The 288358-nt window shown below is 39.1% G+C and overlaps 2 protein-coding genes and 1 long non-coding RNA gene across 6 annotated transcripts; 1 reads left to right on the top strand and 2 right to left on the bottom strand.

Annotated features, from left to right (window-relative positions):
* Nucleotides 1-47087: 47087 nt before the first annotated feature.
* Nucleotides 47088-50563, bottom strand: MAP10 (microtubule associated protein 10). The gene has a single exon (XM_066545658.1). The coding sequence runs from the start codon at nucleotides 50558-50560 to the stop codon at nucleotides 48152-48154; it is 2409 nt and encodes an 802-aa protein (XP_066401755.1). The 5' UTR covers nucleotides 50561-50563; the 3' UTR covers nucleotides 47088-48151.
* A 70640-nt stretch (nucleotides 50564-121203) lies between these two features.
* LOC136554187 (uncharacterized) lies at nucleotides 121204-122200 on the bottom strand. Its single transcript, XR_010783293.1, has 2 exons — nucleotides 122051-122200; nucleotides 121204-121366 (listed from the first exon to the last, which is right to left on the bottom strand). It is a non-coding gene; the product is annotated as an uncharacterized lncRNA (long non-coding RNA).
* A 940-nt stretch (nucleotides 122201-123140) lies between these two features.
* On the top strand, nucleotides 123141-247220 carry SIPA1L2 (signal induced proliferation associated 1 like 2). Of its 4 annotated transcripts, XM_066546762.1 has the most exons (23): nucleotides 123148-123194; nucleotides 148686-148758; nucleotides 174390-176096; nucleotides 182232-182365; nucleotides 183747-183935; nucleotides 188721-188895; nucleotides 192623-192726; nucleotides 198945-199102; nucleotides 200634-201210; nucleotides 205294-205568; nucleotides 216375-216632; nucleotides 220241-220324; nucleotides 221805-221908; nucleotides 222127-222230; nucleotides 223668-224056; nucleotides 225489-225713; nucleotides 227671-227824; nucleotides 229837-230056; nucleotides 236796-236927; nucleotides 242269-242322; nucleotides 243282-243405; nucleotides 245035-245116; nucleotides 245982-247220. In XM_066546762.1, the coding sequence occupies exons 3-23, from the start codon at nucleotides 174632-174634 to the stop codon at nucleotides 246126-246128; spliced, it is 5154 nt and encodes a 1717-aa protein (XP_066402859.1). In that variant the 5' UTR covers nucleotides 123148-123194; nucleotides 148686-148758; nucleotides 174390-174631; the 3' UTR covers nucleotides 246129-247220. The 4 variants fall into 4 exon arrangements, with proteins under 4 accessions (XP_066402862.1, XP_066402863.1, XP_066402859.1 ...); XM_066546765.1 differs by lacking the exon at nucleotides 236796-236927 and having other exon boundaries at nucleotides 123141-123194; XM_066546764.1 differs by lacking the exon at nucleotides 242269-242322.
* The last annotated feature ends 41138 nt before the right edge of the window (nucleotides 247221-288358 follow it).

Raw genomic sequence — 288358 nt, 5'->3', positions numbered from 1 at the left:
AGTGAGTCTCCAGACATGGATATGTCAATAGATTAATTCTTGCAGACAATGAGGAAAAGTAAGTTATATGCCTGGTAGTATCAGCTTCAAGAATGTAATTTCTTAGACACTTAGTATCCCATTTGTTTTTTAAATTAGTTATTACTTTCAAAAGTTATTAAGTCTGAAGGAATGGAGAGACAGCATAGCTACAAAATCTAATTTCCCTAAACCAGGAAGGTTCTAATTTTTCCAGCCTTATTCACACTAGTGATACCTTGAAATTACTTCAAGTTAGATTTTATTATCCAGTAAAATACTAATCAGCATAAATGAAGCTGTCAGAAATCTATATTAAAAAAGCCTGCCATAAATAGTTCTCTTGTTCTTTTGTATATTCAGTTTGGATTAAAGCTTTTGATCATTCAGGGTCAGCAGAGACCATTATGGATATGTACTCGTATCTGTGTTATATCAGATGCCAGGAGATAGTGCCCATTTATTCTGTGTGAAGTCTAATGCATTGTGGTTATTTGAGGGTCCAGGGGGATGCTGAGGAATCTGCCAACACATTGCAATAAAATAGCACAGTAGCTCATTACCTTCATTTAAAATTTGCATTTCTCTTTCTCATCAGATTTTTCTAGCTTTGGATTTCAGCCAGTGAATCTTGTTATGTCTTTGTTGTAGAAACTGGACACTGTTCCACTAATCTGGTACTATGTGTACTTACATTTGTGTCACTACCAAAAAAAATGCTTGTACATTTCTTTTGTTGCATCCCCTTCCTCATCCGTGATGTTAAAGGGACATCCTGTACCTCTGCACTTATTATAACATTTTCCCAAGAAAATTAGGTCTCTGGTAGTTATTTTTCTATTTCTTCTCTTTCTACTAAGAACAAGGGAAAGAAATTTGCCTGCTGAATAAATTCCTCCTGGTGTCACTTATGTTTTTGCCCTGCCACAAAGAGGAAAGTCACAGAGAGTAAATAGTCTCTCCTGTGCTAAAATCTATACAATCTCTGGCATGGCTGCCAATCATGTATTGCTTGATGTAAAAAACAAAACCCTAATTCAGCATGAGCAGTTAATGGTATTGACATTGCTGAATAGCCAATTTAGCTCAATATTACAGGAAAAAATGTCATTTGAGCAATCTGATGGATGAAATTCATTTTTTAAATGATAAAACCATCTTCATGCTTAGCATTTTTTTTTAGTTACCATTTTTTTATCATGTGTTTTTCAGTGTAGCTGCATTTGTCATGTTACTGGTAATGAAGTTAAGTTTAATTTCTCCTATAAACCCTTGTAGAGGGCTGTGTATAATTCTGTTTGTGCCATTACAAATTCTGATTCATCAGTTTAGATTGTTGTTCTGAAGTCTTGGTTGCTGGAAACAGTGATTTTTTTTTCCTCCTTGCCAGGAACTGATTGTTTTCTTCCCAGAAGAAAAGCTTGTTATTTACTTGTTCATAATGTGTACTTTGTCTGCCTGCATGATATTTAGAGTCCATTTGTAGCTTAGGTGTTTTTCAAGTAAAAATCTTCCATGAGTGAAGCAAGTGGATCAACATCAAGTGGGTAGATTTAGCAGGGCAATGCATTTAACATTTAAAATGTAATAAAGGGTGGATCTCTGCCTCATGACCTTGTATCAGAGGTTGGCCATCATTCTGCAAGCACTTAGGTTTGTATTCAGCCTTGCCACTGTTACATGTTCATGAACCAGTGATGTCATGGCTTGTTCCTAGGGGTGGTGGAAGCCTCCTTCCTTTTATTTAATTTGAAAATACCTACTTTTGTGCTAGGAAACTTCTCCCCATTTATTATTTTTCTTATTCCATTGTGGGGGAAAATCAGTGTTAACCTTGAATTAAATCTAATTGTTGGAAATTAAATTTTGGAAAGTAGCATCTAAAGATTGCCTCAGCATTCTGGTGTTGAAAGGAGAGCTGGCTGCTCTGACTTGAGTTAATGGGAGATTATGTGACAAAGTACCTTTCTTAATTAGGGAGACCATGAGAGGAAGAAAACATGGAAGTGAGGGAAACAGTTAAGGCTCATTAAGATACTTTTTTTTCCCCTCAGTCATAAGTCTCTTTACCAACAAATAAAAACATCAGACTAGTGTTGTGCTGAATGAATAGCAAGAACCATTCTTTCTGTGCTCTTTTCCTGAGTTTCCAACCTGAACTGAAGGGCATGACCTTTATAGGTTGGTTGGTTGGTGTCGTGGTGCATAATTTTCATATTACCTTTCTTTTTTTTCTTCCTCATTTTCAGGACTCAGCAGAAGTCCTGACTTTGCTCCTGTTATTTCTATAGACAGTCCTGTTCTCTTCCATCTTTATGGGAAAAAACAGCTTATATAAGTAAAGATGATGGGACAAGACACAAACTGAATTAAAGAGGGTAGCTGAACCTAGTGAGAATTATCCAAGTGCATTTAAAATACAAACGTTATTCTATAAATGCTTTTTGTTCATCTTATTTGATTTTAAATCCTTCTTTTTTTACATTGGGTGGCATTAAAAATCTAGCAGTTACCAACTTTTTAATGTAACTTACCTGGAAATAGCACTGTCAAGTTCAGCTTAATGGTTGCTAATGTTTTAGAGAACAGCCTGTATGAGTATACATTAAGAGAAACTAAGGGAGAGCCAAAAGGTCAAATGGGGATTTAAAAACAAATTGGATGACTGATACTATGATACATGTTGGAAGATACTCTGTTAGTCTCAGCATCCTGACTAGAACATGGTTTTGATTATTTATGTTCTGTTTCTTCAAGTTCCCCACTATGCTTTATACTTAACTGTGGTAGCACTTGGCATTGCCTGTCCTAATCCATTTTGTTTGGGATGTAGCAATTCTCATAGCACAACATTTTCCTCCAGAAATGTAAACAGCTTTTCCCAGTGTAAGTTGGCAGAAGAGAGGACACTTATTCCCATGGTAGGCACAAAGCCCATAAATGAATCTTTCTGGATGAAAGATTCTCTGTAAATGTAAGATCATTATCACGACTGCTATAAAAACCTGAATGCTGCTTGGAGAGTCTTAAATATACTTCTGACACTCTTTCTCTGCTGGTAGTGCTAGTTATTCAGTGCTTTTCCTGCTCTTTAATCCTAATGTTCTGGAGTTTTATTTAAAGTGAATAAACTGAGAATCCTGGCTCCCACAACTAACCATTCTTCAGCACAAACTGGTCCCGGCACCTTTTACAGGAGGTGCTATTAGTTGTTACAATACCTGTATCAATCAAAGCAGCATACAAAGAATATATCACTATTTAAAGTAATTTATATCTTAAATTTGGCATATAATTCCTCAAGGGATGGAACGACATTTAAGCATCATACCTAGTGAGCAGTGATACTAAATGTTCTCTAAGAATACTAGTCACTGATGTCTCAAGTTATCATGATCAATAGTAAGCTTTTTATCCTGTCCAGTCTCCAGTTACAGTAATTTTGGACCTTTCACAAGTAGAAAATTCAAGGGGAAAAAAGAAATATAAGAAAAACAAAATATAACATAAATACTCTTCTTCTCCCTGCAGTCTATAAGCTGGTGATAGATGAACATTTAGGGATTTAAAATTCAGTCTAAATGAGCATCTAGCATTTCTGATTGTTATCAGATGAACCAGTCAAATCTAGAGAGCTCTTACATCGGTTTACCATTCTGTGCTGTTACAATGAAATAACACAAGTGTAAATTTCTTAATTACATCTCACCATTTGTTTGTTGTATCAGAAGAGAAATTGGAAGCTGTCTGAATCTGGACTGCATGTCAGTTTAAAGACACAGAGAAAAGCCAGAGATTTCCTGTTTATTTGAATTATTTTGTTCTTTCCCACTAAATATGTTGGCTTGGATAAAAACCCAAAATTTAATACCTGACTGTGTTTATATGTGTAGAGATGTGTGTGCTTCTGTCAAATATACATTATTTATCTTCCCATCTATGTTATAAGGGAATGCTCAGAGACACAATAACAAGCGTTTTCAGTATATTCTTATTTCCACTTGTGCATAACCATCAGCCAAAGGTTAACAGTGCAACCATTTTGCAACTATTTGCAGAACATTAATTATTTCTTCTCACTTCAATGTGTCATTGTAATTAATTCACATTGGAGAATAACATTCAAATTTAATTTACCTAGTACAATTTAATTCTGAGTCCTTGTTAGAATGTAGCTTAAACAATGACCGCATTTTATGAAAATATATAACAAGAAAATAACATCTGCTGCACTATGCTGGCAAACACCAAGGCTAATGAATGGTTGTCAGTATCAGAACAGATGTCTGTTGGCAGTTTAAAAAATATTCTTTACCAGTCTAAATAAATCCCCAAATTAATTTAACTTTTATTTGCAGCATGTGGCTCAAGTTGCTTTTCTATGGTGAGGCATGATGAAAATAATGGTAGATTGAAATGTTTTTGTTCCCCTTAGGAAGTCTGACTTCAGGGTGACATCAGATTTGGCTTGTGGAATTCATAAAAACAGTTTGATTTGATGAGGATTATCTTGTCAGTAGAAGAAGACTTTCCTAATATGCTGAATATATTTATCTGCATAGGGGTATTACAGTTCAAAATTCTCAAGGGTATTCCTTGGAGTGGAAAAGGAACATTTAAGGGAAATACAGATAGCTGTATCATATAATCAAGTGAAATAAAATGGAAACAACTTCAGTGCTCTCCACTCCATATGTCATATTCCTAGCAGTTCTCATCATGTATACCTTGGGTCATCTTGGATCTACCTTGCTTCCTATCATCCCAATGCAAGCAATGTAACACCAACACTCAAAACAATGAACAAACTGCACACAACATCCATAGGCCACTCTTCCATTTGTCTCCCCTCACTCAAGTCATATTAAATTCAGTTCCTTCTTTTCCCTGGGATGACAAGTTATTTTAAACCTTTCTTGGCTAGTCAGATCAGTATTAGGAAAGCTCATCTTCTAATGAGGAGTCTTATTTTTTCAGCTGAGACATTCAGTGTATGAAGTCAGAGGTTTGCAGGTCAGGATGGAGCCATGAGTGCAGATTCTATATTATTTCCTTGAATGTATCGAATTTTTTAACCTTGTAACAGTGTCTCTAGCCTGTCAAGTTTCATAGCTCTAAGTACACTTTCATGGAGATGTGAGCATTATGAAATATATTTGGATAATTTTTTTCCATAATGGTGACCTAAATACTTGAATAACTTCATCGTGACGTTATTCTCTTTCCTTGTTACTTTTTCTCCAAAGCAAACAGCATTTAAGAAGATTAATTGATTTTTGGAGGATGAGTCAACAAATTACATGTTGTGTTTTATCTTTATCATACACAGAAAAATACTGCTACAGTGTGTCAGTAATTCACAATGGCATATAAACAGGACTGAATCTAGCAGAGATCATGGTGTGGCAAACACTGCTCATTATTCAATTTATTTTTATGGACACCAAGAGGAATTAAAAAGGTGTCTGTAGGTGTTACTGAGGCTTTTTCTGTTTTGCCAGAATAATCCCTAAGTATTGCACATACTTAAACAGCTACAGAGTTTATAAATAGTGTACAAGTGCAATGCCACTTAATGTAAGCAGTCTTTCCCCACTTGCACTGTTAAAACTTGCTGGATTGCTGTATTATTCTTACTGAAAAGTGCAATCTAGTTTTGTACCTGAAGTTTTAGATGTACCTTCCTGTTTGATGTAGGTATTGACTTGCTCGTCATAAGGCTTCTCAGTAAGATGCAATAAAACCCATGGGAAGAAGTTTTTCCAAATGATTTTCTGTCTCCACAAAGCAACTTTTTATGAACTACTTACTGCTTCAAAACTATGGATTTGAGGTTTTTTTTAATCCTCTCATCTTAGTTTCTAGCAAGTGTGAGGCACTGATTATCTTGTAGAAACCACTGAACTCTGACTTCTTATTCCTTTGATGCTTCTTGTGTTGAATTGCTTCTCCCTGCCAAGAGTAGAAGCAAGGCAAGGAGAGAACAGAGTACAAGGAGAGAGAATTTCCTGTGCTTAGAAATTAAAAAAGCCATGAATTATAGTTTATCTCACAATTACAGTTTATGGTGCACTAGATGTATGTGGAATTCTGGAATAATTGTACTGTGGGAAAAGTTGGTTTCTTTGCTTTCTCTTTGTTCTTCTTTTCACACAGAATCAGTTTTAAAATTGCTTCCTTCTCCTTTGCCTGGTAATAGACTATGCATTTTACAGCATCACTAAAACCAAAATAAGAGACACAGAATGTGACCTCTGAGCAGGAAATTTGGCTGTGTTCTGACAGGATGACAGAAAATCATCTCCTATTCCCTGCCTTTTATTCATGTAGGATTGTAAGAACCTCTCTTCTGATATTGTATCCTGTGTGACACAATATACAGAATGGAGGGGCAGGTTTAGGCTGACAGAGTACCTCCAAGATTGTATCCCAACTTCTGTCTCTCTTTGCCTTTGCCAGTCTGACACATTGGGCACTTAGGGTCATACAGCAGGGATCATCCCAGCTGTTGTGCTCCCTCTTGCTCTGCACTAAAGCTGCACCAGTGTAGGAGCGTGTTGAACATGAACAAACACTGGAGTGCCCAGGAAAACTGGAAAGCAGTGAGTCACCAGGAACTACCATATTGGTCCAGTTTTGGAGGATCCTGATGACAGACTGGTTGAGTTGCTAACAAAATGTCTAGAGAAGAGTGTTGTCCTTGAGTATGGAAAAGAATTATTTAAGAGGCATATGAGGAAAATAATTATCTGGAGAAAAGCAGACTTTAGAAAAATAATCTGCTTGAAACATTCAAATTGAGGGGAATGCAAATCAGTGAAACTTTTTGTTCAGGGTAATCAGTTTCTTTCATTCTACTCCTCCAGTATTCTTCATGTGTTGCAGAACATAATTTGAAAGAAAGAACTGGTGGCAAGATACACTTAAAATAGTGGCAGACAGACAATAAATTTTATACATTTCTTTGTATTTTCCTATCATAAAAATACAGATGTGGTAGAAGACGAATTCTGACTTTCCTGAGGAACTTTCTGTCAAAAGAATTTGCTAAATGGCATTAAAGGAAACAAGCAAAACCCAACCACAACAAAAGCTCATCAGAAATAGTAACATTCCTCTTTTGTAAAAGCTCATGTCATTTTGAAAAGTCTGTATTTATAAAAAAGCTGTTTGGGGGCATAGTTCATAATAAAGTTGATAGTAATTTTTCTCCTCTTACTTCTTTCCTAGGTATCCTATGGTCTGAGTAGATACCAGAGCATACATAGCTCCAAAATTAAGCTCTTTATAATTAGAATTAGCTATGAATTTTATATGCCTATCGCACATTGTAGCCACCAAATATCACTTTTGGTAGATTTTCAGTTAAAGAAGAACTGTGAGGTTTGAGTTGTTTTTTTAAAACAAAATAAATCAAAATGAGCTATGGGGAGTGAATGGCGGAATAGCCTTTTGCCTGTGTCTGATATCTTGGTGGAACTGAGGCACATCCATCAATAGCAGCGCTGATGTCCTTTATGCTGCTGGCCATCTTTTGTACAGAAAATCTACCAGTCTTGCTTACAGCTTAAGATTAAGGAAGATTAAGTAATTCTCTCATCTACAGAATTAGTTCCCCTCTGTAGAATGAAGAAAATATAAGGCATTGCATGGAAGTTTGGAGACAATAAAATTGGTAGGATAAAACAAATGAAGGTATTTCATTATAAGCTAAGAGCATTTGCACATGAAAATGAAAGCCTGTGTGTTTCAGAAGCACAAAGATGTTGATCCCACTTGCACAGTGGGGGCTGCATCTTGAGAAACAAAGCTTCAGAAATAGCAGGCAAGAGCCAGGAGTTGAGGGGTAGTTGGTTGAACACGTACTCCTAGAGACTGAGCAGCTATCACAGTCCTTGTAGGCTGTGTGGCATAAAGAATCCAGAGCAGGGATAGAAAAGTGCATTCTGCCATTATACAGCCTGTTACTGGGTTGTCTGTGCTGGTGTTGATACACTTAGGAAGGAAGAGACGAGAGAAAAGTGGTATAGAAAACTCATTAAGTCCCCCGGAATAAAAGGTAAGCTCTCAAATTTATCCATTGAGGTGACATATCAATCTTAATACACACAGGAAGATTTGTAGTATGGCAGTTTTAATGAGCTGTAATAGAGGAATTGGACCAACTCATACTAGAAATAGAGTGCTAGATTTTCTAATGGGATGGTAATTAGCTCCTGGGTCGTACCAGTCATGATGGATTTTCCATCACTTCCAGGACCTTAAATCTGATTGCGCACTTCTCCATACAATTAGTTGTGACTGCAGCTTATAAAGTGACTTGGGAATTGTTGTGTCAGAGTGTCTGCTCTGACTAGAAGAGTGTTTTCTGTTTTAAACTTACTTGTAGTTGATGTGCATTCCTAGTCTACAGAAAATTCCAAGGTTCAATTTTACCGAAAGTAAAAACTACCTTTAAAAGTGCAGATCCCTGGAATACTTCCACTGTGTTGGAAGGAATAGAAACACTCTCCCTCACTGTGGTTCATCTCTCAAAGCAGTATTACTTTTTTTAGATTGATCTCTGCTCATCCTGATCACCTATGTCCTCACTGGATCTCCAGTGAGACCTGGCAGATCACCCAGTTCTTGCTACTGTTTTTCAGCAACACTTGAGAGTGATTCCCTGGACTGTTTCTTAGCCCTTGTGGAGACTCCTGCAAATTCCAGTGAATACTGACATGTTACTTGTTATGTAACAGATTGGAGATGAAATCCAAACCTCTTAAACTGTGTGTACAAATTCTGTGAAAGAATTTGATGCTGCTAATTTGGGAAAGGTTGTTCAGCATTTCTGGACTACTCAGAGGTTGTTATGATTCTTCTCATTCTTCAGATCTTCTGTAGCTGTAGTTTACAAGCTGGTTTTGTTCAGTGTAAAAGTATATTACTTTCAAATCTGGCAATAACAAACTGAAAGCAAGGGCTGCAGTTGCTTCAGCAACTTAACTTGTGGTGGTAAGGGGAAGTAACCCCTCTCCTCCCCAAAGAGATGGATGTCTGTGGGACACATTCTGCTCTATGATGACTTTGTTACTTACATGGGATTCTACCGGTGTGAGGGGACAACATATTCTGTGGTGTTCTTCCTACAGATAGGCTTGTATTTGATAAGAGTGACCTGTCTCACAGCCAGTATGGTTTCATGAGAGAGGAAGTCCTGCTTGTCAAACCTGATTTCCTTGTATGACAGGGTAACCCACCAAATTGATCAAGGGAAGCCAATAGATGTAATCTTTTTTGATTTCAGTAAAGATTTTGATTCTCTCACAGGATCCTTCTGGACAAAATGTTCAGCACACAGCTGGAGAAACACATAATGAGATGGGTGAGAAGCTGGTGCAAAGGGTCAGGCACAAAGGGTTACAATGAATGGGGTGACATCAGACTGGTGACCTGCCACTGGTGGGATTCCACAGGGCTCCATCCTCAGCCCTGTGCTTTTCAACATCTTCATAAATGACTTGGATGCAGGACTGGAAGGGATACTGAGCAAGTTCACAAACAATGCGAAGCTGGGAGGAGCTGTTGACTCCCTTGAAGGCTGGGAGGCCCTGCAGAGGGCCAGGCAATCACCAGCCATATGAAGTTCAACCAGGGAAAGTGCTGGACTCTGCACCTGGAATGGAGCAACCCCGGATGTATAGACAGACTGGGGAATGAGATGCTGGAAAGCAGCACCATGGAAAGGGACCTGGAGGTCCTGGTCAGTGGCAAGTTGAACATGAGCCAGCAGTGTCCTGGCAGCCAGCAGGGCCAACCCTGTCCTGGGGAGCATCAGGCACAGCATCACCAGCCAGGCAAGGGAGGGGTTGTCCCGCTCTGCTCTGCATTGGAGCAGACTCACCTCAAGTGCTGGGGGCAGTTCTGGCTGCCACAATGTAAGAAAGACATTGAACTGTTAGGGAGTGCCCAAAGGAGGGCAATGAAGATGGTGAAGGGCCTTGAGGGAAGGCATTTGAGGAGCAGCTGAGGTCACTTGGTCTGTTCAGCCTGGAGGGGAGACCTCACTGCAGTCTACAATTTCCCTGTGAAGGGGAAGTGGAAAGGCAAGTACTGATCTCTTCTCTGTGGTGACCAGTGACAGGACATGAGGGAATGGCCTGAAGCTGTTTTGGATATTAGAAAAAGGTTCTTTACTGAGAGAGTGGTTGGGCACTGGAACAGGCCCCCCAAGGAAGTGATCACAGCCCCAAGCCTGACAAAGTTCAGGAAGTGTTTGGACAGTACTCATGGTCACATGGTATTGCTCTTGGGGCTGTCCTGTACAGGACCAGGCGTTGGACTCAATGATTCTTGTAGCTCCCTTCTAACTAAGAATATTCTGTCATACTGAGTTCTCAACAATGCAAGAGGGAGCTCCAGGAGAATAAAAATCATGTTTAATTTTGCAAGATGGAATGTGTCTCATAGGGTCTACTGCTTTCTTCCCCAATTCTCCATTCTTCTCTGCTCTCCCATCTCTCCCCACTGCTTTGTTCTGACTTGTACTCTCTGCTTTATTTCTGCCTGCTGTGCTGAAGAGATGCCATCCACAAGAAAGCCTCCCATCAATGCACTGGGAACAGAAAAAGTTCTGGTAGGTTCCAGAAGCAGCTTGAACCTGACCTAGCTGAAACAATAATCTAAAGATACCAAATCATCCATTATTGTAGCAGCTTTAGTTGCATCTGTTCCATCTCATAGAAAAAATACCTCTGAAGGGAATTATTTTATTATCTGTAATTTTAGCTAAACACTTAACTCCCTGTCAGAGTAATCTCTCCTACTTTTATGAGTCACTATTGTAGCATAAATCTTTTAATATTTTTTCTGGACTAACTTGCTGGTGGCTCATCACAGCAAGGTTTTTGTTTGTTTGGGTTGTAAAACCAGTGTTTTTTCAATCAGTTTGGTTTGGATGAAATGGTTTTTGTAGTAAAGTCCTCAACATGGGAAAATGTATTAATTCTCAAAGCTGTGTGAGTAGCTTCCCCAGGCTGCCCAGAATCATACAAGAGAGTGATGCAGTAAAAGTCATTTTCCCTTTGAACATTTTGAATGAGTGGGCTCAGAGAAAGTCTCAAAGAGACTCTTGTCCTTTTTAACACAGTCCTGTTCAGTGTTGTGTTCAGTTCACATGCTAGTCATGTTTCAAGGCTAAGGTGTTCATGAGATCAGCTCAGATGATTAGAGCATGGTGCTAATAATGCCAGGTTTGCAGGTTCAAGCACCCTGTGGGCCATTCACTTAGGAGCTGGGCTTGATGTTCCTTTTGGGTCCCTTCCAACTCGGAATATTCTGTGATGCAGAAGAGGAGAAAATCATCCATTCAGCTTCATGGATGTAGTGACTTATGTTGTAGTTTCTAAGTTATTTGTGTTTCTGGTTTCCTGTGGTCCTAGCTGCAGTCGAAGGATGGTGTCTCCTGTGCTTGATCATCCTGCTCTTCTCTCCCCACTGTTCAGTCCTGGGCTGATCCTGTCTGAGAGCTGAGCAGTTCACAGGGAATGCATCTCTACAGTTGCAATAGAGATGCCAAAGATATAAATGACCTGACTTGGTATTATCTGCTCTAGGTTTGTGTTTAATGTGCAAATTGCAGTTCCAGAAGGGAGAAACAGCACAGTCTTTGTATTGCAACAAGGCTCCAAGTTACAGAAAGGTATCTTGCAGTGCTGACCTTACTTGCACTGCAAGTGGATACAGAGCATGTGAGGCCTGTCCTTGGCTCCCAATGTGTGTTGTGGACAAATGGCATGACTACCTTGAGCAGTCTGATTTTGTTACAGAAACCACAAGTTAAAGCAACAGTATTGCTTATGACCTGTCAGGGCTTGTAAACCAAAACATCAGCTCTTCAGAACTCTCCCTCCCCTGTTCTTTTAAGCATCCATAGCTAAATGGTTTGTCCCTAGCCTTTCATCAGTGTTCCTCAAAGGCCAACACTACAGAGCACTACACACAGCCAGCTCTGCTTGACTGTGAGTTCACTCCCGTTAACAGAGACTGACTGTCCTCAAACCAGTATGTGTTATCTACAGAGGCCTACAAATCTAGTTAAAATATTCCATGCTTTTTCTTGTGGGGTGAGAATATGAAAAAACCCAACAACTTTTCTTCTCTATTCTGGTACAGAGGATTTACGTTAACTAGTTCTCGCTGTCTTAAGTCTGTGAAGGAAGTGGAATTTTATCTTGCTTTTCTGGCTCTGTAGACAAAAAGTCCTTGCATGTGCAAGCAGCTGTCAGAAAGTTCCAGCAATACTTTCTGAGTTTTCCACAATTGTGGGGTCTCTGTCACACAGTACAGACAGATTTACTGTATTGGGCTTTAGAGACCTCCTGTGAATTCATTTAATACTGACCATTTAGGGTCCAGTTTTATTGCCATTTTATTGCAAGCTTTGAAGAACAGTGTGATGTAGATTGTTAAGAAATATTTCCTGCCCCTTCATTTAGGGAAGATACTATTTAAGTAAAAGCAAAGATGAATGCCTGTACATAGCAAGGAAAAGGCAGACAAATTATAGAAATTGCAAGTCCCGTTCCTAATTGACAAATAACAATTCAGTCTTGCTGTAAAGTCTATTTGGTTTAGATCGGGGGTGATTCTGTGAGGGGGCTTGCGGGTTCTGGCTCCTTGCCAGATATCATAGCAGCCACAAATCCTGTGGAGGGTGTGGCTGTAGAAGAATCTACAGGAGGTTCTTTATCTGGGGATACAAGTGCTGTGTCATGCTGTTTTCTCAGACTGGATTTTGAAAGTGTTTCTGGCACTGGATTTTTTTTACATCTCTCTCAGTGCAGTGTGAAGGGCTGCTAGAGTATCTTTTACCTCTACACAGCTCTCCTGTCTTCTTACAGCATTTTTTCCTAAGTCAAGCAGGTTTTTGGGATCATGTCTGCTTGCTCCATGAACAACTTTCCAGGTGGACCAATACATTTAGGCAGATTGACAGGAGGGCACTGATCTCAGGGGTGTAATAATCCTACAGCCTGCAGGAAGAAGCCAAGGAGGATAGAGAGAGACCCCTTATTAGTGTCTCCACAAGAAAAATGAAAAGTGTGAGACAGACTTATGCCATTTTAGACAGCAAGAGTACACTTAGGATAAAAACTGTATAATGCCACATCTTGATGGTCTTCTTCACTTACCCAGTGACATCTGGCATTATTATTTGTTTAGCATCTGTATCAAATTTTATTTAAATTGTCCAAGGTTCTGAAAAGGTATGTAGAGGACATATGTAGGATTCACATAGCCTGACTCAAATGTAAACTAGATGCCTCTTGAAACTGGCAGTGGATAGTTCAAACTTCCCATATGTCAACAATTAAAGAATAAAGAGTGAAAAGTAGGAAAATAGTCATAAAACATTTCTTCAGAAGAGTGTGGTTTAGAGGGAGGCAGTACTCTCAGCACACAGCAGATGAGACCAGTAAAATTTGGTGCCATGTTTTTCTTCTTGCTGTTTGATGTGTTACCTCTCTGGGACAGCACCATACTACAATTTCTGCTTGTAGGTTCAGCATGATAGAGCTCCTCCCAGAGGAGCTGCTCTCTAGAGCAGGTTGTATGGTGCTGTGCAGTGTTTGTCTTCCTTGTTTTTAATCAGCTTCGTTGTATCTCTTCTCTGGACTTTGTCCTGCAGCCATTTCAAATTGCTACACTGATAATTCATGAATATTTGAATAATGTGTGTTTGGTGTGGCTTCTTGTAGGAAGTGATGTCTGCTTTCAGTATCTGAAGGGGGCTATTATAAACAGAATACTGAAAGGACAATAGGTGTGGTTTGGATTCCAATTTATTATCCAAATACTGTCTTTCAGTTCTAGATGGGAAGCCATTTGGAAGTGTAAATGTCAGATCTACCAGAAGTTCCTCCACAGCCTGGCACCCTAGTAGGCAATTACTTCATTCAGTCTCTCTGCTTAGGAGTAGAAGCGCTTGTTGCCCTTAACCAGAGGTGTGGAGGCTGCTCATATTGCATCTTAGAGTAGTTATGAACTGTCACCTTCCTTAAACTACCCCAAAAGTAATTTATTTTTTAATGGAAATTAAATAATTCAGTGGACTTTTTAGTTTGATTACACATCAAAACCAACAGCATGTTTGGTATCTATAGAGAATTTTTGGTGACAATGCAGCAAATCAGAATTTTGTAAGAAGAACATTATTATTTATTACCTGATTAACTGAAGAAGAAACTGAGGAAGAAAAATGTGAATACTTCTCTAGGAGTTGGCACAGGAAATAGTATTTTCTGATTCTGCATCTAAGGAAAACAAGCTTAGATATGACCTAAACAATTCTTTCTGCAGGTTATTGTTTTTTGGAAATACGTTTCCTTTATTATCTGCAGCTCTTGTATGCCAGCCCAACATACTATAAACTGCTGTTCTGGTGACTGTCAGCACTAGTGCAAATATAATACTGGATTTGTGGGAGTTCTTGCTAAAAGTTTATTTGCAGTTTAATACCAAAGGGTCAACTTGAAACACTTTGTTAAAAATCCCATTTATTTCTTAATGTCAGACCAAAATAAAAGCCAAGTATTTATTTTCTTCCAACTTAGCTTCGATATAGGAATACTGTTTCCAAATGTCTCCCATCCACATACTTTTTTTCTGTTAGTTGTCTTTGGGTTTTCTGGATGCGAGTGTTGTGCTTTGGGCTGGGTATGCTAAAAGGTTCCTTAATGCTAGTGAGTTCCAGTACTTCATACATACATTCCTAATCACTTTGAAAAGATAATAAATATCAGTTCATAAATTAGTTATTTGCCCCTGCCTCCTAATATTACAGTCAGTATGTAAGAAGCCACCTATGGGATATCTTTATTCTTGTCTTGTATGTCACAAATATGGACAGATAATACAAGGTGCTCCAAAGAACTGGTCAGGGAATTGCTTATTTTCCCCATGAAAATGCTTGATTTTTATGGAAAGCAAACAACCATAAAAAGTCACAAGTCCCAAAATTATGTAGGAAATTTTTTTGAGGTGAAAACCAGATCTTTTAATGAAAATTGCTGTATTTTTACCTTTTACAATGCAGGTTGGTTTTGTGGTTTTTTGGGGTTTTTTTGTTATTGTGTTGGGTGGTTGGTTTTTGTTTGTTTGTTTTGGGGTTGATTCTGTTTTTATGGCAAGTTCCGGCAATTTCAGTTTCTGGTTTCCTTTGTTTGAAAAAAAAAATTATCCATATAGATTGAAATTTGTTTATTGAGATATGTTTTAAAAGATTATGGTACTGAAGCCTTTTTAACATTAACTGAAGCATTTTTAAACTTTTTTTAAAAAATCTGAAGGCAATTTGACCAAGTCATGCAAGTAAAATACCCTGTCCCTTGATAGAAATGAAATGTAGATGTTTTTAGATCATAATAAAAATACTTTGGGAATGTGTGTTGTACTGTTGTACTTCAGCATTTCTAAGGCAGCTAAAAAAGGTACTGTCCAGTTTGTTGAGTGGAAATTTCCCAAACAGCACAATAAATTGGAAGGTTTGGTTATCCTATGTGGTGTTCTGTGAGAGTATTTTATTCCTACATGGAAAGAACCCAAGGTTTAAAAAAAACCCCAAACACAAGAATGTGATGTGTTTTATGGGCACTACCCAAAAAAGTTTTATGCCAAAAATATGCAAATATATCTAAAAGGCCTGGGGACAGGTGGTGGAAAATATGACATTAAGATGTTTCTCTGCTTTTGACTGTAAAAGTTGAATTTGTTGGTCAAAGAGAAGAATTTAAGGGAAAGTTCAACAAACTGCAAAATGGTATTAATAAATCCAGTATGTTAACAAACTATGGAGGCTACTTGGAAGAATGGCTGCCAAGCACACAGGAGTAAGTGGAAACTATTGAAGTGAATACATAAAAGGCTTCTGCTCTCCTTTTGCCAGAGGGAGAAGCCCTTCAAATAAGGTGAAGGAAGTTCAGCAAGGTGGGGAATGAACTCACCCAGGTACACACTAAACTTTTAGTTCTCAAACTTGGGGGCTTATAGAAAGGCAGTCTTGAAGAGCTGAATCTATGTTTTAAAAACAATTTTTCACTATTAGGAAATATTTCTGGAAAGCATGCATTTATTTGCTTTTACTGCCAGCAGCTGCTCATGCTCTAGAGCAGGTGAGTCAGGATTTAGACTTGTAGCCAATATTTGCAGATGCTTTTCACTCTCACAGTCTGGTGGAGCTTAATAGCTGCTCCCAGTTGAGAAGTGCTGGTCAATATGGCAGTGGCTTCAAAGGGGGGTATTAAGTGCTGGTAGCTGTGTAGGCATAGCTTGTGTGGTTTCAGACAAAGTTTGTTTGAAAGAAGGGAAGGATAATCACATGTAGATGGTGCACCCAAATAAAGAGGCATCTCTGCAAAAAAAATTGGGATATGTAACAAATTCAAGGAATACTTGTTGCTAGAGTACTACCATGAGGCAGGGTTTACTCCATCTTTGTCCTACCCTGCAGGGCTACTCTGAAACTAAAACTTTAAAAATAAACACAGTGTAATACATACACTCATACACTCAAAAAATGTATGTTTAGCTCTTTCGGAATGGGGCTCAGTAGTGGGTGTGATACACAGCAAAGAATGAAACAGTTTTTTTTGGTGGCTTTTATTCTAGCCTAAGTGAGATGGACACATCAGGACAGCTTGACCTCTGAAATCTTTCATTCTTTCCAGTCTGTTGATACTAATGAGGCTCTCAGGCAGAATGATCTCCCCTCTTCTGTCATATCTTCACTTCATCCATTCCTGACACCCTCTCTCTTTGTTCTCCACATGAAAAGCTCATTTACTTGTTGTCTTGCTGGCTGTAACTGCTGGGGTTCATTTCCTTTCTGTGCATTTTCTTCAAAAGGCTTGAAATGTCACATAGCTACATGTCCTGCTGTGATGCTCTTGTCTTATTAATGTACCAATGGGTGTTTTTTAATGAGAAAACATGAAAGTACCATGAGCCTCCTTTGCACCTCCCCAGACTGATCATGAGAAATTGATGAATTGCGTGAAGTCTGCAAAGACTTGGGAATTCATTTTAAGTCTGTTTGGGTAAATATGCACAAATAACGGTTTGTTCTTTAGGAAATGGTTTGAAATTGGCTTTTCCAAATAGCATATTTTGATGAGGCCTCAGAGCTCTGAGGCTGAACACAACCTGGCACAGCATCCCCAGAATGATATGACTAATGAATTCTCTTAATGCAGCAAAGGCAACTTAGATCACAGAGGCTTGCATTAACTGTTTCCACTGATTTCCATCTCTCAAGTTAGTAATTTGGGGTTCATGTATTCTCTTACAAGAGCCATCAGATGCTTGTGGGGTAGGTGCTGCTCTCACTGCTGATCTCCTGAGGAAGTGATGCAGCATAGACTTCCTGACAGGGACCAGGTTCCTAATCTCAAGACTGGGCTTGTAACTGATGGTGTGTGGTTGTTCCTTTGTTGTAGGCTGAGGCAAAAGTCATCATCCCAATAGTGCTCTTGAAGAGAGCTCCAGTAGGTGTTTTCTTCTGAATTTGGGAGCTTCACTTTCAACTCTCTGACATCAATCTCTTGGTCTAAGTGATGTTTGCTTTGGCTGCACTTTTTGTTCCATGGTGTTCATTGTATAAGAGAGAAGAGAAGGCAGGAGAGCCAAAAAGAGAAAAAAAAAAAGGATAGGCAGTAGGGTAGGCAGCTGTTTAATCTCTGTATTGTGTTTTAAACAGGTCTGGAGAGAGCTGTCTCTCTGTCTACAGTTATGCTGTATGAGGCAGGCCCATTGCAGCTCATGAAGGAATGGTTTGGTGGTTTCCTTAGTGGAGACCTTCTTCTCTTGGTTCTTTCTACCCACCATGTATGGGCTGTGCATGACTTTGAATTAAGGGATGTGGCTGGTATCAGTAGGAGTGACAGTACATCTAAATACCCAGGACCACAGATTTTAAAAGCCTCAGCTTTGGGTTAACAATAGGGTAGTTGCTATGGCAAGGGGGTTTTTATTTGGTTTTGAATGTTTTTGAAAGTATGTCAAGCTCAAGATGTGATATCATGAATTATTTGTGCCTACGTTACTTTCAGGAGAAACTGAGGCACAGGTTCTGGACCTAAGGGGTTTCAGAACAGTCACACTGCTGATCTGAAGAGGTGGGGACACGTGCTGGGGTGCAGCTGGGAGCATGCCTTTGACTGCTGTGTGCCTTTCCTGAGCAGCGTCCTGTGCCAAGATACCTCCCACACCACAATGCTCCAGGGTCTCCCCATGCCCAGTATTGCCTAGTTCCAACCCCAAAGTGAGGACAGAGGGTTGGAACCAGCTAAACTTTAAGGTCCATTCCAACCCAACGCCAAAGCTAAGGTTCTATGATTCTATGCCAGATAGAGTCACTCAGCACAGCCATTGCCCTTGAGGCTGGCTGGATGCACTGTGGGGCACTCTGAGCCAGGTGTGTCTCTGCTGAAAGCATGTGAGAGGCTGCACTCTCAGCAAGGAGCAGCTCCTGTGCTCCATACCTGAGATTTGCTGGACCTGCATTATATTGTCCACTTTGTACCTGAGGTTAATCTGCTTGCATGAAACAGGAACAAATGGGGCAGAGTCCGCCCACCTCCTACCGCCTGTAAGGAGTTCTGTGTAAGAAAATGCAAAGAGCCACCCAAAGACAGAAGATTTATCTAATCACTATCCTGTTACTGGTGATAGCCAGCTGGGGAAGCCTGGAGAGGAATATTAGAGCACAGCAAGCCTGTAGTGATCCCTCCACACAATACTCCCCCAAAACCCAGGGATTTATGGTTCAAGTACTCCCTAAAGACAATGGTGGTAACTTTGTATTCAGGAATCCTTGATAGATTTTCATTGTGAATTTTCCAATTTTGAACATATACACACTCTGATACTTATTTCTGCTGACGTGTTTTGCAGCTTAACCATGTATTGTATAATCAACAGTCTCTCATTTGCTTTGAACTTCTTGCCACCTGGTAATCTCATTTAATGCCCACAGTGGGAATTATACTTTGACACTAGAAGATCCCTTGCTGAGCATGTGATATCTGCTGCATGGGCAAATGGGAGTCATAAAACAGGGATGCTTTTGGTCTGTGCTTTGTGAAGGCATGTCAGACTACCACTAAAACTCCTTTTCCACTGCAAGAAGAGTTTCCAAAGAGTGACTCACTTTGTACTGCCAGGTAAAAAAAAAAATTAAATCCTGAAATCTAGTGTGAAGCCTAGGGGAGGAGGTGTGGGAAAGGAATGATGAGGAAGTTTCAGATGAGACCTTGTCTTGATACATGCATTGAATACTATAACCTCCATTTATAGTGAGGTCAAAAGTTCAGAAGAAAATAAAGCACTACAGGAAAAGTATGGCAGGGATTTCCCTTACAAAAATACATCTCAAAATGTGAACCTGTCCTTGAAAATAAGAACAGTAAAATGTAACAATAGCTCAAGACTGGATGGATAAGTTATTGATGGCAGCAGATCTTTAAATTACATAGAGCAGTAGGGAACACCCAGTGCTAAAAGAGAACACCTGCATATCCACATATTGACACATGTTCTTTTTTTAAAATCTGACCTCCTGTGTTGCTGATTTCATTGGCAGCAGCAAAATAAATTTTGCCTAATCTCTGATTTTCATTCCAGATAGCATCTTCCTTTTTCCAGCAGCCAGTAGTTACCAGGATGTAATGCAAGAATAGTAGCTTACTGTTATGCACTGGTGCCTTGGCCTTGCAAATCTCATAGTCCTGACTCCTGTGTTGATGAGCTGTGCTGTTTCTTCGTGGGTTCTGTACCTTCAGGTTTCAGGGGATTACCTGCATGAGTGAGGCTTGTGGAACTGAGATCATTATAAGTGCATCCTGTGTGCTGAAATTAAGTTTTTGTATTTTAAAAGCATATAATTAATTCTTTCTATTTCATATTTGTGTGTGTGTGTGTATCTAAACCTTATTGTGATCATAAAATCAAAAGAGAAACCATTCAGAAGCTTCCAGGATTGAGGTTTCACGATGCCTAACATCCATACCTTCTTCCACTTACAGCCTCACACATTTTGAAACAAAAAACCACTGTTTTGGTGGGTTCACACACTGAAGTTTGGGGAGTTTCAGTCATCACAGTAGTATGCAAGCAAATGTAGAAACGTCCATTTTAAGGTGTTTTACCCATCACTTTTCTTGAATGTCATCTCTGCCAGCAGGAGTCTGAACCAGACAGTTGCCACTGAAACAACATGAAAATCTTTTCTAGGACTGTAAATATAGGATCAATAGATACTGTGAGAGCTTCTTGAATCCACTTCCCTTAACTGTTCTGACCAGATAATTGTCTAATCTCTTCTTAAAAACCTGCACTAATGGAGAGTCCACATTTCCCACATATAGTCTTTGAGTGCTAAACTTTCCCACCAGAAAGCTTTCATTATGTTAAATTTGCATCTCCCTTGTGCAATCAAAGCCGTTAATTCTGTTCTATTGCAACAGGCATTGGGAAGAGTTCCCTGCTTTACAGTAGCATTTTATGTACATAAAGCTTACAGTTTTCCCCTCTGTCTTCTCTTTTCCAGATTAAATCTCCCCCATTCCTTTGATCATAACCTGCTATTCTCTAGATCTCTTCCTTGAAGAGGGCTACCAAAAATGGATGCAGAAATTCAGACCTTGCTTTAATAGCATTTCAGGAAGTAGAAGTTTTAGAAATTTCTTTGAATATATTTCTATAGTTTAGTATGACATTTAGCTTCATCCATCTAAGGGTAACCTTTGCCTTCTTTGTGTCAGAGTGGAACTGTAACAGGAATGGCAAACCCGTGTTGCTGAGTCACGTGTGGTCTGCAAGGGGAGCACGTATTGGGCTGTGTGGGGTACTTGGAAGCATTCCCTGTGACTGGAGCCAGAGAAATGGCTCAGACACTAGAATTTGTTTCTCAGACTGAAGTGTGGGAGACTCATTTTCAATTTGGAATGAATACTACAGTTCTCCTTAAGGAACTGAGCTTGAAGAACTGGAATGAGTGCTGCTGCCAATTGAAGACAGCCAAGTAGTCACTCAAGCTACTACTGTAAGACAGGAGAGTGGTTTTCCTGACCATCCCTGCTGCAAAGAGTAAAATCTAGCCAAACACTCCTCATTTGTAGTACTTGTATTTAACTACAAAGGCGGCTCTATCCAGCCAGAAATGGTCTAAGCCAAAGATATCCAAAGGGGTCAGTTTCTGCTGAGTGAAGTCCATTGGTTATCACTGAGATGGAGAAACAGGACTGCTGAGCAAAGAATCATAGGGATCCACTTCTGTGATGCATAGCACTCTAAATATAAAGCACTGTCTAGAGCCAGTCTTAGATACAAAGTACTGAGCTGGTGTGTTAACAATCAGCACCAGTGTTGCACAGCTCCATGAGAAACCTGCAAAGACCACTTGTCTTCCCCAGTACAGACATGCACTTGCAGCTGTACACAAGCTCTTCTCTATTAGTCCAACCTATGAATGAATAAACACTGATAAGAGATGCTTAAATGTTGTGCCTGAGCTATGTTTTGACAGCTGTCGCTTTTACTGTCTCCTGCTAGGTCTATCTTTTAATTACATCAGGTTAACACAATGTTTCATCTGTCACCCTTGGCTGATAGCAGAAAGGGACAAATTTAGCCATGGAATGAACAGGTTTAGCTTTTCTCACTGCCAGGATGCAGTGCTTGCTGCTCCCCTCTTGAATCACTCACTACCCATAGTCAGTTATCATGGTTAGAAAGAGAAATGGCCTGTCTGAGGGTTAGCAGTGGCTCAGGGAATTGGCATGTACTTAATATGACATTGTGGTCCAGCAGCTAAAACATTTTTAGCTGAATCTGAGGCATGTGGTCGAATTGTAAATCCCATGGGTTAACTGTATTTTCATCACCTAGAGATGTTTGAGAACTGACGGGAGAATGAAAAAAAGTAGTCTTAGCTCTTGATCAATTACTTAAACTGTGTATACATCTTTCTATAGCCACTTTAGTGTTGCTGCAAATAGGAATTGCTCGAATATTCCCAGAGAATAAAATGGAGAGCCTTCAAAGTTAGTGTTCCCTCTACAGGCAGACTTCTAGATGGGGGATGTAGGTAATTACCTTTAATGGCAAGTTTCTGGGGGCAGGATCAGTCTGCTGGGGAAGTGATTCCATATCACACATCTTCAGTGAGTTCTGTACTGTTGCTGGGATCTTGCATGTGAATAACAAGCCTTGGAAATATTCTTTGCAAGTGGGTTGGCTGCTGTAGAACAAAGATTGAAACCAGTTCAAAGAAAAGTATCCGCTAACAGCTTGGAATATTTTTAAAATGACCCTGGAAAATGAATTTCCTTTGGAAAACTTGTAACTGGGAGGAACTCAGAATAGACTCTTTGCTGACTGCTGCAGAACTGTATTAAGATGGAGCAAAATATAGTAAGGTACAATAAATGTTACAACTTGCATATAGAAGTTCAGAGTATTGCAATGTTTTCCAAATATAAGAATTCTAAATTTAAGGAAGACTGGTTAGATTATCCTACCTTCTACCATGCAGTAATGTGCTCTAACAGAAAGTAATGTGCACATTTAGTAGTTTCTTTGAGATGCATCATTAAGTAAAAATAATGACATTCATGATAGTGATAATTCACTGGAGCTGACAATTTGTAATCCTTATGATCCAGACTTTATTTTACCTTTGTCTCTTCCCAGATTCAGAAAAGGGAAAGGGCTATTTTTTTAAATGAAAAAGGAAAAGTAGTTCCACTTTCATGCATTTCAGCTCCAGCCAGTTCTGCAAAGGCCACTACAGTGGAGGTCTTCTGGCTGTGACACCCTTCATAGCCAGCTGGTGACACAGGACAGACCACACTGAGGGGCTGATGCCAAGCAGGGAAATTGCAAAGCACTATCAGTACTTTGTGTTAGCACAAAAGTCCCCCATTTCTGTCACACAAAATTTCACTGTTTTGTTCTCACTTCTTTTCTTGTTTGCATTCTATCACTCCTTCTTTGCTTTTGAGAAAGTTCAGACATCACTGAGCTAGCAGACAGAGCACAGGTAATTTTTCTCAGAGAAGGAATGACTCTCGTGTTTGTCTTGTTTGTCTGATCTAGCAGATTCTCTCTTTTTTGCTTGTGTTTTTTGGGTTTTTTTTCTTTTTTTTTTTTTGTTTCAGTAGCCTGAAATAACTTCCCCTGTTCTCCATCTCTCTCATCTCAGGTGACAGGTCTCCTGTTTCCATTCTGGACTGCAATCTCTCTCACAGTGAGGGAGGAAACTGTAGATGACTGAGCATTCTCTATTCAGAGAAAAATCACAGTAGCACAGGGTATTTGTAGCTGGGAGAGACCCACAAGGATCATTGAGTCCCCCTCTTAAATGGACAGCCCATCCAGGAATTGAACCCACAATCTTGGCATTATTAGCACCATGCTGACATCCCTAAAGGAGATTTCCCCCCACACCCCTTGCTGGAAGAAGTTGTCTGCAAGTCAAGTGGGTGAGTTGGAATGAATCACAGAGGAGGGAGTGAACAGTCAGTTTGGGGTCATCTCTATTCTACCTCCCTTGTCTCTTTTCTTCCATTTTCTAGTCTTATTGGAGTTAGCTTTTTCAAGATCTTTCCTGAGAGCAAAAGGGGGCAAAGAAAGCACACCTCTCATTTTTTCTCTAGCTGTCAGCCAAAAGCTAGTCAGACTTTAGCACCCATGAAACTGTGAGGAGTCATTTCTCTGCTTCTGTGCTAGTTCCTGCTCATCTTGGTGAAATGCCTCCTACCTTTCTACTTTTGTAGAAAGGAGAAGCTTTCTGAAATGCTCTGCATACTGACATAAACCCAAAGCACTTTCCTGGAGTGAGAAGAGGTTTGTGATAGCATGAGTGTTATGGAGCCTGTGCATGCTGCAAACCTGAGACTTCCCAGGAGCAAAAAAGGAAAGGCCAGGGCATGCAGAGTGTATTGCAGCTGCTCAGGTGACTTAAGCTTCCCCTCCCCACAGCCCTGGAGCCTCACACAAGGGCTCCAGGGCCCTGTTCCAGCCAGCAGGCTGTGGCAGTCCATCATGGCAGTGGCACTGCTTTGCTCCTGCTCACTGTTCCACAGAGTGGTAGCCCAGCTCTTAAAAATCCTGCCTGCCAGAGCTGCTTTGCTACTGCTCTGGGCTGCAGTGGGCAGTTGCAGCTACAATTATGTGCTGCTGACATTGCTGCAAGAAGCTTTAACTTTGACTAAAAAACGTGCTGGTTGTTAAAGGTAATTCTTTTTCCAGGGCTGGCTGGCTGCTGGCTGGCTTCTCTGAACAGATTTCAAACTGCAGTGTAAATATGGAAGAAATTCTGCAAACTTACCAGGAATATGGGGCAAAGCTCTTTCCTATCTCATCTGTGCTTTTGTCTTGTTCTTTCTTCCAGTTTGCAGAGCCCTCTGCTCCTTTTCTTGCTGTATAGTAGATAGGAACATTTGGCTTCTTGCAATCAAAGCAGCTAGGGGGGTCTCAGTGGGATTATTTTTACATGTAAGCATTGCACAAGTCCAGCTCCAGGAAAAGAGGCCAATATTTTCTTTAACACATGCTGATATAAAATAGGAACAACTCTTCTAAAAACTAAGACACTGAGATGGCCTTGAATTAGAGCCAACGGCCTCAGATTAATTACAAAACTAAATCAGAATGAATGTTCTTTTATAGTTCAGCTGCACAACGGTCCCTGGACTTAGTGAACCTGGATGTCAAATATATAGATAAGGATGATCTATATTGAAGCAGAATAAAGGGCACATTTATCTTACTGTGAATTAAGGGCCCATTCTTTGTGAAATTCAGTTGTAACTTTACTGTATTTTAATAAATCTAAGAGCAAAATCAGATCTCTGCTACTGAGGAGAGGATGTTGCAAGGCAGCAGCTTGTTTCACTCAATTGTGCTCCTTTGCCAGAAATTCGTGTCTTCTCTCCCAAAAATGGTACTGTAATGTTTCTTGTGCTACAGAAACCTAGAGCAGATGCCACAAAGGTCATCTGTCCTCCTTCTCATTTAAAGGCTGTCGGGCTAGAGCCTCTATTAACATTGGAAGTTTTAACTTGCAGAGCGAGAAGCTGAATAAATTGTAAAGAACTCCCATTGCCTTTCACAAAGAGATGAACAGTCCTTTTATGCTTTACGTAACTGCAGCATGCTTTGGAAACAAGGTTACATCTATTTCAGTCCTTGTGACCAAGGCAGCTCAGGCAGCACTAACTACAGGCAGGTTTCCAAGCAGAGAAGAGAGTTGGGGCCTGCAGCATTTTGGGAAAGACAGCATTTGGGAATGAAAGAGCCCCAGGACCTACACTTGCCAGGAGCCACACATTCACACAGATGCCCGGTACTCCTTGTAGGTTGATTGGCACTGTCACCTGCCAAAAAGGAAGCATCTCCTGCTGGCTTCCTACCAGCATGCAGAGTCTCTAATTTAGGGAAGCAGAGTACAGTCTTGCATGCCAGTCCTGAAAAGCTACCAACCCTGATGTGGAAACAAGGACAGGCAAATCTGTAAATCTCTAGCCAGGAATAAAAGCACAATCACTTCGAAATGGAAACATTTTCAGTGCATGGTGAGATGAAAGGACTTCATTAAGCCTGGAGGAAACTCAGGGACATCTGCTTGCAGCTAGAAGGGGTGAGGAGATGGAACCAGGCTCTTCCCAGAGGTGCACAGTGGCAGGCATGCAGTGGCATCAGTCACACACTCCAAAGAGAAACACTGGCTTGATACAGGGACAAAAGTATCACAGCTGGGGGGATGCAGCATGGGGACACATTGTCCAGGGAAGGTGAAGGGTCTCCATCCTTGGAGACCAGTCAACCTTGCTTGGCTGGACAAGCATCTAAGCAGCATGCTATCCATTTGAAGGTGCCCCTGCAGGGAGGGTAATGCTGCTTGAGACAAGCTCCGTACTTCAATTTTTTTATTTGATTCCAGGTTGCTACTTATGTTATTTCTAACTGAAGTGACTGTGCAAAGTCACTTCACACTTCCCTCTGCTTCCTCACCTCCATATTGGAAATAGTATTTTACTTACCTGAAGCTTATGTCTTTCATTTTTATTGACTTTTTTGCTCTAGGCTATGCTTGAAGATATACAAACCATGAAAAAAATGCCAATCTCTAGGAAAGCAAATACTGAAAAAAATGGCAGGCCAATAGTTCAAATACCCTGCCACTGCTGTAACACCTTAAAAAAAAAAAGAGGTTTCTTGATGATAAGGATTGAAATTTTCAAGTATATTTGTCAATTTTCCCCCTTTTAGGTCTTCAGAAACAATTCTGTTTACATCTAGATAAGCACTATTAAGTGGAGCAAAAATAGTGCATCTGGTTTTTCTCAATCATGTCCACATGTGAATTTGCTTGAAATGATGTAGAATTGGTCCAGTCTTAATTTACATAGAGCTTGTGGCCATTTGCAATGTGAGGCTGAATTTAAACAATTATAATAGCCATAGGTGAAAGGTTCCACAGGACAGGATGTTCTGGTTACAGACATTGAGACATAGTTCAACTTCCTAAAATGTCAGTGATGTAAAAAATAAATAAATTCTACTACGTAGCCACAACCTCCTCTTTTCCCCTTAAACATTCTACCTTTAGAAAAATCCAAGCTTTTTCTAGTAGTAATGCTGGAAATACTTCATTACCCTTCCTGCAGGTGAAGTTTTCTCAATGTATGGATGCATGAGAGTGGTCAGATAATGAATGAGCCAATTGCCTGAACATCTGCAGGTACTCTATAATGACAGCAGTTAAGCTATTCTCAAGTCATTACCATATTACATTAACTTACTACAATACTATTAATTAGAATTCATGTTCTAGAAAGGAAACAGAGCAGCAATTACACTGCTATTTAATGACCTGTAAAAATAAAATATGAAAATGGTAAATTTCCTCATGTAATTAATTTAAAGCTGGAAGATGGTGGGTCAGACTGCTCCCCAGTGTAACTCCAGCCCCTTCTGTACTTTAGCAACAGGAATGATTATACTTGTTACCTTTTGTATTGAAAGAATGATTGTTTGCATCTAAATAAAGAGCTCTTCTAAACAGGTCTTACATAGATGTGCCAAAAGCTAAGTATCAGGCAAAATTCACTCATTCTCACTGAGAAGTCTGAAATTTGGTATGATTTTGGGAAAAGACTCAGGTTTGTGGCTAAAGCTGTCAGTTGACCTCAGCAATGTATATTTTACAGACAAGATTTAGCAGTGATTACTGTATTGAATAACATTTAAAGTCTCTCTTTACTTATTTTCTAGCCCCCCAAACTTTGACAGAAGTAAATATAGGTGGTTTTGAGTTACTTGATACTCAGAAATTCTCAGATTCTGTGATGCAGTGATTTCTTCTGGGTATGTCCTTGAAAAGTGAAACAGATGTGCCCTGCCAGCACTCTGAAGGGTTACAACATCAGGTCCTGTCTGTCCTGGGGTGCAGAAGCCTTTGCAGCTGTGGGAGTTTTGTGAAGCAATTGAGTTATCTTTCCTTGTGTGCTCAGCTCACAGACCTGCTTGGAGCTCTGAAACAGAAGTGTTTGAGTGACCCCAGCCAATTCAGTCAGGAACCCCTGAAACAGCTCTTGCTCATTATTTTGGGCTCCCTTACAAGTGGGAACTCTGGATACCATCCAGTAATGAGTCACAGCATGATTTGTGAAACAAACATTTGTGAAACAAAGTAGAGAGAATAAGCTGGAGCAACTGGAGCACGTGTGGGTTGCAATCTGTGACGGCAGTAGAAACTGGGTTAGACAGCTCCTGTCCATGAGCTATCATCCAGTATAGGCTAAGTCCAGAGCAACAAATGGGCGTTGATTTTGGTCTGAGGGAACTCTGAGCCACAGCTTCTTCCAGCCCTCCTCGATGATGACTGATACAAAAAGGATAGTTGTGATGCGCATTTTTCTTCTGTAATACATGGCCCTAGATCCTGGCTGCTTGTCCAAACATTTTCTACTGTATGCTTTTTGCGGAAAATGCAGAACCATGGCCCTGGCCATTTACAAAAAATTATCTGGGTGAGAAGCTACTATACTTACCCAGCGATCTTCCAGAACAGTGCCTATTTTCAGACTGATTTTCTTCCCCTGGTGAGAGAGAAGAAACTGTGGGATTTTAATGATTCATTTTATTGAGAGACCTGAATATTTATTGTTGTTTTAACTATAAAAACATACGGCGGCTGGAATCTATCCAGAGAAAAGAAGGCGATTTCTTTTATTTCCTTACTCCGCATGGGGCAGTTGCAGGGGAATATTTCCATCCTTATTACAATAAGCATTTTCCTGAGCAACAGTGGGGCACAAAAGTCTGCAAACTTGAAGAAAAACAGGATGACAGTCAAAAGTCAGAGATGAACATTGAGGTGTCTTTTCTTATTTGATATAAGTGCTTGGTTTTCTAATCTTCTCTCTATCTATGCAATAATAGTTGAAGCCATTAAAAATAATTTCTTAGCAATTCAGAACTCCAGGTTGTAGTCTTCTTTACATTGGCTTTTCTAAGGACTGACGCAAGGATTCAGTGTATTTATTTTTAATTGCAGTAAGTTATTGTGTGTGTGTCATGTATTTACATGAAACTACAGATGTAACTAACATAGCCTGTGTGAAATTCCAGAAAGGCAATTTCTGTTTAAATGTTAAACATAATTTAACCTCAAGTGTTTTAAATCAGGCTTAATCCCTTTTGCCTCTTAACCAGGCTATAGTACCCCATCATTTAAAAAATAGTTTCATATACCTGAGCAGGGAAACAATCTTGACAGGCTGCTGTGGTTGTCCTCCTAAACTTTTAAGGCAAGCTTTCAAACCTTCAGAGCAGGCATAATGGAAAGAAGTCAGAAAGCACATGACTCTCTTCTTGAATATATATAAAAAAGGACGATGGAATGTTGCAAAAATGGATTTAAGGTTTGTACCCAAAGCTTTGTGATGCTTCAAACAAAGCTATTATAAATGTTCTGATTTGACCTTTTGCTTAGTCTCTCTTGGAACTTTTCCTGTAGACTGTTGCAGAAGAACTCTGAGACAGAAGTTCCTTGGCGAGGCTCTCATATAGGACTCAATTTCCAAAACAAATTGTGTTCTCTATTAGAATTATTTTAATTGTTATTTCATAAAAATGGCAATGTGCTTGAACAACTTTTCCTTTTTGTATGGATGGTAGAGGCTCAGAAAATAAAGCTGCTTTTCTCACTTTGGGGGCTATTTTTCCAAAGCCCATATATTTTGAAATGTATATTAATAATTGAATCAGAGATTAAGTTGTTCCTTGCAAATTTGGCACTAACTACTGTGTCCCTAATTACAGGAAGTTCCTTGTTTTAGGGTGCTGAAGTTTACTGGGGAAAAGGTGTCCCAGGTTCCACCATTTGTTGTGTGGATTTTCACAGGATGCAGACAAAAATCCCAGAACTCTGCTTAACACAGTGGTCTCACTATAAAATCTGCAGTGGACTCCTCATGAATGCATCTTGCCTTGGCAGAATTTTAAATTCAGAAATATTTGGTGATATATTTCTGAAAGCTTAATGTTATGTCCCAGGTGTCTGTCCACATCTGGAAAAAGCCATGCTTTTTCATCTTACTTGCTGCTTTTGATGATTAAACAGAACCATCAATCCATGAGACACAAGTATGGGAAACAAAATGATTGAAATAATTTTTCCCTACCACATAAGTGAGAATTTGGTGTAAGAATCTGAGCCCACACAGCATTATGGGTAATAATTTTAGATAGTAATCTTTTTGATGCTTATCCTAACCTAATTAAGTGCCTGTTTTACCCTTAGGGTTGGCACTTTTAGTAGATGAGATAACAGCTGCACCTCTGTGAGAAGCCTTGTGAAGGGCAAAATATTTGTTAGCAGTTGCTATTTTCAGCCTTGCCAGAATAAACAAAGAATGAGGCACCTGCAGTCATTTCTTTTGAAAAGTCAGCAGAATTTGTACATGCTCAGGGGTCAGCAGAGGAAGGCACAGGGAGGATGGGCAGGCTGTGAGACTTTAGGAACATGCTTCTGGAGGGACTGATGGGCTCTTCAGTTTGGACATATGGGACTTGTAGGTGATTAATAATACTCCTGTAGCAAGGGTGAGGAATGCACAGAGGAACAGAGTGCTTTGAAACCATTAATGCATCTCAGGACAGCTCAGTGTGAGATCCACACTGGCTATAAACAAGACAGCTAGCACAAACAAATTGGGGGAGTTCAGTCAGAAGGCAAAGAAGAAAACAAGAGATTTTTTGTTTTCTTACTCCTTTTTATAATTAACCACAACTAGACTTCAGGGCACATCATTTTAGCCCCTGATTGTCTAAACAATATATCTTCAACTTGAAAACAATTAGGCATTGGGCTTAACATGCCTCAGAGGGTTACATAACTAGATCCAGGACAACTCCTTACCCAAGAAAAACATTCCTGACTGTGTGGGAGAGCAGATGGCATTTAGGTAAACTGTATTTGCAGGAAACCCCCCTGTGCCATGAGATGGCAAATGGCTACTGTCACTAGTGTTCCCTTGCTTGGGTTTGTGAGAAGCTATGGGAAAAAAGAAGAGCTGATAAAGTATGCCAAATGCTGTGGGGATGAAGCAGAGTGTTAATCTGCAGAGAGGTTATTCCAAGGGTTAGACCTGTTGTACATTTACAAGTGCCTGTAGCTGATGTGCTACATCACCCTCTATTCTGGGCAGTGGGGGAGGAATTAAGGGGGATTTGTGTCCTGGCAAGGGAAGACCAGGAGTCAATGCAGCCACAGGTTTGGATGGGGAAGAAGTATCTACAGCTGCTCCCGTTGCATGACTGAGGGCATCTCTTACTGGGAAGAATTGTGTGGATTAGGCTAAACACCTGAGACTCTTAAGCAATCTCATTTTGAAAGGCAGTAGGAAATGTACACCAAAGTGTGGCTCTGAATTTCATGCCAACTATTGCTTCAGTGGGAAGATTTATGTTGTACTGGATAAAGGAAGGTAGAAGAAGAGTGGCATAGACCTGGAGGCACACACAGGTCTTCATGGCCCTGGTAAGTCTTACCTGGGACCACCCTGCCCATGATCCAGAGCCCCTTTTCAATCCCTGGGGTTGTCAGTCCCTGCTCTAGTCATGTTGCAGCAGTGCTGGTCTCCATGACCCTGTTGAGGTAGGCCCATGCCCTAGCTTGTCCCTTGGTGACAGTGTCCAGGGAAGGAGTCACTGCTTTGAGTGAACATAGAATGATGGAGTGGAGATTCAGTGGATGTTTCTGTAGGTCTTATGCTGTTTATTTCTGCCTACTGAGAGAACTACAGGAGAATTAAGGGAATTAGACTGGAGCTGATCTCTCAAAGCTACTTGGCTGGTTTGGGTTTGGAAAAAAGTTATTAGTGTCAGGTTTCTGCTGCTCTGTTTACCTGAAGACTAAATTCTCTAGGAAACTTTTTTTCCCCAGATATAAATTAAGAATTAAACCCTTGTGACTCAGTAACCATGTGGGCTGACCAAGAGGTTTATCTCATCACCCTGGTTTTGGTCCCTCATGGTCTAATGCCTTTCTCACAAAACCCCTTCAGCCTTGATTTGTTGTGGTTCCTTAAGGGTTTGAATTATTTTTGAGACTACTTTTGTGTTATTACTATTGATACCTGTAGTATTTTTAGAGGAGGATGGGTACTTGAGGGTGGAGAATATGCAGATGAAAATGCAGTATTTGATTGTGTTGCCATGAATAAAAAAGCCTGCAAAAAGTCAGATTTTCTAGGTCAATAAATGAATATTTATTATTCAAAAATCTATTGTGAAGAGGAAGAAGTTCAAAACTTGACAATGATGAATAACTTGTATTGTTTCTGAACTCAGAGATATCTAAGAGAAAAATAAATGTCTTTTTATAGAAAGGGGCTCTCAGGGGACTAAAAGAGACTGGCAGAAACTATATATTCTGCCTATTTGTAGAACCAGTGATAAACTACAGAAGATTTTAAAGGGCCAGTGATCTCTTTTCCCCTTCAGGTAGTTTTGCAGTGTTTCATAGCCTTTCACAACTTAATAGTAGGTTAGGGCATTGTGGGAAGGTTGGGATGGAGGTGTCTGATCACTGAGCCTTCATGTTGCCAGCAGCTATTCCAAAACCAGAGCTCTTCCAGCACTCTGCACTCAGTAACCCCATCTCTTCATTTGCTCGGCTCATCCATATAAATGAGCCCCTCTTGCTTTAAAGAGAGCATTTTCAACTGAGCTTGCGGAGGAGCAACTTTTCCTTTGGCTTATAGATCATTGCCATTGCCAGTGTAGGAACTTAGGAAAAGAATCAGTCATTCATAAAAATACCATTAACTGAGTGCCCAATGCTTTTGGCACCCAAGAGATGGACAGTGCCATTCTTGATCAGCCCAGAAAGCAGAAAAGGATGCTACTTGCAGGCTCCCAACCTATCTTTGTGTTAATCCAGCATTCATCTCAAGACCCAAAGTTCATCACAGTAGTGCTGGAAATAAAGGCTGACTAATGGTTTGTGTCAATTGCTGGGAACAATTACTATAATTTAGAGGAACCTAATTTAAACTTAATCCTTCATAGTTGATCTGGGATATTGCAACCATCAGGTCAGCCTGAAAATATCTCCAGTGCTTCAAATGTAGTTAGCCTGATCTAATTTATTTTCCAAAAGTAAAACTAAAGTATGTGTTGTTAATTATCCTTTGCTTTTGCTATCTCTCTTGCAAGAAGGGCTGTGTTTCCACCACAGGCCCTTCAAAAATAAAGGAAGTCAGAAGGATCTGAGAGAATCCCATGAGTGCTTTCCCACAGGATAAAAGGATGGAGCAAGGGTGTCTGGGATGCAGCTGGCTGAAATGATTACTTTAGCACTGCAGGGATCATCAGCGTGTTGTCAAGGTTGCGTCACTGGGCCACTGCATCCAGCAAGGACTGCAAGTACACTGAGGAAAGGCTATTGAACATGTGACCTTTTCTTAGAATTTTTACTGGACCTTTAGTTATACCTAGTACAGCCTACTTTATAAAGTCCTAGCTAAAACAGCTTCTAAAACTTGGCTTATCATTATTTAACCAAGTTAGTTAGTTCCCAGTGGAAAGGTCTTTTCAGCTTATCTTTGAAAGACAGGCTTAATTGTGCTCTGGCTCTGTGATAACTTCTCCAGTTTGTCCTCTGTTGAAGGGAAATCTGTTCCATAATTTACAGCTTCTTACTCTTGAATTTGTATGCTCTGAGGGCTAGCACCTTTAAATGTGGTGCACCCAAAGGAAATTAATCTAAGAATAGCTGACTCAAAAAATATGCCTATTAAATGCATTAGAGAGTTGACAGATTCCCCATATTTTTGCCAATCTGCATCTCCCCACCTCCTTGCTTGTACTAAATAAGGACTTGCTCCTGGAATTCCAAGTTGCTTCTGTTGTTAAATCTGATAGGTTCCAGCTAAGAGTCGACATCAAATGAATGTATCTTCACTCTGTAAAAGCAGGCAACCCATATCTTTTTGCCTCAGGGAGAGTAACACAGAAGGCAAAGCTCTTGTTGTTGCCAATAAGCCTCCAGTCCAAGAGCTGGAGAAATCTGACTTAGTAAATAATTTTTTATCTTTTGTTTACAAGTAAAAATTTTTTTTTTCTGTAGTAGATTCAAGCCTGATTCAAGATTCAAGCCTGAATAATGTAAAAGGAACTGTATTATAAACTCTATATCCATGCTTAAAGCAATAGTTACTGAAATCCCAAACCATCTGAGCAAATCTGCTTCAGATTTGGCTCATTCTACTTTATTCTTTTGAGAACAGAAACAAAGCTCAGAGTCAAAAGTTAATTTCTTATGATGTGCCATAGAATAAAGAGCATATCACACAACTGTATTCTATGTTAACCCAGTCGCTATGGAATAGCTTTCTGTAGGGAAAGTATTAAGAAAAAACATAAGAAGCTCTTGTATCACATCTAAGGATTATCCATGAACAGTGAACTCAAACTGAATCACAAAATGCGAAGTACATTTACAGGTGGTGCTGTCTTTTTCCCTTGTGAAGTAGGAATGGACTAAAATTGTTGTGGGGCAAATTTAAAGTTAAAAATTGCAGTTCCTATTCTAATCATTACATGTTTAAGTGTGTATTTAAATAATATATTTTGGATGTTTAAAGCAAAATGAATTCTAAACGCAGAAGTTAAGTATCTGACAGATATTTTTAAAAATTCACTATGAATACAAGGCTCAGAATGATTTATTAAGCCCACTAAAGCTGGAGTCATGCATAAGCAATGAAGGAAGGCATGCTGTAGCTTTGTTTTAGCTTTGCAAATTCTACTGCTGGTTTTAAAGTTCCTAACTTTTAAAGCTCTCTTTCTTTACTGAAATGCAGATGTCAGTCCATCTGTTGTTTGCCATATGCTTTTCTTAACAATATTATTATGTAAATGTTCATTTATTTTAAAAAATCTTGAAATACTCTTTTCTTGCCCTCTAAAGGATCTTATTTTGATTTTATAGATTCCACCAGTGTTTACAGAGACATAAAACCTAACTTTTGACTTTGATCAAGCTGTCATTCAGCTTTATTCACACTGGTGCTTAATACACAGTTGTTTTTCAGATAACAATAAATTGAAAATGTTCTCCTTAAGAATTATTTTCTAGGCATAAAAATACCAACTGAATGGTCAAAATAAATGAATAGAAAACTCAAAAGTTCTGCAAAACTATCTGTCTTTTGTATGAAGTGTGGGACACAGTGGTGTCTTGAATCAAAACAGTTTTAAAAATTAAAGAAGGATGTTGCAGCATTTTTATTTGGGGAAAATATAATCTGAGTCCAGCTGTGAAAGAGCTTGTACAGTTTTGAAAAGAGAATGCTTAAATGTTGATAAGAAGGCAAAAGGTAATCAAGGAATACACAAATGAAAATAAATAGTTGAGGAAGGTTCAATTCAATGATTAAGTGAATTGGTTCTACTGGATTGAATGAAGAGGAGTTCTGGAGGTCTCAGATCCAAAAAGGTAAAGAGTGGAGACAGTGGGATCTGTAAGCATGAAAATTTCTGCTTTATTTTGAAGTTCATGTGAAGAGCTGCAATGTCTGCCCTTCCAGCTACATTGAAGACTCTCTATCACAAAAGCTGGGATTTGGAGGGGCCCTGTCCTTTGAGCAGGAAAGATAAATTTGAGATTATGCCCTTCCGTAGGGAAAACAGGCTTATACCAATCTCTCCTAGATCGTGGCTTGGAACCTGCCATAAGAGGAAAATGCAGTTCTTTAATGGGGAAAAAAAGGGAGGTATACGGCTATACACAGGCATGCACTTGGATCTGTGGGAAAGGCCTGTAGGGATTTGGGTCCTTTTCCCTGCCCTTTCTAAATGAACCATTGGATGCCTAGCCTGTCATTTTGGTGTGGTGAGCAGAGAGCAAGCTACTTCCAGCCTAAACCAAAAAACAGCATTGAGATGGCACTGAGGGACTGGGTAGATACATGCTCTGAGCTTGTCCCAAATTCTCAGTAGGGTGCTTTACACCACTTTGGGAAGCCTTTTCTGTTTCCAGTCTGGTTTCCAAGGCTACATATCTAATAGTAAATACAGCAGGCTGTGTTTACCTTCCAGCCCATCGTCAAGTGGAAGAGTTGCAACCATTTCAACATCTTCACATTCTTTTTCTTCTAGACAGGGACAGTCTTATGTGGTCTGTTTCCTGGGAGCCCGCCCCAGACCATGCTGTCCCCCAACCCAAGCCTGCACATGTGGGTTAGAGCTGCTGGGTGCAACTAAAAGCCCAGCTGGTGAGCTGCAAGCTGTTAAACAGCACAGCTGCACAGGTCCGTGCCCTGGGCCTGATTAGTTTCTTATTTTTGACATATCTCAGGTACTATGTCACCATAAGCATTTGAATTCCTTTCTGGTTTGAGTTCCTCTGTTGCCAGCAAGAGCTGGTGCTTGATGCTCTTCCTGATTACACCTGGAAGGAAATTTCTTTCTAAACATTGATGGTAAGAAATCTGTACTGTAAGTCATTTCCAGCCTACATAGAAATGCATTTTCTATTTACTGGAAATGCAACTTTATTTACTTCTCTTTAGAGCCTCTTGAATTGTGTGTGTTGTTAGTATGTAGTTTGACAGCAGTTAAGTTATCCTGTCAAGGCAAAGTTCAGGGATTTGAAGGGATCTGATCATACTGCTATGGTTTAATGTTATCATTATTAAGTTTTTGTGTGTTCTGGTGGGTCTACCTTAACAATGACTAAAGATGAGTAAGAAACATAAAGGATTTCTTTAGTCTCACTTAAAGGTTTTGGGGTTTTTTTCCATTCAACTGCACTTACTTCTATTAGAGTTTTGGCTGCTTATAGACATAAGCCTCTGAGGTATGTTTTGTTCCCTTGCTGATCATTTGTTTTTCTGGACAGTATGTCCTTACTACCAATTACCTGCATATTGCCTGTTTCCCTTTCGAAATCTACGAGGGAAAATGCCGTAACAAATAATCACATAAACATTGTAGTAGTGCTTGGAAGTTGACAAGGAAAGGAATAATAGTCAGCATGGATTTGTCAAGAAGAAATTATATCAGATTTTTTTCTATTTTTTTATATCTATTTTTTTCTATGACCATATTGACAGGCTGTCTTGTTGGGGAGAATCAATAGATGTCACAAGCCCTGACGTTAGAATGCTCTCACATTCTTGCAGCTAAGCTGGGGAAACATGCTGTGGATGTGAAATTTCTCATGTGGCTGGTTTTATGTTCTTAGTGCATAGTTCTCCATGGGTCACTGATCAAATGGTGGTAAGCAGTAGTGAGGCATTGCAAGGGTCTACTATGACTCTGATCTTTTCATTAGAAATTAATTTATAGAAGAGGGAGCATGGGTATTATATTTGCAGGTAATACTAAACAGGGAGACTGAAGGGTGTGTGAGATCCTATGAAGTCCTAGAGAAACTTTCACTGGAGTGTCAGTGTATAGCTTAGGATACTGTATCCCAAGGAATGTGTGTATGGTGCTTATTGGAAAGCAACAAGAACGACCAGTGGCCTGTGAGGGAAGGCTGAAAGAGTTGTGGTTGCCAGGTCCAGAGGAAAAACAAGATGAGAGACAAGTCCTAAGTATGCAGAAAGCTCTCTTTAAGAGGAAGGTAAAAATTTGCTCTTTTTGTCTGTGGCATATAAGAGTGAAAATAATTTTATTTGTGGACTTAAATTTTATCAGAGGACACTGATATTTGACCCTGGGAAAACCTTTTAACATTCAAGATAATTAAGTACAGGAACATGCTGCCTGGGGAAGATGCATAATCTCTCTTACTGATTTTTTTTTTTTTTTTTTTCTAAAAAAGAGCTAGACAAAAATCTGTCAGGACTGATATAGTTACAAGCTGATTCTTGCCTTAGGGCAAGGGGGATGGGTTAGATGAATTCTTGATTTCTTCAAGCACTATTGCCTACAGTTCTATGTCACTGCTGAATTCAGCACTTCCATATTCATGTCTGAAAGCTGGCTAAATATATAGGGAAGCCTGAGTTTTCACTCAGACCTCTCCCCTGTGCTTTCCTCTAATCCATAAAATGAAGCCCAGAAGGGGTAGATCTAATTATGTTTTAGTTTAGAGGCACAAGTATTAGGGAGGTAAGAGATAAAGAATCTTGGGTGAGAAATGTCTTGCCTTTCCAGTGATGTCCTGCCAAGTGTACTGAGTTCAGTGTTGTTATGCTCCCAAATGGCCCATCTATGGTTGCATTAGCACAAAGTACCACTGAGAAGAGTTCGCATGCAGAATTCATTGAATTAAAATTTAAGGCAATAAATGAGGGCTTATAATGTATTGGCAACATTATCAGTAGCAAGATTGCCAGCATATTAGTGACTATGATGGATTGACTACTGGGGAATTCATTAAATTTACAAGTCTCCTCAAATGAATCCACTGGCTAAAATACTAATTGCTGCCCTTGGGAGCACTTTGGCTATTTAGTTTCCAAGCAGAGCCTACTCTGAGAAAAGGATTATGCTACTGATGTTTGCCTGAATTTAGGAGTAGAGTCAATTTATGTTAGGGTTTTTCAACATTGACAGTAGTTTCTGTTTGTACAAAGCTTGCTGCCTTACTAAACATAGGGCCTAAAAGAAATAATTTTATGAGTGAAAAATAGATTATTTAACATAAAATTCCCCAAAAGCATAAATATAAACACTAACCAACATTATATTTGTGCAATAAAGCTTAATCTAAAGGCTGTGATTGTTTGGTCGTGCAGAGGATGGCAGTGGTTTCTGTCTGTGCAGTCAATTTGCTAAAAGAGAATTGCTGAAGCTTTAAAAATGAATGTAGAGAAATCCTCTACTTCTTGAGCTGATGGACACTTCAAGGTTAATATTGCCAAGTCAAGTGTATCTGCATATTTGTGGAAGTGCACTGGAGAAATTCTCCAAAGATTGAACCTTTAACTCTTCAGCAGTGTGGATCTCTGGAATTTTCTTGGATTAGCCCAAAGTGCAAAGGGTCACAATCTGGATTTAATTTTCTTATTTGCAAATTCTGATTATGGTTTAGACAACTGGAGATGGTAGTAGCAGAACAGACCTTCTCCAGGTGCTTGTGATTGAATCGCAAATTGGTTTATTGACTGCAAAATTGAGATCTTTAATAACTTTCATGGGTCAGTACCTGCAGAGCCAATGCCTTTAGTGGAACTAGAATTATAACTCAACTGTAATATAGAAAAGATGAACCATTTTTGGATGAGGTGGTTTTTTTATAGACCCTTAGTGTTATATACTAAATGTTAAAGATAGCAGTAATAGTTACCAATGGCTGAGAGAAGACAGGAAATTTAGGGCTTGTTCATCTGGTGCTGATGGGCTGCTATTTTGGGACCCTGAAGACCAACACCTGAATGAATCACTGTCTGATAGTGAGTGCTGGGGCAGGAAAGAAGTTTTCTTACACTTCTGAGCTTTGTTTCACAGCTCCAGGTAAACCTGAATGCAGCTGCAGTGGTAGCTGGAATAGCCTTATTGTTACAATACAGTCTTTCCTTTGGGCTTTTATCTTGCACAAGATGCAATCCTAGCATGCCAAACCTGGGGAATGAGTGGCTCATCTATTGTATTGCCTTGTTCTCAGTAAATTGCAGTGATTCCCAATTTACCTGCCATATGGTCAGTTCCTCTTAAAATTCTGACTGCACAAGCAATTTATGCCCAAAAACATAGGGAAGGAGCACATTACTTACAAAGTATGTCATCAAGCAGTGTGATCCAACCCATTAAATGGGTGACATCTTTCTCTTTATGTGGACCGTTTACTGGCTCTGAGGTTTCAAGTGGGAGCTGTCACTTACACTTTCTGATTATAAAACTTAATTAAAATTTCATTCCTGTACCAGCAAGTGCCAGGTCCCCAGATGGTTCCTAATAGTTATGTCCACATATTTTGTGCTGGATTGCAGCAGATGATGTTTGTGCTAATGTTGCTGGGACAATTGCTATACGTACTTTGCAAATGTTTAATACGAATATCTTAGTGTTTAAATAATGTAAAAAGAATCACTTCAGTATTAATCCATGTAAAGTAATAGATTTCCATGAGACCCAAACAACTTTTAAACTTCAATAAACTTATTAAAGAATCAGAATTTCAGAGATTGTAAAAGCTATAATCCAATCAGGGTGGTAATTCAAGTCACAGTGTCTTGTCATATCAGTATGTGTAACGTAAGTAACAATTATCCTGAGGCAAATGCTTTCCACAATAGGGGATAGGATACCCAAACTGGGAGTTAGAGTAGATGTTAACAGGACAAAAAAGTGAAGGAAATTGCTGAGTATAGCAGGTTTATGAAAGGTAAGAAAGGATTCACACTGAGAGGATGTGCATCAATACACTTCATACTTCTGGAACTCATGCTTAGGACCTTTTGGGCCCAGAAATACACTCACTGTGCTGGGCTTAGAAGTGTGTGTCATGAGCTCCAGGCCTATCCTTGGCAGAAATAGAGGACCCTGCTTCTCTGCCTGCCTGTGTCCTTGGTTCCCTTTTGGTTGTGCACATGAAGTGGTAGGTTGGCCTTTTTTCTTGCAGCTGGTTCTGTGACCATATGTGAAATAATGAAAGAGGAGAAGATAAAGTGGTTGCAGAAGTTTCTTGTAAGAGCAGACATCTGGGCTGCTCTGAGTAAATGGGAAGAGGAACCTGTCATGCAGAAATGGACAAAATTATTTTGGTCTCTTCACAATTAACAAGCATGATACTGAAAGAGACAGAACCACCTGCCCTCTTAGATATATGAACTGAGGACAATCACAAAGACAGCTTTTGAAAAATAGAGTGTAATAATAGATGATGTGGTGATTGATGGATTTTCTGACCACTTCCTTGAATGGGGACAGGAGGTTTCCTAGCTGATACATTTGCTTCAAGAGATATTTTTTGCACTTAACCTCTAAATGTGCCTGAAACTCTTGCTGATATTCCCCAATGCTGTCACGAAAATGATGAAAAAAGAAAGAACAAGGAATCCCTGTCACCACTGGTGACTTTCTAGCAATTTCTAGACTTTGAGTGGCAGGGATTTCCTTTTTGCTTCTTTGGTTGTTTTTGCTTTACTCTGTTGTCTTAAATTGGGGTATCAAAGGCTATGTGGTGATATGTGTGTTTCTGTGTGTACTGCTTGTTGTTATGCAGAACAACTTCCAGACTGAAAAGAAAAAAAAAAAAGATCAGCAAGTTGTGGTGTGTTGTGCAGGAACAGTCAAAATGGCATTTCTGATATATTAGCAATTTTTATTCAGATTGTCTTAAATGACAAATTCTTCCTTGTACAATCAGGAAGCTGATTGAGACACCAGTTGAGATGCTTACATTGGCCAAGGGAGAAGCAAATGGCTCCATCCAAGAGGCACTCATCCCTATAAAACTTACTTCCTCCTTCCTTTTATTGTCTGTCTTCATTTTAACGTCCCATGGGTCAAAATGCAGGGTCTGTGGAGCTGTTCCAGAAACACATACTTTCTTTGACCTGGAGTGCAGGGATCAAACTCCTGTTACTATTGCATCAGTACAGCTTTAGCCTGCTTTCTGCTGTACATCTGATCCATAACTTTGGTATTTACTCTAGTTGCAGAACCGTTGGCAGACCTGTGTGAAATGGCTCCAGTAAAAGCAGGACTGCTGGGATCTACACTATTGCTAAACTCAAACCAAAACAAAATGTGTATCTTCACAGTTCTTCCTGTTGAGATCAGAAGTAGAAGTAATAACTACAGTGAAGGACATTGTTCTCAAATTATTTGGGATGTTAAGTAGAATGGGAAAGTGCTTGGAAGTATTTCTTGAATAGTTTCTGTAAACATTCCTTGAATAACTTTCCTGTGTCTAGGGTTGATGAGTGTTTAAGAAGATAGGGACATTTCCTAGAAAAATAGTTTTGTCTTCCCTTTTGTTTGTTAGAAATCCCATAGAGGCTGGGGAAACAAAATTTCAGTTCCATGTTAAGACTTCAAAAGAAGCAAAGAAAATTTCAGAGGAACATCTGGAACTTACCCCCCAACTTGACACACTTTCAGTTTGGCCATGACTCACTGTTCTGGACATATATTCTGGACATGTAAATGCGATCAGCAGCTGGCAAGGGATGCTTCTTTGGCTGACTATTGTGCTGCTGTAAGGTATCAGATAAACAAAAAGCAAATTTCAGTTAGGACTCTTGTTGCAATTAGTGCTTTCCTTGATAAAGACCTTGACTGTATCAAGCCTTACTAAATTCACATGGCATGTGTGTAATTTAACAGAATTTAATCAACAGCTAAAAATTTGAAAAAAGGATGCAAATAAGAGGTGGTGTTGTAACAGTGATGAATACCAGGGAAGTATCAGGTTAGCAAATCTGCTGCTCTCATTGAAAATGAACCAAATCCCCTGCTGATAAAAGATTTTGATAATGGTGAATGTGCTCCAATATTTTGTTATTAAAAATGGGTATGTAGGAAATGTACTGAAGTACCTTGAATTTGTGTTCTTGTCTTTTCATTGAGCCCTGTGAAGGCTGTTTTCAAGGTTGTTTTGAAGAAACCCTATACATGTATTCCACTTTACAAATAAAGCCACACAATGTTCGGAGGGCTGTAGAGTAACACCACAGAGGCAGCAGGAGATGAGACCTGCAACAGTCAAAAGACTGTTAACAGATTTTCATACATACAGTAATTCCATTGCTGACTCTTATTAGAGTTACGGATAAGAAAATCAAAACTGCATGCCATGGTACATCAGAGCTTCCCTCATACTGTGTTTGATGTTAGCAAGGTTTGACAATACATCCTGAAGAGTTTCCTTCCCTACATATGCCATTAAATTTTGATCCTTACCTTAGTCTTATCCTAATGTTGACACCAGCTGTCAGGAGTAAGCAAACAGAATGTTGAGGACTGCAATGTAGAGAAGATCAAACATGATCTGATGGCTTCTATCTAAAGTTTTATGTCTGGCATGTTCCTGTGGACAAGAACTCTAGGCAATAGAGGTACCCATGGGGAGAGGATGATCAGGGGTGATGAGAAGGAAACACAGATGTACAGGAATTTCCATATTTTATTTTTTTTTATTGAATGAAGGTAGAGTTACATGGAAAAGGATACAGAGAAGGAAACAGGTTCATAGAGGCAGGAAGAGGATAAACCATGCAGAGTCCAGCAGACAATGATCAGAACTTTAGTGTGATATCAAGGATGAGAACAAATCAGTGAAAGTGTCTGAGAAGTGTTAGGAGTTTTTCTTAATGATAAGTAGGGCAAGATGAATTTTAAAGATGGCATGAAATATGTGATGAGAAACTGGAAGAGGCTAGGCATTAAGATGAAAGGCATGATAGGAGAGTAGAAGAAGATATCTCTGAAATAAGGTTCTGGACATCATGTTGGCATAGAAATTTAGGGAGGAGTCAAAGGTTAAGTACTCTCTACATAAGCATAAGGGACAGGAAAAATACTGAATCTGCCAACAGTAAAAGACAAAAGAAAAAGGGCTGGAATATCTTTGACGCCAAGGGAGTTTCTTTCAATCATGATACCACTAAACTTTCCAAATGCCTCTGCAAATATTTGTTGAAGCATGACTTATCTTCTTTCAAAAACATTTTTGCATTCCAAGTGATAATACAGTTAGAGTCCTCTGCATGGGTTTCCATTCCACAACCATTTTTGAGGTGACTAATTCTCATGGAATTTCAGAGGATTTGACAATTTAAATACCATTACTTCCTTTTAAAAACCTGCTACCTTCTGCTAATAGGTACAGAGAGAACATAAAGGCATGAAATTTTCAGGCTAATAACCAAAATGTTTGTAAAACGTCTATATTTGGAATAAAAATATATAATAGACATCTGAAATTGTTTTAGTTAACATTTTAATTTTATAGGGGGTTTTTGTTGTTTCAGGAGGAAAGGTGGGTTTTTTTGGCTTTGGTGTTTTTTATTCTCTGTACCTGAATCAATCTTTAAATGTTCATTTAGTTAGGAGTAATATGTATCTCAGATGTTATTTAATCACTTCCTCTACCAAGCCATGTTATTTTAAACAATTGGTAAATGAATCACTTGCAGAGGTCTCTGCAAGACTGAAGATTAATACTGCTTTCCCCAGCATGAGACACTCAAATTTATCCTCTAGAAAACAATAGAGAACATAGAATACACTTCTGGGAATATGCAAGCAATTCTGTAAAGTCAGGGGAGGTTTACATTATGATTGCCATATAAAATTCAGACAAGTGAAATCATAAAAGCCAAATGAAAGCAAAAACAGTTGAATGCAGGTGAATGTCAATGCCAAACAAGGAAAAGACAGTGAAGTTGCAGCTTGTCTTGGTGACTTCAACATACCTGCATGCCTACAAGGGATTAAACATGAGGGAAGAACCCCAGTGTGAACAAAACTGAAATTAAAATTCAGCAGTATACTGACTGAAAGAGAGGATGGAAAATGGAAGCAGCTATCTGGTAGCAAACATTAGCTATAGCAGATGTGATTGCCATTAGCTCTAAATGCATGCTAAATTAAAGCCAACATCTGTTCTCACAGAGATGGCCTCAGTCATCTTAAAAGAAATGTAAATTTGGAGATCAAAACTTTAGAAAAGGCTTAAAAGGCAGGGTTTGGTAGAGTTAGAGAAGCTTGCTGTCTGCCATGGCAAAAGATAACTATGGGCAAATGTTCCCAGTCCTAAATGGACATTCTACAGCTCTGAATGAGTGGCGTTACACAGCCACTGGTGAAGGTCTTGCATGTAGAAGTCTTTAAATGAAACCTTTTAAAGGTCTAAATACAGGGTTCAATTCTTTGACTTCTTTTTAGACAATCAAAGACAAGCAAGTAGTAAATGCTGATGACAAATGCTAAGAAAAAGGAAGCAAAGTTATAAAGATTTCTAAACAATGACTAACATCTAAATAATGACTGAGCAGCACTTACACAAAGAGAAACAAAATTACTACAATACCAGGCATCACAAAATACTGGGACCTAGAAGAACGAAATTAGTAAGAGCAAGTCAAAAGTTCAATTGCACTGTTACCAAGGCTGGATGGAATTTCAGAGAACTGAGGAAAAGGATTTCCAAAATGATGAAAGGATTACAAGTAGTAAAATAAGTGGTAGGAAGTGTCATCACAGAAATCACAGAGAAGAATCTGTGTCATCTAATCAGAGTGCTGAGGAATTAAAAAAAAATGGAGTGGAGGAAACCTACCTGGCTGGGATTTCTTAGCAGTGTTCTTGGCCTTCAAGTAATAAGATTTGTAAGAAGTACTAGTAGCAGGAAAATATTACAATAGAAAGGGAAGAGTGCCAGAAGCTATCAGTATTTAGTATTCTGCTTTTCCCATCGCATTATCAGTTACATAGTAGTGGCTATCTAGATTTGATTTAGTAAATAGTATGCTGAAATAACTGTTAAAAAAACAGTTACAGCAACAGCCATAAAATCTGAATTAATGTGAAGATCTAAGTGTTTATTTCTTGTTTTGGGTCTTGTTGTAAAACATGAATTCAATTTTATTTGGGCAGATTTAACCACCCTAAACTTAAGCAATGAAACTATGTTTTAAAACACCCATCTAACATATCTCTAAAATATCATACAGATTTCAAGCAATCTTGTTAAAGTAAAAAGTCTAAAGGAAGAAGTCAGGTGGCTTTGTTTAGTGAGGATCTATAAGTTTAGATAATTACTTCTCACCTTTTAATTTTGCTGTAGTAAAGTTTAAAGTTTACAACAACATAAAACTTGAAGTAACTGTAGTTTACTGTTTAAAAGTGTGCAGCAAGGAAATTTTTAGATGTAATGAGTCAATGAGACCATGTATCCTTAAGTATTTATGTTACTTCTGGGACAGCTGTGCAAGAATTGCAGTGTATATGCTATTATTTGCTTCTCCCAGCATATTGTCATATCCCCTGCACAAACATCATCTGTGCAATTCAGCCCTTACAGTTTAGAAACTATGAAAGAATGGTGTAATACCTCCATTAGAGACATCTCTTATTAAAACTCTGATCTTAACTACTTGATAACAGGGGTACAGGCTGCAAGTTATAATAACAAAACTGGCTAGCTAGGTGTAGATTACTATAGGAATTGTACAAAAGGGAGGTGTAGATTACTATAGGAATTGTACAAAAGGGAGTTTGCTGTGGCCATTTAAAAAATATTTTATATTGATAATTAATATCTCTGTTTTGTTCTGTTGTGTTGACATAAAATCCTCTTGTCATTAGCAGCTATTTCTTGCTAAGATAATGGTTTATGAGTTTTGAATAATAAAGTTCTTTCCCATTTTTGTTGACTGAGAGTTGCTGTTCGAATGTTAAGTAAAAATTAATTTACTCTCACAACAAGATAGTAACATCTGAAAAGACTATTATCCCTGGGGGCAGAAACTACCTGCTAATCTCTTCATGCAATAATCACTACCTGGAGTATGTATTTGAAAAGAAACAAACAAGCTAAGCCATGCAAGCATGATGCTGCAGTTTTGTTCTAGTGTAATGTCTTCTATTGTCTTCCTAGTATGCATTTTTTGTCATTTTCATTGTTCTCCTGATAAAATTATAAATGCTATTACACAGTAAACATTAGAAATGTTATTCCAAATAAAATCAGCTGAAAGAGATTAATTTCATTATTTAAACAAAAGAAATATTGTCCTACCATATTTGCTTCTGGAAATTGAAAATGGAATAGGGGATAGAAAAAAGACTGGAAATTTGCCCTTGAGTTTCAACCTGTTTGGAACTGAAAATAAACTTTTAGTTTTGAAATAAAATTTTCTTTAAAAATGTTCTTCAAACTGTGCACTTGTAGCATTAGCACCTCATTTAAATAGCCACACAGTAAAAATGGTTGGTCAGCATTGTATTTTAATGATAGTTTTGCTCATGAGAAGTGCAAGACATTACTCCATCAATAAAATCAGAATAACTGCCATGTATAAATGACAGTTGGAATCCATCTTTATCAAAGAAGTCCATGGCATTGGAAGAAAAAGGAAAAAATAAATTGTTCTAAAATTGTAGCTGATGAAAGAAACCCTAAATAAGATTTAGGAATTGCTCTGGCCAGAGATTCCTTTGGTATATAGGTAATTTCAGCTGCTTACCTTTAGATTAAAAATATTACTAGTGGTTTTTAGAAGGTCAACACTAGATACTTCAATAATCCTCACAGATGTTCATGCTTTAAATAGGAGAGGTGCTGTCATTCCTACAAAATAAACACATAGTAGGAGGTAAAGGAAAAAGCTCCTCCAAGATGTTAAAGTGTAAATACTGGCTCTTGTAATAAAGTACATGGAAAATTACAGTGAGAAATGAAAAAGTTGTGTAAAAAAGTCAGATTGTAAATTATAAAGAAAAGGAGAGTGGATAAATCTGTCATTTAACCCTGAAGATAACTGTCCTAATTGAGGAGATAGTTAGCAATGTAAAGCTGACATAGGAGATGAACTACTCAAAGAGGGGAAAAGGGAGGGGGGGGGTACATGAGACTAAAAACTAAGGCAGGAATTCAAGTCAAAAAGCACCTCTAAAATTTAGGATCAGCACACGGACTCTAGAAAAACCTCTGTAGTTAAACAGAAGACATTAAGTTCAATGATCAAACTGGAAGCCATAAAAAGCAAACCTGAAATCAAAAGCAGACATCAGTTCAACTATTTTAATGGCAAAGGAGACATGGCAAATTTCTCATTACTTCACATCGTTACATCATGACATAATATGCTCATTTGTTCCAAGTTTCTGGACTGTGGGTGCTGACCCCACCTCTTTCCCTAGAGTTAGAGAATGCAATCAGGGAGTTGTGAAGCATTGAAGATTTACTATGCTCTTCCCTACTCCTTGCATACCCTTAGTCTTCAAGGTCAAGTGAATTCCATCCACCTCTTAAAGCTTGCCCAGATTATACAGATTCACTATCACCAATAATTCTTACACTATTCAATAATAAATTGTGAAAATCTGACTTAAATGAAACTTCACCCTAAGAAACTCTAAAAGGACTCATCCAGTTCTGGTTACTGTGTTTAGTGATGGAAAAGGGAAATAAATACATCATTATACTGACTAGCTGATAAAATTCTGTGATGCTACTGGCTGTGACTATGTGTTCTAAGTAACTAATTCTAATGAAAAGGAAGCTTGGAAATTTTCAGGAGGAATAAAACCTTCTGTTTGGTTAGGAATGAATTTTGTACTTGGCTGTTCTGGTATCATGATATTACGTCTACCCTGGACTACTTTTGTTGGTACTGGCTGCTTTTGCTGCTTCTGTCTTAATTTCTCCTTTGACAGAAATTTATGCTTCATGTGCTCTTTGGATTATTTTTGTGTTAAGATACTGACACTCAAGTCAGGCTGTAGACACCATTTGTTAGAGATTCAAATAGTAATTTATTTTAAAAATCTCATAACTAAATTCACTGGTAATAAATGTACATGATAAAATCTTAAATTTAGTGTAACTAAATGTAATAGGATTTATAAAGTTCAAATATTGTATCTTAATCCAGATAGTGAAAACTTATAATTACATTGTATATCCTGGGAGTTTGTTTGTTACAAGTTCACTGATGTCTTTGTACTGATTAGGGCCATGTAGTTTTTCCAGAAAATCATCTTCTTCGTCTGACCTACTGTTTTCCAGAACACTAAATTCAAGATCAGACATGTTAGATGGCAAGTAAGAGCTAACTTGAGTTACTGACTGCTTTTGTCCTGCAGAGGTCTGCCCCTTTCCTGTATTCAGATCAGTATCAGATTTAACTTGTTTGCTTCTTGGTGAAGATATTTCTTTAATGTGTCGATCACCCCTGTTCTCTTCCTTACTCATCTGTTGGGCTTTCTGCTCTTCATCTTCTAATAATGATGCCTCCATCTCAGCAAGGTTAAGTGAATCAGCAGATTCAGCACTAGTTCCCATGCTGGTTTTAAAGTCACAGTTTCTCCTCAAAGACTGGACTGGAGATGAAGCTGAAGGAACTGGCACAAGATCTGAAGTACTCTGAGCTCTTTGACTTGTCTTTGAAATTCGGGATCTTCTGGATTCTGACTCTGTATCTGACCTATCTTGCTTTGGTCTTTCAAGCCACAGAGGCTCAGGACTGCTGTCACAAACTTTGGAGTCTCTACCTGTACTCTCAGCATTGGTGAAATCTTCTGAACAAACTGTGTTCTCTGGACTAGCAACAAAGTCATCAGAATATATGAATTCAGAGTTGTTTTCAACACTCCTGCTAGGGCTCAGTTTATGACCACTCACAACAGATACATCATCATGCTCCATGGTTTTATGATGGATTAAGTTTATTGCATCGTTGTAACTTCCTTTTGCATTAGCATCTGATGGGAATGCTGCTGGGAGTTGAGCTTTTGCATACTTTTCCTCATGAGCAGATTTTAACAGAGTTTTCTCTGGTAAGGGGGCTGTAATGATTGAATCGTTCTTGGATAGACTTGCAATAGACTGTTTCTGCAGGCCAGGGGATTTATCTCCTGTCACAGAAATTGACTCTGAGAGAACACTGTTTTCTAATGAAGTCTGAACAATTTTATCCAACTGATTATTCCGCTTTGAACTGCCTCCTGTGCTACAATGCCTGCAAGACACCACATGCTGTTCTTCAGTATTTCTGACCAGTTTTCTCTTGGGTAAGGGGCTTCTCCCGTTCAGCATCTCCATTTGCTTTTTTCTGTACTGCTCCCTCCTTTCATGAATTATCAGCTTATCTGGGTTGGTCTTCTGTAGCCGTAGCCTCAGTGTATTTGTCAGCCCATACAACAATTTCTTTCTGGGAGGTCTGTTCTCCTTAGCTTTGCAGCTCCTTTCACAGGTTGGCTGTTCCTCAGGTACAGCTTTCTTGGGTCGTCTCCCAACCCCAGAAGACTCTGGGGAGGTGGCCTTTTGACTGCCTTGTTTGAACGGAGGGCTCGGGACTTCACTGCTCCTGCTAGGCCCCACAGCTGTCTCTGCAGGCCTCAGGGCAGCAGAGTGACTGGGAGGCTGTGAGGCCGTGTCCCCACTCCCTGGGGGCTGGTAGAACCAGGCAAGATGGGGGTGGACAGCAGGAGCAGGCACAGCGCTGCGGGTGAGCACCGACAGCTCTGCCAGCAAGGCACTGAGCAGTGGCAGCTGCACCGGGGCGTGCTGGGGCTCTCGAGGGGTGGCGGGGTGCAGCAGCGAGGGCCCAGCACTGGGACGCGGTGGGCTGTGGCCCTTGTCCTTCTCCTGCGGTCTCTGCGGCTCGACATGCTCCCACTGCCTTACTGCTGCTGGCGGCCGCTGATGCTCAGCCGGCTCACGGCTGTAATAGAGCAGCGGAGGGCAAAAGACGTTGCCTTCCAGCTGCTCACCCTCCTCCTCCTCCTCTTCCTTCTCCTCCTTCTCCTCCTCCTCGTCTCGCGGTTCCGGGGCGGTGGCAGGCGGTGTGGCAGTGCGGGGGCTGGCGGGACGCGCCCCACCGGCCTCCAGGCTGCTGAGGCGGTAGCGCAGGACCAGCTCCCCGACGGGCCGGCCCGCGCTGTCCCGCAGCGCGAAGCGGCCGCGGCGGCCGCAGGAGGAGGGCGCCCCGGGCCGCTGCAGCAGCTCGGCGGCGGGGGCCAAGGACACGGCGCAGCTGCCCAGGAGGCGGGGCGGTCCCGGGGCGAGCCCGGCGGGCAGCGCTAGGAGCAGGGCGCGGAGCGGGCGGCGGCGGAGCGCGGCGAAAAGCGCGTCCGGTCGCCAGCGGAACAGGCAGCGCTTGCCGCGGCCGAAGGGGAAGGGCTGCCCCGGCCGCAGGGGCGGCGCGGCGGCGGCGGGGCGCAGCACGAGGGTGGGGAAGTCCAAGAGGCGCAGCGCCACGGCCGGGTGTTCCGCGGGCCCCGGGAGCTCCACGGGCCCCTGGGGCTCCGCCACCCGCAGCGCCTCCACCAGTAGTTCCAGCGCGAACAGCCGCTCCATGCCGCCCGCGGGCCCCGCTCTCGCGAGAGGCCCGTGTGTGTGCGTGTTGCAGGCGAGGCCGGCCGCTCTCTCGCGAGAGTCGCGTCCCAGCCTCGCTGCCTGCGCGGCGCATCCCGGGGGCCGCTGGCTCCCAGCCGGCAGGGAACTCGGGCCCGGAGCCTTCAGGGCTGCTCGGCCCCGCGTCCCACCGGCGGGGGGTGTGCCTCCAGCGGCTCCAGTGTGCCTCCTGCAACCATGTTGGTCGCCTGCCCTGCTGGCTGGCTGGGGGGCAGCGGTCGTAGCCCACGGAAATAAGTGCTCCCCAGTGTCTGAGCAGAAGCGCCTGGTGTGTGGTGGCAGCAGCCGTCGTGCTCCTGTCTTCGGCTCTGAACACCCTGGTCGTGTGTTCCCCACTGTAGTTCTCAAGAGACAGGAGCGGGGTGGGATGGGCCCTGTGCTCCATCAGGCAGCAGGAGTGGTGTTTGTGGGGACATTGAGGGACCTTAAACTGTTTCACATTCACAAACTCACTGAATCAGTTGGGTTGGAAAAGACCTCTGAAATCGTTAGGTCCAGTCTTTGACGGAATACCACCATGTCAACCAGACCATGGCTGTCAGTGCCATGTCCACTCGCCTTAAACACCTCCAGGGATGGTGACTCCATCACCTCCCTGGGCAGCTCATCCCAATATCTAATCACACTTTCTGTTAAGGAATTCTCTTTCTAATGTCTATCTAAACCTTTCTTGGCACAGCTTAAGACTTTGTGCTCTTGTCCTATCCATAGTGGCAGCCTGTTCCCGCTCCAAATGAACATGGGGGTCTGTGTCAAGGGCTATATACTAAAGAGTCTTTCCACAATATCTTGGATATGCATTGATAAACTCATATTTTCTCTCCTGTCTGCATGTAAAGTGGGAGTTGAAGTGAACACACATGAGAAGAATTTCATTCCTCAGCCTGCTGCCTGGCAAAGAGAGTGCCCTTCCCTCTCTGGCCATCCTTCTCTTACACCACAGTCTCCTTGCCACAGGCACAAGGAATACTTGCTGAGATAGAAAGAAAATTGTGTTGTTTTCTTCAATTAGTAAGTTGACTAAAACAATGTCTCCTTAACTGAGGATGTTGGTTTAAAATTACAGTACACGCTCACCATTTACCAGCAGCAAAGTAACTGAAAGAAAAACCAATCCCCTCTCTCTTTCTGGTTATTTCCTCCTTTTTAAATCACTTTCATTCCAGTGTCAATTCACAATTTTTTAGAAAAGTAGAAACCAACAGGAGATGGTCAAAAAATGGATCAGCATTTTTCCTATTTTATAGATGGATGTTACTGTGACTATGAGATTTAGTCCATTATTTCTATTCTCTTATATTTGAAACTTGCCATCTTTGTAGAGGAGAATGCATCTTTCTGCGTGGAACTGCAACTGGAGTTTGAGGGTGAATTATGGATGAACCGTGTTCTTTTTTTAAGATGCTGAATCTCTGCACATTGAAGTTTTCAGTTTCATGGCCCTGAAAATCAGACAATTCCTGTATTTTGTTCTGCATGGACAATATAAATAAAAAGTACAGAATACTTTTGAAAACTATAGGTGTTAATAAGCTGTGTAAGATCAGTCAGCAAGCTGGTGACAAAACAATTATTTAAATAGAAAGGAGTAAGGGATTTTAAGTTCATTGCAGTTGGTGTGTTTTATTAAGTCAATCCACTGGTCATGAGAGCATATTTCTATTCAAAATAAACAGAAAACAACATTGTGGTTTTGAATTGCAAGTTAGGAAAAAAAAGTATTTTTCTTCTAAATAGTCTTAGTTTCTACTAACCACCATTTAAAGGAGATAAGACTTGTGATAAGACTTTTTTAGATTGCGTATCACTGAAGAGTGATTTAGAAAACAGTCATGCTGCAGAAGTAGGGTTATGGAGCCAAGTTTCATTACCTCTACCACTCCAAGGTACATGTTCAAATCTACATTAGTTACATTTAGTAATCTTTTTAGAATAGCTCTGCTTCTTCTCCGTTCTCCTTTCTTATAAATAGACTTCAAATTTTCTGGCTTTTTTCTAAAAGACTGGAAGACTGAGGAATTTTGCTGATTCGGTGAAAATCTTTCAGTGACCTTGTTTGGATGTTTGTACCAACTTTCTGTCTCAAAAAATTCCAACCCAGACAATTGGTATCATTAACAGCAACTCAGCAACTTTGGTTCAAATCTATGTTTTGAAGGCTTTGAGATATCTTTTTTCACCTTTAATTCCTGTACAATTTCAGATTTATCGATCTCTCTTCACAAAAAGATCTGTCTATAGAATTATATGTCTGTCTGTAGATTGAAACACAGGACATTAAAAAACGTTCTTGAGAAAGCGTGGATTTTGCTAGATTCACAATTTAATCTGCCTATTCTGGTGTTGTTCTAAAGATTGTATTTTTTTAGGGATCAAATGCTGGCATAAAGAGCCACTGTTTACCTGCATATAAAATTGCTCTTCTCTGTGCAGATTGTACAGGGCAATGCATGGAATTCGTGCAAATATTTGGCCTGGTGGCACTCTGATTCAGAAAGGAGTCAGACAGTCTGCTGGAATATTCAGCTGCAACATAATAGCAGTTCTTAAAATACTCCAGCTTAAAATGCCACCCAGAGAAAACTTATTTAGTCTTTTCTCAGTTGTCTGTTGAGTCAGCCACTTGTGAAAGGGCAATAAACAGGAAGAAATTCAGGAATTAGCATGGCAGTCTTCGATAACTCTCTTCATCAGTTCAGAAAAAATATGAAAATTTATAAAATACATGAGCAAAACATTTGAGGTTTTTGCAGTGTATTTAGGTTTCTCTCTTGAAGAATCTGGAAGAAATTTTGAGAAGAAATAAGGTCAAATAAGAAAGCTGAATCTATTCTGTTGCTATTTGCATATGTTTCAGTATATTGTGCAGAGTCTTGCAGGGAACTTTTCCGTGTCCATATTCTACTTCACGATCCTTAATTTTGTGCTGCCCCAGATCTAGTGATGTATGGAGCAGTCTAGGAACAGTTGCAATGGTATTATTGGCATAGACATTTTTTTATCCATCAAAATGAAGGATACTGTGGTTTTGCCCCACTTCTCAGTAGGTACCTGCCTGTCCACAAAGTGCCCCATTGTTTGGGTGGTCAGAGCAGCTGGTACAGAACCTACTCAGACATACAGCTCCAAAATTCCTCCCTTGTGTTGCTACCCTAAAGATGCTTGTGAACTCCTCTTACTTCAGTGTGATAGCTCTCACGTTTATTTTCACTCTCTGCTATCTTTAGCAGACTTTGGGAGTGCTAAAATAAACATTCTTTGCCTAGTCATGTGGCCCTTCTCCATTTGGCAAACGTCCATCTGTTTCCTGTCTTTTTAATGATTTCATCGCTTTCCTTAGTATTTTACTTTTTCAGAGTGGTGAGACTTGGGGCTTATGGCAGAGCTACTTCTTCCAAGTCAGCAGGGGTGGCACACAGGATTGGTGGGGGAAATGGCTGGCCTTTGAAATGCATGTGGTTCTCACAGCCAGCTTAGAAATACAACCCATGCCAGGTTGTCTTCTGATTCCAAATTTCTTCAGGGATTAATGGGACTGCGGCAAAGCACAGCTTCTCCTTCTGTACTGAGCAGTCATCATCATCTTTCTTAGGTGCAGCGAGACTCAGTCCAAGTAGACACCTAAAGGAAACAAGGAAAAATCTGGCAAGTACTGTGAGAGCCAACAGGAAGCAGGTTGTCACAAATACAGGAGTTCAGACACCTATATTGAACATGACAGTGAGACATATCCACAGGGGTCGCATCTGAGGTGATTTGCTTTATTTGAAAAGAGTTCTTATTAAAGCAAATAGACATTTTTGCTTGAAACAAAATAATAGTGAAGGGTCAACCTCAGGATTCAGTTCATTGAATATTCTTTGTATTATGCCCAGCAACCTTCAAAGCCAATTTCCTTAAATATCTGGGTGTTATTAGCACATGGAGGCTTTTCTATCAGTTTCTTATTTTATATAAACCATCACAAACTCATTTGGTATTAGCAGAAATTCCAGGGCTTCACATGCTGTCATTTATAATTAATTAATGTATCATTGTTTAAACTGTGTTACTTCCCATCCAATAGCTGTGAAGCTCTCAAAAGTCCTCAGAAGGATTTGATTTATTTCCTTTGTCTTCATGGTTGCAGCCCATACTTGTCATGCACATATGTAGTGAATGAGGAGAGGATTCCAGGTGCTTAGCCATCCGAAGAGGACAGCTTAATCACACAACAGAGCAGTTCCTGGATATGTTTGAGAAGCACAGAAAATCTGCAGCATGAGTTTCTGTCAAGGTGTGGGGATCCTTAAAATTCCTGTTGTAACTGTATGGCCAGAGAGGTCCTCAGCTCCTCTCAGAGATGTGGTCTTTGCAGGCAGTGATTTTTCAGACTCGTCACCTCTTAAAAAGGATATGTTTACAGCATTTCTCCAGCTCAAGCTGGGAACCATTTGAGACAAATTGCAGTTCTTATATCTGACAGGGCTTCTGACAGCGAAAGCTCTTGTGAGCCTCAGGATGGTTCTTAAAACCAATTCAATACTTAGATGAGATTTCATTAAAATAAAAAATCAGAGATGTCTGCAAATATTTGAGTAGGAAACAGTATTGTGTGCTTTGTACCATCACACTGATGACACTCATTGTTTAATCTGTCATAATTACCATTGTAAAGTATGTTTTTTCAGAGGTTTTTTTTACAGTACAGCTGTTTCGTTCGCTGTGCATTTTCAACATCTGATGTTTCCCTTTGTCCCTTTAAAAACAACTTAAAACCAATTGGACTGTTTTGAGAACTCTCCTTTAGAGAGACAAAAATAAAAAGAGACAGGCATGTGCAGAGCCAGACCAGATCCTCCTCACTGGATGTGCATGAGGCTGAGTTATATCCAGTTGCCTGTGCCTGGTGGGAGGGGAGTAGAAAAATTCCATCCCACTTATTTGGACTTAAGAAGCTGCTTGTTGAGGTTTCAGAAAGAAGAGCCAATATGCCCTGTATTTTTCATCTCCTTTCTTGTTTTCCAAGGAGACATGATGGAAAACCCATGGTTCAGTAAGGTGGATTATGAGAGAGATTGCTCTGTCCTGAATGTTTGTCCCTGGCTTGCCTACAGTTGGATTTTCAGTCGAAAGGTTAGGTTCTTTTCTGGGCTAACAGGTTCCAGGGATCTCAACAGTGGTGTCCCTCCCTCATGCTTCGTTCCTTCTAGCTTCTGTCCTTGCTCTCGCTCTGCCAGGCAGCAAGTGTGGAGTACTTCCCTCTGGTGTCCTGCTAATGTCTGTAACTTGCTGTTTCTCACCATGGTAGTGGCTGTGATGTGAAACTTAAATGTATGGACAGGGAAAAATCATGGCCCATTACATGGCTTTATTGATCAGAAAGAAAAAATAAACTGTATTTTAGGATGATAAATGTAGGAATCTGTAAATCTAGCTGCAATTTTCTCTTCTGACATAGATCTTCTTGGGAAGATTTAGTTTCTCTGTGCTTGAATTCCTCTTAGAAAACATGACCAGTGTTTCACAGAGGTGCTGAGTGAATAAGGGAATAAATATCTGATTTGCTGAGAACACAGCATCCCTGCCCACCCCGCAGGCTCCTTTCCCTTGCCAGTGATGGCAAGTGGCTAACATCTGGATTGTTTTGCTTGCCCCTGAAATGCAGTACCACAGCACAGTGGTGAGGCCACCAGCCCTTCACCAGCGGCAAAGAGCAGATGGAAGCGAGCAATTCCTTATTGCAAGACCCGCCCAGATCTGTCTGGCGTTTCAGAAGGGACACTGCAGCGCACGGGGAGCCACTGAGAGGCCGGTGCATCGGCGAGGTTCCCCGTGTTGCCATGCAGAGTTCTTAGGCACTGAAAATGTGGCAGCCTGCCTGAGCTGATTATTTCCCCAGCTCCTGGGAGGGCTGGTCCGGGCCCGGCGCTGTGCTGACACAGCTGCACCGCTGCCGCTTCCTCCGCTGGCCCCGGCTGGGGATCCCAGTGCTGCGCTCCGGTGCAGAGTGTAACTGTGCCTCTGGGGACTTTTTACAGGTTGTCACAGTGCTGGAAAAGTATTTAATTCACTGAAATGCAAATAGCCCTGTCGGCTACAGCTAGGAAGGAAAACAGACTTCTTTCTCTTGCTGTATGCTGTGTAGTCTGTGTGGCAGGATGTCAGAGTGCTGTCTGTTGTAAGTCCCTGACACAAGGTCAGACAAAAGCTGTGCCAGTGCAGAGGCCTGGCTGGCCAAACTCCCTCCTTGCTAGCTCCACTGACCTTTTGTGAACTTATTCAGGGATGTCTTTGGCCCAGTAAGTTCAGCTAAAGCATCTGTATTGCCCTAACACAAAACTTCCTGGTTTTGCTGATATGTATTTTAAGCTTCTTGCTATTTTGGTGCAGTTTCTTGCATTTCCTTTTTCAATAGTTCCTGTCGGAAGCATGTATTGTTTGGGAAGACGTGGCATTAATTACTGTGTGAATTATTTGTTGTGTGGGTACCATGGAAGAAATACATGGGAACTGTTCCAAAGTGTCTTTAATGAGTTCAGTCATCCAAGATTGTGATTTCCATCTCATAAATAATAAACTGTCCTCAATATGCTAATTTAAATTTGCTTTTAAATTGCTTATTTTAATTTTGCAGGGGAAATAATCAAGAAGAAAAAGTTCTGAAAAATGTAGGCCTGCTGTGTTTCTGTACTAGGTCACTCAGAGGTGCAGTAACCTGTTCTCCATGCTAAATCCTGCGACAGTTGAACATGTGACTAGGCTGGTAATGGTTTCATGTGAAGAGTGAAATTTGAAATGCCGTGAATGAAAATATATATGAAATCTTTGCTCCATAGAATATAACCTTATGAAGCAAGGTCCTTGCCATCTCCTTTTGATGGGATCTCCAGTCTCGATTTCTGCACTGATCCTTTGCTGTTTGGGCCAGTGGAGGCCAAAATGTTGCTCTGACCATAGACCCAGCTGCTGGCAAGGTAATAGTGTGTGCTCAGCAGTGACCCATCTGCTTCCTCAAATGCAACATTAACAGTCTTTTAGATAAGTCTCATCCAGTCTTGCAGTAGTGGGTGAAGGTTTTTCAAAAAGCCTTCTTATATTTGTGGACACTTGTTCAAGGCATGAATGTACTGGTAACTGGACTAATGATTTATCACTGTGCTGACTATAAATAAAAATGTTTCTGCTCCAGGCAGGCAGATCATTACACTCAGAGGGTTTAGTACCAATATAACAGTTACCCGTGAGATTTTTCTGTTCTGAAAGCATCCTTTTAATTCTTTTTTTTTCTTTTTTTTTTTTTTCCCTCAGCCCTTTATCTTCAGTAAACACATATGATTTTACGTGAGCCTGTGTTCTCTGGGCTCTGTAAGTTCAGACTAAACAGTGCATATCAGCAAAAATACTTCAAGAAAGGAAAACAAGCATATTTTGCACATGTACTAGCTGATCATACATCTTTCAGATTTGTTAAGATTCAATCCCAGATAAATAGACAGGAATAGGTTTGGATGGTTGTGCAGACACATCTTACTAGAAACACAGTCACCAAAATTTCATTTCAAGAGGCAAACTAGTGAAAAACGCAAAGAGGTTATTCACTTTACTGCCTTGGAAGGAATAGCAGCTTTTTAAAACATTAATATCCTCAGTCAGGAATCACAAATATTAGTTCTCCGTTCCTTCAAGGGGTAAGAAGAGATAAAAATAGAAGTCATTCTGAGACCTCCCAGAGGGTGACAAATGTAGTCATTCATTTCCTTATAATGACATCTTTCATGAAGGCCTTAACACTGGAAATTCTCAGAGGAAGATTCCTTCCCCCTAATACCTTCTCACTTCTGTTGAAAGCTGTCTGTATCATTGCAAGCAGGTGTGAATAAAACACTTTCTGAAAACTCAGCTATGCTTCTGTAGGCTGATCTTAATCAGGAAAAGGCTCATTCTGCTGAGTGCACTGGGCAGGTGGTGCTGTGACCTGTAATGAGTGCCTGGCTGTGGTGGGACAGCAAGAGATGGCTGTGTGTTATTCTTAGCAAGAGGTGAGCAGACCAAAACCCCTGCACCTCTAATCTGTACGTGGAAAACACTGCTCAAAACAGATGTCAACTTTGCAGTAGCTTTCATTTCACTCTCTGCTCCTCTCATTTGCATGTCTACCCCATTTGTTCATCTCTGCTCTAAGGCCTGCATTCATCCTACTTAGTAGAGGCAACCTGGCCACATTGGCCCTCTGCTGAAAGGGATGAGAGGCTCTTCCAGAAGTGTCAGGGCTTCAGATTAGCAAACTGCCTCTCTGAGTAGTCTCCTGCTGTGTGTTGGTTGTACAGGAACCAAGATGTGCTTAGCTGCCTTGGTTAAATATCTGCAATTGGGCGGGGTCTTTTTGAAGTCTACACTTTGATCTTTGGTGAGGTTGGCAGACAAACAGAGCAGTCAGTTGCTCTATTTTTCTTGCACTAGATTTTAAGAGTATTTTTCACAACCAGAGCGTAAAGCAAAACCAAGCACATTGATGCTGAGAGTTAGAGGTGGAGCCTGAAATGGTACAGTTGTTGCAGGTGGAGCTTGCCTGGCCAAATGCAGGCTGAACACAGAGATGAATAGAGATGAACCCTGAAAAATTCTGTTTGATTTGTTGCTATTTACTATAAGTGAACCCATAGCTAATAGCTCAGGGGTAGTTATGTGCATCTAGGACTGCATCCACAGTTCCCTGCAGAGGTCTCTCCATGGCAGTTTTTCCAGAACAAGGGATGAGCCACAGAGATAAACTGAAGACATAGGACTGAATGGCACCACCCAAGTTGTCCAGTCAGTGCCTCTCCAAATGCAGAAAGGCATGCTGCAGATGTGCAGTCATGTGCTCTGTAGCTCATATCACCCCGGGATGCTGTACATTTGCAGGCTTCTCACAACAGACTCCAAGTCTGTGCTAGAAGACAAAATGCCACAATAATTGTGTTGCAGGAGGAGAACAGGAGAGATGAAGGGCACTTCTAAGTCCTCCCGGGTAGCAGGAGATTTGCTGGGTGACATTTGCAGATGCTTCTGGACCCTGCACTGTGCTGCAGAGAAAGATAAAGAAAACCCAGCAGTCCCTGTTGAGCTAATCTGAAAGGGGGTTGCTTCCCAGTTCCAAATCTGGTGATTAGCTCAGCCCTGTGCATGCAAACAAGCACAGACAGTTGATGGATGCTGATACCTCAAGGCACAGCGATGAACCTTGCATCTCTCAGTGACCATGTTTATGCCCTTAATTGACCCAACATGAAGTAAAATCTTTTGTCTTAAATTTCTGTGAAAAAAAGATAAAGGGGATCAGGAAAAAGTGTATTGTTCGAGAAAAATGCCAGCCTTAATTATTAAACTGTATTGCTCTAATTTTACTCTTATGATTTCCTGTGTACAAAAAAACTTCAGTAGGAGGTTATTTTTTCTTTAATAAACAAAGGCTTTGCTTTGCAAGGTACTGCTGATTGGCACAGTCACTGTGTAACACACAAAGGCAGATCTGTAAACAATGTGCTGTGATCTTATCTGATCTGCAAGCTGGATAATATATCATCAATATAATTTGTGGCAGGATATTTGTGTAGATGTGGTGAGGTGCCAATAGAGGTGTGTTGGAAACTCCTCTGAAGTCACACAGGCAAAAAGGAGACAATATTAACTTGGATTAAAGATGCTATCAGCTTAACAGCTCCATGAATATATGATATTACTAGAAAAGGAAATCACAGCTTGCAGGTACTTAGAGCCACCTAATAGAAAACATGTTGGCTATAATTTTCTGTCACTAACATGTTGGATCACACAGGGAACCAGTAATTACCTACAGAGATTTTCAGCTGTTGTTGACAGGTTTGTGTGTGGCTCTGTAGTTCCATCACTTGTATCCAATGTCTTTTTTTGGTACCAAAGAAAGAATGGCTTGAAGGGCTTGGCCCCAGAGAAAAAGGGCTGCTGAAGTCCTTAATAGTTGAGAGGTGCCATTCTGCAAACAGTTACTTCTGCCACAAACAAAATTAATTGGTTCCTCTGCTGGAACTCTTGAAAGGATGAATGGACATTGCCAGCACTGTTCAGGAGACCAATCTAAATTATTATAATAGACTCTTCTGGCCAAAAATTTTGTGTGTCACTGGCAGGTTCTCCTTTTGTGTCAAGGATCAAGATACCTAATGGTATATTTTAGGTACCAAGACCTGGTTATGGTGTCAGTGGCTCTACTTATACTGTGGATGAAAATATACTTTAGCTTTTACAGCAATAATTTCAGCCACTTACTGTGTGTTTGCTTGAAGAAAATAAGCTGTGCTCTACAGTTAATAATAAAAGGCTTCTCTTTCCTGAACAGTACCTAAAATTGTAACTTAGCAAGAATAGTAGGGAGGCTGGAAATCTCAACTTTGCCCAGTCAACCAATACTTTTATTTTTATTGTGCCAGGGGTTGCACCTTCTAGAGCCCTGATGCTGTAATGGGATGTGTAAAGGCTAGAGGCAGAGTAAAGCTCCAGATCTGGAGCTGAAGCTTCCCCAGTGTGAGAAGTGTTGGTGTTGGTTATGCTTCCTGTCTAGCTGCTTTTTAAGTTGCAAAAAGATTTCCATGTCTAGTATAACACCCTGTAAAACAAGAGCATGCATTGGCTTCTCTTGTTAAAATTCCTTTCGTTTTCTTAGTTCTTTTTCCTCTCTTTATTAGTTAGGAATGGTAGAGGTCAGTGGAGCTTTGTTAAGGACCTTTTCATCAAGGGTGAAACATATTAATCATGCTGCAAATCCTGCCTGCTGGCTGATAGGGTGCTTCTTTGTGCTGGTGTACAGGCCAGTCAGAGCCCTAGGAGAGCTGTATGCACATGTGTGCACCTGATGTATGGGTTGTCTTGCAGGGATGGAGAACAGCTGAGAGTTGAAAGAGTGAAAAGCAATGAATTTCTGCCAGATGCAAAAAGTAAATGAGTAGAAGAAAATTCAAAACTGCACATTTTGGTCTTTTTTTTTCCTTGTCCTTGATTATATTTGTATCTTTGCATTTATCCTTAGGTTTTGTTGTGTTATCAGCTTCTAAGAGTGGTACCCAAAATCAGACATTTCTGCTCACAGTAGTAAGTTTCCAAATGAGACAAATGAGTTTGGTTTCTTCCCTAAAAGTTAAAAATGTCCTTGCTTGCTCCTAGGGTCCTCTTTGGACCACTATTCTGGTTAAATTCAAGAGCTTAGTTCCGGAGTCTTTACTCCATGAGGGAGATCAGGCTTCTTCCTTTGAGAGTTTGCTCCTGACCTGAATAACAAAGGAACTGAGACAAGGGCAGGGTGAGGCTAGGGAAGGTTTGCTCACTGGTGTAGCTCATTAGGGGACTTCGCTGCTTTGCCACTAGAGCCCTGATGCTGTAATGGGATGTATAAAGGTTCTGCCAAGTTTCTTGACAAGAGCTGCAGGACTAACAATGGAAAAGTAGGTCAGGAGTAGATCTTGTAAATCTACTCAAAGAGCCAAGAGCACAGTTTGTGTAGGAAAAGAAGAAAAGAGAAAGGAAAAAAAAGAAAGATTTTAGGGTGAAGAGAAGGACAGGAAGGCCAGAGGTTGGTAGGACTTCTTAAGTGAACCCTGATGTGTAATTATACATCTGATTACAGATTACTTTCTAATAGGGTCTGAAAAGTTCTTTGGTTTCTTCAGCAGGGCTTTCATTAGCACTTTGGAATCTTTTATTCTGCAGTGGCTGTTAGCAGTAAGACCAGCCTGCCTGCCTGCAGGGATTTTGTCTCTACAGTGGATGAGCAATGTGCTGGCCTGCTGTATACACATTCAAGTGTGTAGCTGCACCCCTACTGAGACCCGGGAAAGCAACAGCACAAAGCCAAGAATTTTTGCAGGAGGGACCCTTTCCTTTGAAATGTGGTAGGTAAGCGGTTGCTTTAAATGGAAGAAGAAAATCGATAGAAAGTGTTTCTAGGTTGAAAAAAACACCATCCCCAATGTTGTCTTGGGAGTGAGCTTCAAAACACATCTCAGTTTGGGCAGTGTGCACTGGTTATCCACAACACACAGAGCATACACCTCAACTTTTTATTCAGCTGAACTTCTTGCCACACTGGTGAAATTTCCAATATATATCTGGTGTAATGAGTTTTTTATATTTAGGCCTAAATTCTTAGGATATTTCTGTAACACACAACCCATAACACACTGAACTGTAATCTGATTTTAAGTAAAATCTGACAGTGGGTTTTCGACCACGTCCATAATTCCAGCTAGTTTCCAGCAAATATTTGATATATTTACATTTTATATGTATTTCTTCTGCTTTATAATATAACTCTTGTTAACTGTTAGAGTTTTTCCTGTTCTTTTTTTATTGTTTTTAACTTTTTACTTGTGTTTTCCTAGCAATTAGAATACAAGCTTTAAAACCATGCTAATGTGATACACCATTTCAGCTGAAGTAAAAGCCCTTTAGCATATACATTTACTCAGAGAAAGTGGGAGTGAGAGAGCAGCAGAATTTATTCTTACAAGTGTAATCCTTTCATGTAGAAATTTCTCCTTAAAAATGATTTCGCCTTTGGAACAGCTTCCTGTGAATCAGGCACTTTCTGCATGCGGTGTTACCAGCCAGGATGTTTGCCCCCCCAGGTCGAACTGAGTGCAGTGCTGCCTGCTGGTTTTCCCCTATCAATAATTAATACATCATTTGATGGGCGATGAACGTCTTATAGAGGCCATTTTAATGAAACAGAACAATGCCTTCCTTGCATCTATCTATCAATGAGAGACATTTTCATCTGTCTTCTACAAAGTCTCTCATTTCCCTTCTGAATGTTGGAAGCCTTTGCCAAGAAAGCACAAACAGGAGACGCTTCATTATCATCATAACACAGAGTTTTGAAGGAATGTCCCAACTCAAAAATCTACATTTCTGCCTGAAATGTTTTACCTCCAAGTGTTACAAAGACAGCAAGGAACTCACTGAGAATTTAGGGAGATAGATTTCTCTTTGTATTCCACTTTTACTTCCTCATTCTGACAGCTTTCTCACTGCCTAGACTCAAGGTTTGCCCCCAGCCCATCACCAAGCTCGCTGTCCTTGTACAATAAAGGCACAGGCCAGTTTTAATCATAGAGGTGCAGAACTCCAGTACATGTGGAGAAATCACAGGTGTACAGCACCAAAGCTGTTTTGAAATTAGGATTGGGATGTTTTTTTTCTAGTTTATCTGAAAATCTTGGTGGCTACTCTTTAGACAGCTCTTTATTTATCTTGAAAATGGGTTTGATGTGGGCAGGGGTATGAATTTCATCCATAAATTCCCTCCTCCTGTGACTGCACACTACGTGTGATTTGGAGGCCTCTCTAAAGGCACAGACATACCAGGAGAGGATAGGGAAGTCATACCCTGAGGAGCTAGTGATCTGCAGGAGTGGTAGTGATGGAGAGGAGCTGTTTATATTTTGGCCAGTGACCACAGAAATCCACTGTGTAGAGGCCTGAGACCACTGGCTGTACTTGTTTCTGCGCTGGAAGAGTCCCCAGGGAGTAGCATGCTGTGAGTGACCTCACACAGTTGGCAGAACCAACCAGCCTTGTGAAAATCTTCCTGCACATTCTCACTCTCCCTACTACAAGTGACAAAATGTACATTTAGTCTCCTGACAAAATGTTCTCTGCTGGGGTGAAAATTTGAAGCATTTAATTTTTTTGCTTAGCCATCCTCTAAACTTGGAGCATTGCCTCAAAGGTGATGTGTGCTCTTTTCAGATGTCTGGAGATATCTGTCCCACCCAGCAGGTTCCTTTTGTACCTGCTCCACATGCTCTTGGTGTAGGGCTGTTTATGTGTTGCTTGGTCCACTCTCAGCATTCCTGTGTGCAGTGCCAGTTTTTGAGCTGAGCCACAGGTTTGTAGCAGCTATGACTGGCTGAGGATCTGGACCATCATGTGCTGCAGTGTCCTGGCAGAAAGAGTCCAATAAATGAATTGCAGTATATAATCTGTGCTTTACAATGAAGGGTTTAAGTAATTTATTTCTTGGCATTTTATGCTTGTTTTTTGCATGCTTTTTGAATAAAATATAACAGTTTCTGGATGACATCAGACTCTTTTCCATTTTTGTTGTGTTTCATGTCTTTTCCTCACACTATGTTTCAGTGGCTGGCATTTCCCGAGTATTTTCTATGAGAGCTTAATAGGTATATAAGAGTTGATACAGTTTTACATACCTTGCTATTTGTACTGTACATTAACTTAATGTTCCTTATGAGTTACAAGATTGTCTTTAATAATGAATTATGTGCCTTATTTAATTGGTTTTCTTTCCGTGGAGCTCAATAGCAGGATTTAATTAAAGAAAACTTTGAATGTCCATTGTCTTTCTCCCCCTCTTTTATAATTATCTTTATAATTTCTAGGTTGTTTTCAAACAAAATTATTGTGATAGGACAGTGAGGAGTTAAGATTTAAATAAGGCAGAACTGATTAACCAGCTACTATTTTGGGTATAGGCACAGAAATATTTGGAATGTTATCAAGAAGTTGTTATGCTCTTTTAACACCTCTCAGCTGGGAGTTGCTTGGGTAGCAGGACAAAATTATTTTTCTCCCCATTAGTGGTATGATGCATGTATACAAATTACTTAGAGATGTATGAGCAGAATAATAATAACCTTACTGTGTTCTTGCTGAAGTATTTCTCAAAGATTTCCTATATACCTGTATTTTGTCCCCCATCCCATTGCTCAGTGTTTTAATTAAATTTTCCCATGAATTGATTACATCTACATTTTTCCCATGGGGCTGTAGATGTGAATTTCTTTTCTTCTCCTATCATTAATGCTTGTTGTTTAAATCTTTTCTTAGTCTCCTTTTTTTAAAGAAGATTTGCTGATTACAATTTGATTACCTCTTCGCCATTTTACAAATTATGTTCCCCTAATTGAGGCCTAGAAATAGAAGTCAAATAAATGGCTCAGAAATGTTTGATTTTATACTATTCTATTCTGTTGATCTCAAAATTTCATGTTAGAGTAGATGATTCTTTTTAAACCATTGTAGAAAGCACTAAACTAAAAACACTAAGAAAGAGTACTTGCATTTATTCGGTAGCTCTTCTTAGAGACTGCAAATGTGAACAGATACTGAGTCTATTGCCATTTTCAAATAAGATAACTGTTATCTTGGTGAATACCGGGACTTTTAAAGAAAGATTTTCAAAACAACTCCTGAGGAGTTTAGAGGAGTGACTTTCATTCAAAGGCAGATTTACACCTGTCAGAGATTCCTCTTACATGAAGGGGGAGGGGGCAGTGGGAAGGACATTATCAGAAGGACAGGCAAATTCACTTTGTATATTGTCTCTGAGCGAATTTTCCTTGTGGGCAAATCTGACTATCTGAAACTTGATATTCTTCAGTGCCCCAAGCTGTCCCAAATTCTCATTTCAACTTTAAGTTGTGCATAAACACTCGTCTGGCTGGAAAGGCTTTTCTTCACAGCATGCTTTCCCAACACAGTGGTCCCAGCAGCACGTGTCCCATGTGTTTCCAACAGAGGCATTTCCATATTAACTGGGTGCTATGGGACACCCTGGAGCTGGCTGTTCCATGGCTGTTCACCTTTCAGATCCATGCTCCTCTGCCTTCTGATGTACAGTACAGAATTCATGTGCTTTGCTGCAGCTTAACTGAATTACTCTTCTGTCACCCAGGCTCTGTAATGCTATAAAGGCTGGTTAACATATATATGAAAGCCATGGCTCACCACTGCACTTTCTGTGACACATGATCTTGTCAAAGGCTTTCATCACAAAAAACCATTAAAAAGTCGTGACCGCTACTGAAAAGATCCAGAAACAGGACTAACAAGTAAAGATGTCAAGAAGTGCCCTACCACCTCCTTTGGGTTTTGAATGGGAAGAGAAATCTCTTGTTTTAGTCACTTTTTATTTTTTATGCCTCTTCAGCAGTTAATGCCTCACTTGGTTCACATGAAAGCCTCTTGCTGCCAAACACGTGCAATTAGTAGCTCACCATTTGGCTGGGAAGTCAAAGGCAAGACACATGCCATGCTGAAACCACATCACTCCCTTCCCTGAATGCTGCAAAACTGCAGGGGGGGGAACCTAGCAGTGCCCTAGGGTTTGCAATCAGCTGTAGAGCATGTTGTCTTAAGTGTGATCAACAGTTATGTACAGAGAGTGTCTGTGGGAAGCATTGCATCCCTCAGGATCAGAGATTATGTGCTGCCTGGACAGGATGGTGACAGCAACCTTGCTGAAGCACACAGAAGGCCAATTTGTAATATGTTGCTTGTGTTGTTCTCTCAAACAATTATTATAACCCATGTGTGTGTAAAACATGCTTTCTGTGGTTGTGTCATTAACCATAGCAAGGTCAGTGTGCTCCCCAGATGTGCTTCCATTATCCAGCATGGCAGGGTTAGAGCACAGGACTCATTGCAAAGGGGGAGGAATGTTCACAGCACATTGGAGAACAGCAACTCCTATGGATGGAGCCTGGCTGTGGAGAGGCACTTGCTTTGCTACAAAGGGAAACAGGAAGCCACTTAATCTGCTGCTGCTCAATTGCTGTGGGGGAAGGAAGATTTTCTGCCTGAGCCTTGAGTCCTAGTAAAAGGCCCATAAGGTCCCATATTCCCAGGGAGCGATGGTGTCCCAAGGGCAGCGTGGGCAGAGCGGCTGCAGCTGTGTATGGGAGATATTCTTTTCTCTTGTATTCAGCAGTGCTACTGCCAGTTAGTACCTGTGGAAGTGAGAGAGGAGAAACTATGTTTTCAGGGTTTGTGCTTTTCTGAGTGTTGTGAATGCAAAGAGATAGTTTTGAGGCTGTTAGCCACTTGCACATATAGCAGAAATTAAAAAATGCAGACTTTAGATTTGGCTGCAAAAGGTCTGCCTGTATATAGAGTCTGACTATATGTAGAGTCTTTATAATAATTTAAAATGTAACAAAAATATTATTTGTAATAATACTTTCTCTTCTTGCAGCTCACAATGTTGCAATGGTTATTTTTTTCACTAAATTAGGAAAAAACTTAATACTGATTATTTTACCTCCAGATAAGACCCCATCAAAACAGTTTCTGTATAAAGATGGTGACTATTTACTGTATTGAAGATGTCTAAGCAGATTTAATATCTTACCTAAAGGGCTGGAGAATGCTGGGTCTTTAAATGAAATCTATGAGATGCTAAGGGATTTAAGACATTACTGAGCAAATGTCTTAGGCTAATAGAGAAAGAACAGGGATTGAATTGATATCCAAAGTGCAGCAAAACTGCTTTGCTCTCAGTGTCTTGCTCATGCTGCTATAAAATAGTGTCCCTTCAAATAGTGTCCCTTCCTCAGCTGTACTCCAACAGGCTTTGTTGAACTGTGCAGAATCTCACACCTCTGGCTTGGGGCTTGTCTGTAAGTGCCTACTAGGGGGACATGAGGATACTTGCAGCTGCTTCTCACACCATTGGTAGTAGGGATAGCCACTGGATATTTTGGGGCTTCCTTTATGCTTCTGTGGTTCTTTCATTCCTTACAGCATGGAATTAGACCTGGGAGAATATATCTCAACCTGTCTTCCTTCCTTCCTACATTTTGGAGAATGCCTGATCTCACTGTGGGGATCTGGACAATGCAGCTCAGAGGAGGATGCCCAGCTTTGTTCACACAATGTGCTTATTTGGCCCTATGGTTAGTGATAGCTGATGTACTAGTCACTGACAATCACTTAGGATAGAAATATTGAGGTATTATGTCTCCTGGTTTAGGGCACATTTGGGAGGAAACTTCCAAAGGGGTCACTCCAGAAAGCAGATTCAAGCTGCCCCTCTCCCTGCTGGTTCAGGAAAATATTTCCTTGGAGAAAAGTGGAAAAAACCTGTTTATCTAACAAGCAAAGTATTCACAAGCATAAAAAATTAGTAATATTATTAAACAATAAAACTATCTGTTCTGAAGAGATGGCAAATTCAGAAAGTCCTTGTTGTGCGGTGTAACTTGGCTCGCTCGGTCTCTTATCAGTCCCTCTTGCACTGGAAAATGCCATGTCCCGGGCCCCCGTGGGCCACAGGTGTGAGCTCCCAGTGTTTTTCTGGGTGTTCAGTCCAGACCAGGGCCAATCCATTCCAAAAAAAAAGCAACAAACTCAGGATGTGGTGGAGATTAGTTCTAAGGCCACTCCATTTCTGACACACGTGCTCTAGTGTCCTTGCGTTTGCTTCATCTGAGCTGTTACTGTCCCAGTCATCAGCCCCATTCCTCTGTCACAGGACATCACCGGCAAGTGGTGGTGGCGTAAACCAAGAGATCCCTAAGCACATCAGGTGCTTGTGTTGGGGTTCAGTGTGAGCTGCCATTCACTGCTGCTTTCCTGTGCAGGTAGCAGGCCAGGTGCTCATCTACTCAGGTGCTCAGTGCCTACTGCCACTGGCTGGGGCAAGGGGATTTATGGCAAAGGGCAGGGCTGGGGCAGTTTGTCCTGGTTTGGGGAAGATCTCTGGCCCAGGTGTTAACATTAGCCTCAGCACAGTTTCACTCCACTTGTTCACTCTCTTCTACCCAAATACATGTGCAAAAATAAATTGGGAAGTTTTAATGGGTCTTTTAGAAGGCTGGTCACTTAGCAGTGTCGTCAGGCAGGTGACCATGGACATGTTTTTCAGTGACCCAAAGGAAGGCAGAGTCATCTTTCTCTCTCATTCAGCCTCCTACAGATATAGACGCTTCAGCTTTCCTGCATGGCTGCTGCAGGAAACACACGTGAGTGCAGTGCTACCTGGGAGCAGGAGGACTCAGGGCCTGGGCAAGGTGGCACATCTGCTAAAACCTGACCTGAGCAGGCACTGGAACAGAGAAGCTGTAGATATCCCCTCCTGGGAAGTGTTTAAGGACAGGATGGATGGAGCTCTGAGCAACCTGGTCTAGTGGAAAGATGTCCCTGCCCATGCAGGAGTGTTGGAGCTAAATTATCTTTAGGGTAATATCCAAGCTATAGAATTCTATGATTCTGTGATATTCTTAACCCCATGCAGTGTCTCTTATCAGCAGCAAAGGGATTATTGATGAGATTCTCAAGACTGAGCTGTAGAGCTGAAATCAATGACACTTGCACGCCTAAACCTGCCAGCTGGCTCTGGGAATGCCAGCTTCCCTCTGTCTGTTTACTGGAGAGCCCTGCTGCAAGAAGTTATAAAGTAGCAGAGGATGCAGTAGTATTTAGCTGCTGCAGAAGCTAAAGAGAATTAGGTGCTCTTTTTTTGCCAGATTCACCAGCTGTTGTAACCTGGCTGCTCTCTGCCAAAGTCAATAGAGCTACATCAATTTGCTGCAGCTCAGGATTTGACTCTATGAGGCTGTATCAGACCATGTGTCACTTCCCTTTGCAGGCAGGTGAAACAGCAATGAATATAGAAAAAGATCTTGCACCTAGGGGAATTTAGTAGATAAAAGTATATTAACAAAAATCAGTGCAGAGTTGTGCTTCTGTCAGCGTTTGTTCTGTGTGTGTCTGTGTCTGTCCCACTCCATTCCTTCTGTGCACCTGCATCACTATGGTAACTAATGAATGACTATTTAATTTACCAATCACTGTATGCAGCACCAAACTGTATGCAGCAGTTCAGTGTTTAAAATATTCCAGTACTGTCTGTCATACACATATGCACAACCATATACAATCTGTCACACAGGAAATATTATATATGCTTGGTATTCATGTTTTAAGCTAAATCTATTTACCTGTCTCTCCAAATAGGACTTGAGAGCTTCATCTACTGTGATGATGGCCACAAGCTAAATACTATGTGCAGGTAATCATAGTTGTATTATTTCATGTTTGCTGTCTGTACGTGTCAGCTGTCATCCAGCACACTTGAAATAGAGGCAGCACCATTTACATCCCAGAGAATTTCTGCCCAACTCACAGGTCTTAGGAGTTATTTAGAAGTTTTCAGAAGAAAAATGGTATTTTGTGGTTTTGGGAGCCAGTCTAAAACTGTTATTTTGGAAGAATAAAAGGGGAAGGACAACTATCACTAGCTTTTCAAAGGGATGGTGTGTGCCTTCAGCCATTTGAAGTCTTCAAGAAAAGGATAAGTAATTGCTAGAGGAATGCTAGGGCAGATACATGCTCTTCTGTGGGGCTGATGTAGGTGGGCACTGACTGGGAAAGGTAGATTAGCATCTACATTCATTTTGTTTTCTCTCAGCTCTCCACCTGTTTCAGTGCTGTGATAAGCTGGAGATTTTCAGGAGATCCCTTGACACCTAGGTACATTTTTGCTTGAAGGGGACTTGATTTTATTCTATCCTATAGAATTGTGCAGCTGCAAAGAGAATACATCCTCAGTAGAATATACTCCTGCTACAGGTGAAGCAGATAGTTTTAATATAGTTTTAATAAAGCTGCTGGTTTCTTTTTTTTTTTTTCCCTGTCTTAGACTGCGTGAGAAAAGATTTAAAAGGTGTAAAAGAGTGAAGGGAGAGCAGTAACAGTATACATCCAGGCATTAAATGTCCTTATGCCTGCCAAGTGGTTGCAAGAGAAGTGTCATTTCCCTCGTGGAGATGATGGAATGAGACTTGACCATAGGCATCTTGCTCAGGGCCTGTGGGGGCAGAGGTTTGCCTGGGCTTGGGGAGAAGGAGGAGATTTCAGATAATCTGGGAAGAGATATGAGAAGTGTAAGGCTACACAGTCCTCCAGCTCTGCTCTAGAGGGAAACCACAGCAAACTGGGCTGCACATATACCTTGGTGCCCTGTGCAAGGTAGCCTGCTTCTTTTGCTCATCCTGGGATGCTCACAGGTAAAAATTCCAGGCAGCAGGCAGTTGTTCCCACATTACTTGGCTGGATGTGCACATATGTATGTATGTATGTATGCAGACTGTATTTGCAATGCCACAACTCTGAAACAGCTGGTTTGGATATGTGAAGCTCGAGTCTTCTGGGTAAATGCAACTTTGCCCAAATGCTGGCCCTAAGAGCAGCTTTTGACATGGTGGGTATGCTTCATTGAGGTTTCATATCTGAAACGGCAGGACCAAGGACTCCTAAATCATGTCCTATCATTGATATATAAGTGTGCAGTGATCCAGACAGGTAGTTTTACTGCAGGTTACATGAAATAATAACTGGTTGTGTGATGGCCCCCAGTTAACCTGTGGTAAGGTGAATACAGGGGCACTGGACTAGAATGAACTGTTATATCCTAAGGTTGATTTAAAGCTAAAATGGCACCTAGGTTCACCCCAACTGCAAAACTGTGTGCTTGCTCTACAACAAATGTTTTATTTCATTTCTCATATCCAAAGCAGGCTGCCTTAAAAACCTGCCTTGTTCCTGAATCCAGATCCTGGTTGCACATGAAGCAGAAGAGCCCTGGTAAAAAGATTAAGCAAAAACCCTGCAACTTCTCAGCTGATACAGCTCTCTCCCTCTATGTCCATCTTAAAAGTGTATCTCTCTTTCCAAACTCCAAGGAGCTTCATTTAGTCTGGGCTTGATTTAGAAGCCCCTCCAGTTCAGGCCATGTCCATTATGTGCTACACTGCTGCTCATTTGGAAGTTATCAGGTGTTCCCAAAAGAAAATTATGGCCATCTCATGGGGATGAGTCATCTCTGACAGCTAGGTGAGAGAGGATTTTCTACTTGTACACAACTTTGAGGTTTAAAAAATCCCCAAGCCCTTCCTTGTTCCACATGGGGCTGAAACCAAGTTCCTTCTATATGGAAAAAAAATGATGAAAGAAAGATCCTCAGTAAGCACAGCCAACAGTTCATTAATCAGCTCACATCAGGTGAAAAAGATTCAACATTGCCAGCCTCCCACATTCCAGAAACATTCTCTGACCACAGAAATATTAAGGATATCCTTCAGAATCTTTTCTGTCTTTTTTTTTCTTTTCTTTTTTTTTTTTTTTTTTTTTTTTTTTTTTTCTTAATGCAAAATGGAATGGTGCCAACCTGTGAAAGTAAGAGACTGGCTTTGGTAGGTGGTTGATAGCTTGGTAATTTATAGTGCCTGCCTAGTACACAGGCGTCCTAAGTTCAGGTCTGTGAGAGCCCAGGACTTTAGGCTATTGTTGATTCTAAGCCTCTCTTGGGTTTTGATCATAAATCACACCCTAGAGATGAAAAATCTTTTCTGACAAAAGTCTTGGCAATGCTGCTATGTTTGCCTGCAGAATGCACACTTGTTTCAGTCACTTGCCACTTTTTCTGATGAAAAAACATTTCATTGAAAAACTTTATGAACTATCTCTAGGTGTTTAACAGCATTGGGCTTTCAAAGTTTTCAGAAAAATGAAGTTAATTTTCCTGTATTTTAGACTGAAGTCTTTTGGTAGATTTCCAAATACCCTTTTTTTTTTTCCAGGGTGGTCCATTTTATATGGCTTACTAGTATTTGATATGCATTTTTGATATCTTAGCTTTTCAGAGGACTTTGGAACACAAAACCCTGGTGCACTGTGTAGTAAAAAGAAATTAAATTTCTAAATTTCTCTATGAGAGATTTACACTTACATGTGGATGAAAAATGAGAGGAAATAGGTATTTTCTCCCCTTTTTAATAGAATTAAGAGAAATTTAATAGAGTATTTGATGCTGTAGAAGCATTTGGGCTGGCTGATTACAAAGCATAATTTTGTTGTCTTTACTGGGATTCATGTGGGCAGATATAAAAATTCCATCAACTGTAAAAGCAGAGAGGCTGTTCTAGTGTCTGTGATGACCTCTGGCACAGCATATACCAGAAATTCTTCAGCTGACCTGGTTGGGAAAGGAGAAAATTGATACCATCTGAAAAAATGGAGGTGTTTTTGCTCCTAAGCAAACTGGCTCTCTTGTTTTCTCCCCCAAGAGTTCTCTTCTGCCTTCAGCAGAGGTCTGCTTAGAGGACTCCTTTCTACGATTTCCCAGCTCTTAAACAAATGAGAAAGGTTGATGAGTCTTTAGCAAATCCTTCCCTTCAAGTCTTTGTCATACTGAGGATATAAATAACACTGGCAGCCCCATCCCAAGTGTTTTTGCTCAAGACAAATCCTATCTCAGTTACTGAGAAGTGGCATTTTTCATTTTGCCCAAGAGACTCACTTAACCCATTTTTGGCTGCTGGCTGCAGCCCATTATCGGGATTTGTGTTCCTGATTTCAATGCAGAGCTGACTGAGGGCTATAAGATGCTGCTTGAGTCTTACTTTTATGAATAAGCCTAGCAAGAGAAAACTTGAAGAGAATTTAATCTGCCTATGTGCTTGTGGATGCTGTGCCAATGGGGGGGAAATCAGTTTAAGTGGAACAGTGAGGATGTAGGCAGGCTGGATCAAGGAGCAAGAAAGTGTGGTCTCAGCAGTGCTGACCAGAAGGATATTCAGAAGGACTGCCTTCATCCAGCAGATTCAAGGGGAAAGCATTTCCTTCTCCCCACACTAAGACTGTCTCTGGGCAGGGTGGTGAAGAGATGGTGCCTCAGTCCTGCATCTGGGAGACATGCACTTGGCTTGTGTCTGCCAGGTGTTTGAGCAGATGCTGTGCTCCCTGTGCTTTTGCTGGCTCTGAAGCTAGCTCAGGCATCTCTGCTTCATACCTTGGCATTTCCTTGGGGTTGAAGGAAAATCCTTGGGGGACTGCAGCTTGCATTGCTTAGGGGAATTGCCTGCATGCATTTATGGGTATATGTCTGTTCTGTGTGTAACTAAACTATTTTGTGCCTGGAGATCACATGTGAAGTGTCATTTCTGTGCTGTTGGTTTCTTCTTGGGTTTGAGAAAGAGTGAGCTTGTGTAAGCTGGTTTACATGTTTTTGTCTTTACTTAAATATCCTTAAAATAAATCTTTCACTTAGCTATCTTTACTGAAAACTCTAGTGGTCATGACTAGAGTCAGCATTTTTAGTTAGTTTTCTACTTAGGAAGTGCTGATACATCATGAACGAGGGCATAAGGGTTCTTTCCCCTTCTGAATGCTAGCTAGGGGAGCTAGGCTTTGTTTGTGAGCTTCTGAAGTAGCCAGGGACACAAGAGAGATGAGTACACTTTAATGCTGTTCCTCTCAAGTGTCACCTTGGGGTGACTGCTTGCGTATAAAACTGCTTGGGGTTCTCTCAAGCTGAGATTGCTCCAAGGCAACATTTTTGATTAGGCATGACAGTGAAATACATTCGCCAAGACAAAATGTTATATGTGTTCTGCACAATAAATAGCAGCTGGATACCGGGACAGTCCATTGCAAGTCACTATGGCTGTCACACAGCACTGCTTGCTGTCCCATGGGAATCCCACAGCAGTCAGGATGTGCTAGTGGCCTTCCCCTGTGCCAGCTGCCAAAATGGGTGCAAGTTTTCAAAGGCAAAAGGAGTGGTGTCCTGAAATGCTGGTTATGTTTTTTCTGTCTCTTGGACTTTTCATTTATTTCTTAACACTTCAGGAAGAAACAGCTTTGCTTTGCTCTTCCCTGCCCATCGCTGGCTGTCTATTATTGCCTGGTGTGAATATTTTCAGTACTCTTTCCTTCTTCTTGCCAAGTAACAGGGAAGGAGGAACAAGCTTAGGCTGTTCTCTCTGTGCAATCTCTCTGTGCCTCCACTTCTTTGCAAAATGGGGGAATTGTGCTTCTTTCTTTTGCTGCTCTATGCTGAGAAAAAGCAGATTAATAATTTTCCTTTTGGCTATGGCTGGGCTGTAATACAAAAATGTAGAAGTCTGAATCTGCTTCCAACCTGATGTGAAAAGGAATGTACTGTCCAACCAGGATGGTGTATATACTGAGCACAAATAAGAGTCAATGTACCCGTTAAACAGTATATTTAAACATGAGTTTCTGTCTGGACATCAGGAAAGACTTTTTAATGTGAGAATGACTAAGCACTGGCACAGTTTGCCCAGGGAGGTAGTGGAGTCTCCATGCTTGAGGATATTCAAAAGCCATCTGGGCATGGTCCTGGGCAATCAGTTCTAGGTGGTCCTTCCTGAGCAGGGGGTTTGAACTAGGTGACCTTCCAGCCTCAACCTTTCTATGACCCTGTGCTTATGGACTTCAGGTTGTTATAGCCATAACTTTTTCAGGTCAGAAGGGAGAAAAGGTTTGTGAGTAGAGGAGTTTTACTTTTTATTAGACCAATTATGTTAGAAAAAAAAAATGGCCAGAGCTTTGAACAGACGCACGCTTTCATCACATTCTGTGCACCTAAAATCATAGGTATTTTTATAAATATGGTAGATGTTTTAATAAAAGATACTGACTTTGTCCACACAATTTTTTGGGGTTAATATAGACACATATGTACAATACAGATCCTGATAGCTCTCAGAATTAAGGAGAAAGGTGAATTCCTTTATAACTTAGGAATGTGAGCCATGTGCACCCAGTCAAGAGTGACCTCTCCCTGATACCAACAGCTCCTTTTTCCAAGGAAAACTCTTAATGTTCAGATGTGGAAATGGAAAGGCCTCAGGAAATAAATTAAAAAGGGACACTACTGCCAATCCAAGTCAGTTTATCAGGCAGTTGCTTTGGGTTAATATAGTCCATTATGATGAGATATAAATGGTCTGAAGGAGTACGGAAATTTTTAGCAAAATTGTTGGATTAGGCTTTTTGGATCAGCAAAGTAGATCCTAAGGATGTACATGTGACCAGAAAGATACTCCAGTGAACAACATGAATTACAAACTTGAGGACCTTGCAAGTTCTAAATGAGAGGCTCAGTCATGAACTCTGCAAAATGCATAGCAAAGCAGGACCCACATTGTACTTTACAGATGACTGCTGCTGGAAATTGCCTCACTACAGCCAGCAGGGACTGTAGTCTCCTCTTCCTTGGCCTTGCTGTTTAGCCCCATACCTACCCAGTGTGTTTCTGACACATTCCCACAATGTTTAAATAGCACCTCCTCTCAAACATGACTAGTTTGCCAGAAAGGGGTGCTCCTTTCCAGGGGAAAGCTGTAACTTGGTGCTAAAAAAGATTGACTTGAGTGAAATGTACCCAGAGATGCAGAAGTGTTGAAGACAGGAAAAGAGAAAAGGTAAATAGGCCATTTTGTGACTTGCAGATTGACTTATTTAATGACATTTTCATTAACAGTTTTTGCTGGTAAATGCCATGGGTTTCTCTCTTTAGAGCTGTCTACAATAATAATGAGTGACTCTGCTGGGAAGTGATTTACATAAAACATGCTTCTCTTCTTGCAGATGGGAGCTCTATGCTGGGCTAGAGAGGGAAGGAGAAGAAAGGTAAGTGCACTCTGTAAATGAGGGGCAGTTTTGTAAGTAAGTTGAATTTTGAGTACCCAGGAAAAATCACCCTCCTCTCCAGTACACCCTGGCCTGAAATGTCTCCCAGCTGAGTCACCACACTGAGGTGAATGTTGTTACGCAGGTGTGACACAAACTGCTGTGGAGAAAAGGTCAGGATGAGCTGCTGCAGATTAACCGTACAGAGGAGCTGTAGACAGGAGCAAAATGAGCTTTCCCTAAAGGGCTTTATCTGCACATTTTGTATCACTTCTGTGCAAAGCTTCTGATCACAGCCTTTTGCATTTCTCCGGATTTAAGTGTCAGAGAAACAGATCCATATTTTGCGTCTGTCAAGTTCCTGACAGACACCAATGTGAAAACACGACAAATAGAAAACAGAAAATGAAATAAAGATTTTTTTTTTTGAACTTCACAAAAATTTATTTACGTAGTTTCTTCCTTAGTGGGCCTGAGACGTTACATTATGGCTTTTTCCTGGAGTTGGATACAATGCTGTCTGGACCATTTGTTGCTAAGTCATCCCCCGTGTGTTTTTTTTCCTGTGGATGAAATAGTTTATGTTGACTCATAAATAGAGATATATTGCTTCTTAGCTTCTTCCCCTAAAATTGCAGTAAAGTAATAGAAAACATATTGCTGAGACTGTGGTCTGGAAGTGGATTCCAGTTGAAGCAGATAACAAGTGACATCTCAGTTAAACTGAGCTTTCTAAGAGTTACTCTTCTAAGCTGTCCAGTGCATACTTGCCTACAGGGCAAACTCCAAAATGGCTTAGGTCCTTTATCTAAGACACCTATTTTAAGATAAAATTTGTTTTCTGAGGGTTCTTATCTCTCTCCATTGACTATGCAAAAAGCTTAGTGACTTAGACCTAAAGAATTTCAAAGACAATTTTGGTAGCTTGAGACATGTTTTTTTAAGAGATGACAGAATAGTTTTGAAATGGAAGCATAGCTACATAAAGTATAAAAGTATATGTATAAGATATAAATATTATATTTTAATTTTGATGTATATATTAATAAACGATATGCAAATACTATTTATAACTTAGCATGCTTTAATTTTTTTTCCCCTACAAAATGTCCTTGAAAAGGAAAAAAATATTGTCTCATGCCTATGGTAAACATTTATGCCATTGAAATGCCATTGTATGACATTGAAATGACAATGATTTCTGAAATAATTAACATCTTAGACCACTAGAAAGTTACTTACAGGAAAATAAGGCATAATTAAGTAAACACTTCCTGTTTCTCACATCTCCATGGAAATAGGCTTGTTGTTCAGATCATTAGAAATAAACATTTTGCTGGTACTTTAACCAGGAGGATTAGCCAGATGGTGCTAGTAACAATCAGAGAAGAAATCAAAGACTGGAAGGTAGGAACTTTTACTTCATGAACCCTTGCTAATTTGATAGTTGGGAGTTAAGGACTGTTAATGAAAACTTATGCTGGCACCTGTATTCATCTCACATAAATTGCCAATAAAAATTTCATTCATGCTTTTTAATGATTGATTTTATCTGGGAGTAGTTAGGAGGCAGTCTTGTGTTCCCAGTCATGATGTCTTCTATGAAACTTCATGCAGAGAAAAATTATTTGTCCTCATAAGTTTATTTGCTAAGTTTGGGCTTGTACTGAATCCAAAATATTCTTTCAGCAGAACAAATTAAAAGAGCTGCAATTCAATTATTTTCATATTTTGCCTCCCTTTACCTAGTTTTTATATCAGCTAAGAATGTCAAAATCGAAATATTTTCCTGGGAGATTGTGCTGATCAAAATTTCTGGGAAGTAGACTGAAATGTAATGTAAGCTTTTGATTCCTTAAATGGCCTCATTGAAATGTTTACAGTTCTTCTGAATTGTATCTGTAAAAAAGTGGGAAGATTAGATGTTAGGTTTTTTTTGAGGAAATCATACTGTTGTCTTTTAAATTAGTTCTGCTGTGGGCACAGTGCCTGTAGTCTTCTTAATCTGTTAAACCTTTTTTATAAATTAATATTTTGGAAAATGATGAATATAAATAATTTACATTGAGTCCTTTCATGTTGTATGTTCACTGAGCTGGATTTACAAAGGCATGGAGCCAGGATGTAATTCCTGGCTTTATTAGGTTATGAAATAGTATCTAGCCAGAAGATATAATGTCCTTAAGCTGTAACATCAGCAGCAACAGACAGACCTTAATGCTGCTGGACCTAATGGAATTAAATTTCATGTATGCTTAATGAATGCAAATGCCACTTAATTTTTACAGCCTGAGTTTTAATACATTGTGTGTGACACATCTAGTCCTGAAAAAATTATTCAAATTTGTGATTCTTGCACCAAGTGTCCAATTTCACCACTGTAAAATGTATTCTCTTAGGGAAGAGGGAGTGGAGAAACATGCCAGCAATGTTACTGCATAATTTAAAGCAGCCACCAAAGAGAAATGTTATGATACACACCAGGCAATTACAATTGTTGTGTATGTTTTTATTCTCCTTTGCTGCTTTTCAACGAGGAGCAGTAAAAAGATTTAGAACAAGTGGCAACCATAGCAACAAGGAATTTTTGGTTCAAGCTGGTGCTGTATAACTTCTGACAGAGAAGCACATTTCTGGATACTCTGGCAAGTGTTGAGTCTTCCAAAAGATACGTGTAGCACTTCAGTTCTGATTCTCAGGCACAAGTCCTATGGACATATGTGAGAGCCAGTTTTGGTGCAAGCCCGAGCTGAAGCGGTTACAAGTGGGTTACACTAGAGCTGGGTGTGATACTTTTTCAGTGATACCTTGGGCTTATTAGTTATTAATAGAGATAACAATTCCCATTCTGCTCTCCATGAGAGAGAAGGGAAATAGAGGTGATGTGGAAGAAGGTTTCTATCCCATACCAGTCCCCTGCTCCATCCAGCTGTGGCTGTGAGAAGTCCCAAGCAGAGCTTTTCCCCTCTGACCTGATCACACCAAGTAGCCTGCTCTTAGGGGGTGCAAAGACCCTTCTCAAACACAGCTCCTCAGGAGTGGTAACTCCCAGAGCCACTATGTCCTTAGGCTTTTGCATTTGCCTGCAGACAGACAGGTGGGCAATGACCTTGAATGCAAGTAAGCAAAAATTCAAGGGAGGGATGCAGAATTCAATCATGTATGCAGAGAGCCCAGAAAATGTATTCAGTTGGTGAGGGTCTGGGAGGTTTTAAAATATAGCCAGTGATCAGTCACTGTGCCCTTTACAAAATAAAGTGGTTGTCATAATATTGAAGATTATGGCAGACAAAGTAGTTGCAAAGAACTCTAGCTACTGATTACAAACTCAGCTGTGCAAGGTCAAAAGGATCTGTGGCTCTCACTTATGTGAAAATCTTGACCTTCACAGCCATACACCAAAATTAAACATCCATTGCTTCTCCTGACAGAGTAAATTTGCACAGTTAATTCTGGAATGAAAACAGCAGCAAGATGACAGGGCAATGAATGGTATGCAATCTGAAAGATGAGATCGATGTTATTCCAGAGAATGTGTTAGAAACAACTGTAATGAAATGTCTTTTTTTTCTAATCTTCTGGAGGCAATCCTTCTACTTTACTGTATAAGATGGAACTGTTCTACACACTATCTTAGAGTAGGCTGAGTAATCTTAATTCTGATTTAATGGCCCAGACACATCCTCCAGTAGATGTACTGAGGTACATAACCCTCTTTCTTTAATAGTCATGTTTTCCTTAACCTTTTCTCGTGGTCACCTTAGGAAGATACTTTGCCTGCCCCATGTCTGCAGATCCCAGGCTGCCAGCCACTACATGATGAGGTGCCCCTTGAAAGCCCCTTAGCCAGACATTAATTTCTGCCATTGAATGCTTTTTACAAGTAAATTGCCCATTGCTTTCTTCCAGACTTGGGGAGTTGGGGATAGATCCCAGAGACCAATGCAGGTAAAATACAGATCTGACCATTTTATCTAACACTCCTTTGAAGGCTAGTTATCACAAAAAGCTATGATAGCACATAGATCTCCCCCACCTCATCACACCTTAATTTGGGAACCTGAGACTATAAAATCGTTTTGTAAATTATCTGGAAATAACTATGTCTGACTTTGGATCCCAGAGGGGGACACCTATTGCCATTTGGAAAGACTTAGGAAGTTACCTATGATCAAGGCCAGTACATTTTTAAATACCTTGTCTCTGTATGTACAATCTTTATCAAGTTGCAACAGTATGAATTAGAAGAAAAGTATTTCCACTTAAGAGTATAAATGTTTAGAAAGGAGTGAATTGAGTCAGAAATCCAGAATCTGCTACTTCCATTGTTTTTCAGTTACACCATTTCTTTGACAGCCTGGGTTAAAAAAAGCAGAAGGTGGGTAGTATTATTTGAACAAAGTTCCCAGCAACTGTTGCATATGGATCATCTTTGTGCAGATTGTTTTCCTCCACACACCTTTTGTTTCTTGCATTGGAGCACTTAAAGCATATCCAGCAGAGTTATAAATCTGCATAAATATTTGATAACTCTAATTGGACAGCCTGCACGATACTTTCACCCTTGGGCATGTAGTGCAAGTAAATGTGCATGGCACCTGTACATAAAATATTAAGGTGATCAGGGACTGTATGAGACTGCCTGAAGCATCAATTTAAAGTAACAGCTCTATTTGGGCTGTTTCAAAATCAAAGAAAAAAATATGATAATATTTTATAATTTAAGATAATTGCTGTTAAAGGATTTTACATTATTTGTTAAATTAACATGAATATAATCAACTTGTCATTGTCACTGCAGTTATAAACACATGTCCTCCAAGGGATCTTTCACGTGTGAAAGAGTCTCATCTTGAGAAATGTACACAAGATAAGAAAGGAGTTTGTGGCATAGGATGGTCTAAATAACATTTTGGTTCTTAGCAAAAGCATTAGTTAGTAATGGATTTAATTTATTTTGAAAAGAGATGAACTATAATTATAGCTCCTAGAAATATGTAGGATATTGCTTTTATTTTCTGCTAAATATAATTTTTAATCTAAAAAAAAAAATGCCTATTTTTATTTTGAAAAAGCTGCCTCTGAATGTCTATCAGTTGACTCTGTTCTTCCTAAACCATTGACAAATTGAAATACTAATACTGAGAAAGAAAAAGCTGCTTTTTTCACTTCCTATCCACATCCATCTTAAATGCAGAAAACCTGAAGTCATTCTTGTGGGTGGGCATAAGACCAAGGTTCTCATCCTGTGAAAAACTCTGATGCTTCTAACTTTTCTTCTCCATTACTTGAAATGAAAAGTTGAGATGGTTTAGGGAAGTCCCAAACTTTCCAGTCTCACATTTAGTTGTACCCCTTGTTTAACTGAAATAAAATGCTTCTTTTAGTCTTTTGTTAGGTTGGTTTTTTTAGCTTCAATGTGTCCAGGAGGCAGAGAATATGAGTCTTGTGGGACTCTTCCTTGCAGTTCCTCTGCTTTCACCGTTTCTCCCCAGTCTGAGTGTTTTGATTGCATTGAACCTACTTGACCACACCACAGCCATGCACTGCCCATCTGTGTGTAATGCTTCAGCCAAAGGGGCAGCATGAGAGAGTTCCCCCAAGAGAATGCTTATTCTCTTAGTTGTGCTGCAGCCTTGTGTGCAGCACTGCAGCAATTCAAGTGGACACAGCTTAGTGTTGAGCTGACACTCCACAAATTCATCTGAGACATTTCTATCAAGACTGACATGATTCAAAGGCATTTCATTTCTGTGTCTAATGAAAAAGTGAAAAATTACTTGTACCCACAGAAATTTTGACTTTACGGAGAGCTGTACTTCCAGTAATAAAGACAAAGGCATTTCTCCTGAACAGCATAAATCAAAGTTGTTTTCCTGTTTACAAACATCCCAGCCTTGCCTACAGGATGTCTGCCTGTGTTTCAGTGTAACTGCTCATCCACGGCTGTCCTCGTCAGCCGTGGAAAAGGACCTACATTTAAAAAGTAATGATACACACTTTCTCATCTTCAAAAAGAAGAAAATGTATGTGAAGAGTGGTGATTCTTTAACATGTCTTAGATAATCTAGGCCAAGCCCTTGGCCTTCTGCTTGTGTATCTCCCCTTTCAATCTATCATAGCACCTGGGGCTATTACCAAAATGAAGGCACAGGCACTCCCAGTGGAGTGTTCTTGCTGCATGTGAAAGTCTACAGTCTCTGTGAGCTAGGCTGATCACCCTGCCCAGCTGTTATTGTTGAGGGGAGAAATAGTCTCTTTTATGGCTCTTTGCCAGGTTTTTTGCCCTGTCCTGGCACCCATTTCAGGACAGGAACATCGTGCCCTGCACGTGTTCCTTTGCTCTACTGTCTGTGCAGTGACTCAGAGGCAGCTCCAGTAAGGTCTGTGTTTTGTTGAATTAGTCAAGGAGCCTGAGATGATACCTCCTAACTCCAGACATAAGGAAGTATGACAAGTATTTTAAAACTGGTAACAATCCATCATTATAAATGCTGCACTGAAATTGGTTTGTGAGTTGTTACACATTGTTACATTGACATTGTTGTACTCTTAGTAATCTACTCTTAGTCTGAGAAATGTTAATTACTGTGAATAAGTGAGTTTCAGATCCAGGAGCCATCAGCTTATGAAAGTTAAACGTTTGCCCTCAGCTTCAACAAAGCTTTTTTAATAGTAAAAATAGCTGGATATATGAGGCTACTGCTCAATATACTGGAACATCCTTAAATATTTTTGGCAAATGTCTAATTTCTAAGTGGCCTTGCCTGTTTTATATTGGGGCATCCAAAACTTATCAGAGCTCTTTCACATGCATCCATAAATCTGAGAAGGTACATTTATAATCAATTGTCTATTTGAGGTTGCTAAGATTTTTAATTTTCTTCTGAAGGTGAAGAACTCAGTGGCAGCTCAGAACTAAATCATATTAACTGAGGCGTTTCCAGGTTTTTGAACACACAAATGAAGTTAGCAGCTAAGGAAATGTTCTTCTGTCCCTACTGTAAAATTGCCTTTAAAATGAAGCTGAGGGAGAGAGGGGTTGGAAAGGAGTTTCCTGGGATGGTTAGTAGAGATTTTGACAGCTAGGAGAACTGCCTACTTTTCTTCAATGCAAGAAACAAGATATGTGAAACAATTCAGCAATTTGCCATCTTTGAGATGTTCTAACAGTATCCTGCTTAACTTCCTACCTCCCTCTCCACTGAGCAATGGTCTCTTAGAAACCCTGCATCAGATGTGGCTTAGATGTCCTAGGAAGTCTGAAATGGTGCTAGATATATCCAATCCTTTATATCTCACCTCAACAGAAAAAATCCAAAGCTTGCTGTTTGAGTCAAAGAAATGGCATTATAGCACCTGTGGAATTCTCTTTCTAACCATTTGCCATCCTGCCCAATAGCAGTATTTTTTTCTTGTACTAAAAAGAGCTGTAAAAGCAAATGATGTTTCAGTTAATTTTTATACATATGAATTCTTAATCAAATATTGTGAGTGCACCAAATCTGCATTTTTGCTTGAGAATGACAAATATATGGGGAAATGTTAGGTTTTCTGTGGCAGAGGAAGAGGGCAGACAAATTTTTGAAGTGAAGCAAACCTTTAAAGACTTTCATTCAGTAGCACCATGTTTGGCTTCCTATAAAATTCAATTGTGAGGAGTGCAGATGATAAGTAGTATGTTTCTAAAAGCATTTGCTAATGTATTGAGGTCTAAATTTCAGGGATAGAGTTGCAATTCAGCACTGTGCTGCACCAGCCAGGCTGCCTGCTGCTTGCTGGGTGGAGAGGGTGAAGCAGAGGAAGGTGGCAGTCCTAACTGCCTCACAGCTGCGTTTGTGATTGGAGTCAGCCATGGTGCACTTAGTGCTAGCTACAGAGGAAACATTAGAAAGAAATCAGAAATTTGGGTAAAATTGAAATGTTTTTAATGCATTGAAACCATTGCTTCCTTGAGCACATACAGCTTAATTTTAGCAAAGCATTCCTGGGAACTGTCAATGTAAAAGGAGGAACTGTAGGACATATATTGGAGTAGGAGTTGTAGTACATTTTGGAATGTAAGTGATCAATCTGACTGCTGTGCGTTAAGATCTGCAGTCTCATATGGAAGTACCTGATATTAGCCCCAGTAAAGTACTATTTAGGCTGCTTTATATATATCTGACATATAAACCTAGTTGTCTCCAAAGGCAGCCATTGTGCAGCCACGCTGCCTTCATAAGTGCTTATTAAGGACAGAAACTGCTGCAATGCCAGTGTGTTTGTTGCCTTTCATCTCCAGCATTTGGACAGCTTCCTCATATCAGCAGAAGTAAAGGCTAAAGTTATGCCAGCCTATGGCACCCTGGCACCAAGAGCAGTGCCTGCTGCTGTGGTTAAAGATCTCCAGGGAATCTGGCAGGCAGCAGTGGATGCTTGCCCTGCCAGAGGTGCCGTGTGCTGCCTACAGGCAGTGGACTATGGCTTGTTCCCAGGTTTGCTTATCCTGCTGCAATAGATAGCAAAGGAAATGAAGTCATAGAGTCATTAAGGCTGGACAAGGCCTGAAGAGGTCATATTTTCCTTGGATATAAGAGAGGGTCCTTTCCTTAGTTTTGGAAAGGGTCTAAGATTTTTACATGGTTTGCATACGTGTGCTTGTGGGATTTGGATGAGTTCTGGTAGCACAACTTTAAAAGGAGGGGTCCTGAAACTGGGGCCCAGGACTTTTCCTGACTTGAGCTGTCATTGTGTCTTTATCTGGTTCACCCACATTCCTGCTTTTCCAGTCTTGGATTTTCCCTCAGGTGTGTTGCAGGTTGATGAATTTATGGTGGCTTAAATGCTGATGAATGACTGATTGCCAACATGAAACAGATGCTGTTTGTGATATTATGCTAGAATTGGGCCCTGTTGTTGAGAACAGAAGGAATAGATTAAGCCCTTTCATTACTTTTGCCCTCTTGAGAGATAAAATGTCTGCTTTTCTTCTGGGACACTGGCCAGAATGTGTGATTGCTTGTGACACATTGCTCTGATTTTGCTCACCGCTGCAATCTCACATCATTTTGCAGAGTTTTAGGTACGTGTTGTTCTATGCTGAAAATCTATTTGATTTGGGCAGGCTGCAATAGAGGTTTAACAGTGTTCTGTACTTTATTAGATAATCATTCTGGAAGGTTGCCATAGCTGCAGGTGCCACATAATCAGAGTTTTTCGTTTTCCATGAAGACTTCAATTTCTTTGTCAAAGGAAAGGAAAGATTTTTTTTCTGTCATTTACAGCAGTAGTTTACATCACCATTACTAAAGAGTGTGTAGCAAGAGTGCAGGAAGTGATTCACCAGTGTGCAGTAGAAGAGATAGAAAGACAGTTAACAAAACTGTCTAAATTACGTAGACCAATGGAGAGGTCTGATTTTATACTGCCCTATTTTTACTCTCTATTATTTTCAGAAAACAGTTGTGTAAAGAGGCAAGGCTTTCTATCCTGTTTTCTTCATACAGTACTTTTCTCCAGTTCTGCATAGCACTAGTTTAAAGAATAGTTCAGGTTTCTGAGGCTCATTTTGTTCTATGGACAGTGACAGAGCCATAATGGTAACAGCCTTCTTGAAATCATCACTCTGTCACAGTTGCCTTGAGGGAAACACTTTGAATCAGTGACTAGAGAGAGAGTTTTACCATCACATTAACCAGACAGTCACAACCAGTTTGAATTTTCACTAATGTAAATCAGAAGTGAATCAGCTCTACACCAGTGTGATTTCAGTGCCAAGCACATTGTTAGTCTATGTTTCTCACACTGACTGCTCTAATAAGGCTCACTTATTTTCCTCTTGTAGTAAAATAAGTCACATTTCTGCAGGAAATCCTTTTGTATATAATATGCAGTTACCATGTATATTATATTAACTTATAGTGTGGATAAAATCAACATCTACTCTTTTGCAGTTTGTTTTCCCTGAGACAGGATATATTTTTACAAGTACTTTCAAGATAAGTTAAAGTAAGCATTGTTGAGTAGATATAAGTCAAGTCTGTGCTTCAAAACAATTCAAGAGATGGGTTTTTAATCTTGATATGGTGTAGTTTACTTAAAAGCAGAAATAGAGGAGGGTTTTACCAGGATAGCTTTTGCTAAAGGAAGAAATAATAGAGAAAATACCTATTCAGGATCTCCAGGGTTTGGAGAAACAATGGTAGAAATATAGATATTTTATTTTCCTTTGCTCTGTTTCACTAGACAGCTGACTTAGATGAAGTCATCTTTTGTTAATATTTCTGAAATGACACAATGAAGCTAGATTTCCCTTGTAAAGTAAACTTTACTACTTGTAGACCCACAAAGCCAACAAAACTTTAGTGTAGGTAGTGATATCATAATCTGGCCCTGCAGAGATTATAAAGATAAAACAACCCAAAACAAACAAACAAAGTAACACAACCAAAATTCAAGTTCTTATCACACTGAAATAAGGAATAAGAAACCCTCCATGAGTTGAAAGGGAAAATAATTTGTGATAGCAAAGCAATTTCCCTTTCAAAGTCTTTGTTTTGAATGACTGTTCTCATTTCTATTTATTTATGGGGATTGTATTGGTGAGTTTTACCCAAGTATTTTGAGTCCTATAGTGTATTTTGGATGGGAAGCTGAGTAATATTATGTTGCTTGTGTCTGAGGTGTGAATTTTCTGCCCTTTTTGGTTTTGTTGTTTTTTTTTTCTTTTTTTTAATTGGCAAATGCTAAACACTAACTTAACATAAATGGGTTTCAGACTGGATAAACCAGACCCATCAGTCCCATACCAATCAGGCATTGTCCCTGTGCCTTTGGCTCTCACAGAACCCCAGTGCTGCTTCCCTAGGAGTGGGTGCAGAAGCCAAGCTTTGCATGGGCTCTTCACATTCTGTAGGTAGCTGCTCAGAGACTCCCTCATGGAAGAGCTGAGCCCTGACTTTGGCTTGAAATTCATGAGATTTCCCTACTTCTGTAAATCTAGCCCTGGTGGAGCTTGCTGCTTTTCAACTTTGGCTTCACTGTCTTTTTTTTCTGGCTCCTCAGGAGTCTTGTATTTTGGCTCAGCCATACTGACCCCTCTTCCCCCTCTTGCACTGCTGCTCCCTTGGGACATTCCTTACAGATGCATTACTTCTCTGGGTATCTGATCACCAAGACACTCCTCTCCCAGTGCCTAAACTCTAGCCTTAGTGACCTGGCTACAAGTGTCTTTGCCCTTGTTCAGCTACCACCTCCCTCCAATTTCTGCCTGTGACAACTGTCTAAAGCTCCCTTTTTCAGATGACTGAAATGGCACATTCTCTCCACAAACCATTTCATTGGTGCCAAATGCCCCAGTCTGCACACCCTAATTGTAAGTGCCGCAGGCCTGACAAGTCTTGCACATCTGAAGCTTTGCACCTTGAGAGCTCTGAAGTGGAAAGAAACAATTCTGTTACTAATGGACTCTGCTTTCCCCTCCAGAGCCAATTCTTCTGGATGACCTACTGCAGCATTTCTCTAATCTTCCAGCTCGCTTTCATCACTGGTTTTCAGACATATGAATCCAGTTTGACTGGTACATGTTTGAGAAACTGTGGATATTTCTCATCAAGCCTGCAAAGGAGGGCAAGGAGGCAATGAGCTGCAAGGGTATAGAAGCAGGAATTGGGAAGATAGATGAATTACTTATGTTGATTAAAATGAGGGCAGGTTGTACTGTATCAATATACCTGCTATTGTTCACAGTCTGTGTTATGAGATACAGAAATTTGCATGACAAATGTCTGCCCTGAGGTCATCAGGTGACAGCCATATCCTGGTGATCCCCTTTTGCTGTATGTATTTGCTGATAAGTCCTGCTGGTGAAGGTAAAAATGTAAAGACCTAAATGCAGAGGGGACTGACTGCATAGCAACATGAACAGAGCTTCATAAATCAATCTTTCCTCAGGAAAAAAAATCCCTGCGGACTCCAGCCTGCTACAGAGGGAGCATAAATATCTTCTAAATACAGGAAGCAGATCACGTTTCTGGAAGGAGCTTTACTCTCCAGAGTTTATATGTTAGAGATCTTCTTTCACATAAGTTAATGTAAAGCTGGGCTAAAATTGTTATAAGTGAGATCAGGCCCTTTGTCAGAAGCTGAGATATTTATAAACAGCTTTGTCTTCAAACAATGTGGGCCATCCATCATGTGTTTCGGCCTCAGAAAGCAGTGCATGGTTCTGAGGAGAGGGACTGGAGTTTAGTTTGCTTTGAAGGAGGCAATGTTCAAAGTAAAATGTCTTCTTTGCTCAGTGAAATAATTTTGATTTCCATGGTACCGCACCAAGCATGTTCTAAGGGGATTGTTGCTCCCCATCAACCTTAGCCACTGCTGCTGCTTCATCAGCTACATGAGGGCCCTTATTGCCTCAAATATATTAAGATACATATTTCTCCTTGGCAAGCTCAAGTCAGCTAAGAAAACAAAAGGAATTCAATAAGTGAAATTTTGGAAGGAAGAGTGTCATGGCCATAAAAAAGAACTCCCTACAGACATACACTTCTAGCAATGAACTCTGAGTGGTAGGAGTTATTTGTTAAATGGACAAAAAAACCAGTGAAAATTAGGTAGTGCCAGAAGGAACTTTGACAAAAATTGGCTAGAAAGTAGAAAATCAAGTATTTGAAAAGTTACAATCTAAATAGGAATCAAAGTTTTAGAAGTATTTAAAAGGAAATCCCTGCTTTAAAAATAATTGGAAAATATTTTATCATCTCATTCTGGTTATATTGCAATAATTTATTGTCATTTATTAAATGTAATGCCTTATTATTTTAAATAGCCAAAATAATCAGGTAAGTGTAAACACTTTAGCATCACAAGAACAGTTTCATCTTAACTGGATGGAATAGCCAATGTAAATGCTGTGGAAATTTATTTAAGCTTTCACTTATATTACACTTGTTCCAAAGCACTGGATTCCCTTACAGAGTTTCACTTTTGGAGAAGCTCTAAAGGAACATTTGGCCACCAAATATTTTTTGACCTATACTAGTGTAAGAAGTGTGTATCACCAGTGGCATATTCTTACCAAAAATCTGGCTGGTCACAATTACTCTGTGAACTGGTGTTTCTTACAAAAGGACAAGTGTTAAGGCACCCTCTCGCCAGTTTGAGATTCAGCCCCACAGCTGCCCCTCCAGAGCAATAAATCTCTGACCAAAATCATTCTACTTTCTGCAGTCTTTTCAGGCCTTCAAAAATGTGCGTGCTTGCAATAACTCAATGTCTGGCTTGGCTTGATTCTCTGTGTTAGAGCAAAACACAAGCAAACCAGCTTCCTTTCTGTTAGTTAAATTTTACTGTTTCCTAGAAGTGTGACAATTAACAGCACTCATAGAAAAAAATCCTGCAGGTCACTGGGTCTTTAAATAGTAAATGTGATAATCCTCTTATATTTATACTTCTCTTTCTAAAAGGAAATCCTTGAACCTGTGGTATTATTCTCATTTTCCACACAGAAAGTGCAAACAGTCAACTAACCTTAGAAGCCAGGTTCACAGAAGTGACCAAAATAGACTTTGATGAAAGAATGGGGTAAAAACCAGTCTGCAACCCCCTCCTTCTCACACTTGCAAGTAAGAAAACTGAAGCCCTGGGACGCATCTCCTCTGTTCTTTTCTTTATGGGAAGAAATCATATGAGATGTAAAATAAACAGATATAATGCCACTATATGTTCTGTTGAATATTAATACCTATCTTTGTAGATGGATAATTTATTCCAAGATTTTATGGAATATACTGTCTCTTTGTCCTTTTTTTTCTTTTTTTTAGCATGCCATAAAAAGTAATTTTAAGAACTTATTGCTTTAATAGATTTTATAGTAGCTTCTATAATAGAAATATTATTTCTTCTGTTACATCATGCAGTAATGCTTTAGCATATTTTTATTTTCTTTTGCACTTCAGCTTTACTGCCTACAAAATTAAAATAGCAAGTTACCTCCTATGAAAGCCAGTATACATGGAGCAGCATAAAAGATCAAGATATTAGTGCTTTTCCTGTTTTTATCCTTTCTGACGCAAGCATTCAGCTAAATATAAAGTGTCATGATAGATTGCTCCCGTAGCCAGAGAAAATGGTGATGGAATCGAGGGTTTCTTTTAATTTCTTCTTCTCTGTGAAGCCAGAGTCTTGGTTTTCTGATGGCAGAGGGATTCCAGCTGGTTGGCGCCCTTGCCTGTGGTGTTGAGCCCCTTTCCACTCAGCATGTAGGTGCACAACCTTCTTTGTTTTAGTTTTCTTTAGGACTGTGCACCTTGAGTTGTCCTGACTCTGATCTGGTGTTTATTGGCAGCCTGTCCCTCAGCTTCTCTATTTCTTTTCATGTTTGTAATTGATACTCAAGCCTTTGCAATTGAAGGAAGCGTTCTGCACACGTGTCTTCATTTTGGGAGACCTGGGCTTGCTCTTGGGACAGGAGATGCCTTGGACCCACTTGCCAGCTCCATTAGGGCTGTTCTGGAACTCTCTGAACTCTGTGGTAAATGACGGGCAGCAATTACACCCAACCTTTACCATCCTTTTAAGAGGATAATAACTATTGTGAAAAAAAATTATCAGTGACACCGCTGCAGCATCTGATCACCTAATTGCATATTTCATCTTTTGCTTATATAAATAGCAGCCATGAAAGAAATATAATTAATATTGCAGCAAGGAAAATGTTCTAGCAGCTGTAATTAGGGCTGGATAAATCATTAACTATGAATAAATAATCCAAAGCATTCTTGATCCTTTTGGTTTGTGAATCAGTTAGGGAGTTCTAATTTCTCTCTTTTCTCCTCTTTCCCTTTCTTTTTCCCCCTAATTGCGGCTCTTACAAACATGGCAGAAAATATCAAATTTCCATGGTGTTCAAATTGTCTATTTCATGGGGTAGAATTTCTTAACCAAACTTCATGGTGCTGGTGGGTAGAACTTTCTGAAGAGCATAACAAATCAAAAAACACCAGTAATGGGAGGGGACAGATGCAAATCCTGATGAAGTGTGATTTTTGAAGGTAGCTGAAGACATAACTTCAGATTTCATTGGTGTCTTTGCTAGCATGGAAGAGTGAATACTGGTCCATGTTCCCAGGGCTTCCCAAGCTTTAAGGTGAATGGACTCTCTTGTGAATAAATAGCAATTAATAGCAGAGATGTGTGTGGTCAAGGTGAGCTATGTTTGGCGTTCAGGTGAACAGCTATCACAGCAACTGTTCTGGATTGCTACTGCTCTGTATTTTACGTTGGTATTTCTACCAGCACAGAAGGGATCCTGTATGATGTTATAAAGTAGGAGAATAATTTTTACAAGTTTTCCTTGGTATGAATATCTCTGTAAGGCCCATGGCACTGAAGAGTTCAGCTTTGCCACAACAACATTTGCTTTAGGTCTGGTACACCCAGCTTGCACAGAGACACTGACTGCACTGTGCTGGAAGTTTAGATTCAGCTTACTCTTTTTCTCCGAAAGTCAGAATCACAGAATATTCTGAGTTGCAAGGGACCCACAAGGATCATTGAGTCCAAGACTTAAGTAAATGGCCTATACAGGGATCGAATTGACAACCTTGGTATTATTACAACCAAGCTTTAACAAACTGAGCTAAGGAAAAATACATAGAAGAGTACTCCAAATTTACTGAAATGTACTGAAAATGTTTCCAAAATTGTTATTGTTTTGCCAGTGAACACATTCCTCCAGTGGCTGCTCTGAATGGGTGATGGGAACCACTTAAAAGAAAATGTTGCTTTGGAAAAAAATTAGTCTGAGAATACTCAGTAACTTATGACTTCCTAATTTTCCCCAATTTCCCACAAAGGTGAGATTTCAAGCAACCTGTGCACAGCATTGGCAGAAAAATCACAGAAGGCAGTTCACAAGTGCTCGGGCTGTCAGTTGGGAGGACTGGCTTGTCAGCAGTGAACCTTGAATTTTACTGTTGTTAAGTACCAATTGGTCCAGAAAGATGCAGAAGGCATGCTGAAGCATTCTGTTTGTTGTTGCAATTGCTGATATAAATTGCCTAAACCTCTAATTACCCAAATCTTGGGACTAATAATTTACATACTCTATTTTCCACTCAGTAAAATTTATTTGAGACCCAGAGGAGCACAGATTTTAGCTACTTAAATGCCAATTCTGAAAGCCAGAGGCTAACTACATGTATTTCAACATATGTGCAGGAGTGTCAGAAGCATTTGGGCTCAGCCTTGAGCTGACTACGCTGACTTTGCAATTTAGCCTAGAGCTTATCTCCTGGTTTTCTCAGAAGCAGTGAAATTTATGATCTGTCCTGGTGACATTGGAAACAGCCTCATGAACATGTCTGAGTTGTTTTGTTAGCTTTGCAAATTCATGGCTGAAAAGATCAGGTCTCACCTTGAAGAAAGACCTGAACATATCCTATTTCAAGGTTCTGTAAAAATACCAAGAGAGTAATCATATTTATTTCTTTTTATAAGAGACTTTAGGCAAGCTACTCTGCTGAGATAGGTAGGATATTCTCACTTGCTGGGACAAGTGATGAGAGATGCCAGTTGTATCGATCAAAGATTCTGTGACAGAGAAAACCAATAGAGTGGTCTCTTTGCCTGACCTGTGTTCCTCCCTCCTTAATCTAAACCACCAGCACTGCTACATTTGGTATTCAGATATGAGCGTTTATTGACTCTGACATGATTGCGAGCAAGGGAATGGTTTAAGACGTGACCTTCGCTACAAAGGCTGCTAGGTACTTCAGTCTGAGAGATCCATCATGTGTGCTATTAAGCCTCAGCCACCCTGGAACTCACGGTGAGGCAACTCAATGAAACAAATTAAAACAAAGTCAAAGCAAGAGCAGAGGGTATCATTAATATCATCTTGATTTCCTTTACATGGTCACAATTAACATTTTTACATAAACATGCATTTGTTGTCATATTCTAAATAGCATCTGAGAAGTGTCTTCTGGTTGGGTGGGTAGCTGTGCTGTACAGAGGGGTGGCAAAACACCGTACCCACATGTTCATTTGTTCACCTTGTCCTTCTGAGGTGTCTTGGCTTTGCTCTTACTTGTTGTGGGGGAATTCTTTCACGTGCCATCCAGCATGGCATTCCTATCAGCAGGGAACAAATTAAAAATCCCACCATGGCCAAGAGTTTTGAGCCATTACTGCTGTACAAATATATAATGTGCTTTCCTGGGAGGTTTTGGAGTGTGATGCCCCATATACATAAGTGTGAGCGTGTTGGACATAAAACTCTGCTGGTAATCTGATGGGATTTTGGTCTCAGTGGGTCCTGGACTGCTATAGCATCACAGTCTAGGCTCCTACCTATTTTTTCTGCCCCAAAAGTCAAACATTTCATGAATCCATCTCATATCTTCCCAGATTAAAATTTCTTGTAGCACTTTGTAAAGAATACATATCAGACAGTACATGTGGTTTTCTGCAGAGGGATTTTGCAAAGTTTGCTGGTTTTTTTTTTTCTGAGTCTGTGATACTGGTTTTTCTGTCTTGCTTCCAGCTTCCAAATTGAACCAAGAGAAAATTTGATATGGTTGAATATTTATGACTTTCCTATATTAAAAAGTTCTTGAGCTGACATGAAAAAAGCACTCCATAGTTATGCACAGGAAGAGGCAATCTGTAAAACTGAAGGTGAAGGAAAGGTCTTTTCCCCACTGTTAAATTCCAGCTTATGCAAACGGTAGCTATATTGGAAATCAATAGCAAAACCCCCAGAGAGTTTGATAGGAGAACAATTAGATCACTGTGGGTTGTCTTTGAATTCCCACACTGGCTGTCTATTGTTTGCTTGGCTGGAATTGTCTTCAGAGACCAACCTATGGTTTAGGTTGCTTATATACATTAACTACAGCAATTCTTATAATAAAGCCTACTTGTAATGGTCAGGAATAGAATAACTTCTAAATTGTATGAGACTTTTTTCCTGGCCCTTTTGTGGTTTAAAAGGCAACCAGCACAGCAAAGTGTTCATGTAACACCTTACACAGAGTTAATAAGCACAGTTATTATTGTGAAAAGAAGAAAGCAGTTTGCTTAGAAAATATGACCCTCCCTTGAGGCACTCTTACCACTATCCAGTGGTGACTTGCACCCACTTATGATATTCTCACAGGTTCCTCAGGTGTGACTAAGAATTGAACCAAGAGTTGGTGGATTTGCTCATCTGCTGCAAAGCAGAGGGTGTGGTGACAAAGGCTGTGCTGTGTCAGCATAAGTACCCCTGCACTGTGAATTGGGTTGGGGAACCAAAAGAGTTGACAAATGTTTTTGTGGTTTTTTTTGTTTGTTTGTTTGTTTTGGTTTTTTGTTTATTTTTGTGGTTTTTTTTTTATTTATCTGTCTGTTCCCTTGGTTGCCCTGCAGCCAGATGATCACTAACAGCAGAGAGGAAGAGCAAGTGGGATGTTTCTGGAGGTGGGAAGGAAGGTGGGCTCACCCCCTTTCACTTAGCAGTCCTAAAGCTCAGGTACTTTTTTTTCTGGGATATAGGAGCCTGGGAACCTCATGAGAGGGTGCAAGAGGACCCTGGTCCCCAGTGGAGTGGCTCCAGCTGAAGAGAGAGCACTGCTGGGCAGGCCAGAGGCTGCACCTTGGCGGCTTGGGGTGAGGAGACCCTTGCCTGCTTGGGCTCCTGCCTTGGTGGTGGGTGACAGCTAAGACATGATATTCTCAGCTGGCCTAACTTGGGACAAAATCACTGAGTCCAGAGGAGATGCCCCATCTCCTGCTGAAGGAGCTGAAGTTCTGTCCCTTCATGGCTGTGTGAGACCCAGCACTGCTGAGCACCAGGGGGAAGTGTGAGAGGGAGGGCTGGTGTCTGCCCTTGCATAGGTGGAAGGCACATTTTCGCACATGGGGTTCCCCCTTTGTTTAGTGGTCTGATCTAACAGGGTCCACTAAGCAGGGGCTAAACTGCAACACTTTCATGTTTTGTCAAGGCAAGGCTTTTTGGTTGGCTCTGTGGGATGCAGTTCCATGGGGATGATACTGAATGTAACAATGTGGGTAGGCTGCTGGGTTCTCATCTCTCTAATGGGCATGTAGTTATTGTTTTCCTTTGTGCCTCAGGTTTTTTCTCATGTCCTGTGTGTTTTTTAAAGCTCACACAAAGCCTTGTTCTGGTATTGCCCTGGAATTAGGAGAGAAGATAAGAGAGCTTCCTGTTTGAAGATACAGATATTGATAAATGTGTCTTGGTGTTTTTTTCTGCACAACATCCTCTTTCTATGTGTGTATTTGGAGAAGCTGTTCTTCACTTCTCCTCTAAAATGCTTCTGTGCAGCATTGCTGGTGCAGAATGGTTGCCAAGTCCCCTGCAGAGGGGACTGATTGATCCCCATATATACACGTATATAATCTGTTGAGTGATTCTTTACAATAAGAGGCACTTTGCAGAAGTAAGTTATTATTACTGTTGTACCATTAGTTTACTCCTTTGCAATAAGGCCATTTCCCCCCACCAACTATCAGCATTCCCTGCTAGACAAATAGTAGTGCAGATACTCTCAGTATGAGTCACTGGACTGCAGCTCATCCTTAGATAAGAAACACATTATGAGTGCAATGCTTCTAGTCACACCCGACTCTGAAACTGGAATTCCAAGGCTGCTTTTGAATCCACATTGGTAGGATTGTCACTACCCTGTCTTAGCTTGTCTGAGATTTCCACTTATCATGAGGTCAAAGCAGCACCTGTGTGTCTCCAGTGGACTCTGAATGACTACTCTAACCCATTATCCTAGTGAAAATAATTCCAGGGTAGGCACTTCCAAATCGGGGTTCATACAGAGCCACCCCATGGGTGAGATGGGAAGCTGAGAGTCATGCTAAGAAATTTAATCTTGAAAGTCATACTTTTACATCAGATTGTATAAACAAGTGTTTTTCCTGAAGCTGCCAGTCCCAGTAATGGGATGCCCTGACAGCAGCTTGGTGTTCTCACCCCCAGATATGCCCCTAAGGAGTTACCTACAGACTCATCATCTGTTGTCCCATTCTCTTCAGGATAGGCACAACTCAAAACTATCTCTGTGCCTCATTCAAAAGCTTCACTGAAGAAGAATTCAGGATGGTTTGGTGATTTGTTCCTTAAGCAATCCTGTAGCAGTAATGTGTACTTTAATGTATAGTGAGGAATATTTTAGATCTTCACTTCCTCCTGACTTTCAATGGCTGTTGGTCATTTTCAGGTACTTTTTGTACTTGGGAAGACTGTGTATCGAGCTAAACTGGAAGAGCAAAGATGCTTCTCTGAAGGATGCCTGCCTTTTTCTTTGTACTGTCTCTAGTCACTGTGGTGTATGGGACAGTGCACTTTGTCCTTTAGTGGCAGGAGTCAGAGCAGTTCAGTGTGCTGTGGAGCCTGAGCTGTGGGTGGCAGTCATTGATCTGTGCCCAAAGGCCTTGGCAGACCATGGTTTGAGGACTGGGTGCTGGTACCTGCATATTTGCCTCTTCTGGGGTGTGATAAAGGAGTATATCTCTGCATCCCAAGCCTTGTACAAGTGTGTAATGGAAACTTGCCACAATGTATAGAGCAAGCCTGTTCTGAGGAGTAAGGCACACTGATTCTTGCCAACCAAACTGCAAGAAGGTTTGAAAAAACATTTAAAGCCATATTCAGAAACCAGTGATAAATATGAAACCTGCTTGCCCTTAGGAATTTGGCTGATTTCACTGCCTTGATTTAAGAATCAGCAACAAAAGAGAAAAGGCCAGACCTGCAAGATGGCACAAGTCAGTGCAATTTCACTGAACTAAATGGAGCTGTGGTGCATCACTGAGTCATACTGTTCAAGGCCTTAAAAGCTTGAAGTTGATGGATATTCCCTGCTGATGGTTGATTATTATTGGCACACTTTGGTACATTGCCTCTGAAATGCAGTACTCTATCAATCCAGCACATTACATGAGCCTCAGGCTTGCTTCACCTTTGTTCAACTTTTTTTTGGGCACCAGAATTCGCTCTCATTTTACAGTGATGTAAGTTTGGAATAAAGCCACAAAGCACTGGCAGCACTCCTTTGTGTACGCCTTCGTGCAAACAAGAAGTATGTTTGTCCCAGTCTGAAAGTCCTTGCTGGCTTGATAATTTGGATGCTTTTCAGGTTATTTTTATTTCTTTCTTTTATTTTTCTTATTGCTCACTCACCAGAGCAAAAAGGCCAGCCACACTTAGAGTACATAGAGATGTACTTGCCTCGGTATTGGATTCCCTGCAGGCAAATGATGGTAAATGTGGAGGAAAAGAAAGATGGCTTTTAGAGAATGACCTTAGGAAAAAAAATCTGCAAAAATAGTTTCTGTGTCTTGTGTTTCATATGTGAACACCCAGGGGAATTAATTGAAATGCAAATGGGAAATGCATCTATACCTTTCAGTAGAAGAAATTCAGTATTTTTTGCACAGCAGCTGATTGTTTGGGGCCAGTCTTCTGGATGTGTCCATGGGTTCCTGCACTGAAATGTGCAGAAACTTTTATTGCCTAGTTATTGATTATTTCTTATTAGCTGTCAGGTCTCGCCTTGACTACAGAGAAAGTATCTTCTGAGGTCAGTCTCCATCACACAGCAGTTGGGTTGTTTGTTTTATTAACTATTTTCAAGACTTACGTCTTCTTTTTCTTTCTGTGAAATACATTTACAGTGTATTTGGCCTGATTGCCTTTGGCAGTGATTCTGAATGGTACATGACCCAGCAGGATGGTTGCATCATTGGATACTTATATAAAGAATTTATATTTTTTCATTAGTTCCACAACCAACATTGGGACCCTGGAGTAAACCTATTGTTGCCTTTGGGTGTTTTTTTTCCAGAATCTTTCTATGCATACAATTTCTGACATTCTCCTTGTCAAAAATGAGAAATGAAAAAGTGAAATAGCTACTGACAAAAGCCCAGAAGAACATTCAGTTTGAAATCTCACTTTTCTTTAGCAACACAGTTGTTCAGTGAAGATTAGCTATGCACACAGGGAGCAGTGGAGGCAGAAATCCTTTCCTGTGCTCCTTTTGATTTCTGGTGTCACCTGAACATTTCTAATTTCTGCAAGTGCTGCCATTTTCTGACAGCCATTTCTTGCTGAGGCTGAGGGTATTTGGCAAAAGCACATTTGAACCTTATGGAAATTTCAGCTTTATCAGAAGGTGAAGAAGCAGGGCCTGAAAGTCATGTTGGGGGATCTTGAAAGTAGGAGAGGAAGAAATAGTAGGCAGTAAAATGAAAGCCTTTTCTGACCTTCTTTTATAGTTTTGGGTTTTTTTGTTGTTGTTGTTTGTTTGTTATTTTGACTAGATTTGCCAGTACTTCCCCTGAATTTGCCCGGGATTCATCTAGTTTGCCACTGGTCATATAGACTGGATGCTTGTCATCTTTAAATCTACATTATTTTACATGTGTCTGTAGGAAAGTAAATTCCATCTTCTAGGGAATCAATCTCAGCTTCTGCTGGGCTATGAGAAATCAATAGGTGTAGTTCATAAATTATGCTAGGAAAGAGCTTCTCTGAGTAGGCATCTCTGAGTTAGTAACCTTAACTTCTCTTTAAAGTCAAAGAAGTGTTTTCCTTTCATGGATCCAAAACTGCTTGGATGACTCATTCCCTAAAACTATCCATTTCTCTCCAAAGCTTATGAAGAGATCCTAGCTTAGCTTAGCTCAGTTGTAAATGTATGTTGACAGATGCCTTAAGGTCTGGTGAATCCCACTCTTGATAGCTCTAAGAATGCAAAGGGGAGCTGAGGATACTTGCAGTTTGTAGGAAGTGCCAGCTCCAGATTTAGAATGAGGGAATAGCTGTTGAAATTAGATACAACTGACAAATCAGCCTTAATTCACCAAATTGCTAGTAACATCACACTCAGCACTAAAAGAACATGATGTTTCCTGCTCTCTGTAGGCTTTTTTAGACATGGGAAAAATTCTGATAGAGCATAAAATTGTCACAAAAGACTGCATATGGCTGATGCCTTATATAGTTTTAAAGGAAATTCCCATGACCGCATTTGACCTCTTTTTTTTTAAAAACACAGTCACCATCCTTAGAGTTGTGCACCTGTGTATTATCATGTATTTTGCACTTCATGAAGCTGCTGAGTTATGTTAAAATTGGCAGGATGCAAGTTAATATTCCCACCAAGGCAGGAGAAAAATAAGTTGTCTGTAAAAAATCCTTTACTTTAACAAAGTTGGTTCAGCTATGGCATAAAACACTCATCAGAGTGCTGAATAGAATGGTAATTTCAGTCAATACAGAAAGAATACCAGAGTATATTTTTTGAAATATGCATTCTTGATGCAATTCCCTTGCTTAATACTTTCTTCTGGGAAAAAAAAACGATTGTTGAACATGGTTCATTGTGCTAGCAACTCATTTATTCACCTGAGTTTCATACAATTCAGTTTTAATTCTGTGGGAGGAAAAATAACTATATAAAGGATGGGCTCTAAGCTACACTTTGACTACACAGCATATCATTCTATATCTTGAATAACAGATTTTTTTTTTATTTATTGAGTGAAAAGAGTAGATGACTTTTTAAGTGAAAAGAGTAGATGACATGAATGGTTCTCTTGATTTTAGACTAGGACCAGAATGCCTAGAACCTTGTGGGGTTGAGTATCCAAGAACCAATCTGACAAGATTCATACTCCAGTTAGTATCAGGCATTGTGCACAATCCTATTGACATCTCTGGACACAGATGCCAGCTTACAGTTAAGTCTTTGGCCAGCCAGAGTTTTAGCTTCCATGTTGATAACTGTGTATTTTAGAAGCAGCACTGAACCCCACAAAGGCTGGTTTTAGTTTCCTTTCAGCTCTAGATTAAGTGTAACTTCACCTGGGATGTGACTCATATCTCAGAAGGAAAGTGTGCTGTTTGACCAAATTGACTAAATTGAATATCCAGGATACAATGTACTCAGAATATAATAGACACTTCCATAAATGCTTTGAATTTAAGTAGGAAGAAGTCACACATAGGAATCAATTGGCTATTTATTTGTTTATTTACTTATTGACAGGTTTGTATTTTTGGTACTGAAGAATATAGATCGAGACAAGTGATGCTGCACTTCATTGCATTTTACAGAAATTTTGTTTCTAAATGTTTTACCGAGTTTTCTTGCAGCTGCAGAATTTCTGACTGAGCCCTGAGGACATACCTGGTCTCAGCTGCTGCAGTTTGTAGTGTCAGTGTCATAAAAGAAAGCATGGGCCAGTACACGTCGCCAGTGTCATGCTCACATTTGGAATCTTTAATGACACAGGATCAGGAAGGAGGACCCTAAGTGGGATAGATGACTAGAGAAAAAAGTAGGATCTGAAACTATTTCAAGGAAAATAAAAATGTGATTCCAGGCCTTTGTCTAAGAGTTTCCTCCTGGGAGAAAGAGAGGATCTAATCTCACCTAATGTTAGACAGCTGCAGCGTAGGTGGCTGCCTTTGGGATAACCTACTTCATGAGTGCAGTGAAAGAGGGGCCTAAGGGTCATAACTGATCTTCTCTGTCCTACCATCTGTCTTAGGATGAGACTGTTCAGAGCTGCACTTACAAAAGCCTGTTTGTCCATTAACTGAGGGAGATGTTGGGGGATAGTTGAGGTGTACCTGTCCACACTGCAATCCTCTACTGTTAAAGAAGGTGAATGTTACCCCTGCACCTCTTGTCCCAAGACCCTTCTCTATCCCTGCAATAGAGTAAGGTAGCAATGTTCATCTGCTATGAACAGAAAATTCCCTAAAAATTTCACAGTCCTTCTGCTGAATCTTCTCTAGCCAGCAGGTGACAGGAAAAATTCTTTCAAGAGACCCTTATTTAAATCAGGTACACAAGTTATATAAGCATATATTGAAATTACCTGATGAACCTATGTCTCATTGATTTAGACATGACTTACCTTTAAGCAGACTGTGGAATGAAGCAGTCTGACTCCAAACCTATCAAACACTCATATGTATAAAATACTGCATCATAGGTAGAGTCATTTCAGATTGTTGCAAGCAGTAAGTAGAGGGTAGTTTTATCTTCTGTTATGAAGAAACTGTTGAAACAAATTGTGCAAAGCCTTTGTTGTATCCACACTGCATTATTGTTTTCCCTGATAATGAGGTGATAATGAGGATGCAATAATGCAAATCCATTTGAAAATGAAAAAAATAAGATCATAGATTTTATGCCCTTTGCTTGCAAAGGCTAAGATAAAGATCTAAGTCTTCCTTCCTCTTCTTTTCAGTAGCCTGTCTCTTTGCACCCTTAGTTTTATTTTATCCTCAAGTTCATAAATCTCATGCAAGTGATTGTAAGGAGAGGAAAATCACTCTATCAGGTGAGTTTATGTCATTCCTCCTTGTTGCCCTTGTGCTCAATTATTTTTATTTTTAATGGTCTTTCTTTCTCTGTACATAAATCAAGCTACATATATGTACAAAATCAAGTATAGGAAAATAAACTGCTTGCTTTATTATGTCATGAGGAAATGCTACAGAAGTATCTGATGATCCTAGAATCCAGGGAAAAGTACCTGAAAAAGAATTACCATTTTGTGCAAGATTTTCTTGATACTGTCTGCACCTTCTAACTTACACCTTTATAAAGAGGGTCAATGTGTGATATACTGGCCTGTTTATCAGTGGGTACTTTGACCATGGCAGGGGAAACTGACAGACAATAGGCCAAGTTCCTTAACCTGTGTGTCTCTCATCCAAATACTTGCCTTTTGTTTCCTCATGTTTCATATCAATAAGACTTCCTATCTGGAGCTACAACCATTTTGCTCTAGCATTTTTCAGAAGAAACCTAATGGACAATTCGAGGGAGAACAAAGATCCTAATTTTTTTTTTTTGCACATGAGTTTTCCACTCAATAAGTTGAGTTGGAATGTAAAGTTACTTTTTGGGTAAGTGCATATGATTTCTTAAAAGAGCTGGCAGGTTTTCCAACTCCACTCCATTTTACCCACTGGAATGGTGTTTCCAACTTAGCATGAGCTGTTGGTAAGTTTCCCAGTTCCCTTGTTTGAACAAGCCCAATGGTATTGCCTAGTCATTTGATTGTAAGCTTTACTGACCCATTTCCTTTTCTTGTACATTTAAAAACTAAAAAAGTAGGATTCTGATTCTGCTAGAGGACCTGGGGCATTGCTATATGAAAATCATGATAAATATTCAACTGTTGCAATCCTTCAGGCTACGACCAAGTAGATCAAATATTTGAATTGAGGTAAGAAATGTTAAATGACACATTGATTTGGAAACTATTTGATAGTCTAGAAACAGAACTGCTTTTTAACTGGTATAAGTCATAACTTTCTTGAGGTCAGTGAGTCTCATCCTGATTTAACTATTACTAACCATTTGGAATGGTTTGGAATGAATGAGACAGATAAAGATTTTTCTGCTGTAGATGATACCTCTTTTACATTATTTGAAAAAAGCCAAAGCTTAGAAGGAAGGAAACGCAGAGACCATAAAATAGCATGGGCATGAGAAATCAAAGCATGCATCTCAGAGGGAAAAGACGTTGAAGCTGGAGAGCTCAAGATATGTGCTCAGGTTTGGGATAGTCTGCTTGGAGGAAGACAAAATGGTGACCATTCAGCTGTGTGCAAATCAGTGGGGGTATTTTCTATACAGAGGTCTTGACAGAAGCACTCTATGACTCAAAGAATATTTGTTTACTAATGATTTTTAAGAAATCAATGCTTTTTTGCTTTGTTAGTGCCTAACTATCATTGCATGCAATTCTCTCGGGAACATCACTCAGCTTTGTCACTCACTGGCTTTGACTTGCTTTCTTTGGTTGGTTTATTTTAATTCTTCAATTTTCCTTTTGCTGGGGTGAACTTCATACTTTAACTTCCTAGTCTGGGATAGTGATCTTTTATTTATGCACAGAAAGCTGTGACTCTGGCCACATAGGTGTCAGGGTCTCTAGCTGGTCCAAGTGACCCTGAAAAACGTTAGAAGGTCTCTTTTCCCAGCCCGGCGCTTGAAGAAGGAGTCAGAGCTCTTCATTTCTCGGTCTCAAGGTTGTTTATTGTATCTTATCTATAAAATTCTTTCTCTTATCCTGCTGAGGTCCGCTCAGCAAGACAGTCAGAGGCACTCTGGCCGCCCCCGGGGCGGTGTTATGTCTTTATACTAAAAACTACATTTACAATGTTTACCATTACTTAACAGTAGCTTCTACTCTAAACCAATCTAAAAGTGCCAACATCACAGCAGAAGATGGAGGCCAAGAAGAAGAAGAAGAAAGGCTGGACACACCCAGATTCCTCCATCTTGCCCCCCTGAATCCCCATTCTAAAAACCCCAAAATCTACTTTTTCACCCCGTGATAAATTCACTATCATTCTACTTAATTTTTTCGTGGCTTGCAGATCTTCATCTAAGGTTGGTAACTTGCTCCGTGGGTCATAATCAAAACCACAGGCATTTTGGGCTCTGTGCCGGGGTCTCTGAGACCCCTGGCAGGGGTCTTGGCTGCTCATGTGCAGGCTTCTATGCTCCATCCTGGCACTTTGGTTTTGGTCTCCACTTTCCAATAATCTATATATCCCTGTCTTCTTAAGTGATCCTTATGACAGGGAGCACCAGTTGTGACAGCAGTTTCTTCATCTTGACCACTTCTCTATTTTGTATTGGATTGACACTACCAGTTTATTTAGGGCAGAGCTTCATGTAGGCATGCAGCAGTAAAAATACACTGAGTTTCATTGCTTTGGGGCTGTAACACTGGGTAAAACAATCTCTAAGCCTGTGTGGTCATCCATACCATTCTCCTTTGGCTGAGAGGTGCTGGTACAGTCAGCTCAGGGAGGCTGACTTACGCTGTTCTCTCTCCACACTTTGCTGCTGTGCTGATTATTTTCTGGGGCAGCAAAGTTCTGTGCATAAAACACTGGACCAAGATCCAAGAGAGACAAAGTAACTTTTGCCTCGTCCCTCTGATGTTGAAGTTGTGTCTCTGTGACTGCTTATAAGAACTCTGCCCTGTCTCATAGGAGTGTTGACAGAGGGTTAACTTGTTCGTAGCAAATAGAACCTGCTGAAATTGTGCATTGGCTGAGGTGCAGAAAACAAATGAGAAGGAAGGCAGAAACTGCTGTAAGGGATAATCAGAACATACAGGCCCATCACTTGGTTTAGTAAAGAAAAATTGATTAATCCTTATGAAGTGCTGAGATATGTAAAATCCATAGACAATCCCAAATATAAATATACTGAATAACAGAATATCTGCTTGCACTCCTATGAAAATCCCTCTCAGTTGTAGGTTTTTTTTTTCTTTTTTTGAAACTGCACTTAGTATTTGCAGCAGGTTTTTTTAATCTGCAGAATTATGTAGTGCAATATTCAGAGCTGGGAAAAATGTTAAATTCAAATAAAACTCAGGACTGAATTTTTAGCTATAAGTAAGATTGAGCTGAAATTTAATTTCATCCTTGGAAGCTAATCTAGTGGCCATTTGCAGTGTGGGGGCACATTAAGGAGGTTTTTCCATTAACAACTTTCTTTTCTAATATATATTCAAATATAAGAGCAACTTCTTATTTTAGAAATGCATCCAGAAATAAATCCTATTTCATCAGTGCAGTAACAGAGCCAGGTTAGGGGAATGAGGAGTTACACTTGCAGTTCTCCACTTGCTGCTTTTGAAGGTGTCACCTTCACACAAAGCATCAATCTGTTCTCCACTGCAGAGGCCAGAATGGCCTTTGCTACCTGCAAAACACACCACACTGCTGCTGATGCCTCATTTCTGCACTAATCAAAGTTCTGTGCACTGATTCCTTTAATAGCACAGGTGAAATTTGAATTCAAATGGATGTCTCATTAGTTCCAGTCCCACTGAATTAGCCTACAACAGGATTCCCTTGATTTTTGAAAGTGCTCAAAGTCTTTTAGACTCTTAAATGAGAGAGCCATTTTTCCACAGGTGCTCTTCAACTAGAAAGAACAGTGATGGGGTGAGGGTTGTCTGCATTTTTCTGAACACCCAGCCAGAGACATACATGAAAAAAGTCATCTGCCTGACTAATGAGGAAAGCAACCCTCCTCAGATATTTAGTTTATACTTTTGATAGTATTTCTCGGAGGTGATGTACATAGAGTGTCACACTAATGACTTGCATCAGTGACTTAGGGGTTTTGTAAATGTGCTGAAGTTTTTGTAGTATAAACAGACTTTGTAGGTGGACACCTGGCTGCAAAGAACTTTTCAAAAGTGCTCTGAATAATTTCTTCATGCTGGCATACCACAAGCCAGTGCTTTTACACTAAGTAAGGACTTGGGTCTGTAACTGCTATATGTCTTCAGCCTTCATAACTCAAGGAACCAAGGGTGGAATGAAAGGTCATGGAGAAAGAGGCCCTTAGTCATCCAGCAGCTGCAGAGGGGAAGCAAAGGCAGGCGTGGGCCATGACCATGTGGATGTTGAACTGATGCCAGGGACTTCCTGATTTCATCATGCTCTACTGTGCTGAGACCCAAATGGGCCTCTGTTCAACCTTTCTCTCCCACCATCCCCCTTTATTTCCCTCTTTTTCCCACCCTCTTTCTCCTTATTCTCACAAGTTGCTTCCTCATCTGCTCAAAATCTGCTTACCTCATCATGACATCTCTTGGCAACTCTGTTGGACTCTGTGAACAGCACAGTTACCAGAGCAAGACACAAAATTGACCTTACAAAGTGCTCCCTGGGCTTGTACTCCATGCCCATGATCTCTTGTAATGCCATCACAGCTTGCTACCCCAGAGAGCAGAATTAAGCAGGCAATGTGAAGTTAATCTCTCTGCTCTCAGCAGATGTGTTTGCAGAGTTAGAACATGTCCACTTTTATCTCTTGCTCATGTATGATAATCCCATCTGCCCCATGATTTATTTCTCTATATTGAAGAAAATTCATTGTTTATGAATTCCAATTTGCAGAGATGAAAGAGTTGAATCCAAAAGACTCTTATAAAGAAATCAACATTTGCATCAAAGGTCAAGGAAAATGATCAGAGAAATCATCTGTCTTAGTCCATCATGGCCATTTTGCCTTGAGAAAGTCAGATAATCACACATAATTACTTTTGACTTCAAATTGGGCTAAGATCCTAATTTCTACCTACTTAATTTAGGTAGAGAGTAATCAATTTCTTTGCTGTCACAAAAAATAAATTAAAAGTTCTTAATGAAAGACCTACTAATGGCAGACATAAGTCCTAAGTGTTCTGGTCAATTCTGATCAGAGGAAATAAGAGCAACAAAGGTTAAAAAAGGCAAACAAACAAACAAAAAAGAAAAAAATCAAAGAGCATCTCCTTAGAGGTACAGACACCATTTTGATAAGATTGCATTTTACATGGATATGTGAATGTTTCTCTTTTGCAATCACTGTTACATTTATTTTACTTTTTTAGTACAAAAAATGTTGGTCTCCAAGTAACTCCACCTGAAACACTGGAAATATCTGTCCCATAGTGAGAAAGAGCCTTCCCTCCATTGGAACTGGTGTCTCACAGCCCATGAGCGCCTCTCACCTGGATAAGCCTACTGCACTTACTTCCTTTATTTCTGTCATGTTGATGATGACATGACAATTCCATGCTTTTTTTTTTTCAGTGCAAAGAGGTCAGTTTTAATTGTCATCTTAAATGTAGTTGCAAATTCCAGCTGAACATTTGAATACCTGTTTTAGACCTTTCTCGTGAGTGAAGAAAATTTCACAGTCCCGATTTCTACTGTTTTGACACTATCTTTTATGAAAGTGTCAGTCTCTGACTTGTAGTGCAATTATTGCAGTGGCACTGACACCTGTACATTGGTGCTATTAACACTTCCATTTCTTGTTGTCTAGATAAGAGCTGGCTCTTGGAAATCCTTGAGTTGAGTTATTTGCCTCAGGATGTGCCTGCAATGCCAAGATAAACAAACCGTAGGATTTCTGCCTTTTTAAAACCAAAATTAAAATATTAGTTGTTTTTATATGTGACACATTCAGTGCCCACTAATTTTCAGTTGAAACTGCATTTGTTTTAGGTGTTATTTAATGTGTGGTGTTGATTGAGAGACACAGAGGACTAGAATAGTTCATATTAAATTCCTGCAGAAAACTCCTTTATAAAATACAGGAATCAGTTCAGATTTTTGCAGTAGGTATAGAATTTGGCACTTTCTGGCTGACTAGATCTATGATTTTGTATGTATTATTTGCTCCATACAAGCAGCTGTCCTGGAGGGGAGAGGAAGAAATGCCCTTGCCATGGAACTTCCAAAAATCAGAATTTCTCTGTGTCTCTAGAACACTAGTAAAACTATAGCCACAAATATTCTCTCAAAAGCTAATTAAAAAACCAACAAACAACACAAAAAGTTTGCATTTCACTAAGCATGTTGCTTTAAATGGTTGCTTTAAACCAAAATAAACTGTGCTGCCATTTGTGCTGCCATTTGTGCTGCCATGGGGTCATGTTCCATCTCATAACCCTCACTAACCACCTGTGCCTGCTGCTGCCTCTTTTGTGGTGACATGAACATTGATATGATTTATGATGAGTCAGATGGGAGAACAGATGGAACTGAAAAGTGCCTCACCTGAAAATACTATCTGTTGGGTCACTTTCACATGCTTGCCCAACACTGGTGTTGGTACAAGGGAGGCACCGAAAGCAAGGAGACAGATGAGGAAACTGACTGGCCTTGGCCTTGGTTCTGCACTACAGAAAATAAAGAAAACTGGCAGACTTTAATAAAAAAAGAAAATTTGTGACTTCTATCACAAATATTCTCAGAAAGGGTTCAGCTGGTCCTGCTGCAGGGAGCAGTTTGAGTACTGGCTTGGTTTGTCTAGTCAGAAGAGTGGGTGAGGAAGAGTCAAGGATCCTCAAGTCCAAATTCTCATGCCAGTTCATGACTCAGATACACAGAGATGTACCAAGCTCAGCATCAAACTCAGACTTTCTCATGGTTCTCATCATGATTCCCACTCAGCTTAGTTCAGTCTGAATCAGAAGCAACTCTTTCATAGTCAGCAGAGTTATGCTGTCATAATACCAGCATGACAGGACAATTAAGCCTTATGTCAATAATTACCCAATTTCTTCACTTTGAGCATTCCCAACCATTTAGCAATGTTTTCCACATCTTCCCCTTGTGTTGTTATCTTGTCTGGCAGACAGAAGTTTCTTGATTTTCCCCTGATGCCCACCATTGGCTTCAACATGGCCTTTGTGGCTTTGTTTGAGGAGCAGAGGGCTGCCACTGCTGCGAGGTGGGTTGGCATCCTCCCCCTTGCGCAGTCTGGGAGAGTGGATGCCTTAACCATGATGCAGATGAGGAATCCTGGTGCTCACTCCCCTGCTCTGACAGGCACTCCAACTAAAGTCTTTTAATGTTCTCTCATCTGAGTTGTCCTTTTGAACTCCAATTTCACTAGTTTGGGAATGGTTTCTGAATTAATTAGTAGGTCTCTGCTCTTGAAGTTTTCAAATCAAGCAATTGACAACACACAAACACAGACACAAATACATCTATGCTTATTCATTGCTATTAGTTTTTAAAAGAAATATTCTGGGTAAACTTCAGTTTATGAACCTGCATAAGGTACCATAAAAAGAGGATAAATTAGTAGTCCTAGTATAAATCTCTTTTGCAGTAAAGTACATTCCTTCATGCTGAGAGCTGCTGAAATAACAAGTTTTGGTAAGCTTGCATCCACAATTTTTTTTAATATATCCTCCTCTTTCCACAGTGCTGGTTGTGAGGCTTATTTAACAAAATGTAGCATGTACACATTATTCTGCACTCCTTGCAGCCTCCTGGCAAAAGAGACAGTGTACATCTCAGGAAATTCAGAGGTGCATAATCAGAGTTGCTAAAGGGTTTGAGTCAACTTTTTTGAGTTCATTGAACAAATATTTTATTTACCTGGAGGAACTATCAGATGCAACATAGCAGATGGCTAGATATTAGTGCTTTGCCTATAAATATTTTAGAGACAAAATACAGTGCATAGCTTTTGCTTAACTTTTCTTTTCCTTTTTTGGGCAGCTTAAGCTACATGAGATGATTGTACCCACCATGGCTTCCCATTGCTGCCAGATGACTAAAAAGAAAACTTGAAGCTAAATTTGGGTGTGCTCTCTCTTTTGGAATACATTTAATATGCAGTTCCCTTTTCTTTCTCAATTCAAGCATAGCTTCTAAAGCATATCTGTGAATCACTCTTAAAAGCATCAGCCACAGCCATTTCAAAGCATTGCTGCTTAACAAATTCAAAGCAGATTGACCTGTTTGCCTATGCTAAAGCAGTTTCACTGACTGGTTAATTTTAGGTGATGTTTCCAGACAGTAGCTTTCTTACTTCTAGAGCCTGATGGATGTGATTTTGATGCCCCCAAGTCAGTAATAATTTATCCTACATATGCTAACATAACATTAAGTATGAAGAAGTGTGTCACTGTCAAGCCTTACGTAAACTTCTTTCAGGCTCACTCAGTACACTTAATTCTGTTCACTCCCCATGCTCATTTCTCTATTGCCCTTTGATTTTCTGATAGTCTTGTCTGCTGTTTCAACACCACATTCTGTCCTCTGGAACAACTCTGTCACTGCTCTTTGCCTTTCCAAATCATTCTGTATGGGATCTTACAGTAATGAAACCTGTTGCCAGATGTAAAACTTAGGTACTATTAGAGAAGCAAAACATATTGGTTTTACATCACCTTGAGATTCCACAGTGCTGGCTGATCTTCCAGTGTCCAGAGCCTACAGATGTGAGGCAGGCAGAGAGTTGTGGGAGATTGCTCATACAGTTGCACTATGATAGAAATAGAAATTGCCAAGAAACTATTTTAGCTACTGAAAACAACATAACTTTAAAAAAAAAAAAAAAGCTAGCACAGAGCTGGTCTGCTGCCTAGACCCATAGGAAACATCACTGGGTAGAGCATCATGGCTCTGCAGCTTTCTGGGCCCAGCCCTACCCTCTGTACAGCCCCTGCCAAGTCCCAGCACTGCAGCCTTAGAGAGGGAGGAAGCAGGGTGAGTCACTGGAGACCTGCATTCCATTCTCAGCTGTGTCAGGGATTGGCTGTCACCTTGAATATGTCCTTATCTTCTGTTACTATTTCCATCTGTAAAATAGGGAGAACATGCTCCAGAATAATTGTGAAAGTAAATTCAAGAAAACATTCAAATACTATAATTATAATAATAATAATACTGGTAATACTATTTATGAATGGGCTGGAACTAGTTTTATACAGGACAAAATTTATTCCAATTTCCTTTTATAGTACTCTTTTCTAGAAGTGTTTCTGGTTTCCTAATTAAATAGTTTCACAAAGAGAACTCTTCTCCTCTGCTGGTGCATTGTAACCCAACAATAGAGCACTCTCAACATGAAAGATGCTCCTGGGTATCATCTATTGGTCATGGATCTCTTGTACTTCAACTTCAGGCAAGATATGTGTGTAGCCATTTAAAAGAAGACCATAATATAAAATGTTGCATTTTGGGGTCATTGAAGATTCAAAACATTACTTGTGTCCTGTGCTTGATCCTGTTCCCACCAGAGGTGATAGGAGCTTTGCTGCTAGTTTCACAGGGAATGGGTCTCGGGTGGACTAGCTGTGATATTTAAAGAGAAACATTTCCTGCTAAGTAATAGCTTCCAGAGCACTGGGGAAGGCAAGCATGTTTTGTATGTTTCTGTCTGAAAACACAAGAATTTGACTAGTCCACACAGCCAGGGGCAGATTGCAGAATTAACATCTCCTATGCTGGGGTTTGCTAAGCCATTCTGCAAGAAGGCTTTATTCCCCTAAAGGTGCTTTTGTCTTCCTCTACACTACTGTCTTTCCTTCACCAGTGCAAGGCAGATTGGCACCTGAGCTGCCACATTGGCATCTGAGCTGCCACATTGCATCCAGTGAAAGGAAATGCGTTCATGGAGGTAGCCAGAGATGGCAGAGCTAAACCTGGTTTGCCATATTTAGCACTTCACTAGAGTGAGCCTCAGTTTGCATGAGAAAAGATGGATGTGCTCAGGACAGATTTAGGAGTATGCACAGAAGCATTATCTCATGTTACTATGTCTTCATTATTTCAACAGTGGCCTGTTTCAACTGGCTGTGAGACAGCACTTCATGAGGCATTAGGCATAATTAAAATTAGCTTTTGGCTGCCAAAATAAATAAGCAGACTAAAATGCATTTTCCTTTTTTGAGTTGTCTTTGTTCCTTTACTGAGTGGTGCAGTGGTCCTTCAGAACTGTTTTCCCAACCGTTCTCAAGTTAGAGTAATCTGAAGCTGAGAGTGGGTGATCACCTGCCGTATCTGGGCTTGGTTCCATCCACAGTAAGAGCAGATGCAAAATGAGGTGGGAGTTCCTGTTTGGGGAAAAGTGAAAAGCACAGTGCAAAAACAAAAGCCAATTTACAGCTTTTCTGTAAGTCATCATGGAGTGACATTGTTTTGACAGGTGGGAGGCAGTACAGTTCACTGTACTGAGGGAGATATTCTGAGTACCCAGAATATCCCTTTATAGTGTGTGTGGAAAGGAAAGTAGGCCACAGGAAGTCTCCTAATACAGTCACTCTTGCTCAACAATATTTAGAAGATAGTATCTACCAAAAAACCAACCTTTGAAAGCAACAATAATTAGGAGATTACCTGAGTATCACTACTTCATTTACCAAGTCTGTGGAAAACTGGAAACTCAATCCACATACCTGCTCATTTTTGGCTATTATGCTGAAAGTAATTACATTATCAACCAACCAGTCAAACAGGCAAAACCCCATGGTGAATGCTACCATTTCACAGATCTATTTAATGGATGAATGACCTTTTCATTTAATTGGCATTGGACTTGTAAAATGAAGTAAAAGCAGAAAAACCATGAAAAAAGGCGGATGGAGATGTTTGCTTTGTCCCGAGGCACCGTGCAAAGACATGCTTTTGACCAAGTTTGCACTGAGAAACGCATTTGACTAAATACAGCCCTGCATGGATCTTTGTGCCCTGAAAGCCCCACAGCCCTGTGATTGTTGCTCTACCAGACTGCACAGACCTACCCCTCACATAGGTACTGTCCTGCACCGCCTGGCTGGTGCAGCTCCTAGTGGCTGGATCATTTTGCACACTGTGGCCACCTGAGTAGCTGTGGGTAGCAGAGCTGCTCTAAGTGACACAGCAAACTGAGCAGTAACGCTTCTGCTGAAATGTTCCCTCTTGGGCTGACTACCCCAGACTTTTACTGCTCAAGATTGTCGTTGCCCCTGCAAAGACAGTCTGCCCAGAACAGACGCACAGGCACTCAGGCAGCCTCCCCAGCTCTACATCAAATCCATGGTGACTTTTAAATGTACCCAAGCTCTGAACCAGTGTGACATTTTTTATGCAAAGAGGAAAAGCTGTGAAAGCTGTGTACCTTACCTCTCTTTCCTTTTCTATCTATCAGAATTTTGCTGTAAGTCTTCAGTAGAAAATGCACTGAGGAAAATGAAAAGATTTCTACAACATCACTGAGCTTTCAATCACACCAAAAGAGCAAGGTTATGTGGTTGTCTGTCTGTTCCAGTTATCCAATGTCCACAGTGGCAGGCTGTCAAGTCCAGTAATCCACATTAAATAAGCTTCTAGCAAAAAATGGAAAAAGCAAAGGCAACAAATGATAGAACCAAGGGGGAAAAGAAAAAAAAAACCAAACCAGTTGATTTGTTCATAAGTTTCTCAATTACCCAAGTAGTTAATGATCAAGTAACTACAACTGACAGACTCAGCTAAGGCCTTGTGTGTCTGTCTGTGGTGCCCCACTAGTAGGATCAAACAGCCCAGAAAACCTCTTTTCCAGGCCTGGCAGAGGGTGTGTGTCTCCTAGTGGCTGGATCATTTTGCACACTGTGGCCACCTGAGTAGCTGTGGGTAGCAGAGCTGCTCTAAGTGACACAGCAAACTGAGTAATAACATAATTCTGCTGTAATGTTCCCTCCTGGGCTGACTACCCCAGACTTTTACTGGTCAAGCTTGTTGTTGCCCCTGCAAAGAGAGTCTGCCCAGAACAAACACACATCTGAGCAAAGCCCTGGCTCTCCTGGGGTGCCAAGCCTTGTTGCCAGAGTAGTGCAAACAGCTCATTGGTGCAGAAGAAAATCAGGTCCGAATCACAACTTAAACACAAAGAAGCTGGAGGGTATTAGCAAGGTTTCTTCTGTGTCCTGTTCATTTCTGAGCAGAATGCTCAATGAATTCACAAGTTTTAATGCAGTGTCAGAAGAAACATAAAGGTAATGTTGTACTACTCCCAGTGCCGGTGCAGAGTCATAGCAGAAAAACAAAATCTCACCAAACTGTTAGATGACTCATGATAGATGAGTCAGAAAATCTTTCTTTCCTGCTACACTGTTACCAATTTAACAGGCTGCAAAACGAGAAAATGGAGCTGTGGATGACAAAGAAGAGATAATTTGTGAAAAATGCCCGCAGCTTGTGGGGTAGATGAAAGACAAGATACATCAATTAAAAAATACCAGGAGACACACTATGTGGGTACAGGGTGTGTCCTGGTTCTTCAAGCATTTGAACAATTAAATCCAAGTTATTCTTTCCAGCTGCTTTCTGCTGTGAGCAGAAGCAGGTGCCTTCTCCAAAGACCACCAGCAGGTACATTAGATACTAGCAGTGTCTGGCACCAAATTAAAAGCAAACATGGACTATCTTGTGATCCTCAGTTTGCATCCTTTGTGAATTTTAGGAGCAGAAAGTGTTTTCTGCTAGAAAACTGTAGAAAATAGTGCTATCAGTGGATGTTGTAGCACTGAACAAAAGTAAAAGTTCTGAGGTTATTAGGAGGCCCAGGTTCAAGAATATCACCTTTGCTTCTCTCATGTGGGCCAGATTAACTAGTAAAATCTGTTTCATGTGTACGTGATCCAAGAAAGGCTTCATCACCTACCTACATAACACCAAAGATAAAGAGTTAAATACAGCTTTGGGCCGTGTGAGAACCATCAAAAGTAAGTGAATTTGTGTTTTGATTACACTAGAAATAGTTTGGTGAGCTAAAACAAATGACTTCTCTGAGATTTGTGATTCCTCCTGTGAATTAAAATATTCTGTATTTCCACTGCAAATGGTGATTAGCAGAACAATGCTATATAATAGGCCCACAAAATAAGTCATGATTGTTTCCTGTCTTTCTGCTGTTTCAAATGGAATACTTTTAAATGAGAATTGAGAGATGTGAGATGGAATAGGAGCTTAGATTCTAATGGCACAATTTAAAAGTAACAGAAATGGTTCAATAGCAACTTAACAAAGATCCTTGCTTGCAGAAGGCATCTCCCTGGGGTTCTTGACAGTACGGCATCTACATTCTGCTACATTTCAGGAATTTAGAACAAGCTCAGAGGGAAAACAATTCAGAGAAAAACCATGAAACTTATGGGAAATGAGAAACAGATCATAGCACAAAACTCTCATTGCTGTATCTATTTCCTTTATAAAAGAAGGGACTGAGGAGTAACACAGTTGCTGTCAGTAAGTACCAGCACTGAGCACACAGCGTGAATGAACTTTTCAGTTTAGTGGACAAAAGTATAACAAGATACATTAACTGAAAAGTAGACAGTTCAAACTAGGAATAAGGCACACATTTTTAACACTGAAAGTAATTGAAACAATGTACCAAGGACTCCAGTGAATTTTCCTTTAGTGAGAATATGTATATAACGACTGGAAATTTTTCTAGAAGACACGTTTGAATGGAATTGAAACAAAAATTAATTCATAGAAGTTCAATGACATGTCATATAGAGGAGGTCAGAGTAGATTATCAAAAATGGACCTTTGGAGCTTTAAAGTCTTGGACTTTATGGAACATTGAAAAAGTATTAACTAATTTTCTTCCAGTAGAATGTCCTTAACAAAGATCAATTTTTCCATCTATCAATGGATTTTCCATACTTCTCAGTACTGTCCTTTTCTTTCCCAAATAAATTAGTTTGGTGTGGTGAGATCAATAGTGATTTCATAGTGCTTTCTCTTCTTCACCCTACCTCAGTTATTGAAAGAACTAGTCTAAATATATATAATCTAGTCTAGTCTAAATGTGTATAATCTTCTATTCTATTTGAGAAACAACCCACCCAATTATATCTCATTACAGCATCTTAAATTGAAAATTTAACAAACATAGTAAAACTGCCAACTAAGAAATGCCAAAACCTTCAAACGTCTTAAAAAAATAGCTCTGAACATTTTTCCATTAAGAGCTTATTTTAAAAAAATAATTTTGTTTTGTTTCTAACTTCAGATTTTTTGGAGCTACATCAAGTGCAAAAGTTTTGCCCAGGCCATGTGGAAAATAATCTTTACATGCTTAAATTGCTCTGCTGATTTTCTTTCATCTTTCAAAATTTGTCATGTGCTAATACCAAGTCTGGAAAATGTCAGTCCCAGAAGACATGCTTGTCAAATTAATAGCAACCAGGGAAAAAAAACCAAAGCAAAACAACCAACCCCCCCCCCCCAAAAAAAACCCAAAAAACAAAAAACAAAAAAGAAGAGGAGTGGTCATGTTAAGAACTGAACTCAGTGATAATTATAATGGAATTTTAGTGCATATTATCAGTTTGCCTGACCTAAGATGCAGACATTAAGAGAGTTGCTAGCAGAAGTTGCCCTGGAGATGTGCTGAAGCAGCCTGTCTTTTGATGCCTAGACTGTCTTTTCTCCCTGGCTGACTTCATTCACACGCCTTGTCATGCCAATTTACTCCATTTTTTCCCCCTCCCTCCTTAGCAGTTGGATGTTGCAACCTATTTACAGTGAGGAGATTCCCTTAGTGGGTGAACTTTCTGTTACCTGGCAGGAGAAATTCCTTAGGAATTAATGTGGTCTTGTTATCTGTGGAACAGCTAAGGGATTAGAGATGTCTTTTCAAGACACTGAAGGTTTCTGATAAAGACCACAGCAGCATTCTGCCAGAGCTGCAGAGCAATACTGATCCCATAAAAAACTGTGGGAGATTTTGCAAGTAGAAAGTGACTATCCATGTTAGCTATTGGTTAATATTGCTCCAGTTTCAGTGAAAAGTGATGTACACAATGGCTGGAAATGTCACGGGCTTTATGCAGCTCTACTCATGCTGCTGCAGGGAGTTTATATGTTAACCAGCATGACAAGGCATAAAGAATTTGGACTGGGAATATCCAAGGTGGAATGACATTAGCATGGAGCAAGAAAAAAACATCTTTGTTTCCTCTGCTGTCTGCTTCTCTTTTTTCTCAAATGTACTCTTGAGGTTCTATATCCATTAAAAGACCCCCGGGGAAAGCTGAGGTAGAAATGTATGGAGCCAGGCATACTCTTGTCCCAATGCCACTAGAAAGAAGCCACTTGGTGACTTTCCAATAGTTCCTCAGCAGAGTAGTGCTCACAGCCACCTTGCTCTGTAACAGCGTTACCCTTGGAAATACATCCACTTCCAGGACACCCTGCTTCCACTTTCTATTACATTCAACTAGGGTGAACCTGGACTACTGTTTGAAGTGCATTTCAGTGCAAAAAAAAAAAAAAAAGGTCTGTCACAAGTGAAATAGTTCAGAAATTATTGAAGTATTGTGGACTTACAAGAATGGTTTCTTTCCACAGTGAATGGAAGCCAAAATGGCTGTGAATCTCATTTCAGCATCGAGCAAAAAAAGCTGTCAGCCTGGTTATAGTAAAGATGATAATATTATGTTGTTTAATCTTATCTGGTATGTCCCCTCCAGTGGTTTCCTGCTGGTAAACCACAGAGAAGTGAGGCAGTAGTAAGTAAACTAGAGGAAGTGAGATGAAATATAGTATGCTCTTTTGGTTAATAGGGGATTCATGTGAGGGATACTGCTAATTAAAATCAGTGGTATTTTCTACCATCTGGGCTTTCAAAACTAGTTTCAGAGGATACAGAGGATGTTTTGTTTCACTGAATTGCTCATATCTTAGGGAAGCCACTGGGATGAAATATTAGTATTGTGGTAAACTCTGCTTGCACTTTGACAGCAACATGTAAAATAAGCACTTTACAGAGTGTGAGTACATGGTTTCACCCATATAATGTCCAAATGAAAGGGCAGCTTGGGGTTAGAAGAACAAAATCCACTCAGCCTACTCTGAGGTACAAGAAACAGCCAAATCATAGTGGTTACTGGAATAGGAGCTCTTGTGTTCACCAGACTGTACAAGTGTGGCTCCAGGGCTGCTGGATCTGTGGAAACATGGAGTCTGGGGATTTGCCTGCAGATGGCATGGTGATTCACTGGAAGCCTGTGAAGCCAGAGCTGCCTTGCTGCTACTGCTCACAGCTTTCCTCTGGTTTACCAGAGGGAGTTAAGTTGCTCCAAAGACCTAGCCAGAATTCCCAAACAGAGCACCTCACCTTGTTAACTGCATCAGGAAATACTGAGCAATCTCAGCAAAAAGATTTGTGAGTGAGATGACATCTTTATGCATCAGTGAAATCTTGTGCTCAGCACGCGCTTACTTCATCTGGATTCTAGGCTTATGCCCAAGGCTGAGGAAACAAACCTAAACTTTCTTCAGCTTGCCTATTTCTGTTTACCTTGTATCAGCAAAACAAGCCTTGTCATGTGGCTACCGGATGTCTTTTCCACCTCCCATACCACTTCCAAGGATCCCAGTTGGACCCACTTCCCTAAGAACGAATGAAAAGGTCCACTTTTGTTGTTAGAGTTGTCTTTATGTCACTGGAAACAAACAGTTAGTAGGTGATGTTGGAACAATTCCTTGTGTGTTAACAGTGCCTGAAGACTAGCTTTACATGTGGCTGAGCTGGGCACTTTGAAGTTAAATATGAACAGGAGAAGTGAAGAAAATGTACTGCAGAAAAAAAGTTGGCACCCATCTTAATAGGAGCTGCCCAACCTGTAGCCTGTGGGATGTCTTCTGTCTGATTTCTGCTTGTATGTTATTTGTGTAGCTGAGCTGTTATAATACCTTCTGGATCCATATTGTCAAAGGCTGAACTGTCCTGCTGTGATTTATCCCAAATTTGCAGCAAGTAAGTGTCCTTCACTTAGGTATTTCAAATAAATACATGCATCCTGCAGGAATTAGAACCTGAATGGAAAGTCAGAGTCCTCTTTTTTCCCCCACCCATTTCAATTGTACGTTTATCAGTTTTTTAGTTTGGGCAAGAGATTCCTCTTGCTCCATTTGCTCTTGTGATTTTGAGGCTTGAAAATTCCTTTATTATTGCAAGAAGCTTCTGTTTACCTCTTTTCACCTGTGTTCTGGTTTCTGGCCCTTGTTCTTCTCTTGTTGACTCCCTGAGGGTACACAGATGGTAGCCTGGAAGCCAAAAGGAATGATACTGGAGGAGTGAGAGAAGAGTGAGAGAGAAGGAAAAGGAGTCAGAGAGGGGGAAAAAAAGTAAAAAAATAAATTAAGGGGGTAAAAAATAGCAAAGCAGCGATCACACCAAGATTCAGACTGTCCTAACAGCAAAACCCTAATACATATCAGTGTGCTGGATCTTGTCAAGACACAGGTAATGATTATTTTTGGGAATGCAACCTAAACACCATTTAGTGTGTTGGCTGTAAATGTTAGACCTGTTAAGTAAGTCAGTTATCACAGTTCCATCATGAAGTACATTCTGTTAGCTGAGAAATCCTTTTTTTTTTTTTTTAAATTCACAGGCATTACCACAGTTTGTCTGTTCTTTAATGGTGGATGTCAGCCTTGGAGGCACGCAGAACGCCTAAGCATTTCTCATATCCAGATGAAGCCCCTTTAGACAGGACAGTATGCAGAGGGGTGAATGCACCCTATGTGCAGGAAGGAGTTAATTTCACCACTGCAGTCGGTAAGGACTGAGTAGCATTTTTTCAGAGGATAAGGAAATGCCATGACTTACAGATAAGATGTCAGGTTTTTTTAAGCATAGTGCTGTTTAGGATAGTAGGTGAAACACCTAAATATTCTTGGAGGAAGCTGATTTGCATCCAAAGTGCTTTATAAAATGATCCTTTAAAAGAAAACAGAGTAAGTATATGCAAATATTGTTCTTAGCATACAAAATATTGCCGCTATTAGTACAGTACGCTACCGCCTTCCTAAGTTTGCACGTGAAATGTAGCCAAGCTTATGAAGGAACCATTTAGCTGCACCGAGAGTGCAGGCGGGAGAAAATCAGCCGCAGCCGAGGTGGGTCAGGCTCTACACGGGCGAGTTGAGCAAAGCGGAGCGAGAGCGCGGCCCCGGGCGGCTGCTAGAGGACACCTGGCGGCCGAGGGCGGCTCTCGCCGGGCGGCGCTCCCGGAGCCCAGCGCCGGCCCCACGGGGCATGGGGAGCCACGGCGCTGCTCCCCCAGCTTCCCTCCGCGCTCTGCTCCCCCAGCTTCCCTTCGGCGCAAGAGATGCGGCGTGCGAGAGGAATGACAACAAGGAGAGAAAATTGTGCGGTTACTGCGGAGTCTGTCCTCGGAGTGAGGGGGACTCATAGGAACAAGCAGCCAGAGCCCTCAAGCACTGAGGACTTGGTCAGCACGGAAATCAGAGACAAGCACTGCCTGCCATACTCTGTGCACACACACCTCTCCCGATTCCCTCTGTTTCCACTTATATTTTCTGTCATTTTGTCGTTGCATTCCGTTTTAAAGGAGTGAACCTTCCAGGAAGGACACTGCCTATAACAGGACAAAGTGAAAAATACACTGTTACTTTCACTTGTGCATTTTTCTGAGGCTTTTTGTTAGGACAATAATAATATTATTTCTGTGGTCCTGTCAGTACAGAGACAATCTGCTGCCTAACTAGACTAGTGATTTTGGGTAGAAATGGTAACATTCTAAAATAACATTTTAACCAAAACAATAACACTCAAGCAGGCATCTAAACCTTAACTAATGAATGTAATGCTTGCCAGTGCTTTTAATCTTGACACCTCAAAGTTTGTTCTAGTAAGCCCGCATGAACCTATGAACCTAAGCCTGCATTTATGATTGTGGACTGTCTTTCTTGATGTAAATTGTGCATTAAAGGAACCGTTAGATGCAATAACCCAAAACTTGGCCTTTGGATCTTTAGCATACACGTGGCAGTTCCTTTCCACTATAGTCTTCTGCTCTGCTTCCATCAAAAGGTGGGCAATGAGGAGAAGTTTACTAGGCAGTGGAATACTTGTAAATGTCAACATCCAGCCTGCTTGCCAGAGCGAGGGAACTGGTACAACCAGAAAGTTACTTACCCATGAGATGTGGGTATGGGCGGAGGGGAAGGAAAGCAAGAGAGGACTGGAAAAACATAAAACAATCCTGGATTGTTTCTGTAGGAGTAGACTTTATTCCAATAGTATTGCAGGCCTCATCATTTGGGGTAGCAGATGGGAGCAGCCGCGTCAGTCCTGATAACATCTTCTGTTTTGCAACCTCTATGTAGAAGTGGGTCCTATGATTACAGATACGATTCTTTGCAGAACTAGCCTGCAGAGCAGAAATAGGGAAATTCAAATTCTGAAAACAGCCTTTGGTTTGCTTACCAGAACATGTGGGGGAGGTGGAGGAAATGTGGATATCTAGCCATGGCTTATTTGGCAGGCAAACTAATCTGTCAGGGCTGCACAAGACAGAGGGAAAGCTCTGTACTCCCTCTTTCCCAGAGGGAAAGCTCTATACTCCTGACCCACGTGAAACTTAAGATTGTACACAGGAAATTTAAGGGCACACAGGGAAATTCTGAGAACTCCACTGCCATGTGTTTCTTCTCTATAGGTATCCCCGGTTTCAAGATGTGGGTAAGAGCACTAAAGGGGTGCAGACAGAGCAGTTCCGCCGCAAGCCCAGGGGCTCTCAGACGGACTTTCGCGGAGGCAATGCAGAGCCTGTAGAATGACACCGAGTCCCGGTCACCCCGCTGCTCGCCACTCCGGGATCTCCCGCGGGAGAGAGACGGTGGTCTCAGGGGCCCGAGGGCGGCAGAGGGGCAAGGGCGGGGGCTGAGAGCGCCCGGGCCGGGCGGCGTTGTCCAGGGTCTTGAAAGCGAAGAGAAGTGCCCGTGCGGGGCAGGGGCAGGTGCCGGGCCGCTCTGCCTCGGCGCTGCTCCGCCGCGCTCGGCTGGGCACGGCAGCAGCTGCGGGGCCCGGGCTGGCTGAAGGACGGGGCGCTCACCGGCTCGCTGCCGGGAGGGCCCTTCTCGGGCCCCCCATGCTCTGCCTCGTCCCGCACCCCACGCGTTGCTCGCTTCCGATCCCGAGCTGCCGCCCGTCCCCGGGGAGCCCCGGGGATCCCTCCCGCGCCCCGCCGCGGCGGGGGAGGCGGTGTCAGGCGGGGCGCGGGGTTTGGGATGCGCGACAGCGCGAGTGCCCAATGCGGAGCTGGCGGTCCCCGGGGCCGCGCCGGCGGAGCCGCTGGAGGCGGGGCGGGCGGGCGGGGCGGGGCCGCGGGCGTGCGGGGCCGGCAGCGCGGGTGTGAGTGTCGCTGCTGCCCCCGCCCTCCCGCCGCCGCCCCGCCCTCCCGTCCGGCGGCGGAGCCGCACTCCAGACCCAGCGCCGGGCGGAGCGCGGGGGAGCGCCAGGAAGGGGTGGCGGGGGAACGAGAGGAGGAGCAGCGGCGCTCACGCCAGCCCGCAGTACCCCGCAGCACCCCGCAGCACCCCGCAGCACCCCAGCGCACGGCCCCCGGTTGTGTGCAGGGCTCCGGCGCCCCGCGGGTGGCGGGTCCCGCGGGAGGGAGCGGAGCGGAGCCCGTGTGTGCGGGGGGCATGGGGCTCCCGCGGCCGGAGCAGCCGGAGCGCGGGCAGCAGCGGCGGCCGCGGCAGCACCAGGTAAGGAGCGGCGCCCGCCACCGCGTCCGTGCCCCGGGGGCGTGCGAGCGCCTTCCCTCCCGGGAAGGGCTCGGGAGCACTTCAGGGAAGGGGCTGCTGTGAGGGCAGACCCATCTCTTCTTCCCTCAGGTGCCTTTGGGAGGGAGGCTCGGCTTCTCCCGGCTCCGCGGCAGGACGGAGGGCTGAGGCGGGTGGGAAAGCGGCGGGGAGGCGCGGGCCCCCCGTCCCCCGCGGCACCCCGTCCTCGCCCCGGCCGCAGCTACCCCGCCCCGGCGCGGCGGGCTCCGTGTGGCGGCCGGGGCGCCTCGCTCCCGCACGTCACCTTTATAAATAGCGATGCGATCCGCCCCGTGGAGAATGGCCGCGGGGGCGGCGGGGGCGTCCGCCGGGTCGCCAGTCACCTGCGGGGCGCTTCTGCCGCCGGGTGAGGCACCCGAACCCCCCGCTCCCCTCTCCGCGTCTCACTCCAAGGATAATGGCAATCGCGGAGTAAGTTTGCCCGGATCGGACATCTCTGGGGAGAGCTGCTGCTCAGAGCGGAGACGGTGCAGCGGGGACCGCCAAGCGCTTGGGGTAGCCTCTCCAGCCCGTGCAGTTTCCTTAAATGATTTAACCCCCCCCCCCCCCCCTTTTTTTTCCTTGCTGGATACAAGGCGCAGGCTGCATCCTTTTGCACTCTTTGTTATCTTGCTATCTCCCGTAGCTATTCAGGGGTCCGTTCTCCAAAGTTGACGTTCGGTTCGTTAAATAGCAGCCAGCTCGACTCAACTTTGTCTCGGATTTTATGCTGGTGGCTTCGCAGCCCTTGTGTGCTGGGCGGCAGCGCTCGGCTGCGCTGTGCGAGCCCCTGCGAATGGGGAAGTAGCGTTACACAGGCTTGACAAAGGCAACTCCGAAGCTGACAAATCTCAGATATGGCTGTTAAGGTTCACGAAGTAGGTCAGTAAACTACCTTAGTGCTTGGTGCTGCATTATTTTAATACATCGGTAGTTTGAATACTTGCTTTCAGCCTGACTTTTCTAGAGGAAACGAGTTTTATTTTTTTTATGATGCAAAAGACATGCAAAGTTCAAGAGAATTGCACATGTAAATTTTCCCGAGCTCTTTTGTGCGCAGTTTTCACTTCTGAAAGTTAACACTAGATGGCTTTCTTATATCAGCTATCCTGCAGGGAAGGAAAGCATGTAATCTGTCTCTGCAGCCTGCTATTTCTGTGTTTGTCTATTTTATTATTTTTTTTTTTTCACGTGAATAGTAAACTATCTTCTGGTCACTTCTGCACCGATGAGACACGAGCAGATCTGAAACTTGCCTACTAGCTGACAGAATTTGTTGTTTTGATTAGCTCATGTTGCCTCTTTAGACTTTATTTTACATGTGTGTTACTAATATCTAAAGAAAGTTTGTTTAGTTGGAAGGTAACTCTGCATAATATTTACATTGCTATAAAGGAAGGCAGCTGGATAACACAGGATGTTTGAAAATGGGGAAAAACAAATAATTCAGTCTCAGTTGTTACTTAGTTTGATGGATTTATTTTAAAAGGGACCGTAGTGCATTAATATTGTCTGTTCAGCTATTTTCCCCCTAGATTCTGAACCTAGCTACCTTCGACTGAAACGTTTTGGAATTGGATTCAGAAACATAATGCTTCACAGCCTGCTGAATATAGAAATGCCTAGACTTGATGCCTTATTACTGTATTTCTTGTGTTTTTACAAAACTGTGCCTTTTGTCAGTGGGAATGTATTATTTGCCCTCCATTCGCTTCTTCAGTGGTGGCTCTGAAATACTTAAATCTTCAAATTTGATCTTTGAAATATCTTGTATTATTAATGCAAACATGTTTAAATCATCAAGAGCTCTAATGCATTATAGATATTTAAACATCACTTAGGGTCCACAACAGTTGATTTATAATTCATGTAGCATTCATATAAAGCTAGATTTAGAGAGATCTCTGGATGTATTGTCTTGGTTTTGCATGCCCAGTGGGTTACCTTAGCAGGTCATGCAGCACTTAGATGGAATCAGAAGGAATGCTTGTAGATGCCAGACTGTTTCACCAATCCTGTTGGATCAATTAAAGATCATTTCATTCTTATATGCCAAGGATATAATGTGAAGCTTAGAACTAAATAAAACCTCAGTTCTTTATAGCTGATATTTGCTTACTGTACATATCAGAGTATTTTTAAAGGTTTATATTTCATTTTCGTGACAGAAAGATAATATGGTCTTCTTTTTGTAGGCATTTATGACATGCCATTACTCAAGTGCATTGTGAAATACTCTTGCAAATTAAGAGAGTCAAATGAGGAACTAAGCAAAGCAGTGGTCAAACAGATGGCAAAATCACCCCCTTTTTTTTTATTGCTGCTTTTGACTTTTGTGACTGAATTAGGCAGTTTGTTTTTTACTTCCAGCTTCATACTAGACATAGGCATGCACCTAAGCTCTTTATCTGCAGATCACCTGTTCAAACTGCAGGAGAAAAGAAGTATTTTCTCCTTGCCTTGGCTGGAGTTAGGATTATATTTAGATGGTTGGATGTTAAAATATTTTCAGTAGGTTCCTGCCTTTTACTGCTGAGAGATCTAGTTTGGTAATATAGAAGAAGAAAAGCTATGCTCTTGTGATAATACAAGTTACAGATTGTGGAAAGAGGGTGGGGCACTGGGTTATCTAGTTTCTCACGTTAGTCATCCAAGATTACCAAAAGTAGCTTTTACAGCTTGAAATGAAATCAGGGTTTGACAAGTGCTCTTTTTCCTTGCGATTTTTGCTTTGCAATTTAAAATGCTTTGCAATTTTAAAATGTTTGGGTAAGTTGGCTTGTGGATCAGTAAGTTGGATTGTGGATCAGTAAAGTGGAGGTGGCTGTTTATTTTCTGTATGTTGCAATATTGTCCTCAGAGTAGAATTTTTTTTGTATTAGGTAACATAATTCGTATCTGATTCTTGAAAATGTTGCCTCTTGCAAAGTTGAGATCAGCTTCAGTTTATCTCTTTATTTTCAGCACAATTTTCATCCTTTTGTGAATCGGGACAGTTCATGAAGTTTAAGGTAGGGCTGCCCCTCATAGTCCTTTTCAACCCTGGTTTTTCTACCTGAATTTTGAGAGAAGAGTGTGAGGACTGTCTACCAAATCAAATAATCCAACAGGAAGAATTTATAAGGGAATTTGTATTTAGTAGATTGCAAAGTATGTTTCACAGTTGTTTGTTTGTTTGTTAAACACTAGTTGTTTACATAAATTTCATTAAGGATAACATTAATTCCTGATGACATTCAGTGATGATGTCATACGACTGGTTAGATTTTTAAGAATTGTGAGGATTTCACATGAATAGCTGTCTTTTTTTTTTTTTTAGTTTGTTGTGAAAGAGCAAACTTAATGTTAAACATCTGATTTATCCTGACAGAAGTAAATGAGAGAGAACCTGCCTTCCTTTGTAGTAAAGCCACTTTGAGGCATAATTGAATGAGCAGAAGATTGAAAAGGATTATTATAATTGGTGATACTCTTCTAGTTTTTAGTTAGACAGGACAGCAGTAGGCAGAAATGTCACTGTGATTAGTTTGCACCATAGTTCTTACTAGAAGATATGTAGGCTCTTGTTTGGATCATGAAACTGTAATTACATCAGCAGTTAGCTACTCAGGATTTATAAGTGGATTCTTCTGGTTTTCTGGGATTTCTTAAATAATGAGCAGTGCATACATAATTAAAGGTTTTGTTTAAAAAATATCTTGAATCCTTATGGAGGTAGTGTTCTGAACATGTAATAAATGTAAGCAGCTGCTGTCCCATCTTTTTTGACATGCAGGCAAACAGCTTCATTGGATTCGATGCTTGTAAGACATTTTAAGAATAGTAGATGTTTGGAATGAAGTAGGCATTTATTTTAGTGCTGTTAAGTGGGGATTCTGTGTTACTTTGGAAAAAGACCTGTAACTACTTTTTCTGTTTTTTTAAAGCTGTGACATGTAATGTAGAAAGATACCACAGCTATTTTTTGAAAGTGAGGGAATCTAGAAGGAGGCTAGAGGAGCAGTAGTAAATTGGCTTCTTGTAGCTGGGAGGCTGGAAGGTGGCAGTAGCTGAAGTTGTCTGGCTTCCCCTCCCCCTCAGCAGCTTAAATAAAATTCTGAGCACAGGACTTGGAGTTTTGCCATTGACTTTGAGTCTTTTCTTATATAATGTCTTCATTTTTTGTTCTGGATCCTGCAAAGCCGCATACCCAGCTCTGCAGATATTTGTGCAGTGCTCCTGTATTGTTTGCCGTTTCTTCTGTCCTCCCCCTCTCCCTTGGCTGCCTGAATTCTCACTGGCATAGTGGCTGTGGATTGTGATAATGCCTGCCTGCATTTATATGTATCATATGTCCTCTAACATAAATCCCATCAAATTAGTTTCATATAACTTACACCTGAAAAGTCATATTGTGGAATACCTGTGCTTCAAAGACTACCTAAAAGACTAAAGATACAAAGCTCTCATAAAACTCATCAATTTGCCCTTCCATTTCCCTTTAGCCTCACCAACTTTTTTTTAAACCTGATACAAACTGTGATGAAATGACAGAACCATTTTACAAATTACAGGAACAACAGATTACAATACTTAAAATATTTTTTTAGGAAAGGTACTCTGAGAACATCAGGCATTCTGTGGCAGGTTAATTTAAATGGAATAAAATGTCTTTTAATAGCTCAATACAATTTTTCTAGTGATTTGGAATTTTTTTTGGTGTTTTGTTTTGAGTGGCCTTTTCTTTTTTACACTTGTTTGTTCCATATATTTGAGACAGAAAGGCATTTCTGGGCCACTCTGTATTCCATTTTGGATTTTTACAGTCACTTCAATCAAATCTGATGAATTGTGAAGGGATGTGACAGTGAAATGGCAATTAAGGTGAATAAGGGTGGAGTGAAACATTCTAAAGTATGTGTTATAAATGCACATAGTGTTAAAATATTTTTTGCTAGTTTTTTCCCTTTCATGTGGGGGAGTAAAAAGAAGTACTGAAATTAATGCATAGTTAGCAAAATAGTAATTGCAAAAAAGCAGCTCTATTTCCTATATTTTGTGAAGAAGGTGTTTGTGGAAGATAGGACATTTCAGTCAGTTAGGGTTTTTCCAGGTTTGTTTTGATTATTTTTTCCACCTGAGAGTTGCAAGTTATTTAATCATTCTTCTTCTCTGGTTGTTCTCATTTGTGGCTTTCTGTTCAAAACGGATTACTTCCTACTTTTAGATACCTGAAGTACATTCAAGGAAAAGAGCACTCCTCTGCTTCTAGTGTTTTTCTGGCTTCTCAGCACTGAAAATAAATACCTGATATGTTTTAGCTTGAAACCTCATTGTAATACTAGTGTGACACAAAGTGGAAAAATAAGTGTGGGGAGAAAAAAAGACCAGAAGAGTGTGGCTATGTCTGTTCATGCATTCTCGTGCCTCATGTGCATATCATCAACAGTGTGTAAGTAAGCATATGTATTTTGCTGTGCTGGTCTTGCTTATTGCACTGCCAGCTGCTTTTGAAGAATTAGGAGCAGTTTACAGTGATCAGGTTGTCTGTAGTGTTCTGCTGTAGTAAAGTAAGCCTTGGTTTTATTTTGTAAGGTTGTCAGGACAACAGCTTATTATTCTTGCTCCTCTTGGTGTTTCCTTAAAGCAATGAAGGGAGCTTTTTCAAAGGCAGTGGCTGCCTTGCCTCACTGGGCTGCAGGATTGCCAGCTGTGATTTGGGTTCAGCAGGATGCTCTGGGTTTGTTGTGAAAAATTCTAATTGATGATGAATGCAAACCCAGTGTGAGAATAATTTTTCTTCGTTGGACTAATGTGAAACAACCCATTGTATTTACAAACCCATGTCCTATTTTCTCCACAGTATTGTCATTAATCTTCTGTTCTCGTCCCTCTGAGGCTCAGAGAAAAATGTTTGAAATTTGACAGTATGGAACTTGTGATAAGAGTTGAGACAAGGTAGGAATTAGTTTAAAGCTATGTTGTGTCAGTGTGCTACAGTCTGACACTGGAGGTAACAAGTGAAATCAACTGGGGTTTCTGTTAGGTTGAGTTTGTGATGTTTTTGACAAAAACATAAGATAAGTTGGTGATCAGTGATAAGCCCCACAGTAACTGTTGAGGTGTTGGCATTTTGAAGAGCTACTGTTCTGTTCTTGTTACATGGTAAATTAGAAAAAGAATGTATGTTGTTAAATACAGCAAGCTTAATAGCTACAAAGTCATTCTCTGAGTACGGTCATTTTATGTAAGAGGTGCAAGTATTTTCAACTTTTAGATTCTTGGGATGTTCAGGTGTGGGAAACTTGTTGGGATGTTCAGCAGGGAAGATCACATGAAGAAAGCTTTTAAATAGCTGAGGATTTAAAAAATTTTATTTCCTAAAATATGCTAAAACATGAGACTTAATTTAGCAGTTCCATAGTCTCCTTTCTATTATTATTATAGAGGGATTTTTTAGCTTGATCCAAGTTCTTTGATCTCGGTTGAAGTGTAGTAGTAATTAAGTGATGTCCAGGTACTTAAAATCCTTTTATCAAAACTGTAACCTTTTATTTCAAGTTCCCTTTTCAGACAGCTGAAACAGCAGTCCATTCACAGAATAATTTGGCAAAGATACACAGGCATCTGCATTCAGTCCTCGAAGCTGCCTGGCAGAATTAGAAACTATTGGGATAAACCTGTCAGTGTTCAAAACATTTTCTCCTTTGTCTGGCTACCATTTTTTTTGAGAACAGGTATTCCAGAGGCGAGTGTCTTCCTCCTCTCAGATCTTCTGCTGTTTCCATCCCCTCACCCCAAACTTTTCTTAGTATCTTCATACGTGTCTTTGAATCACACAATCTTGTTTGCATAGGAAACCATTTCAAAAGGTTATTTTTAGAGTTCTTGAGATGAGGTGGAGTAAATACAGTGATTGGTGTAATCCATAACAGTGTGTGAGCATGTTTGCTCATTTCCACTTCTTTAAATGTAGGATTTGAGCAGTTTGTTACAAGAAGGGATCAGAATAGATGAGATTATCTAAACTGGCAAAGAACTGTACAGGTGGTTGTTCAGAGTGCTACACTGAAAAACCTCAAATATAAATTGAGCTCAAATATTTTCTGTATAAGATGAAGTTTCTACTGATAGAGCAGAGGGTTTTACTGACATTCTGAGCCAGGCTGCTTAACCTGGACCCCTGGAAATCATTGCCTCTGGTGGAGATTTCTGAGTGAAGTTTCATTAGTCTGTTTCATTAGTCTGTGTGCTAGTCAGATTTGGTAATTTTGCTAATGTCTGCTTCTCTCACACTTAGAATGCTTTGTGCTTTTTCTCTGTGGTTGTTTGATCTTTGAAATGAAGTTTCTAGGAGCATAACTACCCTTGAAACTTTATCAGGTTCTGCTGAGTCAAATAGGCTCAACAAATCTGGAGGTGGAGGGAGGTATTGCACTGTATGACTGCATAAGCCTTGTCTCCTCAGGAAATAAAAATTGGTGACCATTCTTTCTGTTATACTGATCTGCAGCAAATAGATACTACATTTGAAAAGTGTTTTGGTTTTACTTTGTATTTTATTGCTGTTTTTTTTAAAGTATTGTTACATATATAAGATTACATTATAACTATCAATGTACAGAGTGTACCTCTGCCTGGTAATGGGTGTACAAACTGTGTCTTTGTATGCACAAATTGCTAATTGAGTATCTACCCTTGCTTTGTGGGGCTGAGTGTTAAAATAGAATATTTACATATATATATATATTATAATAATTCTTTCTCCTGAGGAAAATAGATGCTTAATAGTAATGATTTTATCTTTCTTATGTAGGCTGTACCCAACAGTATCAATATTCCTATCCACTCATTTTCCAGTGCTTAGTGTGCCTGTACGTCAGAGGTGTTTAAAGTTGCAAGTTGGAGATTTTCTTTTTTTCTATGTCAGCTGTCTCAATTGAATCTCAGTGCAGTTGTATGTATTCTTTATGGTAGATACAGTAATCACTGCAGGGAAAAGTAATAGTAAGAAATATCTAAAATCTGTTAGGTATTTTTCTCTGTGACTTAACAACCAGTTATAAGAATGAAAAAAAAACCTCCACAGTTATAAGAATGAAAAAATGCTCCGCAGTATAACCCATTCTCAGCAAGTGCTGTTTTCTGTGGGTAGAGATTTGCTCAACTAGAAATCCCATAAGTAGGGGTCAATGTATCTGTGGTATAGGTATAATATAACTGTAGGTATAATATGAATCAATTAAATGGATAAATAACTTTAAACTTCATTTTAAGAAATTATTTGTATTGCTTTGTTTGTTACAGTGTGAAGACTTTCCTATTTCATGACTCATGTATAAGGTGGATAATGACTTTAGGTTTCCTTGGTTGGGTGATGAAATTAATTTTTATTTTCGTGGACTGTATTTACAGATTTTGAAACTTAAACCCATTCATCATGTATGTTTCATATGTAAAGATATTTTCTTTAGTCATGTGTTTTCTTCCTTATTAGGAAGGAGTCTACTGAAGTTGGTTTTGATTTGTGTTCAGTTTTGTTTTCTTTTTTTCCTCAAGCAGTAATTAAAATAGCCTTGTGTGAAGTTTCTGAGCATCTTTTATATACTTATTTTTAGTCATGGGACCTTTTTGTGTACTACTGAAACTGTAAATGCCATCAGATCAGATTTAATATTGCATATGGCATTTGGACCATCATTTATCTTCAGTTTATCCAGGCTTTAAGCATGACTGTCAGGCTCAAAACATAGCACTTAGTGGTTTGTATTCCACCTGGAGACGAGTTACATGAGGGGTACTGTACTGGGACCTGTTTTGTTTAGTACCTTGATCTGGAGGAAGAGATGAAGTGTATTCTCATCAAATTTACATGTGACATCACGTTGTGGGAGTAATTGACACATTTGAGGACAGTGCTCTGCAGCTGAGACAGGCTGGTGGAATGGACCCCATGACATTCCTCAAGGATAAATGCATCTTCCTACCCCTTGCCACAGGATGGGCTGGGGAGTGACGTCCTGGGAAGGGACCTGCACATTGTGACACACGAGCCAGCATGTCAGGCTTCACTGCCAGTGACAAATGCCAGCAGCATGCTAGGCTGGATGAGCAGAAGCAGAGCCAGTGGGTTGCTAATACTCAGTATTCTTTAGGCCATCATTTTGGATACACCCCGTCCAGTTTTGTTTCCCCAAATACATTGAGTAAATTGAATCTAATTTGGTGGAAAGCCAGGAAAATGAGGGGTTTAGAGCATGTAAGGAGAGGCTGAGAGAAATGGCTTTGCACAGCCTGGACATCAGAAAGCTCAGGGGATGCTTACCTCACAAGGTGATACCTAAGAGGTTATCAAGGACACATGTCCAGGCCCTTCACAGGGGTACATGGCAGGAGGAACAGAGACAGTTGTCACAGTCTAAAACAGGTGAGGTTCTGATTTGGCACCTGCAAATAAAATTCACCCTAAGGACATTGAGGAGCTGGAATAGGTAGCACAGGTTGTCAAATCCACATCCTTTCCATATTTTTTAAGACTAAACTGGGCAAAGCCATAAGCAAGTCAGTCTGAATACAGTGCTGTTGTGGCTTCCAGTGTGAATTAATCTATGAAATATCACAACATTTTTTGGGGTTATCAGTTGCTCTGATAATTGAGAATTTTAGTTGCTATTCCAGCATACTGTGATTTCACTTTATCGTATTTCAGAATTTGTACAGAATATTTCTCTATTACAATATTGTGAAGATCTTTTTACAAGACTCCTTACGGTCTTGCATTATAGGCTCATATTGTATATTCTTCGTTTAAACCAGTAGACAAGAATTCCCAAATAAATTATTGGCAGTTAAATATTTTACAACTCTAGAACTTAACAATAAAATAAATGCTTGAAGACAATAGCATGTCCTCTCAGGTTTGGCTTCAGATACACTTTGCTGACTTTGTCACTGATTAAAACATGTTTAGCAATACTAGAATTTGAATGTGTGAATTTCTATTGAGCAATTCCATTGGATCCCTTCCAAAAGATTGTTTTAATGTTAAGGAACAGGATGTGAATTTGAAATTGGCTCTCAGCAAGTCAAACTTAGATTTGTATTTGGTTCTTTTGCTTTGGCTACTAATTTTAGTACGATGAAACTTGTGATAACCCATGCTAAAGGTACCCATGTGGCTGGGGAAAAAAAATCTGTGATTTGTTTGAGTATTTGAAAATACAAATTAAAATGGTTCAGTTCTGAAAACATCTTCTGTTTGTACTTTTTAAATGTTCATCCTTAACCTCTTAGTTTCATTAGCTATAAACAAGACCCAGCAGAACCCCAGAAGCTTGAGATGATTCCTGCTCTTTCTCATCCAGCTTCACAGTGGTTACACTTTTAAGTATTTCTGTGTTTACCAAAGCATGAGCCAGACCTTCAGATCCCTGTTTTGGTTTTTAGAAACCACTTTATTAAGTATTTAAAATTTCAGGTGTTTGTATAACATTCAGCTTCAGTATGAACAAGGTTGCAAATACGTGCTGAGATAATCAAAACAAACAGGAAAGGGAATGGAAAGAATTTCCTTTAAGGTAAAATTCCTTTAAGTTAAAATAACCATGATAGATAGTGCTTGTCAATTGGCAAGGAAAGCTAAGACTTGCCTTCTGAAGGTTTTATTTTGCTGAAAATGGAAGAACATGCAAAAGCTCAGTCAGATGTTCTTTTTAAACCATACTTTCAGCAAAAAAATGAATTAAAACATTAATTCTATTAAACTTCTGCATCTCTAAAACTGTTGCATTAAGACTGATGATAGGTACAGATCAGTGTCTTCAGAAACTAAAACCTTCAGAACTAACTCATTAGTGAGTTTAAAAAGTCTGTTCATTGGCATTTTATTTTTGGAGCAAGACTAAGCTTTTGAGGGTTATCTCCTGATCTTTTCACTCAACAATATTTTGTTTGCATGACGGAGAAATTTTAGAGAATTTAAAATATATTTTTCATGAAGCTAACTCAAATAAAATTTTGACCTTAACATAAACTGTGTTTCTAGTTCTGAATGCTACACACACAGTGTGACAGAGCAATTGAGAAATGGAAGCTAAAAAGAACACTGCTGAAGCTGATGTGCTTTACAAAATTTTAAGGTGAATATTTGAGAAGAAAGCAAATAGCAAGATGAAACAAAGTTTTTGGGGTAAACACTTATTTCTCAGTATTCAGGAAGTAAATATTTTCTCTAACTTGTTATGACTTGGACAGAATTATAAAAATATTGTGTCTTCATTTTGTCAAGCTCACTCAAATGGAGTTGAGTAATCTGAGACATGGTTACTCAATGGGAAGGGTACTTAAACAGAACTCACCAAACCCCCCACACTATTAAGAAAAGTGATTGAGAACTGTTGTTCTGCAGGTTTAAAAGCATTACATTAGCTATACCTAATTTGCTCTTTAGGTATTTCTCAGGCTTTTTTCATGTCCAGCTTGAGCTGGAAAACGTGCATATTCCTTGGGCTGTCCCCTCTTCTATCCTCCCTTTTCTCCTCATGAAGGCAGCATGGTTGTTACATAAAATCTTAATGGAATGATCACAGAGCACTATCTTGTAATGGTGACTTTTTCAATGTTTAATTTTTATGGCTTTTGCTTGCTATAGTAGTTTGACTCACAGATTTGATCACATACCAGTGTTTCGGATACTTGCACCAAAATAAAAACACAGCTTGCTATGTTTGCTTTGTATTTTTCTATTTCTGCACTGGCTTTTTTTGTTCTTTTAAAGTAGCTTTCAACAAAATTGCAATTAGTTGCCAGTAGCCCAGCTGATTTATAGCAACAACATAAAAATTCTCATAGTCGAGCTGACCACAATAAAACCTTGCAGTTATGAGATATTGTGAAACCTAAAATCTGAGCTTCTAATAAAATGTTTATGGCCTTCTACCTTTTTGGCAATAAATTAAAACCCAAAAAATCTGTTTAGAATGCATTTTTTCCTTAAACTGTAATGACATAATTTCTGCTCTAATACTTTTCTCCTCCCACATGGAGTCTTTCATTCTGCAGTAAAAGTTTTCATGCCCTTCACTTGTGCTCTATTCTGTCTCCCACATCCCTCTACTGACTTGCCATTACCCACTTGTGGAACAAAAAATTGCTTTTCTTTGCTTAGAAAGCGTAGGCCTGTGGTACTGCTGCACAGCTCACTGAAACCCTGGGTGGTTTACTGTGCCCAAAGGGGCCCAGTGTGTGGTTTATCCCTTTGGAGGCTGGAGGCAGAGCACACCTCCTGGTGAAAGACAGCTGGCTGTCAGCTCCTGGGCACCTTCTGACTGGGAAGTGTGTGCTCAGATTTGCATCCTACCCACAAGGTTTCCCATTTATTGCTGCCAAGAGGATGTGCTCTCAGCCCCTGAGTAGTCGAACGCCACAGGTTGCCGCTTGAACATTGGCAAATTGGTGAAATTCCTTTTCCAGATGTGCATTTTAAAATAATGGAGCATGGCATAGAGGAGTCGATGGAGAGTGTTTTTTAGACATAGAGAATGTTCTGTCCTTTCAAACAACTTGGGCTTTAAATAATTTTCTATCTCAGCAGTTAGAGGAAATAAAAACTCTGCAGGAGTTCCAAAGACTAGAAAATCTGTATATGGTTCACAAAGGTGGTGGTGGAGGAGGGGGCTGGAGAGGGGTTGTTTATTTAATGTACTTCACATGCCTGAATACTTTTCAGGATACAAATCTTGTCATTTTTATTTTTCCCCCCTCTTTAATACCTATAGAACTAGCACCTTTTATCATACAGATGAAGTAATCAAATGAAACAACTATGTGATGTTTGAGTATGGTGGCAATGAAAACCTCTTGAGCTTCTATGTCATCAATATTTTAAATACTTTGACAGAAAAAATTTTGTCTCATGTAGAATCAGGTATTTTTCTTATTTTAACATCTTGCCTGAAACATAGATTTAGTATATATACTCTGGTAGTTGTTAATAAATTTAATGATAACTCTGATATACTTGACAGAAATAGCTTCACTTTTCTCTTTTCTTCTCTTTCATGTGACTACCATAGCCACTGTTTTAATATGATGTTTGTAATCAAAGATTAATGATTTGTGGAACTTCCACTCTGCAAGTACACAGAGAAACGAAGTTAATAAAGATGCCATTATCTTATTAGAAGAGTTGATAACATTAATGTTTAAGAGGCAATAAGGTGTATGGCAATGTTTTCTGGGAAGTTAATATATTAACAACAGTTTCTCTCCACAAACTGATGGGCTGCAGAATAAGTGGATATTTGTGCTTTCAAGGTGCTCTTGAGGGGGGTGAGAAGACCAAGTGAATGAAAACACACGGGAAATATGAAAATGTTAATAATAATTTATACAAAATGCTCTCAATTTTTGTTAGATTAAAATAATTGTTCATCTGAAAGAAAATAAATCATTTCAAGTTTCATTGTTATACATTAAGCACTAGATTAGATGAATTCAGGTGGTGGGTTTGGGGTTTTTTTCCCTTGTATCAAAAGAATGCCATTCAGTTATTTCCTGACTGCTCTGTGATAATTACAGATGGGAGTGCAGCTCTGTATTTTATGATCATTGATATTTTGAGTAGAATATTTGAGAATTTGGGATTTATACCAAGCACACTGCAAGCTTGCTTTGTATGTCATTTCCCTATATTTTTTTCCAAGAATAGTTTTCCATTATTATATTGTGAGCAGTTTGTAACAAAATGATGGTCTATTTGTCTTGTAGTCCACAAGTGAGTAACTACTCTGAATGCCTGAACCTTGCAGCCTTCACAGAACAAAAAAATGTGTCTGAAACTTAACACTGTCTTTTGTGATAGAGGGATATACGAGAAAAAATGAGAAACTTGCAAAGTGAGTCTCTCTTTGTACAGAACTGTCACTGCCCTGCTTGCCTGATACAGATTCTTTTCAGCTGTCACTTTCAGTACAAAGAGGACAAAGCCTGTGCCTGGACTTACTCCCACTGTCTTAGTCTGATTTTTATCTAAAGCAGAGTCTGAGGCCTGCAAGATTATTGACCATTTGTCCTATTGGAGTGCCAAGGTCTAGAATTCTGACCTTTCTGTGTTTTCTAAGTTCATGGTCAGTTTTCAAAGTATGTTTGTTTCAGTAACTAACACTAGATGCTATTTTTCTCATGTGGCAGGGGATAAAAAAATTTTCAAGCAAAAATATTCTGCTCTCTTCATATCCTAAGTATATTAGATAGTATTTTATGTTCCTTTTGTTTCTTTGTTTCTTTTTGCCTATACTTCTTAAATGTAGGTTACTTGAAAAGACTTTGGTTTTCTAGAGAAAGCAGTTGTGTACCTGATTTTTTTTAAAAGCGTGAGCTGCTTAAAAATCTTACAGGTGATAATCATGATTGAAACGAGAAATCCTGTCCCTTTGTGGGAAGGGAGAAGACATGCTGGGTGATATTTAGGATATTTGTGATACAGGCAAAGTGTGTATACGGGAATTGAACAGTTGTCTTGAGCATGAAAAGAAATAAAACAACGTAATGATCTTAGGCTGGGGAGCAGGGAAATCTTTGCCACATGTGAGAGGGGTGAGTGGCTTGGGTGTGTATGCTTGGGTGCTTGTGCACACATCTGAAATGTAGAAAGGTAAAGAAGACATAACTATGAGTGACTGTTTCATTGTCTGTTCCAAGTGGGCAAAAGAAGCAAAACTCTCATGTCTGAAACATGGCACTGGTGAGACTTCTGATGGTCTTGGGTTTATAAGTCAGCAGAAGGAGACAGTTGATCCTTGGTCTGTGATGTTTATGATTTAGAATTTATTTTTTTTATTTCTAGATGTCTATTCCTGGTAGAAATCCTGCAGATTTCTATTACTCTTTCATTTTATTGCCCTTTTCAGCGTGAAATAAATCATACAACCTTAATGGGTATAAATTGTTATATAAATATGTAATTTTTATTGAGATAAAACTGTGTGGTGGCAAACACAGTTTTGAGGTATTTGTTAATCAATATTTTGCTCCAGTCTTCTTCCTAGGAGCAATTGAAGCTTCATAATAGGAAGCTTTGTCTTCGTTTAGTTTTGATTCAATGGCTGAGATAAAGGACACGTTTCTAGAACTTCAACAGCCTTGAAAGTTTGTTTCAAGTTAGATTAAATTCCTCTGATTTACTGATTTTTTTAACAGGACTAAGAGCCTGTGCCCACAACAGCATGGCAGACCAATGTGCTGGCTGAATGAGGGAGACTTGGTTTTGAGGCAGATGTGGCGTGGCCTGGTGCCAAAGCTCTGCTCAACCTTTAGTAGGTGGTAGAATGCCTGTAATTAATGTTTGGGGGAAAAAATTAAAATTTGTGGCCTAAAAAACACACATTGAGAGAATGTGTTGTTCTCTTTGTATAAATGTGGTAATTAATTTTCTTTTACAGAAAAATTGTTTGAATATATAGATATTATCCGAATGAGGCTCCTAGTTTTATATTTTATTTTCATTTTCTTAAATAAATGTGTCCAAAATCTGCTTACTGTTGGTTTATTTAGACATAGATTAGGTTGTATGTGAATTGTGTTGAAATCTGTTAAATCTTAACTGGTGGATTTTAAGTTTAAGAGTGTAAATGTCTTTTTTTAACACTGTCTTTATTTCTTTGATGTGTACTGATATCTAAACCATGTAATTGTGTATAGAAATATGGGGAGAGGATTTGGCTTCTGGCCAACTTTTTTTGTTCACTGCTGTCATAGGTGGCTATTACTCCCGTTTCTCAAATACTGAATATCTGTAAGTACTCCACAGTTAAGTGCATTTGTCTAAGTTCAGAAGCAGATGGCCATTTTAAATACACAAACCCAGGGTCTATCCTACTGAAGAAGAAAAAACTACTGTATGTGGCACATGGAGAAGTGAAAATTTCATCCCTGCTAATTATTCAATAATTTAGATATGTTGTAATTTTTTTCCCCAGGCAGTAAAATCTAAAAAAATTCCAGAAAAACACTGCTTTCACATATTTCTGGTGCAGCAAACAAACCTGACTCTTAGCAATTTTTTTACAGGAACCATGCTATCCATGCCTCTCTTCATCTCTCTTCTTGTGCAATAGTGCCTTTGGGAGGCTTCTGGTTTGATTGGCAGGCTGGCATATTTAGGCATGTCTGAAATACAAACTGTGGTTTTTGTTCAGAACTGTACAAACTGTGCCATATTTGAAATAAGTTACTGAAGTCTCATCTGCAAGAACAATGACCTTACAAATTTAAACTGGAAAACTTGTACAATCAAAATTCTCTGGTGGTTTTTTGTAATAGAAGAGAAAAAGTATCTGTCAAATATAAATGGAAAAGGAATCAAAATGATGTAATCTTGACCAGAGACTAAGCTAAAGTTTTTACTTAACTTTGGTTTTGCCATTCAGTAAAGAAAAAAGTTCTGGGAAATAGCAGTAGAGGTGGTAATTGTAATTGCCCACATTTGAAATGCTTTGTGAAGGAGACTTCACTGCAGCAATGCCTGGGGAGATGAGAATGGAGAGGGAGAGAAACACAACAAAACAAAAAAGCCCAAACAAAACCAACAGCTTCCTCTGCCCCCCAACAGGTTATATCAATTATTTATTTAGTAACAGGTCAGGAACTTTGGATGAGTGAAAGGGTGGTGAACAAAAAAAGGAAAACTTTTTTTGGTCATGCAAACAGAGTATACCCTACCTGGGCTGTAGTGTAAGTATATTGGGCTCTAGTTGCAATGGGAATCCAAAATGTAGTGAAAATGTTTCCTTAGTCAAAAGTAATCAAAGAAGAATTAATTTGTAATTTTTAGAGCATGTAAAGATCTATGGTCCCATTCCCAGTTCCCAAAAATGTTTATTCAAATCAAAGTTGTTACATAAAATTTATGCTTTAATGGGCTTCCATTTTTTTTTAATATGAGGCAGCTACCATATCCTGAAACATCTGGTGTTACAACCTTCAAAAAAGGTGTTCTTTCCAGTTCACTTAACAGGTGAAATTATTTTAGTCTATGGCAAGCTTTCTTTGACTTCTGTGGAATTAGACTAAATGTGTACCCAAAAATCTGTCACCAAATTCTGCTCATCTATGGATATAGATGAAAGTTATTTGGGATGCTGAAGGTTTTGGGCTGGTTCCAAATTAGCCCCTCTTGACCTAAGAGGGGTAATGTTCTTGTTACAGCATGTCATAGTGTACATACCAGCTCAGGTCTTGGTATAGATTGAAAGGATCTCTGTTAATTCTTTCTCTTCTGTTGTGTATTTGCCTTGTCTATTCCTCTTCATTTTGTGTTGTTTGTGTTTAATCTGGCCATAAACTCCATGTTATGAGTGTTGACTATGAAAAGCAATGGTAGTAAACTATAAGACTCATATTCTTGGAATGAATTTGATGACCAATTATGCTATTTTTGCCTCTGATAGTCTGAGGGAAATGGGAGACATTCAAATGCAGTTCTGGGCATTGTCAGTCTTTTCAGTGCTGTTTCAGAGTTAAGGCTGGAAGAGGATTCCAGAATTTTGAATAGGATTTTCAATCAAATGTGTGGGTTCAGTGTGTAAGGAATACACTATGAGGCTATAATTGAATGAAGAATTAATTTCCAAATTCTGCAAACTACTTTGTTGACATTGCTGGGTATTTCAGTAGGAGAGCTGGATGAAATGTTAAAGATCTTGATTTATGCTAAATATCTAATTTTGGTCCCTGCATTTCAAGAGGGATGTTGAGAAACTGAAGAGCACCAAGAAGGGGTCAAAGGGCCTTGCTTGGAGCAGATGAGATGGCAGGAGAAGCTGACAGAGCTCTGCTTGCTCACTCTGACAAAGCAGCAGCTCCTGAGTAACCTAAGGGTATCCCATAGCTGCTTGAGAGTAGTTCCACAAAAGGATGGAGGTGGATTTTTTCCACTGTCCCCAGACTGGCCCCAAACTCCGGTATGGTGTGTTCGGGTCAGAGGGAGGAAGCACACTGCCAGGAGGCCAGTACAGGCCCAGGACAGACTGCCTTGGAGACATGGCTGGATTTTCCATCCCTGGAGATCTTGAAGACTCAGCAAGACCTGGCCATGCCTCACCATTTCCATTCTGATGAGAGTCTTGCTCTGAGCAGAAGATTGGACTGCATGACTTCCAGAAGTGCCTCCCAGCCACTCCAAAACTTAAGATGATTAGATTTTTGTTCATCCTTTAGCCCTTTTATTACCTCATTCTGAAATGACTGGCTCGTGTATATTTGAAAAAGCAAGTGACACTGTGAAAAAGCATATTCTACAAACATGTAGTCATTTACAAATGATATGCACAAAACTCTACTCTTGTTTTTGAGAGACAGTAATAATAAAAAAATTCTTCTCCACTGATTGTATTTGAAAATCATCTTGCTTTTCATGCTTGATGAAAACAGAGCTGATAAAGAAATGTTTTGGTTTTTTTTGCATAGTTTTTAATATGTTACTTTCTACTCAAAAATGACAAAAAAGTGTTTTTTCCACCTCAGAGAAATGCCAATGATAAATGAAGTCTTAAGCAGACCTATGGAAGCAATATAGAAAAGTATTCATGCTATTTCTGTGAATAGCATTCACAACACTGTGATATAGTTATGGCGTTTTTTCACACCCATTTTATGACTTGTGAGTAATTTTTGTGTCTTTCCCGCTTTTAAGCTGTTGCTGTAAGTCAGCTGCCATGTTTCACTTATCTTTAATTGAAATAGTCAGGCGCTACCTCATCATCCAGCTGATTTTTTTTTAATCTGCTTTTCTGTGGATGAAGCCAATAACTTCTGCCTTGTTTAGTAACTTCAGTTCCAGGCTGATAATTCTCCTTTATTGTTAATATTTTCAGCATGCTTATGTTCATGATATTTCTATTTTTTTGTATTCAGGAGGTATCAAAAGCACTGCACTGTCTTACTGCTGTACTCTGAAAATGCAGGGAGATTAAGAGCCCCTGTCTCTTTCGTTGTGAGGTGTGGTACTCAGCTTTGCTGTGGTTATACCAGACTACTCACATTTAAGCCCTTTATCTCTTCTGTGATTAAGTTTGGCATAATACAAAGTTAAAAATAAAACAAATCAAACAAAAAACCCCAAACCAACCAACCAAACAAACAAACAAAAAACCCCCAAACAAACAAACAAACAAAAAAACTAAAAAAAACCCCCAACCAAACAAGGAACAAAAGACTATTTGGGCTAAATGTTGAGCTATTCCTGAAAATAGCTATACTATTTAATCTCTCTCATCTATTGTATTTTCTATAATTAGTGGTCCAAACCTGATATGTGGTGGTGCCAGAATGGATATTGTTTCGTGCTCTCTTTGTGATCTTGCTTATTACATGCTTTTGCTGTGCTGTCAAAATGAGGTATTGCAAAGGGAGAAAAGGATGCCTGGAGCTGAACATTGTTTCATAGGAGAAAAATAAAGGTGGGAATGAAGATGATGTTCACATTATGTATGGGGATAGCAGTGTGTGGAGTGTCATGTTGAAAATACAAATGATAAAGATCAAGCTCTATGTTTATTACCTTTTATTAAAGATACTTACATTCCATATTAATTGCAGATTTATTGCAAGTAAAAAGACATCTATGGAAATGATGGGCATTGTGGGGTGTTCTGTTCATTTCTGACAAAATAACTTTGATGTTAAGCACAGATCCTTTCCCAGTTAAAAAGTCAGTTCAGAAGGTAAACCTATCTCAAGCTTACCTTTTCTGTTTTCGTAATGAGGAATGTTCTTTACCTGGGGTTATATTCTAAATGTAGTAGAACTCTTTCAGGTCAGAGCAGGGTTAGTTGATTTTTTGTCACGTTCAGGATGAAGCTATAGTTGCATTTGAGTGTATGTAAGAAAATTCTGATGTCCTAAGGATAGATCTATTTATGCTGCTACTTATATTAGAGAGTGTGTCAGTTGTGTACATTTGCTGTTCACCTTATGTGTTTCTTAGCCAGTGCTCTTTGTTATCTTTCTCAGAGAAAAAGGATCATCCAAAATTGCATTTTCTATAAATAATTATTCTCAGCAGTCAATCTGAGACTTAAGCAGACAAAAGATGAATGGAGACTGCTTTTCAAATTAGTGCTGCTGTGTAATTAATTGTGCTTAATTAGCAAATCTTTCTTTAAGTATCCAGAGTGCAGTGATGTAATTTGTTTTCCCAGGTAACCGATCACAAAATATGGAAAGCTGCTTTTAACAAACTCCAAGTAATTGCATGTTTCACTGGAAGCGCTTTGATTGAAACAGTGGTGATTTATCTGATGACCCTCAGTCTGTCTTGGGCCCCTCCAATCCTTCCAGCTGGCTTACTGTTGCTTTAAGATAGGAGATGGGTGTTTGGGCAGTGTGCTCACTGGTAAATTAATGTTGTTCCCTGTGCAGCTCAGCTAGCACAGTTTGGAAGTGCATCCACTGGGAAGGCATCCCTCCTTTGCTGCCTGTACAGGGACTGGTATGTAGAACTAGGAACAGCATTTACTGTGATGGGGAAATATCTGTAATCTGACCTACATGTAGCTGGTAAGGTTCAGCCAGCCTGGATCAAATAAGGTATCCCTTCCTCAGAGAGGCAAATATAAGCTTGTGATAATGTTTTTATATTTTATATAATTTTATATTGTGACAGCATCTGTGATAGGTGTGCTGTGATATTATGTAGTAAAGTTCTCAATTTCCTTTTGAACTGGGTGATATGCGTGGCCTGTAAGATGATTAGTGCCCTCACGTGCTTGACTTCTTTTAGAATTTGAGTTTTCCACACATCAGTGGGCAATAGAGAATTACAGCTCTTAGAGAGATGGATGTAATTCTTACTATTGTGGATGTTGGTATTTCTGAAACTGAAAAACAAGTGTACAAACAGAGATGCCATGCATCTTGAATGAACACAAGTTATTTGTCATTGTTGTTGTCCCTTTAGTTTAGATCCTTCAAGAAGGATCTGTTGCTAGGGAATTCCATTCTGGGTGTTAAATGGACATTGTAGCATTGTGGGCAGCATTGGTATTAAAATCAACTGCCTTGTCAGAAAAGGGAGGAGTTTGGTATTGTTTTTTGTGTTGTTTTGGAGTTTGATTTTTTTTTTTTTTGTCAAAGGTATCTGGAACATTGACCTCTACACATTTATCTGGGCAGCAAAAAATTAAGAATGAACTTATGGATTTAGAAGGAAAGCCCAGTTTACAAGTCAACATGTAAAATAATTGCCGTCTCCAAAGCCAGGGATTTCACAAGTTTTACGGCAATGGTTATTGTATATCTTTGCTTTGTTTCACAGTAAAGCATGCTGCTACTTCCTTAACCTTATTGTTTTCTGTTTCTCAGTCTGTATTTCAAAAAGAAGCAGCAAGTTTCTCCCTGAAATGAATAATTAAAATAGATTTTTTGTATGAAACACCTGCACAGTAGGAAGTGAAACAGAACTTTTTAGCTCTCACTGTTTTATGGCAAGATTTCTGTTCCCTTTCCTTCCTGTAAACAACGGGAGTCACTTAGAGAGTGGGAAATAAGCTATTTACAGGATATTTTCTGTATGAAAGGAAGGAAAAGGCCTTTCCAGAGATCAGTCTATTGTGTTGGGAATATGGAAAGTTATATGTAGTTCAATTGAGTTTAGTACTTGGAGAGGAAATACATGGCGAAATACATGCAATCACTTCAGTCTTGCCCCTTTAAAGTGCTAGATGCCCCCATTAGCTGCTGAAATCAAAGCAGGAGGTAGGACATGGACTGCTGTGGTTTGATCCCAAATCCTTTGTGTAACCTGTGATCACTGTAAGAACTAGATCAGAGAGAGACTACACTAAGAGCTGATGCAGCATGGCTTTTATTTATAAACAAGCAGTTTTGATACTTGTACTTTTAGATAGATGTTCAAGTTACTTTTGTACATCTGGTTTTGATCTCTTTGAAGTACAGTTGTCTTTGCTGGACAAGTGTCATAATTGGATTTTTCATGGATGTGATGGTTTCCAATGTACTTGTAGAGTGTATATATTTTGAAAGTTCTGCTTCACATATGAAATATATTCACTAAATTCTGGTGTGAACCTGGCAGTCTTATAAAAGATTGTCTGGCCTGTGTTATAAAATTAAGAGCTATTTGAATAGCTATTTGATTTTCATTTATCTTGTGCAGCACCAGCAAGAGTCTTTATCACCAGTAAGAATTGTGGATGAGGTATTTAACTCTAAACTCTGCCCAAGTATTATGGAATAATATAGCTTTCTTGAAATCTTGGGTGTATAAGACGATAGGACTGACAATAGCTTTGCCAATAAAATTAAGTAGGTAGAGGAAAATCTTGTCATTGATTGTATCACTTTTATCTGCAGTTCTTGTACTTAAGTCATACTTGAAAATGGAAATGTATTGTATCAGTTTTTGTCATTTCTTTTGCTCTGTATGTTAAGTTCAAGATTCTTAGTACTTGAATATCATGAAAAGGCAGTTGTAAGTATGGGAAAGAAGAAAGTAAAAAATCTTGTTTGCTTAATAGATGCTGAACTCCACTTTTTCAAAAGGGGTACTTAAATACAAAAAGCTTTAATAGCAGTATTAGCTGTTAAAGAAATGATGGTTTTTTCCTTGTGTGATGGGTCCAGTTCCTCACACAGAAATCCCGATGTCTGGGTATTTCAGCCTAGGTTGGCAAATAAGGCTGCAGTATGTGCATCTGTGTTTGTAAAAGGCAGCTGAGAGTGGTGTATCTTCTGGCATGTCTTGGTGAAAGGAGAATGTGCCCAACAGAAGAAAAAGAATCCTTTGCTGCCAGTATTTGGATTTCTGTTCTTCTGGGCCAGAATTGACAGTCTACTTGTTTGCTTTCTTTCTGTAGTTTTTTAATTATTTGTTCAAGGCAGGGGCTTGAACAAACAAAGCCCTCAAAAAGGGCTCCTGCAGTAATGTATGAGACTTGGTCTAGGTGTAGAGGGAAGTGTAAAGTTTCTTCTTGAAAGTTTGGAGTGCTGAAGACACCAATGTTGTCATATCCCACAGCTGAGAACAAGTGACTTGACAAGGCATTAGGTAGCCTTTGTGGTCCTTCATGGAATTTATTTTTTAAATTGGATATCCCACCAAAAATGCAGCTCCGACAATGTAAATTGAGTGTGTTCAGGGTACATTGGACTCCCTGGGTAGATTGACTGTGTCAGGTTGATACTCTGGACATATTGAACATGCTGTGGAGCTTATCTCAGCAGTGACCATCTGTACAGTGTTTTGGAGCACTAAGAAGCTGCTTGGAACTAGGCTTTCCCGATGAGGATCCTGCCTCTTTGCCCATTCTTTCTGGAATGAATTTCTTCTAAATAGACAAAACTTTTTGGGTAGAGAAAGAAAACTTGCCCAGGGAAAATTAGAGAGCTTGTACTGATATTATTCTGTCTTTCTGCTTTTCCTATTACAGAAAAAAAAAATAGGAATAGAAAATAATAAAAGATTAGGACATAAATAATACTACATATTCATGCAGAAAAATACTTTTTTACAGTTGAAAATTAGGTGCAGTATATGGCAAACCACAGTTAGGAATGTCTGACTTTTTGCCAAACAGGGCTACTAACAAGGATTGACTTTCCTATGCAGAAATTATTTCTGCCTACATTTCAGTATCTTTCAGTGTGAACTCTTCTTTGCCTTCTCTTTGGCCAACTTGACTTCCTTGGTGACAATTCCTGTAGAAACAAGGTACTGGTTTTCAATTCCAGTGGACATTCAGATAAAGATTAAGAAACCAACAAATGAAATCCATTATTGCATCCTGGAGAATAAAGCAACCCACATATAACTCCATGAGCAATAAAAGATGATAAACAGATCTGTGATAATCACCTACTCTGCAGCGGCTTTATGATGTCCAATACTACAAATAAGTTTTGAAGTATATGAAAGAAAATAGGCATATCATCATTTCTGATTTGTAATTTGTTACTTTATGTGAGTTTAAAGGAACCTACATTACTTGAAAATTTGAGGTTATTTTCCATTTGTAGACCTTAATGAATGTGGGGGCAAGATGTTATAAAGAAAACTTTTGAATACTGGTGAAATAATAAGTTATTTTTGGAATAGATAACATTTTTCTTCTCAATTCTTAAATTCTTTTCCTGATTCAGTGTTCTGTATAAGAACTTTGGATTAAAGAAAAAAATTAGTATGTGGACAAGGCCTGATGTTTTCCCATTTGGCTGCCTCACAAAAGAGCAACGTAATCCTCTAAATCCTACTTTACTCTAAGGATCAATTGATTCCACTTTCTCCTTCAATAAATGGACAATTTAAAAATTTTCTTTGAGACAGACATTTTGAAGCTTGCTTTTTTCCAGTGATTTGGATATAGGATTACTTTTTTATTTTTGTGGGAAAGACAATGCTAATAATTATAATATTCTCATAACTTTATTTGAAGAAAACTGGAAGCAATTTCTGTTGGAAAATGGACCAGACTCCTAAGCCATTCTAAAAAAACCCACTTGTTTTAATTTTGCAATTGCTTTCTTCTCATGTTTTTACTTTTGACTTTCAGTATTTACTATGACTTTAGTTTCAGATTTTACTAGACTGAGGTTTATCTGAGAAATTTGTTTTCATCAGGTGTAATTTTTAGGTTAGGAATGAGAAATTTCTGTTTAATATCTTGGGGTTTTTAATTGTGTCTTCTGTTGGCAAACAGATTAGTTACCTGATGATGCTGGTCAACACTACTACTGATAGAGTTTAGGGATTTTTTTAGCTTTTCTATGAGAACTGCACTGGCCAATGTGGTTGCTCAAGTTTTAGGTTGTAACTGCACCAGGAGTTGGGTTTTTTGTTTTTGCTAGTGTGAGCATACTGGTGAAAGTAGACTTAAGGGGTTGCATAGTTTTGACTAGACCTAAAATGAGGATAACAGTAAAGTGTCCTGCATTCCATCTGTATGGACTTTTTGTTTGTTTGTGTTACTGGTGTCTATAATACCTAGATATGCAGCTGACGTAGGATTTTGAGGCTTTGTGTTCTTTTCCATTGTATGCACTATTCTGTAAAATACCTATTAGAATTATTTTTGTCCCTATGGTGGTGATTTAGTACAGGAAATAACATCTGTTCCTGCTGTGTGTGTGTTCTTTTTCCTTTCTTTCAGTATGAATATAACATTGTGTATTTTCAAGCCAGATTTTACTGTCTGAGATCATAGTAAAACTAACTCCTTTTGAAACTTTGTTGGCTCTGATATAAAATAGACAAATTGCCTTGCTGATAGTTTTGTGATTTCTTTCTCTAACGTCGATCAGACAGACCTAGCTAAAATATTTTTATTTTACATATGCTTTTATTTTCCTTTGTTCAGAAGCAAATATAAAACTGTCAAATGTAAATTTTGCAGTGTTAGATAATTTCTTGGCTGTAAGTCGTCCCACAGAATCTCAGAGCATGTTTCTAAACCTTCTGGATCAACTCACTACTCTTTTCTCTCAAAACATTTTATGGCACTTCATGACTTTTCCTCATCCTTGTAATTGAAAATATTATTAGGCTACTTGCATTTTACAGTACAGTTCTAGGAGTAGCTGTGGGCCCTTTATCATAACCTTTGAAGCAGAGCCATAATAAAACAGTCTGATGGTTCAGCACCTACTGGCTCATGACCCTTTGTCCTAGCAACGGTTTTTTTCCAGTTATTGCCAGGAACTTGCACAGATAACACCTTTAAATTCTTTGTTGCAACGCATACATATGAAACTATGCCGATTTTTAAAGCCAGTGAGTTGTTCTTGATATTTTATTTCCATGTAGAAATTAGTAGAGTTTAATTTTACAGTAATGTTTATTGAAGGTTTTTTTTTTAACTTATCCCTTAATATCATAAGGGGACATGTTCACCCAAAACCAAAACCAACAAATCTTTCTCATTTGACTTGCAGGTATCTCCATTTTGTTGATATCAGAAAAAGAGTGACTGAAGTTGGCATCCTTTGTGAACCCTTCTAGCCAAAGGTAAGCCAAATTTCTAGCTGATGACAAATATGTTTTTACTATGCTTGTAGTACTTTTAAATAAAAATGCAATTGTGCTGTTTTCTTGATATTTGACATCTTACAGATGGTATTTCCTTGGGATACCTAAAGCACCCTAAAAACCCCTAAGATAATAATTTATGTGGCTGGGTGTACAAGTGAATAAAGAATCACAGAATGTTTTGGGTTGGAAGGGACTTTAAGATCATTTCATTCCAACCTCCCTGTCATAGGCAGGACACTTTCCACTGCCTCCATTCAACCTGGTGTTTCACAGCTTCTCAGGATGACCTGTTCCAGTGTTTCACCACCCTCACAGTAAAGGATTTCTTCTTAATATCCAATCTAAACCCACCCTCTTTCAGTTTGAAGCCATTGCCCCTTGTCCTGTCACTGCATGCCCTTGTATAACGTTCCTCTCTGGCACTCTTGTGCCTAGTGGAAGGCTGCTGTAAGGTGTCCCCTGTCTTCAGGCTGAACAAAACCTGTCTCTAGAGAAAGTTCAGCCTTTTTTTTGAAATCTGTAACTTGGCAGATTGCCTCTCATTAATATTGAAGTGTAGGATACAATCAATACTATACAGCTGTTACTATACAGAAGGATTATTGTGTTCTGTAATGCATCAGAAAATTCCTATCTCTACAAACTCCTTGATCTAGCTCAATTGGATTGGTTTTAGTTCTAGGATATGGCTCAGGCCTAGAAATACTTCATGTTGGCTGAACACACTCTATCATCTGAAGACATTCAGTGTAGTAGTTTTGTTTCTATCTTATTTCTGACACCAGTAAAACTTTTAACTTTCATTTCCAACTACATATTGTTTCAAGGAGGAAAAAATTCTGAAACAAGAATTTTAAAAAGTTTTATCTTAAATTCATTATGCATTCAAAGATTTGTATGAAGTAAAATAATTGGTTTTTGTCAACCTATTCAAAGAATCATAGATTTAGGAGAGTCTGAATAATTTATCTTCCTTGCCATGTTTGCCACATGCTTTGATGCAGGAGAAAAGATTGAACTTTCTGTTCAGCCACCTGAGCCCCTCAGCCCTCCGTGTGCTGCAGCAGTTAAACTAGGTGGATGCTCAATATCTGTGTTGTTGTTTATCAGATTTTAAGTGGCTCCTTTTGCTCACATCAGGTTAATAGTTTTTTTCCCTCTTCTCATCTGAGACTCCATTTTTTCAATAAATGGTCAGTTCTGTTATACACAATAATATCACAAGACTCCTGTGTTACTGAGCCTGATGAAGCTCTGCTTTATTAATGGCAGAGTAGAACATATCTCTGAAAATCTTATCTACTACTTTTCATATAAACAATGTGTTTGACTTTGGAAATAGTCAGACTTAGAGGACAATATTGTAGCATATTTTGCATTGTGTGTTGTCAATAATATCTTCATATGAATAATGCTAATGTAGTGAAAGAGAACACTAGTATTTCTAGTCTAGAATTGTGTGCTAACCACTTTTGTATTGCATTTGCTTTATCTTTTGGCTGTGAAGTTGACCAATGCATAGTAGTTGTTTAAAGAAATCTGGAAGAACCTGAAAAATATAATTTGTATATTTGGCCCTCTTTTTGTGGTTTAGGGTAGTAGTAGGTATAATATAATAATGCTGCAAAAAGAATCATGATTGCTGATGTCTAATAAGGTGCATTGCTTTTCTTTCATAATTTGAAAAGTATTTAACACAAGGAATATTGCTGTTTAAGCTAGGAGAAGAAACTTGTAGTTTGCTCACCCCTGAAATAAATACACATCAGTTTTTTTGTGGTTTTTTGTTGTTGTTGTTGTTGTTGTTGTTTGTGTTTTTTTCTTTTTTTTTGATTTTTGTTCCATATAATCCAGACAAAATCTTTATGCCAAAATAGTTCTTTTGATGTATTTTGCAATTATGGTAGCAGTGGTACTGATTAGCAGGTTTGATAATCCAGACCTTGAAATATGTAATTTTGTCGACCATAAAAATTTATTTGCTCTTTCTTATCATAAGTACAGGCATAAGAAGATGGGAAATTATTTTAGTTGTAGAAAACTGATAGTGGTTTTATTTCCCAAGTTAAATAGTTAACCATTTATTGAAGAATGGTAACACTAAAAAGTAAAACATGTTTGAAGTTTCTCTTTAAGAGGCATTCTAAAATTCGTTACACAAAACTAAATGTTTGAAAAGTGCTTACAATTTCAATAATTTTAAAAGGAATTTGAATTGCTCACATGAGGTTGTTCAGCTGTTGCAACTGCACAGCTGCCTACGTTACACTGTAGAGGTATTTTTTTAAGGCAGAGGAACAGATAATAAAATTGAAGGGTGTGCATCCATGTAGAATATACACATGTCAGATTCAAGTGATAAACTTATTACATTTGCCTAAGTCATCATCAGCTTTGTGGGTGATGTTTTCATTGGGAGGATGTGTCCAAATATATGATGTAGATATAGAATCAGTAAACCTAAATGCAGCATTTAGTCTTAGTTTTGCATCCAGTAGCATGTTTCCTTTTCATAATAATAAATAAATTTAAAACTAAACCCACTCCTCTTTGCCTCCAGTACTGATAGACTGAACTCTACTAGCTACTGAGGCACTATTTCTGTAATAATTTTGATAGTTATTTCATAGGGACATGTGTACATGAGGCAACCAATCCAAACTTATAGTTTGGTATTTTGGAAGTATTTTTGTGATCTGGGAATGAACTGGCATCTAAAGGCTTACATGTTTATGTGAGTTAATGAAAACATCATCTATCAAGTTTGTGTATGTTGGTAGTTGTGATATGGGCATAGATAGGACAATGTAGTTTGGGCATAAACATACCATATATTCAGAAACTAGTGCAAACAAAAAATGCGTAGCAGTAAATTTGGCCTGATAATATATGTATGGCATGATATAACTTTTTCACAGAAAACATGGTGTGCATTTGGTGCAAAGGAAATTGTTTTCAGAGGCTAAACTGTATTAGAAAAATCAGAGAATTGCTGAAATGTAGAGGCACCTCTTGAGATCACATAGTCAACCATCCCTTCTTACAGGTCAAGGCCAGCTGGATTTTAAATATCTTCAAGTGTGGAAACTCCACAACCTGTCTGGGCAACCTGTTCTGTTGTCTGACTTTCACAGTCAAAGGGCATTTTCCTATGTTTAAGTGGAGTTTCATGTGTTTCCTGTCTTATTTCCCTTTATCCTGGCACTGAAAACCCATGAGCAGAGTCTGGCTGCCTTTCATGCCCCCAGTTAGGCACTGGGGAGATCCTCTCTGAGCTTTCTCTTCTTCAGGATGAGCAGCCCCAGCCCCCTCAGCCATTCCTCACGTGAAAGATGCTTCAATCCCTCAGTCATTTTAGTGACACTTCTCTGGATTTGTCCCTATACTTCTGTGTCATTCTTGTACTGAGGGAGTACAGAACACAATACTCCAGATGGGATGAGGGACTGATGATGGAATTTTAGCTCTAACCAGTAAGTGAAAAATAACTAGCTAGGAATGCTGATAGGCACGTACCATTTTTGTCAATAGCAATATAATATATTCAGTAATTCAGTGCAGTGTCTGAAAACAAACTGCTGCTTCTTCTCTCCCCCCATCACTCCCTGGAACAAGGCTTAAAGGTGCAAAACTTATTATTCAGCATTAACAGAACAAGGCGACTGGGGATAAAAGCATCATATAGTCAACCCAGGACAGCTTGTTTTTGGTTACTACTAGAACTGTGCAGGATAAGTGATAAAGTTGGAAAAAAGAGTTATGCATATGTGACGGAGAGACTCCTCAGAGAAAATTGGAGAAATAGAACATGGAACAACATGGGAAAACAAGAAATGAAAAAATTCAAAAATTTGAAAACGGTTCTGGGAGACCCAAAACCATTCTGGAATTAAAGTTGGTGAAGGATGTGAAGGGCAATGAAAAACCTGTTGCAAGTACATAAGGAGTGGAAGGATGCTAGGGAAGATGTGAGCCCACTGGTAGTGGGGTAGGGGATCTACAACAGACACAGAAAAGACTGAAGTGTTCAACACAGTTTCCACTTCAGTCTTCCCTGGTAAAGGCTGGCCTTCTGAAATCCCAGATAGTGTGGAACAAGGAGGACTTAGCCTCAGTGGAGAGTTATTAAATTAAGGGATATTTAAACAAACTGAGCATAAAGAAGTCCATGGGACTTGATAGAATGCACCTATGGAGATGACCGATGTCAGTGTGAGAGCACTCGATTTCTTCAAAAGGTCATGTAATTTGGAGAGGTTACTGAGGACTGGAGAAAAGTCTACAGAGAGTCTGGGGGAGTACAAATAAGCCTTGCTTGTGCCTGTGAGGGTGATAGGACAAGTCATCTTGGAAGGTATTTCCAGATGCATGAATAGCTGGGAGCTAGGAGTAGTGAGCATGAATTGAAGCATGGAAAATCCTACTTAACCCACCTGATACCCTTCTATGATAAAATGACTGGCTTGGTGGATGAGGGGAGATGGCCTTGATAGATGGACACTGAAATAGACTGAAAGCTGTCTGAACTGCCAGATTTAGAGGGTTTTGATCAGCAGCACTAGCTCCAGTGGGAGGCCAGTAGTGTACCCTGGGGACTGATACTGGGTTCAACACTGTTTAATGTCTTTGTTCAGTGACCCTGTTGCTGGGACTGAGCACACCCTCTGCAAATTTCCTGATGATACAAAACCAGGAGTGTTTGATATCCCAGGTTGCTGGGCTGCCATCCAGAGGGCCCTCAGCAAGATGAAGAGTGCGCAAAGAACATTCCTAATTCAAAAAAGGACAATGCCAATTCCTGCAGCTGGGGAGAAATGACCCCAAGAGCCAGCATGTACTGGAGGTCAGCCACCTGCAAACAGCACTGCAGAAAAGGACCTAGAGGTCTGGAAGGACAGCAAGCAGGACACAAGCCAGCAAAGTGTCCTTGTGGCAGCACTGGTGAGGCCACACCTGGAATACTGTGTGCAGTTCTGGGTTTCCTGGTACAAGAGAGATAAGGATATATTGGAGAGCATCCAGTGCAGGCCACAGAGAAGGTTAAGGGACTGGAGCGTTTTTCATACAGTGAGATGCTGAGTGAGCTGGAAATGTTTGGCCTAGAGAATCAGAGGGAACTCATCAGTGTATAAATTCTTGGAGGAGAGTGAAAAGAGGCTGGAACCAGGCTCTTTTCAGTGGTGCCCAGTGACAGGTTAAGAGGCCAGAGTGTAATTTGAAATATGTGAAATTCCATCTGAACATTAGAAAAGGCTTCTACTATGAGGGTGGTTGGGCTCTGGAACTGTTTTACAGGGGAGGTTGTGTCTCCATCCTTGAAGATATTTAAAACCTGGCTGGACATGGTTTCTATCTAATGGTTTCTAGCTAATCTATCTGACCCAGTCTGAGCAGGGGGTTGGGGTAGAAAATCTCCAGTAGTCTACCTCAAAGACTCTGTGTGATTCTGGGAACATGGGTGAAGGGAAGAAGCTGATGTATATTTTGCAAGCAGAAAAATGCTAGAATGCTTTGATAAATTCCATTAATTAAAAGATGAAGTCAAGGTCACCTGCAGCTCTTTCTTAATCAAGTTGTAGGGAAAATGCTCAGGTCGTTCATTCCTTGGTTAGTGAGCTTAGGTAGCAGGGCAATAGACATCAGAATATTTTTCAGGCTCAGTTAATTAAGAGGGGAGAAGATTTAATGAGGTTTTAGAAGATTTTTCAGGGTCAAATTTGATTGTCTAAGAAATCTATGAGAGCTTTGAATTTTGTGAAACTGGCTGTGCTGTAATATTTTTTACCCTGTCTATGCAAGGCCTAAGCTTTTGTTTTCAGTAAATTTTAGTCTTAAAATATTGATAATATGATACTGATGACCTCTTGTTATATTTGATCTTCTCTTGGGTAGCCTGTCACATCCACTCCTATCTAAAATAATGCAGACAGCTTAAAATAATCTCTTGCAGGCTGACCTGGTCTGGTTATTAACCAGCACACTCTGAGCCCTGTCTGTTTGCAAAGTTGAGGGGGGAGGAGGGGGCAAGAGGCGAGGAAGCATCTAGTTTCAAAAATAGAAACCCCACAAGTACTCTTAATTATCTTTTATGGTCCTCTGAAAAGCTATTCATTTGCTGTGAATATCATTCAAATACTTCGTAGTTCTTAGCTGTTAGGCTTTTTTTCTTTTTGCAATTTTTTCTTTTGTTTTGCCATCTCATTTTAGCCATTTAGCCTAGTAACCTGATTTGCTGCCTTGTCAAATTCTTCCCTGTGAATGGAGTGTGTACTTTGTCTTGCATGGCAGCCTGTGAGGAGAGGGAAGGAGGAATACAAACTTTTCCCAGGTCCTCCACTTCATCAAGTGTCTGCTTGTATGCAGTCTTTCTTTTATCTTACTGCAAATAGGAGAAAGTGAAATGGATGGAAAGAAATAATACTTTAAAATAAATAATAAAGAAATGCATTAATCCTGAAATTTTGGGTTTTTTGATCATACTTAAGACCAGTGACATTAACTGCTTTGGCCAGCTTCAGGAAGGGCAGGGCAACATGACATCAAATGCTGAAGACCAAAGTCCACTGCAGCAAAATTTTCTCAAAAATAGAAACTAAATTTGTAAACATTTTTTGAAGGGGTTATTTCTAAGGGGGATGGGAACACATATTTCCATTTCATGTACTGTTTGTTAAGCGTATATTCTAACTTCTTAGAAGAAAAGAGAAGTTGAGACATTTCTGTATGTGACATTCTTCCTTTTGTCATTTGTCTCTTGGAGATTACAGAAAAGTGATCTTTGTTATTGTTAATGATGATAACAGTTAATTATGTTTGGGTGAATGACAGATTAGATAGACTATTTCTACTTTGCCTTTCTTTATTTTTCAGTTGGCTCCAAATCACCATTCACAGATATTTACTTAACTTCTCCTACTTAGGGATTGATGTTATTGCGGTATCACATTTAGAAGCCAGATACAAAGAATGTGACTTTGATTTTTGGCTCTATTTTCATCTTTCCTTAAAGTAGGATTTTTAATTTTTTTTTAAGAGCAGGATGTTTAGAAATTTCTTCCTGTGTGTTTTTGGAATTTAGACTACACCTGCAAATAGATTTATTTGGGGTTTTTTTGTCTATTTTGTTCTCTTTGGCAAACCTTTTTAGAACTTTGAAGGTTGGAGTGGGCTGCAGGTTTAATTCAAAACTATTTTCTAAGGACAGATAAACTGAGGGCATAGTCCAGCCCTTTTGCTTTACATATGGTAATTATTAGATAACATTTGGCAGTTGGTAGCTTTGTCTGAGCAGGAGGAAGAGTGTGGATTATATGGCAGCTGAATTTGTTTCAGCTAACTTTGTCTCCAGGGCAGCCAGAATTTACAGTACTTTTAGTAATGTAAACTTAGATTCTCTCCTACTTTGCATTTCATATAGTTTGACTTAGAAACACTGTTCCTGAACTAGAAATAAACAATTGAAATACTTTGTTTTTCTCAAATGGGTTAGTGTTTGTAACCATGATAGATTTCAAGTTGATGTAATATGGTATTACTGGATGAAGTAGGAAGGAAATTTGCTCTATTGTAGGATTATTAACCACTAGAAGGAGTTGTTGGGACTGACATTTTGTGTAGCTAGAAGGTTAAAATGAAGGGTATTTTAAGTGATTTTGTGTGTGTGTGTGTGTTAGCAGAGTGTCTCTGTAAAGAAGTAATTGTGAAAATATAAAAATTGACAAACTGCGTACTGAAATTATGTTGTAGTTGACAAGTGTATTTAATTAGGATTGCTTTTGCCTTGAACCTCCATGTTTGTATTTCTGTTGCCCTTGTATTTTTTAAGTTCACACAGGAAACTCAAACAGAGTTCTCCATTGTTTTAGGTGTGTATGTACTATGAGGTTGTGTGCATTGCTTCTAGAACTGTGTACTAAAGCAATTATTTCATTGTTGGAAGCTTTGGGTTTCCTGGTCTCTCATCTCTTTTCTTTGTGAATATCAAGGTGAAGTGGATGATGTAGTATTAATGCTTTACTCCTCTGGTTGATTTGAAATTATTTTAGCATTTTTTCTTTTCCATCTTTTACTGTAGTGCTGAGTGAAAAAATCTGAACGAAACTAGGTTGGATTATTTATTTATTTGTTTAGCTTTCTTTTGTAAGAAAAAACAGTTTCTCATACTAACCCCTCAGTGCTGGCCATAAGATCAATGGATGGGTGATGGTGATTAGGGGGACAAAAGGTTTTCCCCACCTTCTTCCAGCTCTGTGCCTCAAATGTTAACATACAGATTAGGTTTTCTAACAGATTTCGTTTTTTTAATTACTCTTATTGACTTCTAAGTGCCAGCTTGGACTAGAATATACTTCCTGTCTCTTTTCAGCCCTTGATAACCATGCTGATTTGCATGCAGACAGCAATCCTCGTTTCTTAAATTCAGTTGTTACCACCTTGTCCTTTTGACATGGTGTATTTCCTTGAAGTGTTCAGCCCAGAAACTGCCCAGGTATGTTGGGTACACTTGTCAGTGAAGATTTTACTAAAATGCTTTTTCACTCATCTTCTCTATGTAGCAGAAGCAGAGCTAAGCCCGGTGTAAACAGATGTTTCTCTATTTATGTTTAAATTACAGAATGTTGTCAAATTACCTTGTTTCATAGCACTGGAAAGACAGAGGCTCTGGAAAAAGGCTTTAGTGGTATCCCATACCCTCTTTGAAGGCTGTCTGTATGATGGATTGGGGTTGAGTTTTTGGGTTTTTTAAGTACTTTTAGATTGCATCACTTTATAAAAAATGTCTACAAAAGCAGGAAAGAAGAGTCTGCATGTGTTCTGTGGATGAGTCTTTGTAGTATATCATTCATACTTGCTTTATTCTGTAATATGGTACTTTTTTATTCAATTGTTATGAAATATGCTTATTAATTGAATCAGAAGACATCTGGTTTTGATACTGATTCATGTTTTAAAAAAATCATTTGGTTGACCACATATGTGGTCTGTCAAGTAGTATTCCTTCCTTCTCTGGAAGCAAACATTTCCAGTAAAGTGCCTCCTACATGTCCATTGCCCAGACTCAGGATCTGCTTCTCTTGTCTTGTCATTAGTTTTTAGATATTGATTATAGCTACAACTGTGAAGATTTTGGTTTTCCTGTTATGTGAACAATTTAGTTTCCAAGTGTTTCTGTATTTGGTGAGGGTGAGGAGGCAAACTTTCCTCTAGGTGCCTTCCCACTTCATAGTAGCCAGTTGCCTGGTAGTTTCAGTATTTCACTGGCACATTGATTGCTGAAGTTCCATTTTGTAAATCCACTAAGATTTAATTTCCTTTCTGGTATTAGAGATGTGAGAGCTTATTTCTTACTGGAATCTAAATGATATTGCAACAAAATAGGAATGCATAGCTTAGGATATTGCTTGGAAGGCAAGCTGTATATTGAACAGACTGTACTCTTTTCTAATTAATAAAATAACCTTCTTTCTTAAAACAAAAATAAAATAGCCCTCCCCCCCAAAAAGCAAACCAACTAACCCACAAACAAAAAGACCCAACATAAACCCCTACCCTAACAGGATCAAAACAAGTCAAACTCAAATTTATGTCCTTCTCTGAGTATTTCAGGGTAGGAAGATGTTTGCTGTGTTATACTGTATAGCACTATTAGATAATTCTTTCTGTATTTGTAGTTTGGTTCTACAGTTTCCACAAAGCTGCTTTTCTCCAGTGGACTCAGAATTTTTATGTTAATGTATACTCTTTCCCCAGTTACTTCACACTGTCACTGGGGTTCTGTAGAGTTCAATGGAAATAATGCTTGTCTTGTTTAGCTTAAGCACAATATGCTACTATAGTAGTTTCGCCCAACTTTTTTTTATGTGCAAAGAAATTTGCATCATACATTGAATCCTGTCTCATTCAAAAGTAGAGACATTGTGTGTGTAGGAACAATTAATTGTATATCAGCAAATTGAATTCAATTTTTGTGTGTTTGTTTAATAATGTGCTTTTTTCTAACTCAGTTACAAATGTTGCTGATATCTGCTTGAAAAACTAGGTTTATTAAAATCTATTTAAAATTAAGAGGTTTGGCAAATACTCCTTACAACTTGTTTGAGAACCAAATGTGAAAAGAACTCTTACACTGAGGTTCTTCCTCCAACCTTTGTTGCAAGTAGGGGAAAACATAGTGACAAAGGATGAGGAAAAAGCTGAGGTACTCCATGCCTTCTTTGCCTCAGTCTTTAACAGCTAGACCAGATGTTCTTTGGGTACCCTGAAGAAAAGGGGGAATCTTGAAGACATAAATGGGGAACAAAATGAAGCCCTGGTAATCCAAGGGAAAATAAGTTTTGCAGAAAGATGTGGCAGAATAATCTGGCATTTTCATTTTAGCTTCAAGGTGAGTTCTGGCATTCATTAAATGTTTTGAAGAATGGGTATTTTTTATCTTGGATACAAGTGGGTTTGGGCTTTTTCCCTCATATATGTTCCCTTTGTTTGAGTTATTTGATGGCTTTGATATGTATCTTTGAAGTTTTTAAGTAGCAACCTGTGTTTAAACTCAGATATTAATTTAACACTTTCAAGCAGCTTTAAGGAATTTGTGAGGGTATTTAATAATCAGGTTTTTTTTAAAACAAAAGCTATATATTTCTGTTATATTTCCTCTAAAAATAATAGCTGAAAAATGAAAAATATTGTAAAAAAAATTTCTAATTTTAAAAAGTATTATATAGGACCACAAAGGCTACTATATATTCTGTTTTGCTTTTTATGGTTTTGTTTGTTTATTTATACTAAAAATCCATAATTTTTGATCTTTAGGACCTTCTTTGTTTACTTATTCTTTGTAATTGACAGTGTTGATGACAGAGTATTCTCTGAAGGGCTTTGTTCATTGGAATCTTCTCTAGACTATTGTTTGAACTAGATAATTTGCTGACTTTAAGAACATATTGAAGTACATATTTGTTTTGCCTTCATTTTGACAAGAGGTGGAGGAATGGATTATCACCTAAGAGTAACACATGGTATTAACTGTTGAGTGTAGGTACAGACCCTTCTTATTCAGAGGAAAAGAAGCATTTAAATAGTCATACAGCATAGTGAACATTTAAAAAGAAATCCCATAGCTTTCCTAGTCTCCCACGAAGGATAAAGGAAATTGAGGTAACTGATACAAGTACTGTTGTACAGTGTCTCAACTGACTGATGTGGATACCAAAAAGATGTGTCCTGGGAGAAAAGAAAGGATTTATGAAACTTCAGAAAGACCTAAGGAGAAGAAAAAATATTGAAATAAAGGAAGTGACAGTAGAGGAGTAATAGTGATATCAAAGAGGACAAAACATTCAGAGAGGGAATGAATAGAAAAATGGCAGAATTAAATAGACCCCAAAGTGAATATTTCTAGGTAAGGCTACAGCAAAGACATGCTTTTAGATTCAGATGAACTTAAATGCTGTGTTGGAAAGCTGGACTTTTGTCAGACTAGTAAACTGTGGAAAGGACAAGGAAAAGGATATTTATAAAAGAGGAAGAAATGGGCTTGGATTAAGACAATGATACAGGTTTTCTTTTCTTTTCATGATGGTTTAGGAGTCTGAACTTGGCAGGACCAAGCAGATTACTCCTTGATAAGAGACTATTTTGGTGAAGGGTTTGGGTTCGGGATGGTTTTAGCAGTCAGTGAGCAGAAAGCAATTGTTTTGGGTGGAAAACAGAAAGAAGATGGAGTGAGAGCTTTTGACTGGTGATCAGCAAAGCTGCAGGCTTCTGAGTGCCTACCAATTAAATAAACAGTTGATGACAACCATTGCCATCCCAACTTTTTCTAGCATCATAGTTTACCTTATTGGCCTGTTTTCATTCTGCCCAGCTGTGCCTGAGTGAGGGTTATCTGTGAGCACTCCCATTCCAGACCAAAGGGTGTCATGGGCCTAACATATATTGACTTGTCTGGTTTGTGCTCCTTGAACAGAGGATGATGGACATATGGATTGAGATGGAAAATATTGCATGAATTTGGTATGATTTGGTTAATGCATGGTGCCGGCTATATGGAAATAGAGAAAAGAGGAAGGGAAGAAGCACACTGGAATAAATATGGATGGGAACCACATCACAAGAGGCAAAGAATTGCTGGTGTTATGTGCCAAACATGGCATGCAGATGTACACTATCCTTGAATGGAAAGAAAACTATACCCATGCTATTTGATTTTGAAATATAAATATGCGTTTAAAAAACCTTCCCAGTGAAATAGGGACAGCCCCTGGTTAATAGTGCTATAATAGTGCTGAAATAGCCATTCATGAGACATTAGCATTGGGTTTTTTTGCTTAAGACTTGGCTCTTTTTTTTTTCTTCATGTACATTTATTGAGTTTAGAAAAACTAGCTGGGCAGATTCTGGAATAATATTTAAAATCAGTCATGTTACAAATTGCCCTAGGTAAGGATATTTTTCGTAAAGGATCATACATAATGTTGACATGAATAGCTGAGAGACCCTTTGTAAGCAATTCATAATTTGTTGACAAATATTCAGTCAGTTATAAACTTTATTTAGGTTATAAAGAAAATAATATTTATTTGATAATGATCTCTGTTTTGGGGAAAAAGAATCTATGGATTTTACTGGTAAATAGTTGAGTGTGTATGGGGAAGGAGAGAGAATGCCATTCAGGTAGTTTATATGTCAAATGTGTAGTTTCTTTTGTAATTTAATATGAGCTTTCTAACAGTCAGAAACATGGCAAATGTGATTGTTCCTTTCTAAATTTGGATTTTGAAATAGATCTGTAGTTTCTATAATGCAAATATGCTTCAAAATGAGGGAGATATGCACTGACAGCAAGTAAAAACACAGCTCCAGAAATGTGTGGTCTGTATAAATGATATACAGTTTGTTGGCTGACCTGAAACTTTGTGCTAAATCAAAGCCAATAATGAATTCAGAGGCAGATTTTTTACAATGCCTACACTGCATTACTATGCCTGTGTGTGAACACTTTGGATCAGTTAATTATACCCTCCTATTTGAACGTTTTCATTTACATAAGGAGCAGAACTTGATAAATCAAATATAAAATTCAGTGTCTGATTTATTGGATGGGGTGTTATGTAATCAGAATTTTAAAAGCAAAAGTTAAAACAAAATTGGCCCTATAAAAGCAAACCATTCCAGATGAATATGAATTTAAAACTAACATTCCCCATGCTTCCCAAAAGTGGACCACAGTTATGTTTTTCATTGTTCCAAATAGTGCTATTTCTTAGAGTGGTTGGAGATCTGTTTAAAGAAAAATTATTGATAATTGAACATGTCAGTAAGTCACCTTAAAGCAAGACTTCATTTTCAAACATTTTTGCCTTTTATCATAAAGCAGTAAATTTAGAAGATATCAGCATGCTTATGGTAGCTTGCAGCTAAGAATCAAGAAAGGCTTATAGACATTTTCTCTAATGTATCTCTAACATAAAAGAATACAACTCTGAATCTGCATTCCTTAACCCCAGTCAGGATGATGACTTTGTCTGGAAAATGCATATATACAACAAGGTGTCTTCTTTCCAATCTAGAAAAATTGAGATCTTACCTCTCTGACTCAGAATATTTGAAAGATGTGTTTCCACACTGTATTTATGAAGACAGGTTTTTTTTTTCCTGTTTAAAATGAAAATATATAGCAAATTTTCTCAGCTGGACAACTCCAGAAAGTTCTCAGACATGTGCTATAACTTAGTAAACTGAAGCAAATCTGTAGAGCAATGATAATGCAATCTTATTGTTTGGGGTGGGTTTGGTTATTTTTGTATTTTGTTGTTTGTTGGGTTTTTTGCTGTGTTTTGGGTTTTTTTTGTTGTTGTTGTGGGTTTTTTTGTTTTTGGTTTTTTTTTTAATTTGAGGGGGAAGCAGAAGGAGTCCATAAAGTTGATATAAAGCTTTAACAAAATTATTTTCAATTATAGCCCTCTTTAGTCTCATTGAGAACAAGTTTTTTAGCTTAATAGCAATTTGTTTCTAGATGGATATCAAATGATCACTGAACAGATGGCAGTGACATTTTATTGCTATCAGGTTGTGCCAAATTTGAGTGGACTGATGAAAAATGAAGACCAATATTCTGCTAACAACCCCCTCACTCCAGCTACTGTTCTTCTGTTTATATCTAGAATTACGTGAAAAGATTCTATTCATCAGAAAAAGAGCTGTTACTGTACAAAGCTGTGGAACCAACCAGCCTGGAGGGTGGCTGTCTCAGAGAGGCACTTGTTTGCCCAAGCTGAATTGTTCAGTGCCAGGTGGTCCAGGTCCAATTGCATGTGCTTGGAAATGTCATGAGGACACAAGTTACCAAGTTATTTGGTGACTGCCAAAATATTTAGTGTATATTGTTAATATTATTAAGTTTGCTTTCCAAATTTGCAGTGTAAAATTAAGAACAAAATTATTTATATGTAGTAAGACTGTATGAATCAAGTACATTATGGTCACCATAGATTTCTATATGGAACTCCTGCTCTTTTGTTTCTGAGAGGAAGGATAGAAAAAAGTGAAACCTCTGTTCTCAAAACATAAATTTTTTAAAAAGGTCTTGATGCACAGTGATGTGAAGGGACAGTTTAGAGCTCTACAGTGATGCAGAAGTACCAGAGAAATTACGTGGTGACATTTGAAACTGCAAATCCTCAGTCAGCTTGAAGTTCCAAAACTGGCCAGTAATACTATGAGTTTGTACTACCTCACAGTTCCTGCCAGTTGATAAAGAATCACGGTCAAACTAAACTGGTTTCCATAAGAAACAATGTCTCACGTTCATGTTTCCTTTTTTTTAAAGCTTATTTTATTTTAATCAACCACTTCCTTCATTAAGACTAAAAATAGTTCAGAACTGTGGTATCAGAGCCACTCTACTGCCAAATGACATGACAGGAAACCTACTTCCTGTTTTACTTTCTTGAAAACATGAGAGAAATCCTAGCTTTGTTTCTCTTTTTTCCTTAGCATGTGCTTCTGTACTTCTTAGTGAACAGTTAAGACCTCTTAGCTAGAACATTAGAATGTTTTGAGTTGTCTCAGGCAGTGTTTCTCTGCTGTCATAGACAGTGGTTTTGGGTGTTTTTCATTGCTGTGAACTTTTGCAATGAGAGAGGTTATTCAAATTCTCCTTTGCTTTAGATGTGAAGTGGACTCAAGCACTTTTTTTCCTCTAGAAATGAATTAACTTCAACTTCTAAAACTGTATTTATCCACTTTTTGATTCCCTCTTAGCCCAAGTGTTGCAATGTGTTGGAAAGACTGGTGTTAGCTTGGTGTGACCCTTTCTAATAGAAAGACTCTAATAGAAATTGAAGTCCTTTGGTAGACAAACTCAAGTATCATCATAAGTGTTACTACAGGAAAACTCAAGAAGAAAATGGACATATCTTTAATATTGGGGGTGAAATATGAGGAGATATATAACCAAAATATGTGTTTAGCAAAGTTTCTCAAATCTTGTTTTAATCACTGCAGTTTTCTCTCAAATTTCTATGTACAATAGGAAATTAGATAAAATAGTATAAGAAGCAAAATATTGTAATTTTCTAGGCACTGAATATAATTATCATATCCATATATTCCTTGGTACCAAAAGTTTTATACAGTTGATGGACATTTGAAAGGTTATCTGTAATATATATGTAATATATTGTAATGTTGTAATATATTGTAATATATGTAATATATTGTAATGTAATATTTTAACCATATTTTTTTATGGTTTAAATGCAAAAATCTAGTTATTTTAAGCCACCAAGGTCTGCTGTGAGTAAGTATATGGAAACCTGCTGGATGACATACATATTTCTCATGAACATGAGGAGAATGACAGTTTAACTTTTTATCACTTATCGTTTAGTTCTTTCATTTTATACCTCTAAAACCCTTTTGAAATTCCGGCTTCCATTGGGTAATAGAAGTCTTACTGATGGTAGTGTGTCAAAGCAGAAGATTTTTGGAATCAAATAGTGAGTTTTCAAGCTGTTGTGTAGCCATGACTAAAATCCATGCAAGATCTCTGACTGTCTCATTCATTGACCGATGTACTGAGTGTGTCTTTGCTTTAGGGAGGCTCTTCCTTTCTGCTTGAAAAAATTAGATTCTTTTAAAAGCTGTACCCATTGGAGCGAGTATTTCCAGTAGAAGTAGCATTGATGTTGTAAGTGGTTTGCTGTTTGGAGGGATTTGGTGATCTCTGGAGCTAAGCCCAGTGTTTGGGTCTGTAAGGTCATACCATGGAATCCAAGTGAGTGCTTAGGTCTGACATCACTGGTGTGAGCGTGGCAGGCTTGATCAGTGCTCCTGCCTGAGCAGCATTTTTACTGTGAAATGCAGTTACGATGGAAATATGTAAAAGAACTTTCTTGTTCTGGCTAAAAATGGCTTTGTACATTTCAAAAGCTTTCTTGAGTAGTGTCAGCATCTGAAACCTCTTTTGTGGAATAGGCAGCCTCAGCTGTTTAATAGATGCATTGTTTTATCTTTTCACTGAGTGGATGAAAAAGCTTTATTTTGGGCCTCACTGTACTAGACTTATGAAAAGTGGAATTGCCTCACAAATTTTTGTGACATCCTGACTCTGAAAAGCCAAAGCTTGCAATCTTGTTCTCTCTTTCTGAACAATATCTCCTTTTGCAGTACTAGACTCCTTGTTCAACTTCAGTTTAGCTTCTGAACCTGCTTCCAAATTTCTACCTCAGAATGTGAAACAACAGTCAAAATGTTAGGACATTTCTACTTTCCTATCAACTTCTAATTAAAACCCATTTCTTCAGATAGCTAAAGAGGTGCCAACTCCAGAATTCCTATTTTTTTCAGAATAATCAAAAGCAATTGTATGCACTATGTGGGAACAGCCTGACATATATATCCCAAAAGCTGTAGAAAAAAACTGTAGAAAATACAGTGCTAGTGCATTGTCAGAAATTTATTTGAGCGTATTTTTCAGTTAAAAATCTGTCTTCATTCACAAAGCCTTAAATGTTGAAGATTGATAACTCAGATAATGATATTATTCAACTACTTCTATTTTTTCAATCCCATCATTCCATCTGTAGCAATTTGTTAAAAATTCTTACAGTGTGACTTTTTTTTATGAAATGGACATTTCTTAATGTTAAGTGGGTTGCTTCTTGTGGGTTTTTTCATCTAGTTTTCTCTATGCCTGCTCTTAGGCAGAGTGCTTTTCAATTGGAATTTCAATTCTGTGCACTGAGCTAGAATTAGAAGAAATAATTTCTGATGTGACTAATTATGGGAAAAGGTGTACAATATGTTCTTTTCTTTGTTTTGAAATAATGCAGTACTCTTCTAAATCACTGAGTTGCTTTTTGTTTCTGCCAGTATTCTATAAGAACTGCATAAAAGACAACATTTGTAGTACTTGCAAATGTTTCTTAACAACTCAAAGGTAAAAAGTTTGTTTTGAAATGGAGCACATGTATGTTTCTTTCTCAACATACAATATGAATATGCTCCTTTCTGTATACTCCTCTGCTAGGTGATTCACAGGTGCTGTATTTCTCTTTTGGTGTTGTTATCCAGGTGCTCATACAATTGGTTGTCCTGTTCTTTGTCTTTGAATAATGTGAACAAGCTGCAGGAGTCCTGTCTTTATCTTTCTAAGCTTTGCCTCTGACAGTGACTTGGTCCACTTGTTTGCCATGTGGGTTATCATGGTGTTTGGCATCCTGTACAGTGGACAAAGGAATGGTCCCTGCCTTGTGGATGATGCAATTTAAATGAGAATGCATACATTCATGCAGGAAGGGCCTGCAACAATCCTCTGACATTCAACAATCCTCTGACAGTTTGACTTTTGACAATTTCTGAGCCTATAGACAATTCTCTTTCCACTGAAGTTTCAGATGTTGTCCAGCTTGTTTGAGGAGACCACTGTTTTTTTTGTTGTTGTTGCTTTTTGAGTAGAACTTGCTTCAATGCAGTGTTTCTGTATTATAATTGAAAATGAGTCATCCTTACCCTTTCAGAATAATTCCTGCTTTGTCTAATGTGAACTCCTTACTGAATTGGATCTATGGCTGAGGAAAAGAACACGTAATGCAAACAGATTTTTGCTTCCTTCTTTCTAAAATCTTGAGCTACACTGAACGTATAAAGTATTATGCAAAATTTATTTGTATTAATCTGCTGACTGCTATTTTTGTGTGAATCTTGTTTATGAAACATCTATATCATTATGTGTTGAAGACTCTTCATTTTCAAAGATGAAACTAGAATTAAAATTCTGCTTTACTAGTATTTTAAAGATGACTCTATTTATGAGAAAATTGCAATTATTGTGAAATGTTGGCGGAACAGGCATAAGTATCTCTAAATTCTTTAAAGTAGGGCAGTGTCTTAGTACGTCAGACTGGATGATTCTATGTAAATTACATTCTGGATGTCTTTTTAGTCTCTCTAAAGAAACCAGATTATTTAATACACAATAAGTTGGGTACTTTTTTTGTTATTCCTGCCCTTTGATATCTAGATTCTTGAATGGAAAGAATGAAAGAAAACAAAGAGAGTTTAGAATATGTGAAATTATAAAAAATTTTCACTGATACCAGAATTTGACTGATAGGTCAAATAACTTCTATTTGCAATTATTAAAGACTGTAAAAAATTAGTATCAGTTAATAATAATAATCTATGAGGAGTTTGGTGCATGTCCCTTCCCCCTGGAATAATAGGTGGTCAATTACATATATATAAAAGATTTATGTATGAATTTTCAACCTTTTCTTGGAACAGTTCTTTGGTCTAAGACTTCCTGTTAAAAAGTTTCCTTTTTACTTCATTAATTATTTTATGTTGTAGGCTTTACTATATTTTAAGTTTCATCATTTCAGTTAAAAATAACTGAACTGAGTTGGAAGAATGGAAATGAAATATTCTCAGTGTATTTTTCAGTGGCAGTTTTGCTATTGTTTAAACTCTGCTACTTTACATGGTTCAACCTGAATAAGATACAGCTTCAGTTCCAGTTTTGTAGATGAACTCTGCATAAGAGCTGTAAGAATAGGACAATATCCAATTGGTTCTGGAAATCAAATTAGCCTTAATGTATCTCTGTCAAGTCTTGTGTTAATGGAACAACAGAACATTGGTATAAATAGTCTAAGAAATTGCAGTGCTGAAACAGTCACAAATTTATCTAAATGCAGTTTTTAGTAACAGAAGGTGATTTCTAACAAGGTTTAAAATAAATGACAGTAAGGCTATGGTCAGTAACAGCTCTGTATAAAACACATGTTCACTGGAAGATAACCTAAGTTGCTGGATGAAAAACTTAAGCAGTGTTTTTTAACTAAACAAAGCATGAATTGAGATGTAGGAAAATATGTAGGACCACATATTCAGGAAAAGTAGTAGAAGATAAGCTAAAGGGAAACTGCGGAAACTTTGTGATAGATATTCTTTGGTATAATGACTTACAGTGAAGAAAGTGCATCTTTTGTAATGGCCTTTTTTGTTGGTTTTTTTTCACTGAATGGATGCAGTATATTTAAAAATAACCAAACTGATGCATAGTATTGAGTTTTATATTTAGCAGTTGGAAGGTGAGATTTATTAAAATTTTTTCTCTGGAGATGCCAAGATGACAGTTGGGGGATCTTCACCATAGGATGAGCAAGTTTAGCATTTCAAAGGGTCTATTTGCTATTACCTCTTACACAATTATCTCTATAGATGGTCATCAGATTTTTCTCAGCCTGTTGGTGAAGGAGAAAGTTTTGGCTGGAGAGGTCTCTCCCTTAAAAGTAAAATACCTTTCACTGAACAGCACCAAACAGATGTGGAATTCAAAGTTCTGTTGCGTCTCTTTCTCAGTATTTATGTTCATCTGCCATTTTCTTTGTTTGAGGAGGGAATTATGTTTGAAGAACAGAGTATGCTTTTTTATTTCTTTTTTACCCAAGATCTTGTACCAGTCCAAAATTAGTGCAATTCCACTGTTTTGCTAAGAAAAGTGAGGGTCTTACACCAGCACTGAGAATCATGTAGGCTGTTGTCATTCTTAGGTATAGCTCCTTCCCTCCCTCCCACTCCTCGTGATTGTTTGTGGATACATTTTGTAACTATGTTATTTCAACAACAGGGTTTTTTCAGTTTTCTACTTTGAAATTTCACTCATAGAGACTATAAATGTAAAGAAATACAGCATAGCTAAGGAAGTGTGCAACAAATATTCACTACAGAGCAGCTCATCTGTATTTCTATTTGCCAAATGAGGGTCCTCCCATCGTTCTTCTGCCTCTTTTCCATGTCTGCATATTAATCAAGTATCTGAAATATGCATAGCTGAAGTAACCATTTATACTGTAGTAGTTATAGCTTTAGTTGTAAATTTGATGTACAGTAATTTGAACCATTTTTTTCATGAGCTCTGCTTATAATTTGATCATTGTATTATTTCCAATCCATTTTCCACAGCTGCAATCTGAATAAGTAGCTCAATTATAGTTTAGTGTTATTCTTTAATATCCACTGAGCCCTATGGAAAACTTTGAAAGAAATATTCTATTTAAAGACAATTATGCTTAAATATCATCATTTTCTAAAGACATTTGCATGAAAAAAGGCAAAAACATGAAGAACTAATTTTTCATTTTTCTTTTTCATACTACTATCTGCAGTAATAAGTCTCCTGTGTGACATCATAATCAACTGTCATGTGATATGATATCACAGTTTAGTGTGATCAGAGTTCTCTGAATTGAACACACAAATAACATTGCTGGGAAACCAGGCACGGCTGTCACTTTGCTTCTGAAAATTGCATAGTTCTTTTAGGAACTATTAAGAATATTAAGGAAATCATTAAGAAATGGATGCTGTTAACAGATATATTAAAATACATAAATCTAAAAATACTTGCTAACATAGTCTGTTTAAAAAAAACCCACAAGTTGGAACTTGAATTTAAAAAGTTTCTTCTACTATTTTGTAATTTTTCAAAAATTATTTACTTTTTTCAGTAATGATCTTAGTTTTGTGACAGATCTTTGTGACATATCTTGTGACACATTTGTTCAGTGAGTTATCTTTTCTAGAACTTGTGGAAATACAGGCAGCTTAGGAACCATGTTCATTTGTCCCTTGAACTCTTCTTTTTCATTGCACTTGAAAGCATGTGCAGAATTTTCTTGCAAATTTCAGATTCCCATGAAGTGGCAGTTGTGTAGCTGCTGCTCTGCTCTATGGGCCAAATACATAACACTACTGCACCACACTGTGTTTCTCTGAAGACTGGAAACTAACTGGAGGGAGACACAGAAAATGCTGTGTAGAACCAATTGAATGCAAATTAAATGTCAGGTCTTCAGCTTTTGGCATATTATTACTGCCTGTACTCCAGTTTTATCAAATTGCACTTCACATTTTTTTAAAGATTAGTAGAGCTTGAGAGTCATGGTGTATAGAATTGTCATCTTGATAAATAGTAGAGATTAATGCTTTCATCCAAATTATGCATTCTTTTTTAGGATGATAGCATTACATAATAATAGGGGCAGATTTCCAAAGTCTTGATCAACAAAATGATCACAGAAAGACTTCTTAAATAATTCATTTGCATCTATCAAGGCTGACATGAGGCAGCATTACCAAACAACCTCCTTTTGACAGGATAGTCCAATAGCACAGTTCTCATTCATTGCTCCGCTACTGGCACAGGAACATTTGTGGGCACGTATCCAGGTCCCCAGGAAACTTGGAATCATTCCATGTTAAAGAACTGTAACTGTAGCTAACAAACCAGCTGCTGTATTGAGCTCAGAAGGAAGCCTTTGTAGCTGTGTGGAAGGAACTTAAGTTATTTGCATAACATCCAGCAGTCTTAGTGGGAAGGGTTGGCAGGAGCACAACAGCAGGGTAGGCATCCAGCTTTTCTTTTTTGACCTTATCTGTCACTGATTCCATTCTTCAATGCTAGGGTAAGATGAAAAGAGGGAAGTGTAGAACTTGACCAAAAGAGCTGTACAGGTCTGAAGAGAAGAGTACTCATGATTACATTGACATCGTTCTTTGTGGAAGTAATAGTTTACTAAATTCAGCAACAAAAAAAAAAAAATAGGTTTACAATAAATAGTGTCAACGTGTCAACATCAGTGCAATATTTGCGAGTTGGTAAATTCTTACTGTGGAGAGAGAAAATCCTTAACAACAGATAACATGAGATTATAGTGCCATCCATGAGCGTAAGTCAACTGTGAGCCAGAACATGCTACTGTGCTGAGTTGTAGGAATTTACAGAAAGGGTCTGTCATGTTAAAAACCAGGCAGACTTTTTTTTCAATTAGGCCAATTTCAGATTAAGAAAAAAAATTTAACAATGTGTCTTAAATATATTGCATCACTTCTTCAAACATTACTATTTCCAATAAAATATCAACCTTCATTTCCAAACAGGCATTTTTTAGTCTTCTGTCACACCAGCTTTGCACTGTAAAGAAAATGAATTCTCTATTAAAGTAGTGTCTTTTGCAATGCACCTCTGTTAAAATATTCAGGCCATTCTTCATCAGGTATTTAAGCTACCACCACTAACAGTGAAGAAACACAAAAAGTCTTGCTTCCCCGTGGCCTTCAGGCTCTGATGCCTTTCACAAATGCAGATGTTTGTGAGGTCAAACATTAAATCACATTGTGGATTTGGATTGAAAATAAGTGAGCTGGTAGTGTCCATCTATTGCTCTTTCCTTCTGCCTCCCACCACCTCATCTCCAGTTTCAATTCAACCTTCATTATGCTCCTGGTCCAATTCACTACTTTTGCAAATGCTTATGATTGATAGAAAAATGCCACACTGCAAATGCTTATGATAGAAAAAAGGCTAACACAAGAGAAGAAAAGAATGGAATTTTTTCAAGACAGCCTTTTCTTACTTTATATGTCTTTTTTCCTATTATTCAGAGATTTTTCATAATTTTAAAATGCATAAACTAATGACTTCTATGAATGGTTTTTATGTAGAAAAGGGCAGGGAGGCTACAAGATGTAATTCACCATCATTTCAAAGAAAATTGTATTAACCTTTAATAAGAAGTTAAATATCTTTCCCAGTATGTGAAATTAAACTTACTGTGTGTTCTCACTCTTCTATATTCTGGCAGAAACAGAAAAGATGATTCTGGAATAGTTTAGTTTTCCTTCAGAGTTTTTATATAGCAAAGGTTTCTTCCACTTCTATGATGGTATAAAGGAGAGTCTAAGAAGTGATTAAAAAGCTCTCAGCTGTTCATGTTAATTTGCAAGGAACTTTCTTTTATTTTAACTTTGCAGTATTACTTGTGCTCCAAAAATGTTGAGCATATTGACATATCTGAGAGCAGTCCTGCAAAGAACTCTTTGGGTTTTTGGTGAAGGAAAAGCTGGACATGACCCAGCAGTGTGTGCTTGCAGCTCAGAAAGCCAAACACGTCCTGGACTGCATCCAAAGCAGTGTGGGCAGCAGGTGAGGGAGGGGATTCTGCCCCTCTGCTGTGTTCTGGTGAGACCCCACCTGGAACCCTGTATCCAGCTCTGGGATACCCGGCACAGGAAGGACATGGACCTGTTGGAGTGAGTCCAGAGGAGGCCATGAAAATGATCAGGCAGTGGAACACCTCTTGTGAGGAAAGACTGTGAGGGAGTTGGGGTTGTTCAGCCTGGAAAAGAGATGGCTCCAAGGATGCCTAATTCTGGCCTTCCAGTACCTAAAAAGGGCCTACAAGAGAGCTGGAAAGGGACTTCTACAGGGCATGTAGTGGCTGATGATTAACTGTCTTAAACTGAAAGAGATCAGATATTAGGAAGAAATTCTTCATTATGAGGGTGGTGAGGCACTGCAACAGGTTGTCCAGGGAAGCTGTGGATCCCCCATCCCTGGAAGTGTTCAAGGCAAGGTTGGATGGGGCTCTGAGCAACCTGGTCTAATGGAAAGTGTCCCTGTATGTGCCAGGGAGTTGGGACTAGATGATCTTTAAGGTCCCTTGCAACCCAAACCATTCTATGATTCTTTGACCACTATTTTTCTTTTTGTATAGTATTTTCATAAGGCAGTGTTTAAAAATCCTACTTACCACTTTTCAAGTGCTATTTCTCTGAATATGTCAGTTGTTTAAGTAATCTTTTGGACTTCTGTAAGGAACCTATTTAATTGTCTTCATTGGCCAGCAAGGAATTTCTATGGAGTGAAAGTAGGCTGCAGAGATACATTGTCTTTGAAACTGTCAGCAATTTCTACTACTGGTCACATAGAAACCATAGCCATTATGGGAGTGCTGAAGTCTAACTTGTGTTTGTTACCTCAACACTGCAGAAGTCTTCTAAAGTTTGCTATATCAAACACAATTTTGGTTGATTTCTGACAAGCAGATAAAAATAAGGTGTCACATTTTAATTTATATTATTCCTTTGTCCCTCGTCTCATCCTTCCTCCCCATCCTCCAAGGAATTTTTATAGGAATTAAATACAGGAGAAAAATCACTCATCTTCTGAACTCCTCTTGTTGCCTCATTTTGTAATTGAAATCAAGGGAGAATTCATATTCCAAGCTAATTTAACATGATTTCTTTTTAGTCTCTGATAAATGCATATTGTCCTTATTTGCAGCATCTTAAAAGATTGTTATGTTGGCATTTTTGTTTAAGGAATAAAATCTGAAGAAGTACACAGCATTCTGTCTTGTCTCTGGCTTTAATCTGCTTTTATGCAATGGATTAATGGATGGACTGTGCCTGCATGTGAATCTTCACAGCATGAGTCATGGACTATTGAAGAGTATTTTTATATCCTAACAGTTCCAATTTTGTAATCAAATCAAGGCTTATCAATAGAGCTACTATCTTTTCTTATTTACAGAAGAAAAGAGACATGTTCTTTATCACAACAACAGGGTTAATAGTCTGGGTTTCCAACCAGAGGAATAGAATATAACAGAAACAACTGTAACTGTTTTACACAGCTAAATAATGGTTTGCACTCCAAAGAAAGGAATGTAAGTAAACCTCCCCTTTGGGAAGAGAGAAGGGGAAGGAAACGAAATACATTAATTCACTGACTTAATCATAGTGGAACAATTACTTATCTTTAAATGTTCTTTTAAATGGGGCAAAACACATCTCTCTTTATAAGGTCCTATCTGCTCCATATATTTTACTTACGTCTACCAGTCTTGCCCCATCGCTCCTGTGTGCATTAACCATTTTCAGGAAAGTTTGGAAAAGAGTGTCTTAGATGTTATGTGAACAAACCCCAGTGATCAGATGGAGAGTAGGCATCTGAGTTGCTGTCAGCATTGCAGGGAATGCAGAGAGAATTGTCTGTGACTATTCTGCTTGTGCATGTACTGGAGAGCCATGAGAGATGCAGGTTCAAGCTGCTCACGTCCTGTGGAATCGCGTGAAAAACTTGGAATTACTACATTTGCTGGGTTTTAAGGAGTCCAAGGATGGAAAATAATACAAAGCAAGTCACTTTAGGTCCATCCAGTTTCATGGGGTGTTATGTGTATACAAGAAACAGTGAAAACTTACTGTTATTGAGTATAAACATTTTAACACTTTTTTTTCCTTTTCCTTATGAACAGATTTAAGAAATTTTTCTGGACTAATACTGAGCTGAATACATCTGAACTGAAGGAAATGTTTTCAGATTGCTCTCGTGATAGAAATTGTGCAAAAATGGTACACTGAGGTCCCTGCCTGCACCTGTGGGAAGACTATAACAGTATTTTTATATCACAGTTTATTGGCCCATAAAAGACGATGTAATAACAAATGTAACAGTAAATTTATGCAATAGTAGTGGTTTTCCTCCCACTGACTGGACATGAGTGATCAAAGGTCTTTGCAAGAAGATAAGCACAAGGTTAGCAGAACTTCCTCCAAGTTCAGGGAGTCTTCAAGAAGCATGCAATCTGACGATTATTTTGCTAGGAAACTTAAAGCCTTGAATGGTAGCATGGGTCCTCCTGTTTCTTCAAATGCCTCTAGCAAAGCTGAAAATAATCAAACAAATGGTACACCAGCCGTGCCTAAAATGGGTGTTCGAGCAAGGGTATCTGAATGGCCTCCCAAAAAGGATTGTTCTAAGGAGCTGAGTAAAGCTGCTTGGGAAAACAGACCTCCAGCCAGTTATGAAGGTGTTGGCTCCGTACTTCCAAATGGACAAAATGACCAAAGCGATGAACAGCAAGAAGAGCTAGAACTGGAATTTACAGAGGGAAAATATTCAATTGGAGATCTTTTTGTTCATTCACCTCAAAGGGGTCTTCATCCCATAAGGCAAAGAAGCAACAGTGATGTGACAATAAGTGATATTGATGCTGAAGATGTGTTAGACCAAAATGCTGTTAACCCAAATACTGGAGCAGCTCTTCACAGAGAATATGGCAGTACTTCTTCAATTGATAGACAAGGCTTGTCTGGAGAAAATTTTTTTGCAATGCTGAGAGGATACAGAGTGGAAAATTTTGAACATAAAACCCTTGCTCCTTTTGGATTTTCTGAGTTTTTCCACTGTGATCCTACGGTTTCTCCGAGTCTACATGCTGCTGCACAGATTTCCAGGGGAGAATTTGTCAGGATTTCTGGGTTGGATTATATGGATAGTGCCCTACTTATTGGTCGAGACAGGGAGAAATCTTTCAAGAGGAGACTTAAATCAGAAGCAGTAGAAACATCTCTGTTTAGAAAATTGCGAACAGTTAAAAGTGAGCACGAAACTTTTAAGTTTTCATCAGACCTGGATGATAGACTTGACAGAAATGTTCGTTCTTGGAACTGTCAGAAATGTTTTGCACATTATGATGTTCAGAGCGTTTTGTTTAACATAAATGAAGCAATGGCTACCAGAGTAAATGTAGGAAAAAGAAAAAATATCACCACTGGGGCCTCAGCTGCGTCACAAACTCAGATGCCAGCAGGCCAGACTGGAAACTGTGAATCTCCTTTGGGAAGCAAAGAGGACCTCAATTCAAAAGAGAATTTGGATGCTGATGAGGGCGATGGGAAAAGCAATGATTTAGTATTGAGTTGCCCTTACTTCAGGAATGAAACTGGTGGGGAAGGAGATAGACGGATTGCGCTTTCTAGGGCAAATTCAGCATCTTTTTCTTCAGGTGAAAGTTGTTCTTTTGAATCCTCTCTGAGTTCCCATTGCACAAATGCTGGTGTTTCAGTACTGGAAGTACCAAGGGAAAACCAGTCCATTCACAGAGAGAAAGTGAAGCGTTACATCATAGAACACATTGATCTTGGAGCATATTATTACCGCAAGTTCTTCTATGGAAAAGGTAAATATTTCTAATGCAACTGTTCTGATGTATCCATGCATCAGATTTAAGTTGTTTATTAAAGATTATAATTTGTTCTCCTTCTTCTTTATGGAGAGACCTAGGTATTCCAGAGAATCTTGAAAGTCTTTATTGAAATCAAGCCTGTTATTTTTGCTCTCTCCGGGCAAAGTAGTAGGTTATGTATGGTTATGCAATAACTGTGTGAGTTCATTAACTGATTTAATGAAGGGTTCTATAAAATAGCATGTAAGTTAACTTCTCCAACCCAAACTTTCTTGATAAGCAGGAGGAAAAGATGTCATTTATATCCAGTAAATGCACTGGAAATACTGATACTCAGAGTGGAAATAATTATTTCCTAAAAGCTGACTCCAAAAGAGAAAGTTTTATTATTGAGGCTTCTGACTCTCTTCTAGATTCAACTAGATATAGTTTCATATTGTATGCACATGTACATACTTCTTAAATAGAGACCTTCTGATGTTATTTAGTTTTTCAGCATAAAGAAGGATGTCTTATGCCTTTCTCCTAGCCTTATAGCCCTTTCTTCTAGGATGTGTTCAGTCTGCAAACTGCCAGGATACTCTTGTCAGCATAGTAATTATCTTGGCTTTAACCATTATTCAGATAAACTGTTTCTACTTTGTGATCAACTTTGATAGTCTGCATTTAGTACTGGCTTGTGCAATGTGGATGAAATCCCTGGTTTTGTGGGAGAACTCCAAAATACCTGTCTCTGTCCTTTCTGTATTATGAATTACAGCTAGATCTTCTTGCTTTTACTAAAAGAAAAGAAAAAGTCTGCTTCTTTGTTTAAAAAACTGTTACAGCTCAATTCTTGTTCTTGAAATCATACTTCCTCTGCTTTCTAACTATATTTGAACATCAGGAAATAAGCACGGTGCTGTTACTCCTTCCTCCTGTAACCCTTTAAAAGGGACTCAAAAGAGGATCCAGTTCAGTGCTGGTCACAATACAATAGAAACTGAGAATATATTAGCTGTAAAAAAACTGCTTAAAAGGCAAGGAAGAGAAGAATCTGGATCTGTGATGGAAGAGGAAAAATAAGACCCACAACTAAGCAAGGAATGGACAGTAAATTCACAGGTTCAAAATGGATTCCAAGCTAGACAGGTTGTAAATGATATAAAAAGTGTTGAGGGAGTCAGAGTGCAAGACAATGAAGTGAAACTTTTGACAAAAGGGTGACACATTTTTTGAGGGCCAGAGAGAAGAAAAGATTGGCATTCACAAAAATGAAAGGAAGACTGTCAGTTGACAAAGGTGGTGGCAGGATGGGCAGGAGGAAGGGGGAGACAAGAATTAAGCCAGATGAAAGAGGACTTGTTTGTGAAGTGCTTTTATCTTGGATGAGTTACAAGTGCTGAACTGCGGAACACTTCTGTGAAGAAAAATCTTGTCAGAGAAATTATAAAAAGAAAATGCAGATGCATACTCAAAGCCACTTTAAATACTATATTATGAACAAACCTAATGACCTTTCTGGAAAATTGATGTGAATATAATTAGTTTTTATTAACTTCTGTTCTGAAATAGTATCAGAGTTTCTCAGAGTTTTGTCCCACATAGTGTAACACTCAGAAACTGAGGTTGTCACTAATTGTTCTCTAGGCAGAGTTCTTCAAAAGTAAATATGGTATGATTAATTTAATATCCAGTAATGAATTGTTACCTTCTCACCTTTACAATGATATGAAAGCCATGGCCTGTTCTGCATTATCTTTTTATAGAGCAGTAACAGAGGCTAAATGAGAGAAATCTGTATTGAATGGCTTTTATGATGCAATAAGTCAGGGCGAACAAGCAGAGGAAACTAAAATCTTAATTTTTAATACCTGGTCTATTAAGGGATCAAGCATGTAGGGAATCATCTCATTAATTCTAATTGAATACAGTTCTCACCTAAGCAAAACTTAGTGTGGACAGAGGAAATAATCCAGACAGTTTGCACTGGGCACCAAGATGTCTTGCTGCTGGCCTGAACTTCAATATTGAAAAGAAAAATCTACATTTATGTTCATACTGGGTCTGTGTGATGCTCTTCCATGACAGTGAGCTCTCCTAGCTGATTTTTAGATTTAGTTGTGCAGTTTAATTTTGTGAAAATCATTGTGGTAGGATGAAACAACAATTGAGCAAACAATAGTTACTTTTACATACTATCACTGATTTCTGTTGCCTTTAGGAAAATATATATGAAAAAGAAATTGCTTTCTGAACATTTCATTTTGTTCACAGTTTTATAATTGGCACTTGTCAGCATACTAGTTTTATTTCTGTTTTAAGATGCATGGAAGAAACACCCTGGCATGTGTAGCACTAATTATTCCATTCCCTTTCAAGAAATGTGAGATTTGGGATTCAGTGTTTTCTGAAATGAGTTGTAGTTTTATACTGCATATTTATAAGCTTTGTAACTATTGTTAAAATCAAATCCTTTGCAACTGATATAAAATATGTTATATTTATTGAATATATTGTTTCAGTTTTCAGTTGAGAATTGCAAAAGCTAGAATATATTTTTTATCTCATTGTTTTGATTATCGTTGATTTGTCCATTTCCCCTTGTACAATTATCCTCATAATTACTTGAGACTTGTTTATTATTACCATGCTTTTTATTTGAGGGATGCTTGTAACCATTTAATGTTACTAGCACTATCTGCTGATATGGGATTGAAAAAATGTCCTAAAAGAAATGTACAGGCTTAGCAAGGTATTGCTATTAACTCAGTTTTGTACAACTAAAACTTTTGTATTAGGAGAAAAATTGACAACTATTCCTCAAAGTGAAAAAGTAAAAAATTACAAATATTTTAGCATCTCTCTAGATCTCAGCTAGAAAATAGCACTTATTTTCTTCTTTTCTCTCCTACTGGTTCTTTTAAACCAACATAAATGCATTTAAATGAGTTTAATGAGTTTGTACTTTTTGAAATTAAAAAAAAGATGCCTTGAGTTGAAAATGTGTTCCCCAAACCCAGTATATCAGTAGCCATGCTATTCAATTTAATTCAGCTTCCCTACTTTTCTTTTCTGGTTTATCTATTTTATTTTTTATGAATATAAATAGTGTGTTTGGGTTTGTGTCTTTCATGTTGTACAAGAAATTTGTAGGTATCTGCACACACTTGTATTTTTTTTGCTCAGTAATACTGCAGCCAAGAAATCTAGCAACTGTGTGCAACAATTTTGTAGATTTACATCACAATGGAAAGCTCTAGACTTCTTACTGAGGAGTTTACCTTATGTCAAAGCCTGAGTCATGCAGCTGTGGGGAACTTTTATGTTACTGGAAGTGTTTGATGTCTGAACTTCTCTCTCTCCCTTTCTCTGTGTTCTCTGTAAAGTCCTGTACCATTTAATAAAATTGCCCATTTAGACTCAAAGATTTAATTTAACCCTGGGAAGTCCATAAGGTACATTATTTATCCATGCAGGTAGAATTCTCAGACTGGGAAAGAAATGTAGTTGGAGAGCAGGAGCAGATAATTTAATGCCCGCGCCTCTTTGATTCCAGGTGTTCCTTCCAAAAAAAGTTGTACTGTGCTGATGCTCATTTTCCTTCCACTAGGAGATGGATTGGAACCACCTACATACATCGTAGGTAGACTTTTGAAAAACTACTGGAAACTTAATTTAAACTTGATTTGAGAATTAAGACTGTCCTTTATGTAGGGATTATTTCATTCTTTTGCATTAATTCCGAGAGTATGGATAACTTCTTAGTGAAAAACATTTTGGAAAAAACTTCTTTTCACATTTCTATAAATACATTACTTTAAAAAAAGTACTAAACTAGCTCAAAAATGCTAGCAAAATGCCTCTTTTTTTAAATCCAGACAATCTTTAAGGAGAAATTAGTAAATTAATTGTTATCTAAAATACGGGATTATAGTATAAATTGGATTGGAAGACATTTCTGCAGGCCATCTAGTCTAATTCCCTCTTTAAAATTCCCTTTAAATGTAGGTTCTGAATAAGTTGCTCAAAACCTATTTCCCTTTAGCTGTGGCTTTAGGTTTTTTATAGTATCTAAGGATGGAGACTTCACAATCTCTCTTGGAGACCTGTTTTTGTTGGATTCCCCCCACTCAGAGGCTGCATGTTGTGATGGTTGCATCTTGTTCTTTCACTTTGTACCTTCTAGAAGAGTCTGTTTCTCCTTTCTCTACAACCTCTCAGCAGCTCGTGGGATCCAGCAGTTATTTCCCCTGTTAATCTGTTCTTCAGCTGCACAAGCCCATTTCTTTTAGCCTTTCCTCATCTGTTGTATTCTCCAGCCCTCTAATTGTCTTCATAGTTGTCTGTTGGCCTTGTCCCACTCTGTCCAAAACTGGACGCTGCTTCTCATGTGCCCTCAAAAGTGCCAAACAGAAAGGCACAATGTTCTCCTGAGCTGCTGCAATGCTCTTGCCCAGAGTGTGGTTGCCCTCCATCTCTGCTGGGAGGTCCTGCTGGCTGCTGCAGCCTGTGCTCACAGGGTCCCCAGTCCTCTTCCACAGAGAGGCTCCTGAGGCAGTGGGTTCCCAGCCTGTTGTATGAGCTTATTCTGTTCTACATGCATTTCTGTGTTGGTCTTCATAAGGCCTTTTCTGTCCATTTTTTGGATTGCCAAAGTGAGAGTTTGTTTTAAAGTGTCAGGTTGAAAACTTCAAGTGGTTTAAGAGTTGCTTCACATGCAGCTCAGCTGTCACAGCTCAGCAGTAGCTGCCTCCAGAGGAAGAGGAGAGTGAGAAGTGAAGCACAGACACCCTACAGCTGTAGGACTCTACTTGTGTGGCTTTGCCCTTGCCTGCTTTTGTTAGAACTGTAAGGATTATGCATTTCTATGTCTGCCCTGTGCACATATTGCTGATTTGTTAAAAGCCTGCTGGTTATTCCCCTTCATCTGTTGCACCCATCTGCAGTCCTAACCTCCAATACATGAACTATTCTCTTAGAGTTTGGTCAAGACCAGCAACTTGTTGAGGATGAACTCCATTCCATCATTTAGATTATGAAAAACTCTATTAAACAATAACACCTCCACCATCAAGTTCTGATAAACATGTTAGTAACTGGCCACTAATTGCAATTCATATTACTGATCACAGTCCTACAAGGTCAACTGTCCAGCTGGTTTCTACCCATCTTATAATTGCATGTCCAGACCTTGTCTTACCAGTTTAGCTACACAGATATACTATGGGAGACTGTGTGAAAAGCATTGCTAAGGCACAAATGGGTGACATTCACTGCTCCTTCCTCATCCATAAAGCCAGTCACATCACTGCAGAAAACAACTGGATTGGTCATGCATGATTTGCATTTTCTAAATCTATGCAAGCTGTTTCCAAGTATCTTTCATGTGCCTGGAAATATCTTCTGTGAGAATTTGTTCCTTAATCTCCCTGGGAACTAAAATTTATTGTGGCTGTTCTATGGCTTCCCAGACCCTCTTGCCCTTTTTTAAAGGTAACTGTAACTACTCACTATGACCTTTCAAAGGTGGTAAAAAGGAGCCTCAGCACAGGTCCTGATTGGTCACATGGATTTGAGTGTGTCTGGTCTCCTTAAATGGTCTCTGATGCGATCTTTCTCTTCAGCTCATAGTGCTTTACTCTCCCAGACTGGACCAGTTGCCTCAAGGATGAATTTAACTATTCATCAAACGCTGAAGAGTTACTAGACTCAGTTTTCCCTTGTTGAGACCGAGTTGCTGCTTGGAATGTAAAGTTGTAGATAAGAATAAGAATAAATCTCATTTGTTTGAAGACTCCTAGCTTTTATTCAAGATTATATGTAGATACAGTTTATCCAAACTAGTTTCCTATAGCTGGAAACAAAAATATTAACTTTGTAGTAAAAAAGGGAAAAATATTTCATAATAGCAGCAGTTGCAGTAATTTATGTGATATGAGTGACCATTTTGCTCATCAAACTTAGCATTTGTGCTTTATGCACTTATTGTACTGTTCAGAAGATCACCAGCTGGTGTATTCACAGACCTCATGGTTCAATTAAAAATGATCTCTTTTTCTTGCTGCAGAAATGTTTTTGGGGTTTGATGAAAATTTTCTAGGGGTTTCATACTTTACTCTTATCTCTTCATTCATTCCTGTGTAAAAGAGCATCAGAACTACTTTGGAATAGATGAAAATCTTGGACCTGTAGCAGTCAGCATCCGGAGGGAAAAGGTTGAAGATGCCAAGGAGAAAGAAGGATCTCAGTTCAACTATCGTATAGTTTTCAGGACAAGTGAGGTAATGTTCATTCCATAATTCTGCAAAGCAATGGAAAAGTTGACTTAGAGCTTAGGATACTAGTTTTTTGTCTGGGAGTACATTACCAACTTTGAAAGTAAATCTCTTAGTGGGAAAGGATGTTTCCTGTACCATTAGTAAATGTAGTTGCTCCTGAACAAAGTTTTCCTTTTCTGTACCACATAAAATTTTTGTCTTTTTGGCTGAGCACCCAAAAAGGAGGTAAGTTGGCTGAAGAGAACTGCAAGGTGCAAGCAAGGGAACAGAAGTTAACACAGCTAAAGATAAGCGTGGATAAGGCTGCTTGATGTTATGTTTCTAATTATAGAAATGAAAGATTAAGAAATGTAGGGATAAAGGGAGCTGTAAAATAGGAAAACTAGTATAATGACTTATTTGTACCTTTTCATTTTGTTTAAAAATACTTTCTTAGAAGCTTTTTGTGACATGTTTCTATGTACTTCTATATGGATGATTTGCAGAAGGAGTATTAATATATTTATAAAATAATGGTCTTAATTGAAAGAAGAATTTGGTTGTGGTTGTTGTGTGTGAAGTCTCATAACTTCTATTTCAAGGAATTTAATATCTCTTGGTAAAAAATTTCTTTATCACAGCAACTACCTTAGATTTGTATGAAAACATACAATGGTATTATTGTAGCAAACTTCTGTAAATTTTTGGAATCCTTAGAACTACTGATTTTTATTTTGCCTAGGCTATAGAGAAGTGTTAGCCAGACCTCCTGATATCACTGGGCTCTTATGCTTTTGCAAACAGATGTAAAAACAGATATAGATGTAGATATAATTTTTGTTTACAGTTTAGATTTTTTTTTAATAGCCAAAAATGGGGTGTCCATGTATGTTTGTGTGGAAAGGTGATCCAGGTGACCTAGTTCTAAGAAATTACTCTCTTTTTGTCAAATCCAATGAAGATATAACAGCATAGATAAAATAATAGGTAAATGGGTTAAGTAAAGTTGTGATTGGCTGTAGCTTAGCTCACATGTTCAGCCTCACACTTGATTACTGTGCTTGCTAGGGTAGTATGGCAGATTTAAGTGGTTTTAGTTTACTAGTGTCTTAAATACTTTCCCTTCCCCCAGAAAAGGAATATTCTTAGCAATTATAATAAATTGTTAACATGCTTCATTAATTTCTTTAAGCCGAATTGTGTTTGTCACTTAGAAATTGAAAGCTTATCTGCTCTTTTAAAGTTATTTAATAATTTTTTTACTGGCCAAAAAAATAAATTAAAATGAGGATATTTTTCTTTCCATTTCTTTTTTCCCATGCTTTTGCTAAACCTTGAAGTTTTTATCTCTAGGGTTTAGAGTATTATAGCTAAAAATGTTTTGTGTGTTGTACCTTTACTGCAGCTTACTACACTTAGAGGAGCAATTTTAGAAGATGCTATACCATCCACTGCTCGTCATGGCACGGCAAGAGGTCTGCCTCTCAAAGAGGTGCTGGAGTATGTAATACCAGAGCTGAGCATCCAGTGCCTGAGACAGGCTTCCAGCTCACCCAAAGTACCTGAGCAGCTGCTTAAACTGGATGAACAAGGGGTATGTAGCACATGGCCTTCTTTTTAAAGACTATTCCTTAGATAAATAGAAAAAAAAATTATTAAATATTTTGCAGAGAGTGCTAATTAACATGAATCTGTAATGCAAACCATTCCGTTTCTTGGTTTTAGAGAAACTTGCCTATTTTTCACTGACAAAATGAGGTTTGCTTTTCTAAACAAATACTTCTTAAAATACGTTTCAGCTGAAGGAAATAAATATTGGTCTATGGAGATTGTCTTTCAATGGCTGAGTGAAAGGTTATTAAGTTTTAACATCAGTAAGAAGGGATTTTCACAATCTGTATTTGCACTTCAATATGAAAATACATCTAACACATGAATGCACATGAAAATACATCTAACACTATTAGTATTGTGTGTGGGTAAGGAGGCAAAGCATGTTGTGTCTTAAGTCTCTGCATCTAAAATTTATGGTTATTTTTTACAATACCATTTTATGATACATATTTGTATTTTATGAATTTGCTGTATTCTAACTAGGATAGAATACTTCTATATTCACAGAACTGAAATTGTGATTGAGACTACTGAATTAAATGCATGGCAATAAAATATTTGAATGGTTTAAATTTTGAGAAAAAAATGGTAAGGTCTATTAGGTTCAATAAAAGTGAATATGCTTCATTCAGAGCTAGTAGTTAAATTTATGGTTTCTGAATATTTTGTGAAGGACACACTTGTGATGGTTTTTAAAAAATGTCATTTAAATTGAAAATTTTACTTTCTAGGTGAAAGTCAGTATCTATCCATTGAAGTCCAATCCAATGACTGAACCAGTTGAATATGATGGTGCTATGGTTAATTTTTTATTGCTGACTCAGTTTCAAATGTAGTGATTGCATCTAATCACTAGTGGTGTCTACCAGAATTCCTTGTGCCTCTGAAAATTGCTCGAAACAAAGCATGAGTAGTCAGAGGAACAGAATTGGCTTTTTTTGGATGGATTGTTAAGCTATCTTTAGTACTGTTTACTTAAGCTAATTTTAATACTTTTGTTCACATTGATGTCTGAGGATGGTGTTGATTTTGCTGAATGCTGTTGTTTTCTTCTGTATTTGTCAGTTTTTCTGGTAAAACAATACAGGGAAATCAGAGGCACTGAATTCTGAATCCAAGAATTCCTGATGTGCTCTTGCTCTCTGCTGTTTGAGCTTCAGAGTGAGTTTAGGTTAATCTAGTAAATAATATTCACTTCAGAGGGGCAATATGTTCAAGGCAGTATTGAGTATGACGGTGTTTGATCTGATTTGAGTATTTCTCAAACTCACTAACAGTATTTCCCAAAAAATGGAAATTGAGATTGTCCGTTGAACTGACCAAAGTGATTCTTTAATCATCGTCTCCTCATTTGGAGAAGCAGCAGTATATATAGCACTTTTATTTTGCGTGATCAGTTCTGAAGTTCAGTCCTATTATTAAATGGGCTGTCAGCTGACAAAATGTAATATTAATATACCTTATGTACCACTTACTACAAGGTAATTACTTGAACATAGACAGAAAGCTGTGCAAAGAGCTGGCATGAGATCCATTTTTGGTTTTAATCCTCTTAGGTACTTAATGCATTCAGTTTATTAATCAAGTAAATACAAAAAGAGTTATGCTTGGCAAGTGAAGGTGATGACTGGTGGAAATATCATGAATTTAAAAAGATGAATTATGATCTGGAAGATTAGTACTGTCACCAGAGTGATATGAATTTTGTCTAATGGAGTATTAAATGTTTTCATATTTCCATAGCCAGCTGAAGACTACTTTTATGTTTTGATTCCATTCTCTACCTGTTGATAATTTTTCTGTGAAATCTAATATTGATTATGAAGGAAACATGTGGCTAAATTTTGTCTCTAAAAATGGCAGTAAAAACCAGTTGTAAATTGGATGGTTGACCTAATTTGAATACATTAAAAAATTACCTTTTCCCAATTTATTCTGCCATATGATGCTCATCATTAAATTCAGCTGTATATTTGCAAGAAAAGTCAACATTTTATCTGCTACTGTTGTTTTTTTAAGATTTCTCCAACTTCCCCCTAGTTTCCCTTTCAAATTTCTGCTAATGGTTGTTTATTGTATATGCTTTTTGGTTCCCTTAACATCCCTCTAGGGATGTTGACTTCTCTCTAAGCTGTAGGATAAAGTTTAAAAAGGACCAAAGAAATTAAGATTGGTTGCAGTGACATTTAGTGGCAATTGTGTGTCTAATCTCTTGATGTTCCTTGATAGAAAAGAATCTAAAATCTTCAAATGATGGAAGTCAACAAGTTCTTGTTACATGATAAATAATCTGTGCAAAAATTTGACAGGATGCCGAGATTCAGTAGTGAGTGATTCTGACAAGAACACAATCATTTTGAGTCAGGAAGGACTGCTGTGCACCTTCAATACATATCACATACCCAAGGCTAAATGGGTTTAGCAGGTTTTTTGTGGTTTCATGTTATTAAATTGTTCTCAGTGTAAAATATAACTAAATGTAAAATTTGTGAGTTGGAAATAATGAAATTGGAACCACGTCTGCAATTATTTTCTCAAAAAAAATTGAAGTAGCATGTGGTACCATTTCAAAACTGGCAAACTTTATCAGTTTTAAATATTCTGATAGTTCTTCATGCCAGTTAAATGTATGACATAAGAAGATCCTGCCAAAGCTCGTTGAGTTATTTCCCTTTTAGACACTGACATTCTAAATGTACCTTTATCTTCTGCACAGCCACCATGATCTTGGCTGGGAGTTCTTTTACTCAGATGTTCTAATTTCATAGTTGTGAAGGACTTTAGCACAGGGGCAGGAGATTCAGATTACTGTAAATGAGCTTGCAGCTTGTTTAGCAATAGTGGTTTTTTTATAGTATTGGCTTTGTTCAGAATTGTATAGCGTTCACAGTACTTGTTTGTCCACAAAGTCAAATCCCAGGATTAGTTCATATCTTGGGCTAGTGGGTCTCAGATCCTCATTTTCTGTCTCTTAGCTCAATGTTTAGACTGTGAGATATTGGATTGTTCTTTAAAATAGGCGTATACTTCAATCCTGTTTGGAATAGTATGCAGGAATGACTGGCATCCACAGAATGGAAAAGTGTGACTAGACCAAATATTTTGCCCAGGTGCTGGTGCCTTTTTACTCTTAGTTCTTGTCCCTATTTTTGGTGGCTCAATTTAGCATTTAGCTTTACTTGTCAATTCTAGTGTGAAGTCAAGGAAATCAACTTAAATCCCCTGTGGTTTAGATTAAACTATTGGACACAGGGCTGGTATAGAGGTCACAGTGTGGTCACTTTATCATTTAAAGTCTTCTGGGATGTGTCAAGTAAAAGCACTGCTTCCTGACATCTAATGTTTGTTTGACCAGTTATTTTGCAGTTTCCTTCATGAATTGTTCATGCTAGCTTTCTGCTGAATAAAATAGTCCCCAGTGTGCAATCTGGAACCTTTTGTTAAATAGGTTTAAAATGGGGATCAAGGAAGCGCTTTGGATGGGGATAGCACCTAATGCCAGTCAAAAGGAAAGTGACAGGAGTGAACCAGTAGCTCCAGGTTTCATGGGTCTGACTCAGGCAGCTCCTATAGTGCATCCATAACCCAGAATCTCCTTTTATCTTGGATGGTAATCCATCCCATGCCCCATCAAACTTACAGCTTCTGACTCTCCGGTGTTCTAGGCTGGCCAGGTGAAACCTTATTCCTTATTCCTGTCCTTCACTCCTAACTGCTCTCTGGTCAAGGGAATTCTGCCAGAGCAGGTTCCCCAAGGGCTCACCCCTACACAAAGCCTTTATTCCCTTAGGACTAAGGGGAAGCAGGCTGTTGTCACCTTTGCTCTAACAGAAACACATCCAGCTTTTGCATAATATGCATTTTGGACTAATCCTGAAGTTGGATTAGGAGAGGTCTACAGCTGGAGAGTTGATTTGAGTCATGAATATAGATAAGTGCCTGAAGGGAATCGGGTGTGACTGATGGTCTCTGTCAGTTTGTGAAGCTCTGGAAGGTGTTGGTTAAGAATAATAGGACTAATCCATCCATGTGGAGTTTCCTCTTTGTCAGCTTAAGTGTGCATAAAAGCTAAGAGGAAAATGGTCTGCTCAAGAAGTAATGATCTCTCTTTATGACTAATGTTTTATAGTTTTTGTACTTTATTTTTGAATAGATGTGATTTGTGTAATGTTCCATAACTGAGAATCTCTTCAGCAAAACTATTTGACTGCAATCTAATTTCTTGTTTTAAGTATACTTTTAAAAATGGCAAATAGTTTTTAACAGTGCATGATTTTATGGGGATGGCAAAAGATGACATATTATAGAAAGGACTGTTCTGAGGGCCTGTTTTAACTGAACTACAGTGAGCTTTAAAGGGTAAAAATGAGGGAAGATAAACTCACCTTCTTTTAAAGCTGAGAAAAAAAGACCAATATACAAATATTGCCAATTAAATTTTTCATACCATAGAATGAAGTAGAGTGTGCTTTTATAGATAAGAAAGTGAAAAGTCTTTGTACTGCTTTTATCTGTGTTTGAATAGTGACAATCCAGTTTTCTTTCAAGAGTTGGAGGGTGTCTTTTGTCGATTTTTTCTTTTTTGTTTTGGTCCTGTGGTGATTTAATTTCCCAAACCAGAACACTTATTTTTTTCATTTTCAGATGCCTTCTGTCAGGGGTTATAACAGTGTTATATTTTAATTGTGAATATTTATTCTAGTATTGACTTTCCTTTGCTTCTGTAAATTTTCCTTTTTTTATTTTATTTAATTTTTAATTTCAGCTGAGTTTTCAACATAAGATTGGTATCCTTTACTGCAAAGCAGGCCAAAGCACAGAAGAAGAAATGTATAACAACGAGATGGCAGGACCAGCTTTTGAAGAGTTCCTTGATCTACTGGGCCAGAGAGTACGGCTAAAAGGATTCAGTAAATACAGGGCTCAGCTGGATAATAAAAGTAAGTTAAGTTTCAAGCTATGGGACAAAGGGTAAAAATCCAGTTGATCTTCTGTAAATTTTGTTGTCTTTTCCTGCTCTTGACTTTGGGTTTTGAATAGTAGGATTATATGGTAAATGAGGAAGATGGAGCATATGGTAAGAACATGTATCAAACCTTTTCTGAAAGGTCATTTACTTTTTCTGTGGCGTTAGTAGAACTGAATATCAAAGCAGTTTATTTCATTTGTTTTAATTTAGTTAAAATCATACTACATGAGTAATATTTCCCCAGGTACACTTCAAGCATCTTATTCTTTCAAAGGCAATAAAATACATGTATTTCAAAATATGGAGTAATTTCCCTTATTTCAGCTGAACATACATGCTTACTTTTACCCAACACACACAAACAGTCAAGTTTTCTGGTTTCTCACACATGCACAGTAAGCATCTCCTCATTTGTCAGCTGATAATTTTTAATCTACCTCAGTGCTGTGTTAGTACTGCCATATTCCCAGGTCTTTCCAGTTCCTTAAGTGCAGTAGCATAAAAATTTAATTGTACAAATTGGTTGGATTTTGTAGCAAAATAGGAACTGAAGTATTGCTGTTTAAAAAAGTCAATGAGATGTTAAGACTCTTCCTTATTAGTACTGGTTTTGCTGCCCTTAAATTTAACTTAAATTAATTCTTAGTTTAATGATGTTGTAGCAGAATTTTGACAGCTGATCATATGAGCTGTAATCTAAGGATATCTAGTTATTCATCTACTTCATTTAAACGTAGTCTCAACTTAGTGTAAGCACCACATTTATTTCCAATAATGTTATTGCCTTTTTGCTTAAATCCGTGCTTGTTTCCCTTTAATAATGCAAGCTAGAGACTATTGCATCCTAATTTAGAGACTATTGCATCCTATTTCAGTACAGAATAATAAATCATTTTTCAAATTAATTTGTAGAAATACATATTAGCATGCTGTGGATGTCAGACTTCTGGAATGCATTGATAAATAGGGATGAAAAATTAAAAGGAATAAGGGATGTTTGGGTTTGCTTTTTTTTTCCCCAATCAGAATGTGACTGAATGTCACCTAGTAAGTTGTACATATGAAAAAAATTGCTGATGTGTTTCTGTATTTGCTGTGCTTCAGTATGAACTTACATTGCTGATCAGCATTGTGTATGTATCAGTCAGTAACGTGATTTTAATGTTTTACAAAGTCTCTGTGCCATTAACTATATTGTCCTGTCATAGTGTGTCCTTATCGTTTGCAACAGGCAAAATGGAATTAAGAATTCAAAAAGATACAATCTTTAGTATTATATTAAATGTAAAGTACATTAAGTATCACTTAATGTATCAAATTAGTATCACATTTAAGTATCACATTTTTGTTATATTTAACAATGCAATAAGTATTACTGTGTGTCATATTTAGACTTACATGTTGTTCTGACTGCCTGTTGGTTCAGAGGATTGTAATAATGTAGTCTCTGGGAGCTATATTTTTGGTAGACACAATATTTCAGTAAAAAATCTTGCTTAGTTCTTGTAGGAGTAAAATTTATTAAGTTTTTATATTCTCAAATGCTTGACGAGCTGTGAGGTTTTTCTCTAAAAAGTTCTCTTCTTAGAATTTATTTATTTTAAAAAATTGTTTATTTAATATTTGGATAAGTGATTAGTCCATTTCTTATGTAACAGAGAAAGTAGAATGTTGTGATAGGTTGCCCTCTCTGCCAAATAAGCCCCCACCTCTTGTGTGCTCACCCACCCTCCAGTTTGTGAGTCGAGATTGAGTTCAATGAGTGAAGGGAAGAAAGGAAAAAAAAACATCTGCAAAAAAACCTCCTGAACAAACAAAAACTCCAAAACACACAACAACAACAAAAAAACCCAATCAACAATGAAAGCACAACCCACCACTACATCAATCAGGCAACAATACAACTGATGCAAAGGCAATCACTTGCCACCTGCCATTAGCTGACTGATGCCCAGCCATTCTCTGAGCAACAGCTACCATGAAAAAACTCTCCCTGCTCCAGTTTTTCATGCAGAACATGACTTTATAGGGCATGGGATATGTTTTTGGTCCATTTGATGGCCTGTCTCCTCGCAAGCCTGTGGCCAGCCCAGGGGACAGGGGACGGTGTGGGGGCAGAGCAGCGCTGGTGCTGTGCAGGCACTGTGAGCCACAGCTGAATCATTGGTGTGTTACCAGCACTGCCTTGGTCACACAGGCAGCACACAGCACTGTGTGGGCTGCCATGAAGAATTACAGCTGCATCCAAGCCAGGCCCAGTGCAAGTGTTCAGAACATATGGAATGTATTAACTAGAAATTCTCTTCTGCCCTTCTTTAGTGCAGTTTTAGTGGCATGCAGTTCCAAACCCCAAGATAAAGAAATAAGAAAATTAAATTAAATTTTACTAATTCACTACTATATAATTTGTTTAGTATATGTTTTAAAACACATCAGTCTACTGGAAATGAGATAAAATGTTTTATTGTTGAAACATATTTTCTCTTTCTGTCTCTTCAAAACTGTCTAAAATGCCACTGAAAGGTTATAATGGAATTAGATTTTTAGCTAAGATTTTGAAATAGAAGAGTACAATAAGGTTTCCTTCTTTTAGCAACGCTTAAGTAACAAACTTTAGTTGAAATGATGCTTTTTATTTCTTATGCAACTGTAATCTGTGTTTAATAAATGAAGTTAATTTAATTATCATACAGACATAACTGATACACCCAGCACACTCACATATGTATGTGCTCCTAATTGTATACACACAAATATTTTTAGATTTAGGGCTGCAGATAAAGAAGTGTATGTTGATATACTTTTATATACTTTTAACTGGAGAACTAACATGGCTAATTGATTTTTGATTTATTTTTTGAAGATAGTTATACTCTTTAAAACTGATCAAAACTCTGAAACCTTAAACAGCATGTTAAAGAGTGTACTGGAGAATATTTATTGCTACAGATAACATAAAATTATGCTAAAAAAAAATTGAACGTGGAAAAAGACAAGAAGAATTGGCAGTTGTCTTCACTCAATAGGGTGTTCAGTAGAGTTAAACCTTAAACTTTTTTAAAGTTCAATGTACTTACTTAAATAGTCTGTACAAATTGAAGAATAGGAATAAAAAGGATTAACTTATGACTACAGTATAAAACTCATTTACTGTAAACATCACAAAATGCTAACTATTAATAAACTTTCTAAATAAAAGTGTTAAGTCATATAATATATTACATTTATTTAAATAATTTTCAAATATATGTAGTATGCACATGTTTTATGTTTTAAAAATGCCTGATCTGCAACGTGTCTTAATGTTAGGTTTGAAATAGCCAGTTCACTTTTGATAAAGTATGGGTTTAGTCAATTGTCCTTATTATTGTTTAAGTAACAAAAATACATGTTATAGAAAACTATGCTGAAGTAGTGTAGTGTTTTGTTTTTACTTTGAAATGCCAATATATTTAAAATTAGTTTATTTAGGTCTCAGAGACAGCAAACTCTTTGGGTTTTTTCCTGCAGGACCCCTCTATGTCATAATACAGAAATAAAGACTAGATTTTTAGCTGATGGAAACTGGTTTTGTTCAATTGTAAAAAAATATAGAAGTTGTTTAAATAGATTTAAATCACAGCATGCAGAGTGGCGTCCTAAAAAGTGGTATGAATATTCTAATTTACTGACCTTCTTGCGATTAAATTAATTTTCAGCTGATTCAACAGGAACTCATTCCCTCTATACTACCTATAAAGATTATGAATTAATGTTTCATGTATCAACAATGCTTCCCTACATGCCCAGTAACAGGCAACAGGTATGTCTCTTTGGCTTTTCATTTTATTTTACATTATAAATGTTTGACATTGAGTGCTGGGGTTTTTTATTAGTTTTGGTTGAAAACGGAATTGTTTTAAAATAAATATGATTCAATTATATTTATTCTCTTGAAATAGTGTAAGATGTTAGAAATCTTGTAAGATTTTTATTCTGTATAATTCAGGAACTTATCCCATGTACCCTATTTCATTGTATTATTAAAAGGCAATATTGCCTCTCGTGAATATGTTATTTTTGGTTTAGACTGAATTCACATCTTCTGTATGTTTTAAACATTGAATGGAATGAATCTTGAAAATAGTCTTATGGTTAAAATATGCATGTAATAAGATTTTTAAAACTATTCCACTTAACCCTTGTATTACAGATCTTGAAATGTTTATTAACATGTGAGCTTAGTAATAGTTTTAAATGTATCCTTTGAGGTGTCTGGGAAAACAGAAAATTGCAATGTATTTGTCTTATTTCTAGAGAATTCCCTTTGCTCATACAATAATTCAGAATGCCTTCAAAGCATTAAGGATGGCTAAAAACCAGCACAGCATCCAAAGTGTGCAGTGCACCAGTAAGGTTACTCTGTCTTGCCTGTCTAAGATATTTCTTGTGACTTAATTAAAATGTACAAGCACATTTGGTATAATATATCAGTATTAATGCCTAACAGAAAAGCACTAGAATTGCTCACAGATCAGACTGATGGTAGTTTGTAACTTTCTGTGCTACTACTCTATGTTCTTCCAGGTATGCAGAAGTAAGTGTTGATTTACTTTGCAGTTAGTTTTGGGATATTCTCACCTTGCCATGCAAGTTACAATCATCTCAGCCATTGTGGAACGTTGTCATGAAATAAGGATGCTGTCTCACTTTGGTTTTGAATAGCTCACAAAAGATGCTTACTGATTGATTGTTGAACCATATGGGAGTTGTATCTTTCATGTCTGTCCTATCAATAGGTCTTGTGGGAGCAGAAAGAGATGTGTCAAGGCAACAAGAAAAAGATAAGGGATATCAGAAGGGATAAATAAAAATAACAATGGAAGGAAGTATATCATGTTATGTGTTTGAAATAATCTATGCATAGAGCTCTGTACAGTTGAAAAGCTGTTTCAAGTGAACAGCTAAGACATTACACTTAGTACTTAGATGTGGTTTAAAGAAACTAAGTTAGGAATCAAAAGACAAACTTTTCACCATATGAATAACACAAAGTTTAGATGACTCACTTCCTAAAATGTGTGGCTTTTAGGAGACAGAATGTTCATCAGACACTCAACTGTGACATAGCTAGTAATCAAGGGATTGGATCTTCATTACTGATTTCAGATTGTTCTGCTTCTCTAAACTTTCAGTTGCGTCTTATTACCAAACAGGGTTAATTTAGTAAACGCACTAGGAATTGTTCTGTCTGTAATCAGTCTAACAATCTTTGACTGGAAATGCACGTAAATAGGGAAAACTGTACCCTACTAAGACGATATAGTACACTGAATGAGCTTGCCTTAAAAGAAAAAAATTAATATTTTTGTAGCAAATCACAGGCACTGACAGTAAATATGGCCTTACTTGGAGTTTAGTACTTTTGTTGTCTTTCGTGAATTTTCCTTGTTTGTGAGAACAAAGGATATCCTCTTGCCATGATCCACTTATTTTCATAGTTTTTTGCTGTTTGTCTGTCAGCTTCACTGCTGTGTTGCTCAGCCACCCCCTGTTACTGTCCTTTCACTTCTTCCTGTGCCTTCCTTTCATTCTTATAATTTCCTTATATGTCTTTCTTTATAGTCAGGTGCTGATTCTTGTGTACAGAAAAATCTTTCAGTTTTAACTCCATGGTTTTCTCTAGCAACAAGCTCTTCTTTCCACAGTGTTTTAGTAAGTTCTCATCATTGTCCCTTTAAAAGGTTCAATATTTAGCAGAAGCACTGTATTGTTATTCATTGTTTTCTTGGGATCAAAATAATGTGGCAGTTTTCCAAGTTCAAGCAGTATGCCTATCTGAAGACACACCACATTATTTTTCAGGTGATGAGATCTATCAGTGTTTGCACAGCATGTACACTGTCTTAATGAAATGTGACAAGTGCACCCAAATTACTAGAATTTAGCCAGCCTTAATGTGCAAAACAGATTTATAATAACTGTTTATTTTTTTTCTCTTACTGTTTAGCTCCAATATACATAATGAAGTCTCTTCAGGGTTTGGCTCACTGCATACCCAAGTAAGGGGAAATTAGAGATCACAGTAAATTTCCTGTTAGGTTATGTTAGGATTGAAGCCCCCATTCAATAGTTATTTTCTACTAGCATATTATGAATGTACTGGCTGAGGTTGTTGCATCCTTTCCCCATGTCCCTTGTTTGCTAATGACTGGGCAAGGTATTCAGTCCCTCCTAATCCACGATGGTGACCTTCAGTGAGCAAGCACTGAGCATTGCTTGTGCTCCGAATACCTGTGAGCCAAAAATAGGCCGCACCAGAACTGTTTGTTGCTTCTTCCAGGATATAACTACGCCCTGCTTGGTCCCTGATCAGGACATCCCTCTAGTTTTAGAACCAGCAGGAGATCCAAAGAGCAAGGTAATTTTTATTTTGGCTGCAACGTAGGCTGGGAATTTTCAAGTCAGCTGCTCCTTCCCTAGGACGGAGAAGACAACCAGCCCTGGTATGGCCAGTTCCTTTTCCTTTACTGGCCTTTTCTTCAAAGCAGTTCAGAGCTTTCCCCTTTAAACTTTACCTTTGCTATGTCCCTTTCCAAATCATTCCCTTGCAAGTTTCCCACTCACACATTTGCAGTCTGCTTGTCTTCACGTGGTCAGACCCGATTAATCCAAATCTGTTCAAATAATCAATTTTCACCTGGTTTTATGAAAACTTGAAAATTAAACAGATATGCAATAATGAAATAAGCTTGTTGCGTTTAACTACTGTTAAAATAGTTAGGTAACAAAACCTGTGGTTATACCAAACTGAGTTGATCAGAGCTGTTGAAAGAGCTTTTGCCATTCATTTCTGGTTTTGGTACTGGCTAAGAAAACAAACTGAAAATAAAACTTTTGAAACCACTTATTTTAGAAATGTGCTAAAATAAGTTTGGAGATTTTCTTATTTGACTCTTAACACTTCATAATTTAATTGAATGAAGAGTATATTTCACTGCTATTTCAACAAGAATTCCTTGTTGTTTTGCAGTTTGACAAAGCAATTAATCCTACTGAAGTGGGTAGATTTTTAAGGCCGAGCACAAGCTGTTAATATGTAAAGTTTTAAGACAGTTTTTTCCTTCAGAGATGCATATCTGAAAATTAAGAATTGAGTCACTAAAATCTGAGAATAAATATAATAACTATCATTCAGTGCAAATAACTTTAATCTAATGGATTCTGCTTTTCTAACGTATTTTCCTGACTGGAGTCCCCTTTTTGTGTCTTATATTCTTACATAACACTTCACTGATTTCCTTTTGGCTGCCTATCATACTTGATTAGGTTTATTTTCAAATTCTAACATGACAATGATGGCTCCTTTACTGCAAGTAATTCTCTGTAATCTCTGCACCCAGTTGAGAGTTCCTGTCAACATCAATGCTCAACACTGGCATGAGATTCTTTAGAGTATGTTAGAAAGGCAGATTAAAAAAAAATAATTTTACAACATCCAAAAACCCCCAAACCTGAGCAGACCTCAAAATGGGAGAGGAAGGGGAAACTGAGAACCTGAAAAGACCACCCAAACAACCTCGGAAGCAAAAGTTGGGAGAAAAATCCAGGCTATAGAATGGAAACTAGAAAAGGGTTTCTTATAGATCATTTTGCTGAGTTCCAGTTTCCTTCAATTCCTTTTTCATTTTCAGTATGCTGTCCTTATCTCCCATTTCCCAGGGAGGTATGTGTTCCCTCCTTCTTCTCCATTCAATACTTTATTCTTTTCCTGTTCCTTTATCCTATCCAGAGCACTTCTTTCCATGTTCCAGATCACCCTAATTTAATTCTCCCCACTTTAGAAGTTCTTTGCATTATGCTCCTCTGTGCACAGCCACAACTGTGCTTTGCCTTTTGCATTGTGTTGAAGTTGACTGACCACTTGTGCATGACAGCTATTTATAAGTGTTACACTGGTTTTATTTTATACTGAAGAAGTCACTAAGATCTCTACAGTCTTGGTAAGGTTCTTAAAAATAATGACCTGTCTTCCTATTTCTTTTTTTGTGCCTTGTAGAGGTTTCCACTCTTGAAAAATATCCTAGGGGTAGGATATGGGCACTGTCATACTTTTTAAAAGTCTTAGCTAGTAAAATTTCAAACGTTTCTAAAACTTACCTTCAATTAAGTGAATGCTGTTCTTGCTTATGCTATGTATGATGGCAAGCAGAACCTCCTAGATGGGTCTACAAAAGCAGAAAATATTCTTGCAAGCAGTGATTACCTTGAAAAATAAATATACCTTTAAAGAGGATTGCATCTTCATTTTTATAATTTACTCCATGGAAATGTATAGGCATGAACCACTGTAGCAAGAGCAAGTAATTGGGCAGTGGTACAACAAGGGCAGAAATTAATCACCTTGTACCTCATCCTTGGAAGGTTGCTTACAAATTTACCTGAGTTGTAAATTCCAACCTGTGTGATAGTAATAACTTCTAAACGTTAACTTGTGCTGCCCTACTATGATCTAATTGTGTGGCTCACTAGATGAGCAAATTAAAGAATATCTGACACACTTAGTTCTGTGATCAATTCCTCCAAGTGTACTTCTGTGTGCAACAGTCTGTGCATCTTAAATGGCTCAAATAATCATTTTAGTCTTAAAAACCTGAGAACTTGACTGAGCCACACAACAAATATTGTTTTCTGTTCTTATGTCTGTTTTCAAGTTTCATAAGAAGTCTTATCTCTTTATCTGTATGTGGGATTTTGGTTATGTTTAAAATAATATAGATGTACTTAGTGCTTTAAAATTGTGGCTTTGGCCCTTCTGCCTACCTTCAGAATATCAGCCTTTATGTTATTTTGAGGGTTATAATGAAAGGGTTATGGATTCTAGGCTTTAGCATGTGCAACTTTGCTTTTTGTTGTTGGTAGCTGAAATACTAACATTTAGTGGAACTGGAAAAATGCAACAAAATACTCTTATTAGAAAGATTCTTTTCCATGAAATCACCTTCACAGAGAAATTTTTACTTGCTCTGTCATTAAGTTTCCAAGTAAATTTATTCTTAAATCCTGTTTGGTTACACATGAGCTAAGGTACAGCTGTAAGTGTCTTTATACTATTAGTTGACGATGCAAGATCTTTTGCAGACTTTGGGTAAATATTTTAAATGTAGCACCTAGTAGACTGCTTTTTTTTGTTAATATACAAAATTTGAAAGTTACAATATTCTTCCATGAAGAAAGTGAGCATCATTTTGCAGTGTTATTTTGTTGGGTTTTTTGGGGAGAAAGAATAGTAGTCCCTTATTGCTAGATATGTTTTGTAATTTTTATTAAATTTTAGCCTATAACAAGGATTTAGTATTTTAAATTAGTTCTTAAATATATTTTGATGATAAAAGCTACCAATTACAAGAACAAATTTTTAATTTAAGAGCTTCTAATAGCTGTTGTTTCTCCATGAGTCTTGGTTCTGTTCCTCAAGTATGCAGTTGTTAACATTTGTGATGGATGTTCATGATATTTTTTTCTAAATTAAGATCATAATATTAAGGACAATATTTAATAGTGTTATGACATGGAAAAGGAAGTTTTATTGAGACATAGAAGCAATATTATATTTTTAATATAGAGACAAATATTACACTGTAAAGAGGGAATGGATGTACAGTTTTCTGGATAGTGAGAAATGTCAAGTGATGCAATGCTTTTTTATTACTGAAGTGCTGCATTAGTAAGAATAAGAGAAACACATTTTTCTTATAGAGTAAAATATAAATGAGCAGAAACTATGGATAACTAGTGTGGGGATGTGAGAAAATTCATTAGCATTTTTGTGAACTTAGCCTGATTTCCTTTCCCTATATTTTTGCAGTTCTGACATCCTTTACATGTTGTTCTCCATGATGCAATAAAAGTTACTTCTGAAAAATTATGCTTTATTTTTATTGGTTTGGCTTGGTTTTTTTTTTCCCTAAGCTGATGAATTTATGATTTTTTAAATTTATTTTTTAATAACTAATTTTTCAATGCATGTTTCTTGTCTAGCTGCTAAGGAAAAGGCATATAGGAAATGACATAGTTACCATTGTCTTCCAAGAACCAGGAGCACTTCCTTTTACTCCAAAAAATATTCGTTCCCACTTTCAACATGTATTTGTCATTGTCAAAGTGCATAATCCATGCACTGAAAATGTGTGTTATAGGTGAGTAGAGCCTTTTAAGTTTGTTACTTAGACTACAATGCAACTCTGTTTTCTGGATGTTTTGTATTTCTTATGGCTATTATGTTCTCAATTTTAAAATTTCTGCTGCACTTCCTGTGAATTTGAAACCCCAGTGTGTCCCTTGCACACATATAGAGATATGGCGCACAATTTGTAGACTCAAAGGGGCATGTGCAGAATTCCATGTTGCTGATTTATGGCCACAGAATGGGGATATAACAAGTTAGTGAAAATAAGATTTGCAGACCCACCAATAGAAATTAATTTAGAATTTGTATTGCATGTTTCCTTTTTTTAAAGAAAATGATTTAAAGCATTTCAGAAGGTCCTTTAACCTGTATGAATCCCTGAGTATGACAATATGATGAGTCATAGCTTTTAAGCACATAAACAAAGACTTTTGGAGAATGGAAAAAACCCATAAATTTCAGATTCTTTTAACTGTTTAAAATAATTTAAGTTACTGCATCATGAATTTTAGCAAGGTATCCAAGGTGGAAATCACATTTGTGAATGGATTGGCAATTGTGCAAGTAGTGATAAAGGCATGAAGTATAATTACAGAGCTATATTTATAAATGTTATTTATTCATTGTTTAGAATTAAATTAAATTACATCATGAGGGTGGGTCATGTTACTGTCTTTTAGCAGTCTACTAGAACTTAAACTATCTTTTAGGACTTGATTTCATTTCAGTAACTGCTTTGTGTTGATTAATACATGACATTTCCTGAATTATACTTTTCTTACTATTAAACTATCTGTCATCCCAAATTTGACTATATTTCAGTCAAGGAAATAGTAGTAGTACCTACTGTGTGCAGTATTTTGAAATTATTTTTCAGTTGAAATACATTATGTTTGTATCAATCCATTAGAGGTGCAATTGTATCAATTAGGAAAAATTCCTATTTTTTCTTACATTTGGATGTGAACTGTCTAGATCAAGAATTGTGTTTTCCAATTTTATGAGCATAGAGTAGGCAGCTTAAACAGGTGGAGAATGCTTCATTATAGTCACATTTGACACCAATGTTTTTTCATTGAATTCAAACTTCATTGTAGAAGAGGATCTGAGGATAAAAATTATTTTCTGTTTCTGTTTTTACATTGCTTAGTTTTAAGATGATGCAACTGAGTGACAGCTGAAATGACAGATTTACATAAAAATAATTTTTAAAAATACTTCTCTCCTTTATTTCTCACAATTCATTTTAATATTTATTACATTCCTGAAAGGAGATGTTGACACCCTAAGAAGTTATCTTCTATATTTTTTGTTTTAGCAAGATACCTCCATAATGTCCTTTATATCTTTAAAAGAAGAAAGCCATTCTAAAACTGACAATCAGTTTTCTTTGATGTGTCTGAAATGTCTGCAAATTGGCATGTCAAAGCTGTACTTAGTTCTGTAAATGGATTGCAGAGATCACAGTTCTGCTTATCATGTGATTTTTTTTTTTTAGGGAATTAATTGTTTTGTTCATTGTTTTTTCCTTCTATTTCCAGTGTTGGTGTTTCACGATCAAAAGATGTTCCCTCATTTGGTCCACCCATTCCCAAAGGAGTAACTTTCCCCAAGTCTGCAGTCTTTAGGGACTTCCTTTTAGCCAAAGTTATTAATGCTGAAAATGCAGCACATAAGTCGGAAAAATTTCGAGCCATGGCCACAAGGACACGTCAAGAATACTTGAAAGATCTGGCAGAAAACTTTGTGACCACAGCTACAGTGGATACTTCAGCCAAGTTCAGCTTTATTACTTTAGGGGCAAAAAAGAAGGAAAAAGTGAAACCAAGGAAAGATGCACATCTATTCAGTGTTGGAGCGATTATGTGGAATGTGATTGCCCGAGATTTTGGCCAGTCTGCTGACATTGAATGTCTCCTCGGGATTTCCAATGAGTTTATCATGTTGATTGAAAAGGAATCAAAAAATGTTGTGTTTAACTGCTCCTGCAGAGATGTTATTGGATGGACATCTGGATTAATGAGCATCAAAATATTTTATGAAAGAGGAGAATGTATTCTTCTGTCTGCAGCAGATAATTGTACTGAAGACATCAGAGAGATTGTTCAAAGACTTGAAGTAAGTACAGTTTCTAAACTGGAATTCCACTTTTTTTATGAATAGTTATTTGTCTACATCTCCTCTGAGATATAATTAAAAATGTTCTGTGTTTATAGTTCAGGAGTGGTTTTGGTCTTCAGAGAGCATTACAAATAGTAATCTTCACAACAGCATGGGAGATAAATGTTATCAACCTGTTTTTCAGGGGTAAGGTTTTCGATACCATTAAGCTAATAACTTGCCCAAGGCCATGGGTGGTTCCAGTGTTGAAATCAGGACTGAAAAGCTTTTGCCACCTCTTACTGTAGCCTGTTCTCAAATCACACCCTTGTAGGTAGAAGTACAATTAATTAAAAAAATTTATAAAATCTTAGTATGTAAAATATACTTTTTGTAATAACCTGTGAGAATATTAGCAGAGAATTTTATGTAAGTGGTTCTGCTGATTTGTTCCTCTGTACTGAGAAAGTGCAGGAAGTAAAGAAAACTACACCAACTAATGCCACTTTTAACAGCTGACTGGAGATAAAGTTTTTCAGACACTTGATGACCATGTCAGTACTACTGTACTGTAGCTATTTCAGTCAATCCAAATGAAATGACAATAACTCCAAGGTAAATGTGCTGATGCATCTAGCGGTTGCACTTCACTCTTTGATCTTAATTTAAGTGATTTAGATGGTCTTAGGGGTTTCTTCTGTTGGAAGGCTCGGCACTGAAAAGAATTCAGTCTGCTTACAGATTTCACACTGGAATAGTTGGATTGCAGCTGATGATTTAGGGCCTCTCTAGTACTGCAGTCTCATTTAGCATTGCTTAATATCATGCTCTAAATAATAACTTTCTTCCAAAGTACAATTGCTATTTCAAGAGCTGAATGTCTTTAGACTCTTCTTGCCACTATTATATTATCCTTTTCAATTGATGTCTTCAGTTTCACTTTCCTTAGACAGGTATTTCCCTTCTAGAAAATAGTGCTCCCATTAGGTCTTGTTAACCAAGCAGTATAAATTTCTTAACGCAAGCGAAAAACAAGATTTAAAGTTCTAGTGAAAAGTTCTGCTGTCATCAGTGACTTTTTTTTTTTGCTATTTTGCATTTACTCAGTTTTGCAAAGCCTGGAGATAACCCATGTTCCTAAAGACAGATCTTTAAGATTTGGTTATTAAAACCACAAAATGAAATGTTTGTCTATGTTTACTTTACTTCTTCCTCTTTGTTATGGCCAGATATGGGGTTAAATAATGACAAATTGATTTTAAGCCTCAAATTTAACATCAGCTCTTACTAAGTTTACCTGAATATTAACTTCAAGTGTCTATTCCATGAACTCTGCCTGCCTTTTCTTCCCCTGCTACCTATCCAACTTTCATACTAAATAAGAGTTAACTATCAATACTTGTTTTAAAACATTTTTTGTCCATGTTTCTTGCCTCATCTTTTTCTCATTTTCTCCTGCTTCTTCCTCTCTTTTGAAAGCTGCCTTTTGATGTTATTTCCTGGTTGATTTATCACATTAAATGCTTTCTACAGTCCTTAAATATATTTGGTAGAGAACCGTTAGAACCACTAAAAAGTATTTAAAACTCTGATGCCACACTTCATGTGCAAACTTTAAAAACCTTTCAAGTGACTCAAAACACAGATGAGGTTAACAGCCATATGTGCCAGCAGATGCTAAACATGAAAGCTCAAATTGTGATGTAATATCAATCTTCAGTGACCAGATGATTAACCCTTTTCAGTCATGAGTTAAAGCATTTCTTAGAACTAGTGAGTAGAACATTGTAATTGCTAAATGAGATTGCCAAAGAAATAACTAGACTTTATTGCTTGGATTTAAATCATGCCGGTAAAAAGGACAACTGAATATCCAGATTAAGAAAAGGTGCAAAAAGCTGGCTGAGACCATGATTTTAGTTTGAACTGAAACAGTCAGTCTAGGACTGAAAAAAGAGCTGTAACTTCTCAGTCTAGACAAATCTGTATTTGTGGGGGAGAAGATCTAGTTATAGAGAATAGAAAAAGCAGCAAGCTATAGATTGACTTGGAGGGTTGTGTTGCTTCATCTTCTTCATGGCACTTACAGGATCTCTGTCTTTTATCTGTTTTAAGTGCTTTCAGAGAAGCCAGCTCTTATTTCATTTGTGGCCACAAGATCAGTGAAGCTGCAACCAAGTCAGCAGAATGCTGTGTTTTGAAGTGGAGCGGCACTATGTTTAATGTGACATTACTATGTAATATGCAGTGTTACCTTTTAGGGAATATACACTTGGGGAGGACTAGATCTCCTGGAATACTTCCCATTGGGAATAGATGAGTCTTTGGCAGGAATCTTTATCTTTTTTACCTTTTAACTTTTGAATATTTAACTAACTTGAAGAAGAGATTTTGAATGCTCTCAGTTGGAGAAATCCATATACTTTGGCTGGTGCATTCATTTTGCAGTAGTCTATAATTGTGGCACAATGATAAAGAGGTGTCAGTCCCCAAAAAAGAATATTATGTAGTTTAATAAGGATAAAATTCCATCCCTCAGCTGGGCTCCTGCCTGTAATAGCATGTTCGTCTTTTCACTGCATGACTAAATTTATATTTTCAAAACTTGTGATGGAAGCATAGCTGATGAAGAGCTGAAAATTTCATTTTCACTTATCTGGGTTACAAATTATGGAAGTTTTTTTTCTTACTGAAATTTAGTTGTAAGAGAGCTAGGTTAACAGTATGTTAAAGTTTCCAGTATGCTATGTAGTTCTAATACTATATGCAGAGTTATAAGCACAATAGAAAGTTCTACTTTAAAAGGAAAGTTTCTAAACTACACTAAAACCTCAGAGCTGACAAATGACAAAGGAAATAGCTGTTTTGTTTTTGTTATGAAAACTCAGAACCTGACTTGGTAAACAAAGCCTCCTCAGTGCATTTTTGACATCTCAATAATGAGTTTCACATTTTAACTTTGAAATCCTACATCTTCAGAAATAACTGGAAAGATTATGAATCAGAATTTCCAATCAATAATACTCAGAATATCTGATCCTTGCAATATCTCCAATATTTCACAGTTCCCAGAAGATTATCCCTTAATGAATGAGGGCTAATTGTATTTACTTACCTCACAGGTTAAAAGCATGAGCATACACCAGATCAGCAAAGTTAAAATAACTCATGGGTTTGTGGCACTTTGTTCTTTGATAATGTTTCATAGTGGTTAAGCTTTTGTTCTAATTGAACTAATAAAGCTAAATACAATCTGGTTTCATGACACTGACAAAAGGCAAGGCTGGGGTAACTCTCAAACTTCCTTGTAATGCAGGCTAGAATTTTGTCTTCTGAGTGTGGCGCAGTATCCCAGCTTACAGGCTGTTGTATGATTATGATTTACATGGCAAAACTGGTGAGAACTTGTTTCACAGCATATAGAAATGAGGCTGCTTAGCAAAATCTGAATTTGAAGGATTTTGGCTGCTCTGTATAATTACAGTTACTTTTCACTGAATATGAGGAAAGTAATTTTTTTCATTTCTAAGTTTCCCAGTGACATGGAAACTCTCATCCCATTTTAGTGATATCCTCATCTGGAGATAACAGTAGTTAGGAATCTGCCTATGAAGCAAAATAAATTAATATTTTCTTCATTGCTATGTTCTCAAGGAAAACAAGCCGCTAGAACTGAGGCACTTCACTCAATTTGACCCATGTTATATCTCAGGTTTAATACTGTTTAATGCTGAATATAAAATGTCTGCACACCTGCAGTCAGCCAAAAAAGAACGAAGTAATTGGCAGGCCACATTTTTCTTGCTTTGTGTTTTGAAACTAAACCACCTGTAAAGTTTTTGGTAGGATATAAATGGCATTGTGTTAACATTAGACAAGGGGGAAGAACTTGACATGGGTCAGGCTGCCTGCCCTGGAGATGGAAGATTTTTAGCATTGTGAAACATGTCATTGACTTTGTTTTATGCAGAAACCTTCATTCAAACATAATGTTAAGATAATTTAATATTAGTATATTAAAGATAGGCAATATCAAGCCATACATAACTTTATAATGTTTGTGTGCCTTGACAATGGTGTAACAATCTGGTGCTTCCTCAGATAGTGACCAGAGGATGCGAAACCACGGAAATGACCCTGAGGAGAAATGGGCTGGGCCAGCTGGGATTCCACGTGAACTTTGAAGGGATAGTGGCAGACGTGGAGCCCTTTGGATTTGCATGGAAAGCAGGCCTGCGGCAGGGGAGCCGCCTGGTCGAGATCTGTAAAGTAGCTGTGGCAACTCTGACCCACGAGCAAATGATCGACCTCTTGCGCACGTCGGTGACAGTAAAAGTGGTCATTATTCAACCACATGAGGATGGAGCGCCCAGAAGGTAACAGTTCTCAGTGAGCAGCAGTTCTCAGTAACATTTGTGTCTGTCTGGGTTTTTTTTCCTCTGCTCCTGCTTAAACGATGACTCTTCTATTGAAGGCCTTCAGTAAATGGGTATTGTCCATCATGTTGCATGATAATATTGTCAAGGCTCTTAAAGCAATCTTTTCCCCAAAACCCATATTGACTTTTATAGAAGTTAAAATAAGATCTTACAAGAGATTTACTTTATATGACTTTAAAAGGGTAGCAAGTAAATTTTGGTGTATGCTGACTGAGCCATCCTGGAAGCTGATGTTACTTCTTTCCTTCCACAGGAGAGCTTTATGTTTTAATGCTGAATTTAAAAATGTAGAATCCTTTTCGTGAAATTGCACTTTGTCCATCTTTGAGATTTTTCCAATTCCTGACTATTGGAAAGATTTGGGTTGTTTTGGGGTTTTTTTCTGTTATGTTGAAATTTAATGAAAATAGTGAATTAGTAGGTTCTGGACGTACATGGTACCAAGTCTTAGACTTTTCCTCACTTTCCACAGATATGTAATTTATTCAGATTAAATGGTGAATTACATCAATGATTTTGTCATTTAAAGCAGCAAAATCTTATTGCAACATGAAATACATGCTCATGCCTAGGGAAAGTCTATAATAGCAATCATTACAGTCACTGTACCAGTATTTTCAGGGATTAAATGCATTTTTCTGTCATCAGTATTCCTTTTTTGGTGACAAAAAGGAATACTCTGTTTTTTAATATCATGAGGCAGAGAAGTAGGAATAAATTGAAACTTTGTAACAGTGTGACTATATTTCTCACACACCTTTTCTAGTCAGTGTTAATTTGGCTCATTCTAAATGAGAACTGTACCAGAGTAAATTTAATTACTTGTCTTCTTTTAGCAGGCCAACTTTAAATCTCCTGTTGATTTTTAATTCTACAGAAAAAACATTAGATGTGTTGCTTTTGGCAAGAGAGCAAGCAATAAAATTTTACGTAGCGTGCAGCACTGTGAAGTCGATGCCAGCTGTATACGAATGCTGCTTAATTGGTGGCAATTCTCCAAGTAGTCATTGGCCTGATGTATGACACACAAGGGCTGTCCCCTGCCTCAACCTGCATGGTGATGCCTCCCTTTCTGAACATAATGCCTGTGAATGTAGAATACCACCGTTTTGCTTAGTTGGGTAGAAATTTGCAATTAAGCCTCTCTTTGCTTAGCTTTGCTATTCTCACCATCTGCTTCTGGGTATGAATTTTCACTGACTTGTTTGGTATACATTTCCAAGCTGTTTACAGAATATGAGCCTAATGAGCTGATCCTTTTCTATTGAAGGTAAAAATGTGTATTTTATAGGCCCTGATAGAAAAATACGTACTGTATGAACTGTTTATATTGTCTTTGATATAAATCTTCTTCTAGAGATAAAATGTTTAAATCCCAGATCAGTGTGGTACATAGCACCCAAGTGAATGTGTAGGAGGAGTTTGAACTGAGTGTTACCACACTGAGAAAAATCTGCAAAAGCTGCTCCTCTTTATAATTTTTACCATCTTTAAAATAGTGACGAATTACTAAGAGAAATGAATTTTTTAACACTATGTGTCTATTCTAAATTTTTTTAAAAAACATGTTTAAGTTCTTTTTTAGCTTCACCTTTCTAGTATATATATATGAAAGAAATGTCTCTTTCTCTCAAATATCAATTTCCCACAGAAAACTGTTCATTTTCACTTGTATATCCCCAAAAATATGATTAGTGATTTCGACTGTCCAGTCTCTGCAGCGTTTTGAGCTTGCCTTTTTGCAATGTTTATAATCTAAACAGAGCAGACAGAAAGCAGTTATAGATATTGCATGACAGGTCTGAGAATTTCAGTTGACAAATACGATTTTTGACTTTGTAAAATATATTAATGAATGAGGGAAAGGAGGAGAGGGCAGAAAGGGATAAATTATCAGAATTTTGTGGAAAAAAGATAGCCTATTACCACTTCTTACTAGTTAAAACCTGTGCAAATCCATCTCCCTGTCTACTGCTCAGTTGCTTCTCTTAGCCTTCTGCAGGTTCTAGTCACAGAAACAGAGAATAGCTGAGTTGGAAAGGACCTCTGCAAGTTCTTGACTGCAGCCCCATTGCTCAAAGCAAGGTCAGCCAGAGCAGACTGCTCATGGACAGGTTCACTGGGTTTTGTGTATCTCCAAGGAAGGAGATTCAAAGATTCAGTATTTCAATTTCGGTATGCAGTCGTCCTTTCAGTAAGAAAGTTTTTCTCTCTCCTTTAAAGGAATTCCCTGTACTTCAATTTTGCACCCTGCCTCCTGTGTTTTCACTGGATACAATTCTTAGTTTGTCATCTTTTTTCCCTAATCACCCCATTAGATATTTTGTACACATTGATAAAATCCCTCCTGAGCCTTTTCTTTCCCTGACTGAATGATACCAGCACTCTCAGTCTCTCCTTGTGTTTCAGATGCTCTTATCCCTTAATCGTCTTTGATCCTTTGCTGGACCTGCTCCATATGTTCATGTCTCTCTTATACTCTGGTATCAGGTTTACTCAGAAATTTTCAGGTAGTGTTTTTGGATGTAAAGCAGGAGTATTTGGAGAACTAAAATCTATTTCACCTTTGCTTGACAAGAAATGTCCCTGTCCATGGAGAGTCCATGCATGGATAGAATCAAGCCTCTGTGAGTGATTGCAAACATGCCTGTGATAAACATTTAAGGCAGCTGTGACAGCTTGTCCAGAGGGAACTGTTTGTATCAAGTAGCTGTAATAATTATCAAATAACACTCAAAGCAGACATACAGATATTCTTGTCGTATTTGGGGGTCCATCCATCCTTGACCCACGCATTAGAAGTGTCTAGGAGAATGATGGTTAAAAAGCAAAAGGCTTTACATCTATGTTCCAGTACTTACTGCTTTTGCTCACAGCTGGTTTTAGAGGTTTTCTGCTAGGAAATGATGCATTAGATTATCTGACATATGTAGGAAAGTACATTTGGAGGCTAAAGTAAGTCGCTTGAAAGTTTGACTTGTCCTACAAAGTATATATATGATCTTCTGGCAGTTGGGTAGGCTTTTCTTCTGTGTATTTCAAACTGTTTTCTCAGAGTACATACTGGTGATTTGTTCTTTTGTTTTTGGGGTGTTTTTTTTTTTTTAATTTAAATGCCATAATCTAGGGTTTCAAGTTCAGCCACTAAGATTTTGCCCACAGTGCATAGATATAAAAATACATTCATCTTTGTATAAAAAGGATGAGTTGCATTAAAAATTTATATACATTTGCAAAAATATAAATATAATTTAAGCAAAATTAAGCAAATTTAAGCAAAAACAATCCAGAGTTTCTTGAAAAAATCCAAATGTATCATATTATTAATGTCTTTCATTTTCTGGACTAATCAGCTGATTTCCACTTCTTGAAAGACTAGTTTCTGCTTAGCTTTGTCTGCTGGGTTTTATGAATACAAATCAATGAGGAATTTCTCTTTGAGTTGCTTACTAGCACTCATTTCTTGCTGGGATCAAATTCTGAAGTGAGTTTACACAGATTGGACATGAGTGCCATGGAGTGTCTTGGGAATTGTATCCTTCAAATGAAAATGGGTTTCAAGTGTTCAGGGGTGTTTCCAAAGCAGTCCCTTGGGAAAAAAAAAAAATCAGCCAAAGTGGAGATCTTTAATCAAGTTCTTGACTTGATTTTTTTTGTCTGTTAGCCTACCAACAAATAATCTTCAATCCATCATTTTAAAAGAAAACCAACAAGATGTAATTGTGCACCTACTGAGAAGAAACTATTAGCAATAAACTATTAACAAGGATTTTTTTTTGCAAACTGTCTTGTATTAATTTATTTCAGCATGAAAATAAACTATGTGAATGTTGAAGGTGCTTACAAAGAAATGTTACAGAGTGATTAGGAAATTACAGAGGAAAATTCTGCTCGATAAATGTCTTCCATTACTTAATGTAGATCCTTCTACTGAAGTCTTGACAGTAGTATATGCAAAAGCAATCATGGAATAAGGCCTTTCATTTACTATCCTGTAAAATTAATGAACTTGAGACAGAGCTCCTGCTGTTTTCAGTTTGCTCCAGCAATTAAATAATCATGCACAAATTAATGCAGAAATCAAAATTATTTGTGTGGCATCCGGCTGATATTTCGACGGAAAGAAGAAATTGCTATTTTAAACATAGATTCTTTAAATGACAAAGTGTTATTAAAACAAATATGTTGGTCATTGTTTTCAGATCTGAATAAGTATTCTTGTGTTATATTTGTTTCTGTGCTAGATCTGTCCCTTCAGATTTGTTGATTTGGGATTTTGTGCCTTTGAACAAGAGAATAATGATGTTCATTCTGATTTGCTTTCGCTGGTGGTGTTATGGTAGTGTTCAAGGACAGTATATCCTTAATCAGCCAAGTCCAATCAAGGAATTCAAGCACTTGTAAATCTATTTTAAACTATAGATTTTGCTAGATTCTTTTCTTCTACATTTTACCTATGTGTTTGTCTTAGTTCAACTACCATTTTATATAAAAAAAAAGAAACTGCTTGAGAGCCGATTAAGAAATAATTTCTAGGAAATTTAGAAAGCAAACAAAAATTTAAGCAAAATTTCCAGGGTTGCCTATAAACAGAAGCTGGAGAGCTGTAGGAGCAGTAGTTTCCTCTATTGGTCTGAATAAGTGAGAGACTCTTTTTCTGCTGTTGTAGGTCTGAAAATGGAAATACTTTAGTAACTATGACTGAAACTGCCTGTGGGCCATTTTTAAGTACTACTGCAATTCTTCTGAGGTTGTTTTATTCTTTTGAACCTTGCAAACTCCTTCTTACAAATGAAATAGATGTAATGACTTATTTTCCAGTCCTGGTGCTTGTTCCCCTTAAATGATTATGATTTCTTTAAAAGAATCATCTTTCTGAGGCTTTTTAAAAGTAACCGATAGCCAACAGATTATAGAAGGTTTAGAAAGTGCTTTTAGCAAGGGGAAGAGGCTGTGTGGTGGAATTCAATTATTGTCACAGGGGTGTTGGCCATAAGCTGCTGGGATAGTTCATAGGGCCTTCAGATTCTTAATATTTATTTACTTATTTAATAAATTAAGCCACCTGAGCTAGAAAGAAGCCAAGTCTAACATCACCTGAGGCAGGTTTAAGCAGCAAAACCTGAAACTCAATGTTTGGTTATAAAAGTAGAATTTGGATATACCAAACCTTTTAATTACCACCCCTGCTACTAATCTAAGAATAATGCAAATATCAGAAATGTCTAGATTCTGATGTTCTATAGAAGTAACTGAAAGAACTACCACTATGAAAATGTAATTATACTAAATGGAAGCTGTACTACTTACAAACGTTAATCCTTTCTACCCAACAAAAAAAATGTAGAAAATTCTTAACTGTGTTTCTCATACAAATAAAGTCTTTGATTTTTTTTTCTGACTGAGTTATGAATGAACTTATAGTAGAGATTAATTATAATTGCTGTTACAGTCAAGCAGAAAAAGAAATCCCTAAATGCCTGGCAAAGCACTGTTTGTCTCTATGGAGAGATGCAAAGAAAAGTTCCAGATTCTTTTTTCCCCTTTTTTTCTTTTCTTCTTCTCTCTACTCATGGAATCATATTAGAATCATAGAATATTGTGGGTTGGAAAGGACCTTAATGACCATCTAATGTCTGTCTTTATTTCTCATTTTCATGTAACAGTACAGATGTAGAGGCTCTTTAGGAGGCCTCTGAATTGCTTCTCAGCTCACCAACACAAAGGTTCTTTTTAAAACTGAATAGTAATAAAGATCAGAAGGATAATGAGTTGATCTTCAGGAAGGAGGTATTGGCAGCTTCAACTCTTTAGCTCCATGGAGGGACTGTCAGAGTCATCACTTCCCTTAAACCAAAGTGATAGGGTGGGCAGCAGGCCTGTCTGAGGTTGCTGTAAGCAATTTTATACATCTGTTGTGGTATGAAATTATTTAAATATAAAATTGATTTAGTTTTTAACATTTTTTGAATTATGTATGAACACTGTTAATAGGTTTCTGAGATGTCAGAACTTGGAATTTTTTTTCTTGACTTTTTGACCAAAATTCTCTTAGACCATTTCATTATTATGCAGTGTCTTGGACTTGTGCTGTGACTGATACAGGAGATCAGTGGAGTTGAAATATTACCTCCAGGAGGTACTTCACAGTGTCAGGGGAGGGAAAATCTATGTATGTCTTAACTAACTACATTCTGAGTCTCATCAAAACTAAGCAACTAAATTGTGCTTTTCAGTTAAATCTCTACAATTATATGAAATGCATCTGTGTTTTATTATGTGAATTTAATAGGTTGCACAATGAGTCCTCAGGCTCATTATGTCACTTTGGGCACTACCGTAGTGTGAGAACAAACATGCACTCTGACAGAAGTGATTGTTTTCAAAAACAAAGTTTGAGTTAGCAGACTGCAGTTATTGTACTGCTGGATAAAGGCTCTTTCTAGAGCAGGATTAGATGTTTGGTATTGAAAGTGTGATAGGAAGGGATAATTCATCAGCATAATAAACTGATGCACACCAATGATTCCTTCTCTATCCCTACATCTCCTTGCAATACATTGAACTGGAAGTTAAATTGTAACCAGGTATTCTGCTTATGTTAATACCCTAACAAATTCTTCATGCTTGAAATCTGCAGATACCTGGGGTCCAAATACTGAAGTTGTACCCAGTAGATGATTGTTCTAGGATTTTGCAGAAAAGAAGGCTCTTGTGTAGCTATCAAGGTGACAAGGTGCTGATTATGGTGCATGGAAGCTTCTATCTTTTCCGTGGAGATGGATATCTTATTACTTACCTAGACTCCCTGCCTAATGTAGGCCCTTCACAGGGCCTATTACAGAACTTTTATATGGAATCTGAAACTGATATTGAAAGGTTTGGCTAATGTAGTTTTAAAAATTTAATGGACTGCTTGATGATTCTTTCAGAACATAATGCTACTTGCAGGAACATTTGAATATTGCAGATTTTATAGTGGACTCTTAAATTTTATTATGTTGTCGTGACCTGCTAGCTGTATCATAGAGTCATGCTCTCTTTAATTGCAGAGTAGGTTTTATTAACCAAATTTTTAATAGGATAATTTGGCTCTTGAACCAAAGGTATTAGTAGGAATCTGTGCTTTATGTTGAAGCATTGATTTAATTAATACCAAACTATGGTGAAGGGCAGGAAGTGCTATAATTTCTGATGTGTGGTTACAATATGGTCACATTTGCTTGTTAAATTTCATGAGTCTGTTTTTCAAATGTTATATTGGATATAATTGTGAAAGACATTTGATATCCTATACTTTTTTTAACATAAGTTTAAGTATCTTTTTAAAACCATAAAATAGAGATATGTCTTTATGTATCCTTTAAAATGAATTTAAAAGAAATATATGATATGTAAATTGAAAAGCTATCATTCAATACCAGTGCCAATGTGTATTCTTGCACTGGTGGAATAAGTAACAAAATCATAAGTTAAAGTTAGATAAAGGTCAAATTACATATTTAAGAGGGAACTGCATTTATTTTTGTGGGGTTTTTTTCATGTAAGATAACTTACAGTTTGATCCATGGTAGGGAATGGAGGTGGGGATTGCAGGCATGAAGTAATTCCTTCTCTGTCTTCCTGATATAGGAGGCAGCTACAATTACAATTTTACCTATCTCAGTATGCTGCAGTATCTGTTCTTTAGGCAGTGCTTGTGAAGCAGTGAAGCATATTTTTTCATATAAATGTTGGAGTGATTGGTTTGATACTTTTAAATTAAGGTTTAAAAGCCTTATGTGACAAGCTATCTGAAACCATGGAAATTCTTTTTTGAACCAATTAAAACAGGCATTCTTGGGCTCTGTTTTGAATTCATAAGCAACACTGTTGAATTTTCATACTGATTTGAAACGAGGTTGTTTTATAAGCCTTTTTCTGCAGGAATTGTATCATCAATATTTTTTTTTTAAATTTGTAGGAAGAATATGTTTTCCTGATGCAAACAAACAGAAATGATAAGAAATTTTCAGTTCTTACTCATTGTGGGAAAGCTTATTGTTTACTATTTTTATAAAATGCTTTTGTTAATTAGTCACCAAGCTAAGTCAAACTAAACAGTAGTAACAGTCCCTTTTGCTTTTAAAACCCCTGGCTGTTTTACAGCATTTAGAGAACTTTATGGGGAGTATACACAAATGTATATATATCACAATACATGTTATAACTTCCTCAATTACCGAGATGAACTGTAAAATTGATATCTTATTAACAAAAGTTGGGGAGGGGTTGGTTTGTTTCAAATGCCTGAAGTCTATAGGAATGAAGAAGGGAGTGAAACAATACTAAGAAATAAGCAGAAGGGAGATTGAAATTTTTGCCTTCATAATTGTTCAACTCCTTCATCAAATAATGCAAAACTGTCTATATTTGGTCACATGAAAAGTTGTGCAGTGCACCAAACTAATATTAACCTAGCTGTGCCATTTCTGCATTCTTTGATTGGTTTGTTTTGTATGTAAAACTTCTTAGTTAAAAACAAAAAGAAAAAAAGAAAAAAAGGATCATGGTTACATTGCTGGAGGCTGTTGTCTCCTACACCTTCTTTCTTGCAGGCAGCGAATGAGGATGAAGGGAAGCATGATCTTGGAACATAAACAGTTGAAAATTACTCTGGAAAAATATATTCTGTATATGCTTCAGCAGTAGAAGAGTTTGCATAATTCTGTGCAATTAACTTGACCTTTTTTCATGGTGTTCCTCATTCTAAGAGCCCAACGTGTGATTCTCAGAAGCGTGAAAAAAGTTTTAAAAATCGATATATGTACTGAGGCAGTTTGAAGTGGTGTTCTGAATACCTATGGCATTTCAGGGTGGGGGGAAGGCTGGAGATATACCAAATTGACCCTTTGAAATGATGTGATAGTTTTATAACAGTGATTTCTCTGTAGCACCATTCCATGTCTGTGAGAAGAGATTATTAGAGTGGTTTTACCTCCTTAGAGAAGCTCAAACCAGAAAATCATTGCAAAATTTTGTGATGCCTCCAGTGTGTCCAGCTATGATTTGTGAGCAGAGGTTGGACATGTCAGATTTTATTGGTACATCTTAGAATGATATTTCTGATAAAAGAGTAACACTGAAAAACCAAGAATTCTGAGTTCTGCTTTGGAACATTCTAGCTCTTCAGCTCATCTTCATCAAGGTGTCTCCCACCCTATATTGGCCATTGATCTCCATTCTCAATACTTTCATCATCTATATTTTTAAGTTTTTTAACTTTTTCATGTGTTTGAGTGCCACCAGGGAGAGGGATTTAGTGCTACAGGATAAACTGGCCTATTTGCTACTAAAAATTCAGCAGAATGAAACATTTGGCTGGATCAGACCATGCATATACAGAGTATTTAAAATGGAATTTCTACTGTTGCTCATGGGTCTTCCCTTCAACAACCTTGAATAAGGCAGTTTGCTTTTTTGTCTAATATTTTTTCTTCTAATCTGTTTACCAGAATACAGATAACAAAAATATGCTTTGGGAGGGTTGATTCAGAAGCTTTAGTGCACAGTGATTTAATGTGTGAGAATTTATACAATTTACTTGCGCTGCACATTTCTGTTACATCATTTATGCCAAGATGTTTTCAGGATTAAGACTGTCAACTCTTTACACTCCATTGCACTTTCTCTAGGTGATTTTAATTTAGTTGCAAATGGTAAATGTTGAGTTTTTACCACAAGCAAAGCTTGATCAAGACTCAGCTAAGGAATGGAGCAGAACTGTAGTTGAGACAGAGGAGCAAATTTCCACTGTTTCTTACTTAAACTTAATGTATTGCTTTGGAAGTATTTAGGGTGTTCTCTTCATAGATATTGATTTAGTACACACTGCCTATCAGAAAAATGGAGATGGAATGTTGAGATTATGAAAAACCTCCAGTGACAATCAGTGTTGACTTAAAGGGTGTGTGAAGCTTCTATTAACCAATTTCTGAAACATTAACACTTAATTATTGAGTGCAGTCTGAGTCTACAGCAAATATCCCAAAGGCACACTGATCTTTTGTGGAACACTACCAGTACTTTTACCTGGTTTTACACTATCTGTGAATACTTTTAGTATTTAACCACACTGCAAACTTCAGGCAGAGGAGGTAAGGCAGACTGTTTCTGATCTGTCTCTTCCTTCCACTTCCCCATTTATCATCCAGGCTTACAAATACCTGGGAAAAGAGACATTAGAAATTACACTTTGAAAACACAGGGAAAAATATTTAGGTACCAATTAATCATTTGCATTGTAGTCTATGCACTCTGTCATTTGGTGGGCACAAGGTGAGATTCTAAAGGAGAGATTGCAACCCCACCAAGAAATGTTTAGCTTGCTGCAAAGCAACACACCTATTTCTGAAATTATACAGAAAAACTTGATACTTTATGACTTCTAAATACCTTGTCTCTAAAAGTTTTTATTATGTAAAATTCCAGCTGCAGATCAATTTATAAAAATTTAATATGTTCCCCATTTTGAAGGATGAAGAGACAGTTCAAAGATCTTTGAGCACATGACAGCAAATCTTTTATTTTGAAATGTTTTCTACCTGCTTGGCCTGACATTTTTGAAGTGTTCAAAGTACAATGCTGCATGAATACCTTTGGGCACCTGAAATCAAAATATGTATATAATTCTGACCGTGAATGCAAGATTCCTCTCTCTGTTCCGTCTTATGAGTCTGATGAGCATTTTCCTTTGTCCCACAGGGGTTGTTCAGAACTTTGTCGTATACCCATGGTGGAATACAAACTTGACAGTGAAGGCACCCCATGTGAGTATAAAACCCCTTTCAGAAGGAATACCACTTGGCATCGGGTGCCGACTCCCGCTGGGCAGCCTCTCTCTCGTGCCTCTCCAATCCTAGGAACATCTGACAGACTGCAGTGCCAGCAGCTTCTCCAGCAGGCTCAGACAGCCATTCCTCGTAGCACTTCCTTTGATAGAAAGCTGCCAGATGGTGCAAGGTAATGCTCTCTCTGGTTAATGCCTGTCACCTTCCTAATGGTATTAATTTTGAAATCTCTGCTTTCTAGAACTTTGGTGTCTTCTTTTTTAAACCTTATTTTACTGAGTTTTGGCATATTTTTAATTCTGAGGTTATATTAAGTATCATTCACTGGACCAGTCTGCTTGAAACAAGTGGCTTTTGGTGTTTGTGTTGGAAGTTGGCTGTACCGAGGATCCTACTGCTGAGGACAGCTGACCTTTCCCTTTAGTCCCAAATCAGTGAAGTGGGAAACTGCCTTATAACTTTTGAATCTTAATAATGCCCTGTTCCCCACCTTTTGGAAGACTATTTAAACAAATAGTGTAAATTTAAACAAATGAGTGTAAATAAAATGAACTCATTCCTTTAAAAATTAATTATTTAATCTCGTTACCAAGGTATTGGCATAGTTTCAAAGGGTTCTGTAACTCATTACCAGCCCTTATGCTTTGCTTTGCTTTTAATTAAACAAAGCAGAGCTTGTGATTTGAATATGTAACACCTCATAGATGATGGGATGGTGTTCTTAAATGTTAGCTCTGTTCTAATTTAATCATGATTCTTCGTAAGCTGAAACTTCATTTTTAAAGATAAAAATTTGCAAATACATTTGACCTTTGAATTATTTAGGAAAACCATATGTCTTGAGCAGAACTGTGTCCTTTATTGTTTGTAATTATTTCAGCTTATGCCTTTATGGGGTGATGTAATTTTAATTTCCAAGGAAATAATTATTGCATGTTGAAAATATCTGAATGATACAAAAATCTGAAATGCTTAATACTAGTCTTAAATGGGTTTAAAACAATTCTAGATGAAATTGTTAAATGCCACTATTGCTACATTGGCTACCTTATTTAGTAGAAAAGAATTAATGACTTTTTACATTGAAATGTACAGAAGTAATAGTAGTATGTATTTGAAAATAAGTCTCATTTATTGTCTGGGGAAGGAAGACTCCCAGTTGTGACTATTTGATTATTTGTGTTCTCCTTCTCCTCTACCCCCATCTTTATCCCCTGAAAAATTGAGAGGTGCATTTCTGTAAGCATTTAAATACCATTATGGAACTTAACCTTCACCTAAATATCTTGTTAATTAAATTCTTGATAACATCTAACATAAGAGGACAATGTATCAAAGGTCTAGAAATACCTCATCATTTATGAAACTTTATTAAGCATACTGTATACTGATACAGAAAAGAAATGAAAGCTTTCTAACATGCTACTCAATTCCAAAAAGACTTCACAAATATAAGCTGCGCTTCTCATAACACTCAGCAAAGCATGTGAAAAAATGCTTAGATTGAGTCTATTCTTGTCATGAAGAAATTTCTGTATCTTTTAAGCAAAACAATAGCAGAAGTGGTATTCTGGGGAAGACGTGATTCAGAGTATAAATAATGAAAAGAGAGGAAAATTATGGATTCTGGCTTGTAGGTCATGAAGCATGTAAAGAAAGGTGCCTTACTGGCAAAGTCTTTCCACATGGGAAGAGGCATATGATGATTTGGCAGAGAGATGAGCTTAAAACAGAAGAGTTTGAAGTAAGGTGCATTAGTACTTATTAGTAGTCCTGCAAGCGTGAAAGTGTACTCAGGCTAGGAAAATGATGAAGAGATTTTAGAGGGTCAAAGACCCAGTATTGGTTAAAGAGTGCAAGCAGGGAGAAGCGGGTTGATAAAACAGGGAAGATTTAACAGCAGATCTGAAAATAAGCTAAGGGTGAAGTCAGCAATAAAATTGTTTGGTTTAGAAATAAAAAGAGGAAGAAGCAGAAGAAATGTGGACTAGATACAATAAGAGACTTAAGCAGCAAAAATTCAACTGCTGTGACATATAATACTTAGGTGCCCACTCCTTGGAGGGAAATTAGAGACTGAGAGCTGAATGATTATGCTCCTAATACAATTCCTGAGAATTAAGTGCTTTGAGAAGGCAGTCCAAGTATTTTGGTGTTGTTCAAGGAGTTTCCTCTACTTAGAAATACAAGGTTATCCTTAAGCTCTTCTGTTTTTGCAAAGTGGCTAATTCTGTGACAGCTACTCATAGCATGTGCCTAAGTGAAGCTTTAGGTGAACTCACTCTTCTGATTTTTGCGCCAAGAAGCCTCTGTGTGCTTTAATCCCTGAGTCACACTTGTTGACGATGCATCCTATCACCTGGAGTCTGGAATCCATTCCTGAGAGTAGATGGTTGTAATTTTTGTGTGAAGGAACTGTGTGAGGCAGTCATTGATGGGATTTCTGTGGTTCTCCTTTTGTGGCCACTCATTGTTTACGAAGCTAAGGGCTTCACACTTGTCCAGCAAATGGGAAGTAGACATGTTTTGTTCAGCCGTGGAACAGCACAAAGCAATATCCTGGCTTTGAGGACAATGTCCTAAACATCAGCCTGGAGGGTGGAAACACATGAGATCATAATTTATCCATTCCTTAATACTGGGTCACTTAATCTTTGCACAAAATGCATAATTCTTGGTGGTAATTACAAATTCATGGAACTGAATTAAGCTGGAGCCTATTGACTACTTCACTTAATTGAGAGACGTTCTGTCCTGTCAATACTTCTCAGAGAAAGATATGCTGAAAAATAAGGTACTACACTATTGTACAGTGGCTATTAGACAAAATGTAACACCTAATGTCTTTAAAAAGCAAAATATAATAGCTACTGTCTTTAAAATTTTCAAGCTGAGCAGTAATGTTGCTTATTAAAAGGTCACATTCTTGGGAAAGTATTTTGCATAAAGAAAAAAAACACCTCTTCATTTCCTCCCTGAGTACATACATTCGTTTCTACGTGAAAAAGAAAAGAGGGGAGAGAAAAGAAAAAAAGATAAACACAGGGAATTGAATTCAAGATAATGTCAAGATAATTGAAGGAAATTGTATTGTAGTTATGGAATGATTTGCACAGAAGTGAAGGAATGGATGTGATCAAATCCAAATTTAAGCATTAAATTTCAACTGTCTGGTAATCTAACAAAACTACTTAGAGACATTGTTAAGACATGAGGCTTAAAAGTTTAAATAATTAAGTACAAAATAATACCCTTCAAGAAATTTTTTTTTGTTGCTTTTCTATGTCAAAGGATTAATAAAATAAAATTTTTAAAAGTATTAGAATTGCCTCTTCCAATTTTACTAGCTTTAAAATTGGAATAAGTGCCAAGGAACTAACAATCATTTCTGATCCACTATGAGAGCTTCCCACACATGAATTTAGAGACCTAATCCAGCTGCTCTGACTCCTAAGTAATCCCACTTATTCAGAACTAAAGCCAGATCTAGAGAAAATAGGATTTGGCACTTAGTCTTTCTCTTTTTGTGCCTTTTTATATATTCAGTTTGAAACATTTTATTTGTGAATAAATACTACACTTTCAAAATTCTTGTTAAAGTTTTATGAAACTGAGATAAGCCTTTTAAATTCCCCAGATTGATGCAACTAATTGTTCGTAATGCATCTGTATTATTTATGAAAATGATTGTATTTGATAAAAAAAGCACAGCCCAGTTCAAATCTGAAACACCAAAAATACCTCAGTGCACTGTTAATGACTCCAAAATCAACATTACAGAAGTTCTCCAAGCAACCAGTCCTCATCCAGTGACCCAGGGCCCAGCGGGAGCAGCCACTGGAGACAGCAAGTGGGATATGACGGGTATTGTTGATTTTTGAAAACTTTTATTTAAATCTTGCAAGAGCTCCTATGCATCTTCTTTCTTAAGCAAAATTTGTATGGGTCTTCTAGACGTATTTTTTTTCCAACACTGTTAGTATCTTTTAAGATGTAGAGGTTTACTGATTTTTGATGTAAGATGCATGCAACTGCAATTTTAAAGTCATCCTAATTTATCTCTTTAGGATCATATTTTTAAATTCAGGTAAATGAGAAATGGTTCTTAGATGTATTTTCCCTGTAAAAGGCCAGAAATCAGCTAGTTACTCAGAACTAGAATAAAATAATAATACTTCCTCCTCCTGCCTCAGGAGGAAGGTGTTTGACTAAATAAAAAAAATCTTTATGGTCTTCAAAGGTTTTGTTTTCTGCTATGTTTTTTTTGTGACACCCATTCCCTAGCATATGTCCTCAAAAAAGTAGGAATTTCAGAGGTTTTTTCTTTCTAAAAGGATGTGCATAGATGGTCTGTTTGCATCCCTATTAATCCCTTGGTACTGAAATTTCAGAAGTTAGCTGTCTGTATATAAAAGACCACCCCAATATAACTCATCTCATAAGAATATTATGTGAGACATCTGTTCTAAACTAGTTTAAATTTATGACTTTGTTGTGTATATACAGCTACTGAAAACACTCCTGTTATAAAATATTGAGCTATGGCAGTATCTACAATAGAGTAATATAAAAGCATTCCAGACTTGCCAAGTGGCTTTCAGAAGCTACTTTTCAGAGAAAAAAATGTGAATATTGAAAGCATCAGCTTCGCTCCTTGAAGCTTATTAATGCTTTGGCATGATTGATTGTGGATAAGATATTCCATGTAGCAGATATATTTGCTGTATCTTGTAGACTCTTCAAGGAATTTCACATAACTCAGTGAAATCTCTGGCAGCTAAATAGATGGTAATAATTCAAATAAAACTGTAGCTCTTTTTTTTTTTTTTTTGACAGTCAGCTCATCAAAATGCAGCTTGTGCCATTTTTTTCCCAGCACAGTTATTTCTAATAAAAATCTAGGTTTTAGTTTGTTGCTTTGTGAAATGTTTAAACTTTTGCAGTGTAATACAAAGCAGTGGATCTAGCACTAACTTAAATATCCTCAGTGTGAAACCCTGCAAAACTACGATTACTTTCTGTGGGGCTTGTGTCACAAGGAGTTTAAGCATATATTACCATTACCATTACTGCAAAAGCTTTTAGGTTTATAGCCCCAAGAATACATTTCTTCTTAAAGTTCAGTGTCTTCTTGGCATGTTCACACTTCAGATACAGCAGTGTGCTTTTGAAAAAATGGCATCTAAATATTTCTATGCAGTGTTTGGAAATGTTTGGGAATTATGATTATTATTAAAAGTCACAAAATACTTGCTTTTAAGCGTAAAAAGTGGTGTAGGTCATCATGTAGCTAATCTTACAGGATAAAAACCTTAACAGCTTAATTTTCTGCTTACATTAAAAGATGCCAGTCCCCTTTGCTCCATGAACATCACCAAGGTTCAGGCTCACTGGAGTGTGAAGGAGGCAGAGAACGAGAGGAAACTCTGGAAGGAACTAGACATTCTGGTAATAAAACCCACTGTATCTTTCCAGTACGTGTTCTTTGCAATGCAGTGCCTGTTGAAATGCAGCCACCTCCCCTTGTGGAGGCTTGACTCACACAGAATGTGTGATGTGGCAGTAAAAGTTACTACATTCTGCAAAGATACCTGTGTCTGATTGCAGAATGTGCAGGTTTGAAAGCTGATGCTGAGTGGTGTGCCTTTCCCCATTATTTTTGGCAGAAGCCAAGTGGCATGCACCATCAACCAAAGTCCTGAGCTCCTACAAAGAGCGAGCTTTACAGAAGGAAGGCAGTGGCAAGGAGTCGCCAAACAAGCTTTCACATGTAAGTCTTTTCCTTGGGTCATTCAGAACTCTAAAAACAAACAAACCCCAAAACAGCAACAACAAAAAACTACTCTGGACTTACAGAAATAAATCTTAAAAATACATTTTATAAATTTATAGTAATTTATAAAGACCACTGTGTGTTTTGGGAGGCAAACATTATGCTCATGTGGGTTGAATGTAATACGCTTAATCTTTGTTTACAAACTCAGAATTCCAAGAGAGCTTGGATCTGGGGCATTGAGTAGATAAAACTAGTATGGTCTCTACTCAGCTGTGAATTTATAGCTTCATTTATACTGTCTTGTTTAGTATGTGGAGTATTTAATTACCCTTTAAAAGAAAATAAAATTATATTATATTTATGAAAAGCAGTAGCTTTTCATCTTATGTGAAATACCCATGGAATGTAATTATCAATAAGCACTATAAAAATGTAACTTGTGTGCTGGGAATGCTGAACAGATTTTCTAGTCTACCTTGTTTAGTAGCTTGTCTTCAGTAACGACCAAATCCTCAACAGCCTAGTGATGGAAAGTACATAATGTTTGTTACCTGGAAAATCCCCGCTATATGTAGTAGGAGTCTGTACACTGTAAACTTACATTTTATGTGTGAGCAACAGCATGTCCTAGCATCTGCTAGGGGAAGGATCTCATGAAAAAGTTAGTCACCCTTCCCATTTATATCCTACCCAAAAGAAGCCCATTTGCCCTAGTAGAAGTCCATCTGCCTTTATTCTGGCTACTGTCACAGACATAAGTTAATCCAACTCTCTGTAAAATTTGTTTTAAAAGGTAAATAACAAAACCCCTGGACTTTATAGGCATAAAAGTCTGACATAATTATTCCACTTCAATAGCCATGCTTAGTTTAGGGCCTTATAACTTGAGTTACTTTCATCTGGTACACATACATCACAATTGGCTTCAATTTAACTAGCCACACATCCAATTGGATTTGATCCAATGAGCTGCATATTTCAGCCACACTGAGAAAAAGCCAACAATAATTCAGTCTTTGGTGATTTTCAGATTTGCAGTAGAGCTTGTTTAAACAAATAATTACTAAGACTTCTAGCTTTAACAAATGCTTATTTTAACTGTTCAGAAATGCAATTTTATGGATGTTAAGCAGCTCCTATAATCAGAAAATTCAATTCTGATTTTAAGATTTGTGATAGAAGATGGAACTAGAGCCTTTTTATTTGCAGTGACATCAACCTTTAATGTGTCTAGCCAGCTGTGCAATTCATTTCACAGAAACGGGTGGTATAATTGGCTCTTTTCATACTTTGCAGTTATATGATAGCATACTGTAAAAAAAATAATAAAATGGTCTTTGAATAGCACAAATGCCGTCATTTATATGAAAATAGATCTCTTACTATTTAATTTGAGGGGGATGTCTTTTGGTTTGTTTTCTTGTTGTTAAGATTGGGGACAAAAGCTGTTCCAGCCACTCCAGCAGCAACACCTTATCCAGCAACACATCCAGCAACAGCGATGAGAAGCACTTTGGTTCTGGAGACCTGATGGATCCCGAGCTGCTTGGATTGACGTACATAAAGGGAGCTTCCACGGACAGCGGGATCGATACGGCGCCCTGCATGCCGGCGCCGCTGCTGGCCCCGCTGCACCTGGCCGGCAGCAGGTCCACAGTGCACTGCCACACGGAGCAGTGGCCGGAGCCTTCGGAGCCTCCTGGGCCCGACGAGGACCCAGCTAAGATCTACGCTGTCCATGGCTACGCCTCTGCTATCTCGGCCAGCCACACGGCTGAGGGCAGCATGGGAGACCTGAGCGAAATCTCCTCTCATTCCAGGTGTGTGTTTCTTACAAAACAGGGGTTATGGAGTAGGGGTTAACATACAGGTAGCGCTTCTGTGTTGTTTTGATTCTGTTTGCCCTTCTTTGAAACTGAACTTAAAAGATTTTGATGTTTTTGTTTTGTATTCAAATGCCTGTATGAGCAGTTTTCAAGCAATTTTTGGTGAGTCTGCCTGGACAGCATAGCCAGACCTCCTAGATCTGATGGAGGCCTTATACATGACCCTTGCAAATTGCAAGGATTTTTAAAATTGGGAAGCATCCTTAAGTAAAATGGACATTTGCACCTAGAACTTATTTCACATACTTTTGCTTTGCTGAGGGAAATCAGAAAAATTTGGACAATTTTTACATACAAAGGAACTGCATTGCATACCATCCCCCCCAGATTTATATTATTCTGATGTATGCTTTACAGTTTTGCTTGTTGAATGGCATTTATGATTGATTTTCAGCTTTTCTTTTTGATACCAATGAAACATGTGCATGATACATCTGTTGTAAAGCTTGTTGAAAGTACACTTTTATAGCTGGTTGCCTTTATCTTCCAGTTCCCATTTTATGGTGACTTTGAAATTGAAGCTTTGGTCTATGTGTTAAGGTTTTTACTCTGTAAATGATAGAAGGAAATTGTTTGTTCTTCTTTCCCTCTGATTTTCCTGTTTTCAGTGTCAATCAGTACAGGAAAATAACCAAATAATATCTTGTGTACTGATTTACTTATATGCTTGACATGAGTGAATTTGTCTTCTATGGTTATTCTGAAGAAATTTATTCTTCAAGGAAGTGTTTATTTAGTTTATTTGAAATAGGTTTTAGAGTCTTCAGTAAAAGTATGTCTTAGTACCTACTAGTGCTATTACTCATAATAAAAGGGGTTGTTAAAATTATCCAGAGGATTGTCTTGTTGAACTGAAATTTACTTCTGTTAAATTTGCTGGTAATTTAATATTAGTGTGTCTGATTGAAAGGCACAGCCTAATCTTGCATCAACTGGCAAAATTATTGTGAAATGGAAAAGTACATAGGTTTTATGATTAGGGAGATATTTGAGTAATTCCCTATGTAGTTCTTTATGTAAATGTGTGTGTACACATTTACTTAATATTGCACACACAAATTGAATATATATATATTAAATTGAGGCTTTTAGTTTCAATTCACATCAGTTTGCATTGGCATTTGAGCAGGCTGAATTCCATGCATTGTATATTCTAGAAACTCATCACAATTCTGTTCTCAAAGAGCTTTAATGTGTACACAGTTGGTGTGTAGAAAATTACTGTGCCAATTTTGCTTCATTGATTTTAACCTTCAGAAAAACTTAACTGTGGGAATTATTGCTGCATACCAGGCAAAGAGTTTCTGATTTGTTGTTGCATAGCATATTTAATTTTTCCCTTTGTGTGTTTGGTTCACTTTTCCAGTGGGTCACATCATTCAGGAAGCCCATCAACACACTGCTCTAAAAAGAGTGGCTCCCTAGATACCTCCAAAGTTTATATAGTGTCACAGAATAGCAGTCAACAGATGTCTGGGTCGATTTCAAAACCTTACCACAGACAAGGAGCAGTGAGTAAATATGTCATTGGATGGAAAAAATCGGAAGGAAGTCCTACACCTGAAGAATCTGAAGTTTCAGAATGTCATGAGTAAGCACTCTGTTTTACTTCATTGAGGGAAGAAGGGTAGTGAAAATCAATTTTAAAATAGGATGGAAAAAAAATTGCAAATTCTGTTTTGCCTTTAAATGCTCAGGGTTTTTTTTCTGTACCTTTATGTATCTAATGCTACTTAACATTGGAATAGTCCATGAGAAATGTGTTGTTCTTAGGTGGAAGAAAAAGTCTTGAACTCAAAGGAAAACATACAGTACCTCAAATATAGAGAGATAATACTTTCACAATGGTGCATCTTTAATAAATAATGTTTGAATCTGCTGTTTAAATCTGACCTTGAAATTCCTGCTGGCTTCAAAATCATCTTCATGGATAATGTCCATGATTCCTTTTTTTTTTGGTGCTGTTTCTCAATAAACCATAGCCAGTCACTGTCTATCTCAATAAATTGACAAGATGACATGCAGCAATGTATGTAACATTTGAAATCGATGTAATGTAACATTTTCAAATGTTTAATTGGGATTATTTTATGTTTAATAGGAATGGGTTATTTTTATCTGATACCTAATTTTGCATATGTATGCATTACTTTATGGCAAAAGTAATATTTAAAAATATATGCTAGAATATATATGCTATGAAATATGAATCTGAAGTTAAGCTCTTACATTCATAATTCTTAAAGGAGAAGATGTTCTGGTTATATGTGTTCCTTTGTGTTAACAGAGGAATGATTTTGTTTCTCTCCCACTAATTAATGTTTTAATTACATAAATTGTTTGGTCATAGTAGTATTTAAATTATAGTGGGCTAGCTTCAGGGTTTTCCCACAAATTTTTGGATTTTGAAATCAATGAACTACTGAAACAATGTCTTCTTATTTTGAATGGCAGCCTTAAAATAAAATTGCATCATGATTTGGGCTATTTAGACTAAAAATTGAAAAATTATCTTCAAGAGAAAGTTCTGTTCAAGAACTATTAATTGAATATGACAACACTTCCTATATCAAAAATATTTTCAGATTTTTCCATGGCATTCAGAATTGCCTCACCTCTTTCTTTCTAGGAAAGCTCTCTATATCACAGAGAGGAAATATCTCTCTGAGGATAATTATGTTGAAATAAAATAGCATCTCTAATTAGTAGTGATGATGAATATCAGGTCAATTACTGAATGTTGTGCCACTGTAGGTTATAATTCACTGAGAATTATACCTTACCATAGCAAAGCTTATTTTCTCTCTGCTGAAGACAGTCACTGATGAGGCTGCACTTGGCAGAGAGCAATGGCTTCCAGTCTGTGTTCTCTGTGAGTTGCAATCTCCAGTTCCTTCCATTACATTCAGCCTGTTAAAGCCCTGTCTCTCCTTTCTCACTGGAAGGAGCTGAAGGCTAATAATTCAGTTGACAGTCCTTTGTTGACTGTAACTAGATTTTTATATGCTGATAGTTAAAGAAGACACCTGTTTAATTTATCTAAATAGCTTTATGAAATTGCTGATAATAAAATATACTTACACTGGCCAATTGATTGCCAGTACACTTCAAACATTGCTGTGATGACCATAGTAATTTTGCCAGATTGTGAAGCTGGATGCAATATTGTACTATAAAATATTGGGTTGTTTATTTGCTAAGGAAGTAAAAGTTAAAGTATTTTGCAATGAACCTTTGGAAATGTTGAAAAAAAATATAACTTTTGTATTGATAGAGAAGTGTGGTGTGTAAAAAAGAGAGAGGCAAGCTAGGAGAAACAAGGATTATGCTTTTTGAAATTGTTCTTTAGAATTCCTAAGCTCCATTTCTCAGTGGTTTAAGAATTTCATTTTGTACCCACAAACAGTTTCATAAAGGTTAAGAGATCAAAAAAATTTTCTAAACAGTGTGCTGTGTCAGGAGATATTCTAACAATTTTCACTTTGACAGAATATGATTGCAGTCTTTCAAATCCAATTTCTTGCTAAAAACATCCATTTTCTCAACAGAGTGTATGATGATATTGATGCTGTGTCTGCATCGAGTCCACTCCAAACTTCTGTCAGGAATGCTATTGTTGAAAGCCAACAAGTCTTGTCCAAAGAAGATTTTCTGAAGTTGATGCTGCCAGACAGCCTCTCTATGGAGGAAGGGAGAAGAAAGGTTGGCTACTTCCTTTGGCTCCATGTGTTTCAGTCTTTCAGTAGCCTTAGAAATGGTTTTCTGGTATGCCCAAAATTACTATACAGAGTGCAATATTGTTTTGTACAAGCTAAGTTTATTCTATGGGGATGACCATAAATCCCAAAATATCATTTCCCACGAGGATGGGAAATGTTTGTTTGATGATTATTTATAAAATCCAGTATTTGTTTAAGTATGTCTTTGCTTACTTAGCTTGACCAGTGTAGGTTGAGCAACTTCATTATAATTTGAAAGGTTAAAAGTGACATTTTCAAGGAAGGAGACCTAAATTTGTACATCTTGTGTGATATTAAAACGCATGAATAAAAGCAGCCCACTTTCCTCTGCCCTGTACTAGTACCAACAATTCGCTAGAAATCCAAATCAGTTTCATGTGGGTATCAGTGGCGGCTGCTCTGAAGGCATAATTGTCAGTGCTACTGGAGAGCCTGGATCTAATCCTTGTGGTATGAAGACAGTTGGTAATGCTTAATAGTTTCACAGTAAGTGGATAGTGATCTTAAAATTTGCTACTCCCCAAAATAAATGGTTCTAAATGCTGTGCTTAATGTGGAATAAAGAACAAAGCAATTAAATTACTTGAGATAATTGTCACACTTCCATATTAAGTCAATGCTCTCTTAACCCACTGTGTTTATACAATATGCTAAATAGCGTAATCATCATGTCTGAACAAAAGTAACATATGGGAATCTTGTAAGTGCAGAGTTGAATTTAAATTTCAGATCATATATAATTTTGTAATATGAGGTATGTTATGTGTGCATTATACATGCTTTTGTGGGTCATGTCCTAGAGGTTTTTATGATTTATGGTTGATACAATAATTGGAGGGTTTTTGTGAAGATTCCAAGAACTGCCAGTGTTTCTGGCTGCCTAAATAAGAATCAACTAAGAGAGAGGAGGTGTGGCTGAGATAAATGACTGCTGTCCCTTCCTCTCCAAGGCGCCTAAACAAAAGTTAAATAAGTGAGACCATAGGCCCTGAACCCACAATGAGCCCCAGCCACAGGAGTTGGCAGTGTACAGTCTGTGGCTATGCCTTCATAGAGGGTAATAATCTTGGTATTGGTGAGCCAGTTACCTTTGACAGTGAAGCCAGAAATGAATATATGAGATTCTGTGGTATATTCAGTGTTTCCAAAAAGATTCTATGGTATATTCAGTGTTTGTTTCTTCTTAAGTATTTGTTCTGCATAGGAAACATGGAACACACAGTTAATCACAAAGGAAACATGTAATTGTGTGCAGGACAAACCAGTAGAATAATTAAAGCATTAACTGTTCTTTGTAGATGTAAAGAAAACTGTGTTTGCAGTGCAGAGAAATGACTTAGAAAGTGTACAAAGTGGAATGATCCAGCTTTACAATAGAGTAGCATCTTGTTTTACTGTAGATATTTGGGTTGTGGTCTAAGTAACTTTTTGAAATGCATAAGCAGTTTTCACTGAACCCTGTTACCCTCTTTTCTAAGCCTGTTATGTGATATCCAGAGAGATGCAGTGCTTCAAGTAATTTTTATCATCCAATGAATTATGTGGCAGCATATATCAGTTCAGAATGCTTAACAGTAAAGCATAGTCATTTCAAATTAAAATCAAACAGTTCTGTGTATAGTCTTGCATGCATATTGCCAGAGTTGGTAACCTTATATACATTTCTGTAAAACACTGCTGTCATAAGGCTATGAAGTTTTCATTTAACATTTCGTGATTACTAAACCAGCACAGTATCTGATGAATTCATGGTGATATATTCCAAAATATTGAGAGGAAGTCTGAATATCCAATTCAGTAACTCTTCTGAGGCCCCAGTAGATCTGATATGGCAGAAGAAATCTCTGATCTTCTGTATTAGTTCAAGAATTCCAGAGTGCCCTGTCCAGAAAAACACTCCCAAGAGCTGGTGATGGGGATATGATTGTATGAATCACTTCAACCAGCAATACATGCTCTTATTTTTATCTTTAGTTTTCATGTTATGGAAACCTTTCCCCCCGGAGGACGCTGTACCGCACGCTCTCGGATGAAAGCATATGTAGCAATCGAAGGGGATCTTCCTATGCCAGCTCTCGGAGCTCCGTGATAGACCAGGCCTTGCCAAATGACATCTTGTTCAGCACTACTCCACCATACCACAGCACACTGCCTCCCAGAATGAGCCTGACTCCTGGAATGGGAAATCTGAGAAGTAAGTCATTGTCACTGTCATTGCTGAGTCTGGAATATTTGTAGTATGCTCAAACAAATCACCAGGTATTATGTGAGATTTTACTTTTAAGGTGAAATTAAGAAATGTCACTGCTCTAGTTACCCTAGTAAAAAAAATATTTGGTCAGTGGTACATGCTCATGCTTGCCATTATTTCCTATTTATCATGTTTGGAGACAATATTCACTTTACTTCCCAAAGAATTTTCATGAGACCACTGATATGCAAAAAACTTTGTCTGAATATATTTCTAGTTATCATTTTATTTTCCAGTGGTGACCTAATTAAGCCAAGTTGGCCTGAAACTTTTTTGTTGTTTTGTTTGTTTTTTTTTAATTTTATGTGCATTTGAATTATTGAAATACTCACAAATATATTTTAAACAATAGCTAAATGGAATAGCTTTTGTTTAGATGATCCTTTAGTAACTTCTTAAAGGGAAATGTGCAATAAATGTTGACTTTGACTTCTATTTCCAAATTGAATTTGCTAGTACTTTTTTAAACATACTAGTAAAAGCTTTACAAATGACTTTTCATTTTTAATGGCAGCAGAAGAGTAGTCTGAGGTGCTAATTTAAAGCTATTTTATGAATGTGGTTTTTTACTTGTGAAGTTTTTGTATGTGAGACCTTTATTAATGCTTAGCTTGCAATAATTCCAGGATGAACTATGAAGTTTGTAGTAATTAAAAAAAAAATCAAATGAAAAGCCCAAATCAACATAGACAGATATGTATATTTAGGTTAAATATCTATATTTGTTTACTTAATAAGAGTGAATTGTCTTTTCAAAATGCTGAATATATATGCTTTTCAGTTAGTTTAGGCTGAGGTATAGTGGACACCTGGAGTTGATGTGCAATCTGAAAAAAAACCCCTCTTTTCTTTAGCTACTCTAATTTTGCATTACAGCTGACTGCAATTTAAAAAATGGACTCTGAAGTCTGTAGTTAAGAAGCTGTGGGTGAATTTCTTGAAAGCATTAAGGACATTTTAGGCCCATGTCCAGGGAGAATGTGGCCAGATGATTAAAAAGAAGTAGCAATAAAAAGGGCTCTGTCATTCATCATGTCGTTCAGGAACTAGCAGTCATCTCCTAACTTTGAGAAATAAGCTTTATATACAAAACACTTCTAGTTAGAGTGGCCTCAGCCATGAGACCAAGTTTTGGTCACTAACCACTGGTTAATTTTAAATTGGTATCTCAGACAAGTGCTAAATTCCTGCCTCAGGTGGGAATGCATGCTTGGTGTACCTTTTGCCATTCTAAAAATATTCTTCTATCAGAATGAAAGTTTTTACTATAAATTTAATCTGAGAGGATCCTTTTCCTTCATGGATAGCAAATGGAGATCCATTTTGTTTCACAGGAGATTAATTCAGTGGATTTTTGTTGTCTGTGAAGGAGCTATATAGTACACAGGCATCCTGCTTGTATTTTCTTTTTTTGTTTTCCTCTGTGTTAAGCCTTGTTTTTTAGAGCCATTTCTTGTGCATGTAAACATGCAATGAGATCAAACCTTCAGCTTGCTTTTTTTCAGGAGACTGGCACAAGGCCATTAACTGTGTACATCCAAGCTTAATGCTGCTCCTCCGGCAGTGATATTTTAGTGGCTTTTGTATTAGTTCTGTCTTAGACACCTAATATTTCATTCTTGCTGCTTCTTAGATGCAGAAAGTTATATATACACATACATGTAACTGGAAAAAAAACCCATTAAATCAGTATTCTGTCAGTCAAAAACTAATCCAAGGCAATTAATGCTGTTTTCATATGCAACCTCTATTTTCTGCTTCTGGTTCTGTGTTTTAAAAGTGCTTATCAATGCCAGCTATATAGGATCTTTTGTGGTGTTTGTTTCAAGGATGATTTAATTGTTTATCTGTAATTACTCTGAAAAAAAACCACATCACAGCTTGCCCACCTATGTTTCAAAAATAAGTTTAGTCAGTATCTCCATATGAGAAACTAATTTGGCTCTTTTTAGGAAGGTTTTATGTAGTCAGTGCCTAGTAGGTATTTACATTCTACAGCAGTGATGTGAGAGGTTTCTTTTTCATTTATAATTTTAACATAGGGTTGTGGTTTCAGATATCAGGATTCATATCCTGTCATGATAATGTCTTTTGTGTATGATCTCAAAGAATTTTAATTTTACTGATATTTAATGTTTATAGATATCAGTGGAAATAGCATGGTTTTGGCTGAAATCAATTTTAGAAAGGTATATTCTTGCGCATTATCCAGCATGGAATACTGTGGCAGCACCAAATCTCATGAGACCCCTCTAGCAAGGCAAAGAGTGTGATTAATAGGTGGTAAGCAAGGCAGCACCAAAACCAAAGAGTAATAGGTGACCCTGAAGGCTTTCAGTTTACTGGGAAATCAGAATTATGAGACAGAATGACCACACAAATAAAGAAACAGAAACTTCCTCTGTGTGTAATGTTGGCTGTAAGAAAACGATGGGAAAAGTGAAGCTATAGGGCTTTTTAATTATTGTTTTATCACTGGGGAAGTGACATGAAAAAACAAATTGCTTTCAGTAAAGCCTGAATTGCAAGATCTGACAGTCCAGTGCTGCTGATTGCAAACAGTACACAAATGTAGAAATATTAATTTAATTCTATCTTATTTTTAAATGAAACCAGAAAGGAGAATTTGTGTAGGTAAGAACTCTGTAATTTTACCTGGGGGACATTAAGGATTCCCTGACTGAGACAGTGCTGTTCCTACTGAGTGATTCTAACATGCAGTTGCAGGTACAAATCTATGCCCTTCTTGCAAATTCATGGCAGATGAATGAGCAGGGAAAGAATTCAAACAATGAGAACCACTGATACTGAACTAGTGTAATAACTTAAGTGGGGAACCCAGGGAAACACATGGAGACGATCTGATTTACACATCAGGCACTGTGGTCCACTCTATCATGATGCACAAAAAGAGAGGGGAAAGAAAATGCCCTAAATGATAAACTGGCAGGATGTTCCTGTGCTGTGAGGAAAGGAGCAAGGTGCAGAATTGTTGCAGTGAAGAGGGTCATAAGGAAGGGAATATTTTACAGTGATATACTGACAAATTCTGAAAGTTCTCAGATTATACATGGCATAGGGGAAAAGATGCCAGAAGTGCAGGAACTATCTCTGCAACTATGTTCATAGATGAAAGTCTTATCTTTAGACTGCCTTACTGCCCATGTTAGCTTCAATCCAAAACTAAACTTTTTGATAAGAAGCAGTATTAAAATGAAAGAGCATCACTGTATATTGGTGATGTGCAGTGGCAGGAGTTTGGAAATCAGTTTGTCAGCAAGCAGATAAAGGCTGTTGATTAATTCACACAACTGAAGGAGAGCATGTTTGGTGTTACCTGTTCACACAGTGAATGGTTCACCTTACTACAACATGAGGCTGTCTTCAGTAGGAGAAGGGAAGGAAAAAGCGGTTACCAGGGGCACATGTGCATGAGAGCCTTTGAGCAGGCTGGCATCCTTGAAGCAGGGCAACCCTAGGCAAAACTAAAGGGAAGGGTTCAGCAGACAGATTTTGTTGCTTGAGAGGACTATAGAGATATAATTACTGATTGCAGGAAAGAAAAACGGACATCCCAGAGAGTATGGGATTTACATTTGTGTGAGGTTTGATATATTTCTTCACCTGCAGCTTCTTTGGAGAGAATTTACTTGTTAAATGACGTGTCTAGTTTGAAGCAAGGAGTACTTAGCAGATGATAATTTTTTCATTATCTACAGTCTCTGCATAAAAGTAGCAGTTCCAACTGAAGCAGGATAATTGTCTTGGAAGTAATATAGGTTAAGTCAGGTGAATCCTTCTTCTTTCTGCATAACTAGTTACTTTTTGTATATGGATGTATGTGGGACCAATAACCACCAATTTCAGGAGCTGTGTTGGAAACTGAACTGACCACAAAATTTTAAAAATAGGGACTCTTGATAGTGCTTTATACTTTTATGCATCAGTAATAAAAATCAATAGAATTCCTAAATGTAGGAAGTGACACAACTGAAAAGACTGGAAACTACAAGACAAATAATTTTATGCCAAAAGGAGTACAGCAAATAAAATAATCTTTAAAACTGAAGATAACACTGAAAATGTTTCCTCAAAGGAAACTGTGTTGCTTCAAAAGTCAGTCTTGTACACAGTAAAGTAGTGGCCTATTAGATTAGGCGTGTCCTTCTGGACATAGAGAGGTGGGAATGCTTAAGCATCACTTGCCACCTTTGCACAAATCAAAAAAGGAAAGAGGCAACAGCTGCTGATGTGGCAGTCCTACACAGACAGAGTAAGGCAACAGCAAGGTAAAGAGGAGCAGGGAAGAAATGCAAATACAGGAGGCCGCAAATAATTTATCTCACCCAGAGCACTCCTGGAATGCAAACAATATTCTCTGAAATTCAAAGGCATCAAGGCCTATGTCATTAGAGCTCATGTTTGGCATTTTTATTCTTTTTCTTCTTCCCCCTCTTTTTGCTCCCCCATTGCAGAAGAACACAATTTATGTCTTGAAAATGAATTATTCTGTGGTGGTATACTTATGCCTGTTCAGTTATTCCACTTAGACTTTCAGCCATCAGCATGAGCACTTGCATTTTCAGAGCTATCAATATTCAAATCTCTACCCTGGCAGGCTTTCTGCAGTTGAGTGGCTCTGTCAGGGCTTATGCAGGACTGAATAGGATCCACCCTAAGGTGAACTGAGGTTCTCACAGAGACAATGCATAATGAAGGATGACTACTGGTGAATATATCACTCCTACACTTTAATTTGGAGAGCTGGCAGCATCGCGCTGGGAGCAGGCTTCTTCCTGACAGGTTTCACAATCAGCCTCTCAGGCTGATCACACAAAAGCAAGGGCTGTCCCTTCGGGCCTGCCTGCTGGTCTAGAACCAAAAGCTGGCTTGCCAGTCTTTCAAATAAGGTATTCTGTCTATTTTCCACAACAGGGATGTATGAAACATTTGTACTTGCACAAATAAGGTTCTCACCATTCCCAAGTCATATACAGAATCTCAGAGGCTGCTCTGACTTTCAGCTTTGAATGTATTTGCACAAAGGCAGCCTTAGGTAAGGCTTTATGTATGTTTATACAGAACTGAAAATAAAATCTTAGTACAGATATATGAGTAGAATATATGTCTATATTATATTTTCCATTTCATGTAACATCCACTTTTACATACTGAGAGTAGGTATTGAGAAGGACATTTCTACAGAGTTTTGTCAAGCCACTTCCAAATGTAATGTAACAATACTGCATCTTTCATAAAAGTGTAGAACAAGATAAATTCCACAGTAAAGAGAATTTCAACATCTTCTGCAGGGACTCCTAATTTTTGACAGAGGATTGTAAGCCTCCTTCACTTTTTTTCCTCATATTTTGTATTCTTTTTAAGCAAGGTTTCTGCAAAGAATAGAGCATATCATATGTGTGAATCATTGCTCTGTGCAGTGGAATGGTTTGTAATAGCCTACTCTCTTTGGATTTTTAAGTCAGAATCTTTAAGTCAAATGGACATTAATATCAGGACAATGACAGCATGCCATTTCCTTAAATGCTAATGTATTTTCCACTTGTGTGAATGCATTTCTTCCTTCATTGTTTTTTGTGTTTGGTCTTTTCCTGGGGAAAAAAATACTCATCTTCAGTATTATAGTTTAAATCACTGGAATGACTAGATGGAAATTTCGTCCTGAAATATTTGAGGAAAAATTACTATTTTGACCTTTTTGTTTCATTGGAGTGGATATGTTTAAAACAAAAATTCTCTTTGCCTGACAATACTACGTGATGAAATTATTATATTCCATTGCTGGCTTTATGGTTAAGATGAACTGTGATTGTAAATAATAGTTTTGGTTTATGATCAGTTTTAAGAAACTGTGTGTCTGTTCAGTTTTTTTTTTTTAACATATTCACATTGATCAGAGTGGAGATTGCTATGGACAAATTAGGAACATGTAAAGATATTCAAGAAAATTATGAAAATTAGCATCTCCTATAATAAAATGTATATTTGTAGTACATTCTAGAATGTGCATAACTGAGAGGTTTGTTTGAACAGTTTATAGTGTGTACATTTCATTTAATATATGATCTGTGTACCTTTTACAGTGTGTTACGGCTCACTCTGAAATCTCACCAAGTCTTACATCCTCAGAGATACAGCTACAGATGTTAAACTAATAGGGTAATATTTTCAATGTGAAAGGGAGATTTGGATATAGGCTAGAATTTACAAATGCATTAAAAGAAAAGCAGGTGGTTTATTTAATTGCTTCTGGAACAGGAATATTTACAGTTTCAGAGTAAAACTCTGCATGTAAATATCTTTCATGTTGCTTCACAAATATAGCTTGGTGTATCTAGCAACTTTTCTGCTCAGAACTCAGGTTTAACATGCTATGCTTTAGAATGGATGTTGCCTACTCATACAGCATTCATATGAAAATGTGAGGGACACGCCATGTGCAGTAGCACCAAAAAATGCCCCTTAAAACTGTACCATCTTACTTTGCCAACATTTAGAGATTGTTCCACCCCTACTGAGTATTGAACAGGAAAAGACAAACACAAGGGAAATGAAGATAAGCACTTTTTGCTTATACATTTTTTACAGATCATTATAGTAGCTTCAAAATTAATTGTACATAACTGTTATAGGAAGACTAATTATTGTGTTTATTGTTTAGATGAATTCTGGTTCTCAGATGGGTCCTTATCTGATAAAGCCAAATTCAATGATCCTGGCCTGATGCCCCTGCCAGACACTGCCGCAGGGCTAGACTGGTCTCACCTGGTAGATGCTGCACGAGCGTTTGAAGGTAACAGGAAAATTTGAATAAAGATCAATGTTCAGTACACAAACTTTTTTTTTTTTAATATTTATTGTTTAGTCACATTTTGAATTACAGAAATCTAGTGTTTGCCTCTGTAGCCCTTTAGTTCTTTTGGCAATATCAGTTCTCAGTGTGGAAGATTGTCACTGAAAATTTGGGGTCTTCATGATACTCTCTATAACCATTTTAGATGCAGTTCCTCCACTTTAGTGCCTAAGTTTCTTCTGTAATCAATTGCAAGGTCAGATCTTTGAAGGAGAGATTCAAAACAGTTTAAGTTAGATGTTTAAAATGAAACTGGGAATGACACAGAGTTTGTTGTGTTGTGTTTATAAACTGGCATGTGTAGTCCAAATGATGTTGTGGTCCCTGTCAGTTTTCATGAGCCCTTGAAGACCAGTAGAAATGTACAGTGTATTTTGCAGTAGCAGGATTTGGGGTACAGGATACAGACCGGGTGTGCTTTATTAAATTATGGAACCAGATTAACCAAGGAAGTAAACCTCATCTGCCTCTGGGAGCTAAACCTACACTTAATGTCTAAGCAGAGAAAGCAGATGTTGGTTTCAGTGTTTATATGAATATACACATTTGAGTGTTTGTGTTTTGTTGTTTGAGAGGTGTTTGTTTAGTGCTGTCCTCATTAACTGGTGTTGCTTGTGTTACTGAATGTAATCTATGAATAAGGGATGACGTTACCACAGTCATCCTTGTGTAAGATACAGGTCTTAACTTTGTGAAAACTGTCTGTGAAGTTAGTGATTTGGATCTTTTTTTTTAACTTCTTTTAACCATGGAAATCAGTTTTCTGATTCCTTCCCAAAGTGTGAAGTGATTATAGTACACTTTGACCAAAAGCTCTTCAGCACTGCTTGTTGCACTCATTTAAATGGCATTGTGAAAACCCAAACCAACAGCAATGATTAGGAATTTGAAGAACAGCATTATTTCTTGATCTGATGTGCATTCATTACTATTCAATACTACTCAAACATGGCTGTGGTAGCTGGCAGGAACTACTGTGACACTGAGAATCTTGACAGCTCTTCCCATGCATTCCTATGTTCAATTGCTCAGGGAACACCCTGCTATTTGTTACTGACATCTTCAACTACTGAAAAAAGGTTTGCATCAGTAAATGACTAGCTCTGTAACTTCGTACTTGAAGAATATTTTAAAATGCTAATAAAAATGTTGAGTTCAGCTGAGTGAAGGATCATTCTGTACCAGCTATGCTCCCTATTTTTAGCTTTCTTTGAAAATTAATAGATTTTCATTTTTTTTACTACACAGTATCATGATTAAAATAATTTTACCTTGGTAAGTGTTATGTAAGTGTAATTACATTTGAATTTGAAAATGAGAGGCAGGACAATACAGTTAACCCACAGTGCTTTATCCTAGGGAGGAAGGGTATTAACTTGTTGGGCTTTAATTGCAAATACTTAGCTATATCTGTAGATAATGCTGAAGAACTGATTATCTGAGTTGTAAGATAGAAGCTATTTATTATATGTTTTTTGGTTGATTGTAAGATTTTGAGTAGTAAATAATAATCTATTTTTATATGAAGGAATATAATTCTTTTCTGTTTAGGACTCTACAGTAGTGACATCTGTATATATGGTAGATGATTTATACAATGTTTTGACTAAATTCATAGTGCTGCAACTAGAAACCTTTTCAAGGAATGGAATTTCTAAACCCTTATTCAACTTCATCCTATGTCTTGCAATTTGAAACTAATTTAAAAAAGAATAACTGATAGGCATGTCATAAAAGATCACTGGAAAGAAATGTGTTGCATATGAATTAACAGTGCAGTTTCCATGTGTATTTTAATGTTGTTTACTTAGAAGCTGCTTCAACTTTCTTTTTAAAAACAGCTTGGAACTACTGTTCTGCATTCTATCAATGTGAAAAAGAGAGTGAATGATTCTAAAGTTTGTCCACTTCTGAATATAGAACTGCTTTGATCTTTTTTTTTAAACTGGATGAAAATGGGATCACATTTCATATAGGACCATGTTAAAAAACCCCAAAAAGTAAACAAACACCTGCCTCCCCACTTTCAATGGAAAGGATAACTAAAATGATAATAATTTTTTAATACTGAATTTGTGAAATTAGAGGTTTTCTCTAGTTTGGCTTTGCCTGATATTTTGAAATTGTGTTCTCTTCTAGAACCTAGATATTGGTCTTAATTTTAATTTTTTCTTTGTACAATATCTTTTCTTACTATGAGTTTATCAGGATTACCAATCTGATTCCAAGATCAGAGTTTTTTTCTTGTTATCTCTCTAGATTATGTGTTGACAATTTATATTATTTGATCAGTTCAACATCCCTAATGTGGGCCTTATGATCTTTCATCTCTGTCTTAAAAAGCATTTGTATCTTGATTAATGTTAGATGTAGACTTTTTAGGTGCTTATATTGTTGCCATCAGTTGGATTAAGAGCTAAATTAGTAGGAAGATTTTTGCTACCATCATCCATACTCAGAGTTTACGTGTGGTTGTAACAAGAGCAGTAGTCTCATTTTTCACTTTGTTCCTCTCCTCAGAGGAAGAATGGACAAGGCTGTTTATTAGTATTAGCTTTTATTCAGCTGAAGCCTTGATCCTGATGGAAGATGCTATTACTATTGTTTTGTTTTGTTTTGTTTTGTTTTTAAATGAAAGTATGGTGGTAATGCTTTTCTCTTTGTCAGGATTTAATTTTCACTGCATTTGCTTGAGAAAAACCTTTGTGCAAAGCTGAATATTTTACTTCAAACTTTTTCTGAAAATCCTCTGTTATTCCTAAGACAGGTCTTCACAGTGTAATGGAGAGCTGTGCAGGCATTAAATCCACAAGCTCCAGAAGCTGCAGGGTTCTTCGCTTGAGCTGCCTCTGTGGAGGGTCAGCGCCCATAGGCGGGAGCACAGTGGAGCATTATTTTAACACTCTGCACTCCTTCCTTTGCAAGACATGGTTTTGATTCTGATATCTCTCCAGAGATTATATTTGGCATGTATGCTAACATCAGTCCAGTCAGTAGCAGGGGGAATCCTCCCATTTCTGCCATACATGGACAGGCTACTTCCAGTTCCTGTCTCTTATTTCATTGGGAAGTGCAGAGAGACATAACCAGGGAGGAGTTCACATGATGGAAATACTCTGTTGTAATGTTCCTGTATCTATCCCTGGAGCAAAGAATAAAAAATAGATAGGACTCTATGTGACTGTACAGCAAAAGAGGGAGGGTAGTTGGCGTGAAAAATAAGAAGTTAAAGAACCAAAAAGAAAGAAAGCACGGTCAACTGAGTAAAGATAAAGATATGGGAGAATAAATTGGAACGCCAAATTTGAAAAAGGAGAAATCCCAGAAAAGACTAAGGGAAAATTAGAGATTTAATTTTTCAGTTCTCTTTTTGCATTATCCTTCCAATAGATCTTCAAGTTAGGGAAGAAGGACTGGCTTTCAACATGTGTTGATGACTTTTTCTATCTTTTCCATGTTTTGGGGACAAAAAAGAGAAGCATTTTTGGATGTCCATACCTGCTACTGCAATCATAAAAGACAACTGACATAAATACAAATATTGAATATTGTTATTAGTAGAACTTTGTACTATTTGTTCTACTTCAAAGTGGGTTTATTATGCTTTAAAAAAACTGTTTAGTGTTTGATAAGTCGTATTGTGAGCATTAAAAGCCTAAGATAGTCCTTCTGACATCCCTGTTCATTAAAATTGGTGGTTTCAACTCCTGATTTTTTTCCAGGTGATTTTTATGAATGTCTACTGGTGCCAATCAAAATGCAGTGTTTCTTAATGCAAATTTATCTTTGCAGAAACATCTGTGCTATTATAATTAATGTTATTTTAATAATTTGATTTAAATTCTTCATAGCTAAATGTAATGCTAAACATAATATAATGAGAAAGAAGTGGATCATTTAGCATGACAGATAATTATTTTAACCAAAGTAGTGTGTTAAACTGCTAGAAAAAGAAAAAATAACAATATTTAGTTAACATTTGATGATTTCTAGGGCATGCATGTGTAACTCTTTTTGCTTCAGTGCATATGTCAGTATATGTTTGTGGGTAGACTTTACCTTAACAATGAGAGAGTGGCTTCATGCACTTTACTCATTTTAGCCTTTTCTGCTTCCAGTACATCAAAATTGCCTGGAGTTTTTTCTGGCCTCTGTTAGTGGTCTGGATCAATGATAATACAGATTCAAACTCTTAGTGGTTACAGCTGTATGACTCTTTTACTGTAAATTTAAACATGAATTTTTGTCTCATCTTTGGTCTTGCTAAGTCAATTGTTTAAACTTTTGATATAAAGACCAATATATTATTTGTAAATAGTTTTCTGTGGGTGGACTCTCTTTGGAGTTTGGCAGGGACATCCCATTTAAAAATAAGACCTCTGAGATTTACATGTATTATCTTCTGTTTAGTATGTACATTTTGATTCAATTGAATAGGAAGGGTATCTGTAATTTGGAGGAAGCAGAATCTAGGTCTACAGCATCATACCCAGAAATACAGTTAATTTTTCTTTATAAAAACCAGTTGTTGTAATGAAAATGTTAATACTGTGAAGGTGAAATTAATTATCTGTGTACTTCAGACTACTTGTTTACACTGTCTTGTTTCTGGGCTACATACTGTGTTTGATCTGGGAAACGAAGTTTATTTATCTGTACAAAGTAAATTTATTTATCTTAGTAGGTTTCAAATCTGCAAATGATGTCATTCATTATGTGTTTAAAATTATAGTCTTACCTTATTGTCAGCACATATGGAATAGTCATTTTCATATTTGTTGAGATCCATCAGTAGTCAGAAATAAGGCTAAAGCAGGAGAAATGTGCTGCAGTCTTTGAAACTGGACAAAATCAGAAATGCAACTTTTGTTCATTGTATTATAGAATGAATTGGCGATCTATGCTGTGCTGAAGGGGTTTTTTAAACCAACAAAGAGCATTTTAGTGATTTCCTATTTTTGTTTGGTAGAACTTACCCTTCCTGTTTGCAGAGATCAGGCCTGTATTTACTGTTTGTGTCCTTAAGAGTTTGAAGGATTGTCCTGTTATGTAGCCTGCCAAGTTGCCAGGCTGTGTCACAACACTGGGTGTTGCTATCAGAGACGTGGGGTGTGGCACCTCGTACTTGCTGTAATGTTGGTGTTGAGTAGAAATGGCCTGGCAAGGCTGGGAGTGAGCACAGCAGGAACTGCGCGGGAACATCCCACTGCTGCAAGGGCCACAGCTGCTCCAGTGGAGATGGACCCTGTTGTTTATAGGAACATTCTAAATCTTATTCCAGGTTTTGACTCAGATGAAGAATTTGGGCCATTCTGTCATCAGACGCCGTTTCTAGGTGATGGTCTGGGATTGATGACTTTTGCCTTTTGTAAACTTTTTTTGATACTTCCTATGTTTGCACGTTTGCATGATAATGCAAGCTTTGGGCCTGGTGGGGTGGTAGAGCAAGGGGAGAAAGGGCAAGGCAGGCATGTTGTCACCAGAATTCATACAAGCCTACAGACATGGATTTTGTTTGGCAGAAATAAGCTAAATCAATCTCCACAGAATATGGATTTTGGTTGTTTGGTTTTGTTTTTTTTTTTTTCCTTAAAGAAGACAAATTAAATCCTAATGAATGCATCATTTACTCCTGTTCTGTGCAATGATGATCTGCATGGCATACTTCTATTATGTGGTGACTGATGTATTTTGGCAACCACACTGTATATCCATAGGTAATTGCATCTGTGCTTGTTAGATTATGTTCTAGTGAAATTCAATGCAGATTAAATAGAGTGCTTTAGTAATACCTATAATAAAAGCTCAATTGATAAAAATAGTGTGAATTTATTGGTTTTCAAGTATGCAGATTACCATCAGCTTCTGCAAATGCTTGAGACAGTAAAGCAATATGAAAAGAAAAGTGAAGATTTATGGGGAATCTGAGGGCTTTAAGTCCATGGAAAAAAATGCAAACCTTTTTGCTGAATTATTACTGTTGTTGGTTGTGGACCTGAATTCTGTAATGGCTTTCTGCATATTTCATCAAGACCAATTTACTGTTCATATCAGCATTAACTGGTCCGGACAAAACTGTCATACTGCTGATAGACATAAAAAAATTGCTTTAGGGTTGCCTTTGGATGCAGGTGTGGGGAAGCCAACTAGTTGGTGCATACGTCTGCTGATTATCTTCAGAGCTGAGATGTAGAAGCCTACATCCATTTTTGCTAACTGAACCAGGATAATGGCTGTAATATAGACTTTTATTTTGTGCAGTTTTAGAGGTATCCTTATGTTACTTTTTTACAGATCAGAGAGTAGCATCTTTTTGCACCTTGAATGATATGCCACAAGCTCAGGGCTTGGAAGGAGCACAAGAGTTACCTTTGGATGAGAGTCCCCCAGACGGAAAAGATTTTCTTGAGGATGCAGGGTATGTCAGAGTGGAAGCATGTTTCTTTCAAAATGCATGATTTATTTCATTTTTCTTATTTTAAGGAAAGATTTTCTCTTAATGTTGCATGTCAAATTGCCTGTATGCATGTTTCATGGCTGTTTGATGGCAGACTTGTTGCCTGGACTTATAATTTCTTTAATTTTGAAAAATTTTGTTTCTTCAAATCAACTTCTCCCTCACTGCAATCGGTCTGTAATGCAGATCAAGGTTAGATGCAGAATTTCAGATAATCAAATTTCTTACTGTGTTCCTCCTTTACAATAATAATTTTTGTTACATTTATTTCTGTTTTCTTTTTAATAGAACTAATAACAGGAGCTCAACTCTGTAGGATGCAATAATCTAATTGGCAGCAAATGTCTCAAACCTTGGAACAAGGTCTATCCTATCTTAGCAAGTATTTGCTATTTACAAACCTGTAATTTTTCTTTTATACGGAGGTAAATTAATCAAGAGAATCTGTAACAGAGGATTGCAGATTTTATGCCAAACTTCCCAATTCTCCAAATTCTTCCCAGTGCTGTGAGAGAAATGATTGCTTTTTTTTCCCCCTGACTCTCCACCTATCCTGGTGTAAGGAGTGTACTTGTTAATTTAAAGATCATTCTTGTTATAGATTCAGCAGTATAATCTGTCCACCACTACACTTTAAGAGAAAAACACATCTTTGATTAGTTTTGCTCTTCAGTTGTAGGAATGGAAGAATAGGAAATAGAGGGAAAAGTCTTCTTGCTTGTTAGACTATCACATTTTAATTTGAACCAATTTTACACAAATTAGCTTGCTTATATGGTAAAGCACATTTATTGTAATGACTTTTAAGTCCATATCTTTCCTGAGGCTAATGATCAGTAAGGACTACAAAAGACTGTTAAAGATGTTTCCCTTTTAGCCATGGCAAACCTGTCAGATTTGTGCAATTGCATGAAGCAGCTCATTCAGCTTTGAATGTAAAGCCTCTCTTCACCTGCTCTCTTTTAGACACAATTACTCACATGACGGCTAATTGCATCTATAATGTACATGGAACTATCTCCCACAGTACTCATTGTCATTCAGAAAATAGAAACTATCTCAGTATTTTCCCTCAGTCATGCATTTGATTAACCTGTGGCAATATTTTATGTTTTGACCTTTAAACAAAATATTTGTCTCCATTAAGCCATAGGTTTATCCTTTACTGCAAATGACACTATTGCACAGCAGACAAAAGAACATTTTACAGCTCTTTTGGTTTGCAGTAATTGCTGCTGCATCTTGCTTGAGATTAGTGCTTATCAGAAAGCAGCTTGTTAACCAATGTGCCTGCACACCATGGAGCAGTGAGTGTGACTTGCACTGTGAGGGTATGTGCAAGTCATTCCTAAAACATTGCTTCTTAAAATCATTGTTACTTCTGCCTGATTTGCATGAGAAGCAGTGCTGTATTTCAGATATTGCAGGACTGGATTTATGTTCTAGTAATAGTCTTTTACTGATGCTGGTTTTGTCTCTATTTTCCTAACTATGATTGGTTTCCTTTGCTATTACTAAAAGTGTAACTCTGCTAAAGCTGGGAAGATGTTTTTCACTAACTCAGAGTGAAGGTAGTGGTTTACTTTACAGGGAACATGCTCCAAGTACTCTGACTGGAAAAGTAAACCAGCTGGAAGTCATCCTCAGGCAGCTACAAACTGACCTGAGAAAGGTAAGAGACCACAAGCACCATCACTGTTCCCCAGTTTTAGTAGTTTTATTTTTACAGAGACATCACCAAGGGCTTGAAAGAAGTACATCAGTTAAATTAGACAGGAGGACTTGGTTGCTCGGAGCACTGAGGTGCAGAAGGTCCTGTGGGAATGGTTACGTGAGGAAATTGGCCCAAGGCAAAGTATTTTATGGTTCTTTACTCCAGAACAACAATCCTACAAATAGTCATACCCCAGAAAAAAGGAAACACTTCATCTTTATTTATAGTACTTTGGATTTACCATAGGATAGGGATATGGACAGGGCACCATTGGTAAGTAGTTAGCACCCCAGCTTTGTCATACTTGTTGCCTTGTGCTGCCTTGCTCATGTAGCAACGACTTGATTTGTGCCTCATTTGCTGTCAAAATTCTGAGCTGGAGATATTGCCAGGATAATAGAAATGAGGCTGCTCTTGGTAGGAAAATAATCATGTAAGGAAAAATTTTGAAATTAGATATTGTTCTTCCTTGTTTGAAATCAATTACTTAACAACTTGGGCTCTCACATATGATTTATTATAGCTAAAAGCTTCTTATGCTTTTAATGCCTAATTTTATTTTTCTTTTGTTAAATGGTGTAAATGCCTTTAATTTTTCTATTAAACTAACATCTAGTTTTCTTTTTAGCTTGCAGTATTTTCTTGGAATGAATCAGGTAGTTGGAGCATATTTGGGGAATTAACTTACAGTTAACCGTTGTCAGAATGAATTAGGGAGCTCAACAAAATATAACTGTTGTGACTTACATAGAAATATTAACAAAAAAATAAATGTTGTCATCACAACCACTCACTTTGCTCAACTTGTATCTTTGTTAACCAGGAAAAGCAGGACAAGGCAGTTCTCCAAGCAGAGGTGCAGCACCTGAGACAAGATAACATGAGACTTCAGGAGGAGTCTCAAACAGCAGCTGCTCAACTGAGGAAATTTACAGAATGGTTTTTTAATACGATAGACAAAAAATCCTAATGGCTGGGGCCCTGCAAAATACTTATTTGAACAACCTAAAAGCTGTATCTTTGAAATAGCGGGGTAATAATTTCACTGTGTTCACAATCCATTTTAGGTGTTTCTGCTACATTTTCTGTCCAGCTTTATTCATCTGAAAAGGAGAGAGAACTGTGGCAACCTGTCTTTAAATTCATATGAAGAAAGCAGAGAATAGCAGATACTTGTTTGTGTGCAGATGAATGTAAAAAATTCTTAGTGTCATTTTAGACATTTTTAGAAGTTGCTCTGGCTGGGGCTTGCCTGAAGAGGAATATTTGGGGTTTTAGTTCCTGCATTTCAGGTGTGCTGGTGAAGATGTTAAAGCAATTTAAATTAGCTTGGGCTTCAGTATTGTAAGATAAAAAGAATAACCAGACATATACTTTAATGTTTAAAAGGTGCTCTATTTTTTTGTATGTACAGTAGTTTTATTTCCACAGTCCACATTGTCATAGCAATAAGAATGGAGGTATAGTGAATAGTCACAGAGCTGTGTTTATAAAATGTTAGCACTGACGTGTTTAACACTCGTTTGGATGCAGATACATTAGAGATTATTTATTTGCAGGAACAAATGGTGCCTGAATATAAACAGTGTTCTGATTTTCTAAAAATACACATGCCTTGTAAATGGCTCACTGGGGTTAGCCCACTCCCAACTTCAGTTACTTTTGTATAGTTGATGTTCAGCTAAACAGCTACACTGCTTAACTATGGAAATCATGTACGCTGTGAGCCAGCCAATCAGTTGTACAATGCCAAATTTGTTTATCTTTGTACAGAAGCTTTGATCAAGTGTCTTGTATTTAACACCTTTATTTAAGCTTATTTAACCTTAAATTGTTGTTTTTATAAAGTTTGTTTTATCTGCACTATGGTGAAGTCAGTTGGTTGCAAGTTGTAATATTTTGAGCTTGCCAAGACTGTACGGAGGAGTTCTAGAAAATTCTAACAATTGGATGCTGCTAGTACACAATTGATTTGTTTGTATGCTTTAACATTTTTAACTGTTTAATTTGAAATGAACATACATCCTGCTTTTTTAATAAATGTTAAAAATCTAAACTGAAATATTTTATCTTGTATTATCTGAAGTCATTGTTACTAGTAACAACTCAGGTTTCTCTTCAGCTCAGTCCCTGGGCTCTCCATCCAGAGGCAGTTCAACCCCTCAGAGCTGTCAGGATCCCTTGTTACCAAGGAGGGCTTGCCACCATTATCACCATTATCAGTTAATTTCTTTGGTGTATCCTGTCCTGGAACCCAGGAGTTGGCTTCCCCAGTCTGAACAAAAGCTGTTTGGGGTGGTCATAGGCATTGATTAGTGGCCTAGGAGAAAAAAATCCTACTTTGCTGACAAACACATCCTGGAGAAAATGCTCAAAAGAGATTTAGTTTCTTCATATTTCCTTTTTATGTTAGTTATAGCAGGAAATAACTTGCCATCTTCTTGTGCCAGCAACTGAGGATTTGATTGCAGTGTTAGCATATGTGTACATATGTAACAGTATGTGTACAGTACTGACCTTAAAGTCTACATGAAAAAAAGGACACCTTTGCAAAATGAAATTAAGCTAATGAGCACATTTGAGTTACCCTGATGAAAAAAAAAAAAAGTCCAAGACTATAGTTTTATCCCAGTTTTCTCTTGGCTGCTGAATGCGTTCAGGCAAACCTATGGAAAATTATTGAATAATTAAAAAATATATTCAACTCATGCAACTAAAATTCCATGTCTATTGTTAGTGTACATTGGCTGAGAAATATTTTATAAATTGAAGAAATGTCTGTCACTGCTGTAACAATTGTTCTGAGACTCTTCTTAGGAAAGGTTGTATATGGGCAAACAATCAAGCCTTTGGTTACATTGAAATTTAAGAGACCATTTTGTACTGTATTTTTCATCAAAAACTCTGACTTTTACATACCAAACAATATCCACTAAGCTGTATTAGCAGGGTAATTAGACATGGCAGTCATGTGTTACAGTAGCTTCTGATTTAAGCACCTTACAGAAGTCATTAGCAAACCCATCTGGCTGGAGACCTTGCCAAATGCCAGTGCTGAGCAACGTGGGCAATTTGTCTGTGAACAGGTTTCTGTGAGGATTGGTCTGTTCCCTTCGAAAAGCTGTGCTAGCGGAAATGAACTTGAGGGTAAGCTGGCTCTGAAGGAACACTTAGGTTTGTGTAAGAGTTTATAGTCCAATATTCATTTTAGTTCTTTATCTCAGTTATTGAAAACCAGCAGTTATAACTACATACACAAAAAGGACTTTCAGTCGTTATTTTTTCCATTTTTCCCATCCAACTGAAAATGTTTGATTTCCAAAATGACAGAAAGCTTTGTCTACAGAGCTCCTATTTCTTTTGCTGACAAAAGCAGCTGTGTTGGGGGCACATGGTTCTTCTGTAATTAACCTTCACCATGGGGAAAAGTTTTTAGTCTGGCTGTTAGTGTTTTGATGACATGGGAATACAATATTTATCAGAGACCATAATACGGTTTTGGCATAGGTAAAGGATGTTTAATTGGACATTTTAATTAACTGGGGTTTTTAAGAATAATCCTCTTGGAAGCATTGTACTCACAAAAAAGCCTGGTTTAGACACATGAAGGCAAAGACTACATTTACATGAGCAACAAGTGTGGAGCACTAGGAAAATTCAGGGTGTGGCTAACTCAGATTTCGGAGATCTTTCAGGCTCTTCCTTGTCCAGTTCCATGACTGGATGCCTTTTAATGGCTGAAATCATGTTGGGTTGGCTCTGTCTGAAGGCTCTGTGCTCTTAAGACCATTCCGTATGATCTGAAGCCAAGTAAGTGGAGGTGATTGGGAAATTGACTTCAAAGATGTGTTTGTGATCTGAATTTAAACAGTAATGTGGAAATATTTAAAACATCAACAAAGCCCTCCCAGCACAGCAAGCCATGCTATGCAGTACTGAGGGGCCAAAATCAAATACAAGTTGATGCAGATGTTTACTTCTGTAAGAGGGAAAAACACCAATGAGGCAAAATTACAAAATGTTCTGTTTCTGCCCTAGAAGTGACATATCAAGATTTATTTGCGTATCTTTATTGAAGGGATCCTTATTGAGACATTTATCACAATGTGCACTGTATGTACAGTTTTTTTTCTGAGGCCACTATTACAAACATAAGGGATCATTTCAAGTATTTTTTTTTTTGTTCCTGAGAGGGTAGTGTATTTGATTTAGGCATATGAAAGCTTTATATGGAAGCTATTTAAGTCCTCTGTGTGTTAGTCGATGTAAATTCTCAGAATAGTTCATTTTTTTTTGTGCCTAAAATCCAGTAATGTGGGACAATGTTTAGAATATTTGTAATGCAAACTAGCTAATTGTAGAACAGATGTTTAGGAAAAAATTTTTTGGTATGGAAAAAAAGAGAATTGCTAAGTGCATTATGTTGTTGCAGCACTTGAGCTCTAAGCTGACTGGTTCTAATATAGAAGAAAGTCAGTGAAACTCAGGAATTTGTGTTGTACAATTTGAAACCATCAGAGCCATGAATTATTGCCAAAATAAGTTATTCTTCATCCCATCTTCCTTCTTCTACAGCAAAGACTATAATATCTTTCAACTCAAAAGCAAATGCAAATCCTGATCTCAGCTCTTTTCTCCATGCACACAGCTATTTTTCCTTTGATTCCTTGCACTTCCTTTATTTCTGTCTTTCACCATGTTGCCTTTATTCTCTCTCATGGGGAATCCAATGGCAGAAGGAAAAGTTCTGTATTAGGTGCCTGGTCTGGCCAGCCATAGAGTGGTGGGGCCAAAGTATTTTGCTGGGTTACCTCCACATTGGCCACAGAACAGGAAGCAAGGCTGGTACAATTTCATCCAATCTTGCCAAGGTAGATCTTTGCGCCGTTTGCAGACTCTGAAGTCAATTGCTGTCTTACACAGTGGTAGCTTTCTGGAGACATTTTTGACTCATAGGTAAAACAACCAACAGACATATTTCCATAATAACTGCATCTAGCAGTTTTCCAAAACCTTCACCAGGGAAGCAATTAAAAATAAAAGGAGGAGAGGGGGATAGAGAGAATTTTTTTTAGGTTTTATTTTGATTTCAGACAGACAACCAACATCTCTGGCTCTTGCATTGTTTTAAAAGGTTGTAGCAGGACCAGGGAATGGAATGAAGAGACCAAATTGCTCATAGCCTTCTAGTTCAGAAATCACAGGAAGGCTTCAAATCTATTAGTGTTGGAATCCCATTTATTTTATTGACTTCTCAGGGGAAATTGTATTATGTCCTTTGTTTCATATTTTTTTTGTCCTCCTCTTACCATGGCTATTTAAAGGCTTCTTTCTACACAGCATCACAGAATTACTGTAGTAGAGGTCATTGTTAAGGAAACATCCCAGTCTACCCATTCATGAGGTTCCCTGGCAGTCACACTCCCAAGAGACTTGCACTGCTGGCACCAAAGCCTCTTCCAAAGGGTGGCTCCAAGAAGCTGACAGGTGCCCTGCTTGGCTCCCACACATCCCCCTCACACAGTCAGACCAGATTTCCTTATCAGTTCAACCCCAGCTTTCCCAAGACAGAGTCCCAGATGTCTTGTTCCATGAAGCCATGCATTCATAGTGCACTATCACACACACAGCTTGAGCTGCTGCCAAAATACAGCAGACGAGCATTTTCTGAACACTGTCATTAAAAAATTTTAAAAAATTAAAAGTTACTGAAAATGCTGTTGATACCAATTCAGGTGCCCATGTGCGTAGACATCAGCTGGATGTGTTTAAAATAATTCTGAGTGATTATGGGAAAGTAAGGAGACAAAACCACGCCATGTGAAAAAGTGGGATGTGTGAAGTGCAGCAGTAGTAATCATGGGCAATATATTGACTGATGACTCTATGTCCAAAGACTGTAACTTTAAAAGAAGAGGAAATTTTCACAACCTGTTTATTGTTTTCTAAATCCACTGTTTGGAACCCAGAAAACAATTGTGAGCTTACCTTGAGAAAACCCATGTATTAGCCCTGACCAGAAACCTGGGAGAACATCTGTAAAACTCAGATAGTTATGACTGAATTTAAACTGTGGGGTTATAGTGAACACAAATTTAAAGTGTTAGAAACTCATTAATTTTTTTCATTGATTCCTATTTTGAAACATATGAAAATGCATGATTATTTGAGTAACAAGAACTGTTAGTAATAGAATAAATAAATGACCCCAGGGCTGTCCAGTAGCAAATAGTAGTCTGGTCATCTGAGATTCTTGTTACCACTAAATTATAGTCTTGCTTTCAGCTCAGGCATAACTTTGATAGATAATATTTTATGAAGGATTTTTATGGAAACCTGAGTTATCTGCGTTCTTGTCAGTGCTGTGTTTCTGCCTCTGCATAGACATTCTATTCAAGATGATGGATATTCCTTGCCCAAATCCAAGACACAGTGTGTCTTTCCAACAAGCAGTGTTTCTCCTGTGTGTAAGACCAGAGCTCCAAGAGTATATTCTAGCAGCAGTGCAATTTTTTGCTGTTTGTGCTGAAGGCTGACTGTCTGTCTTCTGCCACACAGTTTCTGGATTCTTGGTCTCCCTTTTGTTTGCTAAAAGCTGAGTTTCTCACTAGGGGGGTTTCAGTAAAAACAAGCACAAAACAGAAAGCTCTTTCAGACTGGCAATGTCTTCATTTTTTGGGAAATACATAGGATTTTGTAAAGGTACAAACATCCTTTGATGTTCCTTTCTGTGTCTTTTCCTGTTAGAAGGCTTCACTAGGAACTTCAGGGTGGCTCAATACTTGAACAATTCAAAGCCTGTTTGAAATACTGAAATACTTGTGTATGGGTAGGGGATCTTCCACATGAGCTCTAATTAATATACAAATATGTTCAGCATGCTTTCAGACTGTATGCAGACTGGAGGCAGCTTTGCTTCCAGTGGGGGAAATGCTGTTCCATCAGTTGCAGTCTATGCAGCTTGGACAATCGAGTTACCTGCCACTCAAAAGGAGAAAGTAAACAATGGGCTCATTCCTACATATTTTTATGTCACATAGCAAACAGAAGCTGTATATCATGTAGCCAGAAATGGTCCAAATGGCACCATTAAATTCAGCTGTGCTTTGTAAACTGGGAGGCTGATTTCCTTTAAAAATATTAGAAAATGTATTCAGTTCCTCTGGTGTAAATCAGACTTAATAAAATAGAAATTACTGAAGAGAGTAAAATTGGGAAAAGAATCAGTCTCTTTGTGTGGAATGGTGAATTACATCCAGACCATATTTTAAAATGAGGTCAAGTGATTAGACCAAAAACAGGATATGAAAATAAAATTGAAGTCGTTCTTTATTAACCGTGACCTCAGTAGTCCACAGTGGTTTGGCTTATTGATTTCTAATGTTAATGTGGTTTGAACTTCTTACTAAGCTCTGAAGAATGTTCTTTCAACAGAACCATATCTATTAAATGAGTCATTTGCTCTTTAAAACTAGATAGCTTTACAGCACAGCATGCCATAAGCCTCCTAATGTCTCGCCAATTGTCCAGCAGGATTGTTGATGTATACAGAGAAACTTTAAAGGGATGCTGACAGGAGAGTTTCATCATCTGTAAATAGCCTTATTAAGGCTCAGGCATAAAATCCCCTTGGGTTTTTTAAGTGTGAATTCTTGATATGACTGTGTGTCAGTACCTTCTTTTCCAGTCTGTCCTAGTTCGTTATTGCAGAACATCCTAGCGTTGCTCAGCTGCTGATTATTTTTTAGTTGGTTTGGTTTGTTTTGGTTTTGGTTTTTTTTTTTTTTAGTAAATTAAACATGAACTAGAAGAGAGTCTGAAAGAAACCTAAGGAAAGAGAATGAAATCAATCTCCAGACTAACACAGAGGAGCATCCTTTTAAAATGTTTTTATAATGTCACAGAGATGCTATCATAATCCTCTTAGAGAGAAGAAGAGAAAAATTACTGGGCTTGCACATGCAACAGCCAGTCTATCATTCCTGAACACACCACAGTTTCTCTGTCACACCATGTGTACAGCAAACCCCATTGCAGTGAATGGGTGCAATATGGTAATAATGATTTCTCCACATTTTACAAGAAATGCTACAAATTCTTTCCACAAAAATCACTATTTTTCATCTCTAGGGAAGTTCTCAGAAATACCCAAGCTGCACTTCTTAGAGTGATATGGAGATATTCAGTTACTGTTGATGGCATGAATCCATTAGTTGGTGGTGTGAATGAGAGTGAGCATTCTAAGCTCATTCTAAGCTGTGCTGATGCTAAATGCAGATGTAGATCAGAGTTGCAGATACACCTGCACCTTCTCCTTGAAGGGAATATGCCAGAAATACAAAAGGCTGTCTAGTGTCTAATACTTGATTTGATCAGAATACAGATGAGAGCAAGGTAATTGCTGGCAGAGGTGCTCTGGTCTTCTGATGGAGACAGGTTGTTTTTACCCAATGTTCACAATCAAATCTTTCCTCCCCACTCATGAGGGCTGTTTTTTCCCTCCTCCTCCTGTTGTGGAGCTTTGAGCAGCTTCCTAAATTGCATGGTCCCATCTGGCACCTGAGGAAAGTGCCATTTTTCCTAGCATCTTGCAGATTATTTTATGAGTCCTTTTGTTACAGACAAGTCTCCCACACCTGTTTTGAGTGCCCAGCTGGCTTGCAAGCTCCCTGCTCTCTTTTGCTCCCCTTACTCTACTGGCTTCATCTGGCCCATGTGCTGCAGCTGCTTACTTGCATGCTGGAGTAAAGCAGAAGCTCCTGGGCTGTCCTCCTTTCAAACCGCCCACTCTTAACACTGGGTGCCACATCCAGACCATGCTTTTGCCAAGAAAGTTTGCACCAGATGATCCTTGAGGTCACTTCCAACCTGGTGTTCTGTGAAATACAGGAGATTATGTCCTTCCCACTTACCTAAGTGTTTCTGAAACGTTTCCTTGTGGTCATTTAATGGTAACTCTGGGCAATCTGGTGTTACCAGTACTAAGCACAAGCTGTGGATCACAGCTGGAAATGCAGGAAATCAAGTGGGCTTGAAAAATGTAAATAGCTTTGTCTTATTAAGTCATCTAAAGGGAAAAGTGGCACAAGAAACTTCACATACTTTGAGGAAAGGCTTATTCTTGGTCACATGATCTTCACTGGCTAACCATGATTTTTTGTTCCTTTTTTTTAATATATGGTTTTAGTTTTAAACAAACTTTTGCAGAAGCTATGAGATGATTCAAACTTTTTTGTAGAACTTTTTCCAGTGGCAGACAAATAAATTCAGGGTTCCTAGGTTATTTTGGAGGTAACCATAGGAGCTATATCTATATTTAAAGTGCATGAAGTATCTTTTCTAATGTCCAAAGCAGTGGCCTGTACAGCTGAATAGCTATCCCTTTGAAAATATATTTAACTCCCAATATGTATTAAGTGTTCTACTGTCTAAAAATGCCCTTCTCTACGAACCTTTTATAGCTGTGGCTTTATGTTCCAACTCTGAGCAGGAAGTATGGAGAATTCTGTTTTTTAATGAGGCTGCTTTTTGTTCTCTTAAAATAATCTGGTGACCTTAAACTTGCTAAGACAAATTTCCAGAAAAGTAAATGCTCTCTTTCATTTCCAAGTGCATTTACATCATTTGGTCTGTATGGATTCAGAAAGTTGAAAGTCCATTTTTCATACAGTCAGAGATATTTTTTCCTCCCCTGTGAGGAACCACATTTCCTTTTGAAGCTGTTGCACTTACTGTCAATTAACAGGACTTAAAATTTGTGACAGAAATTTTGGCTGGAAGGAGTGTCTGGAGGTCATCAGGTCCAACCTCCTGAAGCAGCACTGCCATTTTACCACATTTGGTATGGCTTTTTCTAGCTAAGTCTTACAAACCTCCAAGGACAGAGGTTCCACAACCTCCCTGAGTACCCTGCATTATCCCCGACAAAAGCTGGAAGTTTTTTCTAAGATCCATCCCAGCCACAATCTTTGACTGTTCCCCCTTGCTGGCAATACCAGAATTTTGTCTTGTTTCATTTGTGTAAATACCCCAAAAATAGTTGTAGACTATTATTAAATCATCCCTTAGTCTCTTTATCAGGTTAAACAAGATTAAAAAATTCAATTCTCTCAAATGCCGCTTTTTCCTTAAGGCTCCTGACCATTTTAGCAGTTCTCTTCTGCTTCTCTCTCTAGTTTTTATCATCCATCTCATACTGGGAGACCAAAAAAGAACACAATATTCCAGCTGAAGCTTTACCAGACAGTTATTTAACCCAATTTTCCAGGGACATGCAGCATACCTGTAGTTTCTGCACTGTTCCTTCTCTTTCCCACCAACCTCAATGCTCTCTGGACATGCAGCTTTTAAATTTTTTTCCTTTTGTTACCTCTGAGAGTTTGTCTGGCTACGGTTTGGGGGAAGCAGATGCTTTGATGCTTTGCTATTGATGTCATCTGTGGAGGTGGCCACAAAGTCACCTCTGCAGAGGCACACCTACTCTTGATAGACATAGTCAAAAATGTTGGTGTTGGGCAGAAGTTGAAATAAAAAACCACATATGTACACCTTCTGTGAGATGCACATTCACTGAAACTCCCCAGAGGAGTGTGGTTACTGAAAGAAAAATAAACTTTTGTTCAAGGTTGTTTCCAAACTTGCTGTTGCTATTTGTTGCAAATCCAAGATTGCTTGGTAGCAATCCTCTCATGTTTCTGCTACAGATTCTCAAAGATCTGTCTGGATGAAGTCTCCTATACCTGAACTCACCATGTACATTTTCTTAACAGCTGGAGAAGGAAAACAAGGGTTTCCAGAAGGTGGTTCAGCTGGATGATATCCCAGAGTCACCCACTGACAGTTCCTTTCTCTCCCTTCAATACAAGAGGAGCACAGAAAAGGAGCACAGGTGTGGAGTTCAGCACTATGGTATGCTTTCTGGAGTTCTTAATTTTTTATTGCTTTTGTTGCCTTTGATGTTTAAATGAATGTTATGAAGATCTTGAACACAATGCAAAACACCCTGACCTGCTTTAGCTACAAGCTAGATCAGTGTTTGAATTATTTGAAGTCAGCCTGCTTTGTGTTTGACACAAGGTATTATACCTTGAAGGTGATTTTTCACTTTGAGTAAATGAAAACAGGAGATGTGAGATGCACTCACCCAATTTATCTTAGCTGAAACAGGTTTGAAGCATTGTTGGATGCCTCAGTAAATGATATACAATCATCTGGAAACAGGCTTCTACAAAGCAGGTTTTCTATCCTTTTTGGACACATTGTTGTGAGGAGCAGAGTTCAGCTGGATTCAACCTGATATTAAAGTAAAATCTAGTGGAGGCCCTAACAGAGTATCTAATAAACAAAGTGACTTTGAGCCTGATCTACTAGTGTGTTATTCTAGTTTGCCTCTAGAGTAATTCACTTCACTTAACCTTACTATGCTTTATATTAGCTTCAAACTAGCTTCAAACTACAGCTATTCATTGTTGAATCAAGTCCTGTGTTTTGATCAAGATACAGAGAACTGTATTTTTAAAAGTGCTGAGTCTTTGTTTGTTTTGGAAGATGTTAAAACATGTTAAAGAAAATTAGTTCTAGGCTGAATATTTGTATGACAAGTTCTGCCTACAGCAAATCTCTATGACTGAGCTGCAGATCTCTCAAAATAAGATTTCAAATTGGAATTTTTATGCAAGTCTTAACACTTGTTATACCAGAGGATGTTGCCATAATAATAAGTGGAATAACAGAGTGTTGTCACACTGCATTGCATTTCTGACCTCTGTTTCATCTTGTGAGACAAATTGATCCTCAAACATTAAAGCCATAAAGGATTATCTGAGGAAAAGTGCTTTCTGGATACTTGTAATGAAACTCAATATGCTACATGATTCAAGTAAATTAATTCATTGTTGTGATCAGTTTGTAAATGACAGTGCAAAAGCAAAATGCTTTTTTTGCAAAAGGAGAAAGCACCACCAAACAAAAAAATAGGCAATACTAGGGATTTTTTACCTACACCTTTGTTTTACACTCCACAGATAAAACTTTCCAAAAAGCAAAAATATACAAAACTAACAACTCTGTGTTGAGTTGAAGTTAAATCCTCTGGTTATTTCTAATGCACAACAATGTGAAACAATGGAGCATTTCTAGGTTTTCCCTCTCCAAAGGAAGCCATCAGCAGCCATCAGCAGCAGCCAAATACAGGGGGGTTGTGCTGTCTTTGTTACTGCATGGCAGGCTGGTGCTGAGAGTCCCTCTGGCTGTGCAGGAACTGGAGAGGAGGGGAGCTACTGAGATACACCATTACATTTGTACCTCCATAGCACCGACATACTGAATCACCTCTGCATCTTTTTCATACTCAGTTGATCATGTTACTGAAGTTGTTTGCATCATTCTTCAAGGTAATGGAAATTATGTTGGGGAACAGAGCCAGGATCACAAGAGCCAGAGTAACTGAAAGAGCAACAGGTCTGCCTGCCTCCCTCTCTTCATGCCCTGGGCTTCCTTGCTGCAGCCTGGGATATGTGCCAGGGATTGGAATCCCAGCAGGCTGGAGTGACTCACCCACCAACATGTCGAGAGGTTAAGGCTCACCCTCCCTCCCATTTGTACCTATGGAAGATTTTGGCTGGGAATGTAGTTATTTTGACATTAAAATGGGGCTGTGCTTGGGGCAGGCCAGGCTGCTGCAGTTTAGTCTCCTTTCATCAGAGCCTGGAGGGAACTGCACACATTCCCTAAAGAGAAACGGGCGTCAAGAAGCACTGCCTTCAGTCTGGCAGGAAACCCCATCAGGCCTTTGATGTACACTGGTGCTGGGGCAGGAAAACTTGCCCAGCTCTGTGGAGCCTGAGTTCTGTCACTACCTCCAGAAAACAGAGGGCAGAGCATCTTTGTTTTTGCTGGTAGAGCCCATTACCCTACAGGTGAGTGTACTGGTGCCAGGCACAAATGATCCATAATCCAACAGTGATTATGGAAACAATATGTATGAAATCCCCCGTGAAGACACCATATTTGTTTCTCCAAAATGAGTTCCTTTTTGCAAGGCTACTTTTAGCCTATAAAATATTTCTTGGTTTATGAGTATTTCTCCAGTAGCAGAGATGGGTTTATGAGGGGATGCATCAATTTATCTGTCAAACCTCACAGGAGAATCTCCTTCTGGCACTATCCTGTATTTCATATGATTTCACCTTCCTCTCATGTTCTCCACCATTTCAGAGATGAAGGCCCTTTTGAACTTACACATCTCAGTGCCTAGATGTGATAACCAGTGTAGGGAAGGTAACCTAGTATAAAGTGAATGTCTTAAGGGAAAACTTACATTATTTTGAGCTGCTAAAAGAACCAGAGGTTCTGTTACTCTTGGTTTTCTGCAAAATGTCCAGAGCAGAGTTGAGAGTTTCAAAACTGGAGGAGTCTTTCTTTGCTCTTTCTGCTCACCACTTCACGGAAAAAACTTTCACCTTTTGTCCTTACCCCTCTAATGAAATCCCAGCACTCTTGGTCAGGTGATCTACTTTGATTCGCTTGCAAAATGAAATCAATAATCTCATTTAAAAGACTTGCTGAAGGCAGGGAATCTCCCTCATATTGGACATGCTATCAGAGAAGAATCTTCCATTCTGGATGCAACCTGACCTCCAGCCTGTAAGGATAACTAGCCTGAGAGAGCATGAGGGATTTAGTGGCAAAATCAAATGCGTGAAGAGATTGTGATAAGAGCTCTGTGCTGTTACCAAAGAGTTATTAGGATTATACCACATTGCGGCTTTTCCGTCACACAACTTTTCCACAGATTTTCTAAATAATTGTGTTTGAGGCAATATACACAGGATGATGTAAGGTACAGATGGGTGAATGTGTTGACACACTGAAAGCATAAGTAGCAAAAGACATGGTGTTTCTCTTGCTTGCCTCATTGCACACAGATGACAGCCACAGTCACAGTGTCTCTGGGAAATCATGAGTTTCTTTGATTATGACTGAGAAAATGTCCATTTCCCATTTTCAGAAAGCTGTTTCAGGCACTGCTGCAGGAGAAAACCAAACCAGCTGAAGCCTGAATGCAATATTTTGGGTTCCTAGTGCAGAAATCTTCACCATTCTCCCCCACCCCCACCCATTTTGTTGTTAAGTGCAAATACACATTGCAAGTCTCATGGTAGAGGAGACCTGTTTTGAGTATGGGGAGCCACACTGTACCTGACTTCTGGTCTATATCAGGTTCCAATCTTTTAGAGAAGGAATACAAGAGTTTTCCAAGGCCAGATTTGGGACCAGACATGCATATTTTATAATAATCCCTAGCAATTTATCAAATGTCCTTTTAGATTTAGAGAGTGTAGGATTTCACAGAGTGACTTCATCTCCTGAGGCCTCAAGAAGAGCTCATTGACAGTCTGGGAGTAAGCTGCACCACTGCTGAGGGAAATACGACACTCAAAGGAGAGTGCAAGTAAGGATAAAAAAAACCCCTCTGCTCTGTGAATCTGTGAGCTATCAGATTTACTGAGGTGCCATCTCCACCTCTCCAGGTACTGTCCTGTGTGAGGGTGCAGGGTCCCAGGCAGTTCCCATGCTGCATTTGCAGCCACACAGTCCAAGCGGTCCCAGACAAGTAACTCCTTCACATTTGTCAGCTAAGAGATCTGAGGAGTCCCATGCTGATCCTGAAGCCTCATTGCACCTGATACAGCAAGAGCATTTGAACTCTCTGCTCCTCCTTATCTAGCCCCCACTGACTGTAGTGGAGCTGGGTACTTCCCTGTTTGCTGTGCCTTTTAGGTCCTTCATAAATATCACTTATTTAGATAGGGGGTCAAGCTGGCAGCTGATGCAAAACCCAGAGAGCCGCAGCTGGGCAATGAAAGCAGCTTCCTCAGCACAGAGTCACTGTCACCTGTTCTCTGGATGTTCTGCAGTGCAAACACTGCCTCCATTTTGCCTGTTTGCAGGTGTTCATCTGGGTTTTTACTGAGCTGATGTTGACTTCATTGTTTAAGGCACTGGCAAGAGTTGTGCACACATGGGAAGGTCAGGGGAGATTCCAAGGCAGTTGACTGTGAATGTCTAGATTTTTTTTTTTAAATAGAAGGTAAAGGCTAGGGGAATGCAAGTACAGCTACCCAAAAGGGAGGCAATGGAGAGCATGGGAGTGACAGGGTCTTCTCGGTTTTTCCTCCTGGAGCTCTGGCCTGATGTGTTTTTACACAGCACCCTCCCTGTTGGGGGTACCATGTGGCTTCCCATCCCAGGTGGAGCAGGCTGTGCTACCTCCCAGGAGCACCCGAAATGCAGATTTCCCTAGCCAGGTGTGACACAAGCACCATCACTGTGCATAAAGGCATACCAAATTTGTGTAAAGAATGAAAAAGCAGTGACACAACTCATTAAAACCAGACATCCAGCTTGTTCCCCAAGCTATACCTCTTTCCTCAACAGCTGATTTCTGCTTCCTGAAGCTGCAGACAGCTGAGGTAGTGATGGACTATAAATGAGAGTTGTCTCAGTGTTTTCTCTGCCTGTGCCAGAACCCTGGACAGCCAGACCTGGGAGGGGAAATTGTATTAAACTGAGCAGGAGGTGGAGAGACCATTCTGCAGGCCAGAGCCACTGCCATCCCCATCATATATGCTACTGACAGCCTGCTCCAACTTGAGTTTTAGGGCTCTCTCTTGACCCTGGAGAAGCCCTGGGTCAGATTTGGATGGTTCCATTGGTCTGTAATTGAACCTCAACCTGTTAACAGGCTCAATGCACTTTGATATGAATTGCAGCCAGGTAAAAGTTATATAGAAATTTGTTGTTTCTTTTTTTCTCATGATGACAAAAGATGAACAATGCATAAAGCTTTGTTCTCTCTCTAGTCCAGGAGGTGAACAACAAACTCAATTTCACCTGAGATCAGCCAAGAAGAAGAAGCTGATTTTTCCTTTGAAGCCTAAACATTGATCATTAAATCAATGATGCTATTACTTTCTTCAGGTACATGGAAGGAGTCTTTGCAGCCACAATATAAGAGATGTTCTATTGTTTCTTGGTTATTTCATGTTGTACAAAGCAACTACTCCTATTTATATCGTGTGAAATGTTATAGCCACTGGAGTTTTCTGCCTGGCTGATCCTGCATTAATTTATAATGAGCATTAGTCTTGTGATTTATGGACTGCCAGATTCCCTGAGTAGAATAACTTCCTTGAAGAAAGCTTCTCACCCACAGGACGGCTCAGACAGAGAGTTTCACTTGTCTCTGCCAGCTCCAGCATGGGATCTTGAGAGAAGAAAAGGGCAGGCAGGACATGGCAGGTGAAACAACAATTTTGGCACTACAGACAGCATTTGCTTTGGGTGAAAAGTCTAACATGGGCTCACCCTTCTCTCTTGTTACTTCCAGGTGCCTCCTTTGGACACATGGGATCTGTCCAGCCCGAAGGGAAACTACAGGTCTGTATTTATGTCTTCTGAAACTTTTGTATGGGAAAATTCATCAAATGGCTTGCACTTTTATAGCTCAAGGGTTTGTGCCTGTTCTTCTTAAGAGCTGAGGTGGAATGTCTCCACTTGGGAGCTGGGATCTAAGGTCACACAGACATTATTGTTGATTTACACAGGGATGCAAAAGCAGAGTCAAATTTCACAACCTGCAAATCCTTGGGAACTAGTTCTCTTATTTGGTTACTTGGTGTGGTGTCAGCATTGTGCTTTGAGGAGACAGCTTCAGAGGAGCATCACCCAAAGGAACTCCCTCTTCAGTGAACAAATTTGGCAGGCACAACACCTTTGATGACTTAATATTGTGCTCAGAAAGACAGTAACTACTCCTGGCTTGAGAATAAAGTAAAGGACAGGGAAGGAGGAGGATTTCAAGGAGTTTGAATGTGCCTTACATTCTAAGAGCAACACTCCTGCCTCCTCCTCCCTGCCCCACTCCAGTGCTCCTCCCTGAGCTTCGGGGAGCACAGAAAGCAGCAGGGTTTTGGTAGCCTAGATTTGTGAGGCAATATGTTTTCATGCTCCAGCTAGGTGCTAGAAATGCCTCTACCGGGTATCAATGTCACAACTCATGCTAGTGGGCACTTCTGTTGTCAGTCTTGGAAGAGAGGCTAAAAGCTGACTTACAGACAGGCCACAACCCAAATGTGCTTGGACACAACCCAAATGTTCTTGTCCAGTTCAGACATGAGATGTGGTCATTGCACAGAGAGGGAGTTCCTCACTCTGTTCTCTCTGCTCAGGCCCCAAATGTCCTGTGTGACCGTGTGCAGCGCTGCTGTGTCAGGGCTGGCTCTGGGGAGGCTCTGGGTCCATGTCAGTAAAACAAAACAAAAGTGAAGGTTGCTGGAGAGTTTGCTAGCCTGAGTTCACACAGCAGTGGGAACTGGAGGCTCTGGTAAGATGTTTTTAGTAGTTCATTGTAAGTGCATGTAGAGAGGTGAACATCACACGTGGCAGGAGAGATTATCTGGGGTAGCTTCTCTTATTAATCCTGCTGGATGCAATCAGCTCATTAAAGCAAAGCAAATTCCAAAGCAAATTTCCAGGGCTCACAGGATTATTTTGTGGATGAAGACAGCTTGCCATTTAAACACTTCAGGAAATGATCTCACTTCCACCTGGAAATTTTCAAAGACTGAAGAGCAGTTATATTTTTTTGGCCACATACATCTCCTCCATTTCCAGGTGTTTGAACGTTGCACAGGACTCAGCTGTATGGCTGGACCAGCTCCTTGGGAAAAAATTGTTCATGATGGTCTTTTGCCAGGTTCTTAAAAACTTGAGGTCTGAGAAAACATGATTATAGACCTGGATGCTGATCGGGGACAGGCTGAAATGGACCAAACTGGGAGGCAGAAAAACTGAGAATATTCTTACTGTTGTGTTATTCAAATTAGGAAAAAAAAAAAAAAAAAAAAAAAAAAGCTGTGAATCTTGGAGGAATAAATAAGCATTTTTTCTATACCAAGGTGGTGGCATAGCTTGAAAGACTTTAGTGACCAAATTCCTAGTCCCCTCCAGGAATTATACCCATTTCTTTAGCTTGTCCTTTAACTGTACTTTCATTGTCAGGTGAAGTTTTCATATCCCAGAAACTAGGACATTTTTGGGTAACTGGCTTATCTATATGAATCATCTCTTGTCCATGGATTGGGCTTTGATAAACATAAGAAATAAACTATTTTATAGGAGAATTCCAAAGACACTTCTCCTGTTGCCTATTGCAAGGATTTTTTTTTCCCAAGTCCCAATTATGAATTTATTTTCATTACTGTAAGAATGTCTTGGTTAAAAATATAGTTTTCAGACCGGGTTCTTCTCCTGGCTGAGGTAGCACCAAATGAGCAGGTCTATGCAAAGTGCCCTTTTTTGAGCCCGTTCCTATAAAGTATCCAGAGGTTTGAAACAAAGCCATCAGTCACACGCATAAGACTGTCCTGGTGGACTTCAGCCAGGCCATTAACATAACAAAGAAAATATGTGCTTATTCAGATTCTATTTATTATCCATATTTCATAACTTCTAAAGAGGGAATTGCTTGAATAATGGCAGTAATAATATATTAGTAAAGATGCTTGTTTTAATCTTCAGTGAGATCTGACAACAGAAAAATACTGCCCAGTGTCCTAAAGTGTGTGTTTTTATGTGTTGGGGGGGGGTATGAAGAAAGATCTATCTGTCCCAAATGTCATAGGAGCCCTTATTAAAATATTAAAAATACTGTTGAGTGCTCAGTGAGGTAGAGTTCACAATAATATTTCCCCTTTTGTTTTTCTTTTGTTTCTCTTTTCTTTTTTTTTTTGGCCTTCTTGATTGCCAGCCTGAAGAGCTCCTCTCCAGTTTTCTAGTTCAGCACTGTGGTCTCTGGCCTCAGACATCTCTGCAACAGTGAAAGCCCTGTAGAACACTTGAGAGTTTTGCCAGCACCTACATAGGAGTGCTGCCTGTATAGGGTTTGTGTGGATTGCTGCCCAGCAGTTAATGCACAGGCATGCAGAAAACTCAAAAAAAGGCTATTGAGAAAAGCCAGTGGGCTGCAGTAAGAAAGATTCAAATCTAAATGGAAATGCCTTGGAATAATGTTTGCATGCCAGCAAAGACAACACATTCACTAGCATGACTTGAATTTCTTCAAAAAGAAATATCCAAGTGACTTTTTACTGGCAGGTTTTTATATCATTCTTCTTCTGGTACTGGAAAAACAGGAACTCAAATAAAGCAAGAGTTCTGTGTGGTGCTTTCCTCTTCATTTTCCTAAGCTTTCTATAAATGGTACAGCTTGGGGATTGCTGATACCTAACTATATAGTTGGGCTGCTGCAGTTTCCCTATACAAGAGATTATATTTTTTTAAGGATTTATTTTTCTGTAATTGCCCATAGCAGATGGTTAGAATTTGGCATCTGGAGAGATGCTGATCTACAGATATACCTTGTCTTCACCCACCACAGTCTGTTCTAGAATTAGCTCACTTATAACTGCTACAGATGTTGTTTTCCTTCATTAACCTTCTCCAAAGTTGGCAGCAACACAAAAAATCAGGGAACATGGCCATTGCTAGGTGCAGGTTTCAGCACCTGCAGGTGCTAGGGGTGGTGAAGGATGAGAGAGCTAAACCCTGCCCACACCTCTCAAACTTTCCAGGCAGCTGGGTTGTGGTTTGGGCATCTGGGCTGGCTTCCAGAGGCAGCAGTCTGGTCACACATGGTTTGTCCCAGGACCTTTGCCTCCTGCAGTACAGAGGCTGGCCAGATAAAAGTGCAGAAATAATGTAGCTAAGGACAGGCTCTGTATTTTTATTTGATTTTTAATGACTTTGTGGTACAACACAAACAGTTGTCTTCAAGATGACTGGACAGCATGCAGTATGGTAAAGCGGATGAAACTAGCAGGATAACTTCAGAAATAATCATCTCTCAAGTAACTTCCTATGCAATACCTGAAGGGATAGCAGTGGGATAATAGCAATAGTCAATGGGAGCACCTTACAGGTACAATTTATCATGCACCTTAATAAATGTTTCTTTCTGTTCTCTTGCTGATTCAGAACATTATTTTCTTTCTCTGTGGGGACTTAATCACATTCTCACCCTGTGCTTCTTCTCAGATTGGCCAGCATCCAAGGACTAGGTCTTTTGCTGTACCAGGAATGCCTCACCAGGAAACTCAGCAAGTTTTATCTTGTACTGGATCTTGTCACTTGTCCCTTTGTAAAAGAGGGAAGAGCAGAGTGTAGGATTTTCAGTGGTGTTTGAAACAGGGGTCCAAGAAGGGGTTATAAAGTATTAAGATTCAGGTTAAAACACCACCTTAGATCCTGAAATACCCCAAAAGAAAAAGCAAGATACTCTTCTCAGGGCACTGGCGGCCATGCTGCTTTGCACCTGGTGTAATGGACACACAAAACTGGGCATGTGAGAAAAAGTGTGCCTGGGTAAGGGATCCTTCCTTTATTTTCAGGAGAGAAGTGGTGAGCACAAACTAAACAGGTACAAGACCAGCTGTGCTTTGGCTCTGACTCAATCCTACCCTGGATTACAGAGGCAGAAAACACTGTAGATATAGATGCACTGTAAGGTCTGGAATTTCTCTTTTGGAGCATCCAGACAACAACCTCTGGTGAACTAAGGGCTTTCCACAGTACAGCACTTGCAGCATCTCCATGAGAACATCTGTATTCTCAGCAGGAGTGAATCATCTCTTATGAGTCACTTGTGTTGCTCTTCCTTTGCAGGCTGACCAGGCCTGGCTCTCCGTAGGGAGAGAGAGCTGATTCATAAATGGTCAGACTCAAATGGAGCCCAGCAGCTGCCACATTTGACCTCTGGTGTCAAACAGGGCTAAAAGTTTTCTCTTGCCTTGGGTCCAGTGAGTTGTGGTCAGTTTAAGCCTCTGCTGAGCTTACAGGCACAGATGATATGTCTTCCAAATTTGTACAGGCATCTTCAATTTCTGAATGTCGTGTGACAAAGCATGTTGATGTATGATGAGGCTTGCAAAGTGGGCAGAAGTGCTCCAAGCATAATGCTTGAAGGCATGCTCCATCCACAGCAATCACTTAATTACTTAATTACTACATGTGTACCAAGTCTGTGTAACACACACTGAAAACTGTCTGGATTTGAGCCATAAATAATATGCTCAAGTCCATTTGATGAGACAGAAACAAAGTAATGGAAAAAAAATTGAGTCATATATTAAAAATGCTACCTTGGGTGTAATAAATTAATCAGAAAACACAGAGTGTGAATGATAACCATTGCTGCTCTGGAAAGAGCAACAAATTCCTGTTCACTCAGGATAAAATGAACTCAAAACACATAAGGCCATGTTCTGGCCTGGCTATTGTGCAGCAAGCCAAGAATTTCTTTTCGGTCCTACCTGAATTTAATGAAGAACCTGTTAAGAAACACAATTTAGATTACCCTTCCACTACATAGTTTGTATTAGGATTATACATCGCTGCTCTTTCTCAATTCTCTGAATATTGCAGTTGAGTGAGGACATTAGAGCATGAGAAGCATTGCATTCCAGGACCATGTTGTTCCTATCCAAATTAAAATGGATTATGGAATATTCCAACATTCTTTAAGGCAAAGATAATAGGAAGTATTAAAATGTTTATTTACTGCAGCCTCAGTTGTGAGGCACCAGGACACAAAAGTAACCAGTTTTTCTATCCTATACGAAGTTCCTAGGTTCATCAGCTATGGAGCTGACACTCCTGTGCAGGTGGGAAAGGGAGCACTTGGCAAGTGAGTGATCAACTCCACTTGGCCAAACTCCTGCTGATGGAAAATGAAGAAGTTCTGGGATCCCTTTGTCAACATCATGAGAAATAAAGGGCTAGGTCTAACTTTTTCAAAAGGAAAATGGTAACCAGTTTGCATAAGAAAAACAGACCTATGTCTCAGCCAAGTATCTCCTCAAAGCAAAGGTTTGGATCTGTTCAACCATTCCCAAAAGGCACAACATCTGGTCACACAGGTATGCAGCAGTCCCTAAACCTGATCTCTGCTGAGGTCAGCTGTCAATAGGGTGGGGTCAAGCTTTCTGGTGGTATCTTTCTAGTGGGATGGGGTAAATATATCTCCACATGATGACTGGTGACCAAAAGACAATAACTAAGTGCATATTTTTTTGACTAATTAATTACGTGGCTCTCGCTCAGAGGAGCTCTCAGGCTGAGTATGAGAGCAGGCATGTGGATTTGAGCTGGCTGAGGTTGGCACTGTGGCAGCTGCAGCAGCATGCTGATGCTTTCATTACTTTCCTCACCTCCCTGCTCCTACCTTCTCCTGATTCAAGTATTTTGATATTCCAGTGGGCTGCCTCAAAGCCAACCAAGCAGACACCATTGATGAGATGGTTGTGTTTGACCCCACTGGCTGTAGAATGTGCACCAGGCATGGGGAGGCTTTCGTTCCCTCCCATACTCCTGCATTCGTCCTTGCACACCCACAGTGAGGGCCTGCCGTAAGAGACTTTGCTCAATCAAAACTGATTCAGAGCACAGTGTGGACTTAAAATGAATTCCTTGAAGTCTCTGATTTCAGCCAATATAAATCAGGTGTACTTTTTATAAGATGAAGATTATGGAAATAACAAAATGTTTGTGCTTGGTACCTGCGTGCTTTGCACTTCATAAGCAAAAACATGGAAAGTGTATACAGTAAAGAGCTGACATACACAAATGGTGTTTTATCTCTCTGTTAACCTTCTCGATTTACCATGATGCTGTCCTTGTCACTTTTTGCTGACAGAAGGGGTCAGAGGTATAGTATCAGATCCATCAGCTCAGGCTGTGGCTGTACATGTGACAGCAGACAGCTCAGATTGCCATCAGCCCCATCCAAGCACCCGGCAAGACACGTGTTGTGTGAACGGGTAAAACGAGTCAAAGTTTTAAACAGGCAAGCAGGAATGGAGCCCTAGTCCCTGTAGTGGTGGGCAGGAGCTTGTACCTCACCTAGCACTAATTGGCACTTTTCATCTTCCACTATCTCTCCTCAATCTGCCCTACATCACCATGATAGTGAAGCACTGATTAATGACCGTGGAATTGTGGGACCCTATGTCATGTGGAGCTGAATGCTTTAGAGAGCCCCTGGGTTTCAGAGCTGAAGGTGGTTTTCTGCTGTCCTTGGACGTATGATAAACAAAAGTGTTGTTCTTTGAGTCTCTTGAGTGGGACGTCTGTGCATCTATATGCAAATAAGTTGATAAGAACTAATAATCAGCCACATTTTGGCTTTAGCATTAGAGGAGAGTATGTGCATTGCATGTGAGGTTGGTACCTGCTGAGACAACTGTCTTGGTTTTTGTATTTCTTAGGAATTTTTGATGTCTCCTGCTGATAGTGTTAATAAATCAGACGGGAATTGCGCAGGCAGTGCTGCCAGACATACAAATGGAGATGCTACTTTGCAGGAAAAATGTGTGATGCTGGGATACATTTGCACATTCTGTCAGTCATTTTGTCCAGCTTCACATGCAATACTAACCAAGTAAAAGACTACACATGGAGGAAAATAGAAATTGGAAGAGATGTGAATGACAGCAAATTATCTTGGTGGGGAGAGATCGCCTGCTTGGACTTTAGGACTGTCATTCAGAGGAACTTCAACTATCAAAGAAAATGGGCTGATAAAAACCTTATGAAGACCAACACAGAAATGCATGTAGAACAGAATAAGCTCATACAACAGGCTGGGAACCCACTGCCTCAGGAGCCTTACTGTGGAAGAGGACTGGGGACCCTGTGAGCACAGGCTGCAGCAGCCAGCAGGACCTCCCAGCAGAGATGGAGGGCAACCACACTCTGGGCAAGAGCATTGCAGCAGCTCAGGAGAACATTGTGCTTTATGTGCCCTCAAAAGTGCCAATGTTTGGCACTTTTGAGGGCACATAAGAAGCAGTGTCCAGTTTTGGACAGAGTGGGACAAGGCCAGAAGATGACTATGAAGACAATTAAGGGGCTGGAGAACATAACAAATGAGGAGAGGCTAAATGATACGGGCAGTGGACTTGCGCAGCCTGGATAAGAGCAGTTAAGATGGAGAAATAACTACAGGATCCCATGAGCTGATGGACAGTTATAGAGAAAAAAGAGCCAGACTCTTCTACAAGGTACAGAAAGGACAGGATGCAACCATCACAAGATGCAATAAGGGACATTTGGTTTAAGTGTCATGAAAAGAAATTGCAGTGACAGTGTTTCGTCACTGCAACATGTTGCCCCTTGAAGAGGCTGGACCTCCTTCTCTGGTGGAATTCATAAAATGGCTTGGGTTGAAGAGAGCATTGTGATCACCTTTATGGCCTTCCTCTGAACCCCCTCCAACAGGTCCATGCTCTTTTTTGTGCTGCAGACCCTGAAGCTGAATGCAGCACTCCAGGTGGGGTCTCACCAGAGCTGAGAAGAGGATCAGAATTCCCTGCCTCAACCTGCTGTCCATGCTGCTTTTGTTTCAGTCCAGGATGGACTGTGAGTGCACACTCTTGGCTCATGTTCAGCTTTTCATCTAAAAGCCCTCAAGTCCCTCTCCACAGGGCTGCTCCCAATGGGTTCTTCTCCCCCACTGTACTCCTGTCTGGAGCTGTGTCTACCCAAGTAGGGTGCCTTGTACCGGGACTGGTGGAGCCTCATTAGGATCATGTGGACCCACTTTGCAAGCTTGTCCAGGTCCCCCTGGATGACATCCCTTCCTTCTGTTGTGCCAGCTGCCACTGAGCTGTTCAGAGGTCAGCTTGTCAAGGCTCTAAGCAACCTTCTCTTACTTTGAAGTTGGCCTCTTTGAGAGGTGGGTGAACTCCAGAGGTTCCTTCCACAAAAAATTACTCCATGGCTATTCCCATTCCACTTGCAGCCTTTTCTCCTTCCTCTAGCTCACCCTTCATGTGCCAGGAGTACCTTCTTGTATGCCTTGGCCTTGGGATGGAAAATTCTGTTTAGTCTTCAGTCAGATCTGCATCTTCACAATACTGCACATCTGGCCAGACATTTGTGTGGAGAGGTCACATGGTTCTATCCATTTGCCACTATTACTGCAAGGATAACTTGAACTGAGAAGCTGTTTCTGGCAGCTGGATTGCAGCCATTCACAGAAACCTGGTACTAGCAGGGTAGCTGGATCTTCAAGTTGCTTACAGAAACTGCTGTGAGTCATAAAATATGATTGATTTCAATCACTTCACCCCTCAGAAAGTGTCTATTTGAGTGGCTGTTCTTTGAGTCTTTGAGTGGCTGTTCTCAAAGCCCAGGTTTTCATTTCAAGTAGATTAATACGGTTTTCTGTCATCTTCAAGATAATATCAATATAGCAGGACTTGGCCACTCTGGCAGTAAAGATAACAAATATTCCTGCTGTCTTTTCAAACAGAGTGTCAGCTACTGTTAAAATTGTTATTGTTTTTCTTCAAAATTACTATTGCCTATACTTCTTCAGTCTAACAGTGCTTTCTTCTCTCTCAGCATCTGCATAAACTCTCACCCTCTCTTGGTTGCCAAATGCATCTCAGTGATACCCACTATGGGATGAAGATACACATAAATATACATATAAAGGCATGTACAAAGAGGGGAATATTATCCCCTGGCTATTCCAGCTGCTGACAGGCCTTGACCCTCAACCAAGCCACAAAACTGCTGGGTTCTGGGAGAAGAAAGCAGTGACACTTACAGCAGCATTAAGTTTGTCCCAGGTTCCCCCTGAACAAGCTTTGAGTCTCTCCTAAGGAAAGGAAAGGTGTCAGTGTGGGAGGGACAGGGATGGCAAACCTGAAATTTGCCCCCCTGCTCTGTCATGGTGACAGCACACAGGTGCTGCCATCTCCTCCAGCCCAACCCGCCCCAAGAAGCCAATACAGCTTCACTCACCAGGAATGCACACAGCCCACTCCTAAAGGTGCTTGTTCAGCTCTAGGAGAAGGCTGCAATAACCAGGAGCGTGAAGCTCATTAACAGAGGACAAAGATATTAACATTAGTAGAGACCTGAGCATTTTAAATGCAGTGCTACAGAGGCACCAAACACCATTTAAACACAGTGTGAGAAAATGTCTGCTTTCCCCAATCTCTTCTCAGGCTCTTCTGCTCTCTCCTTCCCACCAATCCCTGCAGAGGTGCCAGGCACCTTCTGGGTCAGTGCTTCTGCTCTCCACTTGGTCTTTTCTCAGCTATTCCTTTGAAGCGAGACCCAGAGGGATCTCCCTCCTCAGGCCTGATGGCTGGGCTGTCACTCACAGCTTTGCTTTCTTGTCTGCCTCTCCTCTGTGAAACAAGACTCTTGTCCCCTGAGAGCTTTCAGGCGCAGCTTGGTGCTTTCCCCTGGAAAGCACAGCAGCTGTTTGTGCTCATAAGGAAACAGCACTCCTAAATGCAGCAAAGATTGTCCTCGGGAAAGGGATGAGGCAGAGTGCTAATTCAGCAGAGTCTGGGGACATGGCAGGCTCTCTGCTTTAACCCCTGCACCTGGGACAAGGAGTGGGTGAGCAGGACTGGGGCTCTTCAGAGGATCCTTGAAACATTTGAGGGAACTGCCATCATCCAGAGCTGGAGGTACAGGCAGAGTTAACAGTGCTTGGGCAGGGCTAACACCACCACGGCAAGTCAGGCTCTGGCTCTGTGATTGGTGATGTCCTGGAAGCAGCAAAAAAAGGGTAAAGCTTTCCCCAGTTACTTCATTTGAAATACTATTTAACAGACTGCTCCACCCAAGAAGCTGTTTACTCAGTTTTCCTACTCATCCCAGGGACAAGGAAGGCCTGCTGGGAGGCTGCTCACAGCTGCAGCCTGCCTGCACCTTCCTGCGTGGGGTGAGTGGGGAAACACTGCACCTGTCCTCTGGAATGCTGCCCCTGCCTGCCATCCTCCCCTCCAGGGACATTCCCACAGCCAGCACCTACCCCAAGCTCTGTTGTGGTGAGCTCACCTTCAATTTATGGTGTTAAAAGCTTTCTAAATCTGGGTGGGTTTTTTTCCTTGCAGTTTCCCCTAAGGTAAACACCTCAATTTCAATCTGAGTCACATCTCCTTGCACCACCACCTGTTCTGACATGTGGTGGTAAGTGGTGTGGAGTACCTGTCTCTGGCTGGATGCTGCAGCCCAGCATCCCACAAGTGTGAGACCCATAAAAGTGATATAACAGCTACTCAGGAGCTGAAGATATCCAGTATTTTTAAGACTGAGATGCAGACAGCAGCTCATCATTAGAGAAGAGAAGGCTCTGGGGAGAACTTACTGCAGCCTTTCACAAAGAAAGATGAAGACAAACTTTTTGGCAGGGCCTGTTGTGATAGGAAAGGGGTAATGGTTTTAAACTGATGGAAGGTTGATCGAAATTCGATTTAAAGAGGGAGGTTTTTACAATAAGGGTGGCAAAACACTGGAAGAGGTTGCTCAGAGAAGTTGTGGATTCCCCATCCCTGGAAACATTGAAGGTTTAGGCTCTAAGCAATATAATCTGGTTGATTATGTCCCTGCTCATTGCAGTGGGACTGTACTAGATGACCTCTAAACGTCCCTTTCAAGCCAAACTCGTCTATGATTAGCATTGCAGTGATGGAGAAATGTCGCAGTGGCTTCCATAATGCCACAGAGCAAGGACAGGGCTCTCCCTGCTCTTTCTGCCTGACAGTGAGAGCATCACTCACAGGGTTTACTCTTTTTTTGCAGTGATATCTGCTGTAGCTGCTTTATGGAAACTCACAGTGAGAGCAAAGCAAAGGGGAGGGAAGGCTGTGTCACCACAGGAAAACTAGGCAGCCTTCTGTGCACAGGTGTCTACACTCAGTGATGGTCCAGTGAGAGAAAAACTTGGTGTAACTGAACTGTGCTATAAAAAGAATATTAGGAGATCAAAGTCAGAGAGGAATATCAAGGATTTTTTTGGAATATCAAGGATCTTTTTCTGCCTTGTCACCTTCCAGGTGACAAGAATTTACTTCATCTGTGAACTCAAAGCCTTGATTTTCTCATCTCCAGTTCTGGAGCCAGCTCTTCCCAGGAGCACCTTGGTGTTGTCCAGACCAGGAGCTGGTCCATGCTCTGCCTTGTTACAATCTGGGCTCACATCAGCTATTTCCAGTTCCATGCAGTGCCATCTCTGGCTATGGGCTCAGGAGCAGCAATAGTATTACATTAGATCAGTATCATAGAGATTAACTCTGTTCCAAAGTTATTATTTAGAGAAGGACTGAGAACCTGGCTTGTGTTTCTCATGGCTGATCCCTCACAGCCTGGTGTTTCTCTTGATTTCTTTGCTTTCCTTGTGCAGCTGCCAGGTTTTCTGAGCTACCTCAGAAGCTAATTGGCCGGGATTTTGCCTTTCTCCCCTTAAGCAGAATTACTGATGACTTTCTTCTCCTGTGCATGCCAGTGTCACTGCAGTGGCAATGCTAAGCTCCCACATGTTGCTCTTGTAAATTTGTCTGCTGTGTGATGCCCTTTTCCCAAGACAAATAGAGAACATTTTCGTCCATCACTAATGCAACAAGTATCCCTGAGGTTTCTACTGAGCAGAACAAATGGAAACCTCTACTCTTTTCCTTGATATTTATGGATTTTTTTCAGTCATTTAATTGCTCCTCCTTAATTTAGAGGAGGCGAAGAAGGCAGTCCAATATAGAGAGCTCATTTTGTTACTGTAGACTCACATTCCCATGATACTGCTGGTGGCCAGTGGCAAACTGAAGGTCTGAAAGATACAGCTCATGTTTGATCTTCTTTTATCTACAGAGGTCCTTTAGCTTCTTGGATCTATTTTCTGAAGCTTATCTTCTCAGCAGCCCACCCAGGGTAATCTTCATAAAATAGGTTGTCTTCATAAATAGGTTGTCTATTTATATGTCATAAAATAGGTGACATATATTGACTTTTACAAGGCATTGTCTGTTGTTCTCCCACAACTTTTAAGGGCACCCATGCAGATTGAACCTTAAACCTCTAAAAGGACAGAGGTTAATTCCAGTCCAATTTAGTGCTGAAACCTGAATGTTACTCCTGGCCCAAGAGGTGGCTGTGTTACCACCAAGGCACTGGGGGAAATACAGAACCAGGCAGAGGTTCTGGTAGGGTTCTGATGTTGCCCCCCACTCTAACCCTTTTGTCCCCTTTTGGTGATTCTACCACTCCTTCCTTTGCTGTGCTACTGAATATGTAACCTCAGGGGAGCTGTAGCTTAGAGCTGGATGCTTGGAAACCTTTCAGCCCAAGTGGCCTGCTTTCCTGTCAGGAGTCACGTGGCAGAAATCCTAAATAACTCCTAATGAAAGGAGCTATAGGCTGCAGTACTGTGTCCTTCCAGCAATCTTGGATCTTTTTGTAGCTGGGCACTGGAAGAACTGGGCACTAGACAGTAATTTGATCCTGTGAGACTTCAGCGGTGTTTTGTCTGAGACACAAGGAAGAGCATCATTATCCAAGCAGCAGGTTTACAGCCTGGGTATTGAATTATTCACATCAGATACTTGCTGAGCCTCTATTTTGCTTATTAAACACTTGGATTTGGGCTTGTCCTGGGCCACAACTTGACTGAGTTCCCACACCCCCAGCAGGAAAATTGGTGATCCTGTGGGATGCTTGGTGGCCAGCTGTGTGTCCCAGGAGCCCTGGGACACACAGGGCAAGTGTAAGTGTGGGGCCATGGAGGGTGGCAGTGGGTGCTGGAAGTCTGATCCCTGCAGCAGGAAGGCACTGCTGAAGCAACACAGCAGGTGTAAAATAAAAACAAAACCTGGATAATGAAAAATAAATAAGGAAAATGAAACAAAAATCTCATCCTAAGGAGGTGTCCTGACAGCAGTGATTTTACTTGTAATTTTTTCTCTTACACTTTTCTAGGGAATAGTTCAGTTCCTTTGTCCTTTGCATGCCAGGACTGGAAGAGATGAATTTTCCATGCAGTGGCTCTTGTGGGGACTGGAAACACACCCTGTTTCTCTGCTCCACCTTGCCTCTCAACACTTCCCATGATCCTGTACCATACTGTGCATCTGGGAGGAAAGACAGGGTCCCTTCCTGAGTAGCAGGAAGACAGTGCAGGAACACTGATGAGACTTTAATGAGACAGAAGTAGCACTTGCTAGGAATAGCCTTGTGAAGAAGATTTCTGGTGTGTATTTGGTTCACATTTGCTGCAATGGTTTAATAGATGTCACTGCACACCCTGGATCCTTGAGGGTCTCTGTAATGGCTGTATCACAGACTATGCTGTAAGCAGAGTGCTGTCTGCTCCCTGCCATTTCCCTACCAAAAACTAGCAAAACTAGCGAAGCTGAAAAGGAAAAGAGAAGAGGTGCAGAATCTCATTACATTGCACTGTGCAAGGCCAATCTTCCTGCAAAGACACGAAAGCAAAGCACCTTTTTCTCCCTTTACTCTCTGTTAAAGGATCTCCCTTGCCCTGCCTAACCACCATGCCTGCCTGTCTCTCCCTTGGCTTAGAGGTATGTAATTTTCCTGGTTAAAAACCTTGCTCTAGTATCTCTTGGAGGATCAGCAGGCACAGCTGGATCCTGCCAGTGCTTTATGCACAGGCAAATATATACATGCACACACACATTTGCCTGGCTGTGTTTGGGGATGTGGTCTCCTCTTGAGAGTTTTTTTGCCATGTAATCCTTCTCACCACCTTCTCACATGAGACATGTGACACATGAGAGGACTACAACTTAATTACACGTTGAAAACTCCCCTCACATCAGCTCCTCTTCTGCTGTTTTAACTTAAAAACTCCTATAATGCTGAGTTGGGCAAAGGGGGAAAGTGTGTTGTTTTTGTATGAGCCACATAAATTTCAGTTTGTGACTAAAAGAGCAATCACATGTGGCATTTGCACATGGCCTAACCCAGATTTTCTCTATGTTGCCAAAACAGGCTTTGTTGTGACTGATGTTCTGAGCTGCTGTTTTGTTTCCTTAGAAATCTCAGCCCGGGCAAAGCATTTCAGTCCATTTGGGAGCTGCAAGGGTCAGTTTGAGAAATGTGTGGAAGCTAGTTGGGGTAGCAGGGGGAGGGAGGGCTATTAAGGATGTTGCTTAAACATCTCTGGGCCAGTATTTCCAAAAGTATTTAGAAACCTAAGGGTTTAGAGCATGTAGGTGCCTAGTGGATTTTCAAGAAAACTTGTGCTGCTTATCTGCAAAGTGCAATATTTATTTATTTCTGTATTTCTGAAAATCCATCCTTAAGTCATGAGCTGGGTGAAAGCAGCACCATTAATATAAGGCATGTCAGAGTTCTTGGTGATTCCTGGGTGCAGCACTGGGATGAATGCCAGCCAGATTGTTTCCCTGTGGAGTGGCGCAGCTGACTGTGCTTTGGCTTGCCAGGACAGAACCCCACACCAAGGCAGGCAGAGAGTGAGGAACTGCAAGGGAAGAGCTTTTTGTTGATAATCTCTGGGTCAGGTCAGAGCTGTTGTGCTCCTTGACATCAGGCTGCATGGGAAGGGTAAATGTGTATTTTTGAAGATAAACAGCCATGTCACCAATTAAGCTGGTGCCTTAGCAGAGTGAGCACAGCTGTCTGTAGGTGGTTGCTTGAGAGCACTGAGATCCCTGCAAGGGGAGGGAGAACCCTGCCTCCCACTGCTGTTTTCCTGGTCTCTCTGTGGAGGGAAGGCATGTCTCTCTGCCTGACTGTCTCATTCCTCCCAAATTTGCAATAGGTCACTGTATGCAACCCAAAAAATATGGGAGCCTCTCTCACTGCTGGATCCATGCATTGCTACTGGATGTGTGAGGCTTGGCAGGCTCTCTCCCCTTCTGCTTAGTACCCCTGCCCATGTTACAATATTCCCAAAATCCCCATCCCACCTGCTGTGTCCCACTGAGGTGTAGCTCCTGGTGGTGTCTTTCCTTTCTGAGCTCTGTGGGAAGGGCCAGCAGCTCTTTGTGTGTCCCAGCTTACTCTCCTCTTCAGTGCAATAGCTCTCACACACTGAACCTCTGGGAACTGCAGACAAAATGTAGGTTCCACTTAAAAGCATGCTCAGGCTCTTGAAAAGCCTCCCTGGCTGTTTCTCTGGGACTTTGGAGAGGCTCTTGGGATGAGAATGGAAGAAAATAATGGCCTCAGATGTTACATGAGGAGCCCTGAGCTGGGCTGCACACTCAGGATGTACTCCACAAAATGGAAAATTATTTAGGTATTATTGTTCTTGCCAATGCCAAAATCCTGGACTCGCCCTCTCCTCACCTCTTCACAAGCTGGGGAGGGTTGCAAAGCCCTTGTTGCCCTGGATCTCTCTGGCATGAGCATGCTCCTGTGTTCAGTGGGCTGAACAAGGGGAGGGAGCTGCCCTTCACTGCCCAAGCTCTGCAAGGGGGCACACAGGCTGCAGGAAGCTGGGGGAACAATGAGCTTCTGCTCTGCTGGTGCAACAGCTTCAGTGGTGGAGAGGAAATGCTGCCATGACAAGGGCAGGGTGAGCCACAGGCCAGAGGGCACGTTTTTCATGCTGAGAGGCCTTTTTGGTGTCAGCACTGCTCCTGCATAATAAAGCTCAGCACAGGGCAGTGCTTGGCAGGGGGGTCAATGCCCCTCAGTGTGGGGGAACGAGAAGGGCTCTCAGTTTGAGAACTGGGGAAGACTAAAGGAAAAAGAAAGCTTTAGGAGCTGTCCCTGAGAAGGGACAAGCTGTCTCTGTGAGAGGTGGGAGTGCTGCCTCCTTGTGCAAATCTGATCTGGAGACAAATAGTCCCAGAAGTATCTTCCAGCAGAGGGAAGGAGGAACTGCTGAAGCCTTGCTGCAGGTTTGCAGCTGCATTCAGTGCCTATCTCAAAGTTTGACTCTTGATGAAGCACTTCAGAGGAACTAAATTATTTAGAAACCCTAGGAATCAATTACAAGCACCCGGCTCCTTCATCTGTGTCCTTACTGAGCCTTTGACTTCCTCACCCTGAGCAGGGTAGTGTTATGATGGTGTTCTGGTTGATGTTTATTAAGTGTTTTGAAGATAAAAAGTGATGTTAAGTTTTACTAGGCCAAGATCTGAGGCTCTCATTTAATCTTTCTCAAGATATCAGACTCAAATCTCACTCCAGGGGTTTCCTGCATGCTGCCTTAAGCAGCACATGGAGCTGCTCTTGCTCCCATGCCCACCCTGCCCTGCTGCAGCCTCGTGCCCTCTCATCTCTCCCATCACAACTTATTCCCTGTCTGGCTGTAAGCCAGAGTGCTAAGATGATCCAAGTTTAACACTGCAGGTTCCCTGAAACAAAGGGAGAAAACAGGAGACAAAGAGGAAAGAACACATGAGAGAGAAGATTGGCATGAGGTTTGTGTACACGCTTATATTATCCCAGTCATTAGAGATATGCACAGAATCATAGAATCATAGACTGTTCTGAGTTGGAAGTGGCCCACAAGGCCCACTAAAGTCTAATTTCTGGCCCTACACAGGACAGACCCATGAATCAGAGCAGAAATAATCTTTGGAACTTGTTTTTAGCTGGGGCCACTGTTTGGCACAGAGCCATCTCCTGCCCCATCCCTGCCCCAAAGTGGTAGAAAAGGCAAGCGATGGATCTGAATATGAGAGGGAGGGGAAGAAGAGGAAAGCTTGGCAAGCAAGCCAGGATCCTAGAGAACCAGTCTCCTTATCATTGTCAAATTTCCTGCAGGCATTGCAAGGAAGAGAAATTTTAAATTGCTTTTACACACCCCTGCCTGCTTGAGTGCACAGAAAAGATAGGAGTGGTCTCAGAAGGAAGACTGCTATTTTGTGCAGCACATGGCCCAGTGCCTTATTTGCAGTTTGCTGTGTAAGCACTGTTGTCAAATGGGAGCTATTTGCTTCCTCCAGGCTTTTCTATGGGACTCATCAGTATGACATGGGAGAACTTCAGACATCAATTAAATTCTTCCCAGAACAGCTCTGTGAGAATAAGGAACAGGAAACAAAAGGAGATCTTTGTGCCTCTGAAGGCTCATCTCTGCTGCAAACTGGGCCCAAATTTCAAGTCAGGCACATTGAAAACAAGGAAGTACAATGACCTTTGCTTTGTGTGGGAACCTTGTGGCAAAGGCAGTGTTGACATCTGGTGCTCCTAGGCAACATTCAGAGCAGTTAACCACCATGAAATTGCTCCTTCTCCTCTTGCAGTGCCTTCCCTCCCTCATTCACTACACAGCTTCTTCACCAAAGGAGCCTCCCTCTCTCTCTGGCCGTGAGGCATCCACAAGATGTCCACATACTGCGTGCTACAGGGGTCAAATCAATGGCTCTAAAGATTGTATGCTATTAATGAGAGCACAAAACCAAAAAACTGGGTTCATACAGGCATCCTCTAGTCCCTGAGTACCTGCAATTTGTGTTCTGAATCCCCTTTTCTGCACTTAGGGTGTATGGTGGGGAACAGGTGTGGTGACTTGTTCAACCTTTCTCATTCCCCTGCCTTTCCTGCTTCTCCAAAGTAACTCTCCTTGCCCATTTTGCCTGGAGCTGGGCAGCACCCTCACATTGCCCACACTCAGCAGTGGCACTACTGAAATTACAGCTGTGCAGCCTGGGGCCATTGCCCATGCCAGAGGCTCAGAGATGCAGCACAGCTTGCACTGCCCTCCAAAGGTTTTCCTGCTGCCACCAGGAAGGCTTGAAAGGGTTGGCTGCCACAGCCCAGCCATCTGCTTTCCCTCTCAGCACCGAGGATGTATTGAGGTCTGTGAGGCACCACAGGGTCCTGCAAGCTCTTCCAGAGTCCCTGAGGTGCAGAGGTTCTGCACCAAAACCTGCTGTGCAGGAGCTCTGCCCCATCAGCCCCCCTGAGGCCACATGGAGGGGACTTGGCTTGGGGCACGACACTGGTGTAAGGCAGGCAGATGTTCTGGGGGAGGGCAGGGCTCTGCCACAGCTGCCACAGCTGCTGGGAGCACAGAGCGGCCGCAGCGGGGGCGTCACGCTCTCCCTGGGCCAGACCCTGCCACAGCTAACCAAGACCCAGCAGTCTTTAATGAGCATCATCAAACTGACATGATGGTCAAATTGAGGCAGCTTTGGATGGGAATGATAAAATGAAAATTGCCCCTCACAAAAGGCAACCTCTGCTGCAGGTTTCAGGTCTTGACTTTGAACTAGGATGCTGTGGGTTCTTTAAACCAAACCCCAAGTAGGTAATTTTTTGGAGGAAGGTATTTGCTTGGCTATGCTCTTTTTGGTTTTGGAGGTTCTTTTTAAAAACAGAGAAGACTTTTTTGCTGAATCTCTCCTTCACTGTGGCAAGGACACCGGAGCATGGAAAATTTCATGACCTAAAGCATTTATTGAGGTTTTAAGCAGCAGACAGAAAGGGTTTATACCATGAAGCAAAGTGGTCTCAACAATAAATAATTCTACCAGTTCAGCTTAAAATACATCTAAAATATATTTTTAAGGCCTCATATACTCTGCTAGATTAAGCTGCTACAGTACTAATGTACTTTACCTCTCAGAGAAGTGTGTGGGTTTCTGGCAGCAGAGGAAGCAAGAGTTAGCAGGAGAGAACGTGAAAGAAAAGCTCAACTCCTTCCTGCTGCTCTCAGTCATCCAGCTCTCCATCCCTGCAACTGCCAAGAACTTTTCTATGACAATAGCAACAGCACAAAACCTGTTAAATATAGATTCAACTGAGTTTAAATTGAGGAGAAGCATCTATAGTAATCAAGGTTTGCTGGATGTGTCTTGAATATGGTGTTTTTCTTAACTATTGAGCTCTGCACATTGGCTGCAAATAGATTTAAAAAAAAGGTTTTCCAACCTGCTGCTGCTCACTAAGTGAAATGAAGTCATGAAAATGTGGTTTTGCCTTTGAAAACTTAAGACAGTGAAACTTTACCAGTTCTTTTGCTAGCCTTTTAATTTCCAAGTGCATCCATCTCCAGCATATTCCAGACATTTGCATTTTGTCTTTAAAAAACCTTTATGAGGATGGGCACCACAGCTTATCAATATTCTCATGAGCTGTGACCATATGGGCTGAAAACTAGAGCTGAATAGGTCTGAGGACAGGCAGATGCTTTGTGAGCTTTGGCAAACAGTAACTACAGACAATATTCCTGGCAGGGCTGTGTCCATGCTTGAAACTCTTTCCTGGAGCTTTTCAAAGACCCCTACAATGTGCTGAAGAGCTCTGGCAGTGGTGTTGGGTCTCCACAAGGGGCAGCTCATGGATGTGCTGGAGGGATGGAAATCTGCATTATAGTGTGCCTTTTTCACTTGTCTGACTGTTACATCACAAGCTCTTCCCTCCCTCAGGGAGGGGAAAGGTGACCACACCTGGCCACCATGGCCACATCTACTAGAGATAACCCTGCTCTCAGGACTCATGGCCAGGATTCTGGCGTGGGGATGCTCCCAGTGCCCTCCTGCAGTACCTGGCTGGGGCAGGCAGGACAGTTCAGTGTGCAATTCCTGAGCCAGGACTGGATTGAGCAGCTCATAGCAGTGGTAATTGTGTAGATACAGCAGCACAGTGCTTGGTGCTGGTCAGATCAGACTGCAAGGACATCTGTTGCATGCCAGCAGTGCACTCTTCAGGAGTAATTCAAAAACACATTTCAGGGGGGAAAAAAAAGAAACCAGAAGTAAAATATGCTTAAAAGCAAAGGTTTATAACAAAGTCTTTTCTCCAGGACATCTCTGAAACAACTCAAGGTAGCATGATAGGAGCATGGACTTGTCCCTCCTTCCATTGCCAGGGATACTGTACAAAAATAGAGAATAAAAATGGAGCAATGCTGTAAGTAAAAAACTGTTTTGAGAATACCCAGGCCTGAAGCCATATTTGAATGCATGATTTGTTTCACTGGATGGTGATGGGCATGGAAATGCTTGGCTTTTCTTCTCCCTGCCCTTTTTTTTTTCTTTTTTTTTTCTTTTCCATCTTTGTGGCTGATAGTAACTAGGTTGCCTGTGTATTTACAGAAGTATACACATGCCTCAGTACGTGGACACTTCCCTTAGGAAATAGTTCCCTTGCCCTAGTCTGCAATGGGGATTTGCAGAAGTTTCCTAATGGGTGAATCTGGTTTCAGCCACCATAAGAACTGCCAGGCACCAGGATTATTTCTGCAGCTCCATCACATGAGGATGGGACAAGGGCATGAGCCTCCACCATGCTGCCATGTAGGAAAAAGCCATGGAGGGTGACTGTGCTGAACATGCCTGCCTTTCTGATTCCTGGCTCCTGAGCCTGCCACACAGGTGGGGAGGGGCTGGAGCAGTCATGAATAATGTGTTGGCACTGCCTACAGCAGTCAGCATTGCTGAGCTGGGAGCAGGGCTGGGCAGAGGAGAAATCCCTCACCTCCTGGCCAAGGACAGCTGCAGAATGGGTCCTCCAGTGATTAGAGACAGATAGGGAGTAGACTGTCCCCTGAGGCACTTCCTCATTCAGAATAGCACCTTATTTGCCCGCAGCCCAGGGGGAATCAGAAGTGATGCCCGTGCCTCACAGCAGGCAGGAAGAATGGGCAAGAACAATGCCATCAGTGACTGCTTTCAGACCAGCCTCTTATTTCTATTTTATCCTTGCTGCAGACTTTTCACCTGTGATTGCCTCTTTTATTTTCATCTGTATGCCAGATCATTTTTCATTTTATATCCATATGGTGCTAACAATGTGGGATTCATGGGGAGAGCTGATGGCAATGCAGAGATACAAATATATCATAGTGGCAGTGTGAGGAACTGCAAAAGTCCCTGCTTTGCCAAGTGAGGAATGAGTATAGCAGGACAATTTGGTAATTCCAGGTTATTTACAGGTAGTGCTGAAAAGCTTGTGCTGGGCTGTGTTGTTAACCTGTTTGGATGCACTTATGGAGGAGAAATATGAAGCCAGAGGCTGACACAGCTATCGTTTGTCTGATTTCTGTGTGTGGCTCCTGGAAACAGGGGAACTGAAATTTGTGCTTTTGAGTCTCCAGTTTATGCACCTGTGCACCTCCAGTGCTGCAAAGCTTCAATTATTTACTTTCATCATGGACGCTGAAGGGCAATGAAGTGTGCAATGTATAGACTTGTCCACAAGTTAACAGGAAAGGTGGTGACCTCCCTGTTCTTCTTTATGATGATCCTGTTCTCTGAATCCCATAGGAAAAAACTGCATGGAAGAAGAAATTATTTGCAGTTGCCAACACTGAACACAAAGGGAAGCTCTCAAAGACAGTGGACCAGACAAAAGTGACCCAAGACAAAATGCCATTGCGAATACCAGGGGCAGAGCTGAACACTCAGCTTTTGTTTCTCATCTTGAAGTCAGGAATAAAACTATCTGAAGGAATAAAACTATCAGAAGGAAGTTCCCAGGCTGGCTCTCAGCTTCAGATCCTCTGAAGCCTGAACCATCGAATGACACAATAAAACTTGCCCATTTCAGAGCAGGCTAAATGCTGGAAAAGGTGTGCAGGTTCAGATCCTTTATGAGCAATGACACCTTGGTGCTTTCCTTGTCCTCCTTCCTGCTGTTCTCTCCTTTCCACCCACCCACACTTCCTGCAGGGCAGCAGAAGGGGTGAAGAATAGTGTCACTTCTCTTGAAACCTGGCTACCAAAGGCCATGATTATTCCACAGCCCTGTCCTAGTGGAACATTTGACCTTGTTGATTACTACAGCATGTTAAGCAAGGCATAAAATCCTGCATCCTAGAACCTATAAGCTCCTATGCCTATAGAAGAGTGCAGACAGTGAGGGAGTCTCCCCTGTATGAGTGTGACTTGGCTGACCTATGGATATTTCTGACATGTAGGTGGATGTTGAGCCAGCCAAACAATGAGCGTTACCATCCTGTTGTTTTGCTTCATTCCAGAGAAGAAAGATTTGCAAAGACATGCAAGGAACTTGAAGCTGTTGTTGCACTGACATTTTAGTCCACAAAGTGACACAAAATGAAAGGCTCTTCCCTAGTGTCAGGCTTTTAAAAATCTTGGGATTAGAAATTTATGTGGCTCCTAAGCCCTCATGTTTTTATGTTCTGTGACCCCAGATAGTTTAATAAGTCCTTTGAATAGTGGCTCCCCTCTCCACTACATCAGAAATCTACTCAAGGGAGATGGGGAGGCAGGATTCAGTCCCAGGCCTTTTATTTTCTGCCAACAGCAGTGGCAGGCAGCTGTGGCCACTGCCCTCAGGCTGCCAGGGAGGCAGTGCTCACCTCTGCTCTGCTCTTGCCTGGCTCCCAGCTCAGCTCTGGCCAGCACATCCATTGGTGCCCTTGAAACTGTGCCTGGCAGTGGAGGAGCCTCTGGGGAGCTTCTTTCTGCCCTCACAGTGACTCCACAAGTGCTGGGAGCTCTCTGCTCTTGGCTCAGAGGATGCAGCTGGACCATGATGGGCATCAGTAGAGGCTTCATCCACTGTGGGCCCCCTGAGCTGGGGCAGGCAGTGCTGCCCCAAGCATGTGTGAGCTGCTAAGTGAGCTGGCAGCCCACAGCTAACCCAGCTCTTACAGAGGTTATGTGGGTTTGGCATCCTCCAATGGAACCCTGCTTTACAGGACCATCTTGGGCCAATACTAGTTTAGCACCTTTTTTGTGGTGATAAACAGTTGTTTAAGTCTATCAAGCTTTTAAAAGTTATCTTTAGAGGGAGGAGGACTAGAATTGTATTGTTACTTGCCTCATGTATATCTTTCTATGGAAGTCAGATGCAGTTATTTCCTAGCATTTGATATTAAACACATTTACAAGGTGTTGCCTTTCTCTGTCCCACATGGTGCTCCTGGCAGGACATCCCATATGCCCTCCTGCCATTTCACAGTCTGACAGCATCACCCAAATGGCACAGGAGGAAAAAATGGACTGTTAACCATGGTTGTGTTTCTCATTTCAAAGCCTGGGATTTTAGTATTACTGCTCCTTTTCTCTACTCCTGATAGGAACATTTCCCTCCCTCCTCAGCTTCAACACCAACTTATGTTGCCTCCCATGGTGCAAATCACCCTCACTTAAATCACAGCCACCTTGCACAGCCATCCCAAGGCACAGCTGTGAGTTGTGAGGAATCATGCCTGATCTCTGCAGGAAGAAAACGTCTGAGTGTATTGCTGTGGCAGAAGAATACCAAATGCAACAATTTAAGGAGAAAAGATGAGTTTTGACAGGTGACCCGAACTCAGGCAGTGAGTCAGACTCTCCTGTCATTGCGAAGACTCAGCACCATATGACCAAAAACAATGTTCTGGATTTTGTGATATAGTTACTGGGATTATTAAGATGACTCTATTTGCCCATTGGAGTGTACAGGATGAAACATATGGTACTAAACAAGCCAACAAAGCAGTCGAGGGGCTGCTACATGGAGGGATTTGTACATAAACACAACGGGGCAAGGCAAAAGCCGTGCTCCTGTAAGTTAATTTAGCTGCGTTTGCTGTAATGACAATGTAATTATGGGAGTGCAATTCAGGAGATTTATCTTTTTAATTAGCAAACTCCCATGTCCTTCAAAACCCTCCTCTCCCAGATCCAGGGCCACCTGCGTCAGAGGGCAGCGGGGAGCCCTTGCTTACTCACGGCTCCCGCGCTCCGCACGCCCCACGCTGTGGAACTGCCGCAGCTCCGAGCAGATGGTCCCGCATCAAACCTTCCTTCCCGTGCCACTTACCATTAATGAATGGGGTCGTTGTTACTGGGCATTGTAATCTCCCTGGACATTTTCCTCATGGCAGTAGATTTGCTCTTGGTGGTACCTTAAATTCGTGTACATATAAACTTATATAGCCTGGCAGCAGAAGTTTCCTAATGGCAATTTCAGCTGAAAAGATTTTTTCTCCTAGAAATAACTCAGTGCACTAGCAGTGCTCCCCAGAGCAAGCCAAACTCTAGGAGCTTTGCCAAGAACCAGAGTGCCCTCCTACAAAAGGCAAGTTGTGGCCAAGCAGTACATATCTGCTCTCATAGAGAAGTGAATGCTCTCAGACCAGCACTGTAACACACATACAGGAAAAGCTAAGAAAAACATGAATGAGCCCTGTCCTGGCCATTTTTTTGTGACCCTATATGTGCTTTCTTGTTTCCCTGATGTCAGTTTAACTACATTATGTGGAACCTGCTGAAAGAAAAGACTAACAAAGCTCTCAGAAGTATAACAATATTCATATTTCATTTTCAAATAGTTTTTATAAACTTTTCTTATCTTGGAGGTGCAAAAGAGTAAAGGTTTGTGACTGCATTGTGTTTCTGGCAGCACCCATACTCAGGGCAGCAGCCAGAGCTCCAGCCAAGCCAGTGCTGAGTGTGTGTATGCAGTGAAGGATCCAGCTCAGTGGCTCTATCATAAGAACCAACAACAGGGATGACAGTAAAACTTGATACCAAGGCAGAATCGCCTCAGTTAAAAACATGATGCTGTTATTTTCCTTCTTTTTAAATGCTGAGAAGGAGGAAGGAACTCCACACCACTCACCAAGACCCAAGGAAACTCTGTGAAGGGTTTCTGCTGGGGCAAAGCCACCTGCCCTTGAGGAGCAAGGGATCTGGACACTTTGCACCCTCATGCTCAGCCCCCTTGGGAGAACTCGGGTTCAGGTTTGGATTTGGCACGTCACAGCTGGCAGCTGCAGGGTCTCTTGGAATGCAGGCAATCCCTGGCATCCCACATCTTCCTGTGTGGCCACTCAAGCCTCATTTCCCATATTGGAAAACACCTGGACTGGGAGGTAGGGAAAGGTACAGGAGCTGGAGTGAGTGAAGCAGGTGCTTCACTCACCAGAGTGCCTGTGTCCCTACCACGAACCACAGCCAAAAAAGAAACATGAAAATGCTTCCTGACCATAGCACTTTGTCTGGGCCATTGCTGGATGTGTCCTACCACGGCCAACCTGCTGACCGGGCCTCGGAGGCTGCCAGAACAAAAGCATTGCTGAGGTGCTGCTGGCACTCAGGCAGTCCCTGGGCTGGCAGTGGGAGAGCACAACAAGTCATAAAGATGAAGACGAAGCAGGAAAAAAGGCACTCCTCAGACCAAATCAGCTTCCAGGGAAAAACCTCTACACCTCAACACACACAGACTGCAACGGTAAAAATGGAATTATAGATCAGTCCAGAAAGCTCTTTTGTTTTTTTTTCTAGCAATGATTTTACTTACAGCTGAGATCTCAAAGCAAGCAGAAGTGATAACATGAACACTTATGAAGAATGAGTATACCAGAGTATGCCAAAAGAAAACATTACTTTTTAAGCAGTGCAACATTTTCTCTCCTGCTGAGTTTAGCACTGGTTTGAGCACAATATTTCCTCTTAAACTTGATCACACAGAGCCACATCATAACAAAGGGTGGGTGAGCTAAAATGACCTTACATATATCTGCTAATTTCCCACTCCTCAGGAATCTCAAAGCCATTTACAAGAGGAGTGAGCAGAGGAGTGGATGAATTAAGTCTTGTGAAACCTTTGGGAGATGGAGACAGGCAACAGTATTTTTCCATTTTGAAGGTGGCAATAAAAGCAGTAGCTTGTCACCAATGGTTTGTTTCAAAAGTGTCAACACACAGAAGCAGCGGAAGCTTAGCTAACCTAACATGGATTCTTCTCTCCCTGGGCTGTAAAGAGAGTTAAGGGAAGCTGACTCAGATGTATCCAACTGCAGCAATTTTTTGGTTGATTTTGTATCATGGCCCAAAACAGCAGAAAGATGAGAAAAGGCTGATTTCATAAATGCCCCTTTCAGTTTTGATAAGAAAAGTACACTTCCAGGCCTGACTGTGTGGTAACAGTTCTGCACGAGTTGACCATGGGTGCTTGGTGCCTGTAACCAAATGGATCTGCTCCTTGGGGGCCACCAGCTCACCAGCCAGGTGGGAGCTGTGGCCCAAGTGTGTCTGTGGTCCACCTTGGTGCTGGTAGCTCTCCAACAGTGTCTTGCACCTCTGGCTGGTGTGTTGTCAGCACCAGCACAAGGTCCCTGTGAATCACACAAGCTGAGGTAGAAGTGCAAGATCCACCCAGCACCTTCATCATCTTCTGGGACATGATATTAAAGGGGCTGGTATCCCAGATTTCTTCTTGGAGTCAAGTCCTCAGATCTACATTGGAGGAGGTAAATGACAGAAAAGCAGAGACACAGCCCAGGGTGACATTTCCTAATTGACAACCTTTCTGGTTTGCTATAAGGGTTGTTGCTTTCTTCTTCCACAACACTCCCAGCTCATACTACAACATGGATATGCCTTTCATCAGAAACATGGCCAATCTGAATGTTAGGCCTGAATTAGACATAGATATCTCTCT

Source organism: Molothrus aeneus, chromosome 3, assembly GCF_037042795.1.
Source record: "Molothrus aeneus isolate 106 chromosome 3, BPBGC_Maene_1.0, whole genome shotgun sequence".
In the NCBI taxonomy this organism is placed as follows: domain Eukaryota; kingdom Metazoa; phylum Chordata; class Aves; order Passeriformes; family Icteridae; genus Molothrus; species Molothrus aeneus.
Note: the sequence above shows the minus strand (reverse complement) of the source record. Positions and strands in the feature narration are given on the sequence as shown.

What these genes read in the sequence shown, in the direction of transcription:
- MAP10 (XM_066545658.1), bottom strand. Translation starts at nt 50,560, where the DNA reads ATGGAGCGGCTGTTCGCGCTGGAACTACTGGTGGAGGCGCTGCGGGTG.
- SIPA1L2 (XM_066546762.1), top strand. Translation starts at nt 174,632, where the DNA reads ATGAGTGATCAAAGGTCTTTGCAAGAAGATAAGCACAAGGTTAGCAGA. An exon ending in TAGTTTTCAGGACAAGTGAG is followed by an intron (nt 182,366 to 183,746) that starts GTAATGTTCATT and finishes CCTTTACTGCAG; the next exon opens with CTTACTACACTTAGAGGAGC. An exon ending in TGCTGCACGAGCGTTTGAAG is followed by an intron (nt 236,928 to 242,268) that starts GTAACAGGAAAA and finishes ATCTTATTCCAG; the next exon opens with GTTTTGACTCAGATGAAGAA.